The following is a 288358-nucleotide window of genomic DNA, read 5'->3' on the forward strand; positions in this document are numbered from 1 at the left end:
CAGCCATTTTACACCTTAGGACCCGGCCATTTTTTGCACATCTGACCACTGTCACTTTAAACATTAATAACTCTGGAATGCTTTTAGTTATCATTCTGATTCCGAGATTGTTTTTTCGTGACATATTCTACTTTAACCCCTTAAGGACGCAGGACGTAAATGTACGTCCTGGTGCGGTGGTACTTAACGCACCAGGACGTACATTTACGTCCTAAGCATAACCGCGGGCATCGGAGCGATGCCCGTGTCATGCGCGGCTGATCCCGGCTGCTGATCGCAGCCAGGGACCCGCCGGCAATGGCCGACGCCCGCGATCTCGCGGGCGTCCGCCATTAACCCCTCAGGTGCCGGGATCAATACAGATCCCGGCATCTGCGGCAGTGCGCGATTTGAATGAATGATCGGATCGCCCGCAGCGCTGCTGCGGGGATCCGATCATTCATAACGCCGCACGGAGGTCCCCTCTCCTCCCTCCGTGCGGCTCCCGGCGTCTCCTGCTCTGGTCTGTGATCGAGCAGACCAGAGCAGAAGATGACCGAAAACACTGATCTGTTTGTTCTATGTCCTATACATAGAACAGATCAGTATTAGCAATCATGGTTTTGCTATGAATAGTCCCCTATGGGGACTATTCAAGTGTAAAAAAAAAATGTAAAAAAATGTAAAAGTAAAAGTAAAAAAAAGTGAAAAATCCCCTCCCCCAATAAAAAAGTAAAACGTCCGTTTTTTCCTATTTTACCCCCAAAAAGCGTAAACATTTTTTTTTATAGACATATTTGGTATCTCCGCGTGCATAAATGTCCGAATATTAAAATAAAATGTTAATGATCCCGTACGGTTAACGGCGTGAACGAAAAAAAAAAAAAAAAAGGCCAAAATTCCTACTTTTTTAATACATTTTATTAAAAAAAAATTATAAAAAATGTATTAAAAGTTTTTTATATGCACATGTGGTATCAAAAAAAAGTACAGATCATGGCGCAAAAAATGAGCCCCCATACCGCCGCTTATACGGAAAAATAAAAAAGTTATAGGTCATCAAAATAAAGGGATTATAAACGTACTAATTTGGTTAAAAAGTTTGTGATTTTTTTTAAGCGCAACAATAATATAAAAGTAGGTAATAATGGGTATCATTTTAATCGTATTGACCCTCAGAATAAAGAACACACGTCATTTTTACCATAAATTGTACGGCGTGAAAACGAAACCTTCCAAAATTTGTAAAATTGCGTTTTTTTGTTTTAATTTCCCCACAAAAATAGTGTTTTTTGGTTGCGCCATACATTTTATGATATAATGAGTTATGTCATTACAAAGGACAACTGGTCGCGCAAAAAACAAGCCCTCATACTAGTCTGTGGATGAAAATATAAAAGAGTTATGATTTTTAGAAGGCGAGGAGGAAAAAATGAAAACGTAGAGTCCTTAAGGCCAAAATGGGCTGAGTCCTTAAGGGGTTAACATAGTGGTAAAATTTTTGTCACGATTCGGCAGGCTGGAGGTGGATCCTCTGTGTCAGAGAGGGATTGGCGTGGACCGTGTCGGTGGACCGGTTCTAAGTTGCTACAGGTTTTCACCAGAGCCCGCTGCAAAGCGGGATGGTCTTGCAGCGGCGGTAGCAACCAGGTCGTATCCACTGGCAACGGCTCAACCTCTCTGACTGCTGAGATAAGCGCGGTACAAGGGAGTAGACAAAAGCAAGGTCAGACGTAGCAGAAGGTCGGGGCAGGTGGCAAGGTTCGTAGTCAATGGTAATAGCAGGAGGTCAGGAACACAGTAATAGTAAACACAGAGTAGCTTTCTCTAGGCATTAAGGCAACAAGATCCGGCAAGGAAGTGCAGGGGAATTGAGGTAATATAGCCAGGGAGCAGGTGGAAACTAAGTAGGCTGATTGGGCCAGGCACCAATCATTGGTGCACTGGCCCTTTAAATCTCAGAGAGCTGGCGCGCGCGCGCCCTGGAGAGCGGAGCCGCGCGCGCCAGAGCATGACAGCCGAGGACCGGGACAGGTGAGTGACTTGGGATGCGATTCGCGAGCGGGCGCGTCCCGCTATGCGAATCGCATCCCCGCCGGCAATGACAGTGCAGCGCTCTTGGTCACCTGGGCGCTGCAGGGAGAGAAACGCCGCGAGCGCTTCGGGGAGGAGCAGGGACCCGGAGCGCTCGGCGTAACAATTTTGTGGTAACTTGCATCCTTTCTTGGTGAAAAATCCCAAAATTTTATGAAAAATTTGAAAATTTTGCATTTTTCTAACTTTGAAGCTCTCTGCTTGTAAGGAAAATGGATATTCCCAAAAATTTTTTTTTTTTCACATATACAATATGTCTACTTTATGTTTGTATCATAAAATTGACGTGAATCGCATCCCTGCCGGCAATGACAGTGCAGCGCTCCCGGTCAGCGGGTCTGACCGGGGCGCTGCAGGGAGAGAAACGCCGCGAGCGCTTCGGGGAGGAGCAGGGACCCGGAGTGCTCGGCGTAACAGTACCCCCCCCCCCTTAGGTCTCCCCCTCTTTTTTTCGGGATGTCGCTCCACATGGGACGAGGACATTGGGAGCAATTGTAGAGTCTCCTTCTGGGGGACAGTGAAGTCCTGGATATGCCCTTGAACGGCAGACAGTTCAGAAGGAGTGGGAATGGGGAGGGGGGGCAGAGGGTGAGGCTTGGCACGGGGCAGAGTGTTACCAGGACGGGGGCTATGATGAGGCACTTCACAGTCCTGATAAGCCTTGGGGAGACCAGGCACAGGAGGAGACACTGAGGCCCGGCAGACGGGGCTGGGAGCAGACGTGAGGCATTTCTTGTGGCAAGCAGGACCCCAATCCCCAATTCTTGATCTCCCCGGTGGTCCAGTCCAGGGTGGGAGAATGAAGCTGCAGCCATGGCAGACCGAGGAGGACTTCAGAGGTACAGTTGGGCAGGCCCAAAAATTAAATTTTCTTGTGATGCAGACCAATGTTCATAAGCAGTGGCTCTGTGCGGTAACGCACAGTACAGTGCAACTTCACTCCGTTGACCGAAGAAATGTAAAGCAGCTTGACGAGACGGGTCACCGGGATGCAGTACCTATTCAGCAAAGAGGCCAGAATAAAATTTCCAGAAGAACCAGAGTCCACGACGGCCACGGCTGAGAAGGAGGAGTTGGCAGAAGGAGAAATCCGCACGGGCACAGTGAGACATGGAGAAGCACAGTTCGTACCAAGAGACGCCAGACCCACATGAGCAGGGTGCGAGCGTGCGTTTTCCAGACGTGGAGGACGGATAGGGCAATCCACCAAGAAATGTTCGGTACTAGCGCAGTACAGACATAGATTTTTATCCCTACGGCGAGACCTCTCTTCAAGGGTCAGGCGAGACCGATCCACTTGCATAGCCTCCTCGGCGGGAGGCACAGGGGTAGATTGCAAAGGATACCGTGAGAGAGGTGCCCAGGGATTAAGGTCTTTTTCCTGGCGGAGTTCCTGGTGTCTTTCAGAAAAACGCATGTCAATGCGGGTGGCCAAATGGATAAGTTCATGCAGGTTGGCAGGAATTTCTCGTGCAGCCAGCACATCTTTGATGTTACTGGATAGGCCTTTTTTAAAGGTCGCGCAGAGAGCCTCGTTGTTCCAGGATAATTCAGAGGCGAGGGTACAAAATTGAATGGCGTATTCGCCTACAGAAGAACTACCCTGGACCAGGTTTAACAAGGCAGTTTCGGCAGAAGAGGCTCGGGCTGGTTCCTCGAAGACACTGCGAACCTCAGAGAATAAGGACTGTACAGTGGCGGTGACAGGATCATCGCAGTCCCAGAGCGGTGTGGCCCAAGACAAAGCCTTCCCAGACAGGAGACTAACCACGAAAGCCACCTTCGACCGTTCTGTAGGAAATTGGTCAGACAACATCTCCAAATGTAGGGAACATTGTGACAGGAAACCACGGCAGAGACTAGAGTCCCCATCAAATTTGTCCGGCAGGGACAAGCGGAGGTTAGGAGCGACTGCTCGCTGCGGAGGAGATGCAGGAGCCGGCGGAGGAGATGGTTGTTGCTGTTGCAGCTGCTGTAGCTGTGACTGAAGTTGCTGTAGCTGTGACTGAAGTTGCTGTGTCATGGTGGTCAAGTACGACAGCTGGTGATCTTGTTGGGCGATCTGTCGGGACTGCTGGGCGACCACCGTGGTGAGGTCAGCGACAACTGGCAGCAGGACCTCAGCGGGATCCATGGCCGGATCTACTGTCACGATTCGGCAGGCTGGAGGTGGATCCTCTGTGTCAGAGAGGGATTGGTGTGGACCGTGTCGGTGGACCGGTTCTAAGTTGCTACAGGTTTTCACCAGAGCCCGCCACAAAGCGGGATGGTCTTGCAGCGGCGGTAGCAACCAGGTCGTATCCACTGGCAACGGCTCAACCTCTCTGACTGCTGAGATAAGCGCGGTACAAGGGAGTAGACAAAAGCAAGGTCAGACGTAGCAGAAGGTCGGGGCAGGTGGCAAGGTTCGTAGTCAATGGTAATAGCAGGAGGTCAGGAACACAGTAATAGTAAACACAGAGTAGCTTTCTCTAGGCATTAAGGCAACAAGATCCGGCAAGGAAGTGCAGGGGAATTGAGGTAATATAGCCAGGGAGCAGGTGGAAACTAAGTAGGCTGATTGGGCCAGGCACCAATCATTGGTGCACTGGCCCTTTAAATCTCAGAGAGCTGGCGCGCGCGCGCCCTGGAGAGCGGAGCCGCGCGCGCCAGAGCATGACAGCCGAGGACCGGGACAGGTGAGTGACTTGGGATGCGATTCGCGAGCGGGCGCGTCCCGCTATGCGAATCGCATCCCCGCCGGCAATGACAGTGCAGCGCTCTTGGTCACCTGGGCGCTGCAGGGAGAGAAACGCCGCGAGCGCTTCGGGGAGGAGCAGGGACCCGGAGCGCTCGGCGTAACAATTTTGTGGTAACTTGCATCCTTTCTTGGTGAAAAATCCCAAAATTTTATGAAAAATTTGAAAATTTTGCATTTTTCTAACTTTGAAGCTCTCTGCTTGTAAGGAAAATGGATATTCCCAAAAATTTTTTTTTTTTCACATATACAATATGTCTACTTTATGTTTGTATCATAAAATTGACGTGTTTTTACTTTTGGAAGACACCAGAGGGCTTCAAAGTTCAGCAGCAATTTTCCAATTTTTCGCAAAATTTCCAAAATCACAAGCCCAATTTCTCTCGAGTAAGCGCATACCTCATATGTCTATGTAAAGTGTTCGGCGGGCGCAGTAGAGGGCTCAGAAGCAAAGGAGCGACAAGGGGATTTTGGAGAGTACGTTTTTCTGAAATGGTTTTTGGGGGGCATGTTGCATTTAGGAAGCCCCTATGGTGCCAGAACAGCAAAACCCCCACACATGGCATACCATTTTGGAAACTAGACCCCTTGAGGAACATAACAAGGAATAAAGTGAGCCTTAATACCCCACAGGGGTTTCACGACTTTTGCATACGTAAAAAAAAAAAAAATTCCACTAAAATGTGTGTTTCCCCCCCAAATTTCACATTTTGCAAGGGTTAATAGAAGATAATACCCCCCAAAATTTGTAACCCCATCTCTTCTGAGTATGGAGGTACCCCATAAGTTGACCTGAAGCGCACTACGGGCGAACTACAATGCTCAGAAGAGAAGGAGTCATATTTGGCTTTTTGAGAGCAAATTTTGCTCGGGGGGCATGTCGCATTTAGGAAGCCCCTATGGTGCCAGGACAGCAAAGTAACCCCCACATGGCATCCCATTTTGGAAACTTCCTTGAGGAACGTAACAAGGGGTACAGTGAGCATTTACCCCCCACTGGTGTCTGTCAGATCTTTGGAACAGTGGGCTGTACAACATTTTTAATTTGCACAGCCCACTGTTCCAAAGATCTGTCAGACACCAGTGGGGTGTAAATTCTCACTGCACCCCTCATTACATTCCGTGAGGGGTGTAGTTTCTGAAATGGGCTCAAATGTGTTATTTTTTATTTTATTTTTTTTGCGTTTGTCAAAACCGCTGTAACAATCAGCCACCCCTGTGCAAATCACCTCAAATGTACATGGCGCACTCTCCCTTCTGGGCCTTGTTGTGCGCCCCCAGAGCACATTGCGTCCACATATGGGGTATCTCCGTATTTTGAGGGTCGTTTTTCCCTTTTACCTCTTGTCAAAATGAAAAGTATGGGGCAACACCAGCATGTTAGTGTAAAAAATTTATTTTTTTACACTAACATGCTGGTGTAGACCCCAACTTCACCTTTTCATAAGGGGTGAAAGGAGAAAAAGCCCCCCAAAATTTGTTAGGCAATTTCTCCCGAGTGCGGCGATACCCCATATGTGACCCTAAACTGTTGCCTTGAAATACGACAGGGCTCCAAAGTGAGAGTGCCATGCGCATTTGAGGCCTGAATTAGGGATTTGCATAGGGGTGGACATAGGGGTATTCTATGTCAGTGATTCCCAAACAGGGAGCCTCCAGCTGTTGCAAAACTCCCAGCATGCCTGGACAGTCAACGGCTGTCCGGCAATACTGGGAGTTGTTGTTTTGCAAGAGCTGGAGGCTCCATTTTGAAAACAGTGGTGTACCAGACGTTTTCCTTTTTATTGGGGAGGGGGGCTGTGTAGCGGTATGTGTTTATGTAGTGTTTTTTACTTTTTATTTTATTTTGTGTTAGTGTAGTGTTTTTAGGGTACAGTCACACGGGCGAGGGATTACAGCGAGTTTCCCGCTGTGAGTTTGAGCTGCCGCGCAAAATTTGCTGCATCGCAAACTTGCAGACTGATACTCACTGTAAGCCCCCTGCCCACGGTCTATCAGTGCATGCTGGTAGTTATAGTTTTGCAACAGCTGGAGGCACACGGGTTGGGAAACACTGAGTTAGGAAACAGACAATGTTTCCCAACCAGTGTGCCTCCAGTTGTTGCAAAACCACAACTCTCAAACATTCTCAGGCATGCTGGAAGTAGTAGTTCGGCAACATCTTGAGAGACAGATGTTGCCGAACTACAACTCCCAGCATGCTTGGAGTTGTAGTTTTGCAACATCTGGAGGACTACAGTTTGCAGACCACTAATACAGTGGTTCCCAATCTGTGCCCTTCCAGATGTTGCAAAACTACAACTCCCAGTATGCCAAAACTGTCCAGGCATGCTGGGAGTTGTAGTTCTGCAACATCTGAAGGGCCAGATGTTACAGAACTACAACTCCCAGCATGCCTGGACAGTAAGGGCATGCTGAGGATGTGTAGTTTTGCAACATCTGGAAGGGCACAGTGGTCCCAAAACTGAGGACCGCCAGATGTTGCAAAACTGCAACTCTCAGCATGCCCAGACGCCAAGCGCTGTCTGGGCATGCTGGGAGTTTTAGTATACAGGGTCCCAATACAGCAATGCATGATGCTTTACGGCAACGTGCATTGCTGTAAAGGGCCCGACCGCGGCTGAAGAGGAACTCACCTGTCGCCGCTGCCGCCGTCTTCATCGCAGGGATCCGGGTCTTCATGGACGAGGTAAGTACCGGGGCCGGTCCCCAGCACTCCCCCGTCCCCCGCCATGTCCTCCGGTCTTCCTCCCGTCCTCTCCGGACTTCCAGGGGCCGGGCAGGGCGGGAGGAAGTAACCGCCCCCCCCCCCCCCCCCCCCCGCGATTGGTCGGTTAGCTAACCGACGGATCGCAGGGGATAGGAGGAGCTCTTAGCCTCCAGCATGATCCTGGCTGTCTGTGACAACCGGGATCATGCAAAATTACCTAGCGGTCGGGTCCCAGAGACCCGATCAGCCCGGTATCGCCGCAGATCGCAAGGGCGATTTCCCTTGCGATTTGCGGCGATCGCCGACATGGGGGGCCTACATGGCCCCCCTCGGCGTTTGCCCTGGATGCCTGCTGAAGCATTTCAGCAGGCATCCGGTTCTGATCTCTGCCCAGCGAGCGGCAGGGACCGTAAAACGCCATGATGTTGTGGAACGTCATTGGTCCTTAAAGCCCAGGGTGCCATGACGTTCCACGTCATTGGTCCTTAAGAGGTTAAGGATGCAGCCCTTTTTCACCTTAAGGACTGAGCCCTTTTTCGCAATTCTTACCACCATCGCTTTACGCATTAATAACTCTAAAACGCTTTTACCGAATATTCTGATTCTGAGATAGTTTTTTCGTGAAATATTCTACTTTATTTTGGTGTTAAATTTTCGGCGTTACTTGCATCCTTTTTTGGTGAAAAATCCCAAAATTTCATGAAATTTTAGAAAAATTTTGCATTTTTCTAACTTTGAAGCTCTCTATTTGTAAGGAAAATGGATAATCCAAACTTTATTTTTATTCAAAAATACAATATGTCTACTTTATGTTGGCATCATAAAATGGACATATTTTTACTTTTTGAAAAAATTTGAGGGCTTCAAAGTAGAGCAGCAATTTTCAAACATTTCATGAAAATTGCAAAATCTGAAGGGACAGTTGTTACAGAACTACAACTCCCAGCATGTCTGGGCAGTCTAGGCATGCTGAGAGTTGTAGTTTGGCAATATCTGGAGGGCTACCGTTTGGGCACCACTGTTACAGTGGTCTCCAAACTGTGACCCTCCAGCTGTTGCAAAACTACAACTCCCAGCATGCCCAGACAGCCTTTGGGAGTTGCAGTTCTGCCTTCCTAGTGGTTGTCACAGTAAAGATGGCTTTACTTTCACTTTCATTTAGCCCCCCCCCACCACCACCGTCGTTTCCCTACCTGAGCCAGGATCTCTGCAGTCTCCTGTGACGACCTGCGGTCCCCAGGCATCTTTTCCTCCAGGTACCGGCCTCCATCTTCTCCACCAGTTCTGCCCGAAATCCAGGGGTGAGCAAAACGGGGGGTTGCCATGGCAACCCACTGTCCTGCTCTGCCATCGATCAGAATCAGTTCTGACCAATGGCAGGGTATAGGAGGAGATTGCAGCACTGCGACCTCGCTCCTATCCCTCAGGATGATCGGGGCTGTCACTGACCGCTCCGATCATCCATATTTTCTGGGTGATCGTGTCACCAGAGACCCTATTAGCCTGGAAAAGCAGAAAATCGCATGTCTGAATTGACATGCGATTTCCTGCGATCGCCGACATGGGGGGGTCTCAGGGCCCCCCTATCAGCGATGTGCCGGGATGCCTGCTGAATGATTTCAGCAGGCATCCCGGTCCGGTTCCCGCCGCTCACCGGAGCAGTCCTTAAGGATCAGGGATGCAGGGCGTATGCCAAGAGGTTAGAACTAAAAGCACAAGGCAGTGTTGATCCAGGGGAAAGAGAATAAAATCTACACAGTAGTATGCAAATTGTCTCAGATAAGATGGAAGAAAAAATGGCAGAAGAAATCCCTGAAGCATGAAGGCTCAGGTTTTCTTTTTGCCAGGTACGCTTTATTCTCTACATATACACCAAGAAAAAAAGAGCCAATTCTGCTATATATTGCACAGGAGGGGTGCATTGTTTATATAAAACTGTGACTCTATCATGTACACCACAATGGGTTTAAACACAAAGGTCCCACCACAGTCCCTTTATTCAACCTCCTCCATGGCCTATACTATACAAATTATTGCACAATTTCTATCTAAGTATACACTCACCCATAATTGTAATAAAGTACCAATACTGGACTCCCCAGATGCTTTACAATATTATTCATTGGGGTATTTGTATATTTCTGGTATATGGTGGTACTAATCTGGTTTGTATAGGTATGATCTTTGGTTAGTGATACATGGATTGTTTAACCTGTTAAGGACCCAGGGCGTACGGGTACGTCCTGACACCCTGGTACTTAAGGACCCAGGACGTACCTGTACGCCCGTGGGAATTTGGTCCCCGCCACACGCCGGGTGGGGACCGGACCGGGGTTACTGCTGATATCGATCAGCAGGCACACCGTGCAAATGCCCAGGGGGGTCATCAGACCCCCATGTCGGCAATCTCCGCAAATCGCCAGTGAATTCACACCGGCGATTTGCGGCTATTCCGGGTCATACGGGTCTATGGTGACCCGGAAAATAAGGGGGATCGGGGTTGTCCAAGACACCCACAATCCCCTGAAGGGATAGAAGTGAGGTGGCAGGGGTGCCACCCCTCCTGTCCCTGCTATTGGTCGTATAGAAGCGACGACCAATAGCAGATCGGGGGCAGGGGGGTTAACTTTCGGTTTCCCCATTCTGCCCACCAACAATAGGCGGGGCAGAATGGGGATACCGACAGGGACCGGCACCGAAGGTCCACTTACCCATCATCGGAGGCTGCAGGCGGCGATCGGCTGTGGTGATCGGCGGGCGGCGATGTCATGCGTCTGGCTCCCTGGATCCTACGGAAGTTGGTGAGTTGCCTAGCAACATCTGGAGGGCTACAGTTTGAGACCACTATAGAGTGGTCTCTAAACTGTAGCCCTCTAGATGTTGCAAAACTACAACTCCCAGCATGCCCAGACAGCTGTTTGGTCATGATAGGATTTGTAATTTTGCAACAGCTGGAGGGCTACAGTTTGGAGATCACTATGCAGTGGTCTCTAAACTGTAGCCCTCCAGAGGTTGCAAAACTGCTAATCTTAGCATGCCCAAACAGCAAACAGCTTTCTCAGCATGCTGGGAGTTGTAGTTGCGTACCTCCAGCTGTTGCATAACTACATCTCCCAGCATGCCCTTCAGCAATCAGTACATGCTGGGAGTTGTAGTTTTTCAACAGCTGGAGGCACACTGGTTGGAAAATACTGAGTTAGGTAACAGAACCTAACTGAAGGTTTTCCAACCAGTGTGCCTCCAGCTGTTGCAAAAGTACAACTCCCAGCATGCACGGTCTGTCAGTACATGCTGGGAGTTGTAGTTTTGAAACAGCTGGAGGTTTTTCCCCCTCCCCTTGTGAATGTACAGGGTACATTCCCAATGGCGAGTTTACAGTAAGTTTCCTGCTTGAAGTTTGAGCTACGGCAAATTTTTCGCCGCAGCGCAAACTCCTAGCGGGAATCTCACTGTTAACCTCCGCCAGTGCAAATGTACCCTAAAACACTACACTACCACAAAATAAAGGGTAAAACACTACATATACACCCCCTTACACCTGTCCCCCCAAATAAAAAATGAAAAACATATTTAATGGCAGTGCTTCCAAAACGGAGCCTCCAGCTATTGCAAAACAACACCTCCCGGCATTTCCAGACAGCTACTGACTGTCCAGGCATACTGGGAGTTTAGCAACAGCTGGAGGCACCCTGTTTGGGAATCACTGGCGTAGAATACCCCTATGTCCACCCCTGTGCAATCCCTAATTTAGTCCTCAAATGCGCATGGCGCTCTCTCATTTCGGAGCCCTGTCGTATTTCAAGGAAACAGTTTAGGGCGACATATGGGGCATTTCCGTACTCAGGAGAAATTGCACAAAAAATGTTGGCCTTTTTCTCCTTTAACCCCTTATGAAAAAGCAAAGTTGGGGGCTACACTAGCCTGTTAGTGTAAAAAAATTTAAATTTTTACACTAACATGCTTGTGTTGCCCCATACTTTTTCAGAAGCGTTAAAAGGAAAAAAAAGATCCCCAAAATTTGTTACGCAATTTCTCCTGAGTACAGAAATACCCCATATGTGGGTGTAAAATGCACTGCTGGCACACAACAAGGCTCAGGCGTGCGAGCGCACTATGTTCATTTGAGGCCTAAATTGATGATTTGCACAGGGGTGGCTGATTTTACAGCGGTTCTGACATAAATGCAAAAAATGAAATACCCACATGTGACCCCATTTTGGAAACTACACCCCTTGCGGAATGTAACAAGAGGTATAGTGAGCCTTAACACCCCACAGGTGTTTAATGAAAATTCTTCAAAGTTGGATGGGAAAAAAAAACATTTTCACTAAAATGCTGGTGTTAACCTAAATTTTTCATTTTCACAAGGGAAAATGGGAAAAAAGCCCCCCAAAATTTGTAACCCCATTTCTTCTGAGTAACAACATACCCCGTATGTGGATGTAAAGTGCTCTGCGGAAGAAGGAGCACCATTGGGATTTTAAAGAGAAGATTTGTCAGGAATTGAAGGCCACGTGTGTTTACAAAGCCCCCATAGTGCCAGAACAATGGACCCCCCACATGTGACCCCATTTTGGAATCTACACCCCTACATGTAATAAGGGGTACAGTGAGCATTTACGCCCCACAGGTGTCTGACAGATGTTTGGAACAGTGGTCTGTGAAAATGAAAAATGTAATTTTTCATTTGCACAGCCCACTGGTCCAAAGATCTGTCAAACGCCAGTGGGGTGTAAATACTCACTGCACCCCTTCTTAAATTCTGTGAGGGGTGTAGTTTCCAAAATGGGGTCACATGTGGGGGGTTCACTGTTCTGGCATCACGGGGGGGCTTTGTAAACACACATGGCCCCTGACTTTCATTCCAAACTAATATTCTTTCCAAAAGCTCAATGGCGCTCCTTCTCTTCTGAACATTGTAGTGCGCCAGCAGAGCACTTGACGTCCACACATGAGGTATTTAATCATATTGAGTTACAACTTTTGTGGTCATTTTCTCCTATTACCCCTTGTAAAAATGTAAAATTTGGGAAAAAAACTGCATTTTAGTGAAAAATGTTTTCTTTTTCATTCACACATCCAACTTTAACAAAAAGTCGTCAAACACCTGTACCCCTTTTAAGTTCCTTGAGGAGTGTAGTTTCCAAAATAGTATGCCATGTGTTTATTTTTTCTTTGCTGTTCTGGCAGCATAGGGGCTTCCTAAATTCAACATGCCCCCCAAAAACCTTTTCAGCAAAATTTGCTTTCCAAAAGCCAAATGTGACACCTTCTCTTCTGAGCATTGTAGTGCGCCAGCAGAGCACTTGACGTCCACACATGGGGTATTTCCATACTCAGAAGAGATCGGGTTACAAATTGTGGGGGGCATTTTCTCCTATTACCTCTTCTAAAAAATGTTAATTTGGGGGAAAACTTGCATTTTAGTGAAAAAAAAAATGTACACATCCAAATTTTACGAAAAGTTGTCAAACACCCTTGAGGGGTGTAGTTTCCAAAATAGTATGCCATGTGTTTTTTTTTTTGCTGTTCTAGCACCATAGGGGCTTCTTAAATGTGACATGCCCCCCAAAAAACCATTTCAGAAAAACTCACTCTCAAAAATTCTACTGTTGCTCCTTCCATTCTGAGCCCTCTAGTGCACCTGCCGAACACTTGACATACACATATGAGGTATTTCCTTTCTCAAGAGAAATTGGGTTACACGTCTTAGGAAGATTTCTCTCCTTTTACCCCTTGTAAAAATTCAATAATTGGGTCTACAAGAACATGCCTGTGTAAAAAATGAAGATTTAGAATTTTCTCCTTCAATTTGCTGCTATTCCTGTGAAAAACCTAAAGGGTTAACAAACCTTTTGAATGTCACTCTGAATACTTTGAGGGGTGCAGTTTTTATAATGGGGTCATTTATGGGATATTTCTAATATGAAGGGCCTTCAAATTCACTTAAAAACTGAACTGGTCCCTGAAAAATTTCGATTTTGAAATTTTTTTGAAAAATTGGAAAATTGCTGCTATACTTTGAAGCCCTCTGATGTCTTCCAAAAGTAAAAACATGCCAACTTTATAATGCAAACATAAAGTAGACATATTGTATATGTGAATCAATATATAATGTATTTGGAATATTCATTTTCCTTATAAGCAGAGAGCTTCAAAGTAAAAAAAAATTCAACATTTTAAATTTTTTCATCAAATTTTGGAATTTTTCACCAAGAAATTATGCAAGTGTTAACATTTTACCACTAACATAAAGTAGAATATGTCACGAAAAAACTATCTCGGAATCAGAATGAAAGGTAAAAGCATCCCAGAGTTATTAATGCTTAAAGTGATAGTGGTCAGATGTGCAAAAAATGGCCGGGTCCTACACTGAAAATTGGCGTGGTCCTTAAAGGGGTACTCCGGTGCTTAAACATCTTATCCCCTATCCAAAGGGGCAGCTGGGGACGCCCGTGATCATGCACGCGGCACCCCGTTTGTAATCAGCCCCCGGAGCGTGTTCGCTCCGGGTCTGATTACGGTCGACCGCAGGGTCGGCGGCATGTGACGTCACGCCCCCGCCCCACCCCTCAATGCAAGCCTACAGGAGGGGGCGTGATAACTACTCCGGAGACTGATTATAAACGGGCTGCCGCGTGCATGATCACGGGCGTCCCCATCTGCGGTACTCCTGCGATCAGGCATCTTATCCCCTATCCTTTGGATAGGGGATAAGGTGTGTAAGCACCGGAGAACCCCTTTAAGGGGTTAATAAAGAATTATGTTTTTATTATAATGGATATTATGGCTCTTTTTTCTTGGTGTATATATACCTGGAGCTTTTCCGATGATTTTATATAGAATTAGTCCTGATGATAGAGCCCAGCAATATGCGATTGTACCATAGAGGGTATAGATGGTTTGACCGTTTGAGACATTTGGTATTGATTTGTTTTCTGTGTGATAGACCCCTTTTTACATGAACATGACTAAATATGGATTCATTGTGACTTTTTATTTAATCCAGGTCAGGATAACTGGTCTTGTCTTTTCCAATAGAACATAAGCGCAAACTCTTCTGAATCTCTTCCATCACACACCATATGGTACAGCAATGATTATAGATAGGTGATGATGATTTCCTCATATGTTGTCATTGCTTATGCATTCAATATCATTAGACAATGAGGAATACAGCAGCTATTTTCCTCAGCTTCACTTGACTCCATGGTATTTGCTCTGCAGGCTTGTATACTAATGTGTTATTCCAGTGTCCACTTGATGGCACTGCGATTATCTGGGATTGCTCAGTGCTAGGATCCAGGCAGGGGAGGGGAATCTGTCGATTCAAGTCACATAATAAAGACAGTTGACTTGAAGTAAAGGTGTATGTGTGTTGGATTACTGGGAAGAACAACTCTGGCAGCGTTTCAGCGCAGGGCACTGTGTGTGGCTGCTGTCCTTACACACCATCTTAAGCAGTGCTGCTGTTTCTGCTGCTAACATGACCTCCACAGTTCTCTGCAGAGGTATGGATTATAAAGGCTGAGCAGCGTATTCTGAGTCTTTGTCAAGAGGGGCATTGACAGCCCGAGAGTGCTCATACTTATCATCTATCTAATTGGTGAGTGATTTTCAACGCTTAAAATGATACAATGGGTTACGAGGGTTGAAAGGGTTAAGCTAACACACAAACACATACACATACATACACATTAATCCAACATGAATAGCTCTTGTAGTCTGTGAAAGCATTTTATTCGTCCTTTATTTCATTGAACGTAGCCTTACAGTTCAGACTTATTTGACTTATATAGCGGAATTTGAGATGGGATATGACTGGGGGGGGGGGGGGGGGCATAGAGGAGAATTTTTGTCATTCAAATATTATTAAAGATGTATTGGCCTATAGAATTCTTCATCTTGCAATATAACCATATGCGGTGTCATTTATAGTGTCTGGTCTACAGTACGTTCTTATATAATGTGTCGTATCCACGGTTATTCAGTGAGCAGCTTTGATCACTATGTGCTTCTCTCTGTGATACTCCTGGTAACTGCTGCTACATTCTGTCTTACAACTGCATGCTCTGAGAGTAAGCGATTCTTGGTTTGGAATGAACCCGGTCTTTTCACTACAATATGCTGGAGTAAAGGAAATCCATCTGCATCAGTCTTGATGTCATGTGAAAAATCTATTATGCTTTATTAAAATAAATAAACTAGAATTTCATAACAAATAATAATAATAGTGTAAACTGCAATGTAAAATACTGTAAATTGTCATTCCGTTAACTGTAGGAATCCATTTTGTACAAATGAATCATAGGGTAAACATACAGATCTAAGGAGCCGAAATGGAATAATAGTTGTCTGGGGTCCAATTAGATTTAATTATCCGAATGTGTTACCTGGATACAGTGGTGGATCGACATACCTACTAAGCTGCTGTGTCTGGAAAAAAAGGTCTCTATAGAGATGTGTCCTTTTGTAGAACATGGATCATGCATGTTCTTCCTATTGGTTCATGTAGCTGTCCTAATCATATTCACATAGGTGCCATGACATCTTAGAACTGGTAATAAGGCATTTCTAAGCATGTCGTATTTTTTTATTTTTTTATTCACGCGTGCCCCAACTAAGAGACAAAACAAACAAAAAATGGTAAAATGTTCTATGGTTTATTAAACTTCCTCTACAGGTAGGACAATTGTTTGGAGATAAACTGATAGAAGGAAAATCAAAGAGCTCTTCAAGGTTCCTTATTTTTGGTGGTTCTATAGTTTGGAATATAGTGGGGCAAGGGTGTATCTGTCATGCAGTTGCTATTGGGCTTTGGCAGGGACATGCACAGACATTGAGGGGGTGGTGTACTTCTCATAGTTATGTATTTAAATGCCACACAATGATTCTAGACTGCCTAGTAGCCCCAATAAATGCCCACATAATGATTCTAGACTGCCTAGTAGCCCCAATAAATGCCCACATAATGATTCTAGACTGCCTAGTAGCCCCAATAAATGCCCACATAATGATTCTAGACTGCCTAGTAGCCCCAATAAATGCCCACATAATGATACTAGACTGCCTAGTAGCCCCAATAAATGCCCACATGATTCTAGACTGCCTAGTAGCCCCAATAAATGCCCACATAAGTATTCTAGACTGCCTAGTAGCCCCATTAAATGCCCACATAATGTTGCCATACTGCCCAGTAGCCCCCAGTATGTGAGTAGCAGTGTATGAATCGCTGCTCACCAGGGGCGCATGCTCGAATTTAGCATAGGACTACCTGAGTACCCGGCGTTGCCCGGTTTTTCCTTCCTAATCCTTGTTGGGGAGGAAAATAAACAAAGGAGGAAGCTTTTGACTTCATATTTACTCCTCATATATTGTTGTCATATCCCAACCCCATATCCCATCATCATATCCCAACCTCCTATCCTGACCTCCTATCCCGTCCTCCTATCTCGACCTCCTATCCCGACCTCCTGTCCCGTCCTCCTATACCGTCCTCCTATCCCAACCTTCTATCCCGACATCCTATCTCGACCCTCTATCTCGACCTCCTATCTTGACCTCCTATCCCAACCCCATATCCAGACCTCCTATCCCGACCTCCTAGCCCATCCTCCTATCTCGACCTCCTATCCCATCCTCCTATCCCGTCCTCCTATCCCGACCTCCTATCTCGACCTCCTATCCCGATCTCCTATCTCAACCTCCTTTCCCATCCTCATATCTTGACCTCCTATCTCAACCTCCTATCTCAACCTCCTATCCCGTCCTCCTATCCCGTCCTCCTTTCCATCCTCCTTTCCGGTCCTCATATCTCGACCTTCTATCTTGACCTCCTATGCCATACTCCTATCCCGACCTCCTTTCCCGTCCTCATATCTTGACCTCCTATTTCGACCTCCTATCCCGTCCTCCTATCACTTCCTCCTATCCTGTCCTCCTTTCCGTCCTCCTTTCCGGTCCTCATATCTCGACCTCCTATCCCATCCTCCTATCTCGACCTCCTATCCCGACCTCCTATCTCATCCTCCTATCCCGACCGCCTTTCCCGTCCTCATATCTCGGCCTCCGATCTTGACCTCCTATCCCGTCCTCATATATCGACCTCCTATCCCGTCCTCCTATCTCTTCCTCCTATCCCGACCTCTTATCCCGATCTCCTACCCGAACTCCTATCCCAACCTTATATCTCGTCATCATATCTCGTCCTCCTATCAGTCCTCCTATCCCGTCCTCCTATCCCGACCTCCTATCACGACCTCCAATCCCGTCCTCACATCCCGACCTGTAATATGTGTACCAGGTATTGAAATATCTCCAGCCGTACGGAAGTAATGTGGGAAAATACATTTCCCATTGATTTGCATGGGACTTCAAAGGACAATTGCAGCACAATATACACTTATCCCCTATCTACAAGATAGGGGATAAGTGTTTGATCGCGGGGGGTCCGACCGCTGGGACCCCCCTCGATCTCCCTAACGGGGCGCCGCCATTAGCGCTCATAGTGAGCGCTGAAGGCGCGTAGCGTCGACCTAGAGGTCGACGGTGACACCCCGTCTCCTCCTCGTCACAATACAGTTCTATGGGGGAGACGGGGAGGCAGGAACACTGCCTCCCCGCCTCTCCCATAGAGATGTATGGAGGAGGCGTATAGGGAATAAGTGTTAATTACGCTGCAGATGTCCTTTAAACAAAAACCCTGACCTTCACAAATGGGGGTAGTTAAGGGTTAAATTAACTATCCTATATATATAACATATAAGTAACATGTGACCAAGTATTATTTAAATATCTCCAGCCGTTTGGAAGTTATGCAGTAACATATATTTCCCATAGACTTGTATGGGACGTTAAACATAAACCCCGCCCCTGGCAAATGGGGGTGAGTAAGGGTTAAATCACCTATTCTATGTTTGTTGTTGACATATAAGTAACATGTATGCCAAGTTTCATGTTAATATCTTTAGCCGTTTGGACGTTTTTGTGGAACCTCTAGGTTTTTGTGGAACCTCTATGTTTTTGTGGAACTTGGTTCCAGGTTTTGCCTAGAATACTTCTTTAAGTGGGTATTCACATGTACAGTATCCTGCGCTTATTTGATGCACAGGTTTTGAAGCTGCAGATTTTATTCGGCAGATTTCAATGTAAACTAAAGGATTGAACACAGCTTCAAATCTGTAGCTTCAAATCCTGTGCATCAAATATGTGCAGGATACTGTACGTGTAAATACACCCTAACACATTGAAGACTACTGTCACTTCATTCTTCCAAATGCAATGTATAAAATTGGAGTGCTACTACTAAGACGTGGAGTCCCATAGTTCATAACTGGAAAAAGTATTTTTTACATTAAATGCAGTCCCAATAAAGAGTACCTGTCGCTTAAAAAATCTTTTGACATGTCCTAGACCTTGATCGGTCAGGTGTTCAGACCCTGACCAATTACTAGAATGAGCAGGGAGAGAAGTGGTGATGACTGAGACAATTCTATAGACTTATTTTATAATTTTGTTTTGCTTAGCTTGCTCTTCTCCTGGCTATTTCTAGCAATCAGCCAATGTTAGAACACTTAGACCCTGGCCAAAACTTTTGACATGTCTCTACAACATGTCAAAAGTTTTTTTAAAGTGACAGTGCCCCTTTAAAAATAACTTATTAATAGCCAGGAGACATTGTATGCTCAGTTGATGCCCTCCAATAAAACACATACAAAATTAAGGTATGTTCACATGGCAGATTTTCTGCGGAAACAGAAAATCTGCAGCAGACCCCATTCAACAGAGTCTTACTGTGTAAGGCTGGTGGTTCCTATGTCCCTGCACTCTCTCTGTACACCTCTTCCCCTCCTGAGCTGTGCAGATCACATACATGAACAGAAAGTACAAAGGGAGTCAGGAGCAGTTAACACATAACTTCCTGCAGACTTCTATGGGGCCATATAGTACAGGAGAGGACACTGCAGAAGGGATAGGAGCTTCAAAACTCATCTTGTTCTCCCTAATTCAGACAGGCGTCACAGCTCTGGGACCTACTGTATCAGTAAGCGCCTCCCCCTCATTCAAAGTGTTCTATGATTTTTTTAGTACCGACACCAGTCTGAGAAGGCAGGGGCTCACACCAGTCCAGATATCAGCCGCTATGTAAGTCAGGCAGGGGGAGAGACATTCAGTACTTACTCTTGCTCTCTGCTGACATTGTGTGGTGATGCGTACATAGCATGTATCACTACTTATTTTAATTCCTGCCAGGGAAAAAGGCATTTTTAGGAGAGTAAGGGCAGGGTCTTAGTCAGCCTGTGCCCCTTTCTAGTCAGCCTGTACATATCCATGGCCCTTGGTTGGTCCCATTTCTTTTTCTATTGGTAATAAACTTTGCAGAACTCCTCTCTCCAATAACCTGCATTGTCAGCAAATTAAGGGGGTAATTGACCAATGGCACATGAAAATTTTGGAAATAATCAGCAGACCTTTGTGTCCCTAAAAGTTGGACCCTCTGCAAGCAGACATTTATACCGTGTTTTTCCAAAAATAACACCGGGTCTTATATTCATTTTAGTCCCAAAAAACACACAAGGCTTATTTTCAGGGTAGGGCTTATTTATTTATGGGGGGCTGCAGGAGTGTGGAGGATGGGGGGATGCCGCACCCCACCATCTTTCACACTCCTGCAGCCCCCCCATCCTCCCCTTCCCCCGTCGTCCACCACACTCCTACAGTGCCCCCCACCCCTCTGCCATAATAAACTACGGTACCTTACACATTTTATCCCCAGCGGAAACCAGCACTTCGGAGACCCATCTTCGTCCGTACCGTAGCGTCCGCAACTTGTACTGTACTTGTACTGTACGGGATCTCCTTCAGTTGCCTGTTGCTTAGCAACCGGAGGCAGAGACACATCCGTGACGTCAGCCGTGCATATGCGCGGACGTTTTCAAGCGACAGAGTCCCTACCCCAGCTCAATTATGGTAATTTGCCGCGACCAGCTAAAGGAGGTGAGGGGAGGTGAGGGGGGGTCTGGTCTGTGGGCATTACTGGCGGCTGCGGTCCGGATCTGGACCGCGGTCCGCCAGTTGATTACCCCTGGCATAGGTCTTATTTTCGGGGCAGGGCTTATATTGCAGCCCACCCTCATAAACCTGCTAGGGCTTACTTTCGGGGTAGGGTTTTCGGGGAAATGTCCTTTGGATAGGGGATAAAATCTGTTTGCCCGGAATACCCCTTTAACAGGAACTCTACTTTTAATTATAGTCTTATACTGTAGGATGTTATGAAGAGTTTTTGCTTGTTGGGTATCCTAACATCTAGGAGGTGTTGAGGTGTCTGCTACGGCACAAAATCCTCTTGAATTCAGCAGCTCATACAATGAAGCACAGCTGGCAATTCCTAACTGTGAAGAAATGTCCTGTCAACATTAAAGTCAGGAGCGCTACATTCATTGTAAGAAGCAGGAGGCATCCCAGCTCTCTAACGCCAGCCTTTATTATGCTTTCACTTGTCATTGTGGTAATTAAAGTGGTGCATATGTGCAGTGGAACTGAGGGTGTCACAATGATGTCCCCAGAGAGGAAAACTAAGGTCGTTCTGATTAGAAGACGCTACTAACAGGCAAACCTCTTGTAATTATGACTGAAAAGGTTGTTATGGATGAAAAACAATTGAAATTGCTTCTTAAAAGGAGTCTGTCGGCTTTCCTGATAAATCTGTTTTAGTAAAAACTTTCATTACTCATACAAATATGGAACTCCTTTTCTGAGGACTGTATTCTTTCTCATTCCAGTGCTATTCCTACTGGAAATGCACAAATAAATACATAGCTTGCTCTGCCATTTACCTGTCAGTATGGACAAAGTAAAGTCACTCCTCCTAGTTGTTAAAGCTGTATTTTGGTTTCAGAAAATTGTATTTAAATGAGAAAAAATAAGACTATTACCCCATATTTAAGACTTAGATGACACTAATATAGTGTTATTACATATTGTACTGGCTTCAGGATGCTTTTGCACGATTAACCCCTGGCAGGAAGTTGTTTAGTCCTTTTATTTTCAATATGGTGTTGTCTCCAGCTCCCTGGCCTCTCCCTCTCTCCCAATGCAACTCATCCTTGTCTGCTGTCTCAGGAGGCTTGGTTGGATCTTGTTGATCTCATCTACAGTGCCGCTCTGACCAGCCCTTATAATCTACATCAACATCTCCCTGTCATCCCTTATGCTGTACATTGGGCAGAGGATCAGACAGGGAATAAATGCAGCAGATACATAATTGTCTGCCTTAAAATGAGATGTTCTGCAACAGCTCTGGGTAAAAAATTGGTAAAAGTGCTGTAGGGGAGGGGGGGGTGAATGTTGGTGAAGGAGGCAAGGTCGGAGAACTGTAATGAAGCAATGCATTCTGGGATTTGTAGTACCAAGCAACTACTCAACAGGGGAGTACAACTAGGAAGTACAGGACTAAAACCCCCAAAAGAAAAAGTTTTTTGGTGGTTTCAGAACTGCGGCAGACAGACTAGCTGTTACGCCAAGCGCTCCGGGTCCCCGCTCCTCCCCGGAGCGCTCGCTACACTCTCCTCACTGCAGCGCTCCGGTCAGATCCACTGACCCGGGGCGCTGCGATACCGCCTCCAGCCGGGATGCGATTCGCGATGCGGGTAGCGCCCGCTCGCGATGCGCACCCCGGCTCCCGTACCTGACTCGCTCTCCGTCAGTCCTGTCCCGGCACGCGCGGCCCCGCTCCCTAGGGCGCGCGCGCGCCGGGTCTTTGCGATTTAAAGGGCCACTGCGCCGCTGATTGGCGCAGTGGTTCCAATTAGTGTTATCACCTGTGCACTTCCCTATATCACCTCACTTCCCCTGCACTTCCTTGCCGGATCTTGTTGCCATCGTGCCAGTGAAAGCGTTTCCTTGTATGTTCCTAGCCTGTGTTCCAGACCTCCTGCCGTTGCCCCTGACTACGATCCTTGCTGCCTGCCCCGACCTTCTGCTACGTCCGACCTTGCTTCTGTCTACTCCCTTGTACCGCGCCTATCTTCAGCAGCCAGAGAGGTTGAGCCGTTGCTAGTGGATACGACCTGGTCACTACCGCCGCAGCAAGACCATCCCGCTTTGCGGCGGGCTCTGGTGAAAACCAGTAGTGACTTAGAACCGATCCACTAGCACGGTCCACGCCAATCCCTCTCTGGCACAGAGGATCCACTACCTGCCAGCCGGCATCGTGACACTAGCAATGCAACATGTTTCTGTAGCATTTTTATTTCTTTTACCCAATGCCGGAGTACCTCTTTTAATTATTCAGAAATTTTCAAGAGGAATAACAGAGAAACAAAGTAAAAAGGATACTCGATTATTGGTATTTACAGCATTCTATTCAAGCGGTGGATGAAGCTATTTAATGATACTCTTAAATAAAGTACCGTATTTATCGGGGTATACCACGCACCGGCCTATAACACGCACCCTCATTTTTCCAAGGAAATTTGGGTCAAAAAGTTTTTTTTTACTCAAATATCCTTGTTAAAATGAGAGTGCGTGTGTGAGTGGGTATACCTCAATAAAACAGTTTCTTGCCCCGCAGAAGCCACTTTAGTTCAATGATTTAAAGCGGGCACTTTAAATCATTGAACTGAGGCGGCTTCTGCGGGGCCATAGTCCTGCCGCCGCCGCCTGATTCCATCCCCTATCTCGCCGTTTTATAGTTACATGTCACTGTCACTGTCCCGCCGCTGCCCAATTCCGTCACCGTCCTCTGGTTGCATGTCCCGCCGATGCCCGATTCCCTCACCATCCTCTGGTTGCATGTCCCGCCGATGCCTGATTCCCTCACCGTCCTTGGGTTGCATGTCCCGCCGATGCCCGATTCCATCCTGGTGACCGCGCTCTTTATGGTCCTGCAGCGTCCTTATCTGTTACTGTTCGGCACCAGCATGGAATCGGGCCGATAAATACGGGTAATTTTTATTGTAGAGAAAATGATTGAAGTCTAATTTGCTGCCTGTACCCTATTGCGTATTTGCCTATATGTGCTACATATGTTTGACCATATAGTTATTGTATATGTGTGTGTGATCACAATGGAGTGAGACAAATGTGTACTGTATATGGAGGTTATTATTTCAAAGAAAATATTTGGCAAGGATAGACAACGATAGCACACTCATTGTAAATATAAAGAATCCAACTTTTTGCCATATTTTTTGCCATACTCGAAAGGATATTTATTGAATTCTATCCATTCCACGAGAAGAAGTTTAGTATCATTCATCTTATATAATCTGCATGGTTCCTAGTTACAGAAAATTTACCAAGTTGCTATGACCTATTTCAATTCAATGTTGCCTAAATGTAGAAAACACCAACAATATTTTGTATTCCAAAAATCAGTTACCCAAGGTCTTGCTGGGAATACACTACAGATACAGTTTATTAAGTTTACAATATTTGAGAGGTATATGTGTCAGGCTTTAGGGGGCATTCCAGTACATTATAGAAGATGCATTCTGTCGATCTTATGTATTCGGCTAATGGACTCATTTTATAAATGTGGCCCATTGTTTCTTTTTCTAGTCTTCACTTTCCAGTTCTAAATAATATGTGTAAAAAAAATGAAAAAATTCATTAACCGATTTTCAACTCTAGTTAGCATTGTTAGGATATGTTCACATGTCCGAATTTCCGTGCGGAATTCTGTATTGGGATTTCGCAGCAGCAGAGTCCTATTGATTTCAACAGGATTCTGTTGCGCTAAATTCAAATTCCGGTGTCCACAGAAAGAATTGACATGTCCATTCATTCTGTGGACTCCACAAGGAATGCCATTGCCCTCTATGAGATGGTGTATTCCAAAGCGATCCTAGCGTTTCATGCCGGCGCCCGCAGTCTGCAGAATGCCTGCACTGAGATTTTCCGTGCGGACATTCAGACATGTGAACATAGCCTTAGCCAGAACAGTGCTTGCAAAGCTAAGTCATTGAAAGGAATGGTAAACTCCATCTGGACTGAGTATGGACTGATAATAAGCTAACCATACTGATCACAAGCTTTAGTTTAAAAGCCTTAAAAGAGACATTACATTTTACCAGTAGAGCTTAAAAGATGTAAGAACATTGTTCAAATGGGATTTTCATTTAAAAACAATGTGCATGTAGCATAAGAATTGCAATGTTTCCTGTCTGGAGACCGATCACTTGTAATAATGCCGCTTTGAGAGTAGCATTGCCTACTGCCCACGGCACTACATGCTCTGTAAAAGCTACTATGTTATTAAATGAACATGACAGCAGAAGTATTAGTCAGATACAGTCACACTCTCAGTCTTGGCCTTTAAATGGCACAGTAAAAGAAATGATTTATTTAAAGGCATACAATAAAAATGTGTCTCTGGTATGTAGAGCATTTACTTGAGGGCAAAATGGTCAAAATATAACTAAAACAGATTTGTTGTCCAACTCTTTGTCCTTGTCTCTGAATGCACCTTTCAGCAGTTTTGGGCTATCTAAACTGCTGACAATCCTATACAGAGGACATAGAGTCCATACATACTTAAAGGGGTACTTTGTTCCAAGACATCTTATCGCCTATCCACAGGATAGGGGATAAGTGTCTGATCTCAGCTGACGAACCTCCCACAATCTCCGTACAATGTGAGAACTCACTGTAGAGCCTTCTGTCATTTGAAGAGTGTAGTGACTGTTACATAGAGCAGGGCTAGCTATGGAAAGATCACCTTTCACCTTTGCCTAATGAGATGCATTAAAAACATATATAGATATTTTACATACATTTTGTAACGTTTCATCCTGCTCACCATAAGAATTTGTAGTAAATAAGATCTAAAAATACGACTTCTGCTATATGCTAATCCTTATTAAACCGCCGGACATAAGAAGCTCAAAACCAACTTACATAATACAGTTTCAGTGACAAATCCTTATTAACCATTTGCCTGCCAAAAGATGGCTATTCCATTTATTAACTTATTATGTAGATAAGTTCACATTGTAGCTTAGAAAAAGCCTTTAATGAAAGCTTTTTTTTTTTTTTTTAAGTCTTCCAAAAATTAGGTCATAAATTTTGATTTTAGAGGCACTGTGCATTGCGTTTTATGCATGTTTCACTAACTTCATTTGTAGATATTATCATTTTTTAAATTTTCAACAAATTTTTTGGGGTGTTTATTTTTCCTGCATAGTTGGTGAAAAAGGCCTTTACCCAAGACTGGCTGTAGAGGTCTGAAATCTGTGTGGAAGGGGATACCTGTGATTACTCGGCAATTGTCCTTTGTACTTGTAGCTGTCTTTCCAGGTTTAAGCCTCGTTCAGATTGCTGTTGGACTCCGCTAAACTACCGAGTCCCCGACGGACCCTATTCAAGTGAATGGGGTCTGTCAGGACCCAGCAATGTTTGATGTGTTCTAACCCATTTCAGAGTCCATTCTGCTCAAGAAAAAAAAAAAGAGCTGAACAGACCCTGAACAGAAATTAACGTCAATGTGAACATAGCCTTAGCTGTAAAGGCACAGTTCTTTTTATCTTCATACAAACAGAAGTCTCAGGACAGTGCTGGTGCCTGAAGAGCAGAATCCACCACCAGATACCGGTGACGTATCCTTTTCACTAGACTATTAGGCAAATTAATCCCTAAAACACCTCAGACCAGTTCTACTAAATATTTTTATACTTTTGACCTGAATTTGTTGTAGCCCAAACTATATATATATATATATATATATATATATATATATATATATTTTTTTTTTTTATTACTATAATTTAAATGTGTCTTTTGAATCCTAAAGAACATTAAAATAAGTTGTCTTACTAAAACAGGCACTGGTACAACCATAAAAAAACGGGTCCAGGCTATTTTGGATGTGACCCTTTTTTTTTGTAAACAGCTGTAAAATGAAAGAAGCTACTGAACACTCCTTGCCCATCCTGATCTCCAAGAACTCAGATAACATGTTGCTGCTCCCTATCATGTTGATACCCAATAGAAGTGCTGCAGAAATCATTAAGTTCAGAGGTCTCCAACCGAATCCTCAAGGCCCACCAACAGTCCAGGTTTTGAATTTTTCCGTTTTATTCCAATAGAGTAACTGAAAAAAAAAAGGAATGTTGGTGGGCCTTGAGGACTGGGTTGGGGACCACTGATTTAGATGACCAGTGGCTGCACAGGTCAGGGAGCCCAGCCATGCACAGCAATATGTTTAGCTCCATGGCATTGTAGAACAGTATTATTTGGGCATTATAAGATACACATATGAGGGAGGCAGAATGTACTAAGCAGGTCACCATTCAGCTGACAATACTGTATTAAAGAGTTATTATTAAAGAAAACATTGAAGCAAAAGTAAAAATATAGGATTGTCTGAAAGAGCAAATGCATGACAAAAAAACCATTACCTTCCAAATGTATTCTCCTATTCCATTAAAACACTAAAATTCTAAAGTGGTGGAAGGAAAAAGATGTTGAATTTATTATCAAAACATCAATAAAATTATACATCAATTACCGTATTTATCGGCGTATAACACGCACTTTTTAGGCAAAAATTTTTAGCCTAAAGTCTACCTGCGTGTTATACGCCGATAAGCCGCTGCAGTTCAATGATTTAAAGCGGGCGCTTTAAATCAATAAACTGCAGCGGCTTTGCAGGTGCAGAGACTGCCAGCGCTGCCGGCTTCTCTGCCCCTGCCTGTCCTGGGGTCTAGAGCCCTGAGGCCGGCCCTTCTCCCCCTGGCTATCGGCGCCGCTGCCCGTTCTCTCCCCCTGACTATCGGTGCCGGCGCCCCATTGCCGGTGCCGATAGCCAGGGGGAGAGAAGCGGCGCCGACAGACAGGGGGAGAGAAGGGGCAGCGGCACCCATTGCCGGCGCCGCTGCCCCGTTGCCTCCCCCATCCCGGTTGCATAATTACCTGTTGCTGGGGTCGGGTCCTCGCTGTTTCAGGCCTCCGGTGTGTGTCCCCTGCGTCGTTGCTATGCGCTGCACGGCGCGGCGCAATGACATCACTCGTCATTGCGCCGTGCAGTGCATAGCAACGATGCATGGGACGCACACCGGAGGCCTGAAGCAGCGCGGACCCGGCCACACACGCACCCTCATTTTACCAAGAATATTTGGGTAAAAAACTTTTTTTACCCAAATATCCTTGGTAAAATGAGGGTGCGTGTTATAGGCCGGTGCGTGGTATACCACGATAAATACGGTACATTATAAAATAAATAATCCTAAGCAACTCAAACATATATTAGCACTAAAGGACATTATATGGGAAGGGAAAGTCCCTGTAAGCAGTAGTGTTGAGCGCAAATATAGCGCTATATATTCGTAATAACGAATATTCGTTTTTTTTCCTTCACAACAATGTTGTGTACTGTGTAAAAAAAAAAAAAAGCGATCATCCCTCCCTGCTTCCAGCTTGTGCTCTAAAGAAGGCTCCAATATTATTTACTGTGTGAGTTGGTGTGGAGCGTGAAAGAGAGAAATACGCAATAGGGTACAGGCAGCAAATTAGACTTCAATCATTTTCTCTACAATAAAAATTACCCGTATTTATCGGCCCGATTCCATGCTGGTGCCGAACAGTAACAGATAAGGACGCTGCAGGACCATAAAGAGCATGGTCACCAGGATGGAATCGGGCATCGGCGGGACATGCAACCCAAGGACGGTGAGGGAATCGGGCATCGGCGGGACATGCAACCAGAGGATGGTGAGGGAATCGGGCATCGGCGGAACATGCAACCAGAGGACGGTGACGGAATTGGGCAGCAGCGGGACAGTGACAGTGACATGTAACTATAAAACGGGGAGATAGGGGATGGAATCAGGCGGCGGCAGGACTATGGCCCCGCAGAAGCCGCCTCAGTTCAATGATTTAAAGTGCCCGCTTTAAATCATTGAACTAAAGTGGCTTCTGTGGGGCAAGAAACTGTTTTATTGAGGTATACCTACTCACACACGCACTCTCATTTTAACAAGGATATTTGAGTAAAAAAAAACTTTTTGACCCAAATTTCCTTGGAAAAATGAGGGTGCGTGTTATAGGCCGGTGCGTGGTATACCCCGATAAATACGGTACATTATAAAATAAATAATCCTAAGCAACTCAAACATATATTAGCACTAAAGGACATTATATGGGAAGGGAAAGTCCCTGTAAGCAGTAGTGTTGAGCGCAAATATAGCGCTATATATTCGTAATGACGAATATTAGTTTTTTTTCCTTCACAACAATGTTGTGTACTGTGTAAAAAAAAAAAAAGCGATCATCCCTCCCTGCTTCCAGCTTGTGCTCTAAAGAAGGCTCCAATATTATTTACTGTGTGAGTTGGTGTGGAGCGTGAATATTTTGTATATGCAAATATGCAAATATTAGCAAATATCGGCACTTCGGCTGGAATTCCAATGAGGATTTTTTTGAAAAAACGCTGTCAAAAACGCCAATTTTCCCGCACAGCGTTTTTTCAGCAAATAAACGCAGCGTCCAGATGTTAGCTGCAAGTCAATAGTAAACTGAAAAATGACAGATCCACCTGGCGTTTTTCAGTTTGGCATTTTTTTAAATCCTTTTGGCATTTTTAAGCAATTTTTGGGCTCAGAGGCTGGTTTTCCAAAGCACCCGACAAAACCTAGTTTGGCGTTTTTTTTGCATAGAAATCGTGGCATTTTCCTCCCATAGAAGTCTGTGGGAGAGCAAAAACGCAGAGAAAAATGCCATGTTGGTTTTAACTTTGGCGTTTTTGCCGGCGGTTTTTATTCTTTTTTGGACGGAACAAAAAGGGACGGAGATATCTTTTTTTAATAAAACTTCGTAGCATATCATTAAAAAAAAAGTATTAAAAAGATACAGTAGTGATGGAAAAAATTGTATTTAATGAAATGTATCTTTTTTTAGAACATTTTTATTAATTTTTAAACAGGGATTAATTTATGTGGGCGGGCAGGGACCTAAAAATTTAACCGACAATAATAAAAATGTAGTGAGTGTGTGTGTTTTTAACTATTTTTTTTTACATTTTTTAAGGTAGTACTACTACTCACAGCATGGAAAACACTATTCCATGATGGGAGTAGTAGTACCTGTATTAATTGACAGATCGCCCTTTGCCATCCTCCTGTATAATGTATAGATGTGGCCGGCCGCTCTTCTATGGTCCCCGGCACTGCCTTAAATATACAACTATTCATATTTCCCCCATAGAGCTGTGATTGGTCAGATGGTTCCAGCCAATCGCAACTCTGTGGGAAATATGAATAGGTGTATATATACGTCAGTGCAGTGCATAGAAGAGCGGACGATCGCATTGGGTGTCAGAAGTTACACTCGCTGCGATCTGTCTATTAATGCAGGTACTACAGCTTCCAGCATGGAGAAGAGTGTGCTGCATGTTGGGAGTAGTAGTACCTGCAGTAAGGTACAGATCACAACAGATGTCACTTCTCCTGACACCCGCTACCATCCTCCTGAAGTGAATGTCGGATCAGCTGTTCTCAAGGCTACAGAGTCGGGAGAACAGCTGATGCTGAGCAGTAGATATACATCATATATCTACTGCCCAGCAAGAACTTACAGTGAGCCTGCAGTGTGTATACAGTAACCCCTTGCTGAGCTGTGCGCTAAGCCAGCCCAGCAAGGAAAGAGTTAACTTACACTGCTGGGCAGTGTAGGTTAACCCTTTGGGCAGTATACAATATATATACCTATATCTATAGATAGCTGTATCTAGTGTATACAGAAGATGAAGAAGTCCCCTTACCTCCCTCCAGTCCCCGTCAGGTCAGTGTAGCTCCGCCTCTAGAGATGACATCATCAGGGGGCAGAGCTACAGATGGGATCCAGGCTGGTAAGGCTCTGTTCACATTGTCCGTTTTGTATAATGTGAACAGACCCTTCTGGCAGTGTCTACCCAGACAGGGAGACTTCAGCTGTTGCTAAACTACAACTCCCAGCATGCCCAGACAGCCAAAGGCTGTCTGGGCATGCTGGGAGTTGTAGTTTTGCACCAATTGGAGGCTCCCTGTTTGGGAAGACATTGCATTATGGGCGCTTTTTTATAAAATGGTTAACGAGGGCTGTGGGGGAAGTGTTTTTTAAAATAAAATAATTTTTCCAATGTGTTGGTTTTTTTTTTTATTGAATTTTCAGGCTTAGTTATGGAGGCTGTCTAATAGACGGAATTTTTGATGCTCCGGGCCTAGGCGGTAACAGGCTGGCATTATTTAGGCTGGGAAGGGCCAGTAACAATGGTCCTCGCCTATCCTGGTAATGTCAGGCTGTTGCTGCTTGGTTGGTATTGTGCTGAGAACGAAAATACGGGGAACACTATGCGTTTTATTTTATAAATAAATAAATACATTTTAAAAAACGCATAGGGTTCCCCGTATTTTCATTCTTAGCCAGATACCAATCAAGCAGCAACAGCCTGTCGTTACCAGGGTGGGCGAGGACCATTGTTGCTTGCCCTCCCTAGCCTAAATAACGCCAGCCTGTTACCGCCTAGGCCCAGGAGCGCCATTTTTGACACTCCGGGCCTTTTGGTACCGGCTCTTCCCGGCACCCCTGTGGCGGTGGGTACCGGGGTAATAATTGGGGGTTAGCGCTAGCTGTTTTGGGGGCTGACACTAAGCCCTGGCTTAGTCATGGATTCCGTCAATAAGACCGGCTTCCACTACTAAGCCTGAAAATTCAATAAAAAAAACACTACACATAGTAAAAATTATTTTATTTTAAAAAATACTTCCCCACAGCCCTCGTTAACCATTTTATTAAAAGAAAAAAATCTATTTTATCCGCCGTAATCCATCGAATCCACCGTAATCCTCTGCATACACGGATCTGAAATGAGAAGAAAAAAAAACACAAAAAATTGGTTAGTACATTTTTGGCGCTGTCCGCTGGGGAGAGCGCCCATAATGCAATGTCTACCCAAACATGGAGCCTCCAATTGGTGCAAAACTACAACTCCCAGCCTTTGGCTTTCTGGGCATGCTGGGAGTTGTAGTTTAGCAACAGCTGGAGTCTCCCTGTCTGGGTAGACACTGCCAGAAGGGACTGTTCACATTATACAAAACGGACAATGTGAACAGAGCTTCAGACCCTTACTTGCCTGACTCCCGTCTGTAGCTGTTTATTCTGTATAATGCCCAAAGGGCTATAGGAGCAGGGAGTCCTGTCAGTATAGTGACAGGATTCCCGATTCCTGTGTAGTACACACGGGTACACTATGCCCCCCTGTATACTATACGGCCGGGCACAGGGGACAAAACTGGCTATTTCCACACACCAGGAAAAACGCCAGAAAAAACGCCAGGCGTTTTTGCTGGGGGGAAAAAACCTCAGTGGAATTCTAGTCTTCCAGAGGACACTGATCCCTCCCTTCTTTTAGCTTGTGGGCCAAAGAGAAGGATGCAAATACAGATGTCAGAGGTTAGCAACATCCCTAGCAACCAATAGGAAAGCTGCCCACCCCTTCACTATATAAGATTCTTCCCAGCAGCGTTTTTTTTTGCAGTTTCATGTGGTTGTGGAGATTGAACACTGTTTGTGCTGTGCTTTTTTTTTTTAAAAGCAAATAAAATTATATACTAAATTAATAGTTAAAGTGGTACTCCGGCGCTAAGACATCTTAGATGCCTGACCGCGGGGGTCCCGCCGCTGGGGACCCCCGTGATCTTCCACGCCGCACCCCGTTAGAATCAGCCCCCGGAGCGTGCTCGCTCCAGGTCTGATTACTAGCGATCACAGGGACGGAGAATAGTGACGTCACGGCTCCTCCCCCGTGTGCCGTCATGGCTCCCCCCCTCAATGCAAGCCTATGGAGGAGGCGTGACAGCTGTGACGCCTCCTCCCTAGGACCAATCACTGTCAGTCATAAGCCGCAACTCCGTCCGTCATGTGAAACGGTGTCCCGCCTCCTCCCTCACATGAATCACAGTCCTCCTTCAGCCACAACTCCATCCTCCCTCATCCGAAACTCTGTCGTCCAAAACATCATCATGCCTCAGACGATTCTCCCTCAGGCGCAACTTCCTGCCGCATAGCAGAGCCGACGCTTCACAGCATTGTATAACAGAGTTGAAACTGGGAAACTTGCACATGTGTACTACATTGAATAGAGTGTACAGCAGAACCCATATAGCAGAGAGCCGACAATGACTCAGCCCTGCTACACGGCAGGAAAGTTTTTCATCTGAGGGATGGCAGAGTTTCGGATGAGAGACTTTAGGATGACAAAGGAGGGAGGAGGGAGTTGCGGCTGACGCCTGACGGAGATTGACCCGAGGGAGGAGGCAGGACACCATTTCACCTGACGGAGGATGGAGTTACGTCTGATGACTGACGATGTCCTAAAATGGACACATTTAGACTACATTAAGGAGTAACATTTTTGTAGCAAACATTGTATCAATATATGGCAGAAGTTGAGGTGTAGTACCATTTTTCTCTATATCCAGCCACAAGGGCCCTGTGGTCTGGTTATTAATAATGTAAATCTGTACTTTGTTTTGTATTAGTCAATTTAGCTATCCTATATGTTTTAAGAGATAAAGTATCCCTTATCCTAATGTGTGTATTTCATTAACCCCTTAAGGACGGAGCCCATTTTCACCTCTAGGACGAAGCCCTTTTTTGCAAATCTGATCACTGTCACTTTAAACATTAATAACTCTGGGATGCTTTTAGTTATCATTCTGATTCTGAGATAGTTTTTTCGTGACATATTCTACTTTAACATAGTGGTAAATTTTTGTGGAAACTTGCATCCTTTCTTGGTGAAAAATCCCAAAATTTGATGAAAAAATGTAAAATTTTGCATTTTTCTAACTTTGAAGCTCTCTGCTTGTAAGGAAAATGGATATTCCAAATAATTTTTTTTTTTGGATTCACATTTCCAATATGTCTACTTTATGTTTGCATCATAAAATTGACGAGTTTTTACTTTTGGAAGACACCAGAGGGCTTCAAAGCTCAGCAGCAATTTTCCAATTTTTCACAAAATTTTCAAACTCGCAATTTTTCAGGGACCAGTTCAGGTTTGAAGTGGATTTGAAGGGTCTTCATATTAGAAATACCCCATAAATGACCCCATTATAAAAACTGCACCCCCCAAAGTATTCAAAATGACATTCAGTTAATGTTTTAACCCTTTAGGTGTTTCACAGGAAAAGCAGCAAAGTGAAGGAGAAAATTCAAAATCTTCATTTTTTACACTCGCATGTTCTTGTAGACCCAATTTTTGAATTTTTACAAGGGGTAAAAGGAGAAAATGTATACTTATATTTGTAGCCCAATTTCTCTCGAGTAAGGACACACCTCATATGTCTATGTAAAGTGTTCGGCGGGCACAGTAGAGGGCTCAGAAGCGAAGGAGCGACAAAGGGATTTTAGAGAGTACGTTTTTCTGAAATGGTTTTTGGGGGGCATGTCGCATTTAGGAAGCCCCTATGGTGCCAGAACAGCAAAAAAAAAACACATGGCATACCATTTTGGAAACTAGACCCCTTGAGGAACATAACAAGGAATAAAGTGAGCCTTAATACCCCACAGGTGTTTCACGTCTTTTGCATATGTAAAAAAAAAAATAAATTTCACTAAAATGTGTGTTTTCCCCCAAATTTCACATTTTTTAAAGGGTTAATAGCAGAAAAGACCCCCCAAAATTTGTAAACCCATCTCTTCTGAGTATGGAGGTACCCCATAAGTGGACCTGAAGTGCACTACGGACGAACTACAATGCTCAGAAGAGAAGGAGTCATATTTGGCTTTTTGAGAGCAAATTTTGCTCGGGGGGCATGTTGCATTTAGGAAGCCCCTATGGTGCCAGAACAGCAAAAAAAAAAAAACACATGGCCTACCATTTTGGAAACTAGACCCTTGAGGAACGTAACAAGGGATAAAGTGAGCCTTAATACCCCACAGGTGTTTCACGACTTTTGCATACGTAAAAAAAAAAAAAAATTTCACTAAAATGTGGGTTTCCCCCCAAATTTCACATTTTTGTAAGGGTTAATAGCAGAAAAGACCCCCCAAAATTTGTAACCCCATCTCTTCTGAGTATGGAGGTACCCCATAAGTGGACCTGAAGTGCACTGCGGGCGAACTACAATTCTCAGAAGAGAAGGCGTCATATTTGGCTTTTTGAGAGCAAATTTTGCTCGGGGGGGCATGTCGCATTTAGGAAGCCCCTATGGTGCCAGAACAGTAAAATAACCCCCACATGGCATACCATTTTGGAAACTAATGTAACAGAATGTAATGAGGGGTACAGTGAGCATTTACCCCTCACTGGTGTCTGACAGATCTTTGGAACAGTAGCCCACTGTTCCAAAGATCCGTCAGATCCGAAAATTTTTCATTTTCACGGACCACTGTTCCAAAGATCCGTCAGACACCTGTGGGGTGTAAATTCTTGCTGCACCCCTTATTACATTCCGTGAGGGGTGTAGTTTCCAAAATTGGGTCACATGTGGGTGTGTTTTTTTCTTGCGTTTGTCAGAACCGCTGTAACAATCAGCCACCCCTGTGCAAATCACCTCAAATGTACATGGCGCACTCTCCCTTCTGGGCCTTGTTGTGCGCCCCCAGAGCACTTTGCGCCCACATATGGGGTATCTCTGTACTCGGGAGAAATTGCATTACAAATTTTGGGGGGCGTTTTTCCCTTTTACCTCTTGTGAAAATGAAAAGTATAGGGCAACACCAGCATGTTAGTGTAAAAATTATTTTTTTACACTAACATGCTGGTGTAGACCCCAACTGTTCCTTTTCATAAGGGGTAAAAGGAGACAAAGCCCCCCAAAATTTGTTAGGCAATTTCTCCCGAGTACGGCGATACCCCATATGTGACCCTATTATGTTGCCTTGAAATACGACAGGGCTCCAAAGTGAGAGCGCCATGCGCATTTGAGGCCTGAATTAGGTACTTGCATAGGGGTGGACATAGGAGTATTCTATGCCAGTGATTCCCAAACAGGGTGCCTCCAGCTGTTGCTAAACTCCCAGCATGCTTGGACAGTCAATTGCTGTCCAGAAATGCTGGGAGTTTTTGTTTTGCAACAGCTGGAGGCTCCATCTTAGAAACACTGCCATACAATACGTTTTTTATTTTTATTGGGGAAGCGGGGTGGTGGGGGGGCAGTGTACGTGTGTATATGTAGTGTTTTACTCTTTATTTTATGTTAGTGTAGTGTTTTTAGGTTACATTCACACTGGCGGTGGATTACACTGAGTCTTCCGCTAGGAGTTTGAGCTGCGGCGAACAATTTCCCGCAGCTCAAATTTGTAGCGGGGAACTCACTGTAATCTGCCGCCAGTGTGAATGTAGCCTGTACATTCACACGGGAGGGGGGTCAAAACTACAACTCCCAGCATGCACTGACAGACCATGCACGCTGGGAGTTGTAGTTTTGCAACAGCTGGAGGCACACTGGCTGGAAAACCTTGAGTTAGGTTCTATGACCTAACTCAGTATTTTCCAACCAGTGTGCCTCCAGCTGTTGCAAAACTACAACTCCCATCATGTACTCATTGCGGAAGGGCATGCTGGGAGATGTAGTTATGCAATGGCTGGAGGCACGCAAGTACAACTCCCAGCATGCCAAGACAGCCTTATGCTGTTCCTGAATGCTGGGAGTTGTAGTTTTGCAAGATTTAGAGGGGTTCAAGTTGTAAATCACTGTCCAGTGGTCTTAAAACTGTGGCCCTCCAGATGTTGCAAAACTACAACTCGCAGCATGCCCAGACAGCAAACTGCTGTCTGGGCATGCTGAGAGTTGTAGTTTTGCAACATCTGGAGGGCTACAGTTTGAGACCACTTAGTGATCTACAACCTGAACCCCTCTAAATATTGGAAAACTACAAGTCCCAGCATGCCCACACAGCAAACAGCTGTCTGGGCATGCTGGGAGTTGTAGTTTTGCAACATCTGGAGGGCCACGGTTTAGAGACCACTGTAAACTGTGGCACTCTGGATGTTGCTAGGCAACAACTCACCTAGCAGGACCCGGAAGTATTGCTGCCGCCGCCGCACGTGGGGGAGGATCGCGAACGGGGATCCGGTGATCCAGGTAGGGACCTTCGGCGCCGACCTTCCCTGGACGGTTCCCCCGTTTAGCCCGGACACCGACAGGTGGGCAAAGCGGGGGAACCGAACTTTAACCCCCCCTCCCCCGCAGTCATCCCGGTCCGATCACCGCTACCGGTGATGCGGCGCTCCCGGAACCCCGCGACGTACATGTACGTCACCGCCCGCCAAGTGACACTTCGCGGCGCCGTACATGTACGTCGCTCGTCGTGAAGGGGTTAATGGCTGTGTGTTACATTATTTTGAAGGGAGCACAACATTAAACACTGTTATACAGGCACTCACTACTTTAGTGTACTCACTACTTTATATCGTAGCAGAGTGTCATTTCTTCAGTGATTTCACAGGATAAAATATAATAATACATTTACAAAAATTAGAGAGGTACTCACTTATTTGAGACACTGTGATACCATATTTACTGCTTCCAAGAATCTCCTCCACCCCTCACAAGTGTCATACTGAATTTACAATGATAAATTAAAATAGTCTGGGGCCCAGGAAAACTCTTCTTTACAGTCGCACACTAACTGGATGGCCTCTCCTGCTAGCCTCCCCCTAAGGTGCCCCTGTCAATAAAAAAAAAAAAAAAAAAAAAATTCACGTGACATAGAGACATGTTAAGTTTGGATCAGTAGAACAAGGGAGAAGATGTATGTGTTTTACTCCCCAGGTCACAACGATCTCTGCCCAGCTTCACTAGACAGACCTATAGACTTATAATGGGACAGCCTAGTGAAGGTTCACAGAGATCACTACTAACTGGGGGGGGGGGGGGGGGGGGCGAAGTGCACAACCGCGTGTTTCTCCCCACTCATTCTAACGATCGGATTCTGTGACAAGTCAAGAGTTTTTATTTAAATGGTTGGGACACTTTAGTCTGTGCCTTTTGCCAGGCAAAAATTGGTCATCCTGCTATACTTTCCTTCCTACCCCTTTAGACTAATCATCCTCCGTATTTCCGCCCTGCTGAAGACATGATGTGCCAGCTGAGCCTTGTTGCGTTGCTCACATTCCTTATTTTTCTTATATTAAGCAATCCCCCATCAGAGTTAACCTGTTTCAAATTTCCTAGCATGCCTAGATTCCTGTGTGCAATGTTAATATGATTTGTAGATGGAACATGCTGTATATTACTTTTCATTCTTAGTAGTCCTGAAGCTAACAGATGATGTTTATTTCATGAATTCTATATTTATTTACTGTTAATTTTAGTATTTTGGGTAACTAAAAAATATATAATTTGTTATTGATAGGTACAGGTTTGGCCTTCACTCAAGCTTTATAGCCACACGATGAACATGTGTCGGTCTCCTGGGCTTTGCACTTTGTGAGGAAGTCTTTATAATGAAGTCATCAGAGACATGCTGGGAAAATGAAACATATGAAAGAAATGTGTAATTTATCTACACATTAACTGTGTCAGATTCACATTGGCATTTTGGGTGTGAAATAAGTCACAAAACCGGATTATGTAACAGTTGCTTAACTTAACTGTTAAAGGAGTAGTACAGTGAAATAAAACTCATAGATAGTTATAGATTGAGGGGGGGAGGGGGCTGGGTCCGACTGCTGGGACCCCCCACGATCTCCAGAACAAGGCCCCGGCAGTCTGCCAGAAGCGGCTGTTCTGACCCCCGAGGAAGCCACAGTTGACACGCCCCCTCCATGTATCTCCACCACTCTGTGCAGGGGTCGGCACGCCCCCTTCCAGCAGACTGCCGGGGCCTCATTCAGGGGATCGTGGGGGGGTTCTATTGGTCTCATGCCCCACGATCTATAACTTATCCCCTATCCAAAGGATAAGGGCTTTAAATTTAGAAATGGTGGATAGGTAATAATAATATGTATTACTAAACTATAATATAATTTATATAATATACAGTGACCCCCCCGACCTACGATGGCCCCGACATATGATGAAATCGACATACGATGGCCTCTCAGAGGCCATCACATGTCGATGTCAGCATCGACATACGATGCTTTTTTATGTCGGGGCCATCGCATTAAGTGCTATCCGGCAGCGCCAAATTCTTAAGCTGCTGCGGGATAGCAGCTTAATGTTCCCCGTGTGGTGCGGTAAGTATTACTTACCCCTCCACGATGCTCCGGGGTGCCCTCCGGGTCCAGCGCTGGTCTTCCGGTGTCTTCTCGGCCCTCTCCGATGACGTCAATACGCTGCTGCGCACGTCATCCAATAGGAATGGCGTACGCAGCGGCGTAATGACATCGCTACGCAGGCCCAGTAAGGCCTTGCGGAAGAAAGCAGAGGACCAGAGAAGACAGAAGAGGACCAGAGAAGACAGCGGAGAGCCCAGCGGAGGCCCGGGATCACCATCGGGAGCGGCGGGGACACCATCTCGAGCGGGTGAGTACAGCTTCCTATACTTTACATTGCACGAATCCCTCAACATACGATGGATTGGACAAACGATGGCTCGTTTGGAACGAATTACCATCGTATGTTGAGGGACCACTGTAGTTTATATTAACTTAAGATACTAGTCAATTCTGATCAATTCTACATAAATATGGTTTTAACTATGATCCTCTGAGGGTTTTGATGCATATTACCGTATATTATTGGTAATCTGTATAGTTATAGCTTCCAATGCAAATGCTATCACATATAGAATGTAACTTCATCATGAAGTATAACCATGGTGCACATATTACTTTACAGTATGGTTTATAACAATGTAGAAATGATATATCTCTGAAAGCTAGACTTACAGCAAATTAGTTATAACAAATATTGTATTTTGTGCTATGCATTGTATAATGAATTCTGTATTCTTAAAATATGAACTATACCATGTGTTATGCTCTTTCTAAGAATCATTTGCTGTCTATTCATACTTTAAGTGGACTGAAATACCAGTTACACAGTAGGTCTCTAGTGTAGGTTTTTAGAAATCTCCAAGCATATGCCATTTGAGTATAATAGAGAAAGGAATATATGCAATTCCTGGGGATATAATACAATGTGTATAACTCGCAACATTTAAAACCTACATATATTTGAGTCATAATTCTGCTGTTCAATCCAATTCAACAGACTGCATTTACAGAGATGATAGGTTACCGTTGAAGTTTTCCATTTTTATTTTAACACATCAATCAGAATCCCAAGAATGAATCTATCCTCAGCCCGGCCCTCGAAAAAATGAATCCACATGTCACAATACAACTCCAGCTCATTCAAATAACAAGTAACTGCCGGAATATGCAGAAATATTACTTATTATGGGGATTGGTGAATTTCCCACTTTCTTTACCTGTCTTTTCACATATAGGAATTTAGGGAGAGTTTTCTCAAAATCTATGTAGAAGAAGAGTGGTGTAGATTGCTGCTTTCATTTTTCAGAGGCCTTTTTTAGAAATGTAAGAAGCAATCTGATTGGTTGCTATGGACAAATAAACCATGCCGTAGAAAGCAGCTTGAAATATAAACTTTTCATCAGAAAAACCAGTCATTGTAGCATTTTATAATTTGGCATAGTCAGTAATCTTCATAGTCAGTAATTAGAGATGAGCGAATGTTAAAAAAATCCGATTAAGCCGATTTTCCGAAATTTCTGAAAAAAATTGGTTTGGGCCGAATTTATTCGTGGCAAATCTTTATTAAAAATGGCTATTTCTGGTCTACAGAGAGCCTCAATAGGGGTGTAGAACACTTTGCCTTGCTGTAACATGCATAGGGTGTGTGCTGGGTTAGTGAAATAATACTGTTAATCAGTATGACATGCAGATCAGAGGTGTCGCTATTAGAATCACTGTCGCAGGGGGGTGTGTGGTTTGGCGCTGACTAAGATTGCCACATGAGGGGAACGCTGCTGCTCCACCAGCCGCGTTTCAGCTTATAACAGCCCCTGGTGACCCTGCCTGCTGATGGGGAAGAAGTCCTGCAAGTCTGGGAACTCCTCTGCACCTACCCGGCTAAGTTTCTTGTCTGCCGGAGGCATCCAGCGCTACCTCCGGCAGCCCCTCACCTCTGTGCCCTCCTCCCTGACTGCCATTTCAGGACCCGTGCTGGACCTGCGGTCCCGACCGTACAGCTATCCCCCACAACACTCGGAGGACTCACCTGCCAGCTGCTGCTCACTAACGGGAGTCTGGGATCCCCCCTCCTCTCACGGCCGGCTCCTGCTGCTCCGTCCACCTCGGGAGCCCTGGTCCAGCTGCCTGAGAGCTGCGCTGCCACGCTGCGACCGGAGTTCCTCACGGCTGCTGTCACTCCTGCTGCGGTCTCTCCTCTGCCCCCGTGCTGCAGGAGCGTGTGGTGAGTGACACAAGAGGCTCACCCTTGGCTCCTGCTGCGCTCCCTAGGGCTTCTCTGGTGTCCCATCCTGGCTCACTCTCCTCTTCCTCTCCCTGTGTGTCACCTGAGGCTCCATCCTGGGTCTCACTAGTGAAGACCAGGCAATCTCCAGCTGCTCCACATTGCTCCCCCTCCCCCTCCTTTATATCTACAGCTCCAGGCTCTGAGCTGCATCTAGTGGGGCAGCCCTCTCAGGTTAGGCCCACAGCTGTCACCTTGGTGCCTACCCCTCCTGCTCATTTGGACCCTCTTGCTGCTGACTACGCCCTACCCTCCTCTCCCAAGCCTCAGCGGTGCTGGCAGTCCGATATGTTCTCCACCGGAGCCTGCCATCTGTCCCCCCGGGGACTCATCACCCGCCTCCTGAGCCGGTGGCGGTCACTGGATTTACACCTGCCTCCGCCCCTTGGGATGCTGCTTCTGACTCTGACTCACTGCCTGCCTTCCCTGACCTGAGCCAGCTTCTATCCCAAATTCCTACCAAGTAAGACTTTTGCTCTCTGATCGCAGAGGTCTGCCGGGCGGAAATCTGTGCGATGCGCCAAGATCTCCAGCATGTTTCTGACCGGGTGGATGGCCTGGAGGATGCCCATGACCACACTAGGGCCTACATTGCTCAGCTGCACTCTACTATTGCCTCTCAGAAGGACTTCTTAGTGGATCTTCATGCTCATGTTGAGGACTTGGACAATAGAGGGAGGCATAATAACATCAGGGTGAGGGCTTTTACGGAGGCTACCCGTGAGGAGGACCTGTTTGTTACCTTGGAGGCTATCTTTAACCTTAACCTTCTCCTAGGTGAGCCCGCTACGCACAAGATCAAGCTAGACAGAGCCCATAGGGCACTCCGGCCCAAATCCGCCACTGGTGTCCCAAGGGATGTTATCTGCTCTGTGCATGACTTTCAAGTGAAGGAGGTGAAATTTTGACTTTGATGGAGCCTCTATTAAACTTTACCAAGACCTCTCCTGGCTAACTCTCAGAAAGAGGCGCCTGTTGCAACCTCTCCTGGAAGTCCTTTGTTCCCACTATGTGCCGTATAGATGGACCTTCCCGTTTGGGCTGCACGCCCGCAGAGATGGCCGCTCCGCTGTCCTCCGCTCATATTCGGATCTCCAGATCTCCTGCTCTACTCTGGAACTGCCTACTCCTCAGGTGATGGACTGGGATCTGATGTCTGCTCCCACCCCCCTCTGCCCCCCCATGTGGCAGCCCGTCAGGTCCTGCAGGGCTGGCTCCCAGAGGAGGCCCCCCCCCTGGAGGTTTGGGGTCCGCCCTCGACCTCCCCCTGAGATGCACACTGGGCCCCTATGTCTTTTTTGAGTAAATCTCGGTTCTGGACTTTTCTTTTTCTTTTTTGGGTTTTTAGCCTCCCTTCTGTGCAGTTCCACACTGTTGCTAATTGTTCCCTGTTCATGCAGTATTTCTGCATTTTTTGGCCACCAAGGGTTTTTGTTATCTTGTGTTCATTTGCTATGGCCTTGGAGTAGGGTGCTCGCTCTCCTGGTGGTTGTCCTTTGGTGGTGTTCTTCCATGTACCCTCTCGAGGCCGTAGCAATGGACTGTCCATGCCTTGGTCCATGGTCCACTCTAGTGGTCTTGGCCTCAGCATTTACGTACTGGTCAATGGTTCATTATGTTGTTAATTGTTGTCTCTTATTTGTTTCCTGGGTCTTGTCGGTTTGTTGTCTGTTTGTGTACCCTCTTGTTTCTTCTTGTCTCCCTTCCTCTTTAGTTTTTTTCCCACTTTAGGTTGCTCTTCCTTGCTACTTCTCCTTGTGTCCCAGATCTACCGGAAGCTCCTCCATCGCTGCGTGCTGCTCCTGTTGGTCGCTTTTGTGAGTATGCCTCTATATATGCCACCTATCTTTTCTCTTAGCCCGACATGGTTAGGTGCCTCTCCTTGAACGTTAAGGGGCTGAACTCACTCTCTAAGAGCCGTTTGTTGCAAAGGGAATTAGTTGGGCTGCATGCTGACATAGTCTTTCTCCAGGAGATGCACTTTGACCATTCCGACTCCTTTCAGTTTCTTCACCACCTCTACTCCCAGACATACTCTGCTGTCACCGACAGGAAAACTGCTGGCATGGCTATCCTAGTCTCTAGGTCCTGCCCACTTCAGGTTTCTTTCTCCTTTCTTGATCCCCGGGGGCGTTATGTGGTTTTAGAGGGTGTTTTTTTTTTTTTTTTGGGGGGGGGGGGGGGGTGTCCCACTTCTACTGTGTAATGCCTAATACTTCCCAGATTCCCTTCCTATGTAGAGTCCTTGATAGGCTTCATAAACTTCCTTCCTCAGCATGGTTATTGGGTGGGGACTTTGACCTGATTTTTTCCCCGTCCCTGGACCTCCACTTGCTCGTGGGGGCTCCTCCTACGCCGGCTCAGTTGCGCTTGGCCTCTATTTTCCGACGGCTTATGGGTGCTTCGTCACTGTATGGCCTGTGCCGAATCAATCAACCTACGGAGCGCTCTTTTAGTTTTTACTCTCATCCCCATAAGTTGCATACGTGCATTGACTATTTTATCGGCAACCTCCCCATGGTGCGCATGGTTACCGCTGCCTCTCTCGACCCCATTTCCTTTTTTGATCACTGTCCCATACTTCTTTCCTTCTCCTCCTCCCCATCCTCTCTCCGCACTTGTCACTGGCGACTGAATGACTCTTAATCTCCCTCTGTCTCTCTCTACTCTTTCTCGCTCCAACTACTCTTTTAAATGGTCTCCATCTGCTATCAAGCACCTGGGGGTCTATATTATTTCTCACTATTCCTCACTTTACTCTACCAACTATCTCCCCCTCTTTAGGGAACTCCGGGCTCTTTTGGAGAAGTGGCGCTCGCAGTATATTTCCTTTTTTGGGCATATTGCGGCGGTGAAAATGACCATACTTCAGAAACGACTGTATTATTTTGAAACATTGCCGGTTCGGGTGCCGCTGTCCGCGCTTCGCTCGTTTCAAACAGATATTTTTAAATTCATATGGGACGGGAAGAGGCATAGACAGGATAGTCAGGATGTTTGGGGGTCTTGCGGTCCCTGATGTGATTAAGTACTACTGGGCTGCCCATTTGCGCCATCTTGCGGCGTGGTCGTTCTATCACGCCTATGGAACTATGGATGGATGGAACTAGAAAAGCTTTGGTTTGCCCCTCATCACCCCAATACACTGCACTGTTCCCCCTGCTCTGATTTGAGAGGTTGTGCTGTGGTGGGCCTCAGGCGAGGGGCCTTCTCTCCGATATTTACTCTTTGCTTCTTCAACCTCCTGAGGGTACCCCGGTGTCACACCGATATATGGGTCATTGTTAAGATGCTCTAAATACCACCGTTACGTTCCCTCAATGGAGGGTTATTTGGGAAAGGACCTCTAAGGTATCAATTTGTACGGCCTATAGGGAAACCCAATACAAACTCCTTATGGGTTGGTCTCATACTCCTAAGCTGATAAATAGGTTGAACCCTGATACCTCCCCCCCCCCCCCCAATGCTGGTGTTGTGGGGTTGGATTGGGTACAGTGTTTCATATCTTTTGATCCTGCCCCCTGGCGTAAAGTGCAGGGATTACTGTCTGATGTTTTGAGAGTGTCGGTCCCTCTCGACCCTCTTATTTATCTTCAGCTTTCTCACCCTACGCTCTCTAGGAAACTAAGCTCTTCATGCATATAGTTTTAGCTGCCAAAACCCTCATTGCTAAATGCTGGAAGAGGACCCTTCCCCCTTCTGAATCTGACCTCTTATCAGGAGATTAGTTCCCTGGAATCTTTAGCGGCTTCCCTGAATAACTCTATCCCTTCGTTTCTATCAGTTTTTGAACCCTGGGATCATTTTTCCGATAGGCAACCATCTTGATACTCTCTTTTCTCTTATTCTCTTTTCCTTCTTTTTCTCTTGTTTTCCTATCTGCCTCCCTGTGTGTATTGTTCGAAGTGGTAGAGAAAAAGGACCAACTGTTTCCAGGCGCTGCTAGCTCAAAACACCAGAGGCACAAGTAGTAGGTGAAAGATCCTTGCAGGGATCATGTTTATTAAAAATAACAAATATGGGATACCAAACCAACTTAAAGAAAGCAGAAATCGCTGCATTAAAGAGTTTATCAGAGAATCATGAAATAGTAATACGGCCCGCCGACAAGGGGGGTGGGGTAGTAATTCTAAACCGCACTGACTATCTCCTGGAGGCCGAAAGACTTTTATCTGACAGTAAATATTATGGCCAACTATCTCACAATCCCACAGAGGAATATGCTAAGGAATTAAAATCAATAGTCATAGAAGGCTTCACTCAGGGAATACTCTCTAAATCAGAAAGAGACTATATACTTATTACTGAACCTGCACTTCTATTATTCTACTACCTGCCAAAGATTCATAAAATAAAGAAAAACCTCCGGGCCCTCCAATTGTGCCAGGAATTAATTCTGTCTCTTCCAATTTGGCACATTACCTTGATATATTACTGCAAAAATATGTATTCAGATTTTCCTCTTATCTCAAGGACACCACCGATTTTATTCAGTCCATATTGGAAGTAGGGTGGAGCAACGAGTGCCTGCTTGTCACCATGGACATCACATCCCTTTACACGGTTATTGACCATAATCTTGGAATAGAAGCAGTAGCACATTTTCTACAAAACGACCCTGAGATGCCTGAAGCACAATGTCACTTTATCCTTAAAGGCCTGCGTTTCATTTTAACGCACAACTATTTTGAATTTCAAAAGAATATTTATACCCAGCACACCGGTACTGCTATGGGATCGAAAGTAGCACCTAGTTTTGCAAATCTCTTTGTGGGACTATTTGAGGAGAAACAAGTATATAAACATGAACTGTTTCCTAAATGTGTATTTTATAAACGGTACATTGATGACATTTTTATTGTGTGGGGAGGTTCCAAGGTGCAACTTGAAGAGTTTTTAAATGATCTTAATACCAACACATGGGGCTTACATTTTACTCAAAACATTTTTAACAACAATGCAGAATTTCTAGATGTTGTTGTATTTCATGATGGAGCCAATAGATTAAGCACTCGCACTTTTTTCAAAGATGTAGACAGCAATAGCTATTTGGACTTTTCCAGCTCCCATTATAAAAATGGATTTCAAACATCCCATATGGCCAGTTCAAGCGCATTAGACGGAACTGCTCTTCTTTGGAAGATTTTAAACAACAGAGCATTACTCTTAAGACTCGCTTTAAAGCGAATAAATACCCTAAGGCCATCATAGAGTCGGCATATAAGAAGGCCAGCTTGCAGTCACAAGCCGATTGTCTGTCTAAAACTACACGCAACAACTCCAACACAATGTCCACTAATTTTATTACCACTTTTACACGTGAACACACGCAGGTCAAGGAAATTTTATCCAAACATTGGTCTATTCTTTTGAAAGATCCTTATCTCTGTGTCATTTTACCTAACAGACCCACGGTCACTTTTAGACGCGGGCGCACTTTACGTAATATAGTCGCCCCTAGCAGACTAAAAACCGCTCCCTCCAGTAGGAATAATTTTCTGACCAGTATCGGTAGCTACCAATGTGGCATTACAAGATGCAAGTGTTGTGCCAGCATTAAAAATCGCTGTAAAAAATTCACATCTACCAAAACAGGCGAGCAGTTTGATATCAAAACATTTCTAAACTGTTTGTCTCAGTATGTTATATACCTACTTGAATGCCCTTGTAAACTTCAATATGTGGGCCGTACCATCCGCTGTCTACGGGAAAGAATCAACAAACACCGTAGCAACACTCTTCACGTTTTTTTGCTACACAGCGTCTCCAGACATTTGCTTCAGGAGCATAAGCAGGATTTCCGTTGCTTTATAGTTACACCTATTGAAGGCATCTCAAAAGAGGACCCTCAAAGATTCAGTACACTTAGGAAAAGAGAAAATTATTGGATTTATAAACTCAAAACTCTTGTACCTGGAGGTTTAAACGAGCTTATTGAATGCTCCCTCTAACCGTCAACAATATTATTTGTCCATATGGTCAACCATTTTTCTGGTTATGGCCGTTTTATGAACGTTTTATGAATTATTTATTGATAATACTTATTTATCTTATTGATCTTTTGCTGTATCCACTATGTAGAGTGCTTTTATACTTATTTTTTTATACTTATTCCTAGTACTGTATATTTATATTAATTTTTAATAATTCATTACATTATATTTATCATAACTATGTACATATTTGTCATATATTACTTTTTTTTCATTATTATAGACATATCTTGATACTGTTAGCCCTATATTTTTGTGTAGGTAACCCCTATTGAATATGATTCACTTGGCATTGTCCATCTATGTATTTATTTATTTGTTCAGCTACTCACATGCCCGTGATCTGTTCTGCTGGGAATGTGTCCTATCACATTTTCCCCTCCTACCCCCCCCCCCCTTTTATCACCTTGTTGCACTTCACAACCTTTATCTTGTATTTGCATTTAGCAACTGCTGTAGGCCCATGTGTTTTTGGCCCACCATGAGAACCCATTTGGTTATATTGCGCCGCTGTTATCTTTGTAAATCGATAGGGTTACTTACCCGGCTGATATAATGGGTTCCCGTTCACAGCCGCCCTCCCTTAGCGATGCGTCCCTAACAACTAGCAGGGACGCGTGGTTTTCAATACACAACACGACACTGCTGGCTGATTGGCCTAGCCACGCTGAGCGCTGATAGGCCAGGCGGCCGGACCTCGCCGATTGGCCCTTTCCTCCTGCTCTCTCCTGTGGCTAGCGACGTGTTCCTAGCAACCTGCACGGGACGTGCGCTGCCGTTACCTGCGCCCGTACGTGCTACTGCTAAATGCAGTTTATATAAAGTATTCATTTCCTTCACTCACCAGTCTTTTGATTACATTAGTGATTACCCTATCCTTATTAAATTTTCATGTTTTTATGTCCATCCATTATATGTACTGTTCGTATGGGCAATACCTGTAGTGACCTTTGACCATCTTAGCCACGCCCACTATGCGTTTTTGGCGCCTGTTCACATTGTATTTAAACTGGCCATGTATCTAGTGCATGTTATGTTGATCTGAGGAAGAGGGGGTTACCCTCGAAACGCGTCATCCCATATTTGTTATTTTTAATAAACATGATCCCTGCAAGGATTTTTCACCTACTACTTGTGCCTCTGGTGTTTTGAGCTAGCAGCGCCTGGAAACAGTTGGTCCTTTTTCTCTACCACTTCGCACTTTCCTACAGGACAGGACTTCCTGACCCCTGCGGACCCTTCGGCTGAGCAGCCCGCTCCACCTATATACCACTGACTGAGGTGATATGTTCTATTTCCTCTTTTCCAAGGTGAGCAGCCACCTATAAGGGGCTATATTGCTTTACACCTACTCCAAGGGTAATACACGAGGCGCCGTTCGCGATCTTCCTTTTTTTCTATATTACCACAGTGTGTATTGTTGACACTTTTTGTTGGTCTTTGTGTGTTCCCTGGTCTGTGATCCCCTACCCTCCCTTTCTATGCTCACTACTGTATGGATATATGCTTATTTGTTTTCACTATGGTCTCCTCATGCTTCAGCCTAATCCAATCTGTGTCATTCAGCCACTATATGGTGTCCTCATGCTGCCAACACCTCCATTCTGTGTCATTCAGCCACTATATGGTGTCCTCATGCTGCCAACACCTCCACGCTGTGTCATTCTTCCACTATATGGTCTCCTCATGCTGCCAACACCTCCACGCTGTGTCATTCAGCCACTATATGGTCTCCTCATGCTGCCAACACCTCCACGCTGTGTCATTCAACCACTATATGGTCTCCTCATGCTGCCAACACCTCCTCATACTTATGCCACCTCCAGGCTCTGTCATTGTGCCGCTCTGCGGAAGTGATTCTCAAAGCAATGCCTGTAATCTGCATGTCATTTTGAATAACAGTATTATTTCACTACCCCAGCACACTCCATATGCATGTTAGAACACAGCAAAGTGTTCTACACCCCTATTGAGGCACCCTGTAGGCCAGAAATAGCCATTTTTAATATAGATATGCTGCAAATAGATTCGTATCGAAACACTTTTTTTCGGACAAGTCAGCGAATTTGCCGAATCGAATTTTTCAAAAGTTCGCTCATCTCTAATTTTCATGGAAGAATTCCTTGATTATAAAAATACTTGGGTTTCCACTGGACCTCCTTATATATCGCTTGCATTTGTCCCATCGGGCTTTGTCTAAGAAACCCTTTTTCTGGCCCGTTCTGGCCACAAAGACCCTTATTGCTAAGTGTTGGAAGAGATGTCTCCTCCCCTCTGAGACTGACTTACTATACGTGAGATCCGTTCTTTGGAATCTCTCATAGCTTCTTTAGACAACCCTATTCCTTCCTGTCTATCTGGGAACCATGGGACCGCTTTTCTGATCATCAGCCTCCTTGATCCCCTCTGCTTCATCTTTCTTTTTCCCTCTTTTCTTCTTTTTTCTCTTTCCTTTCCTTACCGATTTGGTGGTTGCCTTTTGTGTTGGTCTTCGTGGTCCCTTATTGATTTTCCCTCCCCACCCCCTTTCCCCTGTTTGTAGCCCTCTGGGCTTAAGTGCCCGTATTTGCTATTGGGATGTTTTACACCCACTTATGTCTTTATTATAGCTGGAATTTTAGCCTTTATGTGATTGTACCCCAGTAATGGGGCTTTGCCCTGTTTTAGTTACCCTTGCATGCCTTCTATGGTTTCCTGTGGGTTCTCTTACATTGTTTTGCTGATTGTGCCTATGTGATGTTGTTTTTATGTCCTCATTTCCTTGTTGATTTGTAACAAAAAAAATTCTTTAATAAAAATTTACAGTAAAAAAAAATACTTTTTTTTTTTAAAGCATTTTATTATATGACTCTGTGTTGTACAGTGCTCCAGCTGTATCATAAGAAATGTAGTCATTAATAATACAAGTCTAAAATCTTATGGAGATGTGAGCCACGTGCTCCTGTTACACACTGGAGAGGTGCACGCAGATGGAGAAGCAAATATGAACTCATTAAACTTTCCCTTTGAACTGCTGAATCGTTTTCTACAAGTACTCCATGATGTCCATGTACAAATTGGCTTATTTAGAACTTCGGAGGTAGATACACTATGTTCCCTACTTCTTGCTTCAGCTACAGAAATATAGCTAAAACAAGATGTGATCTTTAGACTAAGATACACATTCCAAGCTCCATTGTGTAGTAGAAAATCTTTATTGGATCATGAGATTAGTCATTGCCTATTGCTTTTATATCTCCAACATATTCTGTAACACTAAACAGGCATGTCATCATTAATATTAGTCCCAGCGCTCACGTCTCTCCGTCTCTCCCATAGAGATGCATGGAGGGGCCACCGCTTCGTGCCATGGTCAACACAGCTTCATGCAAAGGGCTGAGGCGCTAATCAGAAGATCGTGGGGAGTCCCAATGCTTGGAATACCCCCACGATCAGACACTTATTCCCTATACACCGTATAAACTGGACTACTCCTTTAAGTTTTCTTTAGCATGTAATATTAAAATATACTGTTACCAGGGGAAAGAAAATTTATCACAGCTACCCCAACATCAGCAGACTACAGACTGCTTTATTACTGTCTGTAGTATCCATCCCGCTCACTGACATGCCTGCCATGGGGGGAAAACTGTTGTGGCCGGTATGAAAGAGAAGGAGGGGAACTGAACTGCCTCCTGCTTGGCCTGACAGCGTTGATCTGCCTCACCCAGCTATTGGCTAAGCAGGCTTATTCTGCAACAAGAAACAAGATGTACTGACCAGGGGGGTCCTGATAAACAATGGAACGAGCGAGAAGGAGCAGGTCTCGCAGGTTATTGATTGTAACCAGATACCGCAATATTTTCTTTATTCCAATCAATTTCCATTATAGGATTGTAATTTTTTTTAATTTTATTCTTGTACATTTGAGTATTTAGAAATAAGTTTTACAGCAAGTCCCATGGGCATAGACACAGTGGTCAGGAAAAAACCCCTTTCACATGAATGGGATAGGTTTCTGAGCATGCTCTGAGCATAATCCAGAAAACTGCAAGATTTCTGGATTATTTTGTAATATAAATAGTAAAATTAGGAAGACCATCACCAAAATTCTTTATAAAAAAAAACAATGTTTAACATATAAACCTGATTTAAACATTTTCTAATTATTAAGAAACCTTGGCGTTGGCGTGCGGGCTCAGGTATGTCCTTCTTATAAGGATATACTGGCTAATGTCTCAATTTTACATCAGTTGTGAGGGTTAGCTAATGTCATTGTTTACATCTACCACAGTAGTGAACCTATATTGTGGTACTTGTAACCATCTGCAGGCATGCTCTATTGTATGCACATTATGCTGGGGATTGCTCATAGCAATGGACCACAAGTGCAGGACCTCCACCCCAGCGTAGGTGCAAAACTGCACTCCGGTTTGAGCACCTCCTGCCATTTCAGATCACGTCAATGTAGTTGTTTAATGTTTAAATTATGAGTGTTACGCATCCACACACTTATCTGGTGTAGGATGTCATTGTGGTACTTGTGACGGTCTGCAGGCATCCTCCATTGTTTACAACACAGAAGAAAAAGAACAGGAGTCCACACTATACTGCTTGAATAAAAGATATCATTTTATTCCAATTTTATTGATTACACTAGTAAAAATATACTGTATATATGGACAGCAATCTCAAATACTGGACCAATTGAGGACCACAGAAATTGAACCGGGCAACCAACAGAGAGCTTATAAATTATAATGGAGTATATCTGGGAGCACCTATGTTATATAATGCTAAGATTTTGTGCAGGGAGCAATTTAGTAATAGTATGTATCCTGTAACACCCCGCAGAAAATAAAGCTGACAATTGGGTACTTAGTATCCCCTTATACTGACTCCACCTACAAAAGAAGATTTAAAAGTGCAAAAAAAAAAATGCTACTGAAATGAATAAAGTGCATGATATACAAGTATATAAGGTGCCTACTGCTTACCCATGACCGTGCTGCTCTGTACCCCAATGCCGTTTTGCATCCTTTTTCAAGGGGCTGTTGCTGTATTCATATTATGCTGGGGATCCCCCATAGCAACGGACCACAAGTGCAGGGCCTCCACAACTGCACTTGGGGTTGAGCACCTCCTGCCATTTTAGACCACTTTAATGTAGTCATTTTCTAATAACACCTTCTGTTTGAGCTCATATAAAGCAGTATTACTTTACATGCTTTTAGCGCCACCAAGTGGTGGCTTTGTGCAGCCAGATTTATTGCATATATAGCTGTATTACAAAATTCACTTGTAATAAAGAAAAAGGTTGGTTCTGCTTAACCCCTCTCTTTAGATCAGAGACAGTAAGTATTGGCAGTTCCTCAGGCCACACTGCAGTCAATTTGCAGTTAAAGGGAACCAATCATCAGATTTTACCCTATATAATGCTTGGCAAAGCGTTATATAGGGTAAAATTGTTGTCCTCACCATTCCCGGGGGACGCTCCTGCCCCCAGGGATGGTGAAGATATGAAGTTATAAACTAGTCACCGCCGCCGCCGTAAGTAGTCATCTGGGCGGGGAGCTCTTCTCACCAACTCCCGTTCTTCGGCCAGAAGCGACGCCCCCTCCGCTTGATTGATGGGCAGCGTCATTGTTCCGCTCACTGAACAGACGGAGCAGAGCGATGACGCTGCCCGTCAATCAAGCGGAGGGGGCGTCGCTCCCGGACGAAGAACGGGAGTAGGTGAGAAGAGCTCCCCGCCCAGGTGACTACTTACGGCGGCGGTGGTGACTAGTTTATAACTTCATATCTTCACCATGCCTGAGGGCAGGAGCATCCCCCGGGAATGGTGAAAATAAAGATTTTACCCTATATAACGCCGCTTTGCCAAGCGTTATATAGGGTAAAATCTGATGATTGGTTCCCTTTAAATAGTATGTGTGTTAGTTAATAATCTACTTGATAAAATGGCAGCACTCTGCTCGCTTAAAAAGTCAAAGTTAACAACTTTATTAGTTCTGTAACTTAAAACAGGATGATGTTAATAAACTCAGAGTAGATTTGGTAAAGCTTCTAATGGATTCAAATGGTTTGCTATGGGTACTACAGTATTTCTTGAGAGAGTGAGAGGATAGGAGATAGGACAACGGCAATGTTTATTGATAGGGATGACACACAAAACACAGTCCACAGAGTATGATGGGCAATCTCCACTTATGGTACACAAGGGGCATGATAGGGAACACATTAAAGTTCATGGAATTCAGATCTGGGTCATCTTCTGTATGATGTCTATAAGTTGTTGTAGGTTCCCTCGGAGGGGCTGAGCTAACATCAGCTCCTCACCTCTCAGGGATCCACGTGTAAGTCTCCAAGCAACAATGTCTCCATGATCCTATAACAGTGCTGGCCTTAGCTTCAGCTCCTCATGGGATACTCAACCTGTACCAACCACAACCACTGCCCTTTTTTTAGCTCACATTTTCATATACCCCAGTGTGGGAGACACTTGGGCGGTTTAAGGTTCCCTCCTCCAAGTCTGGTAGTGGACAATGATTTGGAGCACTACAAGGGGTGGCACATCTGTCCCAGGTGTGCAGTGTCTCCATTGTCCAGTCTCCTGTATTAGATTAGAAAGCGTATTTGTGGTAAACTTGGGGGAATAAAGCCTTGTGGGGTGTAGGGTAGTTGGGGTGTTGCTGTTCAGTATTATAAAGGGCGCTGTTAACCCTTGTCACTCGTGACGCCAGGGTGGGGGTTTAAACTCTGTAGTGATGCTGGGCCTATCGCCACCCTTCCCAAGAGCGATAGGTGAGTGTAGAATAAATAGATTGTCCACAGCAGTGCTGAACTTAAAACTTGTAGGCATCTTTACTGAAGATTTTCTGTATATGCAATGACGGTAACAGTCCAGATAACAGAGTCTTTACAAACAGCACAGCAGTGATTGACAGATGCTTAGGACCGGAAAGTTCCCTTTAGATTTTGAGGATTGTATTTGCATAGATCCGCTGGATTTAAGGGTTGGATTAGGTCCAGAGATCTTGCGGAGATAGCAGGGAATTGTAAGAACTATCCATCTCTAGCATAGGCTTAGGCCGCAAGTCTTTGGCCTAGCAATTGTCTTGCAAGCTGCGGAGGTCCTACTTCGTCCAGAATCAGCAACCCAAGAGAGAGACAAAATGGCGCAGCTCCCTTATATGGGCAGGGGCTGCCCATTTTGGATTGGTCCATATCAGCTGTCACTCCCCGTTACAATGGGTTGTGGGTGATAACCTGACCAGATCCACCAAAGGTCCTGCGACGCAAACAAGGTAAGAATATTAAATATACATCTTTACATTTATATTTACATTAATTATAGCTAACTGTGGGGTGACGAGGGTTTAACTAAGGAAGAGGACCCCCACTGTTCCTAGGGACTCTGAGTTTGGGGACCTCACCACAAGGTAACGTTTGTAATACGGTACCGGGACACCACATTTTCAAACTCAATAATCTTCCTGTTCCTCTGGGACCAGGCATATATGTATTGCACCCCTCCCCCCCCCCCAAAAGCAGAACAGTATTAGCAAAAGAAGGTGTGCAGCTCAACAACACAAACTCACAGGAGAACCGAGGTTAACTAAGGGGCACTAGATACCCAAGTGCCTAGAAAAATTCAGATGAGTGTAGGTAAAAAAGGGGAGTTCAGTCCTCAGGTTCCAGAACAGTATTCCACTAAAGACTGTCTATAGCTTACTGTCTATAGAAAAATAAGCTCAATCCTCTTGCATACTCCACAATTTTATCTTAAAGTTATGCTTTCTCACAGTATTCATTTAAAATGAAAGTGGCTCCGTTACAAACGGACGTTAAGGGCAATTTTTTTTCTCACTTTGACAGCCCTTAACGTACGTTATTGTAATGGAGCCTAACGGGAGTCATAACGGGCAAAGAGGATCCTATTCAATTGAATGGGATTCCTCTAATGTCTGTTATAACTCCCATTATTGCGGCATAAGATAGCGGGAGAAAAAGACGTCGCAAGCACAAAAATTTCTCTTGCTGTCTTCCTAACGGAAACAAACGGTAGTGTGAAAGGAGCCTTGAAGGGGTACTCCAAAAACATTTTTTAAATCAATTGGTGCCAGAAAGTTAGACAGATTTGTACATTACTTCTATTAAAAAATCTTTACCCTTCCAGTATTTTTTAGCAGCTGTATGCTACAGAGGAAATTCTTTTCTTTTTGAATTTATTTTTTGTCTTGTCCACAGTGCCCTCTGCTGACACCTGATGCTCAGAACAGGAACTGTCCGGAGCAGGAGAAAATCCCCATAGCAAACCTATGCTGCTCTGGACAGTACCTGATATGGGCATCAGGTGTCAGCAGAGAGCACTGTGGACAAGACAAAAAAGAAACTAAAAAAGAAAGTAATTTCCTCTGTAGCATAAAGCTGCTTAAAAGTACTGGAAGGGTAAAGATTTTTTAATGGAAGTAATTTACAAATCTGTTTAACTTTCTGGCACCAGTTGAGAAAAAAAAAAATGTTTTCCACCGGAGTACGCCTTTAAGAGTTTTTTTTTATTATGGCTGAAAGAACTAGACCTCAAGCAAGTGAAGTGAACTCCATTAAACCATATAGTGATCTAATATAGTTCACTTGAACCACAGGGGGTCTGGGTCCTCTGGTCATTATATGATAAAAAAAAAAATGGGTCCATCTGAATAAGATAAACCACATTTAAATACATGTTAAGACATAATCAAATATTGAATAAGGATAAATATAGACCAATAGAATATTCCTCATGTTTTTATAAATGGTTCAATCTGTTGTCCTGAAATGTGATTTTTTATGATCTAAATCTTTCCATTTATTTTGGATCTGGGCCAAATCTGCTAATAAACAAGCCTTGAGTTCATGGGCTTATTGCTGTGAATGTTGTCACGCTGCCTTTTTTGCAGTCATGGTCCAGTGTTTAAATCAATGAAATGAAGCTTAGAGGTGACTTAGGTGGCACATTTTACCTAGAAGTATTGACGTTTGTATCGATAGAGAAGATGTTACAACACATTCCCTTCACAGGGGCTGATGACCAGCACGGTAATTCATCAAATGATCTGTGGGTTTTTAAAAGTACCAGCTGGGAAACAGAATGATCTCCTACACATTAGTACACAATGACACTGTTAGATGGCCTAGAAAATAACAATGACCAAATAAATGCTTGTATACTTGTGTATTCAGGACTGACAAACAAACTACATCATGTTATTCAGCACATTTTGAATAGAGACGAAAGTGTCAGTTTTTCCCCCTGGGTTTGGCCCTTTTCACACTACAAAATTACTCCGTTTTAAAGATGTTAAACTTCCGTTACAAAATCCCATTAAAGTCTATGGGATTTTTTTATTATCCGTTATGACCCGTTATAGGACGTTAGTTGTGACGGAACATGTAAAGGGACTTGCACTAATTTGTTTTCCGTCACAAGAAACGGATAAATGAACGTCCGTTATATTTGAACATTGAGGTCTATGGCTGATGGACGTTAACAAATATATCCGTAAATATCCGTTATTATACCGGCCGTTAGTTTTACTGAGCATGCTCAGTTAAGCCTTCTCGACCCTGAAGTCACATGGTGTTGTGCTCACACCCCCTGTCACACCCCCTCTCTACTCCTAGATACTAAAGGACGCAGCATCAATACTGCGTCCATCGCAATCCGTAAAAACCTGTATCAATCCTTCGCCATTTTTTTGAAATTCCAAACCTCTGACTGAAGGTGAGTACATGTCCGGCTGTATGCAGTATTTTTTGAGACTTTTTCAGTGTATTTGGGAAAATGTGATTTTAGCTGTGTGCATTTTTGGTCGCAGTTTGTATGGGGTCATGACTCATGAATGCTTTAGGTAGGGAAGTTTGCATTATCATTTTGGACCGTGTGGTGCCACTCTGCACCAATTTTCTGTCCGCCATGTGCTTGCATTTTTTGCAGGTCATGGGCATTTTTGCACGCAGTTTGTATGGGGGCATGACTGTATATATATGTATATATATTTTTTTTTTATATAGAAATAATGCCAAAGAAAATAACAAAAAAAAAAAAAAAAAAAACACGGAGCTCAAGCATGCAAAAAAAAAAAAAAAAAAAAAAGGTGAGTTTTCACATTTTGGAATTCATTATCTTATTTTGACATTATATAATTGCTATCATTTTTTTTTTTTTGGGGGGGGGGGGGGGGTATTTAGCATTTTTTTGAAACCGCCAATGGAATCCTCATCAGAGGAGGACTCAGATCTTGGAAGCATCAGTTCTTCAAGCCCCAGTGTGAGTATTTTAATTTTTTTTTGATAAATTATTATATGTATTTTTCCATTTTTATGATTTGTTAAATGTAATTTTGTGTTTTTTCTAGCATCATCGTATTCCTAAGGGGAAAAGTTCACAAAAGCCACAATCGAAAAGGTGATTTTTCCCTTTTTTTTTTTTTTTTACTGTTTGTGGAATTTAAATGAAAATTTATATAAATTTTTTTTTCCCTCTCCCCCCCCCCCCCCCAGAAGCAGGTAGTAGTGGAGCATTCATCATCACCATCATCATCATCCTCAGAAAATAGTTCAAGTAGCTCAAGTGTGAGTATTTTTCTATTTGAGTAATGATCATAAATTATTTTACTTTATTTTTTTTTTTTTTTTGGGGGGGGGGGGGGGGGTTTACAGTCTGAAGATATACTTTCTGGACAGGAATCCAAGGAGGAGAGTGTCCCTCAAGTGTAGGCCACCCAGGACGCCCAGGATAGGCCTTCCAAAGAGCCTGAACCTGTATGTATTGTACAAATTACCGTATTTATCGGGGTATACCACGCACCGGCCTATAACACGCACCCTCATTTTAACAAGGATATTTGGGTAAAAATAGTTTTTTACCAGTTTTTTACCCAAATATCCATGGTAAAATGAGGGTGCGTGTGTGCGCGTGTATACCCCGATACACCCCCAGGAAAGGCAGGGGGAGAGAGGCCGTCGCTGCCCGCTTCTCTCCCCCTGCCTTTCCTGGGGTCTAAAGCCCTGCTGCCGCCGCTTCTCTCCCGCTGGCTATCGGTGCCGCTGCCCGTTCTCTCCCCCTGACTATCGGTGCCGGCGCCCCATTGCCGGCGCCAATAGCCAGGGGGAGAGAAGCGGCGCTGCCCCGTTGCCTCCCCCCATCCCCGGTTGCATAATTACCTGTTGCCGGGGTCGGGTCCACGCTGCTTCAGACCTCCGGTGTGCGTCCCCTGCGTTGTTGTTATGCACTGCACGGCGCGGCGCACTGACGTCATGCGCGGCGGCGTGCAGCGCATAGCAACGACACAGGGGACGCACACCGGAGGCCTGAAGTAGCGTGGACCCAACCCCGGCAACAGGTAATTATGCAACCGGGGATGGGGGGAGGCAACAGGGCAATGGTGCCGGCAATGGGTGCCGCTGCCCCTTCTCTCCCCCTGGCTGTCGGCGCCGCTTCTCTCCCCCTGGCTATCGGCGCCGGCAATGGGGCGCCGGCACCGATAGGGGGAGAGAACGGGCAGCGGCGCCAATAGCCGGGGGGAGAGAAGGGCCGGCAGCAGGGCTCTAGACCCCAGGGCAGGCAGGGGCAGAGAAGCCGGCAGCACTGGCTGTCTCTGCACCTGCAAAGCCGCTGCAGTTCATTGATTTAAAGCGCCTGCTTTAAATCATTGAACTGCAGCGGCTTATCGCCGTATAACACGCGCACAGACTTTAGGCTAAAAATTTTAGCCTAAAAAGTGCGTGTTATACGCCGATAAATACGGTATATTGCATTTTGTTCTACATCTTTTATACCGTAAATTACATTTAAAAAATAAAAATTTCAATAGCGTCCCGCGCCTCAGGCAGAGCCATCAGGATTCGTGGCAGAGGACGTGGTTGTGTGAGTATTTAATAAATAAATTTGATTGTTTGTGTACTTCGGATCAGTTGCCCATAGCAACTAATCACATTGTTTATTTTTTCTTTTTTTGATGGTTTTTCTTTTTGAACCAATGTGATTTCTTGCATGGTCAACTAATTACATTATAGTTTTTGAAAAACTAATAGCAGAATCTTTATATTTTCAGGGTGACGCTCGGCCCAGTCGGGCTAATGTTGAAGAAGGGCAGGGTGGGCCTCATATGATCATTGATGATAGCCTACTCATTGCAATGGTCGAGGCTCGTCCTGCTCTTTGGGATAAGTCCAACCAAAACCACGCCAAGCTCGAGTACTGCCGGGCTCTTTGAACGGAGATATACAGAGCAATCTGTAATACCTGGGAGGACCTGTCAACACAGGAAAGATGGATTGTCAGTAAAGATTTTTTTACATTTTTTTAAAGATTTTTTCATTTTTATTGTTTTTATCATAAATGTTTTCTTTCTAGGTGATCAAATAAAAAAAATCACTGGCACTCCATCAGGGACCGGCACATGAGGGACACCCTATGTCCACCACCCACTCCTCGGATTCCTCCAAAAGTGCCACAATTTGCGGAAGTATGTCATATTTTTTTTTCCTCCATTTTAAAATTTAAATCTTTTGTGTAAATAAAATAATTTTTTTTAAATCTCTCTCTTTCAGAACACATTCCAGTGTGAAGACGGTGCACCAGACATTGGCATTCCCACTCTCCAGTCATACGGCCATCAACAGTCCATGTCCCACACCCTGCCCCACTCCCTGGGAAATCCCCAGCATTTGAGCCACATATCAACACCCTCCACTAGCATGGTCCAAATGCAGGTCCCAGGGAGAACCCTCTTCATATTCAACCCTGTCCTTCACACCTCTTCCCAATTTTCCTCTGCCACATAATATTGCCACCCCTTCAACACCATTTCAGCAATATTCCTTTTCCCAGACCCATTCATTATCCCTGGAAACCCCTATTCCCAGATTCTACTCACAAGGTAGAATTGACTCCTTGTGGCCCCTGGAGGACTCCATTTCCCAAGACCCTTCCCAAGTCCCTCCCCAGCCATCTTTCACGGATTTGTGACCTCCCTCCCCCTATGCCTGTGAGGAGTGTTTTATTTTTTTTTATAGTTTGGCACTGAAGCCAGGTTTTAATTAAAAAAAAAAAAAAAAAAAGAAAATGTACATAGTTAAATAATTTTTATTAAAAAAAAAATAACAGAATTAAAGTTTTATTCTTTTAAAAAGATTCATTGACTTTGTCTATTTTTTACAGAAATCTAGGGTTTGCTTTCAGGATAGTAAGGGTCTTTTACCACCCAGTGTTTTACGTACAATGGTGTGGTAGAAGGTACAACTCTACTATGTTGAAATCAAAATTTACACAAAATGGGGAAATATTAATTTGCTAGCATTATAGGGGAGGTAGCAGTTTGTACGCCCCAGTGTGAAATTGACACTGGGGCATACAATCTACACCCTCACAAGATCATGCAAGCAATGTGTACAAACACAACATGATATATACATAAGCACAAGATCTTTATTGACAAAAAAAAATGTTCCAAGAAAGTTCACAACATACGATCCTGCCAAGACACCCTGCCAGCTTCTGTCAGGAAATACTGTGAAAAATTGTCTCTTAGATGCATGATGGCCTGCGTAGATCTTATGGATGTCTGCTGTAGTCCAGTCAGAGCTGATTCCACTTCCTCAGGATCACTGGATGATGAAGTTGTGGAGAACAACAGCTGCCTTAGCAACCTGATCAACCACATCCGGGTGCTATTGTATTGGCCGTGTGAATTCCAAAGGCACACTCCACATAGCGTCTTGCACGTGACAGTCTGTAGTTGAAGATCCGCTTGCGGTGGTCGAGTCCTCGGCTAGAGTAAGGCTTCAGCAAGTTGCCACACATCTGGAAGGCCTCATCCCCAATTAAAACAAAAGCATTGGAGGTCCATCAGTCCCAGGAAAGGCCCTTGGTTCAGGAAGTCCCATCTCACCAGAGTAGATCCTCCTCCCCATGACAGAGTTCCTGAACCCACGGGAGTCGTTGGTTCTTCCATATGACCCCATGTCCACTGCAATGAATCTGTACTGCACATCCGCAACAGCCATAAGTATGGTGAAGAAGAACTTCTTGTAGTTGAAATATTCTGATCCCGTGTGCGTTGGCTTCTGGATCCTGATGTGCTTCCCATCGATTGCTCCTACACAGTTTGGAAACTGTGTTACTTCCTGGAACTTCTCGGCAATGTGAAGCCAAAGTTCTGGAGATGGTTGTGGGAGAAATTCTTCTAGAAGGCAATCCCACAGGGCATTGCAGGTGGTCCAGACAATCCCAGAGATGGTGGAAATTCCCAGGCGAAACTGGAAGTGGAGTGTCAAACTCTCACCGGATGCCAGGAACCTAAACAATTTAACCAATAAAAAAAAAAAGGGGGGGGGTTTAGTATTTTGTAGAACACATTGAATGAAAAAATGCCCCCAAAAATTATTAAAATACATACCTGAGGGTTACGATGAGGTGTTCTTCTGGTGAGATGCTCCTTCTGAGGTGGGTGTCTTGGCAACGGATCTGTTCACTGATGCGTGCAAGAAGGTCATCGAACGTTTCTACAGACATCTGTACGTAGCTTGCAAACTTCTCGGGGTGCTGGCGCAGCTCCACATACAAAGTGCTGTGCACTCCATGGGTCATCCGTGCTGCAGAGATGGGATGGATCCAATATCTTCGGCGGCGGTGGCGACGTCTTTCATCATCTCATATTCTTAATCTTATTCTTTGGGCACGCCACAGCAGAACAGCGTAACTGTAGGAAAGGTAGGTAGGAAACATGGTGAAATTCAATATGGTAAAGTCTGACGATACTCACCCTCTCAATGCTGAAATTCAGACTGCTGCCAGATCATTGTAGCACCCTTTTTATACCCTACCCTTGGAGTAGGAGGCGGAGCTTCAGGTGTTTCAAGATGTGAACAGGTAGGAGAGGTAAAGAAAGGGTGAAAGGGTTTTAATAACGGACATTAAAAATGCATGCTATGACGGATAATAACGGATATTAACGGATAAACAATCATCTGTTACAATAACGGAACATTGAAAAAATATTCATCCGTATGTATCCGTTAATTCATTCGTTAATAAACGTCCATTTTTTTATTTTAAAATACTAAAAACGGATGTTTAAAAACGGAAGAACACTCATAGTGTGAAAGAAGCCTTAATTGTATGGAATATATAGTGGTAGTGCTAAGGCTGAGCTTCCAATATATGGATGTGAGGGGTATATGTTAGTATACAAGCTAAATGTTCCATATTCCAAAATGTCACCAGTAGACTTTTAGTTTAATGAACTCTTTGGGTCAGGAGCAGCACACTACAGTATACTTTTCTGCTGGTATGCTGACATTGACCAAACATGGACAGCTTCTTAACCCCGTTTTTGCACTTTCGTTTTTTCCTCCTTATCTTTTCAAAATCATAAACCTTGCAATTTTGCACCTAAAAATCCATATGATGGCCTATTTTTTTGCGCCATCAATTCTACTTTGTAATGACATCAGTCATTTTACCCAAAAATCTACGGTGAAACGGAAAAAAAAATGATTGTGCGACAAAATGGAAGTAAACATGCCATTTTGTACATTTTGGGGGCTTTCGTTTCTACGCAGTAAATTTTTTGGTAAAAATGACACGTTATCTTTATTCTGTAGGTCCATACGATTAAAATGATACCCTACTTATATAGGTTTGATTGAGCAACAACTGGGGAGGCGAGTAGAAAACAAAAGGGGGGTCTAGATGATGACGAAGGGATTGACAGGCGGTGATGATGAAGGAGGGGATGATGACGAGGGTGATGATGACGAGCGTGATAATGACAGGGTGATGACGGGGTGATGATGATGAGGGTGATAAATCTACATGCAGGTAAATTTATTCTTTTAAAAATGTCTGACCCCTATAATTTTTTTATTTTTCCACAAATGGGGCGGTATGAGGGCACATTTTTTGTGATCTGAAGTTTTTATTGGTACCATTTTTTTGATCGGACTTTTTGATCACTTTTTTTTTTTTTTATGGTATAAGAAATGACCCAAAAATATGCTATTTTGGAATTTTTTGGTGTGTACACCATTGACCGTGCAGTTTAATTAACAATATATTTTTATAATTCAGACATTTACGCACGCTGCAATACCACATATGTTTATTTTTATCTTTATTTACACAGTTTTTTTTTTTATGGGAAAAGGGGGGTGATTCAAACTTTTATTAGGGAAGGGGTTAAATCATCTTTATTAACTTTCTTTTTTTAAACTGGATTTCAGGCTTGGAGCAATCAATTGCCGATCGGATGCGCAGGAGGCAGGAAAGGCACCCTTCTGCTGCGTCCTATCTGATCTGGACATCGTCATTTTATGGTTCCGATCAGCCCAACTGAGCTGCCGGAAATCTTTCACTTTCACCTTAGACGCGGCGATCAACTTTGATTGCCGCGTCTAAAGATTTAATGCTGGACATCTGCCTGAACTGCGAAGTCCGACATTAGCCACGGGTCCTGGCTGCCGGGTCCATGCGGGTATGATGCAGGCTCAGCTCCTGAGCTCGCTTCAAAAGCCTCCCGTGCCGCAACACCTTTTAGAAACATATAGGGGATACTTTTTTTTTTTACAATGATTCTTGTCCTTTAATAATGTGGATATAATGCACACTAAAGCAGGAGGAAATATCTGACTGGATCATCGAAAAGGTCACCTCTATAACTGGGAACAGTGAGGCCTATCCTTTCAACTTATAAAATTATATTTGCTTATAAAATTTATAGGGAAATAATAGTTTTAAAATTAGTGGGATGATGACCATGATTCAACCATGAGTGCTTGAAAGCACAGCTCTCAATGCCAAGCTGCAGCTGTAAAAGCAAATAATACAATAAAAAGCTGGGCTTCTTTGCAGTAAAAGTGGTTAAAAAAAAATGACCCTTGTTCAAGTATAATGTAGTAATTCATACATCAGTCCCATAATTCAAAGGGGTTGTCCAACTTATTTCAGAAATCTCCTAAAGTTTGTTTTTGTGTTAAAACAACTGATTTGATCCTTGCCATTTTTGTATATAAGTATGCAGCCATGACGTGTATACTCTCTCTAAGTCACCACTACAGCCAGTGGTCTCTTGCTATATATTTCCAAGGTCCTCCAAGGTATTGGGGGGTTCATTTAAAAGGGGCAATGCTACAGTTCTTTTGCACCACTCTTACTAAAAGTATGGCGATGGCAGGCAGCCATATACAATTAGCAGGCTGAGACGCTTGCATGAGTGCTGTGATCGGTGGAAGTGACTGGTGTCAGACACCTGCTAAGCACATATTGATGGCCTATCTATATGGAGGGTTTTTGCTCAAATATTATGATGGAATAGGGACATCAGATGCTGTATTATGCACATATTTTCTATATGCTGTCCTATATGCAAGCACTATACAACGACACACACAGTCTTGGAAACCAATTTTTATGACTCAGTAAGGCTGAAGGGGAAATGTAGTATTATACCCATACAACTACAGTACAGTACATTGTGGCATTAGGCTTGTCAGTGTAGGAACTGCTTGATGGTTTTCCACTCTGGTAATAAAAGGGGTCCAATGCCTTCGCTGTCCGAATAGGGTGCATGGGCTAAAGTAGTCCAGGTGTGATAACTTTTTAAATGTTGTTTCTTGTCATTGTTTATTCTAGCAGTATCTAAAAATGATTGATATGTGCAGAACACTTTATTTCTAAACTCTCATCTCTTGATGCTGTCGATATGTATAAATGACATAATGTAGCATGTGGCATGCCTTGTCTTGGTTCATTTAGTTCCGTGATTCATTGCCTTAATGCCTTCAGTTCAGTGATTCAGCGCTGAACATACTGTGCAGTGAACTAGCAATAGAGGACAGGTCTATTCTGAACAGTGTCTTACTTTACTTGTAATACTTTATTGAATATTACTACTTAGCTTCTCTGTTGACATTAACATCTGATTGACTTACATTTGTTCCCTTCAAGCCTTGTAGCACTTCTGAATACTGGTGATGAATATTTAAACTACTATTATCTCCTCTTGATCTCCTCACGCTAACAGAAAGGGATCATTTCATGTTTTCCTTTAAATTTTTTCATGGTTGATCGTTCCACAGAAGTTTATCATCAACCATTAGGCCTTATGCCAAACTGAGAATTTATGCAGAGAGAAATGCAATGTCATATACTTTAACCCCTTAAGGACTCAGACAATTAAATTTTTACGTTTTCATTTTTTCCTCCTCGCCTTCTAAAAATCATTACTCTTTTATATTTTCATCACCAGACTAGTATGAGGGCTTGTTTTTTGCGCGACCAGTTGTCCTTTGTAAAGACATAACTCATTATATCATAAAATGTATGGCGCAACCAAAAAACACAATTTTTGTGGGGAAATTAAAAAGAAAAACGCAATTTTGTTAATTTTGGAAGGTTTCGTTTTCACGCCGTACAATTTACGGTAAAAATGACGTGTGCTCTTTATTCTGATGGTCAATACAATTAAAATTACATACTTTTATATTATTGTTGTGCTTAAAAAAATCACAACATTTTTAACCAAATTAGTACGTTTATAATCCCTTTATTTTGATGACCTATAACTTTTTCATTTTTCCGTATAAGTGGCGGTATGGGGGCTCATTTTTTGCACCATGATCTGTACTTTTTTTTTATATCACATTTGCATATAAAAAACTTTTAATACATTTTTTATAATTTTTTTTTATAAAATGTATTAAAAAAGTAGCAATTTTGGACTTTTTTTTTTTTTACGTTCACGCCGTTCACCGTACGGGATCATTAACATTTTATTTTAATAGTTTGAACATTTACGCACGCGGTGATACCAAATATGTCTATCAAATTAATTTTTTACGCTTTTTGGGGGTAAAATAGGAAAAAACTAACGTTTTACTTTTTATTGGGGGAGGGGATTTTTAACTTTTTTAAACTTTTAATTTTAAATTTTTTTTACACTTGAACACCGGACAGAGGCAGGTGAGGGGACCTCCGTGCGGCGTTCTGAATGATCGGATCCCCGCAGCAGCGCTGCGGGCGATCAGATCATTCATTGAAATCGCGTACTGCCGCAGATGCCGGGATCTGTATTGAGTAGAGTAGTAGCTGCAGAGTAGTGCTTAATCCTGTTTCTTTTTCAATGCACTGCTTTTTTTCTTGTTGAGTATAAGTCCTTTTATGGGCTTCTTATATGGTATCAGTATATGATAATGTACAGTAGGGATGTCCCGATACCCTTTTTTTTAAGACGAGTACGAGTACTGATAATTTTTCAAAAGTACTTGCCGATACCCATTACCAATACTTTTTTCAATGTCATGTGACATTTTATATATTTTTTTCCTTAATCCACAGTGTATTTTACAGTGCGGATCTGCCACTGAAGGACCGCAACGTGGTGCCTTTAGATGTGCCTGCTCCGAGAGGCAGTACACCGCTACGAGCAGGCACTCTACAATGTGCGAGTCTCAGCGCGCATGCGCAGTCTCCTAGTGCATCACAGCTGCTCTTGGCCCAGCTCATGGAGCAGGGGGAGCGGCCGTGATGTGTGCGACTATACTGCGCATGAACATCTAAAGGCAGCATGTAGCTGTCCTTCAGCGGCGGATCCGCAGTGTAAAATACACGGTGGATCCGCCCGTGTGAATGTACCTTTTTTGAAAAAATTTGTGTTTTTTTTTTTTATAAACAGAAAGGGCTTTTTTATATTAAAAAATATATATTTTTTATTTTGTTTAAACTTTTTTGAAAAGAGGGGTGATTAAAATTTTTTACTGGGAAGGGGTTAATTCACATTTATTATTCTTTACAATTTTTTTCCCCATAGGGGACTATTGCATGCAATCTGTAGATTGGATACCCTGATCAATGCTATGCCATAGCATAGCAGTGATCAGTGTTATTGGCGCTCCTTTACTACTGCCTGCCATGGCTGGCAGCAGTAAAGGAGTGATGATTGGACCCACGGAGCAGGGTAAGGGACCTCCGTCCATCCTCACAGCTGATCGGATCTGGCAGTACATCTCAGGACTTTTAGATGCTGCGATCAACTTTGATTGCGGGTTAATGCCGCTCCCGGCTATGGCGCGCGCTCAGCTGCTGAGCGTACTGCATAGTTCGGGAGCGGAGAGTGCAGAGGGCTTACTGGGGACCCCCGGCGACAGGTATCGGATTAGGTATCGGGGACAAATGTCCAGTATCGGGACATCCCTAACGTACAGTATTTGCTGCCATGACAGTGTCATTTATTACACAGCAAAATATGTCCGAAAATATCTTTTATCTGGGAAAGGCTGGCATTTTCTTTGTTTGCAGAAACCATAATGTTCAGATGACAGCCATGCTATATACATAGAGACTCTAATGTATAGCTTGTATAGAAAAGCTACAATGAAAAAGGATATATACTGTCAAAACACAGCTTGTTAATGTTCAACATCCTGGAACTTTATGTGAATGTTAGTAGATATATGGAATTTACAAGTCAAACTTGATAAAGCAGCCAGTCTTCTTGACAAGAGATTTAGTCTGTGTTATATAGTAACCTGGTTCATATGATAAAAAAGAAAACCAAAAAAACAGAGTCCTTTGAGTTCAACCTACATCCCTACTGTGTTAGCAGAATATAGTACTCTGTTTTATACAGGCATGTAACATAGATATAAACAAGATGAGAATGGGAATAACTGGGGGGGGGGGGGGGGAGTGGAAGAGGATAGAGAAAGGAAGAAAAAAGAGGTGGTGTAAAAGAGAGAGAGCAAGAAGAAGAGCAAGTAAGAGGGAAAGAGAGGTGAGAAAAAAGGAGAGAGAGAGAGAGAGAGGAATGAGAAAGGAAGAGAGAGAGAGTAGGAGAGAGAGAGCAAGAAAGAGGGAGAGAGAGAAGGAAAGAAAAAAGGAGAGTAAGTAAGAGGGAAAGAGAGGAGAGAAAAAAGGAGAGAGAGAATGAGAGTGAGATGAGTGAGAAAAGAAGAGAGAGAAAGGAAGAGAGCAAGAAAGAGGGAGAGAGATGAGAGAAAAAAGGAGAGAGATAGAGAGAAGGAGAGGGAGAGGAGTGAGAAAAGAAGAGAGAGTAGGAGAGAGGGAGCAAGAAATAGGGAGAGAGAGAAGGAGAGAAAAAAAGGAGAGAGAAAGAGAGGTGCTCTGATCTTGAGGATTATGTTTGAAGGGGTACTCCGCTGGAAAAACTTTTTATTTTTTTATCAACTGATGCCAGAAGTTACACCGATTTGTAATTTACTCCTATTTAAAAATCTTAATCCTTCCAGTACTGATCAACTGCTGTATGCTTTAGAGGAAGTTCTTTTCTTTTTAAATGTCCTTTGTGTCTGACCACAGTGCTCTCTGCTGACACCTCTGTCTATGTCAGGAATTGTCCAGAGCAGGAGATGTTTGCTATGGGGATTTGCTCCTACTCTGGACAGTTCCTAAAATGGACAGAGGTGTCAGCAGAGAGCACTGTGGTCAGACATAAAGGAAATTAAAAAAGAAAAGAACTTCCTCTGCAGTATACAGCAGCTGATTAGTAGTGGAAGAATTAATATTTTTAAATAACAGTAAATTACAAATCTGTTTAACTTTCTGGCACCAGTTGATAAAAAAAAGTAAAAAGTTTTCCAGCAGAGTACCCTTTAACATTTACCACCAAGCTATTTGACTGTGTAGCCATGCTCTTAACTTTTTGTTTGCAATGTCATATAATGTTAAATAGGATATGTATGTGACATTTTGTATGCGTGATATAATCAGGTATGCCAGATACAATACCACATGTTAATATGTATAATACTAATGATGAGCAAACTTTAGAAAAATTCAATTCGGCCGATTCGCCGAATTTTCGGAATTTTTTTTATTTGTGGCAAATCTATATTAAAAACGACTATTTCTGGCCTACAGAGAGGCTCAAAAGGGGTGTAGAACACTTTGCTGTGTTCTAACACTCATGGAATGTGCTGGGGTAGTGAAATAATACTGTTATTCAGAATAACATGCAGATTACAGGCATCGCTTTCAGAATCACTGCCGCAGAGCAGCACAATGACAGAGCATGGTGGTGGCATCAGTGTCAAGAGACCATATAGTGACTAAATGACACAGCGTGGAGGTGTTGGCACCATAAGGAGACCATATAGTGGCTGAATGACACAGCGTGGAGGTGTTGGCAGCATGAGGAGACCTTATAGTGGCTGAATGACACAGCGTGGAGGTGTTGGTAGCATGATGAGACCATATAGTGTCTTAATGGCACAGCCTGGAGTTGCCAGAAGCATGAGGAGACCATTGAAATTTAATATTTTTACATTTAAATTTAATATTTTGAAATTGAAATTTAAACTCCCAAGTTTTAGTGTCCAAAGGACCAAATCCAAATCCAAAGGACCAAATCTAAAAAGGAGTGACATGTCACATGGCTGCACAATGACCGGGCATGGGGCATGAAGCATGAAGAGAGACCATATAGTGTCTGAATAGCACAGTCTGGAGTTGGCTAAAGCAAGAGGAGACTATATAGTGGCTGAATGGCACAGCCTGGAGTTGGCTGAAGCATGAGGATACCATATAGTGTCTGAATGGCACAGCCTGGAGGTGGCTGAGGCATGAGGAGACCATATAGTGGTTGAATGAGACAGCTTGGAGATGGCAGCATCAGCATCAGGAGTCCTGAAAGTTACCCGGTGACAGAGTGGTGTAGTGGGTGGCAACACCAGTACCCGGTGACGAAGGTGGGTGAAAAGAGGTCGATGTGGAGGAATGTTTGTAACTGGGGAGCAGCATCTTAAATCTGTCTGGCACTATCCATATTTGTGAGGTATTGGTGTGGCACCATGGTCAATCTACTCTGATGCATCAGGATATGGTGGTGGGGAAATCCTGGCTGATCCATGCCTGATTCATCTTCACAAAGGTTAGTCTCTTTACATTTTTCATGGACAGACGAGTTCTCCTTGGGGTGACTATGGCCCCCGCCACAGTAAACAGCAGCTCTGATGGCACACTACTGGCCAGGCAGGACAGCTTTTCCAGGGCAAACTCTGCTAGTTGCGGCCACAAATCAAGTTTGGCTGCCCAGAAGTCCAGCAGATCTTCAAGGTGTGTTGGCATGGGCATGTCAAGGTATTCCACCACCTGCTGGTCCAAGTCCTGCTCCAAGTCTAGCTGCTGATGAGTTGCTTCACTTTGCGGTTGAAGAAAGGTACTCATCAGCGACTGTAGACTCAAGCTGCTGTTGATGGAGCTGGCACTGCTCCTGCCACCCCACCCCTCCCCAGCAGCCATGCCAGTGGAAGGTGAGCACAGGGGGCCCCCCCGATTCAGACCTGCGAGAAGATGGATGATGGCGCCGATAGGCATCAGCCAACTGACTACATAGGATGCCTCTGTAGTAGGTCAGTTTGTCCTCCCTCTCAGTGGGTGTAAAAAAGGCCCCAAAGGGGTCAGAAGTCATTCCGCCGCCGAATGGTGACAATTCGGCAGTCACTATGCAAGCAAGTAGTAATAAGCATGCATCGTTCTATTTGTGCAAGTGATCGGAGGGACTCCCTGCCTCCATCTCCACTGCATACTGCCACGGTGTGTCTGGGTCCTCTGTTTTGCCTTCTTCATAACCCTCTAGCTCCTCTGGCTGCTCCTGCTCCTCCTCTCCTGTCAGATTACTAGAAAAACCACTCCCATTTGGCGAAACCTAAACTGTGGTCCACTGTGCCCCTCCCCCTCCTCTTCCAGTTCAGCCCCCACAGGGCTCATATGGCCATGAGATGTTGGCGCCATGTCTACAGTGCCCTGACCAGCCATAGTTTCCAACACGTGTTGTAAGAAATGAAGCAGTGGAATGACGTCGTTCATCCCGTAATCCTGGCAATTTACCAATAATGTGGCTTCCTCAAAGGGCCTGAGCAAATGGCAGGTGTCACATATGAGCTGCCACTGGTTGACATTGAAGTTACACAGGGGAGTACCCCTATTAGCTTGGATCATCAAGAATAGGTGATGGCTTTTCTCTGTTCGTACAGTCGGTCCAACATATGGAGTGTGGAATTCCAACGTGTGGCAACATCACAAATCAGACTATGTTGGGGGATACCGTTCTGAGGCTGCAGCTCAAGGAGGGTGTGGTTTGCAGTGTACGAGTGGCTGAAGTGCATGCAAAGTTTCCTTCCCATTGTTAGGATGTCTTGCAAATGGGGGGAACACTTCAGGAACCGCTTGACAACCAGATTGAACATGTGTTCCATGCAGGGTGCATGGCTCAGCCTTCCCCGTCGCAGCGCATGCAAGTTGTTCTTCCTGTTGTCAGTCACCATGGTTCCCATTTCCAGTTTTTGTGGAGTAAGCCATGCTCCGATTTCTTTACGATTGACTTTTAGCAGTTCCTCCACTGTGTGACTCCGTTTGCAAAGGCAAACCATGTGAAGAACAGCGTGACACCACCGTGCCCTGCACACATGGTATGCTGAAGCGCCACTGAGACTTATCTGGGCAGTGGAGGCTGAGGACATGGTGGAGGATGAGGAGGCGGAGTCGCACACTGTCACAGGATGATGGCCTGATAGCGTGGAGGAGGAAGCGGCATGACCTGTCCAAGTTGGTGTTGTGGCTGGGCATGAACCACATTCACCCAGTGAGCCATAAACGACATGTATTGTCCCTGACCATAGTTACAGCTCCACACGTCGTCGCTGCCGTGCACTTTGGTACACACAGGCAGGCTCAAGGACTGGCCCACGTTCTCTTCCACAAAATTGTGCAGGGCTGGTACTACCTTCTTCGCAAAGAAATGACGGCTTGGTGCTCTCCACTTTGGCTCGGCACAAGCCATCAGTTCTCTGAAAGGTGCAGAGTCCACCTCTTGAAAAGGGAGGGACTGCAGCACCAGCAACTTGGACAGGAGCACATTCAACTTCTGCGCCGTTGGATGAGTGGGCCCATACTGTCTTCTCTTGGACATGGCTTCGCCAATGGATTGTTGGCTGAATGGCTGACTAAAAGTAGGAGGCGCAGGAGCATCTGGAGCAACAGAAGGAGGGTATGACACACAGCTCCCTTCGGCTTAGGTGCTGGAGCCTTGGCTTACTGAAAGAGGGAGCAGCTTGCCACTGGGTGATGCAGCAGGCTGGACCACTACATCAGAGCCATGGTTCTCACCGGCCACTTTATGGTGTTTGAAGCATATGTTGTCGCAGGGCCGTGGTGCCAACACTGGGAGCCTGGCCACTTTTCACCTTCTGCCGACAGATCTTGCATGTGGCTATGTGAACCTCCTCCGGATGTTTGATGAAAAACTGCCACACCACTGAGTAGCTGATTTTCCCACCAACAGTCCACACTAATTGACTGCTACTGGACTTTCACAGTATTTAGACCCTTGACAGATTAACAGGTACAAAATAGTAGTACACTACTTAGATGTATGTATGTGATATGCACTTTTGAGGGCAGAAAAATGCGCTACTGTACGCTTGAAAAATTATTTCAGTAAAACACCAGCCGGTGATTACTTTTTGCTGTCCTTTCACAGTATGTAGGCCCTTGACAGATTAACAGGTAAAAAATTGTACACCACTTAGATGTAGGTATGTGGTATGCACATATGAGGGCAGAAAAATGTGCTACAGTACGCAAAAAAAATTGCCCACAACACCAGCAGTACACAACAATGCTGCAGCACACAGTCACTGTGTACTAAACCCAAAATTGCAAAAAGATTCTCTCTCAAATACTATTAGGAATGGACTGCTGGGTATGGATTATACCGTCTACAGACTAGTATAACCAGCAGACCAGTTGTTGTGGAACAAAGACACAGATTTGCCCTAAAAAAAAATATGTCTCCCTCCTCTGAAAACGTTTCTGCAGCTGAGGCAACACACAGCTCTCTGCCCCTCTCTGTAATACAATGCTGTTCAAAGTGACTGAGGGGTTAATCGCTGCAGTAATAATTTATTTCTGTGCAAATACGCTGTGCTCTGTGTCCCACAGAAGGCTGAGGTGACTACGAGGTGAAAAGCTGCTGTAACAAGCTTTCCTGTGTAACACACACACAGCGATGTCCGTCCTATCTCTCTGCAGTGTAATGAATGAAATGACAAGCCGCAAAATGGCTGCCAAACATATAGGGCTGTGACATCACAGGGGTTACTGGCTGCTGATAGGCTGCATCCTGCATGTGATTCAGGGTCATCCCGCTTCCTGCCCTCCCGCCTTGCCTTCCGGCCTTCCCAGCTTTCCTTGCCCGATGTACTGACATGTGGATCCACCATTTTAGATGCCCTGGAGCCTGGACCGCAGTAAATGGAGATAGAATCACGGCTATATTCACATTTGTTGCGAATCGAATTTTTCATGAAATTCGTAACGAATTCGGGTTCGTCAGCTTTGAGTCGCTCAATTCTATATAATGCTATAGAAATCATATATAATGGAACTTTTTAAATCCATCTTAAATCTTGTGTGGATGAAAATGCATTGTTGATGTGTTCACTGAACTCCAGTGGCCTCCAGATCTCAATACAATAGATCACCTTTGGGCTGTGGTAGAACGGGAGATTTACAATAAGCATATGCAGCTTACAAATCCGCAGCAACTCTGCGATGCCATCATGTGCATATGGACCAAAATCTCCGAGGAATGTTTACAGCACCTTGTAGAAAGTATGCCACGAAGAATGAAGGGAAAATATAGTTTAACCAGACACTAGCAAGGTGTACCCAATAAAGTGGCCAGTCAGTGTATGTACCATAAAATAGTCCTTATAAAAAATACAAATTGACACCAAATGTAAGGTCTAATACAGTAACATTGAAGAGAAAAAAAGAAAAAGTTATTACTGCTGGGAAACTAGGCAGAAACATTTTTTTATCTCTTCTTAAAGCTAAATTAGTTTTGTCACTATAAGGGTTTACCTCTTAACGCACCAGAATTATGTACCAACTAGACTTAATTGAGACATAAATGATAAATCCACGCTAAATATTTGACATTTTAAGGAAAGTTATTAACATTTTATTGTCACTGTTATAGGTGTATTCTCCATACATAGAAAGTACTATAAAGGGCAGAATTCAGTGTAAAGGTGCTCGTGCAATGGGTGCGGGGCCGCCCAACTTTTTCCCAACAGATTATGTGATAGGAAAGCATGAAGAATTAGATTTCCACTGCCTGGCTCTTTTTTTTTATTTTTTTTTATAGAGTCTATATCTAGAGTTTTTATAGAGTATATCGTTTTTTATAGAGTTTATAGATTCTAACAAAGGGTTACCTACTTATTTTGGTCCACTGGCTGCCGAGATATTTGCCTGTAAAGTTCCAGCATTTCCTCCATGACTAGCGCTTTGAAGGCGTTGCCCCCCGCCGGCTGGCCACGTCTGCCTCCCGGAGTGAACGTCCTAAGCCCGCATCTAGTGACGTGGAGTCAAAGGTCATGTGAACGCAGCGCTCTGTCTGCAGAACGCCTGCGCCAGAAGATTTCAAACGTAAAGAGATCGCAGAGCGCTGCGCTCAAGTGACCTGTGACTCCATGTCACTAGGACATGGAGTTGAAGATTATGAATATGCAAATAACGGGGGCGGGCTTAGGACATTCACTATGGGAGGCAGAGGCGGCCAGCCAGCTGGGGCAACGCCTTCAAAGCGCTAGTCATGGATGAAATACCGGAACTTTACCGGCAAATATCTTGGCAGCCAGTGGACCAAAATAAGTAAGTGACCCTTCATTAGAATCTTCACCCACACTATAACCCAGTGTATTAGTGAACAGGCTGACAGTTTTTATTTAAGGCCAACCCTGACTAGCACATGCAGAAGGAATAATTAATGCTCTGTTGTACGATTGCTCTTTTTTTGTCTTTGTGCTTTAAGTATAGTGTCGAGATAGAATGAATATTGTTTGCCATCTCCCTGCTTTTATAATGTGCTTTTGCAAGCCTCTTAGTTCCAGGAAGATTTTTTTTTTTTTTAAACCAAATTCTAGTCGCAGCTAAGAGCAAACCACTACAATTTCCAAAACAGTCTTTTCTAATGTGGGAGTTTGTCTGGATTACATTGAGTCACACTAGCCTAAAAAAATGTGTCTGCCAGACAGGATGTCTTCTTTCTTTTATGTGAATGCTGTTTGTTATCTGTATTGAAAGCTTCTCGATGTACAATACGTCTACACAGGCATTATTTCTATACAAGATGTATTTTATAAGGATGCTGTCAACATCATTTTGGAAACAAAGCTTTAATGTTGCTTCTTTTTTGTCCAGTTCAAAGCTTTACTTTTCTGAAGACTTGGGTCAGGTTCACACAGGGGAAAAATTGGCAACATATTTTATTTTACAAGCTGATTTTTGTCCGCATTTTTTTCCGCTGATCTTTTGCTGATTATGGAGGAAATCACATGAATTCTGCCTAAATCTGGCCACACACCTCATTATTTTATATATTTTACTTGTCGAATTAACATAACTATTTGTATTGAGGGACCATAATGATGGAAAAGTCATGACTCATACACTATTGTGAGTGAGACAATGTCATGAAATGATTGAACCTGCAATAAATAGCGGAAAAAAACTGAAAGCAGAATAATGTTGTTTTAATATTACCAGAAGGACTGCATTACCTTGATTTATTCTTATCCTTTTGTCATCACAGAGCAGCCTAGATTACAGTTGAAAGTAATAGTAATAGTGATGAATATACCACAATACAGAAAGGGTAATGTAATACCCCCTAGTCCTGTTATTACTTCTCTGCTCTCCATAGTGTCTTATACTTATCTTCTTTTCTCTTCCATGATTCATAAAACAAACAATGGGAAAAACCTTCTTTCCCCCACCTATTTCATTTCTTCATCAGTCACATATATCCTTTCATTATCCCTGTCTTTTGAGATAACCCATTCAAGCCCTTAACACTTCCAGCTCAAAAACATTTTCTAAAGCCAATCTTTTCTCAACCTTCAGTCAACTTAAATGTCCTAGATCATTTGTGCTGTTGTATTTAGCTTATTAACTTTCCATAGGTTCCATTAGCAGAATTGTGACATCTAGGCTATATTGCCAATCTAATTGTGCAGACGGGGTCACATAAAAATCTCTTGACATCACATGTGCAACTCACAAGCATTTCCATTATATTTTAGTTTTAAAGAATGCCAAACTGTCTAGATAAAAAAAGGATGAACTCTCATTGCTTCCTAGGGGTCTTGTAGCAGCCTAAAATGGGCTGTGCTCTTGTCACCTAACTGGTAGGGCCCAGTCATTGTGTTCAAGGGGGGATTACCCAGTGAAAACTATCCCTTGAACACCTTGCAACTGTATTGAATACTATGGAAGAACAAGGCAATATCGGCTCCCTGCCCCACCATAGAATGCATTTAGTGGTGAATAGGCTGCTTACTATTACCCATGCACCTGCTTGCACTGTACACTTTCTTTGCGGTTCATAGGCCAGAAGCAGCCTATGGCCTGAACTGCCTATTATTATTGTTTTGTTTAAAAAAAATGTACTGTATGGAGAAACCTCAACTGTTTCGGGGCACCATCACTGTGTAGAAGTAGCTAGGTAGCTCTGATAATGTGAAGACTGCACTATGGGGACCCATCTTCCATATGTCGACACTATTAATTTGAGGTTTGCACTAGGGGGTCACTTTTCAGTATTGGGGCACTATTATTACTGCTAAGAAATGTGCTAAGTCTGTACTATTGCCATGTAGGGACAACAAGAGTGCACTATTGATGTGAGAAGAGCACTAAGGGGCAATATTACTGTGTAATGGCAGCTAAGGAGCACTATCCCAAAGAGGAGGGTATTAAGAGAGAGCAGGCCTAGTTTGGGGGTAAGAAGCAGGATAGTACTGTTAAAGGGGCAGCAGAATGTGAGGTTGGTGGAAAGGTTAGCGAGGAGGTAAGGAGGGTGCCAGAAAGTAAGAAGCCAAAAATCTCTGGGTGACAAACTCTGCATAGGCAATAGGCTGGAGGAAGTCTTTATGGTTTTTGGGGGCAGTTGGAGAAAAATAAGAAAAGAGAGCGACTCCAGTCAAAGACTTTACTTTCTTGTAGGATTTATATATAAATAAACTATCTGTAAAGTAAACTGTGAACTCAGAAAACACTACACTTCAGAAATTCCATATTTGTATTTTTTTTTTAGTACATCCTACTGCTTGACTAACTTTTCTGTTTATGGCTTTGAGGCAAGTTAAAGGGGTTATCCAGGAATAGAAAAACACAGCTAAATTCTTTCAAAAACAGCTCCACATCTGTCTCCAGGTTAGGTGTAGCTTTACAACTTGGCTCCATTCACTTCAATGGAATAGAGCTGCAGAACCACATCCAACCTGGAGACAGACGGGGAGCAGTTTTTGATAGAAAGTAGCTCTGTTTTTCTTTTCCTGGATAATCCCTTTAAAGCATGTACCTGAAAATGGACAAGATCAGAAGAATAATCTATTATCAATGATATTTCCTATTATAAAGGGCTATAGTGTTTAACCCCTTAAGGACCAAACCCATTTTCACCTTAAGGACCAGAGCATTTTTTGCAAATCTGACCACTGTCACTTTAAGCATTAATAACTCTGGAATGCTTTTACTTTTCATTCTGATTCCGAGATAGTTTTTTTCATGACATATTCTAAATATAGTGGTAAATTTTCGGCGTTACTTGCATCCTTTCGTGGTGAAAAATCCCAAAATGTGATGAAAATGTTGCTTTTTTTTTTACTTTGAAACGCTGCTTATAAGGAAAATAAATTATATATTGATTCACATATACAATATGTCTACATTATGTTTTCATCATAAAGTTGACATGTTTTTACTTTTGGAAGACATCAGAGGGCTTCAAAGTTCAGCAGCTATTTTCCAATTTTTGAAAAATTTTTCAAAATCTGCATTTTTCAGGGACCAGTTCAGATTTGAAGTGGATTTGAGGGGTTTTCATATTAGAAATACCCCCCAGAGTATTTAAAATGACATTCAGAAAGTGTGTTAACCCTTTAGGTGTTTCACAGGAATAGCAGCATGGTGAAGGAGAGAATTCAAATTCTTTATTTTTTACACTCGCATGTTCTTGTAGACCCAGTTTTTGAAAAAGGAGAAAAAGCCCCCCAGATTTGTAACCCAATTTCTCTTGAGTAAGGAAATACCTCATATGTGTATGTCAAGTGCTCTACGTGTGCACTACAAGGCTCAGAAGGGATGGAGCGACAATGAGATTTTGGAGAGTGAGTTTTTCTGAAATGGTTTGAAAACTACTACTATTACTACTACATACTATTTTGAAAACTACACCCCTCAAGGAACGTAACAAGGGGTCCAGTGAGCCTTAACACCCCACAGGTGTTTGATGACTTTTCGTCGGATGTGTAAATTAATTTATTATTTTTCACTAAAATGCTGGTTTTCCTCCAAATTTAACATTTTTACAAGGGGTAATAGGAGAAAATGCCGCCCAAAATTTGTAACCCCATCTCTTCTGAGTATGGAAATACCCCATTTGTGGACGTCAAATGCACTGTGGGCACATTACAATGCTCTGAAGAGGAGTCACATTTGGCTTTTGGAAAGCAAATTTTGCTGAAATGGTTTTTGGGGGGCATGTCGCATTTAAGAAGCCCCTATGGTTCCAGCACAGCAAAAAAAAACAACACACATGACATACTATTTTGGAAACTAAACCCGTCAAGGAATGTAACAAAGGGTACAGTGAGCCTTAACACCCCACAGGTGTTTGACAAATTTCCGCTAAATTTGGATGTGAAAATGAAAAATTAAATTTTTTTCACCAAACTTTTTATTTTCACTAGGGGTAAAAGGAGAAAAAGTCTCCCAAAATTTGTAACCCCATTTCTTCTGAGAATGGAAATACCCCACATGTGGATATAAAGTGCTCTGCAGACTAACTGCAATGCTCAGAAGAGAAGGAGCGCCATGAAGATTTTGGAGAGAGAATTTGGTTGGAAAAGAAGTCGGGGCCATGTGCATTTACAAAGCCCCCCGTGATGCCAGAAAAGTAGACACCCCTCACATGTGACCCCATTTTGGAAACTACACCCCTCACAGAATTTAATAAGGAGTGCAGAAAGCATTTACACCCCACTGACGTTTGACAAATCTTTGGAACAGTGGGCTGTGCTAATGAAAAACTAAAATTTTCATTTTCACGGACCACTGTTCAAAAAATCTGTCAGACACCTGTGGGGTCTAAATGCTCACTGCACCCCTTATTAAATTCTGTGAGGGGTGTAGTTTCCAAAATGGGGTCACATGTGGGGGGGGGTCCACTGTTCTGGCACTATGGGGGCTTTGTAAACACACATGGCCTTCAATTTCGGACACATTCTCTCTCCAAATGCCCAATGGCGCTACTCTTCTGAGCATTGTAGTTCGCCCGCAGAGCACTTTACATCAACATATGGGGTATGTTCTTACTCAGAAGAAATGGGGCTACAAATTTTGGGGGGCTTTTTTCCTATTCTCCCTTGTGAAATTGAAAAATGTAGGGTAACACCAGCATTTTAGTGAAATTTTTTTTTTTCATTTTCAAAACCAACTTTAAGGAAAACACCTGTGGGGTGTTAAGCCTCACTATACCCCTTATTACATTCCGTGAAGGGTGTAGTTTCCATGTGGGTATTTATTGTTTTGCGTTTATGTCAGAACCACTGTAAAATTAGCCACCCCTGTTCAAATCACTAATTTAGACCTCAACTGTACATGGTGCTCTCTCACTTCTGAGCCATGTTGTGCTCCCACAAAGCATTTTATGCCCACATATGGGGTAGTTCCGTACTTTTTTTTTCCTTTTACCGCTTGTGAAAATTAAAAGTATGAAACAACACCAGCATGTTATTGTAAAAAATGTAATTTTTTTTTTACTAACATACTGGTGTAGACCCCAACTTTACATTTTTATAAGGGGTAAAAGGAGAAAATGTTGTCTTGAAATATGACAGGGCTCCAAAGTGAGAGACCGCCATGCGCATTTGAGGCCTAAATTGTTGATTTGCATCTGCCACAAAAATACCCTACAGTAGTGTTTCCCGAACAGGAAACAGGTCTCCAGCTGTTGCAAAACTCCCAGCATGCAGTGGTTGTCTGACAATACTGGGAGTTGTTGTTTTTCAACAGCTAGAGGCTCCATTTGGAAACAGTGGCGTCCGATACGTAAATTTTTTATTGGGGGGGGGGACTGTGTAGGGGTATATGTATATTTAGTATTTTACTTTTTATTTTGTGTTAGTGTAGTGTTTTTAGGGTACATTTGCACGGGAGGGGGGTTTACACTGAGTTTCTCACTGGGAGTTTGAGCTGCAGCAGAAAATTAGCAGCAGATAACTCGCTGTAAACCCCCACCAGTGTGAATGTACCCTGTACATTCACATGGGGGACAAACCTCCAGCTGTTGAAAAACTACAACTCCCAGCATGCACTGATTACCAAAGGGCATGCTGAGAGTTGTAGTTGGAACTCCAGCTGTTGCAAAACTACAACTCCCAGCATGCCCTTTGGGTGTGCATGCATCACGTGATCGTGAGGTGGCACTCCTGCTGTCTAGGACAGCCTCATTCACCCTTCATTTCCGGGTCACCAGGTCACCAGAGACCCGATTGACCCAGAATCGCCACAAATCGCCGGTCTGAATTTACCGCCGATGTGCGACGATCGCCAACATGGGGGGGGGTCCGAGGGGCTTGTCGCACGGCGGGGACCAAAATTCCCACGGGCGTACAGGTACACCCTATGTCCTTAACTACCAGGACGTCAGGGCGTACTTGTACGCCCTATGTCCTTAAGGGGTTAAGATTTGTCTTGTGGTTTAAAATAAATAGAACTTCTCAATAGTCATTTAGCCTCACTATATCAGCAAGTGAAAGATGTGCTAATGTCAAATTTTTTTTCATTTTTTTTTTTTTTTGCTTAGTCTTATTAAGTATAAACTACTATTATTCACCTGAATCATTTGATGGACTTTTATACAACTCATATGACTAGGACAGACTTTTGTTCACTGGAAAATTTTAATTCTTGAAACTCCATTGTATGCGAATGTTGTAAAGGTTTTCTAAGAGATGCTATATTGCAATATCTCAATGAAAAATAAACGAATGACTCCATATCAGCATGGGTTTATGAGGGATTGGTCATGTCAAGCTAACCTGATCAGCTTTTATGAGGAGGTGAGTTCCAGACTGGACCTGGGGGAATTGCTGGATGTAGTATATCTGGATTTTTCCAAAACATTTGATATGGTGCCACATAAAAGTTTGGTGCATAAAATTAGAATGATTGGACTAGAGGGAGAATGTGTGTAAGTGGGTGAGTAACTGGCTCGGTCATAGGAAACCGAGTGTGTTTATTAAAATGGTACGTAGTCTGATTGGGTGATTGTTACTAGTGGGGTACCAAAGGGGTCAGTTCTTGGCCCTATTCTTTATAATATATTTAGTAATTACCTAGTTGAGGGGTTTTTAGTAAAGTATCAATCTTTTCAGATGATACTAAACTGTATAAAGCGATTAATACAATACAGGACAGTGCACTGTTACAAACTGATTTAGATAGGTTGGAGGTTACGGCTGAGAAGTGGCAGATGAGGTTCAACATTGATAAATGTAAGGTTATGCACTTGATGAGACTGACCTCTAGGATACTAAACTGTAGGAAGTAAGCTATTTAAAGGGGTTATCCAGGAAAAAAAACTTTTTTTGATATATTAACTGGCTCCAGAAGGCTAAACAGATTTGTAAATTACTTCTATTAAAAAAATCTTAATCCTTTCAGTGCTTATGAGCTGCTGAAGTTGAGTTGTTGTTTTCTGTCTAAGTGCTCTCTGAAGACACCTGTCTCAGGAACTGTCCAGAGTAGACGCAAATCTCCATAGCAAACCTCTTCTACTCTTTGCAGTTCCCGAGACTGTAAGTAGAGATGTCAGCAGAGAGCACTGTTGCCAGACAGAAAAGAACAACTCAACTTCAGCAGCTGATAATTATTGGAAGGATTAAGATTTTTTAATAGAAGTAATTTACAAATCTGTTTAACTTTCTGGAGCCAGTTTTTTCCTGAAATACCTCTTTAACACACAGATCCCAGGATTAAAAATTTAGCACTTTGCCCTGACAGATAAGGTAGAAGAGAAAGCCACAGGTTCAATTTCGTTATTTAGTAATTAACCTTATGGGGAAGTAGTGAATGGTCAGTTTTTATGCAATTTTATATATACTATCTGAATGCTTGTTAATGTCAATAGACCATTCATTGTAGTTACAGTATTAGAAAGATCATATCTGTTTTAAATAAAAATTCTTTAATAAACAAACAGTTGGAGGAAAAAAAAGATCCCAACTGCATTTTGTTCAATATATGCAAAAATAAAATAATCCCTTAGTGCCCTGGTGTTTAGAAAATATAGAAATGTTAAAATGACACATTTTTATAAACCAACCACGAAATCTCTCATCCAGATTAGATAACTGACCCAATGACCTCACTTATTTTTCAGTTACTATGGATAGATCAATAATGATACACACAAAGTAAATACCTGAACCCCCCCTAGGCTGCACTCCCACCGAGACATCAATAATCCAACCCAGAATCATGAACTATACAATAGTTATATATCATATTAGAGGGTAAATGTGCAATCAAAACAAATATGCATGTACATAAAAATAATATACCATGTCCGATCTAGCATTGAAACCCGTTGGCACACGGGTATCTAAACACAAAATTCAATGTACCTCTCTAGCAAGCAACTTGTTGTTCCAATTCCATGCCCCTTGTGGGTCTAAAAACCTCCTCAAGTGATAATACCTGCAAAAAGTGAACAATGCACTCATGCTGGCTCTGAAAGTATTTAAAGGCTCCTGCGAGTTTGGAATCTGCGCACACTTCCTTTGTATGTTAGCCAAGTATTCCTATTTGCTGACATGTATTACTTGCAAAAAGGGAGAGGGAGGTTTTACAAACTTTGTGGCGGGAGATATTAAAAGAATTTAGTGCCACTTTCATTTTTGCTTTAGCTGCGCCACATATTCAGATATTTAGCAACTGATTTAGCGCCTTGTTAGCCAGGGGCATGTCTACGCAGGGGGAAAAAAAGAGAGAAAAAAAAAAGGGGCATACGCGCCCCTAGTGTAATATGTCAAGGATAAAAAACAACATTGCAGTGATAAGTGATTTTACACTCACCATATAAGGTTGTGCTAAGAGCACAACACCTCAGTAGACATCTGGTTTTATATGATGCTCTGATCTGCAGCCATAGCTTGTCCAGAATCAGGGACACTGGTCCGGTGGAAAATGCTTGGAGGAGTTGTGCTAAACCTTTGAAAAGAGGGTGATAAAAGCCTAGACATGCCCCTTGCTTGGAGGAGTAAAAATCAAGTTTTCGGGCACTGATCAGATGCAGTAGATAAGTAAGGACCCAAGGTTATTGTTCAAAAAGCTGATTTATTAGCACAACGTAATGCGCTTCGGGTCCAAAATGGACCCTTCATCAGACAGGTGCATACAAAGGGATAGAAGAGCCCACAATAAATACCCTCATGGTGTCCTTGGAAAGGGCACATCAATTAGGGAATTCACAGAGCAGTAGCATAAAAATTTGTTTACATAACACATTTAAAATCACAAAACTTTAAGAACATAAGCTTGCTTTTAATAAAATGTGTAGTTTAGGTGTTGCGAGAATCGGATAAGTTTAGTATTGAGTGTTTATTTGTTATTGAAATCACCTCAACTGTAAGGCTTTACTGCTTTAAGAGTAGCTTGTGCGAGTAGCGTCGCTAGCACAGTAAGTAACAGTGTGGGTAGCAGGTGAGGCTGTTAGTAAGGCGATATACAGCCAGGGCCAAATTAAGGCTGCCTGGAAGTTCCCCCACATTAGGTGCAGTATAGTCCCCCCACATTAGGTGCAGTATAGTTCCCCCACATTAGGTGCAGTATAGTTCCCCCACATTAGGTTGGCTGTATAGTTCCCCCGCATTACGTTGGCAGCACAGTTCGCCTGCATTAGGTTGTGAAGGAGGAGGAAATCGGAAGCTGAGATCGCGCTGTTGCAGAAAAGGTTCAAGGATACTGGTAGAAGTCTTAATTTCTTTTATTCTATTCACACAACGCGTTTCTGGATATTAATAATCCTTTCTTCAGGCGTGATACAAAACACAGAATGCAGGAGATATATATAAGGGAAGTGACGTATCGCACCTGGATAACAACACACCCACAATTCTCACACAAGTAAACATAATGAATATTATTAATGCTACATATAATCACTAAATAATAAATCCACTATATTCCACAATAGATAATAAACCTGTCCAATAACAGAAAGGATTATTTTACAAAAAAATGCAATAATGTACAAATGCATAAAAAGCACATTGATACATAAAAAACACACAATAAAACCTACATTAAAAGGCCGTTTTTTCTATACACTCATTTAACTATGTGACCCGAGGGGTTAAATGAGTGTATAGAAAAAACGGCCTTTTAATGTAGGTTTTATTGTGTGTTTTTTATGTATCAATGTGTTTTTTATGCATTTGTACATTATTGCATTTTTTTTGTAAAATAATCCTTTCTGTTATTGGACAGGTTTATTATCTATTGTGGAATATAGTGGATTTATTATTTAGTGATTATATGTAGCATTAATAATATTCATTATGTTTACTTGTGTGAGAATTGTGGGCGTGTTGTTATCCAGGTGCGATACGTCACTTCCCTTATATATATCTCCTGCATTCTGTGTTTTGTATCACGCCTGAAGAAAGGATTATTAATATCCAGAAACGCGTTGTGTGAATAGAATAAAAGAAATTAAGACTTCTACCAGTATCCTTGAACCTTTTCTGCAACAGCGCGATCTCAGCTTCCGATTTCCTCCTCCTTCACTGTCCCTCACACGCCGGTGGATCCAGCGTGGGAAGCCGCAGCAGTTGTTACATTAAGCCCACATCAGCGTTGTGCCTGGAATATGCACAACCTGACCAGGTGAGTGCGTTCCTCACTCACCCACATTATCCTATTTGGTCTGGAAGATCGCACACAGAAGCGCTCTGTTGTTTTTTGCCCGCATTAGGTTGGCAGTACAGTTCCCCCACATTAGGTTGGCAGTACAGTTCCCCCACATTAGGTTGGCAGTACAGTTCCCCCACATTAGGTTGGCAGTACAGTTCCCCCACATTAGGTTGGCAGTACAGTTCCCCCACATTAGGTTGGCAGTACAGTTCTCCCACATTAGGTTGGCAGTACAGTTCCCCCACATTAGGTGCAGTACAGTTCCTCCACATTAGGTGCAGTACAGTTCCTCCACATTAGGTGCAGTACAGTTCCTCCACATTATGTGCAGTACAGATCCCCCACATTAGGTGCAGTATAGTTCTCCACATTAGGTGCAGTATAGTTGCCCCACATTAGGTGCAGTATAGCTCCCCACATTAGGTGCAGTATAGTTCCCCCACATTAGGTGCAGTACAGTTCCCCCACATTAGGTTGGCAGTACAGTTCCCCCACATTAGGTTGGCAGTACAGTTCCCCCACATTAGGTGCAGTACAGTTCCCCCACATTAGGTGCAGTACAGTTCCCCCACATTAGGTGCAGTACAGTTCCTCCACATTAGGTGCAGTACAGTTCCTCCACATTAGGTGCAGTACAGTTCCCCCACATTGGGTGCAGTACAGTTCCCCCATATTAGGTGCAATAGAGTTCCCCCATATTAGGTGCAATAGAGTTCCCCCACATTAGGTGCAGTACAGATCCCCCACATTAGGTGCAGTACAGATCCCCCACATTAGGTGCAGTATAGTTCCCCCACATTGGGTGCAGTATAGTTGCCCCACATTAGGTGCAGTACAGTTCCTCCACATTAGGTGCAGTACAGTTCCTCCACATTAGGTGCAGTACAGTTCCCCCACATTAGGTGCAGTACAGTTCCCCCATATTAGGTGCAATAGAGTTCCCCCATATTAGGTGCAATAGAGTTCCCCCACATTAGGTGCAGTACAGATCCCCCACATTAGGTGCAGTACAGATCCCCCACATTAGGTGCAGTATAGTTCCCCCACATTGGGTGCAGTATAGTTGCCCCACATTAGGTGCAGTATAGTTGCCCCACATTAGGTGCAGTATAGCTCCCCACATTAGGTGCAGTATAGTTCCCCCACATTAGGTGCAGTACAGTTCCCCCACATTAGGTTGGCAGTACAGTTCCCCCACATTAGGTTGGCAGTACAGTTCCCCCACATTAAGTTGGCAGTACAGTTCCCCCACATTAAGTTGGCAGTACAGTTCTCCCACATTAGGTTGGCAGTACAGTTCCTTCACATTAGGTGCAGTACAGTTCCTCCACATTAGGTGCAGTACAGTTCCCCCACATTAGGTGCAGTACAGTTTCCCCACATTAGGTGCAGTACAGTTCCCCCACATTAGGTGCAGTACAGTTCCCCCATATTAGGTGCAGTACAGATCCCCCACATTAGGTGCAGTATAGTTCTCCACATTGGGTGCAGTATAGTTCCCCCACATTGGGTGCAGTATAGTTGCCCCACATTAGGTGCAGTATAGCTCCCCACATTAGGTGCAGTACAGTTCCCCCACATTAGGTGCAGTACAGTTCCCCCACATTAGGTGCAGTATAGTTCCCCCACATAAGGTGCAGTATAGTTCCCCCACATTGGGTGCAGTATAGTTGCCCCACATTGGGTGCAGTATAGCTCCCCACATTAGGTGCAGTATAGCTCCTCACATTAGGTGCAGTATAGTTCCCCCACATTAGGTGCAGTATAGTTCCCCCACATTAGGTGCAGTATAGTTCCCCCACATTAGGTGCAGTATAGTTGCCCCACATTATGTGCAGTATAGTTCCCCCACATAAGGTGCAGTATAGCTCCCCACATTAGGTGCAGTATAGCTCCCCACATTAGATGCAGTATAGTTGCCCCACATTAGGTGCAGTATAGCTCCCCACATTAGGCACAGTATAGTTCCCCACATTAGGTGCAGTATAGTTCCTCCACATTAGGTGCAGTATAATTCCCCCACATTAGGTGCAGTATAGCTCCCCACATAAGGCGCAGTATAGCTCCCCCACATTAGGTGCAGTATAGTTCCCCCACATTAGGTGCAGTATAGTTGCCCCACATTAGGTGCAGTATAGTTGCCCCATATTAGGTGCAGTATAATTCCCCCACATTAGGTGCAGTATAGTCCCCCACAATAGGTGCAGTATAGTTGCCCCACATTAGGTGCAGTAGTTTCCCCACATTAGGTGCAGTATAGTTTCCCACATTAGGTGCAGTATAGTTCCCCACATTAGATGCAGTATAATTCCCCAACATTAGGTGCAGTATAGCTCCCCACATTAGGTACAGTATAGTTCCCCACATTAGGTGCAGTATAGTTCCCCACATTAGGTGCAGTATAGGTTGTGAAGGAGGAGGAAATCGGAAGCTGAGATCGCGCTGTTGCAGAAAAGGTTCAAGGATACTGGTAGAAGTCTTAATTTCTTTTATTCTATTCACACAATGCGTTTCTGGATATTAATAATCCTTTCTTCAGGCATGATACAAAACACAGAATGCAGGAGATATATATAAGGGAAGTGACGTATCGCACCTGGATAACAACACGCCCACAATTCTCACACAAGTAAACATAATGAATATTATTAATGCTACATATAATCACTAAATAATAAATCCACTATATTCCACAATAGATAATAAACCTGTCCAATAACAGAAAGGATTATTTTACAAAAAAATGCAATAATGTACAAATGCATAAAAAACACATTGATACATAAAAAACACACAATAAAACCTACATTAAAAGGCCGTTTTTTCTATACACTCATTTAACTATGTGGCCCGAGGGGTTAAATGAGTGTATAGAAAAAACGGCCTTTTAATGTAGGTTTTATTGTGTGTTTTTTATGTATCAATGTGTTTTTTATGCATTTGTACATTATTGCATTTTTTTGTAAAATAATCCTTTCTGTTATTGGACAGGTTTATTATCTATTGTGGAATATAGTGGATTTATTATTTAGTGATTATATGTAGCATTAATAATATTCATTATGTTTACTTGTGTGAGAATTGTGGGCGTGTTGTTATCCAGGTGCGATACGTCACTTCCCTTATATATATCTCCTGCATTCTGTGTTTTGTATCACGCCTGAAGAAAGGATTATTAATATCCAGAAACGCGTTGTGTGAATAGAATAAAAGAAATTAAGACTTCTACCAGTATCCTTGAACCTTTTCTGCAACAGCGCGATCTCAGCTTCGGATTTCCTCCTCCTTCACTGTCTCTCACAGGCCGGTGGATCCAGCATGGGAAGCCGCAGCAGTTGTTACATTAAGCCCACATCAGCGTTGTGCCTGGAATATGCACAACCTGACCAGGTGAGTGCGTTCCTCACTCACCCACATTATCCTATTTGGTCTGGAAGATCGCACACAGAAGCGCTCTGTTGTTTTTTGACCGCATTAGGTTGGCAGTACAGTTCCCCCACATTAGGTTGGCAGTACAGTTCCCCCACATTAGGTTGGCAGTACAGTTCCCCCACATTAGGTTAGCAGTACAGTTCCCCCACATTAGGTTGGCAGTACAGTTCTCCCACATTAGGTTGGCAGTACAGTTCCCCCACATTAGGTGCAGTACAGTTCCTCCACATTAGGTGCAGTACAGTTCCTCCACATTAGGTGCAGTACAGTTCCCCCGCATTAGGTTGGCTGTATAGTTCCCCCGCATTAGGTTGGCAGTACAGTTCCCCACATTAGGTTGGCAGTACAGTTCCCCCACATTAGGTTAGCAGTACAGTTCCCCCACATTAGGTTGGCAGTACAGTTCCCCCACATTAGGTTGGCAGTACAGTTCCCCCACATTAGGTGCAGTACAGTTCCCCCACATTAGGTGCAGTACAGTTCCTCCACATTAGGTGCAGTATAGTTCCCCCACATTAGGTGCAGTACAGTTCCCCCACATTAGGTGCAGTACAGTTCCTCCACATTAGGTGCAGTACAGTTCCCCCACATAAGGTGCAGTACAGATCCCCCACATTAGGTGCAATACAGTTCCCCCACATTAGGTGCAGTACAGATCCCCCACATTAGGTGCAGTACAGATCCCCCACATTAGGTGCAGTATAGTTCTCCACATTAGGTGCAGTATAGTTGCCCCACATTAGGTGCAGTATAGCTCCCCACATTAGGTGCAGTATAGTTCCCCCACATTAGGTGCAGTACAGTTCCCCCACATTAGGTTGGCAGTACAGTTCCCCCACATTAGGTTGGCAGTACAGTTCCCCCACATTAGGTGCAGTACAGTTCCCCCACATTAGGTGCAGTACAGTTCCACCACATTAGGTGCAGTACAGTTCCTCCACATTAGGTGCAGTACAGTTCCTCCACATTAGGTGCAGTACAGTTCCCCCACATTAGGTGCAGTACAGTTCCCCCACATTAGGTGCAGTACAGTTCCCCCATATTAGGTTCAATAGAGTTCCCCCACATTAGGTGCAGTACAGATCCCCCACATTAGGTGCAGTACAGATCCCCCACATTAGGTGCAGTATAGTTCTCCACATTAGGTGCAGTATAGTTCCCCCACATTAGGTGCAGTACAGTTCCCCCACATTAGGTTGGCAGTACAGTTCCCCCACATTAGGTTGGCAGTACAGTTCCCCCACATTAAGTTGGCAGTACAGTTACCCCACATTAAGTTGGCAGTACAGTTCCCCCACATTAAGTTGGCAGTACAGTTCTCCCACATTAGGTTGGCAGTACAGTTCCTCCACATTAGGTGCAGTACAGTTCCTCCACATTAGGTGCAGTACAGTTCCCCCACATTAGGTGCAGTACAGTTCCCCCACATTAGGTGCAGTACAGTTCCCCCACATTAGGTGCAGTACAGTTCCCCCGTATTAGGTGCAGTACAGATCCCCCACATTAGGTGCAGTATAGTTCTCCACATTAGGTGCAGTATAGTTGCCCCACATTAGGTGCAGTATAGCTCCCCACATTAGGTGCAGTACAGTTCCCCCACATTAGGTGCAGTACAGTTCCCCCACATTAGGTGCAGTATAGTTCCCCCACATAAGGTGCAGTATAGTTCCCCCACATTGGGTGCAGTATAGTTGCCCCACATTAGGTGCAGTATAGCTCCCCACATTAGGTGCAGTATAGCTCCCCACATTAGGTGCAGTATAGTTCCCCCACATTAGGTGCAGTATAGTTCCCCCACATTAGGTGCAGTATAGTTCCCCCACATTAGGTGCAGTATAGTTGCCCCACATTATGTGCAGTATAGTTGCCCCACATTAGGTGCAGTATAGTTCCCCCACATTAGGTGCAGTATAGCTCCCCACATTAGGTGCAGTATAGCTCCCCACATTAGGTGCAGTATAGTTGCCCCACATTAGGTGCAGTATAGCTCCCCACATTAGGCACAGTATAGTTCCCCACATTAGGTGCAGTATAGTTCCTCCACATTAGGTGCAGTATAATTCCCCCACATTAGGTGCAGTATAGCTCCCCACATAAGGCGCAGTATAGCTCCCCCACATTAGGTGCAGTATAGTTCCCCCACATTAGGTGCAGTATAGTTGCCCCACATTAGGTGCAGTATAGTTGCCCCATATTAGGTGCAGTATAATTCCCCCACATTAGGTGCAGTATAGTCCCCCACAATAGGTGCAGTATAGTTGCCCCACATTAGGTGCAGTAGTTTCCCCACATTAGGTGCAGTATAGTTTCCCACATTAGGTGCAGTATAGTTCCCCACATTAGATGCAGTATAATTCCCCAACATTAGGTGCAGTATAGCTCCCCACATTAGGTACAGTATAGTTCCCCACATTAGGTGCAGTATAATTCCCCCACATTAGGTGCAGTATAGCTCCCCACATTAGGTGCAGTATAATTCCCCCACAGTAGGTGCAGTATAGCTTCCCACATTAGGTGCAGTATAGCTCCCCACATTAGGTGCAGTATAGTTGCCCCACATTAGGTGCAGTATAGTTCCTCCACATTAGGTACAGTATAATTCCCCCACATTAGGTGTAGTATAGTCCCCCACATTAGGTGCAGTATAGCTCCCCACATTAGGTGCAGTACAGTTCCCCCACAGACTATGTATGACAGTGTATGGCTGGAGGCTGTATGCCTGTTTACTGTCCCACTTCAGTATTTCGACCACCACTCCACCGGTCCGGGGTCACAATCTACTGCTATGGCCTATGGGTCCCGGGACCGAAGGAGCAGAGGTCGGAACACTGAAGATGATGTGTCGCTGGTCACTTATCATGTACGCGCGTCCTCCTCACTGCTCCGATCCGCTCTTCTATGGGCGCACGCACGGGACGTCAGTGACATCCCTGTGTGCGCTACTTCCCGGCGGCCCCTGCATTTTTAAAGTTAACGCGGGGTCTGCGGCAGAGAGGTAACCGCCGGGACACTCTTGTGTCTTGAAAAGATTTTTCGGGACACAGGGATGTCCCAAATGTGACAAGGCCCACCGGGGAGGCTCGGGGCCCGAAGCGATGGCCCCCCCTGCGGGCCCAGAGCAGGCGCTCCATGAGCGCCAATGATGATTTGGCCCTGTATACAGCCGACCTGTCACGGAGTGGAATGTGGGCGGGGTTTATGTGCAGTAAATTCAAATGCTTTTAACCCCTTACGGACGCAGGACGTACCTTTTCCGAGTCCTTAAGGACTCAGGACGTTTGAGTACGTCCTGTCAAATCCCGGCCCCCCGCCGCTAGCTGGAGGGAAGCCGGTGCCCGATGCCTGCTGAAATCGTTCAGCAGGCATTGTGGCATATTGCCCAGGGGGGTCATGATGACCCCCCATGTCGGCGATCGCAGCGCATCGCTCGTCAATTCAGACGAGCGATGCGCTGCGATTCCGTTCTCCCTCGCTCACCGGGAGGGGATCGGAGCCGGATATCTGCTGATTTCATTTCATTCATTCCTATACCGGCGATCGCTGCAGGGCGCCGGTAACTGCTTACCAGCGTTCTGCAGCGGTTCCAGGTCATCAGGATCACGTGTGACCCTGTGAACCAGATATAGATGATGAATGGTGGTGTAAAATACACCACCAATCATCATCAGTGCTGTACTGGGGGCTGGCATTGTTGCCACCGCCCCCACTACAGTGTGATTGGGTGGCCAAAGTGGCCACACCAATCACAGTGTAATGGGAGGGGATGGTGGGGGCTAGGAGCATGTTGCTCCGTTCTGCCCGCCATTTCACAGAAATCTGCTCAGCAGGACGGAGCCCCGTGCTGCCCACCATCCCCTCAGTAAAAAAAAAGTGCCCCTTGCCCCCTTTCTGTGGCCCCTTGGCACAGAAATCCCCAGGGATAGCTTTAGATTAGGTAGGGACAGGTTAGGGTTAAAAAAAAAGTGTGTTTTTTTTCCCAGTGTACCTCAGTGGGTGTCCGTGGGTCCGTAGCACCTTTAGCGTTTTTTTTTTGGCGCAGATCTATTTTTTTTTTCATTAAGCGTGTGTGCGGACCCTCTTAGTTATAAAAGAGCAGTCCGTCACCGTTTGTTAAAGCCCACCCGCCGCTGATCAGTCCAGTAGTACTGATCATCGTTTTTTTTTGTGCTGCCGGCGCTTTTTTCCGGGTTTTCTAGCGCTTTTTTGCACCAATAGGCGGTCCGTGCCACGAGTAGGAGGCGTGTACTGTGTGGACAGACCGTACCTGTGTGTGCGGCGTGCCTCACCGCTGTCAGTGATTTATCACTGATCAGCGTTTTTTTTTGTGGTAAAGGCACTTTTTTCGGTTAACGTGTTCTTTTTTTGCACCCATAAGCGGTCCGTGCCACCAGTAGCAGGCATGTACTGTGTGGACGGACCGTACCTGTGTGTGCAGCCTGTCCCACCGCTGTCAGTGATTTATCACTGATCAGCGTTTTTTGGGGGGTTCAGGTGGGTGCATTTTTCGGGGTTAATCGTTTTTTTATTTTATTTTTCGTTTTTTTTTGTGTGGGGGTCTGTGTACAAGCCACCAGCCACTGTTCTGGGCTGAGTGGCCGGACCCCCCACTGACTTCTGCCCCCCCTGCCGCCACAAGCGCTAATCAGTGCGCACACCACTGATTAGATAAACGCTTTTTTTTGGCGCAGGACTTTTTTGCGCTAGAAGTCCCCCCCTTTTTTTTTTTAAAGTCCCCTTTTTTATATATATATATATATATATATATATATATATATATATATTTTTTTTTTTTTTTTTTTTCTGTTAGGGCGGGTTAGTTTAGTTAGGTTAGGGCGGGTTAGGGAGGTAGTATCGCACCACACCACACGCAGCACATACACAAATAACGTTTTTCCCTCACACACACATACACACACACACACTCGTATCCACATTAGAGTAGGGAAATGGCCCGCAGAGAGTTTTCGGCGGAGGAGGCATATGCCATACTTGCCTCCAACTCTGAAAGCATCTCAGAGGATGATGAACACCCCACCTTCCTTATTTCATCGTCCTCCTCATCATCTAGTTCAGATGATGAGCCACCAAGGCGGCGGAGATGCCGCCGTGCAGCGCCGCAAACCTCCTCTGCCCTTGACCCTGTGCCCCATGCTAGTATGAGTCCCCCTGGCGCTCATACTAGTGAAGCCCCCCAGCCAAGTTCACTGGTACATCGTACCGGATAACTTGTCTGGACTCAGCCAGCGGATCACGAGCCCGTGATTCCTGAGTTTGTTGGCGACTCAGGAATCAAAATTGACATTGTCGGGTTCACTGAAATTGAATTTTTTGGTAATTTTTTCAGTGACAACTTTGTTAATTTGATGGTTACACAGACGAATCTGTATGCCCAACAGTTCGTCACCGCTAACCCGGGCTCATTTTTAGCTAGACCCAGCGGCTGTACTCCAGTCGATGCAGCCCAAATGAGGACCTTTTGGGGCCTTGTGCTGCATATGGGTCTAGTTAAAAAACCCAGTGTCAGGCAATATTGGAGTGGGGACATCCTTTACCAGACACCCCTCTACAGTATGGCCATGACACGTCTCTGGTTCAAGGCCATTCGGAGATGTTTGCATTATGCTGATAATGCGGCATGTCCCCCCCGAGCTGATCCCGCGTATGACGGCCTGTATAAAATCAGGCCGGTCATCAATCACTTCGGGGCATGATTTTGGGAGGCCTATGTCCCGGGGCGGGAGGTCTCTATTGATGAGTCTCTCATCAGCTTCAAGGGGAGACTCAGCTTCTGGCAATACATCCCTACCAAGCGAGCGCGGTATGGCGTGAAGATGTATAAACTTTGCGAGAGTACCTCTGGGTACACTTGCAAGTTTATAGTGTATGAGGGACGAGATTCCCGTTTTGAACCCCCAGAATGTCCCCCCACTCTGGGTGTTAGCAGGAAAATCGTTTGGGGCCTTTTGCACCCATTGCTAGATAAAGGTTACCACCTTTACGTGGATAACTTTTATACTAGTATCTCTCTCTTCACATCCCTCGCCGCCAGATCCACGGTCGCCTGTGGGACAGTCTGGAAGAATCAAAGAGGCCTTCTGCCCCTACATGCTCCTATCCCCCAGGGTGAGTCCCGTGCCTTTTCCCTTGAGAACCTGTTGTTGGTTCGGCATAAGGACAAGAGGGATGTCCTTATGCTCACCACAATTCATGGGAATGGCAGCACCCCTGTCCCTATGCAAGGTACCGCGGGACCGGTCCTCAAGCCCGATTGTATTCTGGACTACAATCGGTATATGGGGGGAGTTGATCTTTCTGATCAAGTCCTCAAGCCATATAATGCCATGCGGAAAACACGTGTATGGTATAAAAAGGTTGCGGTCTACATGGTACAGGTTGCCATGTACAACTCTTTTATACTGTACAAGTACGCTGGCAAAACAGGACATACCTGCAGTTCCAAGAGGTAGTTCTAAGGGCCCTCATCTTTGGTGACCGCCAAGGAGCGGGTCAGAGCACCTCTGGAACTTTAGGTCCCCGGATCGTCCCGGGCCAACACCTTCCTGGTGTGATCCACACCACCATTCAGTGTGACACTTGCCCAGATAATCAGGACCTCTGCATAGGCTGCTTCAGGGAGTATCACACTTCCATGGAGTACAAAATTTTCCATCCTTTGCCCTAATTTTCATTCCCCAGAATTCGGCTCCAATGTACTAGTCCAGGGTACATTGACTTCCAAATTTTATACCAAAATACCCTAGGCAGGCATCATTTTTACTTTTGGCTGTATTCTGGGTCATCATTCTGGGAAAATAATTGGCATATCAGTGAAATTGCAATTTTCTTCCCCCCATAGTACACGTCATCCAGTCCTGGAAAATAAATGAAGGGAACACCCGTATGTTCCAAATCTCCACTTCACCTTCCCTAGGGGGTGTACTGTTTGTAGTATTCTCACATGTGGGTGTTCCTTTCTTGTATTTTCCTCTGAATGTATGTAACTGTTAGGTCCGTAACAAACATCCGCCTCAAATGCGAAGAGTTCTCGCTGAGCTCTGTCGTATTTCCAGGCGACAATTCGGAGTCACATGTTAGTTGTTCCCAGAAAGATGAAGCAGAGCATAGGTTGAAAATTGCAATTTTCAAAAGCTACCCTTCATCCATTCCTGGAAAATAAAGTTAGGAAACACCTGTGCGTAAAAAATGTCCTCTTTACCCCTATACCCATTCCTCAGGGTGGGTACTTTCTGTAATGGTTTCACATGTGGGTGTTTCATTTTTGTATTTTCCTCGGAATGTATGTAACCGTCAGCTACTGATATGCCATAGGCCACAAATACAAACTGACCTCTATGGCTTCTGAGCCTTGTTGTGCACCCGCCCAGCACGTTACCCCATATGTGGATGTATTTTTATAGTCAGGGGGAAAAGCCCTCAAAAATTTGTAACCCAATATCTCATATTAACCCTTGTGAAAATGTAAAAAATTCGGTAACCCCAGCATTTTTTGTGTAAAAACATCACATTTTTCAATTTATGGCCCATTTTTAAAAAAACCTGTGAGGTGTTATTTCCCACTGTACCCCTTGTTACGTTCATTGAGGGGTGTAGTTTCTAAAATGGTGTCACATGTGTTTTTTTTTGTCTGTTATTGCACAATGGGGGCTTTATAAATGCACATGACCCCCGACTTCAATTTCAACAAAATTTCACTCCTTCTATTCTGAGCATTGTAGTGCGTCCACAGAGCAATTGACATACACATATGGGGTATTTGTTTTTCCCAGACGAAGTTGTTCTACACATTTTGGGGGCCTTTTGCCCTATTACCCAATGTGAAAATGAAACATTTGAGGTAACACTATCAATATAGTGCAAAAAAAAAATCAAATTTTTCACATTTATGGCCCACTGTTCAAAAAACCTGTGAGGTGTACGTACTCACTGTAACACTGTTACGTTCCCCGAGGGGTCTAGTTTCCAAAGTGTAATACCATGTGTTTGTTTTTTTTGCTGTCCTGGCACCATAGGGGCTTCCTAAATGCGGCATGCCCCCAGAGCAAAATTTGCTTCCAAAAAGCCAAATGTGACTATTCCTCTTCTGAGACCTGTAGTGCGCCAGCAGAGCACTTTTCACCCCCATATGGGGTGTTTTCTGAATCAGGAGAAATTGGGCTTCAAATTTTGGGGAGTATTTTCTGCTTTAACCCTTTGTAAAAATGTGAAATTTTGGGGAAAGCAAGCAATTTAGGTAAAAATTATTATTATTTTTTTTTACATATGCCAAAGTCGTGAAACCCCTGTGGGGTATTAAGGTTCACTTTACCCCTTGTTACGTTCCCCAAGTGGTCTAGTTTCCAAAATGGTATGCCATGTGTTTCATAGGGGCTTCCTAAATGCGGCATGCCCCCAGAGCAAAATTTGCTTCCAAAAAGCCAAATGTGACTCCTTCCTTTCTGAGACCTGTAGTGCGCCAGCAGAGCACTTTTCACCCCCATATGGGGTGTTTTCTGAATCGGGAGAAATTGGGCTTCAAATTTTGGGGGGGTATTTTCTGCTTTGGCCCTTTGTAAAAATGTAAAATTTTGCGGAAACCAAGCATTTTAGGTAACATTTTTTTTTACTTTTGCAAACGTCATGAAACACCTGTGGGGTATTAAGGCTCACTTTATCCCATGTTACATTCCCCTAGGAGTCTAGTTTCCTAAATGGTATGCCATATTTATTTTTTGCTGTTTTGACACCCTAGGGGCTTCCTAAAGGTGACATGGCCACCAAAAACCATTTCAGAAAAATGTTCTCTCCAAAATCCCCTTGTCGCTCATTCCCTTCAGAGCCCTCTACTGCGCCCGCCGAACACTTTACATAGACATATGAGGTATGTGCTAAAAATGTTCTCCTTTTACCACTTGCAAAAATTCAAAAATTGGGTCTACAAGGGTCTGAAAAATATCGAGTTTGAAAATTTTGTGAAAAATTGGAAAATTGCTGCTGAACTTTGAAACCCTCTGGTGTCTTCCAAAAGTAAAAACTCATAAATTTTATGATGCAAACATAAAGTAGACATATTGTATATGTGAACCAAAAAAAAAAATATTTTGAATATCCATTTTCCTTACAAGCAGAGAGCTTCAAAGTTAGAAAAATGCAAAATTTTCATTTTTTTCATCAAATTTGGGGATTTTTCACCAAGAAAGGATGCAAGCTACCATAAAATTTTACCACTATGTTAAAGTAGAATATGTTCCGAAAAAACAATGTCGGAATCAGAATGATAAGTAAAAGCATTCCAAGTGACAATGGTCAGAATTGCAAAAAACGTCCTTAAAGGGTAGCTCCCACCATCATGTTTTTTATTTTTTTTTTCTGTCCCTGCCTATTGCCCTTCTATCCCTAACACCCTCCCTGCCTTTATTTTATTTTTTTTACTATTTTTAAAATGGCATTTAGTCTGCCTGGCAGTGTGCTCACTACCAGGCAGACTTCCCCAGCAGGCACCACGTCACTGATGCCTGCTGGGGCCGACACTTCTGCCCTTAGTTCTCCTAACAGGGTGCCTCCAGCTGTTTCACCACTACAACTTCCAGCATGCCCTGACATCTATTGGCTGTCAGGGCATGCTGGGAGTTGTAGTGGTAAAACAACTGGAGGCACCAAGGACAGGAGCTTCATGGGGGAAGGAGTGAGCCAGGAGCCGATGCGGGAGGGACGGGTGCAGGGTGAGTAACACCCAAACACCCCTCCGTGCCCCCCGTACCTTGCAGCAGTGCCCCCCATCCCCCCCGTACCTTGCAGCAGCGCCCCCTGTACCTTGGCAGCAGCGCCCCCCATCCCCCTCGCACCTTGCAGCAGCGCCCCCGCCCCCGTACCTTGCAGCAGCACCCCCCCGTACCTTGCAGGAGCAGCACCCCCCGCGCCCCCCGCACCTTGCAGCAGGGCCGTCGGCGAGTGCGGGAAGCCGATGCGCAGCCCTGGCTGTTACTGCGCCTGCGCAAAATTTTGACTGCTGCCCTGCTGGAATCAGTCTGAATTTTGCAGTGACGTCACTCCGCACTGCATTCAGCCACTAGGAGGGCGCGCCCTAGTGGCCGAATTTCAAATTGCTTTTAAAATGTTTTAAAAGCATTTTTTTTTCTTATAAAAGTATATTAGAGATATGTTGTAGTACTTAAGTACTACAACATATATATAAAAAAAAAAAATTCATGACAGTGCCCATTTAAGGTGAAAAAGGGCTAAGTCCTTAAGGGGTTAAAATAGCCTGTGCTAGTGCCGTAGCTAGCACAGTAGGTGGCAGGAGAAGCTGATAGTGAGGCGATATACAGCCGTTAGGGAGTGGAATGTGGGCAGGGTTTATGCGCAGTGAGTTCAATGTGTATAAACCTTCTATATATAAAAAGGCATGGGCTGTATGCTTTTAGAATAAATTCCAGCACTGACGTTTAGACGGTTCATCTTTTTCTTGTTTATTCAGATATATCTGAATAAACAAGTAAAAGATGAACGGTCTAAACATGAGTGATGGAATGTATTCTAAAAGCATACAGCCCATGCCTTTTTATATATGATTCTACTGTGGAGGTGGTGAATATCCACACTTGGGCGTCTACACAGTCTACACAGTCTACACAGAGACTTTAGTTACTCTAAGTGTATAAACCTTCTGTTCCATCAATGTCATAAAGTGGCATGTATAATATGCACATCGGTACGGGCTAGAGGATCGCTGACATACACAGGGTCTGTGTCTGTGATTTCAGAACGGTGCAGCATAGATTATGTGCCCATCAGTGCAGGCCAGGAGATCGCTGACAGTATCATTGCTGATACATTGTATCGTTACATGAAGGGAGGTATTGCAGTGCCAAAACCATGCTGGTAGGGGGAGAGATTGGCTTTGCTCATATATAAATGCAGACTGGCAAACATGCGGACATTGAGGGAACCAATGATTGTCAGGTTTGGGGGGCAGAACGGGGCTGTGTTTGGATGATCAGACATTTTTCATATGTGTAAGTGTGAGATGGAAAATATATATAAAAACAAACTTGGCTATTATCATGGTGGGTAATGTAAATCATCATAAGATATGAAAATGTACATAATAAAATCAGTGATTTAAAACTTATAGCACAATATGTCAAATCAACATAAGATTTGATAATATATATATTAAAATCAATGATTTATAGCTTAAAATTAACATATATATATATATATATATATATATTACAGTGGTCCCTCAACATACAATGGTACTTCATTTCAAACGACCCATCGTTTGTCGAATCCATCGTATGTTGAGGGATCCGTGCAATGTAAAGTATAGGAAATTATACTCACCTGTCCCCGCCGCTCCGGACCGCGTCCTCACCGCTCCCGATGCTGTCCTGCTGCTCCAGTGTCTTCTTCGGGATCCTCTGGCTTCTTCCGAATCTCCTGCAGGGTCCGGGCCTCGCTTTCTGGTGACGTTATTACGCTGCTGCGCCGGCACTGCGTGCGTAGTGACGTAATAACGACGCCGGAAAGCGAGGCCCGGACTCTGGAGAAGATACAGAAGACGCCGGAGGATCGCGAAGTGGACCCGGAGCAGCGGGGATAGGTAAGCTAACTTGTCTGAGATGCTTAAACTGCTATCCGACAGCAGCTTAAGCATTTTGCACTGTCGGATAGCAGTTAATGCGATGGCCCCGACGTATAAAAGCATCGTATGTTGATGCTGACATCGACATGCGATGGCCTCTGAGAGGCCATCGTATGTCGATTTTATCATAGGTCGGGGGGTTACTGTATATATATATATATATATATATATATATATACACATGTATTAGGGATCGACCGATATCGTTTTTTTTAGGGCCGATACCGATAATCTGTGGAGGTTAGGGCCGATAGCCGATAACTTATACCGATATTCCAGTATAAGTTATCGGCTATTTATCCCCATGCGACACCGCTGCAGATCACTGATTTAAAGCGGGCGCTTTAAATCAATGCACTGCAGTGGCTTTTGCGGTGCCATAGACCACCGCCGTCACCCGCTTCTCTCCCCCTGCCTGTCCGGGGGTCCTGAGCCCTTTCACCGCCACCGCTCCCACCGCCGCGCCGCGGGGTGCCTCCAGCTGTTGCAAAACTACTACTCTCAGCATGCCCGGACAGCCAATGGCTGTCATACAGATCCTTGTCCATCCCAGAACCCTGACTCACTTTCCCAGTTGCTGCAGGGACTGTCCGGGGAGGGTGGTCCGGGCCATCCTTCCTTCCTGTAGTGTCCGGCGGCATTACGGGTGGAGGGTGAACCAGTCCGGGCTGTCCTTCTTCTCCGGGGGTCCTCTTCTCCACTCCGGGCAGGCTCCAGCCTAGTAATGCTGCATAGACGCCGCTGCGCAGCGACGCACCTGATGTAGCGTAGCGGCGTCTATGCAGTGTACTAGGCCGGAGCCTGCCTGGAGTGGAGAAGAGGACCCCCGGAGAAGGACAGCTCGGACCGGTTCACCCTCCACCCGGAATGCCGCCGGACACTACAGGAAGGATGGATGGCCCGGCCCCCCCCCCCCACATTACGGGTAAATTACATTTTTTTTATTGACTCGGAGGGTGGGGGAGGGGCCCGACCGGTATAGCGGTATGGGCAAAAATCCATACCGTGGGAGAAAAAAAAAACGGTATCCAGTTCATACCGGTATACCACCCAGCACTATGGTGGGGGGTGCGACGCGGTGCGGTGGGTCGGGAATGTGTAGCCATTTTTGAAAAAAACTAAAATCTATCTCAGAAGGACTGTCTGGAGCCCTCTGTTTAACGGAGAAAGGCAAAAAATAGAAAAAAGGAACAATTTCAATGCAATTTCATTACCATTTTCAGTTCATCTTCTTATACCATCTGAAAAATACTCAAAAGCAATTGGCACTTCTTAGAAAGTGACAATTTCGTCAAGGGAATAATTCCGAAAAATCCAGCGGTTACCTATAGGAGAGCCCCTTCCTTAAAGAACCTTCTTGCTCCCAGCCAATTGAAACAACAACAAACAAAACATATGGAAGCCACCAACAAAACTGGGAGCTTCCGTTGTGGGAAAAAACTTTGTTTGTGCTGTAAAGAAATTACCCATGGATGTCAAACTTTCCGGTCAGCAACCACAGGTGAAGTTTTTGATATAAAAAGTCATCTTACCTGTGAAACAGACTTTGTCATTTATCTAATACAGTGTTGTTGCGGCCTCCAGTATATAGGGCGAACAACACAGAAGCTAAGAAGTAGGATTAATAAACACAGTTTCAACATCAAGACGGGCTTCTTATTGCATAGTCTTTCTAAGCATTGCTTCCACTCCCATCGGGGGATTAAAAAGCCCTTCACGGTAACTCCCATTGAAATGGTCCCTGAAAGTAAATCCAATCGCTTCGAAATACTTAAGAAATTAAAGGTCTATTGGATTTTTAAATGTGGCTCACTACAGCCTCTCGGCCTCAACGAAATATCGGAGACCATTTTAGTGTGATCGTGATAATAACATACATATGACTTCTCTCTCTTGACTATATGGATTCAACTGTGGCTTTAGACCTCACATCGACATGTTCCAATTCTCCTGACCATCTTTTGAGGTTCATTAGTCCCCTTTTTTTAAGCATAGTTCATCCTTTATTAGTATCACACAGGTTGCGTAGTCTAGACATCCAAGGTGATACCACACAGACAGGCATTATAAACACCTGTAGATGTATGTTCCAGCATGTGTACACACGTGTGGATTCAACTGTATATGTGTAATTATTAAATATATGTGAGTATAGACATGCATGTTTATCCATCCATGCACCTCTTTGATACAGCTCACTCGTAGACTCGTAGAATGGCTACACATCCCCATGTGTAGTATTTCCTCTAGTGGTTGTGTGCAGTATATATATACACAGGGGTGTGGAAATTTAAAAAAAAACTACTTGTCCAAGGGACTAAAGCGGAACACAATCTACTTGTCCCTCAAGAAAATCAACTTGTCCTGGTAGATAAAATAATTTCAACCAAAATAGTACGATCCACCCCACTAGACCACCAGGGATGGATATAAGATTCCTTTAGACACTGCTGTAAACTTAGACAGCGATGATCTAATGGTTTAATGGTGGCCGCAGTGATCGCAGCACGCCAGGCTATTAGCGGTGGGAGGGAGAGCTGTAGCTCCTTTTACACCTGAGCCAAGCCCAGAAAAGTCTAGATGTAACTTTTTTATCACCATAAAAAATTTCTAATATGAAGTGACCAAAAATGTGCAATTCTGGACAATTTTTTACATTTACACCGTTCACCATACGGTTTAATTAACATCATATTTTAATAGTCTGGACATTTCCACATGCAGCGATACCACTTATGTTTATTTTTGTACATTATTTATATTTAAAGAAAATTGGAAACTTTTATTAGGAAAGGGGCTTATTCACATATATATGCACTTTTTACAATATTTTAATCACTATTTTTCAGTCTTCATAGGGACTTATGTGTTACGGGGGGTAGTTCTGCTTCTCCAGTTTATATGGTGCATTTTGTGTAAGAAAATGCTGGAAGTTGCATTTAGTTACTAGATAACTACAACTCCCAGCATGCCCTGATGCAGCCTATGGTTGTGTGGGTGTTGCAGCATGTTGCACTGTATAGTAGTACAGTTAAGGTTATTGTGTAACATGCTGGGAGTTGTAGTTTTGGTTCGTGTCAGCTGCAGAGCCATAGGACGTGTCAGGGAATACTGGGAATTGCAGTTAGTAACTACAACTCCCAGCATGCCCTGATGCAGCCTATGGCTCTGCAGCTGACCTGAACTAAAACTACAACTCCCAGCATGTTACACTTTATAGTTCTACAGTTTAGGTTATGGTGCAACATGCTGGGAGTTGTAGTTTTGGTTCGGGCGTGTTTGCGTGCATCCATGGGGCTCTTGGTCGGCGGGCGAGTATGAAGGGGGGGGGGGGTTCTGGGGGTGCAATTTAATGTGGGTGGCCAGAAACCACTAAAAATAAATAAAATTAGATGGCACAACTGGCGGCAGTGCCCCCCCCCCCCCCCCCCACATCATACATTACATACACACGTCACAGATACATCATACACATATACACTCACACCATGCATATACACCATACATATGCACACATCATACATACACCTGCCACTGCCCCCCCCCCCACATCATATATTACATACACACATCACACATACACTCACACTATACATATGCACACATCATACATACACCGCTGCCCACCCCACATCATACATCACATACATACACACATCACACAGACATCATACACACATCATACATTACATAAACATCACACTTAGACATCATACACACATTATCCATTACATACACATCACACATAGACAGACATCATACATACATTATACATTACATACACATCACACACAGACATTATACAGACATTATACATTACATACACATCACACACAGACATTATACACACATTATACTTTACACACATCACACACAGACATCATACACACATTATACATTACATACACATCACACACAGACATCATACACACATTATACATTACATACACATCACACATAGACAGACATCATACATACATTATACATTACATACACATCACACACAGACAGACATCATACATACATTATACATTACATACACATCACACACAGACATACACACATTAAACATTACATACACATCACACATAGACAGACATCATACACACATTATACATTACATTCACATCAAACACACATTATACATTACATACACATCACACATAGACAGACATCATACACACATTATACATTACATACACATCACACACAGACATTATACACACATTATACATTACATACACATCACACATAGACAGACATCATACACACATTATACATTACATACACATCACACACAGACATCATACACACATTATACATTACATAGACAGACATCATACACACATTATACATTACATTCACATCAAACACAGACATCATACACACATCACACATTACATACACATCACACATAGACAGACATCATACACACATTATACATTACATACATATCACACATAGACAGACATCATACACACATCATACATTACATACACATCATACACACATTATACATTACATACACATCACACATAGACATCATACACACATCATACATTACATACACATCACACACAGACATCATACATACATTACATACACATCACACATAGACAGACATCATACACACATTATACTTTACATACACATCACACACAGACATTATACACACACATCATACATTACATACACATCACACATAGACAGACATCATACACGCATTATACATTACATACACATCATACACAGACATCATACATACATTATACATTACATACACATCACACATAGACAGACATCATACACACATTATACTTTACATACACATCACACACAGACATTATACACACACATCATACATTACATACACACATACACTCACACCCTACATATACTACCACCCTTCCTGTCGCCTCCATTCTCTGCCTCCTCACCTGAGCCGCCATGAGTGGACATCAGAGCTGTAGTCCCGGCCGGTGTGAGGTTTCATGAGTTTGAAAATCTCCCCTCACACCGGACGTCCTCTACTCTCTCCCCCCCTGCTCTGTGTTTTCTCCGTGCAAACATGCAGCCTCCCTGTGGTGGATTAGGTCCTGTGAAGAAAGAGCAGAGGGAGGGATAGAGCTGTGTGCGGGGGAGGGGAGGAGCTGTGTGCCGAGCTGTGGACATCCTTTCTCTCCCCCTGTCTTCTTGTGTTATGTGTAGCTGCGTCCTCCATCCTCCGGGAGGATTAGATAAGGGGGCGTGGCTCAATTATGTAATACGAACGTGCGACCTCGGGCTCTGCGGTCAGCTGGGGGCTGCCGCCCCCTCCATATACCCTGAGCGCCGGTGTGAGGTGCAGACTTGCATCCACTCCTGCGCCTCACACCGGCAGTAAAGAAAAATAAGGGGGAAGTCGGTCTGTCCCTGCTAGCCCGATACAGGGCTAAATCTATAAACAATTCACCTGCCCAGCGCCCAAAACTACTTGTCCCGGGCGTCGGGCGATAGAATTTCCACATCCCTGTAATATATATATGTTAATTATAAGCTATAAATCATTGTTGATTTGACATATTGTGCTATAAGTTTTAAATCAGTGATTTTATTATGTACATTATCATATCTTATGTTGATTTACATTACCCACCATGATATCAGCCAAGTTTGTTTTTATATATCTTTTCCATCTCACACTTACACATATGAAAACGGTCTGATAATCCAAACACAGCCCCGTTCTCTTTGACTTTTAATATTCCCCGTACTGCCCCCCGAATCTGCCAATCAGTGGTTCCCTCAATGTCCGCATGTTTGGCAGTCCGCATTAATATATGAGCAAAGCCAATCTCTCCCCTACCAGCATGGTTTTGGCACTGCAATACCTCCCTTCATGTAACGATACAATGTATCAGCGATGATACTGTCAGCGATCTCCTGGCCTGCACTGATGGGCACATATGTTGCACCGTTCTGAAATCACAGACACAAACCCTGTATATGTCAGCAATCCTCTAGCCCGTACCGATGTGCATAATTTTTATGACATTGATCGAACAGAAGGTTTATACACATTAAGGGAGATTTATCAAAACCTGTCCAGAGGAAAAGTTGCCCAGATGCCCATAGCAACCAATCAGCTCACTTCTTTCATTTTTAACAAGGCCTCTGCAAAATGAAAGAGGAGATCTGATTGGTTGCTGTGGGCAACTGGGGAAATTTTTCTCTGCACAGGTATTGATAAATCTCCCCCATTGAACTCACTGCGCATACATACCTCCCACATTCCACTCCGTGATGGCTGTATATCACCTCACTATCAGCTTCTCCTGCCACCCACTGTTCTAGCCACTGCACTAGCACAGGCTACTTTAAAAGCATTTCAATTTACTGCGCATAAACCCCGCCTACATTCCACTCTGTGACTGCTGTATATTGCCTCACCTGCAACCCACACTGTTACTTACTGTGCTAGCGACGCTACTCGCACAAGCTACTCTTAATGCAGTAAAGCCTTATAGTTGAGGTGATTTCAATAACAAATAAACACTCAATACTAAACTTATCCGATTCTCACACCACCTAAACTACACATTTTATTAAAAGCAAGCTTATGTTCTTAAAGTTTTGTGATTTTAAATGTGTTATGTAAACAAATTTTTATGCTACTGCTCTGTGAATTCCCTAATTGACGTGCCCTTTCCAAGGACACCATGAGGGTATTTATTGTGGGCTCTGCTATCCCTTTGTATGCACCTGTCTGACGAAGGGTCAATTTCAGACCGGAAACGCGTTACGCTGCGCTAATCAGCTTTTTGAACAATAACCTTGGGTCCTTACTTATCTACTGCATCTGATCAGCGCCCGAAAACTTGATTTTTACTCCTCCAAGCAAGGGGCATGTCTAGGCTATTATCACCCTCTTTTCAAAGGTTTAGCACAACTTTCTGGCACACAAAATTGTTAATACCAAGTTAACCTGGCATTAAATTATGTTTTTTTTTTTTGGCTTGGGACAAACATGGTTGCTAGTGGCCAGTAAAAGGCTTTTTCCAGAGATTGTTTTTACTTCACAATTTGGTATGAATACCCCCACATGCACACATGGTATTGTAGGCTGATACTACTAAGAGAGAAACATCAAAATGAATTATCATTACTATACTTAAAAAAATTATGACCACATCATCTTTATAAACCACCCATACCAAATGATACTGCAGTTAAATAGATTGGCGGTACTATAGATGTGTCTCTCCTCCCACCAGGCCATACAGAAGTTTTCCAATGAGGGCAAGAATTTATCCCTCTGACCTTCAGGGGTTAAGACACAATAAACAAAAAAGAAATATTTTTCAGTAGATGGGCTTGTCGCTAGGGGCATAGTTAATGCTAGAAAATGCAGCCTTTACACTGGCTGAGGGTTTCTCCACCCATAAAAATATTGTCTACTTTTGGGAGAGGGATGGATGAGGCAGTATCTCACTAGTAACGCTGCTCTGCCTTGACGGTGTGAAACATTAGCATTTCAGAGAACCTCCCTTTCCAAAAGATGCTGGTTTTAATTGTACCTCTGTGTAACGGCTGGTGGTGTGGATCCATGAGTGGACACGAGTGGATCCCCAGCGCATAGTACGCTGTGGATCCGCTACTGAAGGACCGCTGTATGCTGCTTTTACAGGTGCCTGCTCGAAGCGGCAATCCACCGCTACGAGCAGACACACTGGGATGTGCGAGTTGCCGTGCGCATGCACAGTGTACTCGCACATCGCGGCTGCCCTCGGCCTAGCTCAGGGAGCAGGGGGAGCGGCCGCGATGTGAGTACACTATGCATGCGCAGCAACTGGCACATCGCAGCAGTGTGTCTGCTTGTAGCAGCGTACTGCTGCGCCGAGCAGGCACATCTAAAGGCACCCTGTAGGGGTCCTTCAGCGGAGGATCTGCAGCGTAAAATACGCTGGGGATCCGCTCGTCTTAACGTACCCTAAGATGCTATTTCATTACAGTATAGAAAACCATAGCTTACCACTTTTTTGTGCAGTACAAAAATGTATACATTATCTAACATAAGTGAGTACACTTTTGGTAAATATTTTATTTTATTTTTGTATGTGACAACACTGAAGAATGACACTCTGCTACAATGTAACGTATTGAGTGCACAGCCTGTATAACAGTGTTTAATATTGTGTCCCCTCAAAATAACTCAACTCACAGCCATTAATGTCTAAACCTTGGCAACAAAGGTGAGTACACCCCTAAATGGAGATGTCTCGATTGGGACCAAAATGTCAATATTTTGTGTGGCCCCCATTGTTTTCTAGCACTGTCTTATGCCTTTTGAGCATGGAGCTCACCAGAGCTACACAGGTTGTCCCTGGACTCCTCTTCGTCTCCTCCAACGATGACAGAGCTGGTCAGATGTTAGAGACTTGTGCTCCTTCGCCTTCCATTTGAGGATGGCAGCAGCAATCATGCAGGCCAAGACCATGACACTCCACTACCATGTTTGACTGTAGGCAAGACACACTTGCGTTAGTACTCCTTCCATACTCACATACTCTTAACACCATCTGAACTAAATATGTTTGTCTTTGTCTCATCGGACCACAGGACACTGTCCCAGTAATCCATATCCCTAGTTTGCTTGTCTTCAGCAAACTGTTTGCTGGCTTTCTTGTGCTCCATCTTTAGAAGTGGCTTCCTTCTGGGAGGACAGCCATGCAGACCAATTTGATTCAGCGTGTATGGTCTGAGCACTATGGTCTGGTGGGGCATATGGTCTATGCATTAAACAACAAACCCCAGGAGGTAACAGGGTAACTCACAATAAACAACTAGAACACATGTAGTGATTGGACTAAACACCACTGGGTGTAAGTACCACACAATTTTAAAAACACAGGGTCAGTCTAGCACATATTCATGTGTCTGCTTATTTGGATGCTATTGAGGCCACTATTGAGGCTGCTAGCACATCTTAATGATAAGGCTGACTGTGACCACTGCTGTTAAAACATAACACAAGCCTGAGCCCTGACGTATCGCTGGCAACCCAGCTTCGTCAGAGGACTGGCGGCTAGGCTAGCTAGGCTATCAGAATACGGATCTAGACACATGTAGCTCTGCTCTCGCTTGTACACAGCAGTCACTGCCTGCCTTACAATTAGAAAAATCAGCTCCCAAATCTTTCTACAAATACCTGAGAACTCATTAGCAGTCCCTCTACAACCCTTCAAATCCTTTATTAAACCCAGAAGAATAAATAAAGGAAAAAATAAAAAAATTCTCACACATCCGTAAGGAAAAGGTAGCAACGCATCCTTGAACACAATTAGGATAATATAATGTAAGGTTAGATAATGAAATAAATTTAGATGGAATACATTTTATATAGTGCCTGCATATTCTGGAGCACTGTACAGAGATTGCCTTCACTTTTTTTTATCATGAACGTGGGTTGGTGCTGGAAGTCAGACCCTAACTGATCTGATATTGATGGCCCAGAGAGCATCTTTAACATATCATACAATGCTTTTTTTTAGGGACAACCTTTGAAATGGATAGATAACAGCATTGCTCATGGTGTTGATCATCTTCTGTCATAACTATAAGGGATATACCTCCAAACTTGGTAGAGGAAACATTAAGAAAATGAAAAAGGGTGCTGTGGCTGGAAACTTGTATAGACAGATAGATAACTCCCAGGCTGCAGTATTCATATGCAGTAGTTTAAAAATAATGTGTATCAGAAAAATTGTCTGGACAGGGTCTGAAAGCAACTCGTGGACACTAAATTGCTGCTTCAGTTCCTCATCCTGCAGAGTCTGGAGGGCCAGAAGCTGCATCCAACATGAAACCGCAGAACTTATGTTCTGCCCCTTAAAGGGGTACTCCGGTTGAGAATTTTTTTTTCTTATCAACTGGTAGCAGAAAGTTAAACCGATTTGTAATTTACTTATATTTAAAAATCTTAATCCTTCCAGTATTTATCAGCTGCTGTATGTTCCAGAGGAAGTTGTAGATTTATTTTCTGTCTAACCACAGTGCTCTCTGCGAACACCTGTGTCTGTGTCAGAAACTGTCCAGAGCAGGAGAGGTTTGCTATGGGGATTTGCTGCTACTCTGGACAGTTCAAGACATGGACAGAGGTGTCAGCAGAGAGTACTGTGGTAGACTGAAAAGAACAACTCAACTTCCTGTGGAACATACAGCAGTTGATAAGTACTGGAAGGATTAAGATTTTTTAATTGAAGTAATCTGTTTAACTTTTTGGCACCAGTTGATTTTTAAAAATGTGTTTTCCACAGGAGTACCCCTTTAACAACTAATTTTATCCTCTTTATGTAAAGATCTTGCACTGTTGGGCCTTTCTTCAGTTTTCCCTTGGGCCCTGACTTTGGGGTTTACTCTCTTGGACTCATCGGTATTGTTCCCCATAGTGCTGCAGTGTTTCCTGTTCACTTGTGGGCCTCTGCCCAGTCACTCACCACTTATCGCCCTGCTCCCATTAGCCTTAGAGGCTTGCAGAAAATGTAACCATCAAAGGAACTCACTGCTTCTTTTAGGAGTAGTACCCCCATGGGCGCTGATGTCCAACCATCATTATGCTATATGCACTTTACCTCTGCCTAAGTGTGCTTTTTATCTTCATACGTATGAACTGTGCAGGTGTCATTGCTCAGTGTCTACATCTAAATATTTTGACACAGCAGGTTTCCATACCTCTTTGTGATGAAATACAAAAAAAAGGTTTTTTTCTTCTTTATACACAGTCTACATGCTGCAAAAGGGAGAAAAATCTATTTCTCCTAGAAGTCAATAGAGATTGAAAAATCAGATGTAAATGTCATAATACAACAATACTCTACCTGTATTACTTTGTTTGGGTAAACATTTTAAAAAACAGGGGGACATTTATCAAAACCTATGCAAAGGAAAAGTTTACCAGTTTCCCATAGCAACCAATCAGATTGCTATTTTTTTTTTTAATTAACATAAAACAAGCGCTGTGATTGGTTGCTATGGGCAACTGGTCAAATATTCCTTTCCTCCCCAACAGTATCTTACTTAAAGATACGGTATGTATGGATGGATTATGCTGTGGCAGGAAAACATCTTTACCTCATGTATTGTATTACAGATACTTGAATTATAGTGGCTTCAGTACCTAAAAGAATTACACATAGAAACTAGAAATAGTATCTAATCAGATCCAACAAGATGTTATCTTACATAATGACGCATTAGCAAGTCTTAGCATCAGGTTAAAGGAAATGTATAAGCTCTCCGCAGCCAGATACATTGTTAAATGTAGTGAAGAGAAATATACAGAAACAGCATATCGTAGAGCACCGGAGATGATTCACAACATGGCTGTATACATGAGATAAAGTGAGCAGCTAAGTACATTCATTTGTCTTCTATGAAAGCCTAAGCAACAAGCAATTAGATAAAGCGAGGAAAACATGTAATGAAGAAATACATGAAAAATTATCTATTTCAAGTAAATTAAGTTAAAGGAGTTGTCCAACGTGTAAAATTGATGGCCTATTCTTCATACAGGCCATTAATATTAGATCATAAGGGGTTCAACTCTCAGCAGGCCGATTGATGAAAAAGGCCAGTCTTAAAGGGTTTCTTCTGGGAACTAAACCCATAGCTCATCATTTCCCTCTCATCAACCTATTCAATTGTGTAAATATCATTCATTTGCTATATATAGCAGTTTCCCCTCTTTGGTTGTCACTAACATGCAGTGCGGGAATGACATCATCCAGCCATCCACTCTGTCTCTGTCCAAATCCATCTCTGAAAGCAGCCCCCACCTTGGTAAGAGAAACAGACCATATGGTTTCTGCCCTGCACTGATGAATCATGCTCCCTTTAGTGCTGAAAACTGGGAGGTGTGTGCATCCTTAGCCAATCAGACACATAATAACTCTCTGCTGCTCAGAGCAGGAGGGTGGGGGGTGGCAGAGCAGAGCTGCAATGATTGCTGGGAGATGTAGGCAAGGGGAGGAAAAAATGGCAAAGAATATATATATATATATATATATATATACATACACACGCACACACACACTTCCCTGGAGTACCCCTTAAAATGTTCACCTACTCTCATCCTCAAATTGCTGTCTATTAGTAGTGGTGATGTAAGGAACTGTAGCCTTGATGCAAGTGAATAGGGCAACACTTCAGTTAATATGTATACTAGTGTGGAAATGAAGGATCAGAGATGGTAAACATTATATGATGTGTGAGCACAAAAATGATACCATTTTGAAATCAGGATCAAATCACTGCGTACAAATAATGTCACTTTGTACGCAGTCCCAAATTCATCTTCAGCAACAATTTTAATCAATCTCCCCGTGTCTATACTCATTTGCATCTCAATTTGTTGAACTTTCATTAAAGTAAAGGTCAAAAGATATTTTCAGATAAGCCAGGAAGATAATTGATCCTTTCTTTAAATAAATTATATTTCTTCACTGCTTTTCCAGATGCATTCAGCGTCTTTACAAAACTTCATTATGCTACAATAACATTGCAAAAAGCATCTTAATATACATACTGCAGTCTTATTCGTGTTTGGGTTTAGCAGAAATCTGGTATGGATTCATGGCACAACAATGCATGCATTAACCCTTTCCTGCACCAGCAGAGGGACATGCCATCAAAGTGTTTTGTGGACAAATCTCTATATGGTGACCTATACGAATGCTTTTTCAAAATGCTTTAGTGGGAATTTATTTACAATTTATTTTTACTTTTTACACCAGAAAACTGATGTACACACTTTAGTAAAATCCCTCCTTATGCTTAATTTCTGGCTTTGTTCTGTTTTCTCCACCAATGATATTGTAGTTTTCATGTTTCTGTATAGATTATATTAAAGGGGTTATCCACCATAAGGTGATTTTAGTATGTACCTGGCAGACAGTAATGGACATGCTTAGGAAAGATCTGCGCTTGTCTTGGGGCTAAATGGCTATGTTGTGAGATTACCATAATACTGTGACTAGGTTTTTGTGAACTTGTATTTCCTGTTTGAGTTTTCTTTTTTATACTACAAATCCCATAATTCCTAATGAACTGCATCCATTGAAAAGACCTTTTGTTTTCAATCAGGGTACCTACAGCTGCTTCATTAGTTGCAGATTGAGCTCTCTCCCACCAAGCGATCCCTCCACCCATTGTAGCAGACAGGGTCCCTGTCATCAGCTGACTAGTGAGTCAGGTCTCGGCCGCATTGCAACCTGGGAAAAATCTGAGACAACAGTCATTTTGTTTGCTGGAAAAAATAAATATTGGGAAAATCACATAAGAATTGTGAGAAAACCGTCACACACAGGTACAGACACTATATTATGAACTACACTAACTTTACAGCCCCTGTAGCATAGTCAAGTAAAAAAAAAAATTGTGAACCAGTTGGAGACAGACAGGTAGTTTGTCTCTAAGCATGGTGTCACATGCAAAGATTTTTAGAACCCTGTGACTGGAGTTTTTTCATTCAGTGTTTTTTAACCAATTCCAAAATTGGATCTAGCAAAGGGAAGACGTTAAAAAAGTTACCCGTCAGATCCTACAAAAAAAGGGAAAAAAATGAATATCCTGACCATGTACATCTAATTTGTATGCCTCTATCGCCTATATTTATTTAAAAAATTCTTCTTTTTGTTAGCTCACAGTGTTAGAAATCCTCTCAGGGGAAGGGGCCGTGTCCCTCCTTGTGGTGGTGGCAGGTGATTGGTGTGTCTGCTCATGCAGCCTTGTCCATAAGTCATCTCTTGTCCATGACCCATGGTTAGGACTGGTTAGTGTCCCAGTAGGTATTTATTAACCCCTTAAGGACTGAGCGATTTCATGTTTTTGCATTTTCATTTTTCTTCTTTGCCTTTAAAAAATCATAACCCTGTAAATTTTACACCTAAAAATCTGTATTATGGCTAATTTTTTGCGCCACCAATTCTAATTTACAGTGACATTAGTCCTTTTACCGAAAAATCCACGGCAAAACAGAAAAAAAATTCATTGTGCAACTTGAAGAAAAAATGCCATTTTGTAAATTTTGGGGGCTTCCGTTGCTACGCAGTACATTTTTCGGTAAAAATGACACCTTATCTTTATTCTGTAGGTCCATATGGTTAAAATGATACCCTACTTATATAGGTTTGACTGTGCATACATTCAGAAAAAAATCATAAATACATGCAGGAAAATTTATATGTTTAAAATTGTCATTTTCTGAGCCCTATAACTTTTTTATTTTTCTGTGTTCAGGGGGCTATGAGGGCTAATTTTTTGCGCCGTGATCTGAAGTGACTTTTTGATCACTTTTTATTCACTTTTTTGTGGTATAAAAAGTGATCAAAAATGCGCTATTTTGTACTTTGGAATTTTTTTGCGCGTACGCCATTGAATGTGCGGTTTAAAAAGCGGTGTATTTTTATAATTCGGACATTTTCCCACGCGGTGATACCACATATGTGTATTTTTATTTACACTGTTTTATTTTGTTACTAGGAAATGCCAGGTGATTTAAACTATTAATTCGGAAGGGAATACCTGAAAAAGAGTTAATTTTTTTTTACACTTTTTTTTTTGCAAGCTGATAGAGACCTATCAGCTTGCAATGGCTGATTTCATTCACAGACTGCTGCCTTGGCAACAATCAGTGAAATCGGTGACTGATTGCTCCAGCCTGTAACTCAGGCTGGGAGTAATCAATCGGACGCCGGATGCCGCCGGAGAAGGTAAGAGACCTTCTTCTCTCCGGGTAGCTGATCGGGGCCTCGCGATTTTATCTCGATGACCCCGATCAGCCCGACTGAGCAGCCGGGAAGCATTGAGTTTCACTTTCGATGCGGCGCACAGCTTTGAGCGCCGCATCGGAAGGGTTAATAGCGCGTGGCCGAACGATCGCGACCGCGCGCTATTAGCTGCGGGTCCCGGCTGTGAATAGGCTCCGGGACCATCCCGTTATAGACAGGGACCGCACTTAGGACGTTTAGGAACGTCCATTTGCGGTAAGAGGTTAAATATTTAAAATTGTTTAAACAACCTTATTACGAAAGGTCTTTAATTTTCATCTGTAACAACATATAAAACCTTTTTGGATCTGACAGTGCCCATTTAAAGGAAGTACTAACCTGCTGATACACGCTGATAGGGACCATTACTGTGAGCATTATAGTACCTTTAATATGATGCTCCAATGCTAAATTTATCTGTAATATCCATTTTATTGATATGCAAATTAGGCAATTCGGTGCACTGGGGTTACAACCATGATAAACACAGCAGTGATGTAACTCAAGGCCATTGCAGAGGGGCTACACAGCGCTTATGAGGAGATGTTGTTAGATGATTGGGCCAGCAGTGGCATCCGTCCTCATTTGCATATCCATAAAACTGTTTATAATGCATATGGTAATGGTACCTATTAGCGTTGGGATGCCCTAACCTGCTGTCTGTTTCCCTTTAATGTGTACCTAATCTATTCCCAAAAGTTATGGAATTTGACTTGATTCCTCATTTAGGGTGTATTCACACATACAGTATCCTGCACATATTTGATATTTTCTTTTTTGTGTTTTTGCTTTACATATTTGATGTGCAGGATTTAAAGCAGAGGAGATGCTCCACTGTAATTGGTTATATTTGTATTTACAAAGTCTTCCAGATTTCTTTTCATTTTTGTATTATGTCTTATGTTTTCGTAATGGTGACATGGGGCCTCATGTACTGTGTTTTCCCATTATTTTCCTTTTTTATTGTCCATTTTTGTTTATTTTTCCCCTGATATGCATAAACAGTGTTTCCACATGTCTGGAAACTTTAGTCTCTACAAATTACCCAAACCATCTCTGTATGGTTAAATCAATAGTGACAACTGCAATAAGCCTGGTGTCAGCACTTTTATTTCAGAGAAATATGTGCTTTGTCTGCTGTACTATTTATATCTACTGATTGGACATTGAAAGGGATGATATAGAGCTTCCTCATACAAATACAGCTGGTCTGGACAAGTGGCTTTAAAAACAATAGCTTTAATCTATCACTTCAGTTATATGTCTATAAAGAACAATGGAGGTGTAACAGATCCCTCCTGCTGTGCAATTGTCAAACACAATTGCTGTAATATTTCCTTTCTTAGCAACTCCATTGAAGGAGAAGGTCAGCTTTCCTATTATGAATTACCACTCTTGGACAGAATTGTGCTTACCCTCTATGCCTAGTACAGTAGAGTATCCAATATATAATTGATACCATAGCTGTAATAGTATCTATTATTATTATTAGCTATATATCCTGTAATAAATACTTGTTTATCTTATTCTTTTTCTATATACCCATCTAAATGTACCGTGTATACTCGAGTATAAGCCAAGTTTTTCAGCACGATTGTGTTTCACCAGCTGTTGTTGTCTAGTGCACTGGGTTACTGCATCTCAATTCCCTTTTATTTTCCATCAGACACAACCACTTGAAAAATGTGGCTCCACATGGGTGCTCATCCGTGATTACACATAGTATTATAAATATGTTGTACACATATACAATTGAATCTGTGATGTACCAGGTAAGGTTGAGAGAACTAATGGTTAAAGGGGTATTCCAGGAAAAAACTTTTTTATATATATCAACTGGCTCCAGAAAGTTAAACAGATTTGTAAATGACTTCTATAAAAAAATCTTAATCCTTTCAGTACTTATGAGCTTCTGAAGTTAAGGTTGTTCTTTTCTGTCTAAGTGCTAAGATTTTTTAATAGAAGTAATTTTAAAATCTGTTAAACTTTCTGGAGCCAGTTGATATATAAAAAAGAAGCTTGCTCAATCCAGTCTTCCTACTCAGAGAAATAGACAGATCTGTTTCAGACTAGCCTTTCTGAGGAGAGGAAGTCTACAGCAGCATCTGTGTGAAAACCAGGGAACAAAATGAACCCAGAACCAGGGCATATTGACTAATAAGTGAGGTCCTATGAGGTATAAACACATAGGAACCGAGGGCATTGTGGAGGCTAGTGAACTAGTAGGCGGCCCAGGGGCCGATATGGTAGATATCATGGGAGGCATGTGTAACAAGTGGAACAGGTAACCTTTTCCACGTCAAGGCCAGCAAGCAAAAGCTTCAAGGGAAGGCCCAGACCAGGAAATGGTTATTGGATATGTGAGAAGAACAATGAAAAAGATCAAACATTCATATCGATCTCAGGTCTTGAGGGGGTAGAGGTGCAGGCAGCAGTCCAGGTACACTGCTCTGCAGTGGAGTGCGTCGCTCAGAAGTCTCGGGTTTCTGAGCTGGGGTGTTGACGAACATGCCAATCCAATCCGGAAGCGGGATCAAGGGAAGTTTGAATGTGGACAGGAAGGCAGGAAGGTAGACCCGAACCTGGCCGTCAAGGAGAAGGGGAAGTCTCAGCGATAAAGTATCTGAGCGTTTTTCAGGAGTTGAAGCAGGGGTCGCAGGGCCGCTCTCATTTTGAGTGGAGTGAGAGGTCAGGGAAAAGCTGGATGGCTGCTCCATTGAAAGAGAGATGTTGGAGATGTCTTGCCTTTGCCATTATTTCTTCCTTCAGCAAGAAGTGGTGAACCCTGCAGATGACATCCCTCGCTTTGGTACGGTCAGGATGCTTGGCTGTGCGCCCTATCAAGTTCGACAGGATGGTGAGGCGGCTTTTTCAGGATCTCATTGAAGATCCTCTGAAGTGTGTTAGAGAGCTCTTGGGGGGGGGGGGGGACAGATTCAGGGAGGCCCTTGATCCTGATGTTGTTCCTCCAATGCGATTGTCGAGGTCATCTAGATGGTCGGTATCAGCAGCCTGCTGGAGTGATAGGTTCTTTGTAGCAACTTACATGTCTTGGAGTTGAGTAGAAACAGAAGTACGAAAGTCCTCTAGTTGTGCCACATGGGCACGCAGATGCGAAAGTTCAGATTTGACAGGTTTGAGGTCCTGCCTCCAAGCCACTTTCAAGTCAGAGGCTAAGGTCATGAGGTCGGCAGGAGAGCTAGCAGAGCCTGGAGCTCTGGATGGTCTTTAAGAGTGTTGGCCGCCATTTCAGGCGTCAGTAATCCGGTAATACAGAGGAAGGAGGACGAGCATAGGATGCCCCCGGTGATGCCCCGTAGGTACATGGATGATGAGAGGAGCTCCTGGTATCCGTGAGGGTATCATCTGAGGAGGAATGTCCAGAGCCCCAGTCCATGTGCAGCGGCTGCTTTAAAGAGGTATTCCAGGCAAAACCTTTTTTTTACATATATCAACTGGCTCCGGAAAGTTAAACAGATTTGTAAATTACTTCTATTAAAAAATCTTAATCCTTCCAATAGCTATTAGCTTCTGAAGTTTTCTGTCTAACTGCTCAATGATGATCAAACCACCAAAAAGGAAGGAGATATGCTCATAAATGTATAGGGTCCTGTGGTAAACATTCTAACTATAGAACCAAGAAAAAGGGAAAAATCACTTGAAAACGGACCATATGTAAAATAAAATAAATTTTATTTAGGATAATTCAAAAACATATAAAATACACACACAGCGTGGACAAACAACAAAGGTGGGAACCAGGGAGCAGGGGGAGACAATGACGGGGGTAAAGAAATAGTCCAGGTGTGCTAAGCAATGGTGCAAAGAGACAAGTATATCAAAGTGAAATTGAAAAAATCATATACACATAAGGCACATATAAGGGCAACATTGCCTCATTAATAAATAAATGTGCACGTGTCAGTTACAGTACAAATCACATGAATAAAGTGCCAAAAGCGTACAAAATAGAAGGATAAGACCAATATAATTAAAAAGCACACAAAGCCGGATGGCAATGAAGACCACATGTAATGGTGGCATGAATCAATGAAACTCCCTCCCCTCCCCAGTTACCCACCAGACCTCCAACGCGTTTCACCCAGCGGGGCTTTGTCAAGGAGTGGTGGGCAACTGGTGTGGGGTACCTTATGTATGCACAGCCGGCCAATCAGAATAATTACGCAGATTGAGATAGTTACCTGAACGCCAATATGCACTCCGGCGCCTTTGCTGTCCTAGTAGAAGACACACTGTATTTCCTGACAGTTTTAATCATATATAAGTTTCACGTTGTCACAGACATTTTTTTAGGAATAAGAATAAAAGTTAAATTTTAATTGGATTACAGGTAGGGTATTGTTCCCCGGAAGGGAGGGTCCCCTCCCAGAAGGGGATTGGAGAATTTATAATTAAACCCATAACCCAATGGGACTTTTTTTGTTGCCTTTAAGGTAGGTGGCAGTGCTTCTGCACTAACAGGAGATATGTCTGCAGGGGGAGCTGTGGGTGCAGACCCGGCAGTGGTAGCAGACAGTGGGTTAATGGGCTCCAGGCTGGTGAGTTAAGGTAGCGGGGAGCGAGGTACAGCCACCACAGATGCCTGTGAGGCCGCTGCAGCATATGACTGGGAGGGCAGCTGCTGTTGCTGCGAGACTGGTATATGTGACAGAGTCTGTGAGATATGGAGGGCAGAGAGATGGCCGCAGTGCTCATGCGCCCGCTAAGTAGTAGCCGCAGGGAATACTCACCGCCGGGTCCTGCGCAGACATCTCTCCAGGTAGGTGGTAGCATTTGGGTGATGCGACAGAGAGGTGCGGGTGATCCGAGGTGGCCGAGGATGGCAGGAGAGGAGACTCCTCGCGGGGATCCAGTGCAGGGACTGAGGTCCGTGTTTCTGGTGTGGCAGGCCGCACCGACGCTTCTTGTGAGGGCACAGAGGGGATATATTGCTGGAAGAAGGCCGTAATGAGTATTGTGTGGGAGCTTGCACCTTCAATGTCACATTTGCCGGCCTTTCCGTTTGATCTGCCTCCCATATTAGGGTGAAAAAAACTCCAAAGCGCTCGCCCTGTTCAGAGCTCCTAAGGCACGTGTCTCTTCCCCAACGCGTCAAGCCACGCCCCCTTGATAATTTTTTATTCAATTTTGATGGTATAAAAAGTGCCCAAAAATTTGGAATTCTTTTGCGTGCGTATGCCATTGACTGTGCAGTTTAATTAACTATATATTTTCATAGTTCAGACCTTTACACACATGACGATACCACATGTTTATTTCTATTTACACAGGTTTTTTTTTAAATGGGAAAATAGGGGGTGATTCTACTTTTTTTTAACTTTTTTATGCAGTTTAATAGCCCCCTCTAGGGGCTATAACATTGCAGGCACTGTTCAATGCATTGACATAGGAATGCATTGATTAGTGTTTTCTGCCCTTGATTGCTCAAGCCTGGATTTCAGGCTTGGAGCAATCAAACTCTGATCGGACAGCCTGGAAGAAGGTAAGGCACCTCCCGCTGTCCTCTCAGCTTTTTGGGACACCACGATTTCACCACGGCGGTCCCTAACAGCTCAACTGAGCTAGCCGGTATGGATTTCTCCCATTTTAGATGCCACAATCAACTTGATCACGGTGTCTAAGGGGTTAATACCGGACATCATCCCGATCGGCGATGTCCGGTATTAGCCGTGGGTCCTGGTTGCTGATAGCAACCGGGACCCAGCAGTTACAAAGCGCGCTCAGCTTCTGAGCGCGGTTCACAGATTGGGAGCTGGCACGGACATAAATATGGTCCGTGTGGTCGTTAAAGGAGTAGTCCAGTGGTGACTCAGTGGTGAGCAACTTATCCCCTATCCTAAGGATAGGGGATAAGTTGCAGATCGCGGGGGGGTCCGACCGCTGGGGCCCCCTGCGATCTCCTGTACGGAGCCCCGACAGCCCGCGGGAAGGGGGCGTGTCGACCTCCGCACGAGGCGGCGGCCGACACGCCCCCCTCAATACAACTCTATGCCAGAGCCGAAGCGCTGCCTTCGGCAATCTCCGACTCTGCCATTGAGATGTATTGAGGGGGCGTGTCGGCCGCCGCCTCGTGCGGGGGTCGACACCCACTATCTGGGCGGAGAGCCGGGGCCCCGTACAGAGAGATCGCAGGGGGCCCCAGCGGTCGGACCCCCCGCGATCTCAAACTTATCCCCTATCCTTAGTTTTTCACCACTGGACTACCCCTTTAAGGGGTTAAAGAGTACCTGTCATAATCTTGATAAATTTTGTTATCCTCCTAGTTCACTGCCCCCATCCTGATAAGCCACTCCTGTCCTTGTCCTTATTATTATTATTTTTTATTTTCTACCTTGATATTGCTCTGTATTTTCTGCTCAGTTTCAGATTCACAGACTGGTAAGGAGCGTTCCCCAGCAGGTGTGACATCATCTTAAAGTGTACCTGTCACTAACAAAAATGTTTTATATAATGTAGATAATACCATTATATGTATATTTGAAATATATATACACACTGGATAAAAAACGTGTATATATTTTTCCCTGCAGCTATTGCATGTTTGTCTATGTGAGGAGACCAAATACAGGAAATGTGGGTGGACAAGCAGGGCTCTGTGCAGTGAGGCTCTATGACATGCTCCTGGCTTACACATCAGGATGATTGACAAGCCAGGAGCCTGCACAGAGCCCTGCTTGTCCTGCCAACACTTCCTGTATTTGGTCTCACAGAAACACACAGGCAATAGCTGAACGGACAGCAATTTTTTCACAAAAAAATATACAGATTTTTTTAACTTTTAAAATTTTTACTATTACAAATATACATATAATCATATTATTTACAATATATAAAAAGTTTTTGTTAACAACACTGGTACACTGGTTCACTCTGCTACACACAGTCCAGAGCAGTTCACTGTGAGATTGGCTGTGATTGACAGAGACTGCACCCACCCCCCCACCCCAATCTCTCTGAACTCTACTGTACACTCTATATACTGTGCTAAGCTGAGGTCCCACCTGCATTTCTTGACTTTTGTTCTCTGCCAGACTAGTGTGGATGACAATCTGCAAGCAGGACTAAAGGCAGGAAAAGATAAAAAATTTTATCAAGAAGTATATTAGAAACGTATTTCAAATAAGCTCATCTATAACATATTAATTGTTATTACTAATGACAGGTACCATTTAAACCAGAGGAGAGAGGGTCCTGCTTGCATAAGCTTACAATCAATGATAGCAGTACAGTACTCTAGCACAGGTAAAGAGCACAACAATATTTGGACAATACATGTGCACTGTAAATAGACAGTTAATCAGGTGCTGCAGCTCAGTAAAAAGACCTCAATGTAATGGTTCACAGTGGCCAATTGTAGGAATGTTATGGCATTGTAAGTTACATGTGGTATGAAGTTTCAATGCTCCAGATGGAAAATGAAAACATTGTAACCTATAGACCACTATATTTACAAAATCTTGTCTTTATTTATTTATTTTTGTGCAGAAAATACAAAATGTGCCAATTTCCTTCAGCATAATGAGGTATGTTTATACAATGGCATTGTAAACAATTATAATTTCACAGGGTAAAGGTCAAGGGAGCACAGTATATGCTTCTTTATTGTTCAAGGCTAGTTTAAGTCAGTGGCTTGTACAGGGTATTGCGTTTCAAGAGTCTGTTGAAAGAAAGCTGTTAACATGACAACTTATTGTACTTGCCACTTTAAGTAGTCTACATTGTTATATGGTGTCCTTGTAGAGCTATTGCCTCACATATGATCAAAAAGACAAAGAGGTATGAACAGGAGTCGAATAAAAGCCATTCCAACCACCCACTATCTTCTGCTTTTATATTACATGTGCATTATGGAAAGTAAGTAATTTGATTACAGCATTGCCGTAGAAGTGCTTCTACCTACTGTGCTGGATTGAGTCATCTGTATCTCTGATTCATAGCAACGGAGAAAGGTGGATGCATTAGATACAGATCACATGTATCTTGGATGCATGACATTCAGTATACGGCTATACTGCTTATAATCTGTGGAAGAAATGAATTTGCCCTGATGGTTTGAAAAGATTCAGTTCCACATCTGACTATATTTTAAAGCCTTGGTGTAGTGACAAAAATGGTGTCACTGTCTGTCTCTGCAATCTAGTCTCCTAACAAATCTTAAAGGGGTTTTACCGTGAAGATATGTATGTCTAAACTGAAATATATTTAAAGATATTTCCAAATAAAAGTAATAAAAAAAAAAAAAAAAAAAAAAAAAACAACAACAGTAAAACCTAAATATAGGCTGGATGCTCTCTTGTAAAATTGCTTGTTGCGATGGCATACATCTTGTAGGCATGGTCAGGGATGCTTACTTGTTCAGTTCTCCTCACACACAGTGAATATACAGCCAAATAGACTGCAACATATACAGCTGCTACACTGTATACAGTTACCTACATACAGAGAATGAAAAGAAGGCAAAGACAAAGAAATAAGGTCATTTAATTTCATTTAACCTAACAAAATATTAAGTTTGCTGTGGAAAGCGGATGATGGTAAAACTCTTTTAATATCATGGTCACATTAAGAGAAAAGGTGAAATATGTAGAAGAATGAACAGTCTATAGATGGAGATACTTTTTTTTATCATTGGTAAACGGTAATACTGGCTAACATGCATTTTATTTACCACTAGCTGAGTACCCGGCATTGCCCGGTTTTTCCTTCCTAATCCTTGTTGTGGAGGAAAATCAACAGAGGAAGCTTAGCCATATCCCGTCCTCATACCCTGACCTCCTATCCCGACCTCCTATCCCGACCTCTTATTCCGTCCTCCTATCCCGTCCTCCTATCCCATCCTCCTATCTCGACCTCCTATCATGACCTGCTATCTCGACCTCCTATCTCGACCTCCCATCCCGTCCTCATATCCCGGCCTGTAATATGTGTACCAGGTATTGAAATATCTCCAGCCGTACGGAAGTTATGTGGGAACATACATTTCCCATTGATTTGCATGGGACTTTAAACAAAAAACCCGACCCTCACAAATGGGATAGTTAAGGGTTAAATTAACTATCCTACATTTAAAGTGAACATATAAGTAACATGTGACCAAGTATTATCGAAATATCTCCAGCCGTTTGGAAGTTATGCAGTAAAATATATTTGCCAAAGACTTGTATGGGACTTTAAATAAAAACCCCGACCCTGGCAAATGGGGATGAGTAAGGGTTAAATTACCTATCCTATGTTTGTTGTTGACATATAAGTAACATGTGTGCCAAGTTTCATGTTAATATCTTTAGCCGTTTGGACGTGACTGTGGAACATACACATACACACACACACACATTGAGTTTTATATATATAGATTAATTATTTGTCTATTAGATAATTTTGTGTGTTTTGCATGGCTTACCAGGAAAGGATATAGTCTGGTGTAAAGGGAATGTGGTCTAAAATGGTGCTCTGCACCAAAAATCATACCCAGGTTTTGGTGTAAAAATAGCATAAAATAGGCCAACAAAAAGTTGGTTAAGGGTAGGGTCATACATTGTTTGCAAAATCTGCTGCACAGCAGGAAATGCGATGAGCCACTATAAAAATTTGGTATATTCTTAAAGTGTACCTGTCATAGTGCAAAAAAATAAAATAAAATAAGTGATATGTTACTCAGTACCTTATCCAGACCATGTGCATGTCATTTGCATGTGTCTAAGACCTATATATCCCTAACAAATAGCATTTATATGTTGCTCACTTGCTTTTTGTTCTTGCCTTATGGAGGGGGCGTGTCTGTCTCTTTCCCTCACTGTGATGACTCATCTGCTCTGAGTTTGGAGTAGCCTGGCAGTCTGCAAATCACTGCACAGTAGTTTTTATTCATACATTTTCTATCTGTTCCTAGTAAAGCTGAATGCTAATCAACATAACTGTCACTATGTGTGTCATTCAGCTTTCACAGACTCCTGAATGTCTGATCAGCTATTTTGTCATTCAGGAGTCAGAGAAAGCTTTGGCTGTTGAAGCATGCTGGGAGTTGTAGTTTTGCATTGCAACAGCTAGAGCTGCAGAGTTTGTAAACCACTGTGTTAGAGCAGTGTTACCTTTAGCTGTTGCAAAACATAGCTCTGAAACATAGTTTTACAAAGATTGTACCCCCAGTTGTTGTAAAACTACAACTCCCATCATGGGAGTTGTAGTTTAGGAACATCTGAAGGCTGTAGTGGTGCAGCAGTGATCTCCTATACTGGATACCAACACACTTCATAGCCAGTATCCAGTGTGTTGCAAAATACAGAGTAGTCTGTCTGCATAAAGAGAGATGACCCCTAGTGGTGGCTATTTTCATTTTAGATTTTTTAGTAAAATTGAATTTTTTTTTTACATAAATGTATATTTAAAAAAGTTATCTTATCAGTAGTACTACAAAATATAAAAAGTTTTTCATAATGACAGTGCCTCTTTAAACTCCCTAGTGTATATTTATGTTATCTAAAGTATTTGTTTTAGTAAATCTGGGTCAATATGAATAAAAGTATGTTGACATCTAACCACCTCACCTATATGGCCTTGTTGGATGAAAATCGTCAACATTTGAGACTTGTTTTGTTACTCCTAGTCTCATTCACTGCACAATAAGGCTCCTTTCACACTATATGTTGCTCCGTTTTAAAGACCTGTTATAATGTCCTGTTAAAAAAACCCTTAAAAACGGCTGTTAAAATATCCCATTCAAGTCTATGGGATTTTTTGATTATTCCTTATCACCCGCTATAAATAATGGACGTTATTTGTGACGGGAGAAAAATTAGTGCATGTAAAGTTTTTTCTCTTGTCACAAATAACGTCCGGAACAGAACGGAACAAATCAAAAAATCCCATAGACTTGAATGGGATTTCTTAACGCCCGTTTTTAAGGGTTTTCTTAATGGGATGTTGTAATGGGTCTTTAAAATGGAGAAACATATAGTGTGAAAGGAGCCTAACAGCACTTCAACTTGACCAGGGAAAATCTAACGGATCAGCAATTTCATTAAGTGAATTGTGGCTAAAGTGACATCCTACCACAGTGCCGTGTTTAAAGTCATCAAGCTCATTGTACTACAATTACTACTACCAGTGTTTGTCTCCCGGTAGTAAAGTAGATATAATAAAAAGGCCCTATAGCATCTGAATGATCAGCTGCTATAGCAAATAAGCTCTCTCTTGTTCCACAATTGTTACAAGATAAGTAAAAGTGACTTGATATGTCAGATGCATACATTTAAAATAATGCTTTTAAACTCACTTATCATTGTTCTCTAGACTTATCATTGTTCTCTAGACTTTTAAAAGACAAATTTACCTGTAATGTCTGGAAAAGAATTCCTTCTGATTGGTAGTAGGTTACAAGAACCATTTCTATTCTGCCATGACAAGCACAAATCATACAAGGAATTTCACAATACAGACCAGATTTTACAGGCATTTATTCCATTTTTCTGAGGAGATACAAGACTGATTCACAAAAGGGAGCTTTAAGTCCAATTTTGTCATTATCACATTTTAGACTAATGCCTACTGCTTTCTTATACCGAACACATCTTACCATTTCATTTCTTAGAACAGGATGCTTTAGCGGCTATCCAAAGCTATAAAAAGTCACTATTTCAATGCTGTTAATTTCAACATTAAAGCACAGTATTGAACTTAATTTTTTTAAAGCCACTTGAGTCTCCTTTTTTCAGAACACTAATGGAAGAATAATTAGTATTTTTAGTTCTGAAATAGTTTGGATACAGGATGTTGTACGTACATTTTAGACAGATTTTTTTCTTTATTTAGATTTATAGTAAGTTCTCTCCTTAAAGATCTCCAGTCTTGAAAAATGTATCCCCTATCCTAATGGTCCGACTGTTGGGACCCCCCGCAATCTCCCGTACGGGGCCCTGGCAGCCCGCAGCTGACACGCCCCCTCAATGCAACTCTATGGCAAAGCTGGACCATTGCCTTCGGCAATCACCGGCCTTGCCATAGAGTTGTAATGAGGGTGTGTGTCTGCTGCCGCTTCGTGCCATGGTCAAAATGCGCTCTCTGGCCAGCAAGCCGGGGCCCCGTACAGGAGATTGCGGGGGGCCCCAACAGTTGGACCCCCCGTGATCTGAAACTTACCCCTTTCAGGACTGGACTACTCCTTTAACCCCTTAAGGACACATGATGTTCTCATACGTCTCCATTTCCGAGTCCTTAAGGACACATGACGTATGAGAACGTCATGTGTTTTACCGACCCCCCGCAACCATCTGGAGCGGAGCCGGTGCCCGATGCCTGCTGAAATCGTTCAGCAGGCATCGGAGCATATCGCCCAGGGGGGTCATGATGACCCCCCATGTCGGCGATGGCCGCAGATCGCTGGACAATTCAGTCCAGCGATCTGCGGCGGATTCCGGGTCAATCGGGTCTCCAGTGACCCGGTGACCCGGAATTATTGGCTGATCGGGGCCGGAACAGCCAGAGCCAGCAGGGGTGAGGTGGCACTGGTGCCACCTCACGATCGCCCTGATTCGTCGGCCGGATTACCGGCCGACCAATCAGGGCGCCTGCTGCGGGTGTCACTCCCGCAACCCGCTCCGCCCCTCTTCTGGAGAACGTGAGCGGGTGCGTGACGTGCACCCTGGGTGCTGGGGACCCCGATCCCCGGCGCCCCTGTTGGGAGTGGGGCCCCAGGAGCAGCGGCGGCGCCGACGACGAGGGACTGAGCTGTGCGGCGAGGATCGTTGGAGGTGAGTGACAGCTTAGCAACAGCTCCCAGCATGCAAAAAGGGCATGCTGGGAGCTGTAGTTATGCAACAGCAGGAGGCAGACCACCACAACTCCCAGCATTCCCTTATGGGCATGCTGGGACTTGTAGTTTTGCAACAGCTGGAGGAACATTCTTTCTATGGAAAAGTGTACCTTCAGCTGTTGTATAACTACAACTCCCAGCTTGCACAATCAGCTAAAGTGCATGCTGGGAGTTGTAGTGGTGCATCTGGTGGTTGCATAACTTCAACTCCCAGCATGCCCGTTGGCTGTCGGTGACTGCTGAGAGTTGTAGTTTTGCAACAGCTGAAGGCACACTGAGTTAAGTAGCAAACCAGTGTGTCTCCAGATGTTGCGTAACTACAATCCCCAGCATCCCCAGCCAAAGTAGTATGCCTCCAGCTGTTGCATAACTACAAGACCCAGCATGCCCTTCCGCTGTCCGTACATGCTGGGGGTTGTAGCTTTTGCAACAGCTGAAGGCACACTGGTTGCAAAACACTGAGCTTGTTACCAAACTCGGTGTTTCACAACCAGTGTGCCTCCAGCTGTTGCAAAACTACAACTCCCAGCATGCACTGATAGACCGTACATGCTGGGAGTTGTAGTTTTGCAACAGGTGGATGTTCCCCCCCCCCCCCCCCAATGTGAATGTACAGGGTACACTCACATGGGCGGAGGATTACAGTAAGTATCCGGCTGCAAGTTTGAGGTGCGGCAAAATTTCTGCCGCAGCTCAAACTGCCAGCGAGAAACTACTGTGAACCCCCGCCCGTGTGACTGTACCCTAAACACTACACTAACACACAATAAAATAAAAAGTAAAAAACACTACATATACACATACCCCTATACAACCCCCCTCCCCTCCCCAATAAAAATGAAAAAAGTTTGGTACGCCACTGTTTCCAAAACGGAGCCTCCAGCGGTTGCAAAACTACAACTCCCAGCATGCACTGATAGACCGTACATGCTGGGAGTTGTAGTTTTGCAACAGCTGGATGTCCGTCCCCCCCCCAATGTGAACGTACAGGGTACACTCACATGGGCGGAGGATTACAGTAAGTATCCGGCTGCAAGTTTGAGCTGCGTCAAATTTTCTGCCGCAGCTCAAACTGCCAGCGAGAAACTACTGTGAACCCCCGCCCGTGTGACTGTACCCTAAACACTACACTAACATAAAATAAAAAGTAAAAAACACTACATATACACATACCCCTATACAACCCCCCTCCCCTCCCCAATAAAAATGATAAACGTCTGGTACGCCACTGTTTCCAAAACGGAGCCTCCAGCTGTTGCAAAACAACTACTCCCAGTAGTGCCAGATAGCCGTTGACTGTCTAGGCATGCTGGGAGTTTTACAACAGCTGGAGGCACCCTGTTTGGGAATCACTGGCGTAGAATACCCCTATGTCCACCCCTATGCAAGTCCCTAATTTAGGCCTCAAATGCGCATGGCGCTCTCACTTTGGAGCCCTGTCGTATTTCAAGGCAACAGTTTAGGGCCACATATGGGGTATCGCCGTACTCGGGAGAAATTGCCTAACACATTTTGGGGGGTATTTTCTGCTATTACCCTTTTTAAAAATGTAAAATTTTTTGGGAAAACAAGCATTTTAGGTAAAAAAATATATATATTTTTTTACATATGCAAAAGTCGTGAATCACCTGTGGGGTATTAAGGTTCACTTTACCCCTTGTTACGTTCCCCGAGGGGTCTAGTTTCCAAAATGGTATCCCATGTGTTTTTTTTTTTTGCTGTCCTGGCACCATAGGGGCTTCCTAAATGCGGCATGCCCCCAGAGCAAAATTCGCTTTCAAAAAGCCAAATGTGACTCCTTCTATTTTGAGACCTGTAGTGCACCAGCAGAGCACTTTTCACCCCCATATGGGGTGTTTTCTGAATCGGGAGAAATTGGGCTTCAAATTTTGGGGGGTATTTTCTGCTATTACCCTTTTTCAAATTGTAAAAATTTTGGGAAACCAAGCATTTTAGGTAAAAAAATATATATTTTTTTTACATATGCAAAAGTCGTGAAACACCTGTAGGGTATTAAGGTTCACATTACCCCTTGTTACGTTCCCCGAGGGGTCTAGTTTCCAAAATGGTATGCCATGTTTTTTTTTTTTTGCTGTTCTGGCACCATAGGGGCTTCCTAAATGCGGCATGCCCCCAGAGCAAAATTTGCTTTCAAAAAGCCAAATGTGACTCCTTCTCTTCTGAGACCTGTAGTGCGCCAGCAGAGCACTTTTCACCCCCATATGGGGTGTTTTCTGAATCTGCAGAAATTGGGCTTCAAATTTTGGGGGGTATTTTCCGCTATTACCCTTTTTAAAAATGTAAACATTTTGGGAAAACAAGCATTTTAGGTAAAAAATTTTTTTTTTTTTTACATATGCAAAAGTCGTGAAACACCTGTAGTCTAGTTTCCAAAATGGTATGCCATGTGTTTTTTTTTTGCTGTCCTGGCACCATAGGGGCTTCCTAAATGCGGCATGCCCCCCAAAAACCATTTGTCGCTCCTTACATTCTGAGCCCTCTACTGCGCCCGCTGAAAAATTAACATAGACATATGAGGTATGTGCTTACTCGAGAGAAATTGGGTTACAAATACAAGTAAAAATTTTCTCCTTTTTACCCCTTGCAAAAATTCAAAAATTGGGTCTACAAGAACATGCGAGTGTAAAAAATGAAGATTTTGAATTTTCTCCTTCACTTTGCTGCTATTCCTGTGAAACACCTAAAGGGTTAAAATGCTGACTGAATGTCATTTTGAATACTTTGGGGGTGTCATTTTTATAATGGGGTCTTTTATGGGGTATTTCTAATATGAAGACCCTTCAAATCCACTTGAAAACTGAACTGGTCCCTGGAAAATAGTGAGTTTGAAAATTTTGTGAAAAATTTCAAAATTGCTGCTGAACTTTGAAGCCCTATGGTGTCTTCCAAAAGTAAAAACTCATAAATTTTATGATGCAAACATAAAGTAGACAAATTGTGTATGTGAACCCAAAAAAAATATATTTTGAATATCCATTTTACTTACAAGCAGAGAGCTTCAAAGTTAGAAAAATGCAAAATTTTCATTTTCTTCATCAAATTTGGGGATTTTTCACCAAGAAAGGATGCAAGTTATCATAAAATTTTACCACTAAGTTAAAGTAGAATATGTCACGAAAAAACAATCTCGGAATCAGAATGATAACTAAAAGCATTCCAGAGTTATTAATGTTTAAAGTGACAGTGGCCAGGATTGCAAAAAACGCTCCGGTCCTTAAGGTGTAAAATGGCCTGGTCCTTAAGGGGTTAAGTAAAATGTGCTGAATGCGTGGAGCTTGTGATCACAGGCCCAGATTAGTTTCCACATAAGTGAGCTTTAGGTAATAATATGATTATGTGGCTGAGGCTAAAAGTGGAGCAGACTTTATGAAGGTGTTTAAGGTTACAAATGCAACAGATGCAAGGACAACACATTATGTTCGTTCAGCATTTAGGAAGCTACTAGTACACAAAAGCCATGTGAGACACATGCTGTGAGATTAAAAACTCCCCGAGGTGTTCAAATAATATAAACAAATGTCTGTAAAAGTCAGGTATCAGTCAACACAACAGACATCTACCCAATGGAAGTCATTCTTGGAAAGGGAGACTAGAGATGCTTCTTTTTTGTGAATATGTTATTTTATTCTTTTTTGCTTGGAACAATGTGGGTATTCTTATATCAGTAATGACTAGCCAGGATGCCTCCAGCGGTTGTAAAACTCCAACTTCCAGCATGCCCCGACAGCCTAGGCTGTCAGGGCATGTTGTGAGTTGTAGTTTTGCAACCGCTGGAGGCGTCCTGGTTGGTAAACACTGGCTTAGATACATGGCAGCATATGTGAGCATACCAATCTGCCAGTATGGCAACATTAACAGTGAATGTAATACAATAATTGTAAACATAGCCTTTGGGGTCAATGCACATTGTTACTCTGTATCTGTCTTGTATTGCCATCTACCATCGAAAATATTTGTATCTGTGTCCTTTTGGCCTTTAACCAATATAGGGTATTGATTTTATGCTTATGAAAAGTCTGTCTTCCCCATAGAAGCTTAGACACACTATGGCCACTATCAGAAAGACAATAACATATGGAGAATGAGAGGGTTTGTATATGACAAAAATAATAGCAGATCAGGCTCACTCCAATAAAAATCACCTTGTCTGAGCAACCCACATTTACTCCATACCCCAAGGAGGAAAATAGATAAATAATCTAACATTTACTGTATGTGGATCTCAAAGATCACTGGAAAAAAGAATGTATAAAGCTTATAAATTAATTTAAATGTATATATACATATGAATCAGTCAGCATTTCGTACGGGGCTATCACCCACAAGGCTCTTGTGGGTGCAACCCTCGCTATATAATAATAACACTATAAAAATATAAACTGTATAAGCATCAAAATATAAACTTATCAGCCAATATTAAAAAATGCTATTGATGATAATAATGCCCCACAATATCTTAGATTGCGCTGCCCTGCTATTTTAATGTTTTCAGTATGGTATGGCAATGCAACAGTTCTGTAAATGGTTCCGCAAACGGTTCAGGTAGCAGTCATGGATTTTATAGCAACCATATGCTCCGTATAATATGGAAATTGGTAATAGAACAGTTCTGTAAATGTTTTTTAAGAGAACAGTTCTGAAAACATTGACAAAACTGTTTGCAGAACCTTTTTACAGAACTGTTGCATTACCATTATGTACAGAAAATATTAATATAACCAGGCAGTGCGATCTATGATATTGTGGGGCATTGTTATCATCAATAGTGTTTTTATATGTTGTTGTTTATGCAGTTTATATATTTATAGGGCTATTATTATATAGCGAGGGTTGCACCCACAAGGGCCCTGTGGGTGATAGACTCGTACGATATGCTGAATGGTTCATATGTATATACGTTTTAAATAAATTTATAGGATTTATACATTCTTCTGTCCAGTGATCCTTGAGATCCACATACAGTATATTTTGAGTCTGTATATGTCAGTTTTGTTACAGGCTGTCCAATTCATATGAATGTGTCCTGCAACAACCCCCCCACAAACAAACAGATACAGTAAATAGGGGACTTGCGGTTCCGGTGCGGAGATGTGAGGACGCTCTTTCAGCAGCTCCCGTCACAGCTCATAAAAACTCATCTCTACCGAGACATTGGCCGGAGGGGAGGAATCTATAAATGGATCGCTATTTTGCTAAATCCCAGGGCCACTCAGACCAGCCGCCGGCCTCACAGGCGAAGGGAACGGCCAAAATGGCATCGGCAGATAGGACGGAGGATGGCGCGAACACCACTTTTGCCTCATGCAGCCCCACAGCGGAAGCTCTCCGGTGGCAGAGATCGATGTCTCCAAACCTTCCATCCCAGAACTGTTCCTGATAACCCTGGACTCCTGTGATGACACTTCAAATACAGGTACTGGAGGTGCTGCGGCTCCCTCATGGCAGTCGATTTTAAGAAACTGGCAGTCATAGTAGCTGAACGCTTATTCCCGGCTTTACAGGAGATGATGATAAGAACTATCTCTGTCTCACTCCAGCAACCACTACTTCTCAAATTGGTGGAGTTCTGGAGTATAGGGTGCAATCTGTAGAAGATGTAACTACATCAGTATCCGCCATTAAATCAATTCTCAAGGACAATGCCTATATGCATGACCGCCTAGAAGACCTCGAGAATAGGTCTAGGCGGAACAATTTGTGGATGGTCGGCCTGCCTGAGACTATATCGCCCCCAGCAACTACAACAACTGTGTGAATCCACCTTTCCGGAATCGCTGGGACTTAAACACCCGATGCGCGTGGTTTGAGCACACAGAGTAGGCCCTCCTCTATTACCCTCCGTGGACCAACATAACAAGCCTGATGCACGCCCCCGGCAAGTAATCATGCGCTACCTTGATTACAACGATAAAGAAGTCATACTTCAGGCTTTCAGAACCCATTAAACTCCTTTACTTATCAGAGGCTACAAAGGGGTTCTCTTTGCGGACTATACAGCGGCTGATACTAAACAACATAAAGCCTTCAGCTTCATCTGCTCATACCCTTTCAAGAAAGGTTTAAAGTTCCGCCTTCAATACCCAGCTATTCTCCGCGTACAACTGACTGATGGCAAGGTGAAAACGTTCTGTACATCCCTGGAGGCTATGTCCTTTTTTCAAGTGAATTCTGACCCTCAGATACCGGTTCCTGGAGGTTCCATTCAGATGGACCCTATTGCAGCGGCAGTCTTCGTCAGTCTGGAAAAGAAATAGCACAGGAGACAAACGAGCTATACCAGCTAACACTATAGTATCCTTTCAGTGGTCCCCAGCAAGTCCTTCAGCTGCCCCCTTTGGACACCACACCGCCATCATCTCCAGCCTTGCCTGAACAAGGTTCTGACTTAGTCACCTGAACTCTGTCACGTTGTGACATGATTGTGATCAATTGCATATGAGAGAACACGTGATCCTATAGCATTTCTGTATAGGGCCATGCACCCCTCTTAAGTTATCAAGTACCACTGTTTGGCTGCTTTATCATTTTATTTGATCTGCTTATGTGTTTAACCTTCCGCTAATAAGTTATCATAAGTAATGTCCTAACTGTTTATTCTGGCCCATTTAATGGGCTGGCAGGAAGGTTTTCACATTTCTCCCCTCAATGCTTACCTATCTTTTCCACCTTTTCCCTACCCTCCCTGATCTTCCCTGTTTATTCCCCTGATCCTCGCTTTCTCTCATCCTCCCCCCTCTCTTCTTCCCACCTTGTTCTCTCCCTGGAACCCCCCCCCCCCCCCCTTATGTTGTGGAATAATCTGCATGTTATGCTGTGATGTGGTTATATTAGTTTTTTTTCGGACTACAGCCGTTTTTACGTTCTATTCAAAGCCGGTACTCTCCCTGAAAAAAGGAAGTCATGAATGGCGCACAATGTTGCCTAGTAGGAATGTTCTTTTTCCTGGGCCATTGGCTCTCACTTTCTATGTATTTTTTGTTTGTGCCTGACTTTATGTGTATTTTGTCTTGTTACATGTCAGCAGATACCACCCAGTACATCCTCTTAAATCACATTACTGATGGATCTCAGGAGATCATACCTGGATCTCACAGGTTTAGTATCTGTGTATAGTCACATGGAACATGAAGGGGTTGCGTTCCCCTCAAAAATATATGAAAGTTTTGAAACATTTGCGTAAACTAAAGGTTGACAAGTTGCAATGTTGACATGTAGCTATGTTGCAAGAGACACATCTGACTGAACCTGACTTTTTGAGAATGAAAAAATTGTGGGTTGGGACAGTTTTAGGATCTCCCTCGGATGATAGAAAAGCAGGGGTTATAACACTAAATAGTAAACATCTTTTCCATAAGATTGTTCAGTCTGACCATGATAATGAAGGTCGTCTTCATATATTGTTGTTAGATTCACCCAGTGGCACCCTAAGGTTATACAACGTATCTAGCCCCAATGCATCTAATGTGGAGTGTTTCTCCGCTCTGGAAGCTCAGATCTTGACAGACCCGATCTCTTCTATAAAAGTGGGAGGGGATGTCAACACAGTGCTAAACGCACATGAGGATCGTCTATCAGATGATCGCACATTGACTAGCCCAGGTGAACCTGCGCAAAAAGGCAAATTATTGTCACCACTTCTTGACTGGATGGCACTGGTGGATCCCTGGCATCTACAGAACCCTGCTGAACATCAATTTACTTATTACTCCCACACACAGTCCTCCTGGTCAAGAATTATTACTCCCACGCACAGTCCTCCTGGTCAAGAATTATTACTCCCACGCACAGTCCTCCTGGTCAAGAATTATTACTCCCATGAACAGTCCTCCTGGTTACATTTTTGTACATACTTCAGTTCTCCCACTAGTGCTCGATACCCAGATAAAGGACATGGTCATTTCTGACCACACCCCCCTTTCTTTACCTACCTCTCCCCCTATTAGGCCACTGTCACCTACTCAAAATGTGCAGCTTTTCTAAACTACTCTATCCGTTACAGACTATCCCATTCCTTATGAAACATTCCAATGTTCTCACTTCTACCTTCACTAGACTTCTATGGTCCGAAAAGAGACCGAGAATTGCACTACGCACTTTCATGGTTTCTACATGGGAAGGGGGGGGGGGGATTTCCCATATATTAGAGGTTACAACCTAGCCTGCTTATTGCATCACATTGTGGATTGGTTTCAAGGCTCTACTAGATTCTCCAATCCTCAATTGGAAATGCATGCTCCTCCATGGCTTCTTAAGGACGACCTACTTCACTGCCCTCTCTTGTCTCTTCCGCCAATCATCAAACGATCTCTCCTGTTTAGACATACATTGGCTTCTTGGAAAATTCTTCGTAAATGGATTGGTCTTTCTTATCTAATTTCCAAACATCTCCATTGCATACTCCCAATTTTCCTGCAGGACATGATAATGCTCTATTTCTACTGTGGAGGTCGTAGGGAATCAATAATATGGGAGATTTCACGAATGGTACTGAAGGCCACTGGTTCACTTTACCAGAATTAACAGCTACTTATAATGTTTCATCCTCTCATTTTTTACAGTATGCACAACTTAAAAGGCATTTTTTCTCCAAACTCTGTGATATACATCATGAAACCATTAATAATGATTTTGATGCCCTAGTGATCTCGACAGAGGATAGATTCATCTCACACCTTTACACCAAACTCCGTAAGTGGTTTATTCGTTCGTCTCCAGATAACTTTGGTGCTTACTGGACCAAAACGCTATGGAATTCGGAAGTGGCCAAATATATTATTGGGCCTCTTTGACTTCTGGGCTCATGTCCTCTGGGCTCATGGAGGGAAATGCAATTGAAACTAATTGACTCAGCCATTTATGTGTTCATTCTCTTACCCTCGTCAGGGAAACTTGACCGAATCCCACATTGTCCAAAATGCAAACTAGATAGGGCAGATTTATTTCATTGTCTTTGGCAATGCCCCAAAGTGGAGGGCTATTGGAGGGAGGTGTCAGACCTACTTAAAGGGGTACTCCGCCCCTAGACATCTTATCCCCTACCCAAAGGATAGGGGATAGGATGTCAGATCGCCGCAGTGCCGCTGCTGGGGAGCCCCGGGATCCCCGCTGCAGCACTGCGCTATCATTACAGCACAGAGCGAGTTCGCTCTGCACGTAATGACGCGCAATACAGGGGCCATCGTTTCGTCACGGCTCCACCCCTCGTGACGTCACGGCCCGCCCCTTTCAATACAAGTCTATGGGAGGGGGCGCGGCGGTCACGCCCCCTGCCATAGACTTGCATTAAGGGGACGGGCCATGATGTCATGAGGGGCGAAGCCATGACGTTATGCGGCTCCGTCCCCTGTATCGCCCGTCCTTACGCACAGAGCGAACTCGCTCTGTGCTGTAATGATAGCGCAGTGCCGCAGCGGGGATCCCAGGGCTCCCCAGCAGCGGCACCGCGGCGATCTAACATCTTATCCCCTATCCTTTGGATAGGGGATAAGATGTCTAGGGGCGGAGTACCCCTTTAAACATGTTAGCCCATTTACGGGGGAACTGAGCTATTATGAGGCACTATTTCATATCTCAGTATCTGAATCTGACGGTTCATACTCATATACTCTCCTCCATCCCATTGCTCACTCCATACTCACACTAACGAAAGTGCACATCTTACGAGACTGGTTATCACCTAACGTACCGACTATACCACACCTTACGGAGGCATTAAAACAGCTGTTTACCTTGGATATGAAAATAGTCTTACAGCATAAGGAGTGCATGGCGAAGAAATGTATTGCCAAGTGGAAACTATTCTTAACAAGTTTTTACGATACCACAGAATTGGCTTTTGTCATGCACCCCTTTCAATGCGCGGCACTCTCAGGCACTTTGGGAACATTGGAGATCAGACATGAGTAGTTTCCTTATTGATATACGATTTGTCAAGTCACTTCTTATGATATGTCTTTTGTGACTGGTCCTTAATTTTGGGAAATCTGGGTGGTAGCTGCTTTTATGTTTGTCCTTTTGTTTGTTCTTCTTTTGTGGTGTATGTCTGTCAACTGTATGTTTTGCTGTCTTTGATAATGTTATTTGCCATTGGTTTTTAAAAGAAAACCGTCAACTTTCTCCCCCCGCACTAACCAGCGGTACTGGCTGGTAGTGCGGGGGATGCTGATCAGTTTGATGCTTACCGTACTGGATCCACCGCACCGTCTGGCCCTAATCTTCTATTTTTGGGATATGCTAATAAGGTGCTAACTGGCACCAGCCAGGCTATCTGGCGCTCTGACGTCAGTGCCGTTGGCAGCAGCTCATCAATATTACCCCCCTCTCTCTTCATTACAGAGCAGGGAGAAGAGGGAGAGGCAGAGGGAGGGGAGGAATATTGATGAGCTGTGCAGTGCTGTGGCCAGTGGCACCAACGCCAGAGTGCCAGTTAGCCCGGCCGGTGCCAGTTAGTACCTTATTAGCATATCCCGAAAATAGAAGATGAGGGCCGAATGGCGTGGCGGATCCGGGCACGGTAAGCATCAAACTGCTCAGCGTCCCCCGCACTACAAGCCAGTACTGCTGGTTAGTGCGGGGGGAGAAAGCTGACAATTTTCCTTTAAGTGGGAGCATATTTTTTAGTTTACAACTTGAGCCCTAAGTAGTAGGATAGTAGGTCTGCATTCTCCCAATGAGCTACCAGAGCTTTTTGCATACATACGCATATTTATACCCAGTTGCTATATATATATATATATATATATATATATATATATATATATACACACACTACCTTGTTCAATGTATATTGCTCTTTGGAGGATTCTCTACTTTCAGTGTCCCTACTACTGGACATTTATATATTCCATGAAGCTCATTGGAGTTAGCCTACACCTCAGTTGTCTGACCTTAGATAGGGCTACCTATTGTTATATTGTTAATTTGTCCTGATACCATTTCTTGTATTTGGAATGATTTGAAGAATTGCAGGCTTTGTTTCAATATCATGGCCTGCCAGGTCATTGTTTGGCAGTAACCCTAGACGTGAGAATAATAGCTACAAAGTTAAGACTACAAACGCAGCATGTTTCCTGTTTAGTCGCAGATTTTACATGTGGGGAAATGACTAAACAGTAAATGTGTAATTTCCCTTGCTTAGTCTTTTTATACAACACATACATGTGTTGTATGGGTCAAGGAAAAAATATATTCAATGCTGGAAAGGCACCAAGGAGATTGAGACTCCTGACATTTAAAAAACGAAAAATCAGTAACTCCAAATGAAATAAAATAACGTACAGGTACATGTGAGTATGTGCCTATATATAGAAATGTACACATTGAAGTTATCATCATCTGCTAGGACAGAGCAAAATAAAGGGGGCATATCCCTTTATCAAACAATTGTATGAACAAACCAGCAGAAAGCAATACCACAGAAAAGAAATAATAGACAGATAAACAAATAATTATTAATGCTTTCTAAAGTTCATACCAACTGTTCTGTTACCATCATATCAATATTTAGTAAAGGGACATGTTCTCACTCTATAATGTTATTTAAAAAATCGATAATAGTTATTGAGTCTTTGTGCTTGTCTTATTTCGGGTAACTTTCTCAATGTAGCTGAAGGCCTCCATTTATGTGTTAACATATGTGTTTCTCAGATTATCATGTTTAGATTCTCTATGTACATTTTATTTTATTGAGCGTATTGTTTTATTCTGCGACTGTGGCATGTTAAGGGCTGATGTAATTAGCTGATGATTTGTCAGCGACACACATGGCCCCTATTTAAAGGGGTATTCTGCCCAAATCTTATCCCTTATTCAAAGGATAGGGGATAAGATGTCTTATCGCGGGGGGCCTGCCACTGACCCCCCCCCCGCGCGCGATCTTGTGCAGCACCCGCAAACTCGGAAACTTCTGTGTTTCCGTGACTGGAGACGTGACGTCATCCCACGCCTCCTTGTGATGTCATGCCATGGAGGGGGCATGGTGTGACGTCACGTCTCCAGTCCCTGAAACACAAAAGTTTCCTTGACTGGAGAAGCAGCCCTGCATTGAATGTGGGTGCTGCACGGAGATCGTGGGGGGTCCCAGCGGCGGGCCCCCCGCAATTAGACATCTTATCCCCTATTTGGCCAGAATACCCCTTTAAGCCTGCCAGTGGAGGGCTGGATTTTTTGTGGAACCAGTGATTTCTTATAGATATTTACAGAATTCACTTCTCTCCCCTTGTGTATGTGCATCTCTTTTGACTTTTGCTCTCTGACACCTCACTAGTTACAGAGTCTGTAGTGTCCATTAATGGGTGAAGCAGTTTTACCTGAGCTTAACAAGGAGCCTACACAAAGTCTGTACTGGAGGGAGAGGAAATAGTTAGCCCACTGACAACTATTTACGTATCCACATAAATCTAGGCCCAGAACAAAATATTCATCAGAGACTAAGTGAACTGGGTCCATTGAGGAAATCCATCTTTCCTGGATTCTTTTCTCTTACTTTCCATGTTTAAGATACACATTCCCTCTATTATTTCTCCTGCCAAGCACTCCTCCTGGCTCATGCATTAGCAGTGTGGTGGGTATCGTTTAAGTTGCCTTTTGTGAGTGTTTTCTTATCCAATATTTAAAGTGATCATTTAAACAGACAGGAAAGGGTGTGTCCGAGTGTGCTGTGCTAGGTCTCTTTATCCAATCACTACAGACTGCTCTGTAACCCTCTACTCTCTATTTTTAGAAAGGAGTCTGATAGGACAGGAGTGAGCACAGAGGACTGCTAGTCCCGCCCTCACTTCCTGGGCTGCAGCTGGACAGGATTATGTTCTTGGTGGTATAGGGACCCCTAGTGGTCCTTCTTTTTATAAGCCTTGATTTCTATAAAAAGGAGATACATTTTTTGCGAAGTATATTAAAAAGGTTTGTGTTGTCAAGATGTACAACATATAAAAGTTAGGGATCAACCGATATCGTTTTTTTAGGGCCGATACCGATAATCTGTGGAGGTTAGGGCCAATAGCTTATACCGATATTTCGGTATAAGTTATCGGCTCTTTATCCCCCCACACCGCTGCAGATCATTGAATTACCTGTTCCAGGGGCCCACTCTACATCTGGCTCCGGTGGCATCCTCCTGAGCGGTCACTGTGCGCACTGACGGTGACATCGCGTCACGTCACTCGTCATTGCGCACAGTGACCGGAGCCAGATGCAGCAGGAGCCAGAAGTAGCATGGACCCCGGGAACAGGTAATTATAAAACCGGGGATGGAGGAGGCAATGGGGTTGGGGCGGTGCAGTGGGGAGTGCGACACGGTGGGGCGGGGCGGTGGGTCGTGGGGGGGGGGGCGGTCGGTGCAGGGCATTATCGGCATATCGTCAAGGTAATTGCCGATACCGATAATGCCCAAAATCGTGATTATCGGCCGATAATATCGGCCAAACTGATAATCGGTCGATCCCTAATAAAAATGTTTTGATACTGACAGTGCCCATTTCATTTGTAAAGGTCATCATAACTGTATAGCATTATTCAGCTCTGTCACGCTACCTTCTACAAGGTCAAAACTAATTCTAATAAGTGTCCGATCATATGGGGAGGATGGGCCCCTCCTCGATCTCCAGAATGGTGTTCGAATAGAAGTGCTGGAGGCAGACAATGGTGAATAGGGGATAAGTTGACAAATGCCGAACAACCCCTTTAAAAAGGATGGGCTCAGGCTGTTGATGTCACATGATTCTGGAGCATATTTATTTTTTTTTGTGTCAAAAAGAGAAAATTTATTAAAACACAGAGATAAGGTAAATAAACCTTGCATTACGCACACAGGCGCTTGGTTGAAAAGACATAATCAACAACAAATCATCAACTAAGGCACGTCAAAGGTGCAGTATGAACAGAAGCAGGCTGGGTGCCAGGCAACATAACTAGAACTCGTATTAGAACTAGTCCGGTGAATGACACATGAGGAGGGGCGGATAAGGGTGATAGGAAGAGACACTAGGGTTTGGATGGAGCTGCAGATCATCTAAAAGGAGTAAGGGTAACATTAATAATGGGCGAGACCGGTCCTATGGGGGTGGGGGTCCTGTTTATAGACAAAATCACAGAATCATAGAGTAAAATAGTAGGACATGTCAGGGGCATGAGGAGAGGAAAGCCAAGGGTCCCATATCTTCTCAAACCCCTGCATGTTATCAAATCTTAAGGCGTTTAATCGTTCCATGACCATAATATTGTTAATACGGGAGATCACCATAGGTAGCGAGAGGTCAGGGGATTTCCATTTAGAGGCAATATGTATGCGGGCAGCCAATAGTATTAACTGAGTTAAGCGAAATAAAGCATTAGGCATCCCATTAGGCTTGTGCTTGTTCACAATTAAACACACGGTTCAGGGTGGCAGAAATTAAGTCAGACACTTGGTTCCAAAAGGTGGAGACTTTGGGGCACGTCCACCAAATATGGAGCATATCTCCTATGTCCGAGCAACCCCTAAAGCACCGGGGGGATACCAAGGGATAGATAGTGTGGAGTCTGGCGGGAACATAGTATGTGCGGTGTAGAATCTTCAGAGCAGTTTCTGTCAGAGACACCTGCCAACTACCTTTGCTCAAAGTCGTACAACATTCATGCCACGAAGAAAGGGTAAGATCAATATTAAAATCCGTCTCCCATCGCGACATGAATGCAAGTTTTGTATCGGGCGTAGGTTGATTGAATGAAGAGTACAGGAGGGACAGAGTGCCTAATCGGAGTGGAGAGTAGATGGCCATGGTTTCGTATGACGTTGGGGAAATGAGCATGTTAGAGGGTATTAGGGAGCAATAAAAGGACAGTATTTGGGAAAGATGGAAAAATTCCTCAGGGGGAGGGCGGTATCTGGTTATGAATTCAGATGGGGACATCAGCCTCTTGCCCATCAAGAAATGATGTAGAAGGATAAGATTCTGAGAAGTCCACCATGAGAAGTCCGATGGGCGGAGGCCAGGTGAAAAGGTGGGATTCCGGAGAAAGGAAAGGAGACTGGAGACTGTAGGGATAGCTTGAAGCGGGTAGACCGCCACAGGAGAAGGGAGTAGAGAGAGATAGTAGCAGCATAAGGTATGTATGGAGAGATCGGAGAGGAGATCCACATAAGGGAAGATAGAGAGTGAGGTGACAGGAGAGAGTTTTCAACCTCTATCCACCTGGGGAAAGCTGACTGCGCATTACACAATAGTAGCTGTGCTAATCTAGCTGCCTTGTAGTACCTCGCAAAATTGGGCACAGAGAGGCCTCCCAATCTCTTGTGGTAATACATTACCGATTTGGGGATGCGGGAGGGTTTCCGTTGCCAAATGAATCGGAAAGCATCCGACTGAAGTCTATGTAAATCTGACATGGAAACCGGTATCGGGAGAGTGCGGAATAAGTACAAAATCTTGGGAAGTACCAACATTTTAATCGTATGTATTCTGCCTAGCCATGATATATGTGGGAGATCCCATCTAGCAAAATCCTCTCTAATCGATTTATAGAGGGGTCTGAAATTCAGTCTGTACAAATCAGATAGAGAGGAAGAAAGAGAAATTCCTAGATATCAAGAGAGAACGTCCAGCACTCGATGTCCGTTGCAATAGTGTTTATTGGCATAAAAGCAGATAAATGGACAGGACAGAGCGTAAGCCTACGCGTTTCAGGTAACAAGACCCTTAGTCATGGCCATGCCGATCCATGTACAAGGGTGGAAGGTAAGGCTCAGAGATTCGATCCATGTCGAAAATATGCTTCTTCACAGGGAGACGGTGAGTCAAGCAGGTTTCTGGGAGTGGGTGCGGTGTCGCTTGTGAGGGACCTCAGCCCTCTGCCACATTCTTTCAGGGCAGGTGATTTAGAAGTGGGGGGGACGTGGTCATCAAATGGTATATTCTCTTTATGCAGGATTTCCAGAGCTTCTGAAGGGGACCGGATGATATACTGCTGAGATCGGACCTGAAACTGCAGGTTAAAGGGGAACCCCCATTTATATCGAATTTGCGCCTTTTGTAGAGCAAGAGTGACGGGTCTCATGTTGCGTCTCCTCTCCAATGTAGAAGGGGCTAAATCTGCATACAGGTGTACCGAAGGCGGAAAGCCTGGGAGAGGGGACAGGTTACGGGCTGCTTGCAGTATTTTGTCCCGCATCTCAGGATAGTGTAGGCGTAGTACTACATCTCTGGGAATGTCGGGGCCCTTAGGCCGGCCCAGACCTCTGTGGATACGGTCCATCCTCAGCAAGGACCCCTCTACCTGAGGCAAGAGGCGTTTGAACAAGTCCAGAGCAGTAGCAGTGAGGTCCGTGAAGGACTCCGGCAGGCCACGTATTCGAATATTAGCTCTACGTGACCTGTTCTCCAAGTCTTCAATTTTTAACTCCAGCAAGTCAAGGCGTTCAGTGTGGTCTGCAATCACAGTGCGATCACTGTCAATGGCGTCTGCTAAATCATCCGCCCTCAGCTCCATATCAGAAACCCTTTGACCCAGCTCACCCACCTGTCTGGTAAAGTCAGCCACCGCTTTCCCCAATTCTGTCTTGAAAAGTACCTGTATGGGGTTCAGCGGTTCATCGGGTATGGGTATGAGTGGTATAGAATCCGCGATGTCGTCATCCTCTGCCGGAGTTGGGCTCGAAGCGCGAGATGGTGTCGGCGCCATGTTAGATTTAGGCCCCGCTCTGAAGATCTCCGGGATGGTTTGAGATAGCGATCTCTGGGAGCCTCCTGACTTGCCCATGTCCATCTCTGGAGGATAAGGAAGCACTGTGGAGTAGATTCGGGTCACTGGAGCTGTTGAGTCAGCGCTGAGGATGCTTTATCCCGGCCGGTGGCGCGGAGCTCACAGAGGAGACGTCCTTCCTAGCGAGTCGCGCGCATGCGCCCTCGAGCATATTTATTTTTAACCTTACCAGTGGTTTAAGGCTATGTACAATTTGATAAACATGTATGTGTGTATATAATATGAATGTATTTTAAGCTACTTTTATTGGGTGTCACGCATAATCTTTACCCCAGTTTCCCCTAGTTAAAAGTTTGAATTAGGGTTCATAATGACCCTTTTCTAGACTTGAAACCATTCAATTCATTGCAGTGAAAAAAAAAAAAGAAAAGAAGTGAAGCAATATACATAACTTATTAAGAAATAACATCATGATTTATTCCCCTCATAGTAGAAAGGATGCAGCTGTCATTTCCACCTCATACTGGCTGCTATGTTAAATGCCGGCAGTCATAAATCTCAGTGGATTACTTAGTGTCCAGCAATGTACTGCTGGAGTTTAAGTGGAGCATGTCCTTGTTTTACGTGAAAAAACTGGGATGATTTTATTGAGTTCTATTTTAAAATATGACCTCACAATAATATCTGGAGGTTTGTTAACAGAGGGTGCACCTTCTGTTGTTTTCTCACTTAGTTAATTATGTAGTTATGTAAGAAGTATAAAAGTTGAAAAATGTCTGTGCATTGAGGTCAACCAAGGGCAGTGAGAAGATGTAGAGGAAGGGGGATAAATAATCGTAGAACTTTGTTTTTCCCCTATTGCTGCAGCGGTAGATAAGAAAAGGCATGAACCAAACCGCCCCGCAAAAAATGGAAACATTTCCCTCCAGTACCCAAGTTGTGACTGGATCAACATTTAATATCACAGATTTACCTAACCGTCAATGTTATTTTGTCGTAAAAAATCTTCTAAGCTTTTTTGAAGCTATCACCTGATTCTGCTGTCACCATCTATTGCAGTAGTCTATTCCAAAGATTCACAGCTCCTATAATAAATAATCTACCGTAAACTTTTTTGTTTAGATAGGGGAGTGCCCCTTGACTTTTTTAGGGGTTTTAAGTGAAATAGCTTTTCATCAAATATTTTGTACACTTGTTTAAAGGGGTACTCCGGTGGAAAACATTATTTTTTTTTAAATCAACTGGTGCCAGAAAGTTAAACAGATTTGTGAATTACTTCTATTAAAAATCTTAATCCTTCCAGTACTTATTAGTTGCGAAATACTACAGAGGAAATTATTTTCTTTTTGGAACACAGTGCTCTCTGCTGATATTATGACCACAGTGCTCTCTGCTGACATCTCTGTCCATTTTAAGAACTGTTCAGAGTAGGAGAAAATCCCCAGAGCAAACATATGCTGCTCTGGACAGTTCCTAAAATGGACAGAGATGTCAGCAGAGAGCACTGTGCTCATGATGTCAGCAGAGAGCACTGTATTCCAAAAATAAAATATTTCCTCTGTCGTATTCAGCAGCTAATAAGTACTGGAAAGATTAAGATTAATAGAAGTAATTTACAAATCTGTTTAACTTTCTGGCACCAGTTGATTCAAAAAATAAAAAGTTTTCCACTGGAGTACCCCTTTAAGTTATTCATGTCTCTCTGATATCTCATTCCTTTACTCTTTTCTTATAAGATCTTCTATCCATGCCTCTCCTATCAGTATAGTTACACATCTTTGGAAATTTCCAACTTTACAGAATCATTTCTATCAACCGGCACCCTGAGCTGAACTTCAATTAGATTTACTGTGTATTATGTTGAGAGTTCATCATGGCTGTCCTCCTGTAAATGTTAATAAGATCATTCTATTGTAGACATTTATAATTCCAGCCAAATTGCTCTTTTCTCTACAATAAAAGCCAACTTTTTCACGTAGTTTTTAAAAGAGTCAAGTCAATTTCTTTGTATTATCTGATTTTAATAAGAATATAAATTATAAAGAATTGGCCGACTGTACCATAACTACTGATGTTACACACAAAAAATAAAAATAAAAAAAAACAACGAAGGTTTATAAAAGCAAAGATAGTACGAACTATAAAATTGTATCATTAATTAACTAGGACAACAATTAAATGGTGTATTATATAAATAGGCACAAATAGAGGAAAGATGCGGGTAACTCCACTGGATGCTAACTAAGCAAACTGAAAAATTTCAATAGCACATAGAGGAGTCACAGCAACACAAGGGGTGCAAGGAGCTAAGAAAATGAGGCATGAAAAAAAAATCAAAAAATATTGAGAAAAATAAGCTGCCGAGCACTCACCTCTTAAAATCTTCAACTTTTATTCAGGCATTTAAATAAGAACAGGTTCCCGGCACATGGAAAATGAAAAAAAACACTGCGGCATAGCTGGGCGTGCTTGAGGCAACAACACCATTTCGCAGTATTCCCCGCTTCCTCTGGCCTCATCCACATCATCCAAAGGAGACCCTATATGGGAAACTTCTGATGACATCAATACTCAGGAGAATGTGAAGAAAAAACACTATATAGAAATGTTAAAAAATACAAAATGTAACGTACAAAACTGTAATAGGCAAAAGGCCAACTCTTATAAAAAGACATTCAGCTTGTTTCGGTCATTTAGACCCAGAATTCCTGAGGCTTCTGTGCGTAAAATCTAGAGTACTTCCTTTTGTCTCATCAACTGCAGGTACAAAGAGAAAGAGCTGAGACAAAAGGAAGCGCTCCAGATTTTACACACAGAAGCTTTAGGAATTCTGGGTCTAAATGACCAAAACGAACTGTTCACCATACCATTTATATGTACTGTTACAGTGTTTCACTTTCAGTATTGGAATTTACCTGTAGGGTTGTGGGCAGGGTCTCTAGCTGTGATGTGTAGTAGTGTGTGGTGTAATAGTAGTAGTAGTCTAGCTCTTGCTTGAAGGGTGAAAATGGTAGATGTCTTTTGTATCAGCTTTGAAAGTTTTTCTACAATACATGTTTTTGTGTGACAAAAACTGCATGGTTAAAATGTGTCATTGCTGCAGTTGTTTTACCCTTGTTATGCACGATTTAGGATAGGAGTTAAAATGAAATGGCTTTTAACCCCATTAGGACGAAGGGCATACAGGTACACCCTTGCGTCCTGGTACTTAAAGGGGTACTCCGCCCCTAGACATCTTATCCGCTATCCAAAGGATAAGGATAAGATGTCAGATGGCCGCTGCTAGGGAGCCCCGGGATCCCCGCTGCGGCACTGCGCTATCATTACAGCACAGAGCGAGTTCGCTCTGTGCGTAATGACGGGCGGTACAGGGGACGGAGCCGCGTGACGTCATGGCTCCGCCCCTCGTGACATCACGGCCCGTCCCCTTAATGCAAGTCTATGGCAGGGGGCGTGACGACCGCCACGCTCCCTCCCATAGACTTGTATTGAAAGGGGCGGGCCGTGACGTCACGAGGGGCCGAGCCGTGACGTAACGATGCTCCAGCCCCTGTATTGCTCGTCATTACGTGCAGAGCGAACTCGCTCTGTGCTGTAATGATAGCGCAGTGCCGCAGCGGGGATCCCGGGGCTCCCCAGCAGCGGGACCCCGGCGATCTGACATCTTATCCCCTATCCTTTGGATAGGGGATAAGATGTCTATGGGCGGAATACTCCTTTAAGGACCAAGGGTGTACCTGTATGCCCTGGTCCTGTTACTCAGCAGCCAGGACCCACGGTTAATGTTGGACATTGCCAATTGGGCTGATGCCCAGCCTTAACCCTATATACACCATGATCAAAGTTGATCGCGGTGTCTAAAATGCAGGGTTAATGGTGCCGGTTAGCTCAGGGCAGCTTATTGGGACACCCGCCCCGATCAGCTGAGTGGATGGCGGGAGGGCCCTTACTTGCCTCCTTGCCATCCGATCGATGCCTTGGAGCTCTCACCAGACTCTGCAGGCTAGAGCAGAAGAGCACCAATAACATTGATCAATGCTGAGCCAAAGCTCTGGATTGAACAGTGCATGCAATCAAAAGATTGCATGGTATAGCCCCCCATGGGAATAAAAAAAAAAAAAAAAGTTTATAAAAGTTAAATAAACCCTTCCTAATACAAGTTTGAATGCCCCCCCTTTCCCATTTTTTAAAATTAAATAATGTAATAAAAAGTAAACATAATGGGATACCACCGCGTGTGCAAGTGTCTGAATGTGCATGGTCAATGGTGTACACATAAAAAAAACAGACCAAATTCCAAAAATGCATATTTTTTGGTCACTTCATATTCATATTTACACATATTTGGGGAGATTTATCAAAACCTGTGCAGAGGAAGAGTGGTGTAGTTGCCCATAGCAACCAATCAGATTGCTTCTTTCATTTTCCATTTGGAAAATGAAAGAAGCAATGTGATTGGTTGCTATGGGCAACTGCACCACTCTTCCTCTGCACAGGTTTTGATAAATCTCCCCCATTATTCTTATTTCAGTTACTTTGTCAGTGGTCATCTCAGATATACTGCATACTGGTGAGGCATACAGGCTATTTCCTGCAGGCTCACCTCAGTACCATGTTTACTCTTGTTCTTTCTCTGTGTTTTGTGGTTTTAAATTGCACATCTATTTGTTTTTCCACTATTTTTATTGGATATTGAAATAAAGATTTATATTTTTATACTACTAAGTTCTCTGCATTGCTTATTGGGTGGTATAATTTTGTAGGTGCATATACTTGACTTGTACTTCTCAACAACATTGAGGGGCATTTACTAATCTTTTACTATGTAGTCTGTTTTTTACCCTGTTTTTTTCTACTTCATTTTTGATTATGTGCGACAAATTTACTAAATTGTTGCACGGCATTAATAAATTTGGCACACATAGGCGAAAGTGGGAAATTTACTTCATGTAGTAGAAAAAATAGTCTGTTCCTTTTTCCAGCTGTCTGAATAGGTTTGGCTGCTAGGTTTCCTTCTGGATCTTTTGTTTTTGAGTTTTTTTTTAGCTTTTTCACCACATCTAAATAATTCAATAACTACAGTGGTCCCTCAAGTTACAATATTAATTGGTCCCAGGAAAACCATTGTAAGTTGAAACCATTGTATGTTGAGACCATAACTCTATGGAAACCTGGTAATTGGTTCTAAAGGCACCAAAATGTCATCCAAAATAGGAAAAAGTGACAAAGAAAAATAAGTAGATAACTAATACAGATAAAGCAAATCCTTACATATAAAAGTAATAAAGAGCTGCTGGGAGCTGTAAATCACTGTCTATGTCAGTGTTTCCCAAGCAGGGAGCCTCCAGCTGTTGCAAAACTATAACTCCCAGCATGCCTGGACAGCCAAAGGCTGTCCGGGCATGCTGGGAGTTGTAGTTTTGCAAAAGATGGGGCCACCCTGCTTGGGAAACACTGGTCTATGTAGAGGACAGGAGCTTCTTCAGGGGTCCTGTACAGTACAGGCAATGTCCCAAACAAGTAATGGAGTCGCCCTCACCTGGTGTCCAAAAGAGCAGCTAACCCTGATACAGGTAAAGTGTACAGAACATGTAATACCAGACACCAGTCAGTGCATACACTTCAGTAATACAGGGGTTTTACCAGTGAATGCCCATTTTGATTGGTTGGTTCTTCCAGCCATTGACACGTTTTACAGATCTGGACTGTCTGTAGCATTGTATGTTGAGTCTGGTGTCAACTTACAATGGTCCAGAAAAGACCATTGTATGTTGAAACTATTGTATGTTGAGGCCATTGTAAGTTGAGGGATCACTGTAAATTGTAGTCATGGCTCAGAAGTGGTAAACGGTGTTTAGTGTGTGTGTTTATTACATTTTTTTAACAGTTTTTTTCTCCCTAAATGTACTTACACTTTTTTTTTTTTGTTACTTCTTCTACAGATCTGTGTATCCTGTGGACTCCTTCGGATTCGGTGGACTACTTCGATGACCAGCGTTTTTCTTTGCTTGATGTTAATAAAATGGTTAACGAGGGCTTGTGGGGGGAGTGTTTTTTGTAATAAATTTTTTTTTAAACCTGTTGTGTTTTTTTTTTTATTTTACTAGACAGGCTTAGTAGTGGAAGCTGTCTTATAGACTGAGTCCATTACTAAGCCGGGCTTAGCGTTAGCCACCAAAACAGCTAGCGCTAACCCCCAATTATTACCCCGGTACCCAACACCACAGGGGTGCCGGGAAGAGCCAGTACCAACAGGCCCGGAGCATCAAAAATGGCGCTCCTGGGGCTAGGCGGTAACAGGCTGGCGTTATTTAGGTTGGGGAGGGCCAGTAACAATGGTCCTCGCCCACCCTGGTAACGTCAGGCTGTTACTGTTTGGTTGGTATTTGGTTGAGAAAAATAGGGGGACCCTATGCGTTTTATATATTTAATTATTTATTTAAAAAAAAAAAACGCATAGGGTCCCCCCTATTTTCATTCTCAGCCAAATACCAACCAAACAGTAACAGCCTGACATTCCCAGGGTGGGCGAGGACCATTGTTACTGGCCCTCCCCAGCCTAAATAACGCCAGCCTGTTACCGCTTAGGCCCAGGAGCGCCATTTTTGACGCTCCAGGCCTGTTGGTACCGGCTCTTCCCGGCACCCCTGTGGCGTTGGGTACCGGGGTAATAATAGGGGGTTAGCGCTAGCTGTTTTTGTGGCTAGCGCTAAGCCCAGGTTAGTAATGGACAAGCTAGTAAAGTAAGAAAAAAACACAACAGGTTTTAAAAAATTTTTAATTACAAAAAACACTCCCCCACAAGCCCTCGTTAACCATTTTTATTAAAATCAAACAAAGAAAAACGCTGGTCATCGAAGTAGTCCACCGAATCCGAAGGAATCCACAGGATACACGGATCTGAAATGAGAAGAAAAAAAAATGGGTTAGTACATTTATTATCACCTGCTCACACATCTCCCGCCCCGCACGACTACAACTGCCAGCATGCCCTTACAGTAAGGACATGCTGGGAGTTGTAGTTGTGTGGTGCAGGAGATGTGTGGGCAAGTGACAAGCTTGTCCCCTGCCCCCAGCTGCAGGACTACAACTCCCAGCATGCCCTTACAGTAAGGTGGGGCGGAGGCCGGGCACAGTGTTTCCCAACCTGGGACTTGTAGTTTTGCAACATCTGGAGGCACCCTGGTTGGGAAACACTGTTTTAGGCCAGTGTTTCCCAACCAGGGTGCCTCCAGATGTTGCAAAACTACAAGTCCCAGCATGCCTGGACAGTCAAAGGCTGTCTAGGCATGCTGGGAGTTGTAGTTTTGCAACATCTGGAGGCAACCTGGCTGGGAAACACTGGCCTAAAACAGTGTTTCCCAACCAAGGTGCCTCCAGATGTTGCAAAACTACAAGTCCCAGCATGCCTGGACAGTCAAAGGCTGTCTAGGCATGCTGGGAGTTGTAGTTTTGCAACATCTGGAGGCAACCTGGCTGGGAAACACTGGCCTAAAACAGTGTTTCCCAACCAGGGTGCCTCCAGATGTTGCAAAACTACAAGCCCCAGCATGCCTGGACAGTCAAAGGCTGTCCAGGCATGCTGGGAGTTGTAGTCTTGCAACATCTGGAGGCACCCTGGTTGGGAAACACTGTTTTAGGCCAGTGTTTCCCAACTGTTTTAGGCCAGTGTTTCCCAACCAGGGTGCCTCCAGCTGTTGCTAAACTACAACTCCCAGCATGCCCGGACAGCCAAAGGCTGTCCAGGCATGCTGGGAGTTGTAGTCTTGCAACAACTGGAGGCACCCTGGTTGGGAAGCTTGCGCAACTTACCGGCTTCCGTAGGATCCAGCGCTGCACGACACTGCCGCGCGACAGTGCCGCGCGACGATCTCCGACAGCGATCGTCGCTGGAGCCTCGGAAGGGTAAGTGAACTTCTTCGCCGGTCCCCTTCGGCTGTTTAGTTTTGCAACAGCTGGAGGACTACAGTTTACAGACCACAAACCAGTGGTCTGCAAACTGTGGCCCTCCAGCTGTTGCAAAACTACAAATCCCAGCATGCCTGGACAGCCAATGGCTGTCCAGGCATGCTGGGAGTTGTAGTCCTGCAACATCTGGAGGCACCCTGGTTGGGAAACACAGTTTTAGGCCAGTGTTTCCCAACAAGGGTGCCTCCAGCTGTTGCAAAACTACAACTCCCAGCATGCCTGGACAGCCAAAGGGTGTCCAGGCATGCTGGGAGTTGTAGTCTTGCAACATTTGGAGGCACCCTGGTTGGGAAGCTTGCGCAACTTACCGGCTTCCGTAGGATCCAGCGCTGCACGACACTGCCGCGCGACAGTGCCGCGCGACGATCTCCGACAGCGATCGTCGCTGGAGCCTCGGAAGGGTAAGTGAACTTCTTCGCCGGTCCCCTTCGGCTGTTTAGTTTTGCAACAGCTGGAGGACTACAGTTTACAGACCACAAACCAGTGGTCTGCAAACTGTGGCCCTCCAGCTGTTGCAAAACTACAAATCCCAGCATGCCTGGACAGCCAATGGCTGTCCAGGCATGCTGGGAGTTGTAGTCCTGCAACATCTGGAGGCACCCTGGTTGGGAAACACAGTTTTAGGCCAGTGTTTCCCAACAAGGGTGCCTCCAGCTGTTGCAAAACTACAACTCCCAGCATGCCTGGACAGCCAAAGGGTGTCCAGGCATGCTGGGAGTTGTAGTCTTGCAACATTTGGAGGCACCCTGGTTGGGAAGCTTGCGCAACTTACCGGCTTCCGTAGGATCCAGCGCTGCACGATACTGCCGCGCGACGATCTCCGTCACCGATCGTCGCTGGAGCCTCGGAAGGGTAAGTGAACTTCTTCGCCGGTCCCCTTCAGCTGTTTAGTTTTGCAACAGCTGGAGGACTACAGTTTACAGACCACACACCAGTGGTCTGCAAACTGTGGCCCTCCAGCTGTTGCAAAACTACAACACCCAGCTTGCCCTGACAGCCAAAGCCTATGGCTCTCAGGGCAGGAGCCCGGGCTGACATTACAGTGCAGCCGCCCGGGCTCCTCATACGGCCTCCCCGCTACACCCCCCCCCCTTGTCTCCTGCCCGGGCTCCTCATACGGCCTCCCCGCTACACCCCCCCCCCCCCCTTGTCTCCCGCCCGCGCCGCTCAGCTCCCGCTGCTACAAAACTACAACTCCCAGCGTGTCCTCACTGTAAGGCCATGCTGGGACTTGTAGTCTTGCAACAGCAGACAGATGGGAGTTGTGTGGCGCTGGCAGGTGAGAGGGGGGGGGGGGGGAATGTAAATCACTGTAGTGTCCCGGTAGCGCAGTGAGGGTAGCGGGGAGAAAGTATGTCGGAGCCCGGGCGGCAGTAGCTTTTCCTGCTCCATGTTGGAGCTGGAGTAAATTTAGTCAATTTTTATGGCCGTTGCGACAGTTTATTGCGCAATTACGACTGTCTCAGTTAATAAATTCCTGACCACTGCAAGTAAAAACTGAAAACTTGCGTAAATTAAGCGGGAATTTTTTTTTTTACTTTCTAGCTCTTGCTAGGGAAAGTCGCACAATTTATAGGGTAGGCGCAATTGCGACAATTTTGCGCCAAAAATAGTCAGAAAAAAATTACTAAACCCCTTAGTAAATGCACCTCATTGTCCCTTACTTGTTTGGAGAGTTCCTTGGCCTTCATGGTAGTATTTGGTTACTGATGCCTCTTGCTTAGGTGTTGCAGCCTCTGGGGCCTTTCAAAAAAGGTGTGTATGTAATGACAGATAATTTGACACTTAGATTGCACACAGGTGGACATCATTTCACTAATTATGTGACTTCTGAAGGTAATTAGTTGGACCAGAGCTTTTTATGGGCTTCCTAACAAATGCCACATGCCAATTTTCTGTGTTCTATTTCGTAACAATAGTTTTATTCATATTTTTTTTTCTCATTTCACTTCTGTAATGTTCCAAAATACGACAAAAGTCAAAGGGGGGGGGGGTTAAATACTTTTGCAAGGCACTGCATGTCTCCAGGTTACTATCAGGCTGTTTCCCACAAATGTATTCTTTTTTTTTTTTTTCAGGACTCAAACCATGCTTTTGTATCACATCACTGCTTTTAACAACAAAATATCCGAGGCTAATATAATAACTTTGGATACCAGCGCTCACATTAAAATGAAATTATTTATGACTTATTACTTAATAAAAGATAAAACACTTAGTCTTAATGTTCCTTATCTGCTCATCCCTTGCCAAAATGCAGAAAGGAACAAAGCATCTCCTCCCATTAAATCACATTAAGCCTTGAAAATTGTCATGTACATTAACCAATAATTAAATAACAAAATGGCAAACTAGCAGGAAATTAAACTTCGATTCCGAATATCTGTTAATATGTTAATAAAAGCTGGAAATAATTTTTGAGATGGCCTTCTCATAATATAGTACAATGCCATTCCATCCAATGTCCTAAATACTTCATGAAACCACACAAAAGTTCACTATAAAAAAAAAATCTGAAAAGACATGTAGTCTTTTGGGGGCCGATGAGGTATTTGGTGGGGGAAAGGGATTTACGTGGAACAGATTTTTTTTTTTATCTTTCCCATGGTAAGGGCGCATTCACACTACAGAGTTTCTGAGCAGAGAAATTTTGCTAGGGAATTCCGGCGCAGCAGGAATCACATTGATTTTAGCATGCGTTCCCATTTGTGGCAGCAGTGGGAAATACGCTGCGTATTCCTTGCTCACTATACACACAGGGCTTTCTGGCGCCAGCCCTATGCATGTAGTGTGTTTTGGAGGCGGGGTCGTGTGCCGACATGACACGCGGCTCCGCCTCCAAAACTCACTGCACACATAGGGCTGCTGCCGGAAAGCCCTGTGTGTATAGTGAGCAAGGAATACGCAGCGTATTTCCCACTGCTGCCACAAATTTTGCGCAGCATTAAAAATACACTGCGTTTACGCCAGGTGGGAACACACCCTTAATGGGATTCAGCTGCATCATGCACACTACTGAATTTCAGCAGCAGAATATACAAATACCGGACGTTGAACAGGTTCATTCTTCCAACGGAATCTTCTTAGATATAACATTGCCGTCAATGCTGATGGTGTAGGTCTGTATGGTCCTGGAGTTCCACCAGGTAGACACTGCATAGTGTAAATGCACCAATAGGGGGAGGAGCATAAAGATCCAGTATAAACATATAGGGGGAGATTTATCAAAACCTATGCAGAGGAAAACTTGCCCAGTTGCCCATAGCAACCAATCAGATTGCTTCTTTCATTTTTCACAGGCCTTCATAAAAATGAAAGAAGCGATCTGATTGGTTGCTATGGGCAACTGGGCAAGTTTTCCTCTGCACAGGTTTTGATAAATCTCCTCCATAGAGTTGTTATGTTTATAATAAATAAAAGTAACAGGATTATTCTTCAGCAACTAACTGACAAAACAGTTAGTTCATGCAAGTAAGTATATGTGGGGAGAGCGGCACCGCTGCCCATAGCAACCAATCTTATTGCTTCTTTAATTTTTTTTTAATAAAAAAAAAGCCTTTAAAAAAATGGAAAAAGACCTCGGATTGGTTACTATGGTCAACTGCACCACTCTTCTTCTATGCAGGTTTTGATAAATCTCCCTAATGGAGTAGTAATAAAAGTGGATGCAAATGTATGTCTTAAATATAGAGCAGCTACTCATAAGAAAAATAGAAGGGTTAACACACAGTGTGAAGTATTGAGCGCAAAGCTTATTTGAAGCTTACAATGAAGCGTTCTAGCGAATGTTTCTTAAACTCAGCTGGAGTGATTTGTACCTGATTAAAATTCAGGGCAGATATCTTCTCACTGTGGATTGGTAACAAGTGCCCCCCCCCCCCATTGTAAGCCGTGCAATTATCTTCTGTTCCGTGTAATAATGATTTACACTAGGGGATTGCATACATAATGCACTCAGGTCAGGTTAGTATTTTAATATTTCAGCTTATTAGAAATAACATTTTATTGAGAATAAACACATCCTGAAATCAATGGATTGTAATTTTGACTTATTTATAAATCAAAGAAAGAAAAAAAAAAGTTACATTTATTAACATAATGCATTCGTTTTAACACCTTATTAACTCAGCTATTTTTCATTTTTGGCATTTTCATTTTTTCCTCCTCGCCTTTTAAAATCCATAACTCTTAAAATAAATTTTCCTGCATGGCGTTTTTTCAGCGAAAAAACGCCGCGTCCAGATGTTGGCTGCAAGTTAGTAGTAAACTTCAAAATGCCAGATCCACTTTGGCGTTTATTTAATCCTTTTGGCGTTCTTCAGCAATTTTGGGCTCGGAGGCTGGTTTTTCAAAACGCCCGGCAAAACCTAGTTTGGCGTTTTTTCAGGCGTTTTTTATTCTTTTTTGGACTTTAGCAATCCAAAAAAGTTATGGAGATACTTTTTTTTTAATTAAAATTTCGTAGGGTACCATTAAAAAAAAATAATAAAAAAGATACAGTACGAAATTTTTATTAATTTTTAAACAGGGATTAATTTATGTGAGCGGGTAAAGCACTAAAAATGTAGCTGACAATAATAAAAATGTAGTGTGTGTGCATTTCCCTTTTTTTTTTTTAGGTAGTACTACTACTCCCAGCATGGAACACACTGTTCCATGATGGGAGTAGTAGTACCTGAACTAATAGACAGATCGCCTGTTGCGATCCTTCTGTATAATGTATGGATGCGGCGGCCGCTCTTCTATGGTCCCCTGCACACCTATTAATATTTCCTGCAGAGAGCTGTGATTGGCCAGATGGTTCCAGATGTGATCTGTTCGTAACTACAAGTAGTACTACTCCCAACATGGAGCACACTCTGCTCCATGCTGGGAACTGTAGTACATGCATTAATAGACAGATCGCAGCAAGTGTAACTTCTGACACCCGCTGCGATCTGTCTATTAATGCAGGTACTACAGCTCCCAGCATGGAGCAGTGTGTACTTCAATGTTGGGAGCTGTAGTACCTGCAGTTAAGCAAAGATCATGGCGGAGGGTCACTTGGCTGGAACCATCTGGCCAATAACAGCTCTCTGTGGGAAATATGAATAGGTGTATATATATACGGCAGTGCAGGGGACCATAGAAGAGTAGCCGGCCGCATCTATAAATTATACAGAAGGATCGCAACTGAACCGGGGCGAGCTGTCAATTAGTACATGTACTACTACTCCCATCATGAAACAGTGTGTTCCATGCTGGAAGTAGTAATACTACCTAAAAAATGTAAAAAAAATAAAATAAATAAAAAGTGAAAAAAACACACACACTAAATTTTTATTACTGTCGGCTACATTTTTAGTGCCCTACCCTCCTATATAAATTGATCCCTGTTTAAAAATTTCAAAAATTTTTAGTTTTTCCCGAAAAACGCCAAAGTCTCAACAAGAGGTCGTTTTTGAAAAACTGCCAAGGAGCACAAAATAGCAGAAAAACGCCAAAAGGATTTAAAAAAATGCCAAACTGAAAAACGCCAAGTGGATATGGCATTTTGCAGTTCCCTATTGACTTGCAGCTCACCAAAAAAAAACGCCATGTGGCAGAAGGGGCATTTTTATTGGCGTTTTTGCCAAAAAACAAGTGGAAACCTAGCCTCAAGGGATATCTACGTAGTGCACTTTTCGGTAACATGGGGGAAATTTATCAAAACCTGTGCAGAGGAAAATTCGACCAGTTGCCTATACCAAACAATCAAATCGCTTTTTCATTGTTAACAAGGCCTCTGCAAAATGTAAGAAGCAATCTGATTGGTTGCTATGTGCAACTGGTCAGCTTTACCCCTACACAGATTTTTATAAATCCCCCATAATCTTTATTCTGTAGGTCCATATGATAACAATGATACCAAACTTATATAACTTTTTGTAAGAAAATTAGTAGCCTTAAAAATGTCATCTTCTGATCCTATAACTTTTTTATTTTTCTGTATACGTGGCTGTATGAGGGCTCATTTTTTTGCACCGCAATCTTTAGTTTTTAATGGTACATTTTTTTTAAATGGACTTTTTGATAACTTTTTTTCTGCTATATGAAGTGACCAAAAAATATGCAATTCCTGATTTTGGTATTTTTGTCCGTTTTTGCCATTTACTTTGTGTAAAACGGAAGTGACCCTGAATTAAACCTAATGAAACATCTCTGGAGAGACCTGAAAATGTCTGTCCCCCATTGGTCCCCATTCAACATGACAGAACTACAGAGAGGAATGGCAGAAAGTTCCAAAATCCAGGTATGAAAACCTTGTGGCATCATACCCAAGAAAACTTAATGCTGTAATTGCTGCCAAAGGAGCTCAACTAAGTGCTAAGTAAAGGGTCTGAATACTTATGTAAATGCACTATTATATTTTTTCATTTTCAATAAATTAGTAAAGACTATGGGCAACAGGACCATTGTGACCTCATGACATCCCATATAGTACCCATATGTGTATGTCATACCTGACCTCTATCTGAAAAAAGCATACCTCGGCTCCGCACTATAAGTGCTTTAAAAGTTGCACTAAAAGTAGATTCTACACAAAATGAAGAAAAAATTACAATACAGCAGAGCAAGTTGAAAAAGACAACTAAAGCAGTGGTTCTCAACCTTTTTGGCGACTGTACCCCCAAAGGCTGAAAGTATGTCCGCGGGTACCCCCTCGCAAGGAACTTGCGCGCGAGGGGTACCCTCGGACAAAAGGCGTGTTCTTACCTTTATACTAATGCATCCCCCCTCCATCTTTATCCCCTTGTGTCATTATTCCTCCTCTATCTTTATCCCCTTGTGTCATTATTCCTCCTCCATCTTTATCCCCTTGTGTCATTATTCCTCCTCCATCTTTATCCCCTTGTGTTATTATTCCTCCTCCATCTTTATCCCCTTGTGTCATTATTCCTCCTCCATCTTTATCCCCTTGTGCCATTATTCCTCCTCCATCTTTATCCCCTTGTGTCATTATTCCTCCTCCATCTTTATCCCCTTGTGTCATTATTCCTCCTTCATCTTTATCCCCTTGTGTCATTATTCCCCCTCCATCTTTATCCCCTTGTGTCATTATTCCTCCTCCATCTTTATCCACTTGTGTCATTATTCCTCCTCCATCTTTATCCCCTTGTGTTATTATTCCCCCTCCATCTTTATCCCCTTGTGTCATTATTCCTCCTCCATCTTTATCCCCTTGTGTTATTATTCCTCCTTCATCTTTATCCCCTTGTGTCATTATTCCCCCTCCATCTTTATCCCCTTGTGTCATTATTCCTCCTCCATCTTTATCCCCTTGTGTCATTATTCCTCCTCCATCTTTATCCCCTTGTGTCATTATTCCTCCTCCATCTTTATCCCCTTGTGTCATTATTCCTCCTCCATCTTTATCCCCTTGTGTTATTATTCCCCCTCCATCTTTATCCCCTTGTGTCATTATTCCTCCTCCATCTTTATCCCCTTGTGTTATTATTCCTCCTCCATCTTTATCCCCTTGTGTCATTATTCCCCCTCCATCTTTATCCCCTTGTGTCATTATTCCTCCTCCATCTTTATCCCCTTGTGTCATTATTCCTCCTCCATCTTTATCCCCTTGTGTCATTATTCCTCCTCCATCTTTATCCCCTTGTGTCATTATTCCTCCTTCATCTTTATCCCCTTGTGTCATTATTCCCCCTCCATCTTTATCCCCTTGTGTCATTATTCCTCCTCCATCCTTATCCCCTTGTGTCATTATTCCTCCTCCATCTTTATCCCCTTGTGTTATTATTCCTCCTCCACCTTTATCCCCTTGTGTCATTATTCCCCCTCCATCTTTATCCCCTTGTGTCATTATTCCTCCTCCATCTTTATCCCCTTGTGTCATTATTCCCCCTCCATCTTTATCCCCTTGTGTCATTATTCCCCCTCCAATCTTTATCCCCTTGTGTCATTATTCCTCCTCCATCTTTATCCCCTTGTGTTATTATTCCTCCTCCATCTTTATCCCCTTGTGCCATTATCATCCAATATGGCAAAAGGGGATCAGATGGAGTGGGGAATAATGGGACAAGGGGATAAAGATGGAGGGGGAATAATAACACCAGGGGATAAAGATGGAGGGGGGGATAATCAACCCCCCCCTCCATATTAATCCCCTTGTGTTATTATTCCCTCCTCCATCTTTATCCCCTTGTTATTATTCCTCCTCCCTCTGATCCCCTTGTGTTATTATTCCTCCTCTCTCTGATCCCCTTGTGTTATTATTCCTCCTCCATCTTTATCCCCCTGTGTTATTATTCCTCCTCCATCTTTATCCCCTTGTGCCATTATTCCTCCTCCATCTTTATCCCCTTGCGCCATTATTCCCCCTTGTCCTGGAACTAGCTTGCTAGTACTTATTAATCCGATATTTTTTTTGTGAAAAATATAGATCTAATACATTACCCAGAAAGTGAGGACATGGAGATGTTTGACGTAATTGCAAGTAGTAAAAAAAGAAAAGGACAAACAGATTTAAAGGTTAAGCATGTATTTTTCTAGAATGAATCATTGTATTGACTGATGATGAGATGGAGTCAGACAGATGTCTCTAGTACTTTCCGGTAGCACATTCACCTGGTCTTCTCCTTGCCCTTAATTTCTATATAGCATGTGTCAGATCAACATTCACACATAACCGTTTGGTCGAAAATTATAACTCAGAGCGTGAGTCATCTCTTCCAAAGGGTAAAAGTGACAATGACAGTACAAAGTGAGCGAAAAGAATCAATGGACTGTAAAATGTAAAACTTACTTGGAGGGTGTTCCAATGTGTCTCTTAGGCTAAGTTTTCACTTGGTTTTTTGTCCTGCGTTTTTAGGGATTTTCGGCATTTTTTTCATTTGTGCGGAAATTGCACCTTGGCGTTTTTTTGGTACCTAAAATTTGTTGGGTTCCAAAAAAAAAAAAAAAAGGACGCAGCAGTGATGGAAACATTTTTATTAAACGCAATGTGTATATTTTATAACCCAATTTTTATTATTTTTTAATAAAGTGTGTGTGTTTCACTTTTTTTTCTCAATTTTAAATTTTTTTTATGTAGTACTACTACTCCCTGCATGGAACAGACTGTTCCGTGATGGGAGTAGTAGTACCGGTACTATAGACATATCGCCCCGGGTGTCAGTCCTGACACCAAATGCGATCATCCATAATATAGCAGAGAAGCGAGCGGGTCTATACATTGCTCGCCTCTCCGCACTATACTCCGGCCAGTGATGTCAATAGAAATTCATATCACTCATTCATATTTTCCGCCCAGAGCTGTGATTGGCCGGATGGTTGCAGCCAATCACAGCTCTGAGGAAAAGATGAATGAGTGGCCGAGTATAGTGCAGGGCAGGGCTGGGATGCGAGCGATGTATACAGCCACTCCATCTCTGCTATAGACAGGACGGTCACAGCAGATGTCAGTAGCGATACCCGCTGCGATCTGTTCTTATCTGCAAGTACTACAACGCCCAACATGGAGCACACTCTGCTCCATGCTGGGAGCTGTAGTATCTGCATTAATAAACAGATCACAGCGAGTGTAACTTCTGACACCCGTTGCAATCTGTCTATTAATGCAGATACTACAGCTCCCAGCATGAGGCAGAGTGTACTCCATGTTGGGAGTAGTATTACCTGCAGTTAGGAGGAGTGACATCCGCCGTGATCTTCTGACACCCGCTGCGATCCTCCAGTATAATGTATGGATGCGGCCGGCGCTCTTCTATGGTCCCCTGCACGGCCGTATATATACACATGTTCCTATTTCTCACAGAGAGCTGTGATTGGCTGGACCCATCTGGTCAATCACAGCTCTGCGGGAAATATGAATAAATGTAAATATACGTCAGGGCAGGGACCATAGAAGTGTGTTCCATGCTGGGAGTAGTAGTACTAACTAAAATAAATGTAAAAAATAAAGCAAAAAAGTGAAACACACACACTGTCGGCTACATTTTTATTTCCCCGCACACATAAATTGATCCCAGTTTAAAAGGTAATAAAATTTTTTTTTTTAAATAATATAAATTTCGTTAGATACAATTTTTTCCTTCACTACTGAATATTTTTTTTACATTTTGATAATGGTACCCTACGAAATTTTATCGCCATCACTTTTTTGGATCGCTAAAGTCCAAGAAAGATTTCTGTTTAGACTTCTACTGGAGCAAAATCCAACGATTTTGCGAAAAAACGCTGGTTTGAGCGACATACAGCGTTTTTTTCAAAACGCCAAGGAGCTGAAAACAACGAAAAAAAGTAAAAAAAAAACACCAAAAGGATAAAAAAAAACAAAAAACGCCAAAGTGAAAAAACGCCAAGTGGAATTCGACATTTGCGATTTCTCATTGATTTACAGCTAACATCTGGCCGCAGCGTTTTTTGGCCAAAAAAACGCAATGCGGCAGAATTGGCATTTTTCTTGGCGTTTTGCCAAAAAATATAACAAGTGGAGACTTAGCCTTATTCACATTCTACATTGAGCACTGGACTGTGTGGACATGTAGCACATTTGTGATGTAATCTTGCTGTGTTACATCATCCTGGTATGATGACTATATTATGCATTTGTCACTTAGCTATGGCTTTCTGGGGACAATGTTGCACCTAATAATGTCCTGCTACTGAAACGGGTTGCTGCTAGATCATGTAGTATGCTTGGTGAATTCAAGTGGTTTTGGACTGTAATAAATGGTTAGGCCACTTCTGGCAGATAAATAGATGGCTCTCTACTTTGACTGATGGACAGGGTACCCATAAATATCACATGGCCTAAGCAGAAATCCCGTTAATGTAGAGAAGGTAAAGATAGCCGTTGACAGAGACAGAAGAGGTCCCCTGTGCAAGAGCAACATATAGGCCCCTTGCTCTCCAACAGTTCACTATAATGCACCCCTTTATGATTATCCAACAAAAATGACTAATAAGAGTCAGCTATGAAATGTGTTAGCTCATGACCAACCATATAATCTAACAGACATTATAGAGCTATTTGTTGATTTTAAGGTGCCAATAGCTCCCTTTGACCAATGGGCACATATGCAAAACTGCACTCGGTGCACCAATGGTATTTCTGCCCCTGAAAGGCAGTGTATGTAGATTGTTTTACATGTACTATTACTCCAGTCTTCTATATAATGATGTTACAGATATTATGTAATATGCAAATATGTTTGTAATGCTGGCGGGTTGGCATCCACTGGCATGCAGCGTGCCCAGGCATTCACTGTTGCCAGACCACATTCTGTGCTCTACTTCTCCACTGTCCACTCTGGGCTTCTTCCTCTGGCCTCTAGTAGCTGCAGTGCAGTTCTTGGACTGCCCTCTAGGAGCTATGCACTTGCACTGGCTGCAACTTAAAGGGCCAGTTTGCACTTCTCTAATGTGTCCTCTACCTATCCCTGCCCGGACACCTTTGCCTGATCAATATTATGTTTTTCCATAGCAAAGGTATGTTTCCTGATCTGCTATTCTGTATCTAATCTGTACCTGTTTATCTGATGGTGCCTCTGCCTGACTCTTGCATACCACACTGACCCTCATGTGTATGACCTGTGCTGTCCACATTGAACCTGTGCATGTATTAATTCATCCTACAGCTACTAGAACATCAGCTCTGCTACATCTTCACCTTAAGGCTGCTTAACCTTCACTGGGCTGAATGTCCTGCTGCTGACCAGCACCACTAATTTCAGTTGCTTTCTGCTACTCATTATATAAGCTACATTGGACTGTGCTGTGTCTCCTGCCTTGATCCCTGTGGCATTATGGTTTTTTGACCAGCCTAGGGAGTCATTATCTATACTGGAAACACTTTTGGGGCAGCAACCTTGTATACTTTAGGATTCTGCAGCAGGATAAAGGTTGATAACCCTTTAAGGTACTTAGATTCCGCCTCGGAGTTTGGCCTTAAGTCAAACCAGCAAGGTAACACAACGAGTGCACACCTGTTGGGGCATTACAATATTATCACAAATGTACAACACAAATAGAGAAACATAGCCGCACACCCACCATTTGTATTTTGATCTACTTGCTTCTCAGCATAATTTCAAAAACTAACAGGTTGTTAGTATACATTTTGATCAAAAAGTACAAGCCCACTCGCCACGTCAAGGCCACCTAGTCAGAGTGGGTCCCTAACCTGACAATGGCGTGGCGCCGGGCGGCAACCACTGCCTCCGAGACACCATGCCCATAAAACTGTCGCTGCCCAACCAAGCCACTGGCTCTGGGCCACTCCACTCCACAGACTAAGCATCACAGAAACAATGGCTGCCACAGCGAACCACGCCAGTGTGAAACCTACCATTTGCTCACTGCCAGAGGGCTGGGAGAATGCTAGGAGGAAACCCTTATGCAGTCTCCTGCTAATTAAAAATGCCTGGGCCAAATGGGTGGAGCGGAGTGCTGGCCATGGAAGAAGGGAGAGACTACAAATGTACAACACAAATTGAGAAACACAGCCGCACATCCAGCATTTGCATTTTTATATTATATCATATACTGCAGTAAAAATCTTGCAACTGTGATATTTATTTTTTATTTTGGCTTAACAAAAGAAGTATTTATGAAACATCTACACAACTCATCTCATTTGCTAAATGACTTTTAAGCTGTTCACCATGTGGGATAAAAAACATTATAGTTAATAAAAACACGCTCCTATGAACTTTTTGTGATTATAAATTGCTCCATATGCAAAGAAGAAGCAATTCAGCTGACCGCGAATCTTAGCCCCACTGCTGCATGCACTGGAGCGGACCAACTTCCAGGATTTGTAGACATATAACAGAGAATCATTGCTGGCCACTTCAAAACACTCCAGCAATTTGTTGCCATCCATTTCTGGGTGCTTTTTGACATATGTTTGGGGTCATTGACTGGAAGACCCAAGATCTCGGACGCAAACCCAGCTTTCTGACACTGAGCTGTACAGTTTGACCCAAAATTAGTTGGTAATGCTCAGATTTCATGATGCCTTGTACACATTCAAGGCCCCAGTGCCAGAGGCAGCAAAACTACCCCAAAAGCATATTTCCCTGTAGGTACTGTGTTCTTTTCTTTGTAGGCCTCATTCTGTTTTCGGTAAACAGTAGAATGATGTGCTTTACCAAAAAGCTCTATCTTGATCTCATCTGTCCACAAGATGTTTTTCCAGAAGGATTTTGGCTTACTCAAGTTCATTTTGGCAATATGTAGTCTTGCTTTTTTTATGTCTCTGTGTCAGCAGTGGGGTCCTCCTGGGTCTCCTGCCATAGCGCTTCATTTCATTTAAATGTGGACGGATAGTTTGCGCTGACACTGATTCTCCCTGAGCCTGCAGGACAGCTTGAATATCTTTGGAACTTGTTTGGGGATGCTTATCCACCATCCGGACTATCTTACATTGACACCTTTCATCAATTTTTCTCTTTCGTCCACGCTCAGGGAGATTATCAAGAAGTTTGCAACCCATGGCACTGCAGCTAATGTTGGGCACTGTGGACAAAGGCAAATCTAGATCTCTAAAGATGGACTTGTAACCTTGAGATTGTTGATATTTTTCCACAATTTTGGTTCTCAAGTCCTCAGACAGTTCTCTTCTCCTCTTTCTGTTGTCCATGCTTAATTTGGCAAACACAGACACAAAATGCAAAGACTAAGTGAACGTCTCTCCTTTTTATCTGCTTTCAGGTGTGATGTTTATATTGCCCACACCTGTTACTTTCCCCAGGGGATTTAAAGGAGTATCACATGCTTGAAACTATCTTATTTTTCCACAATTTTAAAAGGGTGCCAATAATTTTGCCCAGCCCATTTTTGGAGTTTGGTGTGTTATTATGTCCAATTTGCTTTCTTTCCTCCCTTTTTGGATTAGTTCAATTAGTTCAAGTTACAAAGGAAATAAACGTGTGTATAGCAAAACATGTTACTGCAATCCTTTTCTGTGAGAAATACTTTATTTTCTTGAACAATTTCAGGGGTGCCAACATTTACGGCTATGATTGTAGCAGCTGTGCTGTGAACAGTAGCTTTGTCCCATTCAAGTGAATGGAAAAACCTGCAATACCCAGTACAGTCACTAATAACAGCATGGTGGGGAATGAGGCCACAACCCTCACATAAATACCACAGTGTCTTCATATAGCTGAATGGCGGAGATATCAAGAGTCAGATTTCCTACAGGTCGGATATTGATAGCCTAAGCTAAGGACAAGTCTTCAATATAAAAGTCCCAGAAATCTCCTTGACCCTGCGAATGGCCTGCCAGCAGTCACAGAGCAACTGCAGAGTAAGCTTTCTGCTGAGGCCTGATGTGTGTGTCAGCTTGTGACTGCTGGTGGGAAACCTGCCGCTATGAGTGGACACACAGAGCTACAGGGACCAGGGTGCCGGCAGCACATCTGCAGCATAAAATATGCAGAGAATATACTGTGTGTGACCCTACCCATAATGGGGTACTCCGTCCCTAGACATCTTATCTCCTATTCAAAGAATAGGGGATAAGATGTCTGAATGCGGGGGTCCCTCCACTGGGACCCTCCGCGATTTCTGCTGTGGCACCACAGTCATCCGGTACACAGAGCGAACTTCGCTCCGTGCCTGATGACTAGCGATGCGGCGCTGATGTCATGGCCAGGCCCTCCCTTGTGACATCAGGCCTTTCCTCTCAATGCAAGTCTATGGTAGAGTTGTGAGAGTTTGGTTGTGATGTCTAGAGGGGCTTGGCCATGACGTAACGAGCCTCCGATGCTGCAGACGGCATTCTAAACGAACGCCGGGTGCTGCAGGGAGATCAGACATCTTATACCCTATTGAATCCTTTGGATAGGGGATAAGATGTCTAGGGGCAGAGTACCAGTCATCATGAAATTATTCTGATTGACGGGAGTGTTCAGACTTCCCCAGATCAGGATAATGAGCTGGAAAAAGTCTGTGCTGCTGCCGCCGCATGCTCCTCTCACTGCCTTTTCCACCCAGCTGAGTCACGTGATCGAGACATTCTCCTAGACTTACATAGCGAGTTTGTCTGGATCATGTATCACGGAGTCGGGAGAGAACATGCCAATTGTGAACTTCTCCCTCTCTTTCTCAGAGGTATGAACACTCAGACCCTTGCCGATCAAAACTTTTGCTAGGTTTTCCTAATGACAGTGGCCATAGTGTAAAGCCTGTTGAAAGTCTGTCTTTGCAATCAAATGTAAATAATAAATTATATGAAATCAGTAATTTCATTAAAGAGTACCTGCCGCAAAGTTAAGAGGGATTATCCTCCTTGTCTGTTCCCCTGTTCATCCTCAGGCTCCTGCATTTTTTCTTTTTTAATTTTGCCTATTATTTCTTGAGTTATGCTTTTATAAAGTCTGCTAATAATTGACAGGCAGGGAACGAGAGGTATGCAGAGCCGCGCTCATGTCCCGACCCACCAGCACTTCCAGAGTTCAGACTTGCGCCAGTCCGGCACAAGTCCGAGTGCTATGCAGGGCCTGTTGAATGCTACAGAACAGAGACCCCTAGTGGCCACAAGGTATAAAACTGATGGAAAGATAGATTTTTTTTTAATGAAGATATATGGCAAATAGGCATAACATTTCATAAGGAATAACATAGCAAAAGTTTTACTAGATGACAGGTACTCTTCAGTAGACATTTACAAAGAAAGCATTTTTTTAAAATAAATTTGTCTTTTTTTATTTATTATACATATTAGATATAGTGCTTTACACCTAGGAATGGGAATCTAACATTTGCATGTTCTAATTTTCAGATGTGGCTATGAAGACAGAGGTCAGAAATGACTGATGTGGAGCCTGTGGTTACAGATTTTGCAGCATCAGGAAGATCAGGTCGCCGCAATGCCTTACCAGATATTTTAGGTTCTCCAGCAGGAGCTGAGACTTCAGATCTGCCACAGAAACTAGCGGAGCTCTGTGTATCTCAAGGTAATTATATTAGTACTTCTAAACATTTATTGTATACTTAGTTAAAAAGGTTGTCTCATGAGATGAACCCCAGTCCATATGTCTTTTTTAAACGTAACATTGTGTTTCAGCGGTCCCTCTTTAAAGAAACAGTAGAGACTGTGTTGGTATCAACAGAGAAATTTTACTTTTTCTATTTTTTAACCCCTTAAGGACACATGACGTTCTCATACGTCTCCATTTCCGAGTCCTTAAGGACACATGACGTATGAGAACGTCATGTGCTTTACCCGCAGCCATCTGGAGTGGAGCCGGTGCCCGATGCCTGCCGAAATCATTCAGCAGGCATCGGGGCATATCGCCCAGGGGGGTCATGATGACTGCCCATGTCGGCGATGGCCGCAGATCGCTGGACAATTCAGTCCAGTGATCTGTGGCGGATTCTGGGTCAATCGGGTCTCCAGTGACCCGGAATTACTGGCTGATCGGGGCCGTCAGAGACGGCCCCGAACAGCCATAGCCAGCAGTGGTGAGGTGGCACTGGTGCCACCTCACGATCGCCCTGATTCGTCGTCCGACCAATCAGGGCGCCTGCTGCGGGTGTCACTCCCGCAACCCGCTCCGCTCCTCTTCCGGAGGACGTGAGCGGGTGTGGGAAGAAGACCCCGGGTGCTGGGGACCCCGATCCCCGGCGTCTCTGTTGGGATCGGGGCCCCAGGAGCGGCGGCGGCGGCGAGGGACTGACCTGACCTGTGCCCGGAGCAGCAGCAGCAGCAGGAGGCGAGTGACAGCCTCCTGCTGTTGCTTAGCAATAGCTCCCAGCATGCAAAAAGGGCATGCTGGGAGCTGTAGTTATGCAACAGCAGGAGGCAGACCACCACAACTCCCAGCATTCCCTTATGGGCATGCTGGGACTTATAGTTTTGCAACAGCTGGAGGCACATTTTTTCTATGGAAAAGTGTACCTTCAGCTGTTGTATAACTACAACTCCCAGCTTGCACAATCAGCTAAAGTGCATGCTGGGAGTTGTAGTGGTGCATCTGCTGGTTGCATAACTAAAACTCCCAGCATGCCCGTTGGCTGTCGGTGACTGCTGAGAGTTGTAGTTTTGCAGCAGCTGAAGGCAAACTGAGTTAAGTAGCAAACCAGTGTGTCTCCAGCTGTTGCATAACTACAATCCCCAGCATCCCCAGCCAAAGTAGTATGCCTCCAGCTGTTGCATAACTACAACTCCCAGCATGCACTGATAGACCGTACATGCTGGGAGTTGTAGTTTTGCAACAGCTGGATGTTTCTCCCCCCCAATGTGAACGTACAGGGTACACTCACATGGGCGGAGGTTCACAATAAGTATCCGGCTGCAAGTTTGAGCTGCGGCAAATTTTCTGCCGCAGCTCAAACTGCCAGCGAGAAACTACTGTGAACCCCCGCCCGTGTGACTGTACCCTAAAAACACTACACTACACTAACACAAAATAAAATAAAAAGTAAAAAATACTACATATACACATACCCCTACACAGCCCCCCTCCCCTCCCCAATAAAAATGATAAACGTCTGATACGCCACTGTTTCCAAAACGGAGCCTCCAGCTGTTGCAAAACAACTACTCCCAGTATTGCCAGATAGCCACTGACTGTCTAGGCATGCTGGGAGTTTTACAACAGCTGGAGGCACCCTGTTTGGGAATCACTGACGTAGAATACCCCTATGTCCACCCCTATGCAAGTCCCTAATTTAGGCCTCAAATGCGCATGGCGCTCTCACTTTGGAGCCCTGTCGTCTTTCAAGCCAACAGTTTAGGGTCACATATGGGGTATCGCCGTACTCGGGAGAAATTGTGTTACAAATTTTGGGGGGTATTTTCTGCTATTACCCTTTTTTAAAGATGTAACATTTTTGGGAAAACAAGCATTTTAGGTAAAAAAAAAATATTTTTTTTTTTACATATACAAAAGTCGTGAATCACCTGTGGGGTATTAAGGTTCACTTTACCCCTTGTTACGTTCCCCGAGGGGTCTAGTTTCCAAAATGGTATGCCATGTGTTTTTTTTTTTTTGCTGTTCTGGCACCATAGGGGCTTCCTAAATGCGGCATGCCCCCAAAGCAAAATTTGCTTTCAAAAAGCCAAATGTGACTCCTTCTCTTCTGAGACCTGTAGTGCGCCAGCAGAGCACTTTTCACCCCCATATGGGGTGTTTTCTGAATCGGGAGAAATTGGGCTTCAAATTTTGGGGGGTATTTTCTGCTATTACCCTTTTAAAAATGTAAAAATTTGGGAAACCAAGCATTTTAGGTTAAAAATTATTTTTTTTCATATATGCAAAAGTCATGAAACACCTGTAGGGTATTAAGGTTCACATTACCCCTTGTCACGTTCCCCGAGGGGTCTAGTTTCCAAAATGGTATGCCATGTGTTTTTTTTTTTGCTGTTCTGGCACCATAGGGGCTTCCTAAATGCGGCATGCCCCCAGAGCAAAATTTGCTTTCAAAAAGCCAAATGTGACTCCTTCTCTTCTGAGACCTGTAGTGCGCCAGCAGAGCACTTTTCACCCCCATATGGGGTGTTTTCTGAATCGGGAGAAATTGGGCTTCAAAGTTTGGGGGGTATTTTCTGCTATTACCCTTTTTAAAAATGTAAAGATTTTGGGAAACCAAGCATTTTAGGTAAAAAAAATATATATTTTTTTACATATGCAAAAGTCGTGAAACACCTGTAGGGTATTAAGGTTCACATTACCCCTTGTTACGTTCCCCGAGGGGTCTAGTTTCCAAAATGGTATGCCATGTGTTTTTTTTGCTGTCCTGGCACCATAGGGGCTTCCTAAAGGTGACATGCCCCCCAAAAACCATTTGTCGCTCCTTCCCTTCTGAGCCCTCTACTGCCCCCGCTGAACAATTAACATAGACATATGAGGTATGTCCTTACTCCAGAGAAATTGGGCTACAAATACAAGTAAAAATTCTCTCCTTTTTACCCCTTGCAAAAATAAAAAAATTGGGTCCACAAGAACATGTGAGTGTAAAAAATGAAGATTTTGAATTTTCTCCTTCACTTTGCTGCTATTCCTGTGAAACACCTAAAGGGTTAATACACTTACTGAATGTCATTTTGACTACTTTGGGGGTGTAGTTTTCATAATGGGGTCTTTTATGGGGTATTTCTAATATGAAGACCCTTCAAATCCACTTCAAAACTGAACTGGTCCCTGAAAAATAGTGAGTTTGAAAATTTTGTGAAAAATTTCAAAATTGCTGCTGAAATTTGAAGCCCTCTGGTGTCTTCCAAAAGTAAAAACTAATAAATTTTATGATGCAAACATAAAGTAGACATATTGTATATGTGAACCCAAAAAATATATATTTTGAATATCCATTTTCCTTACAAGCAGAGAGCTTCAAAGTTAGAAAAATGCTAAATTTTCATTTTTTCCATCAAATTTGGGGATTTTTCACCAAGAAAGGATGCAATTTACCATAAAATTTTACCACTAAGTTAAAGTAGAATATTTCCCGAAAAAACAATCTCGGAATCAGAATGATAACTAAAAGCATTCCAGAGTTATTAATGTTTAAAGTGACAGTGGTCAGATGTGCAAAAAACACTCTGGTCCTTAAGGTGTAAAATGGCCTGGTCCTTAAGGGGTTAATCTATGGTTGAACAACACATTTAATGGTTACAGATTCCATAAGGTACAGAAGCTTGCTGGGTGCAGTACACTCTAGAATAGCTATTGCTACATAACTATTGCTACAAAATGTAAACAGTACATAAAACACAACTATTATCACTTTCTCATACAGCTCTCTTTTAACTTTACAGGGTCCTCAGGCTTGTCTTTACACCGTCCCAAAATTGGTGTTGACCTCATACCACTTTTTTAGAACTTTCCACAATAAATGTATGAATCCAGTTAAATGTGTACACAGGAAGATGATCACTACTGTTCCGATCCTATCTTTAGAAGCTCATCTAGCCTTTCCTATCACCCTCTTATTCAGTCCACTTTGTCAGAAGACTGAACCAACTGTGCCACATGTTAGGCCTTATAGCAGTCACAAGCCCCTTCTAGGCTAATGTCACATACAATCCCTCCTTGATCCAGGTGTAGACTCCTCAGGTAGGAGTAAAGCCCCCCCCCCATCCAACTTTAGAGCCATACTGGGACATCTCTCACAACCCTAGCAAACACTTTAGAGCTGACCTGCTCCGGGTTGCCACACTGATTCAGAAGCAGCTTGCAAGAGTTTGCAAGCTGCTCACTTTTTTTGGCTAGACTACCTCAGCCTACAACTCTAAAGCAGCAATGATTTAATAGGACACTCACTGCTTTCTGTGAATCTTTAGGCCTCATTTGGATATGTTGGGAGGACAACTTACATCCATGGGCAAGTACACTAGGCAAGCCAATGTTTAGCGTTTATGCAGGACCTGTGTCCCTAGTTTCAGTTTATACTGCATTACCTCTGCAATGGACAACCTGCTGTAGATGCACAGTAAATAGGTGCTGTCCTCCCTGGCCACACTGACCTCCAAATTACTTGTCTCCACTGATGGTCAAGCCCTAGGTTCACACCTTGCTATATTCTCTTAAATTCTCTTACTCTGCTGCTCAGCGTTTGGAACAAACTGTTCCGAACACTGGAGCCAGCGCCAGGAGCTTGTGATGTCATAGCCCCGCCCCCTCATGATGTCACATCCCACCTCCTCAATGCAAGTCTATGGAAGGGGGTGTGACAGCCTTCAACTCTTTCTGGGCCAAGAGTGATGTTCAGACCGTTCAGTGTTAGCTACCAACTGAGAAACTGAACATCCTTTATGTCGGTTATCATTATAGGGTATGGGAGTGCTGGCAAGTACCGCAACCTATAAGGCCAGCAACCAAAGCTGTACGGTCATCATACAATACAATATTACAGTATATCAAAAATATAGTATATCTACTGTGTATATATAACAAGCAACAAAATAAGATAGCTCAGAAATAAGTCAAATACAGGCTATAACAAATTCCCCATCACAAATTACTCCAAAAAAATTTAAAAAACTGGGGTATGACTTACAAATAAAATGCAGTTTATTGGGTATATTCTATTAAAACACATACAACCCCTGTTAACAGTACAATATTACTCTCATGTGACCGCAAAGGAAGAAAATATTCACAGAGAATAAATAACATCCACCACCACGAAATATTGCACATGAAATATTGTACATAAATACAGTATATCACTTCAGTGGTCATTTATTACCACCTAATAGTCACTTTTAGTGGCTTATTATATTACACATCTTCCGGTCTTAAAAGACATCATAGGGGACCTTAGAAGGGAGACATAAGGAGAGATAGCAGGGAAGATGTGTGCTGTCCCTGCACTCCCTATTAGTCCCTATAGTGAGATGCAGATTTGGCCCCTAATCACACCGTTCCCTCACTGTGTGGCATGTAACTGGGGCACTCGTCCTGATAAGGACGACCCCCATGGCTCAGGTCCCTATCCCTACACGTCCCTATCCCTACACAAGTTCCGATCAGCCTAATGTGCACAGTTATTGAGGATATAAGGTGCAAATGTGCATGTGCTATCATGCATAAACAAAGGAATGCCTTATATTTTGTTAGTCATAAATTGACATGTTTAATACAAAATAACCTGGCCTCCAATGCAGCGTTTTGCTTGGCTCATCAGGGAGACATGTTTTCAGGCTGTAGTATCCCGGCAGGGTGGAGTGGCAGTGGCAACCATTCTCACCCTTCGCGGTCTTTTTATACATGTTTACCACTCCCCTTTGTGATACGTGTCTCCTACGTCATGAGAGAACTACCTCTGACTGGGAGAGGGAGTCCCTTAATTCCCCACCCAGGATGACGCCACTGGGGTTACGGCTGCAGCGTCCTGCGCCTCCCCTGTGCGGCGTCATCCCAGAGCGAAGATCGTGTCCTCCCACCGACTGGCCAGTCTCAGGTATCGCACTTAGTCTATAATAGAGGAATTCAAATTCAGAAGGGCGGCATCCAAGAAACAGAATCCTGCCTTCTATAGTGTAGTTAAATGCCAAACAAAGGCATGTTCTCATGGTACCTCATAGGTATTAACCCTTGAATGTCAAGATGGTAATACGCTGTAAGTGATTTCTCTATGAAATGCAAGGTTTCATTATGGTACACATAATAGCAGTGGTCATATATGAAATTGTCTTATATTATATATTCTATAGTGGCAGTGGCCACAATTGACATTAGCTTGTAATAACAGATAGATACACGTACCAAAAAATAGTAATAATAGTATATCCACATAGTGGCAGTGGCCACAATAGACATTAGCATACAGTATGGTAAATAAATACAATAAATCATATATCCAGAAACAGAAATAGGGACCAGGAAGTGACTATTAGATGGCAATCATATCTGTGCAATAAATCAGGTGACCACTGACGTGATATATGTATGGGCAATATTTCATGTGTAATATTTTGTGGTGGTGGATGTTATTACATGTTATTTATTCTCTGTGAATATTTTTTTCCTTTGCGGTCACATGAGAGTAATATCGTACTGTTAATAGGGGTTATATGTGTTTTAATAGAATATACCCAATAAACTGCATAACAAGCAACAACAATAAAGTATTGAACAGATTGTTACATGTAAATATCTCAGGCAACTTAGCAGTCTCTGTAAACAAGCAAATTAAACAAGTTTTACTCAGACCTTCCTCTTTAAGCCATAGAGTGTAGGAAAAATGTCTGGGACAGCTGAGGAAATGCATGGCCAAACAAAACGTGTTTTCCAGGGGTAGTAAGAGGAGGCTGCGTTCTTTACTAAAGACCAGTAAATATGGTTACAGACTCTATCCCCTTAAAGGCTATGGGAACCTCTGCACAGTTTTTTTTATTCTAAATGTAAAATTAGGCAACTTTTAGTCAACTAGTTTCCAGAATGAGAAAAACAGGATAGTTGGGCACTGCCATCACATCGGCACAAGGAATCATTATAGCAATTCTTGTACAATAGGAGCGTGGAGAATTATGCTGGAGTCATACATTGGTGCTCTACTACAGACAGTCTTCAAGCAAAGTGCAAGTAACGTCACGGAGGGATGAACATGAAGGGGGTGTACAGCAAGAAGCTACAGCAGACGTTTTGCACTCATTAGTGCTTCATCAGGGCTTTGGGCTTCCCGATGAAGGTGCACCACCGTGACTGTGACTCACGGTTCCACCTCCAAACCTCACTGCACACACAGGGCTGTTGTAGGTAGCCCTGTGTGTCTTCTCATAGGAAAATATGCAGAGTATTTCTGTGCAGTGGATTTCGTGCATCGTGAACGTCCCTACCGCAGCGTCATAAGGCCTTATAACTATGAGAACTTGTTACATATTTATAGTTTCTCTTTTTTTTTATTTAGATGAAGGAGCTGAAGGAGGAGGAACATCTTCAGGAGAAACTCCTGCTGAAACTCCAGAAGAAAAATCTGATACCTAAGAGTCATCTTGGGACTGTGATAAACATAATTGACCTTCTCTGATGGACAATGGGCCCAATGGGCGGACTATGCAACAGTTTGTATGGGGACAATACATCTCTAAGTACTTAGCTCTTATGAATAGAACTATATTTTCTACTCTAGATGGAGAACAGGTTGAAGATGCATTTAGAAAAGAGCTATATGACGATGAATGTTCCTTGGGCTGTAATTTATAAAACCTATTGTTTGAAAACAACCTACAGCCTTCAACACAATAGCCACTGCAGTAGTATCAGGTATTGTTAAGTTGTTTGTACTCTTCAATATAAGTACAGAACAGTAATGGCTTTGTTGTTTAGTATACTTAGGAAACTGTTTCATGAGTAACGCCACCACGTCTTATAGATTTCGTTCAATGTAAATCACCGCAAGAATTAGGTGACCTTAAAATATTGCTCCAGAATTATTGTCTGTCTCTGGAAGGGAGAAATACATAAAGGCAACCATGTTCCTAGTGCCTTATTGTCATTAGTTTTATATGTGACAACCCCGTAACCTGACAGCTGAGCTCGTGTAACACTTGCCACATGAAAAATTGGTGGAACAGTAGCCAGCGACCTAGCTGCATCTCTGTGTGTCACTTTCTCAGCTAATGTAGCAATGTATGTGGTTTTGGTTGTTTGATATGAAAATAAACATGATATTGTCATTGCTGCTGTCATGTGTAACTTGTAATGCTAATGCACATTCCTCAGGGATGAATGATTATACAAGATATTTCTTATTAAACTGTTTATCTGCCTAACAAGATCGTGGCTATAAATAAAACACTGATTTCTAAGCAAGATGAACACATTTACATGAGGCATTTCTAACCCAGCTGGGAGTAACATTCTGTGCAGTTGCTGCATCTGCTAATAATTCAAAATACAATATGCCTAGAGAAAGATAAGTAGAACATGGCACTGTATTATGTAATGACTGAATTGTAATCCCAGTACATGTATATAACAGATGTACCATCAGTCCAGGCTTCTGTTGCCATGAATAACCTTAAAACAGAATGTATCTTTTGCATGACTCTAGAGATATAACTGACAGGAGAAGATAATATTATAAAATGTTAAACATATAAAATGCCTGGATAAAAATTATTTCAAAATAAGGCTGTCAATTATTATTTAGTTTAAGGTATAATGGACATCTAGTACTTGTTACTATGATATACTCATTTTATTAATTCAAGTCTTGTCCTCATATCTTGTCATATTTTCCAGTGGTTGCATCCCTTAGTGCTGTTAACAGTTTGGCTTTGTGGCATATCTGCACACACACAAAGAAGAATCCCCAAAATGGATCCTACACCATATAAATAATCAATACAAAGGATAAGGCATATGTAGATCAAGACTGGTCAAAAAAGCAACATCTTTATTGCAACATATATACAAAAAAGGACGAGTGCATGTACAAAGAACATGTAAAATATGTGAAAATGACAATATATGCAGACTAGAGAATCCACCCTGTTACATGACAGAGCAGAAGCAAGACTCCATAGAAGATCACACAAAAGGATGAGACTTCAAAATAACCATGCACAAATTGGTGACAATACTTCCCAATGGATTAATAAGGCCACAGCCTACCCTAATACCACAGTACTAAAAGTCAAGTTAGTACAGGGAAGTGCAGAGGCAGTACTACTGCATCCTACATATGAAAAAATATAACCACGAACCATGCCAATTGGAAAATAGCCAGGAGCTCCCAAAATCTGGGAGACACCCCTTTATGTATTTGACAACCAGCCTGTCACATCTGGACAGGGAGTTAGTGAGGCCCTAAACTCACCCGGAACCCCTGTTCCATTTTATTGCTTATGTGCCCTAACTGACGGATCCACCACCACTACACACTTCAAGTCAAAATAACAAACTACAAAAATACTCAGTCACAGGTCAAGAAATTTGTCAGGAATACAATAAAATACCAATTCCCTTCAGGGTTAACAACCCCTCCGGGACTAAGACCCCCGACTAGGGTCACCCTTTTAAAACTTCACTTTTATTTGTTATTTATTAAGATCAAAATGAGGTGCAAAAAATAATACAAAAGAAGGTGTTTAAAAACACAATATATAGGAATTGGATTGGTCCATTACTGGTTCCACTAATTCTATTTCCACTAAGGCTTCCATGTTAGGGACTCTTTTATTCCAATATTCTGGATCCTAAGACTCCAATCTTTATAGTCCACATAACATACAACCTCCTCTATCTGATTTACCAATTCCTATTATTGCTATTTAAAATGTGTTCCCTAGCATCCCCCCGACGTTTCGCTGGAGAGACCCAGCTTTATCAAGGTATAGGACACTAATGCTGGGAGTGGGTAATCACTGTGGTATATATGTCCTCTGTTTGTAGGTGTGGTCACTTTCCAGTTTACTTTGGCCAATCAGGGACTGCCACATCACTATTTTGTCTCTTAGTTATGATTCTATATCCTGTTACCTTCTGTCTTATTCCCGGATCACTTCCGGGTTATCTAAATCATGTGGTACCTATTTCCATCAAGACCTATCAAAATTCACATTCCATCCTTGTTTCTTACTTGTTTATGATTCGTAATCCAATCCAGGTAGATCTCATAGGCTTTCACCTTCTTACGTCACTAAACCAACAATGTTAGTGCGATCAGGCATGCGCATTTCTTCCCGTCCTACCCCTTCTATCATACCACGGCTTTTCTCTATGGTATTTCCGGCGCTTGCGCACTGGGTTCAGTATTCCCATAGTAACAAGTAAACATACCTTGGCGCTTGTGCGATATCTCCCGGCTTCTCCGTGGTTGCGATCTTTCTCCACGGAGCTAGTGGCGCACGCGCACTATTGTATTCCCGGCGCTGGCGCATTGGGTGTATGTTGCCATAGAAACATGTAAACAAAATAATTAGCTCTATGACATAGCCATCAGAAGGATATAGAAGTTTCCAGTGATTTGAATTGGCTCTCAACTTTACCACCACCAGGCTCTTATCCTTGTGGTCATTGTGTGAACTGTAAGTTCATGCCACGGACCAAATCTTTTGTTAACCCAGTTGATGGAAAGAAATATGAAATCAGGGAGTTCATCAACTGTAACAGTAAAAACGTAGTCTATGCAGCAAAATGTGGTTGCCCGAAACTGTATATAGGGAAAACAGTTCAACAACTGAGGAGACGTGTGGGTAAACATTTGAGTACAATACGCACCAATGCTGAGACCCCAATATGTAGACACATGAGAAGTGTAAGAAGAATAGTTTGGAAGCAATCCAATTTTGGGGAATTACCACAGTCAATTGGGGCCAAGAAAAGGAGAGATAGATAATCTCCTCCAAAAGGAAGAAGCTAGATGGATTTTCCGTCTGATGAGCAGATCATCTAATGGCCTTAATGAAGGTTTCTCCTACTCTGCATTTTTAGAATGAAATAGGTTGAAATATAGTCAATTTAGTAATATAGTGAGTGGAATAGTAGTTAAAATAGTACTAAATGAAGAAGTGGGTAATTTGCCAATGACATTTTAATTACATCCCTGTTATTTTGCATAGGGTCCTTCCTGTATTTACCTGAATGGGTTTTATTTTGATAGAAGTAAAGTGACCTGTTCCAAAAGAATAAAATAAGAAATAAGATAAAATTATTCATACACCCTTATACATCTAATCCATGTGATACTTACCTAGTGGACCAGCTTGGTTAAATCCGGAAGAATCTATCTATAAGAAAATAAACAAAGAAATGAATAAGATAATAGGCCATTATATAGTAAATTGTCTTGTATCCCTATTTTATACTCCCCTTAATAACCATACCGTGGGGGTAATAATTACAATATGGTTAGGATGTAGATATACAGTGGTCCCTCAACATACGATGGTAATTTGTTCCAAACGACCCATAGTTTGTCCAATCCATCGTATGTTGAGGGATCCGTGCAATGTAAAGTATAGGAAGCTATACTCACCTGTCCCCGTCGCTCCGGACCAGGTCCTCACCGCTCCCGATGCTGTCCCAGGGGCTCCCGATGCTGTCCGGTGCTCCGGTGTCTTCTTCGCGATCCTCCGGTGTCTTGCACATCTTCTGCAGGGTCCGGGCCTCGCTTTCTGGTGACGTTATTACGCTGCTGCGCCGGCGCGGCGTGCGTAGTGACGTAATAACGACGCCGGAAAGCGAGGCCCGGACCCTGGAGAAGATGCACAAGACACCGGAGGATCGCGAAGTGGACCCGGAGCAGCGGAAATAGGTAAGTGAACCTGCTGGGGCACATTACACTGCTATCCGACAGCAGCTTAAGCATTTTGCGCTGTTGGATAGCAGTTAATGCGATGGCCCCGACATATAAAAGCATCGTATGTCGATGCTGACATCGACATGCGATGGCCTCTGAGAGGCCATCGTATGTCGATTTTATCATATGTCGGGGCCATCGTAGGTCGGGGGGTTACTGTATCTATAATTCCGGTACAGAACATAAACTAATAGGAAGAGATAATAGATAAAACAATATATTAAGATGACACCATATGGAGAGATCAAGAGCTGTCATAGAGCTAATTATTTTGTTTACATGTTTCTATGGCAACATACACCCAATGCGCCAGCGCCGGGAATACCATAGTGCGCGTGCGCCACTAGCTCCGTGGAGAAAGATCGCAAACACGGAGAAGCCGGGAGATATCGCGCAAGCGCCAAGGTATGTTTGCTTGTTACTATGGGAATACTGAACCCACTGCGCAAGTGCCGGAAATACCATAGAGAAAAGCCGTGGTATGATAGTAGGGGTAGGACGGGAAGGAATGTGCATGCCTGATCGCACTAACATCGTTGGCTTAGTGACGTAAGAAGGTGAAAGCCTATAATATCTACCTGGATTGGATTACGAATCATAAACAAGTAAGAAACAAGGATGGAACGTGAATTTTGATAGGTCCTGATGGAAATAGGTACCACATGATTTAGATAACCCGGAAGTGATCCGGGAATAAGACAGAAGGTAACAGGATATAGAATCATAACTAAGAGACGAAATAGTGATGTGGCAGTCCCTAATTGGCCAAAGTAAACTGGAAAGTGACCACACCTACAAACAGAGGACATATATACCACAGTGATTACCCACTCCCAGCATTAGTGTCCTATACCTTGATAAAGCTGGGTCTCTTCAGCGAAACGTCGGGGGGATGCTAGGGAACACATTTTAAATAGCAATAATAGGAATTGGTAAATCAGATAGAGGAGGTTGTGTGTTATGTGGACTATAAAGATTGGAGTCTTAGGATCCAGAATATTGGAATAAAAGAGTCCCTAACATGGAAGCCTTAGTGGAAATAGAATTAGTGGAACCAGTAATGGACCAATCCAATTCCTATATATTGTGTTTTTAAACACCTTCTTTTGTATTATTTTTGGCACCTCATTTTGATCTTAATAAATAACAAATAAAAGTGAAGTTTTAAAAGGGTGACCCTAGTCGGGGGTCTTAGTCCCGGAGGGGTTGTTAACCCTGAAGGGAATTGGAATTTATGAATTAAATACCCCGGGTACCCCATGGGGGATTTTTGTGTATATGAATACAATAAAACACACATTGCAAATACAAAAGGGAGACAAACAAACCAACAGATAAATCAGAGTCAACAAGCCAAAATCATAACCGAGAGAACCAGAGAGATGCAAAGTCAGAAAGCGGGGTTAAAGGGGTACTCCCGTGGAAAACTTTAATCAACTGGTGCCAGAAAGTTAAACAGATTTGTAAATTACTTCTATTAAAAAATCTTAATCCTTCCAGTACTTTTTAGGGCCTATATACTACAGAGGAAATTCTTTTCTTTTTGGATTTCTCTTATGTCACGACCACAGTTCTCTCTGCTGATCTCTGTCCATTTTAGGAACTGTCCAGAGCAGCATAGGTTTGCTATGATGATTTTCTCCTGCTCTGGACAGTTCCTAAAATGGACAGCAGAGATCAGCAGAGAGCACTGTGGTCATGAGCATTTCCTCAGTAGTATAAAGCCCCTAAAAAGTACTGAAAGGATTAAGATTTTTTTTATAGAAGTAATTTACAAATCTGTTTAACTTTCTGGCACCAGTTGATTTAAAAAAAAAAAAAAGTTTTCCATGGGGTTAAATCCAGGAAACACAGATAAAGTCAGAATAGTAGATAGCAAAATACAATACAGAATGCTAGATTCAGAAACAAAGTTCATTCACAGACAAAGGCACAGGCACTAGACAGTGAACAGCTGTGGTCACACAAGGTATCTGAATGGCTAAAGAGACAGACCTATGGACAGGTCAGGGCTTTATGACAGCAACTAAGCAAAGCCAGAAACTTGGAAAAGTTTAACCCCTCGGACCAGACTGGGACAAGTCGCTACACAGCCAATAGGGAATAGAAACCAATGGCCACATATAATAAATGATTAATAGGAGACATATCAGGTGGGAATGAGTATAGTCAGTATGAGTATGAGTCAGATGAGTATAGAAAAATATATGTACTGTATAAGTGACAAAGAAAGGCAAATAAAGAAAAGTAGGTGAATAATAATACATAGGATACCAAGAAAAATTCATGAATGCCAGGGCATATAATACATATGAATGCAAATTAACCTCTTCAGGACACAGGGCGTATGGATACGCCCCGCATTACGAGTCCTTAAGGACACAGGGCGTATCCATACGCCCGTGGGAAATCCGGTCCCCACCGCTAGCCGGTTGGGGACCGGAGCCGGATGCCTGCTGAAATCATTCAGCAGGCACCCCGGCACATCGCCCAGGGGAGTCCTGAAACCCCCCCATGTTGGCGATCGGAGAAAATCGCATGTCAATTCAGACATGCGATTTTCTCCAATTCCGGGCTGATCGGGTCTCTGGTGACCCGATCACCCGGGAAATAGGGCTGATCGGAGTTTTCAGCAACAGCCCCGATCAGCCTAAGGGATAGGAGTGAGGTCGCAGAGCTGCGATCTCCTCCTATCCCCTGCCATTAGTCAGAACGGAGTTCTGACCAATGGCAGCGCAGGACAGGGGGTTGCCATGGCAACCCCCTGTTCTGCCCGCCCCTGGATGTCGAGGGGATCTGGGTAGAAGATGGAGGCTGCACCTGCAGGAGAAGATGCCTGGGGACCCGGGATCTTCGCTGGAGCCTGCTGGATACTAGGGAATCGACGGGGGGGGGGGGGATTGAAAGTGAAAGTAAAACGATCTTTACTGTGGCAACCGCTAGGAAGGCCGAACTGCAACTCCCAGCATGCCCAGACAGCATGTTGTAGTTTTGCAACATCTGGAGGGTCACAGTTTGGAGACCACTGTTACAGTGGTGCCCAAACGTTAGCCCTCCAGATATTGCCAAACTAAAACTCTAACGCCGAAAATTTACCACCAAAATAAAGTAGAATATGTCACGAAAAAACAATCTCAGAATCAGAATATTCGGTAAAAGCGTTTTCACGTTATTAATTCGTAAAGTGACGGTGGTCAGAATTGCGAAAAAGGGCTCAGTCCTTAAGGTGACAAAGGGCTGCATCCTTAACCCCTTAAGGACGCAGGACGTAAATGTACGTCCTGGTGAGGTGGTACTTAACGCACCAGGACGTACATTTACGTCCTAAGCATAACCGCGGGCATCGGAGCGATGCCCGTGTCATGCGCGGCTGATCCCGGCTGCTGATAGCAGCCAGGGACCCGCCGGCAATGGCCGACGCCCGCGATCTCGCGGGCGTCCGCCATTAACCCCTCAGGTGCCGGGATCAATACAGATCCCGGCATCTGCGGCAGTTCGCGATTAAAATGAACGATCGGATCGCCCGCAGGCCCAAGGTCTGAAAGGTATGGAAACATACATGTGTTTTATAATTGCATCTATGTATAAACTAAGACCTGGGGGGTGAGGGGTCATTCAGGCGGTGTATCCTTAGTTTTTGTGTATTGCAGTCAATTGGGGCCTGTCTGCTGTTTTCCTCTTTTTGAAGTCAGGAGCTTCTTTGAAGTGGCAGGATGTAAGGGGTCTCTGGTCCCATATATGAGATAAGAGATGCCCCCCCCCCCCCCCCTGGTGGGACCAGAGGGGAGGGGGGAATATATCATATATAAGGAGATATATCATGTGTAACAATGCTAGAGTCAGTTGTTAAGATCTGTGCCCCAAGCTGACAAGACCATCCTAAGAACAGCTGGAGACTCACTCTCATGGACTGCTATAATATTACGCTGTAAGAACTTCATTTTTGCTTTCTGAACTTCCTAAACTCTTTTATATATTTTTGTAACTGTATGTCATTTGTTTCTGTATTTTTATATATATATATATATAGCACTGTGATACCTTTTATCAGATTAAATGTTTGGTTAATCAGCTCTGGTCTTTGATCTCTAAATATATGAGCTCACCTTTCTGAAGGAAGCTTGGGTGAAACACGTTTATCTGAGGGTTAATTTGGTGACTTGCTGGGACTAGTAGTGGATACCCAGAGGTCTGGCAGCTTTAACCCTTGCACCATCACTCTCTCTCTAATGTCTTGGCTGGACCGATAGGGTGTGATCGTGACAACTGGTGGCAGTGTCAGGATATATTTAGAGATTTTTAGGGCTTGCTGGATTTTACCTGTAAGGAAATCTTAGCACTAAAAAGAAATTGCATACATCTTCTTGTGTGTAAATTCCAAAGACAGAGCTCAGTGCTGGTTTAAAAGGCATACAAAAAGAGTGCAAGACAGTTCTGTCCTTCCCATCTCCTGTTTTACCTCCTCTGTCTCATCTCGGAAATATGGAGGCATATCGCAAGCAGTCCAAGCCTGCACTGGAGCTAATGTGCCGAGAAAAGGACATCCCTACTGCAGGAAAGAACAAGGATCAACTTATTGCTGATCTTGTGGAGTATGATGCCTGTGCAAAAGAGCTGAGTGACATGAGGCAAGGACTGATATCTCCTGGGGAATATAACATTACTCCCCATCAGGACAGTACTCCACATGAGGCCTTGGACTCTTATATGTGGACTGCCTTACAACACCTTGGGAATGTGGATGCTAATATGAAACTCTAACTGCTTCTCCAGTACCAAACTGCAGAGAGAGAGGGACAGATACGAGCTGCAGAGAGAGAGGCCCAGGCACGAGCCGCAGAAAGAGAGGCCCAGTGAAGAGATGTGCAGGATCAAGGAGACCACAAACCCCGCTTGGAACATTTCCCCATGTTGGAAAAAGATGGTGATCTGGATGTGTTCCTGAGGGGATTTGAAAAGGTTTGCCGGCAGTTCCATCTACCTAAGGAACAGTGGGGATGATATCTAACCCCACGGTTGCGAGGAAAAGCTCTGGATGTGTTTTCTTCGCTTCCCTCTGAGAGTGACCAGGACTATGAGGCAATAAAATCTGCCCTGCTAAAAAGTTTTAATCTGACTCCAGAGGCTTATCGGAAAAAGTTTCGGACTTTGCAAAAAGTGCCACAGAAAGCTGCACTCAGCATGCAGGTCAGCTAAGGACTGCATTCAGGCTATGGACTGGGGGCCTACAAGTCACTACCTATGAGGCCCTGGAGGACTTGATGGTCCTGGATCAGTTTCTCCAAACACGGAGCTTTGAAGCCAGAGAGTGGATATTGGACCGCAAGCCCAAGACAGCAATGGAAGCAGCAGAACTTGGAGATGACTCCGCCAACAACCGGGCACCGACAGCAAAGAGTGGATCTGCACAAGCCGGAGCAAGTACCTGGAGGGGAGCCACACACCCACAGAGCACCACCAGAATCACCAAGCCAGCCAGAAAGTTCTTGCCATCAGCAACAGGAGCCACATTGGGTCAGGGGGACACCCGCCGATGTTACAGATGCAACAATATTGGGCACCTGAGTGCCACTTGCCCCAACAAAAGGAATTCTCCACCAGTAGCTGGAGGACACACAGCCGTTCTTCTGGTGTCCGGAGCAGTGGAGAAAAGAGCAGATAACCTGCAGAGTGTAACTGTGGGTGACCGGGTGACAGTGGGGTTGCAAGATTCTGGAGCCTCCTTTAACTTGGTGTGGCCTGAAGTGGTGGATACAGAGGACATCATCCCTGGAAGAACCATGGCTTTAAAAGGAATTGGAGGTGTGCGGCCTGCTGTGCCCATGGCCCGTGTGTACCTGGATTGGGGTACAGGCAAGGGAGATGGGGGTCTCTGAGGACATCCCTGTTAATGTTCTGCTGGGTAATGATTTGGGTCGGATGCTCTGTCATTATGCTCCAGAGGACATTACCTGCACACCGGATGGGCTAGGAGAGAGCCCTATTCATTCTGAGATACTGTGCAAGACTTTGGGAGACACTGTGAACTGTGGTAACTGGGAGGGAGTGCAGGGGATTGATAAATGCTTACCTGTGACTGAACCAGTAATGTTTTCCAAAAGTGGAAAGGGGTGTATTGTGAAATGTGGTGACAATGCATTGCCAATGCCAAAACCTAGTGAGATGGGCTAGGGGGAGGGGTTGGTGTGCCCCTGGTGACATGTAAGGATGAGGGACCAGCATTGAGTGATATGTCCCAATCCTGTGAGCCTAAGGAGGAGGAGGGAAGGAGTGATAGCCCTGTGTATGATGCCTGTATTGTTATGTCTGGAACTGAGGGGGAGGAAGGTAAACCCCAGGGAGGCATACCAATGGTGGCAGTGTTAACGCGTCAGCAGCATGCCAGGGCTGCAGCTTTAAAAGGAAGGGAGGATGGTGATGCAAGGGGCAAGCTGTGTGACTTGCAAGCCCCAGCAGAGGTGTGAGGTATGAGAAAGGGGGAGAGTAGGTGGCATGAACTTTGTCTGGGGCAGAGGCTCAGAAGGTGATAGGCAGTCTTGAAGGGGAGATGGGGGACATGAATAGCGATGGAAGGTGAAAGGTGGAAAGGTCTCTGTTAGAGGAGGGGAGATAAGGTGGTAAGGGTTGGCTGCGGGCATATCATTTCTATCTTGAGCGGCCAGGGATTAATGGCGGCTACAGTCATTAGGCTATGTTGCAGCAGCTAAGGGACAACAGCTGCTGCGGGCATATCATTCCTCTCCTGAGCGGCCAGGGCTTTATGGCGGCTGTCATCAATAGGCTATTTTGCAGCAGCTAAGGGAAAACAGCTGCTGCGGGCTTATTTTTGTGAACCATCATGCCTTTCCAATGGCAATAAATAAGCTTTGTACTGCTGCGGTAAGCTTTCGGGGTCAGAAAGACACAATGTGGCAGAGACTCTGCTGGGTTCAAGGATACAGAGAATTGCAAGAACTTCTCGATGGGGTGTAGCCTCTGTGGGGGTAGGAAAGAATGGTGCAGAAGGTAGAAGACACCATGTGGGGGAAAGGTGACAGGGCCTCTGTGGAAGGACAGGGGGGCACAAAGTGACAGGAAAGCAGTCCTCTTGCCTTGGACTGCTGCTTAACCTGTCCTTTGTGACATCTTGGCAGGAACTGCTGTACTCACTGCACTGGCAGACATCCGGAAACCCACCACCGCTGCCAACCAGAGAGAGCTCCCCCTTTCCACAGAGATGCACATTGCATCACTATGAGGACAAAGAGAGACAAATTTTAGGGTTAGCTAGCTAATAAAGCTACTGACACATGGTGCCACAATGATAACCCCCCCATTATCACTGCAACAAGCCATGCTTTGGTAGCCACTACATGAATATTAAATAGGAACTTACTGTTTCATAGAAGCTCCTTCCAGTTGGGGCAGATATCCGGAAATGTTGAGGCTGATGCAGAGGTTAGTAGTATTACTCTCCTGGGTATGTGTCCAGAGTGAGGAGGCGGCACCAAATGTTCCTGCTAATAAGAAAAAGATATTAAAAATAAACTCTTTGCCGGGCTGTGGTGGCGGAAGTCCCAATGTCTGCCAGTGCAGTGAAGACAGCAGTTCCGGCCAAGGTATCACCAAGGACAGGCTAAGTAGCGGTCTCAGGTAAGAAAACTGCTTGCCTGTCACTTTGTGCCTCTCTGTCCTTCCACAGAGGTCCTGTCACCTTTCCCCCACAGAGTGCCTACCACCTTCTGTACCCTTTTCCCCCACCCCTACAGAGGCTACTCCCCATCGAGAAGTCCTTGCAACTCTCTGTATCCTTGAACCCAGCAGACCCTCTTCCACCATGTCTCCCCGACCCCTAGGGCCCCTGTCACATTCTGTTCCCCTAAGGCACTGTACCCCTACCACCTTCTCCCCCCTCCTCTAACAGAGCTCCTAAAACCTTACCCTTCCATCGTAATCCGTAGCCCCAGCTCCCCTTCAAGACTTCTTGCCTCCTTCTGGGCCCCTGTCCTAAGTAGAGCCATAACCATCTACTTTCCCCTCTTTCCCATACTCCACACAGTACCCCTACCACTTTCTGTATCCCATGCCCTAACAGCGGTCCTTCCTCCTTTCTGCCTTCCAAATTCACAACCCCCTCTGGCATCTGTTTCAAGCCACCTACCCCAACAAGCCCCCCCTCCACCCACAGAGTCCCTGACACCTTCTGACTTCCAACAACAGATCCCTTGTCACCTAATGTGTTCCATGTCTCAGGCCTGGGGGGGAAGGACCGTGGCATGGAACACGAAAAGGAGGCAAGGGCTCTGTTGGGGAAAGTCAAAAGGTGCCAGTGGCTCTGTGAGTGGGCTTTGTGAGGGTAGGGTGATAGAGGCAGAAGCCAGGAAGGGTTGGGGGGGAGGATCTAGAAGGCAGAAAGGTTGATGGACTGTTAGGAGAGGGGGTACAGAAGGTGGCAGGGGTATTGTGTGGGGTATGAGAAAGGGGGAGAGTAGGTGGCATGTACTTTGTCTGGGGCAGAGGCTCAGAAGGTGATAGGCAGTCTTGAAGGGGAGATGGGGGACATGAATAGCGATGGAAGGTGAAAGGTGGAAAGGTCTCTGTTAGAGGAGGGGAGATAAGGTGGTAAGGGTTACAGTACTTTAGGGCAGAGTACTGGTGGGTAAAATGTGACAGGAACAACAGTCTTCCACTCATCCACAGCCCAGAATGGTTTTGATTCACAATGAGCGGCCAAGGGCAATGGCGGCTGTAATTATCAGGCTATGTTGCAGCAGCTAAGGGATATCAGCTGCTGCGGGCATTTTTCTTCAGAGCGGCCAGGGATTAATGGCGGCTGCAGTCATTAGGCTACGTTGCAGCAGCTAAGGGATAACAGCTGCTGCGGGCATTTTTCTTCTGAGCGGCCAGGGGTTAATGGCGGCTACAGTCCTTAGGCTATGTTGCAGAAGCTAAGGGATAACAGCTGCTGCAGGCATATCATTTCTTTACAAAGCGGCCAGGGGCATACGGCAGCTGTAGTCAGTAGGCTATGTTGCAGCAGCTAAGGGACAACAGCTGCTGCGGGCATATCATTTCTATCTTGAGCGGCCAGGGATTAATGGCGGCTACAGTCATTAGGCTATGTTGCAGCAGCTAAGGGACAACAGCTGCTGCGGGCATATCATTCCTCTCCTGAGCGGCCAGGGCTTTATGGCGGCTGTCATCAATAGGCTATTTTGCAGCAGCTAAGGGAAAACAGCTGCTGCGGGCTTATTTTTGTGAACCATCATGCCTTTCCAATGGCAATAAATAAGCTTTGTACTGCTGCGGTAAGCTTTCGGGGTCAGAAAGACACAATGTGGCAGAGACTCTGCTGGGTTCAAGGATACAGAGAATTGCAAGAACTTCTCGATGGGGTGTAGCCTCTGTGGGGGTAGGAAAGAATGGTGCAGAAGGTAGAAGACACCATGTGGGGGAAAGGTGACAGGGCCTCTGTGGAAGGACAGGGGGGCACAAAGTGACAGGAAAGCAGTCCTCTTGCCTTGGACTGCTGCTTAACCTGTCCTTTGTGACATCTTGGCAGGAACTGCTGTACTCACTGCACTGGCAGACATCCGGAAACCCACCACCGCTGCCAACCAGAGAGAGCTCCCCCTTTCCACAGAGATGCACATTGCATCACTATGAGGACAAAGAGAGACAAATTTTAGGGTTAGCTAGCTAATAAAGCTACTGACACATGGTGCCACAATGATAACCCCCCCATTATCACTGCAACAAGCCATGCTTTGGTAGCCACTACATGAATATTAAATAGGAACTTACTGTTTCATAGAAGCTCCTTCCAGTTGGGGCAGATATCCGGAAATGTTGAGGCTGATGCAGAGGTTAGTAGTATTACTCTCCTGGGTATGTGTCCAGAGTGAGGAGGCGGCACCAAATGTTCCTGCTAATAAGAAAAAGATATTAAAAATAAACTCTTTGCCGGGCTGTGGTGGCGGAAGTCCCAATGTCTGCCAGTGCAGTGAAGACAGCAGTTCCGGCCAAGGTATCACCAAGGACAGGCTAAGTAGCGGTCTCAGGTAAGAAAACTGCTTGCCTGTCACTTTGTGCCTCTCTGTCCTTCCACAGAGGTCCTGTCACCTTTCCCCCACAGAGTGCCTACCACCTTCTGTACCCTTTTCCCCCACCCCTACAGAGGCTACTCCCCATCGAGAAGTCCTTGCAACTCTCTGTATCCTTGAACCCAGCAGACCCTCTTCCACCATGTCTCCCCGACCCCTAGGGCCCCTGTCACATTCTGTTCCCCTAAGGCACTGTACCCCTACCACCTTCTCCCCCCTCCTCTAACAGAGCTCCTAAAACCTTACCCTTCCATCGTAATCCGTAGCCCCAGCTCCCCTTCAAGACTTCTTGCCTCCTTCTGGGCCCCTGTCCTAAGTAGAGCCATAACCATCTACTTTCCCCTCTTTCCCATACTCCACACAGTACCCCTACCACTTTCTGTATCCCATGCCCTAACAGCGGTCCTTCCTCCTTTCTGCCTTCCAAATTCACAACCCCCTCTGGCATCTGTTTCAAGCCACCTACCCCAACAAGCCCCCCCTCCACCCACAGAGCCCCTGACACCTTCTGACTTCCCACAACAGAACCCTTGTCACCTAATGTGTTCCATGTCTCAGGCCTGGGGGGGAAGGACCGTGGCATGGAACACGAAAAGGAGGCAAGGGCTCTGTTGGGGAAAGTCAAAAGGTGCCAGTGGCTCTGTGAGTGGGCTTTGTGAGGGTAGGGTGATAGAGGCAGAAGCCAGGAAGGGTTGGGGGGGAGGATCTAGAAGGCAGAAAGGTTGATGGACTGTTAGGAGAGGGGGTACAGAAGGTGGCAGGGGTATTGTGTGGGGTATGAGAAAGGGGGAGAGTAGGTGGCATGTACTTTGTCTGGGGCAGAGGCTCAGAAGGTGATAGGCAGTCTTGAAGGGGAGATGGGGGACATGAATAGCGATGGAAGGTGAAAGGTGGAAAGGTCTCTGTTAGAGGAGGGGAGATAAGGTGGTAAGGGTTACAGTACTTTAGGGCAGAGTACTGGTGGGTAAAATGTGACAGGAACAACAGTCTTCCACTCATCCACAGCCCAGAATGGTTTTGATTCACAATGAGCGGCCAAGGGCAATGGCGGCTGTAATTATCAGGCTATGTTGCAGCAGCTAAGGGATATCAGCTGCTGCGGGCATTTTTCTTCAGAGCGGCCAGGGATTAATGGCGGCTGCAGTCATTAGGCTACGTTGCAGCAGCTAAGGGATAACAGCTGCTGCGGGCATTTTTCTTCTGAGCGGCCAGGGGTTAATGGCGGCTACAGTCCTTAGGCTATGTTGCAGAAGCTAAGGGATAACAGCTGCTGCAGGCATATCATTTCTTTACAAAGCGGCCAGGGGCATACGGCAGCTGTAGTCAGTAGGCTATGTTGCAGCAGCTAAGGGACAACAGCTGCTGCGGGCATATCATTTCTATCTTGAGCGGCCAGGGATTAATGGCGGCTACAGTCATTAGGCTATGTTGCAGCAGCTAAGGGACAACAGCTGCTGCGGGCATATCATTCCTCTCCTGAGCGGCCAGGGCTTTATGGCGGCTGTCATCAATAGGCTATTTTGCAGCAGCTAAGGGAAAACAGCTGCTGCGGGCTTATTTTTGTGAACCATCATGCCTTTCCAATGGCAATAAATAAGCTTTGTACTGCTGCGGTAAGCTTTCGGGGTCAGAAAGACACAATGTGGCAGAGACTCTGCTGGGTTCAAGGATACAGAGAATTGCAAGAACTTCTCGATGGGGTGTAGCCTCTGTGGGGGTAGGAAAGAATGGTGCAGAAGGTAGAAGACACCATGTGGGGGAAAGGTGACAGGGCCTCTGTGGAAGGACAGGGGGGCACAAAGTGACAGGAAAGCAGTCCTCTTGCCTTGGACTGCTGCTTAACCTGTCCTTTGTGACATCTTGGCAGGAACTGCTGTACTCACTGCACTGGCAGACATCCGGAAACCCACCACCGCTGCCAACCAGAGAGAGCTCCCCCTTTCCACAGAGATGCACATTGCATCACTATGAGGACAAAGAGAGACAAATTTTAGGGTTAGCTAGCTAATAAAGCTACTGACACATGGTGCCACAATGATAACCCCCCCATTATCACTGCAACAAGCCATGCTTTGGTAGCCACTACATGAATATTAAATAGGAACTTACTGTTTCATAGAAGCTCCTTCCAGTTGGGGCAGATATCCGGAAATGTTGAGGCTGATGCAGAGGTTAGTAGTATTACTCTCCTGGGTATGTGTCCAGAGTGAGGAGGCGGCACCAAATGTTCCTGCTAATAAGAAAAAGATATTAAAAATAAACTCTTTGCCGGGCTGTGGTGGCGGAAGTCCCAATGTCTGCCAGTGCAGTGAAGACAGCAGTTCCGGCCAAGGTATCACCAAGGACAGGCTAAGTAGCGGTCTCAGGTAAGAAAACTGCTTGCCTGTCACTTTGTGCCTCTCTGTCCTTCCACAGAGGTCCTGTCACCTTTCCCCCACAGAGTGCCTACCACCTTCTGTACCCTTTTCCCCCACCCCTACAGAGGCTACTCCCCATCGAGAAGTCCTTGCAACTCTCTGTATCCTTGAACCCAGCAGACCCTCTTCCACCATGTCTCCCCGACCCCTAGGGCCCCTGTCACATTCTGTTCCCCTAAGGCACTGTACCCCTACCACCTTCTCCCCCCTCCTCTAACAGAGCTCCTAAAACCTTACCCTTCCATCGTAATCCGTAGCCCCAGCTCCCCTTCAAGACTTCTTGCCTCCTTCTGGGCCCCTGTCCTAAGTAGAGCCATAACCATCTACTTTCCCCTCTTTCCCATACTCCACACAGTACCCCTACCACTTTCTGTATCCCATGCCCTAACAGCGGTCCTTCCTCCTTTCTGCCTTCCAAATTCACAACCCCCTCTGGCATCTGTTTCAAGCCACCTACCCCAACAAGCCCCCCCTCCACCCACAGAGCCCCTGACACCTTCTGACTTCCCACAACAGAACCCTTGTCACCTAATGTGTTCCATGTCTCAGGCCTGGGGGGGAAGGACCGTGGCATGGAACACGAAAAGGAGGCAAGGGCCCTGTTGGGGAAAGTCAAAAGGTGCCAGTGGCTCTGTGAGTGGGCTTTGTGAGGGTAAGGTGATAGAGGCAGAAGCCAGGAAGGGTTGGGGGGGAGGATCTAGAAGGCAGAAAGGTTGATGGACTGTTAGGAGAGGGGGTACAGAAGGTGGCAAGGGTATTGTGTGGGGTATGAGAAAGGGGGAGAGTAGGTGGCATGAACTTTGTCTGGGGCAGAGGCTCAGAAGGTGATAGGCAGTCTTGAAGGGGAGATGGGGGACATGAATAGCGATGGAAGGTGAAAGGTGGAAAGGTCTCTGTTAGAGGAGGGGAGATAAGGTGGTAAGGGTTACAGTACTTTAGGGCAGAGTACTGGTGGGTAAAATGTGGCAGGAACAACAGTCTTCCACTCATCCACAGCCCAGAATGGTTTTGATTCACAATGAGCGGCCAAGGGCAATGGCGGCTGTAATTATCAGGCTATGTTGCAGCAGCTAAGGGATATCAGCTGCTGCGGGCATTTTTCTTCAGAGCGGCCAGGGATTAATGGCGGCTGCAGTCATTAGGCTACGTTGCAGCAGCTAAGGGATAACAGCTGCTGCGGGCATTTTTCTTCTGAGCGGCCAGGGGTTAATGGCGGCTACAGTCCTTAGGCTATGTTGCAGAAGCTAAGGGATAACAGCTGCTGCAGGCATATCATTTCTTTACAAAGCGGCCAGGGGCATACGGCAGCTGTAGTCAGTAGGCTATGTTGCAGCAGCTAAGGGACAACAGCTGCTGCGGGCATATCATTTCTATCTTGAGCGGCCAGGGATTAATGGCGGCTACAGTCATTAGGCTATGTTGCAGCAGCTAAGGGACAACAGCTGCTGCGGGCATATCATTCCTCTCCTGAGCGGCCAGGGCTTTATGGCGGCTGTCATCAATAGGCTATTTTGCAGCAGCTAAGGGAAAACAGCTGCTGCGGGCTTATTTTTGTGAACCATCATGCCTTTCCAATGGCAATAAATAAGCTTTGTACTGCTGCGGTAAGCTTTCGGGGTCAGAAAGACACAATGTGGCAGAGACTCTGCTGGGTTCAAGGATACAGAGAATTGCAAGAACTTCTCGATGGGGTGTAGCCTCTGTGGGGGTAGGAAAGAATGGTGCAGAAGGTAGAAGACACCATGTGGGGGAAAGGTGACAGGGCCTCTGTGGAAGGACAGGGGGGCACAAAGTGACAGGAAAGCAGTCCTCTTGCCTTGGACTGCTGCTTAACCTGTCCTTTGTGACATCTTGGCAGGAACTGCTGTACTCACTGCACTGGCAGACATCCGGAAACCCACCACCGCTGCCAACCAGAGAGAGCTCCCCCTTTCCACAGAGATGCACATTGCATCACTATGAGGACAAAGAGAGACACATTTTAGGGTTAGCTAGCTAATAAAGCTACTGACACATGGTGCCACAATGATAACCCCCCCATTATCACTGCAACAAGCCATGCTTTGGTAGCCACTACATGAATATTAAATAGGAACTTACTGTTTCATAGAAGCTCCTTCCAGTTGGGGCAGATATCCGGAAATGTTGAGGCTGATGCAGAGGTTAGTAGTATTACTCTCCTGGGTATGTGTCCAGAGTGAGGAGGCGGCACCAAATGTTCCTGCTAATAAGAAAAAGATATTAAAAATAAACTCTTTGCCGGGCTGTGGTGGCGGAAGTCCCAATGTCTGCCAGTGCAGTGAAGACAGCAGTTCCGGCCAAGGTATCACCAAGGACAGGCTAAGTAGCGGTCTCAGGTAAGAAAACTGCTTGCCTGTCACTTTGTGCCTCTCTGTCCTTCCACAGAGGTCCTGTCACCTTTCCCCCACAGAGTGCCTACCACCTTCTGTACCCTTTTCCCCCACCCCTACAGAGGCTACTCCCCATCGAGAAGTCCTTGCAACTCTCTGTATCCTTGAACCCAGCAGACCCTCTTCCACCATGTCTCCCCGACCCCTAGGGCCCCTGTCACATTCTGTTCCCCTAAGGCACTGTACCCCTACCACCTTCTCCCCCCTCCTCTAACAGAGCTCCTAAAACCTTACCCTTCCATCGTAATCCGTAGCCCCAGCTCCCCTTCAAGACTTCTTGCCTCCTTCTGGGCCCCTGTCCTAAGTAGAGCCATAACCATCTACTTTCCCCTCTTTCCCATACTCCACACAGTACCCCTACCACTTTCTGTATCCCATGCCCTAACAGCGGTCCTTCCTCCTTTCTGCCTTCCAAATTCACAACCCCCTCTGGCATCTGTTTCAAGCCACCTACCCCAACAAGCCCCCCCTCCACCCACAGAGCCCCTGACACCTTCTGACTTCCCACAACAGAACCCTTGTCACCTAATGTGTTCCATGTCTCAGGCCTGGGGGGGAAGGACCGTGGCATGGAACACGAAAAGGAGGCAAGGGCTCTGTTGGGGAAAGTCAAAAGGTGCCAGTGGCTCTGTGAGTGGGCTTTGTGAGGGTAGGGTGATAGAGGCAGAAGCCAGGAAGGGTTGGGGGGGAGGATCTAGAAGGCAGAAAGGTTGATGGACTGTTAGGAGAGGGGGTACAGAAGGTGGCAGGGGTATTGTGTGGGGTATGAGAAAGGGGGAGAGTAGGTGGCATGTACTTTGTCTGGGGCAGAGGCTCAGAAGGTGATAGGCAGTCTTGAAGGGGAGATGGGGGACATGAATAGCGATGGAAGGTGAAAGGTGGAAAGGTCTCTGTTAGAGGAGGGGAGATAAGGTGGTAAGGGTTACAGTACTTTAGGGCAGAGTACTGGTGGGTAAAATGTGACAGGAACAACAGTCTTCCACTCATCCACAGCCCAGAATGGTTTTGATTCACAATGAGCGGCCAAGGGCAATGGCGGCTGTAATTATCAGGCTATGTTGCAGCAGCTAAGGGATATCAGCTGCTGCGGGCATTTTTCTTCAGAGCGGCCAGGGATTAATGGCGGCTGCAGTCATTAGGCTACGTTGCAGCAGCTAAGGGATAACAGCTGCTGCGGGCATTTTTCTTCTGAGCGGCCAGGGGTTAATGGCGGCTACAGTCCTTAGGCTATGTTGCAGAAGCTAAGGGATAACAGCTGCTGCAGGCATATCATTTCTTTACAAAGCGGCCAGGGGCATACGGCAGCTGTAGTCAGTAGGCTATGTTGCAGCAGCTAAGGGACAACAGCTGCTGCGGGCATATCATTTCTATCTTGAGCGGCCAGGGATTAATGGCGGCTACAGTCATTAGGCTATGTTGCAGCAGCTAAGGGACAACAGCTGCTGCGGGCATATCATTCCTCTCCTGAGCGGCCAGGGCTTTATGGCGGCTGTCATCAATAGGCTATTTTGCAGCAGCTAAGGGAAAACAGCTGCTGCGGGCTTATTTTTGTGAACCATCATGCCTTTCCAATGGCAATAAATAAGCTTTGTACTGCTGCGGTAAGCTTTCGGGGTCAGAAAGACACAATGTGGCAGAGACTCTGCTGGGTTCAAGGATACAGAGAATTGCAAGAACTTCTCGATGGGGTGTAGCCTCTGTGGGGGTAGGAAAGAATGGTGCAGAAGGTAGAAGACACCATGTGGGGGAAAGGTGACAGGGCCTCTGTGGAAGGACAGGGGGGCACAAAGTGACAGGAAAGCAGTCCTCTTGCCTTGGACTGCTGCTTAACCTGTCCTTTGTGACATCTTGGCAGGAACTGCTGTACTCACTGCACTGGCAGACATCCGGAAACCCACCACCGCTGCCAACCAGAGAGAGCTCCCCCTTTCCACAGAGATGCACATTGCATCACTATGAGGACAAAGAGAGACAAATTTTAGGGTTAGCTAGCTAATAAAGCTACTGACACATGGTGCCACAATGATAACCCCCCCATTATCACTGCAACAAGCCATGCTTTGGTAGCCACTACATGAATATTAAATAGGAACTTACTGTTTCATAGAAGCTCCTTCCAGTTGGGGCAGATATCCGGAAATGTTGAGGCTGATGCAGAGGTTAGTAGTATTACTCTCCTGGGTATGTGTCCAGAGTGAGGAGGCGGCACCAAATGTTCCTGCTAATAAGAAAAAGATATTAAAAATAAACTCTTTGCCGGGCTGTGGTGGCGGAAGTCCCAATGTCTGCCAGTGCAGTGAAGACAGCAGTTCCGGCCAAGGTATCACCAAGGACAGGCTAAGTAGCGGTCTCAGGTAAGAAAACTGCTTGCCTGTCACTTTGTGCCTCTCTGTCCTTCCACAGAGGTCCTGTCACCTTTCCCCCACAGAGTGCCTACCACCTTCTGTACCCTTTTCCCCCACCCCTACAGAGGCTACTCCCCATCGAGAAGTCCTTGCAACTCTCTGTATCCTTGAACCCAGCAGACCCTCTTCCACCATGTCTCCCCGACCCCTAGGGCCCCTGTCACATTCTGTTCCCCTAAGGCACTGTACCCCTACCACCTTCTCCCCCCTCCTCTAACAGAGCTCCTAAAACCTTACCCTTCCATCGTAATCCGTAGCCCCAGCTCCCCTTCAAGACTTCTTGCCTCCTTCTGGGCCCCTGTCCTAAGTAGAGCCATAACCATCTACTTTCCCCTCTTTCCCATACTCCACACAGTACCCCTACCACTTTCTGTATCCCATGCCCTAACAGCGGTCCTTCCTCCTTTCTGCCTTCCAAATTCACAACCCCCTCTGGCATCTGTTTCAAGCCACCTACCCCAACAAGCCCCCCCTCCACCCACAGAGCCCCTGACACCTTCTGACTTCCCACAACAGAACCCTTGTCACCTAATGTGTTCCATGTCTCAGGCCTGGGGGGGAAGGACCGTGGCATGGAACACGAAAAGGAGGCAAGGGCCCTGTTGGGGAAAGTCAAAAGGTGCCAGTGGCTCTGTGAGTGGGCTTTGTGAGGGTAAGGTGATAGAGGCAGAAGCCAGGAAGGGTTGGGGGGGAGGATCTAGAAGGCAGAAAGGTTGATGGACTGTTAGGAGAGGGGGTACAGAAGGTGGCAAGGGTATTGTGTGGGGTATGAGAAAGGGGGAGAGTAGGTGGCATGAACTTTGTCTGGGGCAGAGGCTCAGAAGGTGATAGGCAGTCTTGAAGGGGAGATGGGGGACATGAATAGCGATGGAAGGTGAAAGGTGGAAAGGTCTCTGTTAGAGGAGGGGAGATAAGGTGGTAAGGGTTACAGTACTTTAGGGCAGAGTACTGGTGGGTAAAATGTGGCAGGAACAACAGTCTTCCACTCATCCACAGCCCAGAATGGTTTTGATTCACAATGAGCGGCCAAGGGCAATGGCGGCTGTAATTATCAGGCTATGTTGCAGCAGCTAAGGGATATCAGCTGCTGCGGGCATTTTTCTTCAGAGCGGCCAGGGATTAATGGCGGCTGCAGTCATTAGGCTACGTTGCAGCAGCTAAGGGATAACAGCTGCTGCGGGCATTTTTCTTCTGAGCGGCCAGGGGTTAATGGCGGCTACAGTCCTTAGGCTATGTTGCAGAAGCTAAGGGATAACAGCTGCTGCAGGCATATCATTTCTTTACAAAGCGGCCAGGGGCATACGGCAGCTGTAGTCAGTAGGCTATGTTGCAGCAGCTAAGGGACAACAGCTGCTGCGGGCATATCATTTCTATCTTGAGCGGCCAGGGATTAATGGCGGCTACAGTCATTAGGCTATGTTGCAGCAGCTAAGGGACAACAGCTGCTGCGGGCATATCATTCCTCTCCTGAGCGGCCAGGGCTTTATGGCGGCTGTCATCAATAGGCTATTTTGCAGCAGCTAAGGGAAAACAGCTGCTGCGGGCTTATTTTTGTGAACCATCATGCCTTTCCAATGGCAATAAATAAGCTTTGTACTGCTGCGGTAAGCTTTCGGGGTCAGAAAGACACAATGTGGCAGAGACTCTGCTGGGTTCAAGGATACAGAGAATTGCAAGAACTTCTCGATGGGGTGTAGCCTCTGTGGGGGTAGGAAAGAATGGTGCAGAAGGTAGAAGACACCATGTGGGGGAAAGGTGACAGGGCCTCTGTGGAAGGACAGGGGGGCACAAAGTGACAGGAAAGCAGTCCTCTTGCCTTGGACTGCTGCTTAACCTGTCCTTTGTGACATCTTGGCAGGAACTGCTGTACTCACTGCACTGGCAGACATCCGGAAACCCACCACCGCTGCCAACCAGAGAGAGCTCCCCCTTTCCACAGAGATGCACATTGCATCACTATGAGGACAAAGAGAGACAAATTTTAGGGTTAGCTAGCTAATAAAGCTACTGACACATGGTGCCACAATGATAACCCCCCCATTATCACTGCAACAAGCCATGCTTTGGTAGCCACTACATGAATATTAAATAGGAACTTACTGTTTCATAGAAGCTCCTTCCAGTTGGGGCAGATATCCGGAAATGTTGAGGCTGATGCAGAGGTTAGTAGTATTACTCTCCTGGGTATGTGTCCAGAGTGAGGAGGCGGCACCAAATGTTCCTGCTAATAAGAAAAAGATATTAAAAATAAACTCTTTGCCGGGCTGTGGTGGCGGAAGTCCCAATGTCTGCCAGTGCAGTGAAGACAGCAGTTCCGGCCAAGGTATCACCAAGGACAGGCTAAGTAGCGGTCTCAGGTAAGAAAACTGCTTGCCTGTCACTTTGTGCCTCTCTGTCCTTCCACAGAGGTCCTGTCACCTTTCCCCCACAGAGTGCCTACCACCTTCTGTACCCTTTTCCCCCACCCCTACAGAGGCTACTCCCCATCGAGAAGTCCTTGCAACTCTCTGTATCCTTGAACCCAGCAGACCCTCTTCCACCATGTCTCCCCGACCCCTAGGGCCCCTGTCACATTCTGTTCCCCTAAGGCACTGTACCCCTACCACCTTCTCCCCCCTCCTCTAACAGAGCTCCTAAAACCTTACCCTTCCATCGTAATCCGTAGCCCCAGCTCCCCTTCAAGACTTCTTGCCTCCTTCTGGGCCCCTGTCCTAAGTAGAGCCATAACCATCTACTTTCCCCTCTTTCCCATACTCCACACAGTACCCCTACCACTTTCTGTATCCCATGCCCTAACAGCGGTCCTTCCTCCTTTCTGCCTTCCAAATTCACAACCCCCTCTGGCATCTGTTTCAAGCCACCTACCCCAACAAGCCCCCCCTCCACCCACAGAGCCCCTGACACCTTCTGACTTCCCACAACAGAACCCTTGTCACCTAATGTGTTCCATGTCTCAGGCCTGGGGGGGAAGGACCGTGGCATGGAACACGAAAAGGAGGCAAGGGCTCTGTTAGGGAAAGTCAAAAGGTGCCAGTGGCTCTGTGAGTGGGCTTTGTGAGGGTAGGGTGATAGAGGCAGAAGCCAGGAAGGGTTGGGGGGGAGGATCTAGAAGGCAGAAAGGTTGATGGACTGTTAGGAGAGGGGGTACAGAAGGTGGCAGGGGTATTGTGTGGGGTATGAGAAAGGGGGAGAGTAGGTGGCATGTACTTTGTCTGGGGCAGAGGCTCAGAAGGTGATAGGCAGTCTTGAAGGGGAGATGGGGGACATGAATAGCGATGGAAGGTGAAAGGTGGAAAGGTCTCTGTTAGAGGAGGGGAGATAAGGTGGTAAGGGTTACAGTACTTTAGGGCAGAGTACTGGTGGGTAAAATGTGACAGGAACAACAGTCTTCCACTCATCCACAGCCCAGAATGGTTTTGATTCACAATGAGCGGCCAAGGGCAATGGCGGCTGTAATTATCAGGCTATGTTGCAGCAGCTAAGGGATATCAGCTGCTGCGGGCATTTTTCTTCAGAGCGGCCAGGGATTAATGGCGGCTGCAGTCATTAGGCTACGTTGCAGCAGCTAAGGGATAACAGCTGCTGCGGGCATTTTTCTTCTGAGCGGCCAGGGGTTAATGGCGGCTACAGTCCTTAGGCTATGTTGCAGAAGCTAAGGGATAACAGCTGCTGCAGGCATATCATTTCTTTACAAAGCGGCCAGGGGCATACGGCAGCTGTAGTCAGTAGGCTATGTTGCAGCAGCTAAGGGACAACAGCTGCTGCGGGCATATCATTTCTATCTTGAGCGGCCAGGGATTAATGGCGGCTACAGTCATTAGGCTATGTTGCAGCAGCTAAGGGACAACAGCTGCTGCGGGCATATCATTCCTCTCCTGAGCGGCCAGGGCTTTATGGCGGCTGTCATCAATAGGCTATTTTGCAGCAGCTAAGGGAAAACAGCTGCTGCGGGCTTATTTTTGTGAACCATCATGCCTTTCCAATGGCAATAAATAAGCTTTGTACTGCTGCGGTAAGCTTTCGGGGTCAGAAAGACACAATGTGGCAGAGACTCTGCTGGGTTCAAGGATACAGAGAATTGCAAGAACTTCTCGATGGGGTGTAGCCTCTGTGGGGGTAGGAAAGAATGGTGCAGAAGGTAGAAGACACCATGTGGGGGAAAGGTGACAGGGCCTCTGTGGAAGGACAGGGGGGCACAAAGTGACAGGAAAGCAGTCCTCTTGCCTTGGACTGCTGCTTAACCTGTCCTTTGTGACATCTTGGCAGGAACTGCTGTACTCACTGCACTGGCAGACATCCGGAAACCCACCACCGCTGCCAACCAGAGAGAGCTCCCCCTTTCCACAGAGATGCACATTGCATCACTATGAGGACAAAGAGAGACAAATTTTAGGGTTAGCTAGCTAATAAAGCTACTGACACATGGTGCCACAATGATAACCCCCCCATTATCACTGCAACAAGCCATGCTTTGGTAGCCACTACATGAATATTAAATAGGAACTTACTGTTTCATAGAAGCTCCTTCCAGTTGGGGCAGATATCCGGAAATGTTGAGGCTGATGCAGAGGTTAGTAGTATTACTCTCCTGGGTATGTGTCCAGAGTGAGGAGGCGGCACCAAATGTTCCTGCTAATAAGAAAAAGATATTAAAAATAAACTCTTTGCCGGGCTGTGGTGGCGGAAGTCCCAATGTCTGCCAGTGCAGTGAAGACAGCAGTTCCGGCCAAGGTATCACCAAGGACAGGCTAAGTAGCGGTCTCAGGTAAGAAAACTGCTTGCCTGTCACTTTGTGCCTCTCTGTCCTTCCACAGAGGTCCTGTCACCTTTCCCCCACAGAGTGCCTACCACCTTCTGTACCCTTTTCCCCCACCCCAACAGAGGCTACTCCCCATCGAGAAGTCCTTGCAACTCTCTGTATCCTTGAACCCAGCAGACCCTCTTCCACCATGTCTCCCCGACCCCTAGGGCCCCTGTCACATTCTGTTCCCCTAAGGCACTGTACCCCTACCACCTTCTCCCCCCTCCTCTAACAGAGCTCCTAAAACCTTACCCTTCCATCGTAATCCGTAGCCCCAGCTCCCCTTCAAGACTTCTTGCCTCCTTCTGGGCCCCTGTCCTAAGTAGAGCCATAACCATCTACTTTCCCCTCTTTCCCATACTCCACACAGTACCCCTACCACTTTCTGTATCCCATGCCCTAACAGCGGTCCTTCCTCCTTTCTGCCTTCCAAATTCACAACCCCCTCTGGCATCTGTTTCAAGCCACCTACCCCAACAAGCCCCCCCTCCACCCACAGAGCCCCTGACACCTTCTGACTTCCCACAACAGAACCCTTGTCACCTAATGTGTTCCATGTCTCAGGCCTGGGGGGGAAGGACCGTGGCATGGAACACGAAAAGGAGGCAAGGGCTCTGTTGGGGAAAGTCAAAAGGTGCCAGTGGCTCTGTGAGTGGGCTTTGTGAGGGTAGGGTGATAGAGGCAGAAGCCAGGAAGGGTTGGGGGGGAGGATCTAGAAGGCAGAAAGGTTGATGGACTGTTAGGAGAGGGGGTACAGAAGGTGGCAGGGGTATTGTGTGGGGTATGAGAAAGGGGGAGAGTAGGTGGCATGTACTTTGTCTGGGGCAGAGGCTCAGAAGGTGATAGGCAGTCTTGAAGGGGAGATGGGGGACATGAATAGCGATGGAAGGTGAAAGGTGGAAAGGTCTCTGTTAGAGGAGGGGAGATAAGGTGGTAAGGGTTACAGTACTTTAGGGCAGAGTACTGGTGGGTAAAATGTGACAGGAACAACAGTCTTCCACTCATCCACAGCCCAGAATGGTTTTGATTCACAATGAGCGGCCAAGGGCAATGGCGGCTGTAATTATCAGGCTATGTTGCAGCAGCTAAGGGATATCAGCTGCTGCGGGCATTTTTCTTCAGAGCGGCCAGGGATTAATGGCGGCTGCAGTCATTAGGCTACGTTGCAGCAGCTAAGGGATAACAGCTGCTGCGGGCATTTTTCTTCTGAGCGGCCAGGGGTTAATGGCGGCTACAGTCCTTAGGCTATGTTGCAGAAGCTAAGGGATAACAGCTGCTGCAGGCATATCATTTCTTTACAAAGCGGCCAGGGGCATACGGCAGCTGTAGTCAGTAGGCTATGTTGCAGCAGCTAAGGGACAACAGCTGCTGCGGGCATATCATTTCTATCTTGAGCGGCCAGGGATTAATGGCGGCTACAGTCATTAGGCTATGTTGCAGCAGCTAAGGGACAACAGCTGCTGCGGGCATATCATTCCTCTCCTGAGCGGCCAGGGCTTTATGGCGGCTGTCATCAATAGGCTATTTTGCAGCAGCTAAGGGAAAACAGCTGCTGCGGGCTTATTTTTGTGAACCATCATGCCTTTCCAATGGCAATAAATAAGCTTTGTACTGCTGCGGTAAGCTTTCGGGGTCAGAAAGACACAATGTGGCAGAGACTCTGCTGGGTTCAAGGATACAGAGAATTGCAAGAACTTCTCGATGGGGTGTAGCCTCTGTGGGGGTAGGAAAGAATGGTGCAGAAGGTAGAAGACACCATGTGGGGGAAAGGTGACAGGGCCTCTGTGGAAGGACAGGGGGGCACAAAGTGACAGGAAAGCAGTCCTCTTGCCTTGGACTGCTGCTTAACCTGTCCTTTGTGACATCTTGGCAGGAACTGCTGTACTCACTGCACTGGCAGACATCCGGAAACCCACCACCGCTGCCAACCAGAGAGAGCTCCCCCTTTCCACAGAGATGCACATTGCATCACTATGAGGACAAAGAGAGACAAATTTTAGGGTTAGCTAGCTAATAAAGCTACTGACACATGGTGCCACAATGATAACCCCCCCATTATCACTGCAACAAGCCATGCTTTGGTAGCCACTACATGAATATTAAATAGGAACTTACTGTTTCATAGAAGCTCCTTCCAGTTGGGGCAGATATCCGGAAATGTTGAGGCTGATGCAGAGGTTAGTAGTATTACTCTCCTGGGTATGTGTCCAGAGTGAGGAGGCGGCACCAAATGTTCCTGCTAATAAGAAAAAGATATTAAAAATAAACTCTTTGCCGGGCTGTGGTGGCGGAAGTCCCAATGTCTGCCAGTGCAGTGAAGACAGCAGTTCCGGCCAAGGTATCACCAAGGACAGGCTAAGTAGCGGTCTCAGGTAAGAAAACTGCTTGCCTGTCACTTTGTGCCTCTCTGTCCTTCCACAGAGGTCCTGTCACCTTTCCCCCACAGAGTGCCTACCACCTTCTGTACCCTTTTCCCCCACCCCTACAGAGGCTACTCCCCATCGAGAAGTCCTTGCAACTCTCTGTATCCTTGAACCCAGCAGACCCTCTTCCACCATGTCTCCCCGACCCCTAGGGCCCCTGTCACATTCTGTTCCCCTAAGGCACTGTACCCCTACCACCTTCTCCCCCCTCCTCTAACAGAGCTCCTAAAACCTTACCCTTCCATCGTAATCCGTAGCCCCAGCTCCCCTTCAAGACTTCTTGCCTCCTTCTGGGCCCCTGTCCTAAGTAGAGCCATAACCATCTACTTTCCCCTCTTTCCCATACTCCACACAGTACCCCTACCACTTTCTGTATCCCATGCCCTAACAGCGGTCCTTCCTCCTTTCTGCCTTCCAAATTCACAACCCCCTCTGGCATCTGTTTCAAGCCACCTACCCCAACAAGCCCCCCCTCCACCCACAGAGTCCCTGACACCTTCTGACTTCCAACAACAGATCCCTTGTCACCTAATGTGTTCCATGTCTCAGGCCTGGGGGGGAAGGACCGTGGCATGGAACACGAAAAGGAGGCAAGGGCTCTGTTGGGGAAAGTCAAAAGGTGCCAGTGGCTCTGTGAGTGGGCTTTGTGAGGGTAGGGTGATAGAGGCAGAAGCCAGGAAGGGTTGGGGGGGAGGATCTAGAAGGCAGAAAGGTTGATGGACTGTTAGGAGAGGGGGTACAGAAGGTGGCAGGGGTATTGTGTGGGGTATGAGAAAGGGGGAGAGTAGGTGGCATGTACTTTGTCTGGGGCAGAGGCTCAGAAGGTGATAGGCAGTCTTGAAGGGGAGATGGGGGACATGAATAGCGATGGAAGGTGAAAGGTGGAAAGGTCTCTGTTAGAGGAGGGGAGATAAGGTGGTAAGGGTTACAGTACTTTAGGGCAGAGTACTGGTGGGTAAAATGTGACAGGAACAACAGTCTTCCACTCATCCACAGCCCAGAATGGTTTTGATTCACAATGAGCGGCCAAGGGCAATGGCGGCTGTAATTATCAGGCTATGTTGCAGCAGCTAAGGGATATCAGCTGCTGCGGGCATTTTTCTTCAGAGCGGCCAGGGATTAATGGCGGCTGCAGTCATTAGGCTACGTTGCAGCAGCTAAGGGATAACAGCTGCTGCGGGCATTTTTCTTCTGAGCGGCCAGGGGTTAATGGCGGCTACAGTCCTTAGGCTATGTTGCAGAAGCTAAGGGATAACAGCTGCTGCAGGCATATCATTTCTTTACAAAGCGGCCAGGGGCATACGGCAGCTGTAGTCAGTAGGCTATGTTGCAGCAGCTAAGGGACAACAGCTGCTGCGGGCATATCATTTCTATCTTGAGCGGCCAGGGATTAATGGCGGCTACAGTCATTAGGCTATGTTGCAGCAGCTAAGGGACAACAGCTGCTGCGGGCATATCATTCCTCTCCTGAGCGGCCAGGGCTTTATGGCGGCTGTCATCAATAGGCTATTTTGCAGCAGCTAAGGGAAAACAGCTGCTGCGGGCTTATTTTTGTGAACCATCATGCCTTTCCAATGGCAATAAATAAGCTTTGTACTGCTGCGGTAAGCTTTCGGGGTCAGAAAGACACAATGTGGCAGAGACTCTGCTGGGTTCAAGGATACAGAGAATTGCAAGAACTTCTCGATGGGGTGTAGCCTCTGTGGGGGTAGGAAAGAATGGTGCAGAAGGTAGAAGACACCATGTGGGGGAAAGGTGACAGGGCCTCTGTGGAAGGACAGGGGGGCACAAAGTGACAGGAAAGCAGTCCTCTTGCCTTGGACTGCTGCTTAACCTGTCCTTTGTGACATCTTGGCAGGAACTGCTGTACTCACTGCACTGGCAGACATCCGGAAACCCACCACCGCTGCCAACCAGAGAGAGCTCCCCCTTTCCACAGAGATGCACATTGCATCACTATGAGGACAAAGAGAGACAAATTTTAGGGTTAGCTAGCTAATAAAGCTACTGACACATGGTGCCACAATGATAACCCCCCCATTATCACTGCAACAAGCCATGCTTTGGTAGCCACTACATGAATATTAAATAGGAACTTACTGTTTCATAGAAGCTCCTTCCAGTTGGGGCAGATATCCGGAAATGTTGAGGCTGATGCAGAGGTTAGTAGTATTACTCTCCTGGGTATGTGTCCAGAGTGAGGAGGCGGCACCAAATGTTCCTGCTAATAAGAAAAAGATATTAAAAATAAACTCTTTGCCGGGCTGTGGTGGCGGAAGTCCCAATGTCTGCCAGTGCAGTGAAGACAGCAGTTCCGGCCAAGGTATCACCAAGGACAGGCTAAGTAGCGGTCTCAGGTAAGAAAACTGCTTGCCTGTCACTTTGTGCCTCTCTGTCCTTCCACAGAGGTCCTGTCACCTTTCCCCCACAGAGTGCCTACCACCTTCTGTACCCTTTTCCCCCACCCCTACAGAGGCTACTCCCCATCGAGAAGTCCTTGCAACTCTCTGTATCCTTGAACCCAGCAGACCCTCTTCCACCATGTCTCCCCGACCCCTAGGGCCCCTGTCACATTCTGTTCCCCTAAGGCACTGTACCCCTACCACCTTCTCCCCCCTCCTCTAACAGAGCTCCTAAAACCTTACCCTTCCATCGTAATCCGTAGCCCCAGCTCCCCTTCAAGACTTCTTGCCTCCTTCTGGGCCCCTGTCCTAAGTAGAGCCATAACCATCTACTTTCCCCTCTTTCCCATACTCCACACAGTACCCCTACCACTTTCTGTATCCCATGCCCTAACAGCGGTCCTTCCTCCTTTCTGCCTTCCAAATTCACAACCCCCTCTGGCATCTGTTTCAAGCCACCTACCCCAACAAGCCCCCCCTCCACCCACAGAGCCCCTGACACCTTCTGACTTCCCACAACAGAACCCTTGTCACCTAATGTGTTCCATGTCTCAGGCCTGGGGGGGAAGGACCGTGGCATGGAACACGAAAAGGAGGCAAGGGCCCTGTTGGGGAAAGTCAAAAGGTGCCAGTGGCTCTGTGAGTGGGCTTTGTGAGGGTAAGGTGATAGAGGCAGAAGCCAGGAAGGGTTGGGGGGGAGGATCTAGAAGGCAGAAAGGTTGATGGACTGTTAGGAGAGGGGGTACAGAAGGTGGCAAGGGTATTGTGTGGGGTATGAGAAAGGGGGAGAGTAGGTGGCATGAACTTTGTCTGGGGCAGAGGCTCAGAAGGTGATAGGCAGTCTTGAAGGGGAGATGGGGGACATGAATAGCGATGGAAGGTGAAAGGTGGAAAGGTCTCTGTTAGAGGAGGGGAGATAAGGTGGTAAGGGTTACAGTACTTTAGGGCAGAGTACTGGTGGGTAAAATGTGGCAGGAACAACAGTCTTCCACTCATCCACAGCCCAGAATGGTTTTGATTCACAATGAGCGGCCAAGGGCAATGGCGGCTGTAATTATCAGGCTATGTTGCAGCAGCTAAGGGATATCAGCTGCTGCGGGCATTTTTCTTCAGAGCGGCCAGGGATTAATGGCGGCTGCAGTCATTAGGCTACGTTGCAGCAGCTAAGGGATAACAGCTGCTGCGGGCATTTTTCTTCTGAGCGGCCAGGGGTTAATGGCGGCTACAGTCCTTAGGCTATGTTGCAGAAGCTAAGGGATAACAGCTGCTGCAGGCATATCATTTCTTTACAAAGCGGCCAGGGGCATACGGCAGCTGTAGTCAGTAGGCTATGTTGCAGCAGCTAAGGGACAACAGCTGCTGCGGGCATATCATTTCTATCTTGAGCGGCCAGGGATTAATGGCGGCTACAGTCATTAGGCTATGTTGCAGCAGCTAAGGGACAACAGCTGCTGCGGGCATATCATTCCTCTCCTGAGCGGCCAGGGCTTTATGGCGGCTGTCATCAATAGGCTATTTTGCAGCAGCTAAGGGAAAACAGCTGCTGCGGGCTTATTTTTGTGAACCATCATGCCTTTCCAATGGCAATAAATAAGCTTTGTACTGCTGCGGTAAGCTTTCGGGGTCAGAAAGACACAATGTGGCAGAGACTCTGCTGGGTTCAAGGATACAGAGAATTGCAAGAACTTCTCGATGGGGTGTAGCCTCTGTGGGGGTAGGAAAGAATGGTGCAGAAGGTAGAAGACACCATGTGGGGGAAAGGTGACAGGGCCTCTGTGGAAGGACAGGGGGGCACAAAGTGACAGGAAAGCAGTCCTCTTGCCTTGGACTGCTGCTTAACCTGTCCTTTGTGACATCTTGGCAGGAACTGCTGTACTCACTGCACTGGCAGACATCCGGAAACCCACCACCGCTGCCAACCAGAGAGAGCTCCCCCTTTCCACAGAGATGCACATTGCATCACTATGAGGACAAAGAGAGACACATTTTAGGGTTAGCTAGCTAATAAAGCTACTGACACATGGTGCCACAATGATAACCCCCCCATTATCACTGCAACAAGCCATGCTTTGGTAGCCACTACATGAATATTAAATAGGAACTTACTGTTTCATAGAAGCTCCTTCCAGTTGGGGCAGATATCCGGAAATGTTGAGGCTGATGCAGAGGTTAGTAGTATTACTCTCCTGGGTATGTGTCCAGAGTGAGGAGGCGGCACCAAATGTTCCTGCTAATAAGAAAAAGATATTAAAAATAAACTCTTTGCCGGGCTGTGGTGGCGGAAGTCCCAATGTCTGCCAGTGCAGTGAAGACAGCAGTTCCGGCCAAGGTATCACCAAGGACAGGCTAAGTAGCGGTCTCAGGTAAGAAAACTGCTTGCCTGTCACTTTGTGCCTCTCTGTCCTTCCACAGAGGTCCTGTCACCTTTCCCCCACAGAGTGCCTACCACCTTCTGTACCCTTTTCCCCCACCCCTACAGAGGCTACTCCCCATCGAGAAGTCCTTGCAACTCTCTGTATCCTTGAACCCAGCAGACCCTCTTCCACCATGTCTCCCCGACCCCTAGGGCCCCTGTCACATTCTGTTCCCCTAAGGCACTGTACCCCTACCACCTTCTCCCCCCTCCTCTAACAGAGCTCCTAAAACCTTACCCTTCCATCGTAATCCGTAGCCCCAGCTCCCCTTCAAGACTTCTTGCCTCCTTCTGGGCCCCTGTCCTAAGTAGAGCCATAACCATCTACTTTCCCCTCTTTCCCATACTCCACACAGTACCCCTACCACTTTCTGTATCCCATGCCCTAACAGCGGTCCTTCCTCCTTTCTGCCTTCCAAATTCACAACCCCCTCTGGCATCTGTTTCAAGCCACCTACCCCAACAAGCCCCCCCTCCACCCACAGAGCCCCTGACACCTTCTGACTTCCCACAACAGAACCCTTGTCACCTAATGTGTTCCATGTCTCAGGCCTGGGGGGGAAGGACCGTGGCATGGAACACGAAAAGGAGGCAAGGGCTCTGTTGGGGAAAGTCAAAAGGTGCCAGTGGCTCTGTGAGTGGGCTTTGTGAGGGTAGGGTGATAGAGGCAGAAGCCAGGAAGGGTTGGGGGGGAGGATCTAGAAGGCAGAAAGGTTGATGGACTGTTAGGAGAGGGGGTACAGAAGGTGGCAGGGGTATTGTGTGGGGTATGAGAAAGGGGGAGAGTAGGTGGCATGTACTTTGTCTGGGGCAGAGGCTCAGAAGGTGATAGGCAGTCTTGAAGGGGAGATGGGGGACATGAATAGCGATGGAAGGTGAAAGGTGGAAAGGTCTCTGTTAGAGGAGGGGAGATAAGGTGGTAAGGGTTACAGTACTTTAGGGCAGAGTACTGGTGGGTAAAATGTGACAGGAACAACAGTCTTCCACTCATCCACAGCCCAGAATGGTTTTGATTCACAATGAGCGGCCAAGGGCAATGGCGGCTGTAATTATCAGGCTATGTTGCAGCAGCTAAGGGATATCAGCTGCTGCGGGCATTTTTCTTCAGAGCGGCCAGGGATTAATGGCGGCTGCAGTCATTAGGCTACGTTGCAGCAGCTAAGGGATAACAGCTGCTGCGGGCATTTTTCTTCTGAGCGGCCAGGGGTTAATGGCGGCTACAGTCCTTAGGCTATGTTGCAGAAGCTAAGGGATAACAGCTGCTGCAGGCATATCATTTCTTTACAAAGCGGCCAGGGGCATACGGCAGCTGTAGTCAGTAGGCTATGTTGCAGCAGCTAAGGGACAACAGCTGCTGCGGGCATATCATTTCTATCTTGAGCGGCCAGGGATTAATGGCGGCTACAGTCATTAGGCTATGTTGCAGCAGCTAAGGGACAACAGCTGCTGCGGGCATATCATTCCTCTCCTGAGCGGCCAGGGCTTTATGGCGGCTGTCATCAATAGGCTATTTTGCAGCAGCTAAGGGAAAACAGCTGCTGCGGGCTTATTTTTGTGAACCATCATGCCTTTCCAATGGCAATAAATAAGCTTTGTACTGCTGCGGTAAGCTTTCGGGGTCAGAAAGACACAATGTGGCAGAGACTCTGCTGGGTTCAAGGATACAGAGAATTGCAAGAACTTCTCGATGGGGTGTAGCCTCTGTGGGGGTAGGAAAGAATGGTGCAGAAGGTAGAAGACACCATGTGGGGGAAAGGTGACAGGGCCTCTGTGGAAGGACAGGGGGGCACAAAGTGACAGGAAAGCAGTCCTCTTGCCTTGGACTGCTGCTTAACCTGTCCTTTGTGACATCTTGGCAGGAACTGCTGTACTCACTGCACTGGCAGACATCCGGAAACCCACCACCGCTGCCAACCAGAGAGAGCTCCCCCTTTCCACAGAGATGCACATTGCATCACTATGAGGACAAAGAGAGACAAATTTTAGGGTTAGCTAGCTAATAAAGCTACTGACACATGGTGCCACAATGATAACCCCCCCATTATCACTGCAACAAGCCATGCTTTGGTAGCCACTACATGAATATTAAATAGGAACTTACTGTTTCATAGAAGCTCCTTCCAGTTGGGGCAGATATCCGGAAATGTTGAGGCTGATGCAGAGGTTAGTAGTATTACTCTCCTGGGTATGTGTCCAGAGTGAGGAGGCGGCACCAAATGTTCCTGCTAATAAGAAAAAGATATTAAAAATAAACTCTTTGCCGGGCTGTGGTGGCGGAAGTCCCAATGTCTGCCAGTGCAGTGAAGACAGCAGTTCCGGCCAAGGTATCACCAAGGACAGGCTAAGTAGCGGTCTCAGGTAAGAAAACTGCTTGCCTGTCACTTTGTGCCTCTCTGTCCTTCCACAGAGGTCCTGTCACCTTTCCCCCACAGAGTGCCTACCACCTTCTGTACCCTTTTCCCCCACCCCTACAGAGGCTACTCCCCATCGAGAAGTCCTTGCAACTCTCTGTATCCTTGAACCCAGCAGACCCTCTTCCACCATGTCTCCCCGACCCCTAGGGCCCCTGTCACATTCTGTTCCCCTAAGGCACTGTACCCCTACCACCTTCTCCCCCCTCCTCTAACAGAGCTCCTAAAACCTTACCCTTCCATCGTAATCCGTAGCCCCAGCTCCCCTTCAAGACTTCTTGCCTCCTTCTGGGCCCCTGTCCTAAGTAGAGCCATAACCATCTACTTTCCCCTCTTTCCCATACTCCACACAGTACCCCTACCACTTTCTGTATCCCATGCCCTAACAGCGGTCCTTCCTCCTTTCTGCCTTCCAAATTCACAACCCCCTCTGGCATCTGTTTCAAGCCACCTACCCCAACAAGCCCCCCCTCCACCCACAGAGCCCCTGACACCTTCTGACTTCCCACAACAGAACCCTTGTCACCTAATGTGTTCCATGTCTCAGGCCTGGGGGGGAAGGACCGTGGCATGGAACACGAAAAGGAGGCAAGGGCCCTGTTGGGGAAAGTCAAAAGGTGCCAGTGGCTCTGTGAGTGGGCTTTGTGAGGGTAAGGTGATAGAGGCAGAAGCCAGGAAGGGTTGGGGGGGAGGATCTAGAAGGCAGAAAGGTTGATGGACTGTTAGGAGAGGGGGTACAGAAGGTGGCAAGGGTATTGTGTGGGGTATGAGAAAGGGGGAGAGTAGGTGGCATGAACTTTGTCTGGGGCAGAGGCTCAGAAGGTGATAGGCAGTCTTGAAGGGGAGATGGGGGACATGAATAGCGATGGAAGGTGAAAGGTGGAAAGGTCTCTGTTAGAGGAGGGGAGATAAGGTGGTAAGGGTTACAGTACTTTAGGGCAGAGTACTGGTGGGTAAAATGTGGCAGGAACAACAGTCTTCCACTCATCCACAGCCCAGAATGGTTTTGATTCACAATGAGCGGCCAAGGGCAATGGCGGCTGTAATTATCAGGCTATGTTGCAGCAGCTAAGGGATATCAGCTGCTGCGGGCATTTTTCTTCAGAGCGGCCAGGGATTAATGGCGGCTGCAGTCATTAGGCTACGTTGCAGCAGCTAAGGGATAACAGCTGCTGCGGGCATTTTTCTTCTGAGCGGCCAGGGGTTAATGGCGGCTACAGTCCTTAGGCTATGTTGCAGAAGCTAAGGGATAACAGCTGCTGCAGGCATATCATTTCTTTACAAAGCGGCCAGGGGCATACGGCAGCTGTAGTCAGTAGGCTATGTTGCAGCAGCTAAGGGACAACAGCTGCTGCGGGCATATCATTTCTATCTTGAGCGGCCAGGGATTAATGGCGGCTACAGTCATTAGGCTATGTTGCAGCAGCTAAGGGACAACAGCTGCTGCGGGCATATCATTCCTCTCCTGAGCGGCCAGGGCTTTATGGCGGCTGTCATCAATAGGCTATTTTGCAGCAGCTAAGGGAAAACAGCTGCTGCGGGCTTATTTTTGTGAACCATCATGCCTTTCCAATGGCAATAAATAAGCTTTGTACTGCTGCGGTAAGCTTTCGGGGTCAGAAAGACACAATGTGGCAGAGACTCTGCTGGGTTCAAGGATACAGAGAATTGCAAGAACTTCTCGATGGGGTGTAGCCTCTGTGGGGGTAGGAAAGAATGGTGCAGAAGGTAGAAGACACCATGTGGGGGAAAGGTGACAGGGCCTCTGTGGAAGGACAGGGGGGCACAAAGTGACAGGAAAGCAGTCCTCTTGCCTTGGACTGCTGCTTAACCTGTCCTTTGTGACATCTTGGCAGGAACTGCTGTACTCACTGCACTGGCAGACATCCGGAAACCCACCACCGCTGCCAACCAGAGAGAGCTCCCCCTTTCCACAGAGATGCACATTGCATCACTATGAGGACAAAGAGAGACAAATTTTAGGGTTAGCTAGCTAATAAAGCTACTGACACATGGTGCCACAATGATAACCCCCCCATTATCACTGCAACAAGCCATGCTTTGGTAGCCACTACATGAATATTAAATAGGAACTTACTGTTTCATAGAAGCTCCTTCCAGTTGGGGCAGATATCCGGAAATGTTGAGGCTGATGCAGAGGTTAGTAGTATTACTCTCCTGGGTATGTGTCCAGAGTGAGGAGGCGGCACCAAATGTTCCTGCTAATAAGAAAAAGATATTAAAAATAAACTCTTTGCCGGGCTGTGGTGGCGGAAGTCCCAATGTCTGCCAGTGCAGTGAAGACAGCAGTTCCGGCCAAGGTATCACCAAGGACAGGCTAAGTAGCGGTCTCAGGTAAGAAAACTGCTTGCCTGTCACTTTGTGCCTCTCTGTCCTTCCACAGAGGTCCTGTCACCTTTCCCCCACAGAGTGCCTACCACCTTCTGTACCCTTTTCCCCCACCCCTACAGAGGCTACTCCCCATCGAGAAGTCCTTGCAACTCTCTGTATCCTTGAACCCAGCAGACCCTCTTCCACCATGTCTCCCCGACCCCTAGGGCCCCTGTCACATTCTGTTCCCCTAAGGCACTGTACCCCTACCACCTTCTCCCCCCTCCTCTAACAGAGCTCCTAAAACCTTACCCTTCCATCGTAATCCGTAGCCCCAGCTCCCCTTCAAGACTTCTTGCCTCCTTCTGGGCCCCTGTCCTAAGTAGAGCCATAACCATCTACTTTCCCCTCTTTCCCATACTCCACACAGTACCCCTACCACTTTCTGTATCCCATGCCCTAACAGCGGTCCTTCCTCCTTTCTGCCTTCCAAATTCACAACCCCCTCTGGCATCTGTTTCAAGCCACCTACCCCAACAAGCCCCCCCTCCACCCACAGAGCCCCTGACACCTTCTGACTTCCCACAACAGAACCCTTGTCACCTAATGTGTTCCATGTCTCAGGCCTGGGGGGGAAGGACCGTGGCATGGAACACGAAAAGGAGGCAAGGGCTCTGTTAGGGAAAGTCAAAAGGTGCCAGTGGCTCTGTGAGTGGGCTTTGTGAGGGTAGGGTGATAGAGGCAGAAGCCAGGAAGGGTTGGGGGGGAGGATCTAGAAGGCAGAAAGGTTGATGGACTGTTAGGAGAGGGGGTACAGAAGGTGGCAGGGGTATTGTGTGGGGTATGAGAAAGGGGGAGAGTAGGTGGCATGTACTTTGTCTGGGGCAGAGGCTCAGAAGGTGATAGGCAGTCTTGAAGGGGAGATGGGGGACATGAATAGCGATGGAAGGTGAAAGGTGGAAAGGTCTCTGTTAGAGGAGGGGAGATAAGGTGGTAAGGGTTACAGTACTTTAGGGCAGAGTACTGGTGGGTAAAATGTGACAGGAACAACAGTCTTCCACTCATCCACAGCCCAGAATGGTTTTGATTCACAATGAGCGGCCAAGGGCAATGGCGGCTGTAATTATCAGGCTATGTTGCAGCAGCTAAGGGATATCAGCTGCTGCGGGCATTTTTCTTCAGAGCGGCCAGGGATTAATGGCGGCTGCAGTCATTAGGCTACGTTGCAGCAGCTAAGGGATAACAGCTGCTGCGGGCATTTTTCTTCTGAGCGGCCAGGGGTTAATGGCGGCTACAGTCCTTAGGCTATGTTGCAGAAGCTAAGGGATAACAGCTGCTGCAGGCATATCATTTCTTTACAAAGCGGCCAGGGGCATACGGCAGCTGTAGTCAGTAGGCTATGTTGCAGCAGCTAAGGGACAACAGCTGCTGCGGGCATATCATTTCTATCTTGAGCGGCCAGGGATTAATGGCGGCTACAGTCATTAGGCTATGTTGCAGCAGCTAAGGGACAACAGCTGCTGCGGGCATATCATTCCTCTCCTGAGCGGCCAGGGCTTTATGGCGGCTGTCATCAATAGGCTATTTTGCAGCAGCTAAGGGAAAACAGCTGCTGCGGGCTTATTTTTGTGAACCATCATGCCTTTCCAATGGCAATAAATAAGCTTTGTACTGCTGCGGTAAGCTTTCGGGGTCAGAAAGACACAATGTGGCAGAGACTCTGCTGGGTTCAAGGATACAGAGAATTGCAAGAACTTCTCGATGGGGTGTAGCCTCTGTGGGGGTAGGAAAGAATGGTGCAGAAGGTAGAAGACACCATGTGGGGGAAAGGTGACAGGGCCTCTGTGGAAGGACAGGGGGGCACAAAGTGACAGGAAAGCAGTCCTCTTGCCTTGGACTGCTGCTTAACCTGTCCTTTGTGACATCTTGGCAGGAACTGCTGTACTCACTGCACTGGCAGACATCCGGAAACCCACCACCGCTGCCAACCAGAGAGAGCTCCCCCTTTCCACAGAGATGCACATTGCATCACTATGAGGACAAAGAGAGACAAATTTTAGGGTTAGCTAGCTAATAAAGCTACTGACACATGGTGCCACAATGATAACCCCCCCATTATCACTGCAACAAGCCATGCTTTGGTAGCCACTACATGAATATTAAATAGGAACTTACTGTTTCATAGAAGCTCCTTCCAGTTGGGGCAGATATCCGGAAATGTTGAGGCTGATGCAGAGGTTAGTAGTATTACTCTCCTGGGTATGTGTCCAGAGTGAGGAGGCGGCACCAAATGTTCCTGCTAATAAGAAAAAGATATTAAAAATAAACTCTTTGCCGGGCTGTGGTGGCGGAAGTCCCAATGTCTGCCAGTGCAGTGAAGACAGCAGTTCCGGCCAAGGTATCACCAAGGACAGGCTAAGTAGCGGTCTCAGGTAAGAAAACTGCTTGCCTGTCACTTTGTGCCTCTCTGTCCTTCCACAGAGGTCCTGTCACCTTTCCCCCACAGAGTGCCTACCACCTTCTGTACCCTTTTCCCCCACCCCAACAGAGGCTACTCCCCATCGAGAAGTCCTTGCAACTCTCTGTATCCTTGAACCCAGCAGACCCTCTTCCACCATGTCTCCCCGACCCCTAGGGCCCCTGTCACATTCTGTTCCCCTAAGGCACTGTACCCCTACCACCTTCTCCCCCCTCCTCTAACAGAGCTCCTAAAACCTTACCCTTCCATCGTAATCCGTAGCCCCAGCTCCCCTTCAAGACTTCTTGCCTCCTTCTGGGCCCCTGTCCTAAGTAGAGCCATAACCATCTACTTTCCCCTCTTTCCCATACTCCACACAGTACCCCTACCACTTTCTGTATCCCATGCCCTAACAGCGGTCCTTCCTCCTTTCTGCCTTCCAAATTCACAACCCCCTCTGGCATCTGTTTCAAGCCACCTACCCCAACAAGCCCCCCCTCCACCCACAGAGCCCCTGACACCTTCTGACTTCCCACAACAGAACCCTTGTCACCTAATGTGTTCCATGTCTCAGGCCTGGGGGGGAAGGACCGTGGCATGGAACACGAAAAGGAGGCAAGGGCTCTGTTGGGGAAAGTCAAAAGGTGCCAGTGGCTCTGTGAGTGGGCTTTGTGAGGGTAGGGTGATAGAGGCAGAAGCCAGGAAGGGTTGGGGGGGAGGATCTAGAAGGCAGAAAGGTTGATGGACTGTTAGGAGAGGGGGTACAGAAGGTGGCAGGGGTATTGTGTGGGGTATGAGAAAGGGGGAGAGTAGGTGGCATGTACTTTGTCTGGGGCAGAGGCTCAGAAGGTGATAGGCAGTCTTGAAGGGGAGATGGGGGACATGAATAGCGATGGAAGGTGAAAGGTGGAAAGGTCTCTGTTAGAGGAGGGGAGATAAGGTGGTAAGGGTTACAGTACTTTAGGGCAGAGTACTGGTGGGTAAAATGTGACAGGAACAACAGTCTTCCACTCATCCACAGCCCAGAATGGTTTTGATTCACAATGAGCGGCCAAGGGCAATGGCGGCTGTAATTATCAGGCTATGTTGCAGCAGCTAAGGGATATCAGCTGCTGCGGGCATTTTTCTTCAGAGCGGCCAGGGATTAATGGCGGCTGCAGTCATTAGGCTACGTTGCAGCAGCTAAGGGATAACAGCTGCTGCGGGCATTTTTCTTCTGAGCGGCCAGGGGTTAATGGCGGCTACAGTCCTTAGGCTATGTTGCAGAAGCTAAGGGATAACAGCTGCTGCAGGCATATCATTTCTTTACAAAGCGGCCAGGGGCATACGGCAGCTGTAGTCAGTAGGCTATGTTGCAGCAGCTAAGGGACAACAGCTGCTGCGGGCATATCATTTCTATCTTGAGCGGCCAGGGATTAATGGCGGCTACAGTCATTAGGCTATGTTGCAGCAGCTAAGGGACAACAGCTGCTGCGGGCATATCATTCCTCTCCTGAGCGGCCAGGGCTTTATGGCGGCTGTCATCAATAGGCTATTTTGCAGCAGCTAAGGGAAAACAGCTGCTGCGGGCTTATTTTTGTGAACCATCATGCCTTTCCAATGGCAATAAATAAGCTTTGTACTGCTGCGGTAAGCTTTCGGGGTCAGAAAGACACAATGTGGCAGAGACTCTGCTGGGTTCAAGGATACAGAGAATTGCAAGAACTTCTCGATGGGGTGTAGCCTCTGTGGGGGTAGGAAAGAATGGTGCAGAAGGTAGAAGACACCATGTGGGGGAAAGGTGACAGGGCCTCTGTGGAAGGACAGGGGGGCACAAAGTGACAGGAAAGCAGTCCTCTTGCCTTGGACTGCTGCTTAACCTGTCCTTTGTGACATCTTGGCAGGAACTGCTGTACTCACTGCACTGGCAGACATCCGGAAACCCACCACCGCTGCCAACCAGAGAGAGCTCCCCCTTTCCACAGAGATGCACATTGCATCACTATGAGGACAAAGAGAGACAAATTTTAGGGTTAGCTAGCTAATAAAGCTACTGACACATGGTGCCACAATGATAACCCCCCCATTATCACTGCAACAAGCCATGCTTTGGTAGCCACTACATGAATATTAAATAGGAACTTACTGTTTCATAGAAGCTCCTTCCAGTTGGGGCAGATATCCGGAAATGCTGAGGCTGATGCAGAGGTTAGTAGTATTACTCTCCTGGGTATGTGTCCAGAGTGAGGAGGCGGCACCAAATGTTCCTGCTAATAAGAAAAAGATATTAAAAATAAACTCTTTGCCGGGCTGTGGTGGCGGAAGTCCCAATGTCTGCCAGTGCAGTGAAGACAGCAGTTCCGGCCAAGGTATCACCAAGGACAGGCTAAGTAGCGGTCTCAGGTAAGAAAACTGCTTGCCTGTCACTTTGTGCCTCTCTGTCCTTCCACAGAGGTCCTGTCACCTTTCCCCCACAGAGTGCCTACCACCTTCTGTACCCTTTTCCCCCACCCCTACAGAGGCTACTCCCCATCGAGAAGTCCTTGCAACTCTCTGTATCCTTGAACCCAGCAGACCCTCTTCCACCATGTCTCCCCGACCCCTAGGGCCCCTGTCACATTCTGTTCCCCTAAGGCACTGTACCCCTACCACCTTCTCCCCCCTCCTCTAACAGAGCTCCTAAAACCTTACCCTTCCATCGTAATCCGTAGCCCCAGCTCCCCTTCAAGACTTCTTGCCTCCTTCTGGGCCCCTGTCCTAAGTAGAGCCATAACCATCTACTTTCCCCTCTTTCCCATACTCCACACAGTACCCCTACCACTTTCTGTATCCCATGCCCTAACAGCGGTCCTTCCTCCTTTCTGCCTTCCAAATTCACAACCCCCTCTGGCATCTGTTTCAAGCCACCTACCCCAACAAGCCCCCCCTCCACCCACAGAGCCCCTGACACCTTCTGACTTCCCACAACAGAACCCTTGTCACCTAATGTGTTCCATGTCTCAGGCCTGGGGGGGAAGGACCGTGGCATGGAACACGAAAAGGAGGCAAGGGCCCTGTTGGGGAAAGTCAAAAGGTGCCAGTGGCTCTGTGAGTGGGCTTTGTGAGGGTAAGGTGATAGAGGCAGAAGCCAGGAAGGGTTGGGGGGGAGGATCTAGAAGGCAGAAAGGTTGATGGACTGTTAGGAGAGGGGGTACAGAAGGTGGCAAGGGTATTGTGTGGGGTATGAGAAAGGGGGAGAGTAGGTGGCATGAACTTTGTCTGGGGCAGAGGCTCAGAAGGTGATAGGCAGTCTTGAAGGGGAGATGGGGGACATGAATAGCGATGGAAGGTGAAAGGTGGAAAGGTCTCTGTTAGAGGAGGGGAGATAAGGTGGTAAGGGTTACAGTACTTTAGGGCAGAGTACTGGTGGGTAAAATGTGGCAGGAACAACAGTCTTCCACTCATCCACAGCCCAGAATGGTTTTGATTCACAATGAGCGGCCAAGGGCAATGGCGGCTGTAATTATCAGGCTATGTTGCAGCAGCTAAGGGATATCAGCTGCTGCGGGCATTTTTCTTCAGAGCGGCCAGGGATTAATGGCGGCTGCAGTCATTAGGCTACGTTGCAGCAGCTAAGGGATAACAGCTGCTGCGGGCATTTTTCTTCTGAGCGGCCAGGGGTTAATGGCGGCTACAGTCCTTAGGCTATGTTGCAGAAGCTAAGGGATAACAGCTGCTGCAGGCATATCATTTCTTTACAAAGCGGCCAGGGGCATACGGCAGCTGTAGTCAGTAGGCTATGTTGCAGCAGCTAAGGGACAACAGCTGCTGCGGGCATATCATTTCTATCTTGAGCGGCCAGGGATTAATGGCGGCTACAGTCATTAGGCTATGTTGCAGCAGCTAAGGGACAACAGCTGCTGCGGGCATATCATTCCTCTCCTGAGCGGCCAGGGCTTTATGGCGGCTGTCATCAATAGGCTATTTTGCAGCAGCTAAGGGAAAACAGCTGCTGCGGGCTTATTTTTGTGAACCATCATGCCTTTCCAATGGCAATAAATAAGCTTTGTACTGCTGCGGTAAGCTTTCGGGGTCAGAAAGACACAATGTGGCAGAGACTCTGCTGGGTTCAAGGATACAGAGAATTGCAAGAACTTCTCGATGGGGTGTAGCCTCTGTGGGGGTAGGAAAGAATGGTGCAGAAGGTAGAAGACACCATGTGGGGGAAAGGTGACAGGGCCTCTGTGGAAGGACAGGGGGGCACAAAGTGACAGGAAAGCAGTCCTCTTGCCTTGGACTGCTGCTTAACCTGTCCTTTGTGACATCTTGGCAGGAACTGCTGTACTCACTGCACTGGCAGACATCCGGAAACCCACCACCGCTGCCAACCAGAGAGAGCTCCCCCTTTCCACAGAGATGCACATTGCATCACTATGAGGACAAAGAGAGACAAATTTTAGGGTTAGCTAGCTAATAAAGCTACTGACACATGGTGCCACAATGATAACCCCCCCATTATCACTGCAACAAGCCATGCTTTGGTAGCCACTACATGAATATTAAATAGGAACTTACTGTTTCATAGAAGCTCCTTCCAGTTGGGGCAGATATCCGGAAATGTTGAGGCTGATGCAGAGGTTAGTAGTATTACTCTCCTGGGTATGTGTCCAGAGTGAGGAGGCGGCACCAAATGTTCCTGCTAATAAGAAAAAGATATTAAAAATAAACTCTTTGCCGGGCTGTGGTGGCGGAAGTCCCAATGTCTGCCAGTGCAGTGAAGACAGCAGTTCCGGCCAAGGTATCACCAAGGACAGGCTAAGTAGCGGTCTCAGGTAAGAAAACTGCTTGCCTGTCACTTTGTGCCTCTCTGTCCTTCCACAGAGGTCCTGTCACCTTTCCCCCACAGAGTGCCTACCACCTTCTGTACCCTTTTCCCCCACCCCTACAGAGGCTACTCCCCATCGAGAAGTCCTTGCAACTCTCTGTATCCTTGAACCCAGCAGACCCTCTTCCACCATGTCTCCCCGACCCCTAGGGCCCCTGTCACATTCTGTTCCCCTAAGGCACTGTACCCCTACCACCTTCTCCCCCCTCCTCTAACAGAGCTCCTAAAACCTTACCCTTCCATCGTAATCCGTAGCCCCAGCTCCCCTTCAAGACTTCTTGCCTCCTTCTGGGCCCCTGTCCTAAGTAGAGCCATAACCATCTACTTTCCCCTCTTTCCCATACTCCACACAGTACCCCTACCACTTTCTGTATCCCATGCCCTAACAGCGGTCCTTCCTCCTTTCTGCCTTCCAAATTCACAACCCCCTCTGGCATCTGTTTCAAGCCACCTACCCCAACAAGCCCCCCCTCCACCCACAGAGCCCCTGACACCTTCTGACTTCCCACAACAGAACCCTTGTCACCTAATGTGTTCCATGTCTCAGGCCTGGGGGGGAAGGACCGTGGCATGGAACACGAAAAGGAGGCAAGGGCTCTGTTAGGGAAAGTCAAAAGGTGCCAGTGGCTCTGTGAGTGGGCTTTGTGAGGGTAGGGTGATAGAGGCAGAAGCCAGGAAGGGTTGGGGGGGAGGATCTAGAAGGCAGAAAGGTTGATGGACTGTTAGGAGAGGGGGTACAGAAGGTGGCAGGGGTATTGTGTGGGGTATGAGAAAGGGGGAGAGTAGGTGGCATGTACTTTGTCTGGGGCAGAGGCTCAGAAGGTGATAGGCAGTCTTGAAGGGGAGATGGGGGACATGAATAGCGATGGAAGGTGAAAGGTGGAAAGGTCTCTGTTAGAGGAGGGGAGATAAGGTGGTAAGGGTTACAGTACTTTAGGGCAGAGTACTGGTGGGTAAAATGTGACAGGAACAACAGTCTTCCACTCATCCACAGCCCAGAATGGTTTTGATTCACAATGAGCGGCCAAGGGCAATGGCGGCTGTAATTATCAGGCTATGTTGCAGCAGCTAAGGGATATCAGCTGCTGCGGGCATTTTTCTTCAGAGCGGCCAGGGATTAATGGCGGCTGCAGTCATTAGGCTACGTTGCAGCAGCTAAGGGATAACAGCTGCTGCGGGCATTTTTCTTCTGAGCGGCCAGGGGTTAATGGCGGCTACAGTCCTTAGGCTATGTTGCAGAAGCTAAGGGATAACAGCTGCTGCAGGCATATCATTTCTTTACAAAGCGGCCAGGGGCATACGGCAGCTGTAGTCAGTAGGCTATGTTGCAGCAGCTAAGGGACAACAGCTGCTGCGGGCATATCATTTCTATCTTGAGCGGCCAGGGATTAATGGCGGCTACAGTCATTAGGCTATGTTGCAGCAGCTAAGGGACAACAGCTGCTGCGGGCATATCATTCCTCTCCTGAGCGGCCAGGGCTTTATGGCGGCTGTCATCAATAGGCTATTTTGCAGCAGCTAAGGGAAAACAGCTGCTGCGGGCTTATTTTTGTGAACCATCATGCCTTTCCAATGGCAATAAATAAGCTTTGTACTGCTGCGGTAAGCTTTCGGGGTCAGAAAGACACAATGTGGCAGAGACTCTGCTGGGTTCAAGGATACAGAGAATTGCAAGAACTTCTCGATGGGGTGTAGCCTCTGTGGGGGTAGGAAAGAATGGTGCAGAAGGTAGAAGACACCATGTGGGGGAAAGGTGACAGGGCCTCTGTGGAAGGACAGGGGGGCACAAAGTGACAGGAAAGCAGTCCTCTTGCCTTGGACTGCTGCTTAACCTGTCCTTTGTGACATCTTGGCAGGAACTGCTGTACTCACTGCACTGGCAGACATCCGGAAACCCACCACCGCTGCCAACCAGAGAGAGCTCCCCCTTTCCACAGAGATGCACATTGCATCACTATGAGGACAAAGAGAGACAAATTTTAGGGTTAGCTAGCTAATAAAGCTACTGACACATGGTGCCACAATGATAACCCCCCCATTATCACTGCAACAAGCCATGCTTTGGTAGCCACTACATGAATATTAAATAGGAACTTACTGTTTCATAGAAGCTCCTTCCAGTTGGGGCAGATATCCGGAAATGTTGAGGCTGATGCAGAGGTTAGTAGTATTACTCTCCTGGGTATGTGTCCAGAGTGAGGAGGCGGCACCAAATGTTCCTGCTAATAAGAAAAAGATATTAAAAATAAACTCTTTGCCGGGCTGTGGTGGCGGAAGTCCCAATGTCTGCCAGTGCAGTGAAGACAGCAGTTCCGGCCAAGGTATCACCAAGGACAGGCTAAGTAGCGGTCTCAGGTAAGAAAACTGCTTGCCTGTCACTTTGTGCCTCTCTGTCCTTCCACAGAGGTCCTGTCACCTTTCCCCCACAGAGTGCCTACCACCTTCTGTACCCTTTTCCCCCACCCCAACAGAGGCTACTCCCCATCGAGAAGTCCTTGCAACTCTCTGTATCCTTGAACCCAGCAGACCCTCTTCCACCATGTCTCCCCGACCCCTAGGGCCCCTGTCACATTCTGTTCCCCTAAGGCACTGTACCCCTACCACCTTCTCCCCCCTCCTCTAACAGAGCTCCTAAAACCTTACCCTTCCATCGTAATCCGTAGCCCCAGCTCCCCTTCAAGACTTCTTGCCTCCTTCTGGGCCCCTGTCCTAAGTAGAGCCATAACCATCTACTTTCCCCTCTTTCCCATACTCCACACAGTACCCCTACCACTTTCTGTATCCCATGCCCTAACAGCGGTCCTTCCTCCTTTCTGCCTTCCAAATTCACAACCCCCTCTGGCATCTGTTTCAAGCCACCTACCCCAACAAGCCCCCCCTCCACCCACAGAGCCCCTGACACCTTCTGACTTCCCACAACAGAACCCTTGTCACCTAATGTGTTCCATGTCTCAGGCCTGGGGGGGAAGGACCGTGGCATGGAACACGAAAAGGAGGCAAGGGCTCTGTTGGGGAAAGTCAAAAGGTGCCAGTGGCTCTGTGAGTGGGCTTTGTGAGGGTAGGGTGATAGAGGCAGAAGCCAGGAAGGGTTGGGGGGGAGGATCTAGAAGGCAGAAAGGTTGATGGACTGTTAGGAGAGGGGGTACAGAAGGTGGCAGGGGTATTGTGTGGGGTATGAGAAAGGGGGAGAGTAGGTGGCATGTACTTTGTCTGGGGCAGAGGCTCAGAAGGTGATAGGCAGTCTTGAAGGGGAGATGGGGGACATGAATAGCGATGGAAGGTGAAAGGTGGAAAGGTCTCTGTTAGAGGAGGGGAGATAAGGTGGTAAGGGTTACAGTACTTTAGGGCAGAGTACTGGTGGGTAAAATGTGACAGGAACAACAGTCTTCCACTCATCCACAGCCCAGAATGGTTTTGATTCACAATGAGCGGCCAAGGGCAATGGCGGCTGTAATTATCAGGCTATGTTGCAGCAGCTAAGGGATATCAGCTGCTGCGGGCATTTTTCTTCAGAGCGGCCAGGGATTAATGGCGGCTGCAGTCATTAGGCTACGTTGCAGCAGCTAAGGGATAACAGCTGCTGCGGGCATTTTTCTTCTGAGCGGCCAGGGGTTAATGGCGGCTACAGTCCTTAGGCTATGTTGCAGAAGCTAAGGGATAACAGCTGCTGCAGGCATATCATTTCTTTACAAAGCGGCCAGGGGCATACGGCAGCTGTAGTCAGTAGGCTATGTTGCAGCAGCTAAGGGACAACAGCTGCTGCGGGCATATCATTTCTATCTTGAGCGGCCAGGGATTAATGGCGGCTACAGTCATTAGGCTATGTTGCAGCAGCTAAGGGACAACAGCTGCTGCGGGCATATCATTCCTCTCCTGAGCGGCCAGGGCTTTATGGCGGCTGTCATCAATAGGCTATTTTGCAGCAGCTAAGGGAAAACAGCTGCTGCGGGCTTATTTTTGTGAACCATCATGCCTTTCCAATGGCAATAAATAAGCTTTGTACTGCTGCGGTAAGCTTTCGGGGTCAGAAAGACACAATGTGGCAGAGACTCTGCTGGGTTCAAGGATACAGAGAATTGCAAGAACTTCTCGATGGGGTGTAGCCTCTGTGGGGGTAGGAAAGAATGGTGCAGAAGGTAGAAGACACCATGTGGGGGAAAGGTGACAGGGCCTCTGTGGAAGGACAGGGGGGCACAAAGTGACAGGAAAGCAGTCCTCTTGCCTTGGACTGCTGCTTAACCTGTCCTTTGTGACATCTTGGCAGGAACTGCTGTACTCACTGCACTGGCAGACATCCGGAAACCCACCACCGCTGCCAACCAGAGAGAGCTCCCCCTTTCCACAGAGATGCACATTGCATCACTATGAGGACAAAGAGAGACAAATTTTAGGGTTAGCTAGCTAATAAAGCTACTGACACATGGTGCCACAATGATAACCCCCCCATTATCACTGCAACAAGCCATGCTTTGGTAGCCACTACATGAATATTAAATAGGAACTTACTGTTTCATAGAAGCTCCTTCCAGTTGGGGCAGATATCCGGAAATGTTGAGGCTGATGCAGAGGTTAGTAGTATTACTCTCCTGGGTATGTGTCCAGAGTGAGGAGGCGGCACCAAATGTTCCTGCTAATAAGAAAAAGATATTAAAAATAAACTCTTTGCCGGGCTGTGGTGGCGGAAGTCCCAATGTCTGCCAGTGCAGTGAAGACAGCAGTTCCGGCCAAGGTATCACCAAGGACAGGCTAAGTAGCGGTCTCAGGTAAGAAAACTGCTTGCCTGTCACTTTGTGCCTCTCTGTCCTTCCACAGAGGTCCTGTCACCTTTCCCCCACAGAGTGCCTACCACCTTCTGTACCCTTTTCCCCCACCCCTACAGAGGCTACTCCCCATCGAGAAGTCCTTGCAACTCTCTGTATCCTTGAACCCAGCAGACCCTCTTCCACCATGTCTCCCCGACCCCTAGGGCCCCTGTCACATTCTGTTCCCCTAAGGCACTGTACCCCTACCACCTTCTCCCCCCTCCTCTAACAGAGCTCCTAAAACCTTACCCTTCCATCGTAATCCGTAGCCCCAGCTCCCCTTCAAGACTTCTTGCCTCCTTCTGGGCCCCTGTCCTAAGTAGAGCCATAACCATCTACTTTCCCCTCTTTCCCATACTCCACACAGTACCCCTACCACTTTCTGTATCCCATGCCCTAACAGCGGTCCTTCCTCCTTTCTGCCTTCCAAATTCACAACCCCCTCTGGCATCTGTTTCAAGCCACCTACCCCAACAAGCCCCCCCTCCACCCACAGAGTCCCTGACACCTTCTGACTTCCAACAACAGATCCCTTGTCACCTAATGTGTTCCATGTCTCAGGCCTGGGGGGGAAGGACCGTGGCATGGAACACGAAAAGGAGGCAAGGGCTCTGTTGGGGAAAGTCAAAAGGTGCCAGTGGCTCTGTGAGTGGGCTTTGTGAGGGTAGGGTGATAGAGGCAGAAGCCAGGAAGGGTTGGGGGGGAGGATCTAGAAGGCAGAAAGGTTGATGGACTGTTAGGAGAGGGGGTACAGAAGGTGGCAGGGGTATTGTGTGGGGTATGAGAAAGGGGGAGAGTAGGTGGCATGTACTTTGTCTGGGGCAGAGGCTCAGAAGGTGATAGGCAGTCTTGAAGGGGAGATGGGGGACATGAATAGCGATGGAAGGTGAAAGGTGGAAAGGTCTCTGTTAGAGGAGGGGAGATAAGGTGGTAAGGGTTACAGTACTTTAGGGCAGAGTACTGGTGGGTAAAATGTGACAGGAACAACAGTCTTCCACTCATCCACAGCCCAGAATGGTTTTGATTCACAATGAGCGGCCAAGGGCAATGGCGGCTGTAATTATCAGGCTATGTTGCAGCAGCTAAGGGATATCAGCTGCTGCGGGCATTTTTCTTCAGAGCGGCCAGGGATTAATGGCGGCTGCAGTCATTAGGCTACGTTGCAGCAGCTAAGGGATAACAGCTGCTGCGGGCATTTTTCTTCTGAGCGGCCAGGGGTTAATGGCGGCTACAGTCCTTAGGCTATGTTGCAGAAGCTAAGGGATAACAGCTGCTGCAGGCATATCATTTCTTTACAAAGCGGCCAGGGGCATACGGCAGCTGTAGTCAGTAGGCTATGTTGCAGCAGCTAAGGGACAACAGCTGCTGCGGGCATATCATTTCTATCTTGAGCGGCCAGGGATTAATGGCGGCTACAGTCATTAGGCTATGTTGCAGCAGCTAAGGGACAACAGCTGCTGCGGGCATATCATTCCTCTCCTGAGCGGCCAGGGCTTTATGGCGGCTGTCATCAATAGGCTATTTTGCAGCAGCTAAGGGAAAACAGCTGCTGCGGGCTTATTTTTGTGAACCATCATGCCTTTCCAATGGCAATAAATAAGCTTTGTACTGCTGCGGTAAGCTTTCGGGGTCAGAAAGACACAATGTGGCAGAGACTCTGCTGGGTTCAAGGATACAGAGAATTGCAAGAACTTCTCGATGGGGTGTAGCCTCTGTGGGGGTAGGAAAGAATGGTGCAGAAGGTAGAAGACACCATGTGGGGGAAAGGTGACAGGGCCTCTGTGGAAGGACAGGGGGGCACAAAGTGACAGGAAAGCAGTCCTCTTGCCTTGGACTGCTGCTTAACCTGTCCTTTGTGACATCTTGGCAGGAACTGCTGTACTCACTGCACTGGCAGACATCCGGAAACCCACCACCGCTGCCAACCAGAGAGAGCTCCCCCTTTCCACAGAGATGCACATTGCATCACTATGAGGACAAAGAGAGACAAATTTTAGGGTTAGCTAGCTAATAAAGCTACTGACACATGGTGCCACAATGATAACCCCCCCATTATCACTGCAACAAGCCATGCTTTGGTAGCCACTACATGAATATTAAATAGGAACTTACTGTTTCATAGAAGCTCCTTCCAGTTGGGGCAGATATCCGGAAATGTTGAGGCTGATGCAGAGGTTAGTAGTATTACTCTCCTGGGTATGTGTCCAGAGTGAGGAGGCGGCACCAAATGTTCCTGCTAATAAGAAAAAGATATTAAAAATAAACTCTTTGCCGGGCTGTGGTGGCGGAAGTCCCAATGTCTGCCAGTGCAGTGAAGACAGCAGTTCCGGCCAAGGTATCACCAAGGACAGGCTAAGTAGCGGTCTCAGGTAAGAAAACTGCTTGCCTGTCACTTTGTGCCTCTCTGTCCTTCCACAGAGGTCCTGTCACCTTTCCCCCACAGAGTGCCTACCACCTTCTGTACCCTTTTCCCCCACCCCTACAGAGGCTACTCCCCATCGAGAAGTCCTTGCAACTCTCTGTATCCTTGAACCCAGCAGACCCTCTTCCACCATGTCTCCCCGACCCCTAGGGCCCCTGTCACATTCTGTTCCCCTAAGGCACTGTACCCCTACCACCTTCTCCCCCCTCCTCTAACAGAGCTCCTAAAACCTTACCCTTCCATCGTAATCCGTAGCCCCAGCTCCCCTTCAAGACTTCTTGCCTCCTTCTGGGCCCCTGTCCTAAGTAGAGCCATAACCATCTACTTTCCCCTCTTTCCCATACTCCACACAGTACCCCTACCACTTTCTGTATCCCATGCCCTAACAGCGGTCCTTCCTCCTTTCTGCCTTCCAAATTCACAACCCCCTCTGGCATCTGTTTCAAGCCACCTACCCCAACAAGCCCCCCCTCCACCCACAGAGCCCCTGACACCTTCTGACTTCCCACAACAGAACCCTTGTCACCTAATGTGTTCCATGTCTCAGGCCTGGGGGGGAAGGACCGTGGCATGGAACACGAAAAGGAGGCAAGGGCTCTGTTAGGGAAAGTCAAAAGGTGCCAGTGGCTCTGTGAGTGGGCTTTGTGAGGGTAGGGTGATAGAGGCAGAAGCCAGGAAGGGTTGGGGGGGAGGATCTAGAAGGCAGAAAGGTTGATGGACTGTTAGGAGAGGGGGTACAGAAGGTGGCAGGGGTATTGTGTGGGGTATGAGAAAGGGGAGAGTAGGTGGCATGTACTTTGTCTGGGGCAGAGGCTCAGAAGGTGATAGGCAGTCTTGAAGGGGAGATGGGGGACATGAATAGCGATGGAAGGTGAAAGGTGGAAAGGTCTCTGTTAGAGGAGGGGAGATAAGGTGGTAAGGGTTACAGTACTTTAGGGCAGAGTACTGGTGGGTAAAATGTGACAGGAACAACAGTCTTCCACTCATCCACAGCCCAGAATGGTTTTGATTCACAATGAGCGGCCAAGGGCAATGGCGGCTGTAATTATCAGGCTATGTTGCAGCAGCTAAGGGATATCAGCTGCTGCGGGCATTTTTCTTCAGAGCGGCCAGGGATTAATGGCGGCTGCAGTCATTAGGCTACGTTGCAGCAGCTAAGGGATAACAGCTGCTGCGGGCATTTTTTCTTCTGAGCGGCCAGGGGTTAATGGCGGCTACAGTCCTTAGGCTATGTTGCAGAAGCTAAGGGATAACAGCTGCTGCAGGCATATCATTTCTTTACAAAGCGGCCAGGGGCATACGGCAGCTGTAGTCAGTAGGCTATGTTGCAGCAGCTAAGGGACAACAGCTGCTGCGGGCATATCATTTCTATCTTGAGCGGCCAGGGATTAATGGCGGCTACAGTCATTAGGCTATGTTGCAGCAGCTAAGGGACAACAGCTGCTGCGGGCATATCATTCCTCTCCTGAGCGGCCAGGGCTTTATGGCGGCTGTCATCAATAGGCTATTTTGCAGCAGCTAAGGGAAAACAGCTGCTGCGGGCTTATTTTTGTGAACCATCATGCCTTTCAATGGCAATAAATAAGCTTTGTACTGCTGCGGTAAGCTTTCGGGGTCAGAAAGACACAATGTGGCAGAGACTCTGCTGGGTTCAAGGATACAGAGAATTGCAAGAACTTCTCGATGGGGTGTAGCCTCTGTGGGGGTAGGAAAGACATGGTGCAGAAGGTAGAAGACACCATGTGGGGAAAGGTGACAGGGCCTCTGTGGAAGGACAGGGGGGCACAAAGTGACAGGAAAGCAGTCCTCTTGCCTTGGACTGCTGCTTAACCTGTCCTTTGTGACATCTTGGCAGGAACTGCTGTACTCACTGCACTGGCAGACATCCGGAAACCCACCACCGCTGCCAACCAGAGAGAGCTCCCCCTTTCCACAGAGATGCACATTGCATCACTATGAGGACAAAGAGAGACAAATTTTAGGGTTAGCTAGCTAATAAAGCTACTGACACATGGTGCCACAATGATAACCCCCCCATTATCACTGCAACAAGCCATGCTTTGGTAGCCACTACATGAATATTAAATAGGAACTTACTGTTTCATAGAAGCTCCTTCCAGTTGGGGCAGATATCCGGAAATGTTGAGGCTGATGCAGAGGTTAGTAGTATTACTCTCCTGGGTATGTGTCCAGAGTGAGGAGGCGGCACCAAATGTTCCTGCTAATAAGAAAAAGATATTAAAAATAAACTCTTTGCCGGGCTGTGGTGGCGGAAGTCCCAATGTCTGCCAGTGCAGTGAAGACAGCAGTTCCGGCCAAGGTATCACCAAGGACAGGCTAAGTAGCGGTCCTCAGGTAAGAAAACTGCTTGCCTGTCACTTTGTGCCTCTCTGTCCTTCCACAGAGGTCCTGTCACCTTTCCCCCACAGAGTGCCTACCACCTTCTGTACCCTTTTCCCCCACCCAACAGAGGCTACTCCCCATCGAGAAGTCCTTGCAACTCTCTGTATCCTTGAACCCAGCAGACCCTCTTCCACCATGTCTCCCCGACCCCTAGGGCCCCTGTCACATTCTGTTCCCCTAAGGCACTGTACCCCTACCACCTTCTCCCCCTCCTCTAACAGAGCTCCTAAACCTTACCCTTCCATCGTAATCCGTAGCCCCAGCTCCCCTTCAAGACTTCTTGCCTCCTTCTGGGCCCCTGTCCTAAGTAGAGCCATAACCATCTACTTTCCCCTCTTTCCCATACTCCACACAGTACCCCTACCACTTTCTGTATCCCATGCCCTAACAGCGGTCCTTCCTCCTTTCTGCCTTCCAAATTCACAACCCCCTCTGGCATCTGTTTCAAGCCACCTACCCCAACAAGCCCCCCCTCCACCCACAGAGCCCCTGACACCTTCTGACTTCCCACAACAGAACCCTTGTCACCTAATGTGTTCCATGTCTCAGGCCTGGGGGGGAAGGACCGTGGCATGGAACACGAAAAGGAGGCAAGGGCTCTGTTGGGGAAAGTCAAAAGGTGCCAGTGGCTCTGTGAGTGGGCTTTGTGAGGGTAGGGTGATAGAGGCAGAAGCAGGAAGGGTTGGGGGGGAGGATCTAGAAGGCAGAAAGGTTGATGGACTGTTAGGAGAGGGGGTACAGAAGGTGGCAGGGGTATTGTGTGGGGTATGAGAAAGGGGGAGAGTAGGTGCATGTACTTTGTCTGGGGCAGAGGCTCAGAAGGTGATAGGCAAGGCAGTCTTGAAGGGGAGATGGGGGACATGAATAGCGATGGAAGGTGAAAGGTGGAAAGGTCTCTGTTAGAGGAGGGGAGATAAGGTGGTAAGGGTTACAGTACTTTAGGGCAGAGTACTGGTGGGTAAAATGTGACAGGAACAACAGTCTTCCACTCATCCACAGCCCAGAATGGTTTTGATTCACAATGAGCGGCCAAGGGCAATGGCGGCTGTAATTATCAGGCTATGTTGCAGCAGCTAAGGGATATCAGCTGCTGCGGGCATTTTTCTTCAGAGCGGCCAGGGATTAATGGCGGCTGCAGTCATTAGGCTACGTTGCAGCAGCTAAGGGATAACAGCTGCTGCGGGCATTTTTCTTCTGAGCGGCCAGGGGTTAATGGCGGCTACAGTCCTTAGGCTATGTTGCAGAAGCTAAGGGATAACAGCTGCTGCAGGCATATCATTTCTTTACAAAGCGGCCAGGGGCATACGGCAGCTGTAGTCAGTAGGCTATGTTGCAGCAGCTAAGGGACAACAGCTGCTGCGGGCATATCATTTCTATCTTGAGCGGCCAGGGATTAATGGCGGCTACAGTCATTAGGCTATGTTGCAGCAGCTAAGGGACAACAGCTGCTGCGGGCATATCATTCCTCTCCTGAGCGGCCAGGGCTTTATGGCGGCTGTCATCAATAGGCTATTTTGCAGCAGCTAAGGGAAAACAGCTGCTGCGGGCTTATTTTTGTGAACCATCATGCCTTTCCAATGGCAATAAATAAGCTTTGTACTGCTGCGGTAAGCTTTCGGGGTCAGAAAGACACAATGTGGCAGAGACTCTGCTGGGTTCAAGGATACAGAGAATTGCAAGAACTTCTCGATGGGGTGTAGCCTCTGTGGGGGTAGGAAAGAATGGTGCAGAAGGTAGAAGACACCATGTGGGGGAAAGGTGACAGGGCCTCTGTGGAAGGACAGGGGGGCACAAAGTGACAGGAAAGCAGTCCTCTTGCCTTGGACTGCTGCTTAACCTGTCCTTTGTGACATCTTGGCAGGAACTGCTGTACTCACTGCACTGGCAGACATCCGGAAACCCACCACCGCTGCCAACCAGAGAGAGCTCCCCCTTTCCACAGAGATGCACATTGCATCACTATGAGGACAAAGAGAGACAAATTTTAGGGTTAGCTAGCTAATAAAGCTACTGACACATGGTGCCACAATGATAACCCCCCCATTATCACTGCAACAAGCCATGCTTTGGTAGCCACTACATGAATATTAAATAGGAACTTACTGTTTCATAGAAGCTCCTTCCAGTTGGGGCAGATATCCGGAAATGTTGAGGCTGATGCAGAGGTTAGTAGTATTACTCTCCTGGGTATGTGTCCAGAGTGAGGAGGCGGCACCAAATGTTCCTGCTAATAAGAAAAAGATATTAAAAATAAACTCTTTGCCGGGCTGTGGTGGCGGAAGTCCCAATGTCTGCCAGTGCAGTGAAGACAGCAGTTCCGGCCAAGGTATCACCAAGGACAGGCTAAGTAGCGGTCTCAGGTAAGAAAACTGCTTGCCTGTCACTTTGTGCCTCTCTGTCCTTCCACAGAGGTCCTGTCACCTTTCCCCCACAGAGTGCCTACCACCTTCTGTACCCTTTTCCCCCACCCCTACAGAGGCTACTCCCCATCGAGAAGTCCTTGCAACTCTCTGTATCCTTGAACCCAGCAGACCCTCTTCCACCATGTCTCCCCGACCCCTAGGGCCCCTGTCACATTCTGTTCCCCTAAGGCACTGTACCCCTACCACCTTCTCCCCCCTCCTCTAACAGAGCTCCTAAAACCTTACCCTTCCATCGTAATCCGTAGCCCCAGCTCCCCTTCAAGACTTCTTGCCTCCTTCTGGGCCCCTGTCCTAAGTAGAGCCATAACCATCTACTTTCCCCTCTTTCCCATACTCCACACAGTACCCCTACCACTTTCTGTATCCCATGCCCTAACAGCGGTCCTTCCTCCTTTCTGCCTTCCAAATTCACAACCCCCTCTGGCATCTGTTTCAAGCCACCTACCCCAACAAGCCCCCCCTCCACCCACAGAGTCCCTGACACCTTCTGACTTCCAACAACAGATCCCTTGTCACCTAATGTGTTCCATGTCTCAGGCCTGGGGGGGAAGGACCGTGGCATGGAACACGAAAAGGAGGCAAGGGCTCTGTTGGGGAAAGTCAAAAGGTGCCAGTGGCTCTGTGAGTGGGCTTTGTGAGGGTAGGGTGATAGAGGCAGAAGCCAGGAAGGGTTGGGGGGGAGGATCTAGAAGGCAGAAAGGTTGATGGACTGTTAGGAGAGGGGGTACAGAAGGTGGCAGGGGTATTGTGTGGGGTATGAGAAAGGGGGAGAGTAGGTGGCATGTACTTTGTCTGGGGCAGAGGCTCAGAAGGTGATAGGCAGTCTTGAAGGGGAGATGGGGGACATGAATAGCGATGGAAGGTGAAAGGTGGAAAGGTCTCTGTTAGAGGAGGGGAGATAAGGTGGTAAGGGTTACAGTACTTTAGGGCAGAGTACTGGTGGGTAAAATGTGACAGGAACAACAGTCTTCCACTCATCCACAGCCCAGAATGGTTTTGATTCACAATGAGCGGCCAAGGGCAATGGCGGCTGTAATTATCAGGCTATGTTGCAGCAGCTAAGGGATATCAGCTGCTGCGGGCATTTTTCTTCAGAGCGGCCAGGGATTAATGGCGGCTGCAGTCATTAGGCTACGTTGCAGCAGCTAAGGGATAACAGCTGCTGCGGGCATTTTTCTTCTGAGCGGCCAGGGGTTAATGGCGGCTACAGTCCTTAGGCTATGTTGCAGAAGCTAAGGGATAACAGCTGCTGCAGGCATATCATTTCTTTACAAAGCGGCCAGGGGCATACGGCAGCTGTAGTCAGTAGGCTATGTTGCAGCAGCTAAGGGACAACAGCTGCTGCGGGCATATCATTTCTATCTTGAGCGGCCAGGGATTAATGGCGGCTACAGTCATTAGGCTATGTTGCAGCAGCTAAGGGACAACAGCTGCTGCGGGCATATCATTCCTCTCCTGAGCGGCCAGGGCTTTATGGCGGCTGTCATCAATAGGCTATTTTGCAGCAGCTAAGGGAAAACAGCTGCTGCGGGCTTATTTTTGTGAACCATCATGCCTTTCCAATGGCAATAAATAAGCTTTGTACTGCTGCGGTAAGCTTTCGGGGTCAGAAAGACACAATGTGGCAGAGACTCTGCTGGGTTCAAGGATACAGAGAATTGCAAGAACTTCTCGATGGGGTGTAGCCTCTGTGGGGGTAGGAAAGAATGGTGCAGAAGGTAGAAGACACCATGTGGGGGAAAGGTGACAGGGCCTCTGTGGAAGGACAGGGGGGCACAAAGTGACAGGAAAGCAGTCCTCTTGCCTTGGACTGCTGCTTAACCTGTCCTTTGTGACATCTTGGCAGGAACTGCTGTACTCACTGCACTGGCAGACATCCGGAAACCCACCACCGCTGCCAACCAGAGAGAGCTCCCCCTTTCCACAGAGATGCACATTGCATCACTATGAGGACAAAGAGAGACAAATTTTAGGGTTAGCTAGCTAATAAAGCTACTGACACATGGTGCCACAATGATAACCCCCCCATTATCACTGCAACAAGCCATGCTTTGGTAGCCACTACATGAATATTAAATAGGAACTTACTGTTTCATAGAAGCTCCTTCCAGTTGGGGCAGATATCCGGAAATGTTGAGGCTGATGCAGAGGTTAGTAGTATTACTCTCCTGGGTATGTGTCCAGAGTGAGGAGGCGGCACCAAATGTTCCTGCTAATAAGAAAAAGATATTAAAAATAAACTCTTTGCCGGGCTGTGGTGGCGGAAGTCCCAATGTCTGCCAGTGCAGTGAAGACAGCAGTTCCGGCCAAGGTATCACCAAGGACAGGCTAAGTAGCGGTCTCAGGTAAGAAAACTGCTTGCCTGTCACTTTGTGCCTCTCTGTCCTTCCACAGAGGTCCTGTCACCTTTCCCCCACAGAGTGCCTACCACCTTCTGTACCCTTTTCCCCCACCCCTACAGAGGCTACTCCCCATCGAGAAGTCCTTGCAACTCTCTGTATCCTTGAACCCAGCAGACCCTCTTCCACCATGTCTCCCCGACCCCTAGGGCCCCTGTCACATTCTGTTCCCCTAAGGCACTGTACCCCTACCACCTTCTCCCCCCTCCTCTAACAGAGCTCCTAAAACCTTACCCTTCCATCGTAATCCGTAGCCCCAGCTCCCCTTCAAGACTTCTTGCCTCCTTCTGGGCCCCTGTCCTAAGTAGAGCCATAACCATCTACTTTCCCCTCTTTCCCATACTCCACACAGTACCCCTACCACTTTCTGTATCCCATGCCCTAACAGCGGTCCTTCCTCCTTTCTGCCTTCCAAATTCACAACCCCCTCTGGCATCTGTTTCAAGCCACCTACCCCAACAAGCCCCCCCTCCACCCACAGAGCCCCTGACACCTTCTGACTTCCCACAACAGAACCCTTGTCACCTAATGTGTTCCATGTCTCAGGCCTGGGGGGGAAGGACCGTGGCATGGAACACGAAAAGGAGGCAAGGGCCCTGTTGGGGAAAGTCAAAAGGTGCCAGTGGCTCTGTGAGTGGGCTTTGTGAGGGTAAGGTGATAGAGGCAGAAGCCAGGAAGGGTTGGGGGGGAGGATCTAGAAGGCAGAAAGGTTGATGGACTGTTAGGAGAGGGGGTACAGAAGGTGGCAAGGGTATTGTGTGGGGTATGAGAAAGGGGGAGAGTAGGTGGCATGAACTTTGTCTGGGGCAGAGGCTCAGAAGGTGATAGGCAGTCTTGAAGGGGAGATGGGGGACATGAATAGCGATGGAAGGTGAAAGGTGGAAAGGTCTCTGTTAGAGGAGGGGAGATAAGGTGGTAAGGGTTACAGTACTTTAGGGCAGAGTACTGGTGGGTAAAATGTGGCAGGAACAACAGTCTTCCACTCATCCACAGCCCAGAATGGTTTTGATTCACAATGAGCGGCCAAGGGCAATGGCGGCTGTAATTATCAGGCTATGTTGCAGCAGCTAAGGGATATCAGCTGCTGCGGGCATTTTTCTTCAGAGCGGCCAGGGATTAATGGCGGCTGCAGTCATTAGGCTACGTTGCAGCAGCTAAGGGATAACAGCTGCTGCGGGCATTTTTCTTCTGAGCGGCCAGGGGTTAATGGCGGCTACAGTCCTTAGGCTATGTTGCAGAAGCTAAGGGATAACAGCTGCTGCAGGCATATCATTTCTTTACAAAGCGGCCAGGGGCATACGGCAGCTGTAGTCAGTAGGCTATGTTGCAGCAGCTAAGGGACAACAGCTGCTGCGGGCATATCATTTCTATCTTGAGCGGCCAGGGATTAATGGCGGCTACAGTCATTAGGCTATGTTGCAGCAGCTAAGGGACAACAGCTGCTGCGGGCATATCATTCCTCTCCTGAGCGGCCAGGGCTTTATGGCGGCTGTCATCAATAGGCTATTTTGCAGCAGCTAAGGGAAAACAGCTGCTGCGGGCTTATTTTTGTGAACCATCATGCCTTTCCAATGGCAATAAATAAGCTTTGTACTGCTGCGGTAAGCTTTCGGGGTCAGAAAGACACAATGTGGCAGAGACTCTGCTGGGTTCAAGGATACAGAGAATTGCAAGAACTTCTCGATGGGGTGTAGCCTCTGTGGGGGTAGGAAAGAATGGTGCAGAAGGTAGAAGACACCATGTGGGGGAAAGGTGACAGGGCCTCTGTGGAAGGACAGGGGGGCACAAAGTGACAGGAAAGCAGTCCTCTTGCCTTGGACTGCTGCTTAACCTGTCCTTTGTGACATCTTGGCAGGAACTGCTGTACTCACTGCACTGGCAGACATCCGGAAACCCACCACCGCTGCCAACCAGAGAGAGCTCCCCCTTTCCACAGAGATGCACATTGCATCACTATGAGGACAAAGAGAGACACATTTTAGGGTTAGCTAGCTAATAAAGCTACTGACACATGGTGCCACAATGATAACCCCCCCATTATCACTGCAACAAGCCATGCTTTGGTAGCCACTACATGAATATTAAATAGGAACTTACTGTTTCATAGAAGCTCCTTCCAGTTGGGGCAGATATCCGGAAATGTTGAGGCTGATGCAGAGGTTAGTAGTATTACTCTCCTGGGTATGTGTCCAGAGTGAGGAGGCGGCACCAAATGTTCCTGCTAATAAGAAAAAGATATTAAAAATAAACTCTTTGCCGGGCTGTGGTGGCGGAAGTCCCAATGTCTGCCAGTGCAGTGAAGACAGCAGTTCCGGCCAAGGTATCACCAAGGACAGGCTAAGTAGCGGTCTCAGGTAAGAAAACTGCTTGCCTGTCACTTTGTGCCTCTCTGTCCTTCCACAGAGGTCCTGTCACCTTTCCCCCACAGAGTGCCTACCACCTTCTGTACCCTTTTCCCCCACCCCTACAGAGGCTACTCCCCATCGAGAAGTCCTTGCAACTCTCTGTATCCTTGAACCCAGCAGACCCTCTTCCACCATGTCTCCCCGACCCCTAGGGCCCCTGTCACATTCTGTTCCCCTAAGGCACTGTACCCCTACCACCTTCTCCCCCCTCCTCTAACAGAGCTCCTAAAACCTTACCCTTCCATCGTAATCCGTAGCCCCAGCTCCCCTTCAAGACTTCTTGCCTCCTTCTGGGCCCCTGTCCTAAGTAGAGCCATAACCATCTACTTTCCCCTCTTTCCCATACTCCACACAGTACCCCTACCACTTTCTGTATCCCATGCCCTAACAGCGGTCCTTCCTCCTTTCTGCCTTCCAAATTCACAACCCCCTCTGGCATCTGTTTCAAGCCACCTACCCCAACAAGCCCCCCCTCCACCCACAGAGCCCCTGACACCTTCTGACTTCCCACAACAGAACCCTTGTCACCTAATGTGTTCCATGTCTCAGGCCTGGGGGGGAAGGACCGTGGCATGGAACACGAAAAGGAGGCAAGGGCTCTGTTGGGGAAAGTCAAAAGGTGCCAGTGGCTCTGTGAGTGGGCTTTGTGAGGGTAGGGTGATAGAGGCAGAAGCCAGGAAGGGTTGGGGGGGAGGATCTAGAAGGCAGAAAGGTTGATGGACTGTTAGGAGAGGGGGTACAGAAGGTGGCAGGGGTATTGTGTGGGGTATGAGAAAGGGGGAGAGTAGGTGGCATGTACTTTGTCTGGGGCAGAGGCTCAGAAGGTGATAGGCAGTCTTGAAGGGGAGATGGGGGACATGAATAGCGATGGAAGGTGAAAGGTGGAAAGGTCTCTGTTAGAGGAGGGGAGATAAGGTGGTAAGGGTTACAGTACTTTAGGGCAGAGTACTGGTGGGTAAAATGTGACAGGAACAACAGTCTTCCACTCATCCACAGCCCAGAATGGTTTTGATTCACAATGAGCGGCCAAGGGCAATGGCGGCTGTAATTATCAGGCTATGTTGCAGCAGCTAAGGGATATCAGCTGCTGCGGGCATTTTTCTTCAGAGCGGCCAGGGATTAATGGCGGCTGCAGTCATTAGGCTACGTTGCAGCAGCTAAGGGATAACAGCTGCTGCGGGCATTTTTCTTCTGAGCGGCCAGGGGTTAATGGCGGCTACAGTCCTTAGGCTATGTTGCAGAAGCTAAGGGATAACAGCTGCTGCAGGCATATCATTTCTTTACAAAGCGGCCAGGGGCATACGGCAGCTGTAGTCAGTAGGCTATGTTGCAGCAGCTAAGGGACAACAGCTGCTGCGGGCATATCATTTCTATCTTGAGCGGCCAGGGATTAATGGCGGCTACAGTCATTAGGCTATGTTGCAGCAGCTAAGGGACAACAGCTGCTGCGGGCATATCATTCCTCTCCTGAGCGGCCAGGGCTTTATGGCGGCTGTCATCAATAGGCTATTTTGCAGCAGCTAAGGGAAAACAGCTGCTGCGGGCTTATTTTTGTGAACCATCATGCCTTTCCAATGGCAATAAATAAGCTTTGTACTGCTGCGGTAAGCTTTCGGGGTCAGAAAGACACAATGTGGCAGAGACTCTGCTGGGTTCAAGGATACAGAGAATTGCAAGAACTTCTCGATGGGGTGTAGCCTCTGTGGGGGTAGGAAAGAATGGTGCAGAAGGTAGAAGACACCATGTGGGGGAAAGGTGACAGGGCCTCTGTGGAAGGACAGGGGGGCACAAAGTGACAGGAAAGCAGTCCTCTTGCCTTGGACTGCTGCTTAACCTGTCCTTTGTGACATCTTGGCAGGAACTGCTGTACTCACTGCACTGGCAGACATCCGGAAACCCACCACCGCTGCCAACCAGAGAGAGCTCCCCCTTTCCACAGAGATGCACATTGCATCACTATGAGGACAAAGAGAGACAAATTTTAGGGTTAGCTAGCTAATAAAGCTACTGACACATGGTGCCACAATGATAACCCCCCCATTATCACTGCAACAAGCCATGCTTTGGTAGCCACTACATGAATATTAAATAGGAACTTACTGTTTCATAGAAGCTCCTTCCAGTTGGGGCAGATATCCGGAAATGTTGAGGCTGATGCAGAGGTTAGTAGTATTACTCTCCTGGGTATGTGTCCAGAGTGAGGAGGCGGCACCAAATGTTCCTGCTAATAAGAAAAAGATATTAAAAATAAACTCTTTGCCGGGCTGTGGTGGCGGAAGTCCCAATGTCTGCCAGTGCAGTGAAGACAGCAGTTCCGGCCAAGGTATCACCAAGGACAGGCTAAGTAGCGGTCTCAGGTAAGAAAACTGCTTGCCTGTCACTTTGTGCCTCTCTGTCCTTCCACAGAGGTCCTGTCACCTTTCCCCCACAGAGTGCCTACCACCTTCTGTACCCTTTTCCCCCACCCCTACAGAGGCTACTCCCCATCGAGAAGTCCTTGCAACTCTCTGTATCCTTGAACCCAGCAGACCCTCTTCCACCATGTCTCCCCGACCCCTAGGGCCCCTGTCACATTCTGTTCCCCTAAGGCACTGTACCCCTACCACCTTCTCCCCCCTCCTCTAACAGAGCTCCTAAAACCTTACCCTTCCATCGTAATCCGTAGCCCCAGCTCCCCTTCAAGACTTCTTGCCTCCTTCTGGGCCCCTGTCCTAAGTAGAGCCATAACCATCTACTTTCCCCTCTTTCCCATACTCCACACAGTACCCCTACCACTTTCTGTATCCCATGCCCTAACAGCGGTCCTTCCTCCTTTCTGCCTTCCAAATTCACAACCCCCTCTGGCATCTGTTTCAAGCCACCTACCCCAACAAGCCCCCCCTCCACCCACAGAGCCCCTGACACCTTCTGACTTCCCACAACAGAACCCTTGTCACCTAATGTGTTCCATGTCTCAGGCCTGGGGGGGAAGGACCGTGGCATGGAACACGAAAAGGAGGCAAGGGCCCTGTTGGGGAAAGTCAAAAGGTGCCAGTGGCTCTGTGAGTGGGCTTTGTGAGGGTAAGGTGATAGAGGCAGAAGCCAGGAAGGGTTGGGGGGGAGGATCTAGAAGGCAGAAAGGTTGATGGACTGTTAGGAGAGGGGGTACAGAAGGTGGCAAGGGTATTGTGTGGGGTATGAGAAAGGGGGAGAGTAGGTGGCATGAACTTTGTCTGGGGCAGAGGCTCAGAAGGTGATAGGCAGTCTTGAAGGGGAGATGGGGGACATGAATAGCGATGGAAGGTGAAAGGTGGAAAGGTCTCTGTTAGAGGAGGGGAGATAAGGTGGTAAGGGTTACAGTACTTTAGGGCAGAGTACTGGTGGGTAAAATGTGGCAGGAACAACAGTCTTCCACTCATCCACAGCCCAGAATGGTTTTGATTCACAATGAGCGGCCAAGGGCAATGGCGGCTGTAATTATCAGGCTATGTTGCAGCAGCTAAGGGATATCAGCTGCTGCGGGCATTTTTCTTCAGAGCGGCCAGGGATTAATGGCGGCTGCAGTCATTAGGCTACGTTGCAGCAGCTAAGGGATAACAGCTGCTGCGGGCATTTTTCTTCTGAGCGGCCAGGGGTTAATGGCGGCTACAGTCCTTAGGCTATGTTGCAGAAGCTAAGGGATAACAGCTGCTGCAGGCATATCATTTCTTTACAAAGCGGCCAGGGGCATACGGCAGCTGTAGTCAGTAGGCTATGTTGCAGCAGCTAAGGGACAACAGCTGCTGCGGGCATATCATTTCTATCTTGAGCGGCCAGGGATTAATGGCGGCTACAGTCATTAGGCTATGTTGCAGCAGCTAAGGGACAACAGCTGCTGCGGGCATATCATTCCTCTCCTGAGCGGCCAGGGCTTTATGGCGGCTGTCATCAATAGGCTATTTTGCAGCAGCTAAGGGAAAACAGCTGCTGCGGGCTTATTTTTGTGAACCATCATGCCTTTCCAATGGCAATAAATAAGCTTTGTACTGCTGCGGTAAGCTTTCGGGGTCAGAAAGACACAATGTGGCAGAGACTCTGCTGGGTTCAAGGATACAGAGAATTGCAAGAACTTCTCGATGGGGTGTAGCCTCTGTGGGGGTAGGAAAGAATGGTGCAGAAGGTAGAAGACACCATGTGGGGGAAAGGTGACAGGGCCTCTGTGGAAGGACAGGGGGGCACAAAGTGACAGGAAAGCAGTCCTCTTGCCTTGGACTGCTGCTTAACCTGTCCTTTGTGACATCTTGGCAGGAACTGCTGTACTCACTGCACTGGCAGACATCCGGAAACCCACCACCGCTGCCAACCAGAGAGAGCTCCCCCTTTCCACAGAGATGCACATTGCATCACTATGAGGACAAAGAGAGACAAATTTTAGGGTTAGCTAGCTAATAAAGCTACTGACACATGGTGCCACAATGATAACCCCCCCATTATCACTGCAACAAGCCATGCTTTGGTAGCCACTACATGAATATTAAATAGGAACTTACTGTTTCATAGAAGCTCCTTCCAGTTGGGGCAGATATCCGGAAATGTTGAGGCTGATGCAGAGGTTAGTAGTATTACTCTCCTGGGTATGTGTCCAGAGTGAGGAGGCGGCACCAAATGTTCCTGCTAATAAGAAAAAGATATTAAAAATAAACTCTTTGCCGGGCTGTGGTGGCGGAAGTCCCAATGTCTGCCAGTGCAGTGAAGACAGCAGTTCCGGCCAAGGTATCACCAAGGACAGGCTAAGTAGCGGTCTCAGGTAAGAAAACTGCTTGCCTGTCACTTTGTGCCTCTCTGTCCTTCCACAGAGGTCCTGTCACCTTTCCCCCACAGAGTGCCTACCACCTTCTGTACCCTTTTCCCCCACCCCTACAGAGGCTACTCCCCATCGAGAAGTCCTTGCAACTCTCTGTATCCTTGAACCCAGCAGACCCTCTTCCACCATGTCTCCCCGACCCCTAGGGCCCCTGTCACATTCTGTTCCCCTAAGGCACTGTACCCCTACCACCTTCTCCCCCCTCCTCTAACAGAGCTCCTAAAACCTTACCCTTCCATCGTAATCCGTAGCCCCAGCTCCCCTTCAAGACTTCTTGCCTCCTTCTGGGCCCCTGTCCTAAGTAGAGCCATAACCATCTACTTTCCCCTCTTTCCCATACTCCACACAGTACCCCTACCACTTTCTGTATCCCATGCCCTAACAGCGGTCCTTCCTCCTTTCTGCCTTCCAAATTCACAACCCCCTCTGGCATCTGTTTCAAGCCACCTACCCCAACAAGCCCCCCCTCCACCCACAGAGCCCCTGACACCTTCTGACTTCCCACAACAGAACCCTTGTCACCTAATGTGTTCCATGTCTCAGGCCTGGGGGGGAAGGACCGTGGCATGGAACACGAAAAGGAGGCAAGGGCTCTGTTAGGGAAAGTCAAAAGGTGCCAGTGGCTCTGTGAGTGGGCTTTGTGAGGGTAGGGTGATAGAGGCAGAAGCCAGGAAGGGTTGGGGGGGAGGATCTAGAAGGCAGAAAGGTTGATGGACTGTTAGGAGAGGGGGTACAGAAGGTGGCAGGGGTATTGTGTGGGGTATGAGAAAGGGGGAGAGTAGGTGGCATGTACTTTGTCTGGGGCAGAGGCTCAGAAGGTGATAGGCAGTCTTGAAGGGGAGATGGGGGACATGAATAGCGATGGAAGGTGAAAGGTGGAAAGGTCTCTGTTAGAGGAGGGGAGATAAGGTGGTAAGGGTTACAGTACTTTAGGGCAGAGTACTGGTGGGTAAAATGTGACAGGAACAACAGTCTTCCACTCATCCACAGCCCAGAATGGTTTTGATTCACAATGAGCGGCCAAGGGCAATGGCGGCTGTAATTATCAGGCTATGTTGCAGCAGCTAAGGGATATCAGCTGCTGCGGGCATTTTTCTTCAGAGCGGCCAGGGATTAATGGCGGCTGCAGTCATTAGGCTACGTTGCAGCAGCTAAGGGATAACAGCTGCTGCGGGCATTTTTCTTCTGAGCGGCCAGGGGTTAATGGCGGCTACAGTCCTTAGGCTATGTTGCAGAAGCTAAGGGATAACAGCTGCTGCAGGCATATCATTTCTTTACAAAGCGGCCAGGGGCATACGGCAGCTGTAGTCAGTAGGCTATGTTGCAGCAGCTAAGGGACAACAGCTGCTGCGGGCATATCATTTCTATCTTGAGCGGCCAGGGATTAATGGCGGCTACAGTCATTAGGCTATGTTGCAGCAGCTAAGGGACAACAGCTGCTGCGGGCATATCATTCCTCTCCTGAGCGGCCAGGGCTTTATGGCGGCTGTCATCAATAGGCTATTTTGCAGCAGCTAAGGGAAAACAGCTGCTGCGGGCTTATTTTTGTGAACCATCATGCCTTTCCAATGGCAATAAATAAGCTTTGTACTGCTGCGGTAAGCTTTCGGGGTCAGAAAGACACAATGTGGCAGAGACTCTGCTGGGTTCAAGGATACAGAGAATTGCAAGAACTTCTCGATGGGGTGTAGCCTCTGTGGGGGTAGGAAAGAATGGTGCAGAAGGTAGAAGACACCATGTGGGGGAAAGGTGACAGGGCCTCTGTGGAAGGACAGGGGGGCACAAAGTGACAGGAAAGCAGTCCTCTTGCCTTGGACTGCTGCTTAACCTGTCCTTTGTGACATCTTGGCAGGAACTGCTGTACTCACTGCACTGGCAGACATCCGGAAACCCACCACCGCTGCCAACCAGAGAGAGCTCCCCCTTTCCACAGAGATGCACATTGCATCACTATGAGGACAAAGAGAGACAAATTTTAGGGTTAGCTAGCTAATAAAGCTACTGACACATGGTGCCACAATGATAACCCCCCCATTATCACTGCAACAAGCCATGCTTTGGTAGCCACTACATGAATATTAAATAGGAACTTACTGTTTCATAGAAGCTCCTTCCAGTTGGGGCAGATATCCGGAAATGTTGAGGCTGATGCAGAGGTTAGTAGTATTACTCTCCTGGGTATGTGTCCAGAGTGAGGAGGCGGCACCAAATGTTCCTGCTAATAAGAAAAAGATATTAAAAATAAACTCTTTGCCGGGCTGTGGTGGCGGAAGTCCCAATGTCTGCCAGTGCAGTGAAGACAGCAGTTCCGGCCAAGGTATCACCAAGGACAGGCTAAGTAGCGGTCTCAGGTAAGAAAACTGCTTGCCTGTCACTTTGTGCCTCTCTGTCCTTCCACAGAGGTCCTGTCACCTTTCCCCCACAGAGTGCCTACCACCTTCTGTACCCTTTTCCCCCACCCCAACAGAGGCTACTCCCCATCGAGAAGTCCTTGCAACTCTCTGTATCCTTGAACCCAGCAGACCCTCTTCCACCATGTCTCCCCGACCCCTAGGGCCCCTGTCACATTCTGTTCCCCTAAGGCACTGTACCCCTACCACCTTCTCCCCCCTCCTCTAACAGAGCTCCTAAAACCTTACCCTTCCATCGTAATCCGTAGCCCCAGCTCCCCTTCAAGACTTCTTGCCTCCTTCTGGGCCCCTGTCCTAAGTAGAGCCATAACCATCTACTTTCCCCTCTTTCCCATACTCCACACAGTACCCCTACCACTTTCTGTATCCCATGCCCTAACAGCGGTCCTTCCTCCTTTCTGCCTTCCAAATTCACAACCCCCTCTGGCATCTGTTTCAAGCCACCTACCCCAACAAGCCCCCCCTCCACCCACAGAGCCCCTGACACCTTCTGACTTCCCACAACAGAACCCTTGTCACCTAATGTGTTCCATGTCTCAGGCCTGGGGGGGAAGGACCGTGGCATGGAACACGAAAAGGAGGCAAGGGCTCTGTTGGGGAAAGTCAAAAGGTGCCAGTGGCTCTGTGAGTGGGCTTTGTGAGGGTAGGGTGATAGAGGCAGAAGCCAGGAAGGGTTGGGGGGGAGGATCTAGAAGGCAGAAAGGTTGATGGACTGTTAGGAGAGGGGGTACAGAAGGTGGCAGGGGTATTGTGTGGGGTATGAGAAAGGGGGAGAGTAGGTGGCATGTACTTTGTCTGGGGCAGAGGCTCAGAAGGTGATAGGCAGTCTTGAAGGGGAGATGGGGGACATGAATAGCGATGGAAGGTGAAAGGTGGAAAGGTCTCTGTTAGAGGAGGGGAGATAAGGTGGTAAGGGTTACAGTACTTTAGGGCAGAGTACTGGTGGGTAAAATGTGACAGGAACAACAGTCTTCCACTCATCCACAGCCCAGAATGGTTTTGATTCACAATGAGCGGCCAAGGGCAATGGCGGCTGTAATTATCAGGCTATGTTGCAGCAGCTAAGGGATATCAGCTGCTGCGGGCATTTTTCTTCAGAGCGGCCAGGGATTAATGGCGGCTGCAGTCATTAGGCTACGTTGCAGCAGCTAAGGGATAACAGCTGCTGCGGGCATTTTTCTTCTGAGCGGCCAGGGGTTAATGGCGGCTACAGTCCTTAGGCTATGTTGCAGAAGCTAAGGGATAACAGCTGCTGCAGGCATATCATTTCTTTACAAAGCGGCCAGGGGCATACGGCAGCTGTAGTCAGTAGGCTATGTTGCAGCAGCTAAGGGACAACAGCTGCTGCGGGCATATCATTTCTATCTTGAGCGGCCAGGGATTAATGGCGGCTACAGTCATTAGGCTATGTTGCAGCAGCTAAGGGACAACAGCTGCTGCGGGCATATCATTCCTCTCCTGAGCGGCCAGGGCTTTATGGCGGCTGTCATCAATAGGCTATTTTGCAGCAGCTAAGGGAAAACAGCTGCTGCGGGCTTATTTTTGTGAACCATCATGCCTTTCCAATGGCAATAAATAAGCTTTGTACTGCTGCGGTAAGCTTTCGGGGTCAGAAAGACACAATGTGGCAGAGACTCTGCTGGGTTCAAGGATACAGAGAATTGCAAGAACTTCTCGATGGGGTGTAGCCTCTGTGGGGGTAGGAAAGAATGGTGCAGAAGGTAGAAGACACCATGTGGGGGAAAGGTGACAGGGCCTCTGTGGAAGGACAGGGGGGCACAAAGTGACAGGAAAGCAGTCCTCTTGCCTTGGACTGCTGCTTAACCTGTCCTTTGTGACATCTTGGCAGGAACTGCTGTACTCACTGCACTGGCAGACATCCGGAAACCCACCACCGCTGCCAACCAGAGAGAGCTCCCCCTTTCCACAGAGATGCACATTGCATCACTATGAGGACAAAGAGAGACAAATTTTAGGGTTAGCTAGCTAATAAAGCTACTGACACATGGTGCCACAATGATAACCCCCCCATTATCACTGCAACAAGCCATGCTTTGGTAGCCACTACATGAATATTAAATAGGAACTTACTGTTTCATAGAAGCTCCTTCCAGTTGGGGCAGATATCCGGAAATGCTGAGGCTGATGCAGAGGTTAGTAGTATTACTCTCCTGGGTATGTGTCCAGAGTGAGGAGGCGGCACCAAATGTTCCTGCTAATAAGAAAAAGATATTAAAAATAAACTCTTTGCCGGGCTGTGGTGGCGGAAGTCCCAATGTCTGCCAGTGCAGTGAAGACAGCAGTTCCGGCCAAGGTATCACCAAGGACAGGCTAAGTAGCGGTCTCAGGTAAGAAAACTGCTTGCCTGTCACTTTGTGCCTCTCTGTCCTTCCACAGAGGTCCTGTCACCTTTCCCCCACAGAGTGCCTACCACCTTCTGTACCCTTTTCCCCCACCCCTACAGAGGCTACTCCCCATCGAGAAGTCCTTGCAACTCTCTGTATCCTTGAACCCAGCAGACCCTCTTCCACCATGTCTCCCCGACCCCTAGGGCCCCTGTCACATTCTGTTCCCCTAAGGCACTGTACCCCTACCACCTTCTCCCCCCTCCTCTAACAGAGCTCCTAAAACCTTACCCTTCCATCGTAATCCGTAGCCCCAGCTCCCCTTCAAGACTTCTTGCCTCCTTCTGGGCCCCTGTCCTAAGTAGAGCCATAACCATCTACTTTCCCCTCTTTCCCATACTCCACACAGTACCCCTACCACTTTCTGTATCCCATGCCCTAACAGCGGTCCTTCCTCCTTTCTGCCTTCCAAATTCACAACCCCCTCTGGCATCTGTTTCAAGCCACCTACCCCAACAAGCCCCCCCTCCACCCACAGAGCCCCTGACACCTTCTGACTTCCCACAACAGAACCCTTGTCACCTAATGTGTTCCATGTCTCAGGCCTGGGGGGGAAGGACCGTGGCATGGAACACGAAAAGGAGGCAAGGGCCCTGTTGGGGAAAGTCAAAAGGTGCCAGTGGCTCTGTGAGTGGGCTTTGTGAGGGTAAGGTGATAGAGGCAGAAGCCAGGAAGGGTTGGGGGGGAGGATCTAGAAGGCAGAAAGGTTGATGGACTGTTAGGAGAGGGGGTACAGAAGGTGGCAAGGGTATTGTGTGGGGTATGAGAAAGGGGGAGAGTAGGTGGCATGAACTTTGTCTGGGGCAGAGGCTCAGAAGGTGATAGGCAGTCTTGAAGGGGAGATGGGGGACATGAATAGCGATGGAAGGTGAAAGGTGGAAAGGTCTCTGTTAGAGGAGGGGAGATAAGGTGGTAAGGGTTACAGTACTTTAGGGCAGAGTACTGGTGGGTAAAATGTGGCAGGAACAACAGTCTTCCACTCATCCACAGCCCAGAATGGTTTTGATTCACAATGAGCGGCCAAGGGCAATGGCGGCTGTAATTATCAGGCTATGTTGCAGCAGCTAAGGGATATCAGCTGCTGCGGGCATTTTTCTTCAGAGCGGCCAGGGATTAATGGCGGCTGCAGTCATTAGGCTACGTTGCAGCAGCTAAGGGATAACAGCTGCTGCGGGCATTTTTCTTCTGAGCGGCCAGGGGTTAATGGCGGCTACAGTCCTTAGGCTATGTTGCAGAAGCTAAGGGATAACAGCTGCTGCAGGCATATCATTTCTTTACAAAGCGGCCAGGGGCATACGGCAGCTGTAGTCAGTAGGCTATGTTGCAGCAGCTAAGGGACAACAGCTGCTGCGGGCATATCATTTCTATCTTGAGCGGCCAGGGATTAATGGCGGCTACAGTCATTAGGCTATGTTGCAGCAGCTAAGGGACAACAGCTGCTGCGGGCATATCATTCCTCTCCTGAGCGGCCAGGGCTTTATGGCGGCTGTCATCAATAGGCTATTTTGCAGCAGCTAAGGGAAAACAGCTGCTGCGGGCTTATTTTTGTGAACCATCATGCCTTTCCAATGGCAATAAATAAGCTTTGTACTGCTGCGGTAAGCTTTCGGGGTCAGAAAGACACAATGTGGCAGAGACTCTGCTGGGTTCAAGGATACAGAGAATTGCAAGAACTTCTCGATGGGGTGTAGCCTCTGTGGGGGTAGGAAAGAATGGTGCAGAAGGTAGAAGACACCATGTGGGGGAAAGGTGACAGGGCCTCTGTGGAAGGACAGGGGGGCACAAAGTGACAGGAAAGCAGTCCTCTTGCCTTGGACTGCTGCTTAACCTGTCCTTTGTGACATCTTGGCAGGAACTGCTGTACTCACTGCACTGGCAGACATCCGGAAACCCACCACCGCTGCCAACCAGAGAGAGCTCCCCCTTTCCACAGAGATGCACATTGCATCACTATGAGGACAAAGAGAGACAAATTTTAGGGTTAGCTAGCTAATAAAGCTACTGACACATGGTGCCACAATGATAACCCCCCCATTATCACTGCAACAAGCCATGCTTTGGTAGCCACTACATGAATATTAAATAGGAACTTACTGTTTCATAGAAGCTCCTTCCAGTTGGGGCAGATATCCGGAAATGTTGAGGCTGATGCAGAGGTTAGTAGTATTACTCTCCTGGGTATGTGTCCAGAGTGAGGAGGCGGCACCAAATGTTCCTGCTAATAAGAAAAAGATATTAAAAATAAACTCTTTGCCGGGCTGTGGTGGCGGAAGTCCCAATGTCTGCCAGTGCAGTGAAGACAGCAGTTCCGGCCAAGGTATCACCAAGGACAGGCTAAGTAGCGGTCTCAGGTAAGAAAACTGCTTGCCTGTCACTTTGTGCCTCTCTGTCCTTCCACAGAGGTCCTGTCACCTTTCCCCCACAGAGTGCCTACCACCTTCTGTACCCTTTTCCCCCACCCCTACAGAGGCTACTCCCCATCGAGAAGTCCTTGCAACTCTCTGTATCCTTGAACCCAGCAGACCCTCTTCCACCATGTCTCCCCGACCCCTAGGGCCCCTGTCACATTCTGTTCCCCTAAGGCACTGTACCCCTACCACCTTCTCCCCCCTCCTCTAACAGAGCTCCTAAAACCTTACCCTTCCATCGTAATCCGTAGCCCCAGCTCCCCTTCAAGACTTCTTGCCTCCTTCTGGGCCCCTGTCCTAAGTAGAGCCATAACCATCTACTTTCCCCTCTTTCCCATACTCCACACAGTACCCCTACCACTTTCTGTATCCCATGCCCTAACAGCGGTCCTTCCTCCTTTCTGCCTTCCAAATTCACAACCCCCTCTGGCATCTGTTTCAAGCCACCTACCCCAACAAGCCCCCCCTCCACCCACAGAGCCCCTGACACCTTCTGACTTCCCACAACAGAACCCTTGTCACCTAATGTGTTCCATGTCTCAGGCCTGGGGGGGAAGGACCGTGGCATGGAACACGAAAAGGAGGCAAGGGCTCTGTTAGGGAAAGTCAAAAGGTGCCAGTGGCTCTGTGAGTGGGCTTTGTGAGGGTAGGGTGATAGAGGCAGAAGCCAGGAAGGGTTGGGGGGGAGGATCTAGAAGGCAGAAAGGTTGATGGACTGTTAGGAGAGGGGGTACAGAAGGTGGCAGGGGTATTGTGTGGGGTATGAGAAAGGGGGAGAGTAGGTGGCATGTACTTTGTCTGGGGCAGAGGCTCAGAAGGTGATAGGCAGTCTTGAAGGGGAGATGGGGGACATGAATAGCGATGGAAGGTGAAAGGTGGAAAGGTCTCTGTTAGAGGAGGGGAGATAAGGTGGTAAGGGTTACAGTACTTTAGGGCAGAGTACTGGTGGGTAAAATGTGACAGGAACAACAGTCTTCCACTCATCCACAGCCCAGAATGGTTTTGATTCACAATGAGCGGCCAAGGGCAATGGCGGCTGTAATTATCAGGCTATGTTGCAGCAGCTAAGGGATATCAGCTGCTGCGGGCATTTTTCTTCAGAGCGGCCAGGGATTAATGGCGGCTGCAGTCATTAGGCTACGTTGCAGCAGCTAAGGGATAACAGCTGCTGCGGGCATTTTTCTTCTGAGCGGCCAGGGGTTAATGGCGGCTACAGTCCTTAGGCTATGTTGCAGAAGCTAAGGGATAACAGCTGCTGCAGGCATATCATTTCTTTACAAAGCGGCCAGGGGCATACGGCAGCTGTAGTCAGTAGGCTATGTTGCAGCAGCTAAGGGACAACAGCTGCTGCGGGCATATCATTTCTATCTTGAGCGGCCAGGGATTAATGGCGGCTACAGTCATTAGGCTATGTTGCAGCAGCTAAGGGACAACAGCTGCTGCGGGCATATCATTCCTCTCCTGAGCGGCCAGGGCTTTATGGCGGCTGTCATCAATAGGCTATTTTGCAGCAGCTAAGGGAAAACAGCTGCTGCGGGCTTATTTTTGTGAACCATCATGCCTTTCCAATGGCAATAAATAAGCTTTGTACTGCTGCGGTAAGCTTTCGGGGTCAGAAAGACACAATGTGGCAGAGACTCTGCTGGGTTCAAGGATACAGAGAATTGCAAGAACTTCTCGATGGGGTGTAGCCTCTGTGGGGGTAGGAAAGAATGGTGCAGAAGGTAGAAGACACCATGTGGGGGAAAGGTGACAGGGCCTCTGTGGAAGGACAGGGGGGCACAAAGTGACAGGAAAGCAGTCCTCTTGCCTTGGACTGCTGCTTAACCTGTCCTTTGTGACATCTTGGCAGGAACTGCTGTACTCACTGCACTGGCAGACATCCGGAAACCCACCACCGCTGCCAACCAGAGAGAGCTCCCCCTTTCCACAGAGATGCACATTGCATCACTATGAGGACAAAGAGAGACAAATTTTAGGGTTAGCTAGCTAATAAAGCTACTGACACATGGTGCCACAATGATAACCCCCCCATTATCACTGCAACAAGCCATGCTTTGGTAGCCACTACATGAATATTAAATAGGAACTTACTGTTTCATAGAAGCTCCTTCCAGTTGGGGCAGATATCCGGAAATGTTGAGGCTGATGCAGAGGTTAGTAGTATTACTCTCCTGGGTATGTGTCCAGAGTGAGGAGGCGGCACCAAATGTTCCTGCTAATAAGAAAAAGATATTAAAAATAAACTCTTTGCCGGGCTGTGGTGGCGGAAGTCCCAATGTCTGCCAGTGCAGTGAAGACAGCAGTTCCGGCCAAGGTATCACCAAGGACAGGCTAAGTAGCGGTCTCAGGTAAGAAAACTGCTTGCCTGTCACTTTGTGCCTCTCTGTCCTTCCACAGAGGTCCTGTCACCTTTCCCCCACAGAGTGCCTACCACCTTCTGTACCCTTTTCCCCCACCCCAACAGAGGCTACTCCCCATCGAGAAGTCCTTGCAACTCTCTGTATCCTTGAACCCAGCAGACCCTCTTCCACCATGTCTCCCCGACCCCTAGGGCCCCTGTCACATTCTGTTCCCCTAAGGCACTGTACCCCTACCACCTTCTCCCCCCTCCTCTAACAGAGCTCCTAAAACCTTACCCTTCCATCGTAATCCGTAGCCCCAGCTCCCCTTCAAGACTTCTTGCCTCCTTCTGGGCCCCTGTCCTAAGTAGAGCCATAACCATCTACTTTCCCCTCTTTCCCATACTCCACACAGTACCCCTACCACTTTCTGTATCCCATGCCCTAACAGCGGTCCTTCCTCCTTTCTGCCTTCCAAATTCACAACCCCCTCTGGCATCTGTTTCAAGCCACCTACCCCAACAAGCCCCCCCTCCACCCACAGAGCCCCTGACACCTTCTGACTTCCCACAACAGAACCCTTGTCACCTAATGTGTTCCATGTCTCAGGCCTGGGGGGGAAGGACCGTGGCATGGAACACGAAAAGGAGGCAAGGGCTCTGTTGGGGAAAGTCAAAAGGTGCCAGTGGCTCTGTGAGTGGGCTTTGTGAGGGTAGGGTGATAGAGGCAGAAGCCAGGAAGGGTTGGGGGGGAGGATCTAGAAGGCAGAAAGGTTGATGGACTGTTAGGAGAGGGGGTACAGAAGGTGGCAGGGGTATTGTGTGGGGTATGAGAAAGGGGGAGAGTAGGTGGCATGTACTTTGTCTGGGGCAGAGGCTCAGAAGGTGATAGGCAGTCTTGAAGGGGAGATGGGGGACATGAATAGCGATGGAAGGTGAAAGGTGGAAAGGTCTCTGTTAGAGGAGGGGAGATAAGGTGGTAAGGGTTACAGTACTTTAGGGCAGAGTACTGGTGGGTAAAATGTGACAGGAACAACAGTCTTCCACTCATCCACAGCCCAGAATGGTTTTGATTCACAATGAGCGGCCAAGGGCAATGGCGGCTGTAATTATCAGGCTATGTTGCAGCAGCTAAGGGATATCAGCTGCTGCGGGCATTTTTCTTCAGAGCGGCCAGGGATTAATGGCGGCTGCAGTCATTAGGCTACGTTGCAGCAGCTAAGGGATAACAGCTGCTGCGGGCATTTTTCTTCTGAGCGGCCAGGGGTTAATGGCGGCTACAGTCCTTAGGCTATGTTGCAGAAGCTAAGGGATAACAGCTGCTGCAGGCATATCATTTCTTTACAAAGCGGCCAGGGGCATACGGCAGCTGTAGTCAGTAGGCTATGTTGCAGCAGCTAAGGGACAACAGCTGCTGCGGGCATATCATTTCTATCTTGAGCGGCCAGGGATTAATGGCGGCTACAGTCATTAGGCTATGTTGCAGCAGCTAAGGGACAACAGCTGCTGCGGGCATATCATTCCTCTCCTGAGCGGCCAGGGCTTTATGGCGGCTGTCATCAATAGGCTATTTTGCAGCAGCTAAGGGAAAACAGCTGCTGCGGGCTTATTTTTGTGAACCATCATGCCTTTCCAATGGCAATAAATAAGCTTTGTACTGCTGCGGTAAGCTTTCGGGGTCAGAAAGACACAATGTGGCAGAGACTCTGCTGGGTTCAAGGATACAGAGAATTGCAAGAACTTCTCGATGGGGTGTAGCCTCTGTGGGGGTAGGAAAGAATGGTGCAGAAGGTAGAAGACACCATGTGGGGGAAAGGTGACAGGGCCTCTGTGGAAGGACAGGGGGGCACAAAGTGACAGGAAAGCAGTCCTCTTGCCTTGGACTGCTGCTTAACCTGTCCTTTGTGACATCTTGGCAGGAACTGCTGTACTCACTGCACTGGCAGACATCCGGAAACCCACCACCGCTGCCAACCAGAGAGAGCTCCCCCTTTCCACAGAGATGCACATTGCATCACTATGAGGACAAAGAGAGACAAATTTTAGGGTTAGCTAGCTAATAAAGCTACTGACACATGGTGCCACAATGATAACCCCCCCATTATCACTGCAACAAGCCATGCTTTGGTAGCCACTACATGAATATTAAATAGGAACTTACTGTTTCATAGAAGCTCCTTCCAGTTGGGGCAGATATCCGGAAATGTTGAGGCTGATGCAGAGGTTAGTAGTATTACTCTCCTGGGTATGTGTCCAGAGTGAGGAGGCGGCACCAAATGTTCCTGCTAATAAGAAAAAGATATTAAAAATAAACTCTTTGCCGGGCTGTGGTGGCGGAAGTCCCAATGTCTGCCAGTGCAGTGAAGACAGCAGTTCCGGCCAAGGTATCACCAAGGACAGGCTAAGTAGCGGTCTCAGGTAAGAAAACTGCTTGCCTGTCACTTTGTGCCTCTCTGTCCTTCCACAGAGGTCCTGTCACCTTTCCCCCACAGAGTGCCTACCACCTTCTGTACCCTTTTCCCCCACCCCTACAGAGGCTACTCCCCATCGAGAAGTCCTTGCAACTCTCTGTATCCTTGAACCCAGCAGACCCTCTTCCACCATGTCTCCCCGACCCCTAGGGCCCCTGTCACATTCTGTTCCCCTAAGGCACTGTACCCCTACCACCTTCTCCCCCCTCCTCTAACAGAGCTCCTAAAACCTTACCCTTCCATCGTAATCCGTAGCCCCAGCTCCCCTTCAAGACTTCTTGCCTCCTTCTGGGCCCCTGTCCTAAGTAGAGCCATAACCATCTACTTTCCCCTCTTTCCCATACTCCACACAGTACCCCTACCACTTTCTGTATCCCATGCCCTAACAGCGGTCCTTCCTCCTTTCTGCCTTCCAAATTCACAACCCCCTCTGGCATCTGTTTCAAGCCACCTACCCCAACAAGCCCCCCCTCCACCCACAGAGTCCCTGACACCTTCTGACTTCCAACAACAGATCCCTTGTCACCTAATGTGTTCCATGTCTCAGGCCTGGGGGGGAAGGACCGTGGCATGGAACACGAAAAGGAGGCAAGGGCTCTGTTGGGGAAAGTCAAAAGGTGCCAGTGGCTCTGTGAGTGGGCTTTGTGAGGGTAGGGTGATAGAGGCAGAAGCCAGGAAGGGTTGGGGGGGAGGATCTAGAAGGCAGAAAGGTTGATGGACTGTTAGGAGAGGGGGTACAGAAGGTGGCAGGGGTATTGTGTGGGGTATGAGAAAGGGGGAGAGTAGGTGGCATGTACTTTGTCTGGGGCAGAGGCTCAGAAGGTGATAGGCAGTCTTGAAGGGGAGATGGGGGACATGAATAGCGATGGAAGGTGAAAGGTGGAAAGGTCTCTGTTAGAGGAGGGGAGATAAGGTGGTAAGGGTTACAGTACTTTAGGGCAGAGTACTGGTGGGTAAAATGTGACAGGAACAACAGTCTTCCACTCATCCACAGCCCAGAATGGTTTTGATTCACAATGAGCGGCCAAGGGCAATGGCGGCTGTAATTATCAGGCTATGTTGCAGCAGCTAAGGGATATCAGCTGCTGCGGGCATTTTTCTTCAGAGCGGCCAGGGATTAATGGCGGCTGCAGTCATTAGGCTACGTTGCAGCAGCTAAGGGATAACAGCTGCTGCGGGCATTTTTCTTCTGAGCGGCCAGGGGTTAATGGCGGCTACAGTCCTTAGGCTATGTTGCAGAAGCTAAGGGATAACAGCTGCTGCAGGCATATCATTTCTTTACAAAGCGGCCAGGGGCATACGGCAGCTGTAGTCAGTAGGCTATGTTGCAGCAGCTAAGGGACAACAGCTGCTGCGGGCATATCATTTCTATCTTGAGCGGCCAGGGATTAATGGCGGCTACAGTCATTAGGCTATGTTGCAGCAGCTAAGGGACAACAGCTGCTGCGGGCATATCATTCCTCTCCTGAGCGGCCAGGGCTTTATGGCGGCTGTCATCAATAGGCTATTTTGCAGCAGCTAAGGGAAAACAGCTGCTGCGGGCTTATTTTTGTGAACCATCATGCCTTTCCAATGGCAATAAATAAGCTTTGTACTGCTGCGGTAAGCTTTCGGGGTCAGAAAGACACAATGTGGCAGAGACTCTGCTGGGTTCAAGGATACAGAGAATTGCAAGAACTTCTCGATGGGGTGTAGCCTCTGTGGGGGTAGGAAAGAATGGTGCAGAAGGTAGAAGACACCATGTGGGGGAAAGGTGACAGGGCCTCTGTGGAAGGACAGGGGGGCACAAAGTGACAGGAAAGCAGTCCTCTTGCCTTGGACTGCTGCTTAACCTGTCCTTTGTGACATCTTGGCAGGAACTGCTGTACTCACTGCACTGGCAGACATCCGGAAACCCACCACCGCTGCCAACCAGAGAGAGCTCCCCCTTTCCACAGAGATGCACATTGCATCACTATGAGGACAAAGAGAGACAAATTTTAGGGTTAGCTAGCTAATAAAGCTACTGACACATGGTGCCACAATGATAACCCCCCCATTATCACTGCAACAAGCCATGCTTTGGTAGCCACTACATGAATATTAAATAGGAACTTACTGTTTCATAGAAGCTCCTTCCAGTTGGGGCAGATATCCGGAAATGTTGAGGCTGATGCAGAGGTTAGTAGTATTACTCTCCTGGGTATGTGTCCAGAGTGAGGAGGCGGCACCAAATGTTCCTGCTAATAAGAAAAAGATATTAAAAATAAACTCTTTGCCGGGCTGTGGTGGCGGAAGTCCCAATGTCTGCCAGTGCAGTGAAGACAGCAGTTCCGGCCAAGGTATCACCAAGGACAGGCTAAGTAGCGGTCTCAGGTAAGAAAACTGCTTGCCTGTCACTTTGTGCCTCTCTGTCCTTCCACAGAGGTCCTGTCACCTTTCCCCCACAGAGTGCCTACCACCTTCTGTACCCTTTTCCCCCACCCCTACAGAGGCTACTCCCCATCGAGAAGTCCTTGCAACTCTCTGTATCCTTGAACCCAGCAGACCCTCTTCCACCATGTCTCCCCGACCCCTAGGGCCCCTGTCACATTCTGTTCCCCTAAGGCACTGTACCCCTACCACCTTCTCCCCCCTCCTCTAACAGAGCTCCTAAAACCTTACCCTTCCATCGTAATCCGTAGCCCCAGCTCCCCTTCAAGACTTCTTGCCTCCTTCTGGGCCCCTGTCCTAAGTAGAGCCATAACCATCTACTTTCCCCTCTTTCCCATACTCCACACAGTACCCCTACCACTTTCTGTATCCCATGCCCTAACAGCGGTCCTTCCTCCTTTCTGCCTTCCAAATTCACAACCCCCTCTGGCATCTGTTTCAAGCCACCTACCCCAACAAGCCCCCCCTCCACCCACAGAGCCCCTGACACCTTCTGACTTCCCACAACAGAACCCTTGTCACCTAATGTGTTCCATGTCTCAGGCCTGGGGGGGAAGGACCGTGGCATGGAACACGAAAAGGAGGCAAGGGCCCTGTTGGGGAAAGTCAAAAGGTGCCAGTGGCTCTGTGAGTGGGCTTTGTGAGGGTAAGGTGATAGAGGCAGAAGCCAGGAAGGGTTGGGGGGGAGGATCTAGAAGGCAGAAAGGTTGATGGACTGTTAGGAGAGGGGGTACAGAAGGTGGCAAGGGTATTGTGTGGGGTATGAGAAAGGGGGAGAGTAGGTGGCATGAACTTTGTCTGGGGCAGAGGCTCAGAAGGTGATAGGCAGTCTTGAAGGGGAGATGGGGGACATGAATAGCGATGGAAGGTGAAAGGTGGAAAGGTCTCTGTTAGAGGAGGGGAGATAAGGTGGTAAGGGTTACAGTACTTTAGGGCAGAGTACTGGTGGGTAAAATGTGGCAGGAACAACAGTCTTCCACTCATCCACAGCCCAGAATGGTTTTGATTCACAATGAGCGGCCAAGGGCAATGGCGGCTGTAATTATCAGGCTATGTTGCAGCAGCTAAGGGATATCAGCTGCTGCGGGCATTTTTCTTCAGAGCGGCCAGGGATTAATGGCGGCTGCAGTCATTAGGCTACGTTGCAGCAGCTAAGGGATAACAGCTGCTGCGGGCATTTTTCTTCTGAGCGGCCAGGGGTTAATGGCGGCTACAGTCCTTAGGCTATGTTGCAGAAGCTAAGGGATAACAGCTGCTGCAGGCATATCATTTCTTTACAAAGCGGCCAGGGGCATACGGCAGCTGTAGTCAGTAGGCTATGTTGCAGCAGCTAAGGGACAACAGCTGCTGCGGGCATATCATTTCTATCTTGAGCGGCCAGGGATTAATGGCGGCTACAGTCATTAGGCTATGTTGCAGCAGCTAAGGGACAACAGCTGCTGCGGGCATATCATTCCTCTCCTGAGCGGCCAGGGCTTTATGGCGGCTGTCATCAATAGGCTATTTTGCAGCAGCTAAGGGAAAACAGCTGCTGCGGGCTTATTTTTGTGAACCATCATGCCTTTCCAATGGCAATAAATAAGCTTTGTACTGCTGCGGTAAGCTTTCGGGGTCAGAAAGACACAATGTGGCAGAGACTCTGCTGGGTTCAAGGATACAGAGAATTGCAAGAACTTCTCGATGGGGTGTAGCCTCTGTGGGGGTAGGAAAGAATGGTGCAGAAGGTAGAAGACACCATGTGGGGGAAAGGTGACAGGGCCTCTGTGGAAGGACAGGGGGGCACAAAGTGACAGGAAAGCAGTCCTCTTGCCTTGGACTGCTGCTTAACCTGTCCTTTGTGACATCTTGGCAGGAACTGCTGTACTCACTGCACTGGCAGACATCCGGAAACCCACCACCGCTGCCAACCAGAGAGAGCTCCCCCTTTCCACAGAGATGCACATTGCATCACTATGAGGACAAAGAGAGACACATTTTAGGGTTAGCTAGCTAATAAAGCTACTGACACATGGTGCCACAATGATAACCCCCCCATTATCACTGCAACAAGCCATGCTTTGGTAGCCACTACATGAATATTAAATAGGAACTTACTGTTTCATAGAAGCTCCTTCCAGTTGGGGCAGATATCCGGAAATGTTGAGGCTGATGCAGAGGTTAGTAGTATTACTCTCCTGGGTATGTGTCCAGAGTGAGGAGGCGGCACCAAATGTTCCTGCTAATAAGAAAAAGATATTAAAAATAAACTCTTTGCCGGGCTGTGGTGGCGGAAGTCCCAATGTCTGCCAGTGCAGTGAAGACAGCAGTTCCGGCCAAGGTATCACCAAGGACAGGCTAAGTAGCGGTCTCAGGTAAGAAAACTGCTTGCCTGTCACTTTGTGCCTCTCTGTCCTTCCACAGAGGTCCTGTCACCTTTCCCCCACAGAGTGCCTACCACCTTCTGTACCCTTTTCCCCCACCCCTACAGAGGCTACTCCCCATCGAGAAGTCCTTGCAACTCTCTGTATCCTTGAACCCAGCAGACCCTCTTCCACCATGTCTCCCCGACCCCTAGGGCCCCTGTCACATTCTGTTCCCCTAAGGCACTGTACCCCTACCACCTTCTCCCCCCTCCTCTAACAGAGCTCCTAAAACCTTACCCTTCCATCGTAATCTGTAGCCCCAGCTCCCCTTCAAGACTTCTTGCCTCCTTCTGGGCCCCTGTCCTAAGTAGAGCCATAACCATCTACTTTCCCCTCTTTCCCATACTCCACACAGTACCCCTACCACTTTCTGTATCCCATGCCCTAACAGCGGTCCTTCCTCCTTTCTGCCTTCCAAATTCACAACCCCCTCTGGCATCTGTTTCAAGCCACCTACCCCAACAAGCCCCCCCTCCACCCACAGAGCCCCTGACACCTTCTGACTTCCCACAACAGAACCCTTGTCACCTAATGTGTTCCATGTCTCAGGCCTGGGGGGGAAGGACCGTGGCATGGAACACGAAAAGGAGGCAAGGGCCCTGTTGGGGAAAGTCAAAAGGTGCCAGTGGCTCTGTGAGTGGGCTTTGTGAGGGTAGGGTGATAGAGGCAGAAGCCAGGAAGGGTTGGGGGGGAGGATCTAGAAGGCAGAAAGGTTGATGGACTGTTAGGAGAGGGGGTACAGAAGGTGGCAGGGGTATTGTGTGGGGTATGAGAAAGGGGGAGAGTAGGTGGCATGAACTTTGTCTGGGGCAGAGGCTCAGAAGGTGATAGGCAGTCTTGAAGGGGAGATGGGGGGCATGAATAGCGATGGAAGGTGAAAGGTGGAAAGGTCTCTGTTAGAGGAGGGGAGATAAGGTGGTAAGGGTTACAGTACTTTAGGGCAGAGTACTGGTGGGTAAAATGTGGCAGGAACAACAGTCTTCCACTCATCCACAGCCCAGAATGGTTTTGATTCACAATGAGCGGCCAAGGGCAATGGCGGCTGTAATTATCAGGCTATGTTGCAGCAGCTAAGGGATATCAGCTGCTGCGGGCATTTTTCTTCAGAGCGGCCAGGGATTAATGGCGGCTGCAGTCATTAGGCTACGTTGCAGCAGCTAAGGGATAACAGCTGCTGCGGGCATTTTTCTTCTGAGCGGCCAGGGGTTAATGGCGGCTACAGTCCTTAGGCTATGTTGCAGAAGCTAAGGGATAACAGCTGCTGCAGGCATATCATTTCTTTACAAAGCGGCCAGGGGCATACGGCAGCTGTAGTCAGTAGGCTATGTTGCAGCAGCTAAGGGACAACAGCTGCTGCGGGCATATCATTTCTATCTTGAGCGGCCAGGGATTAATGGCGGCTACAGTCATTAGGCTATGTTGCAGCAGCTAAGGGACAACAGCTGCTGCAGGCATATCATTCCTCTCCTGAGCGGCCAGGGCTTTATGGCGGCTGTCATCAATAGGCTATTTTGCAGCAGCTAAGGGAAAACAGCTGCTGCGGGCTTATTTTTGTGAACCATCATGCCTTTCCAATGGCAATAAATAAGCTTTGTACTGCTGCGGTAAGCTTTCGGGGTCAGAAAGACACAATGTGGCAGAGACTCTGCTGGGTTCAAGGATACAGAGAATTGCAAGAACTTCTCGATGGGGTGTAGCCTCTGTGGGGGTAGGAAAGAATGGTGCAGAAGGTAGAAGACACCATGTGGGGGAAAGGTGACAGGGCCTCTGTGGAAGGACAGGGGGGCACAAAGTGACAGGAAAGCAGTCCTCTTGCCTTGGACTGCTGCTTAACCTGTCCTTTGTGACATCTTGGCAGGAACTGCTGTACTCACTGCACTGGCAGACATCCGGAAACCCACCACCGCTGCCAACCAGAGAGAGCTCCCCCTTTCCACAGAGATGCACATTGCATCACTATGAGGACAAAGAGAGACAAATTTTAGGGTTAGCTAGCTAATAAAGCTACTGACACATGGTGCCACAATGATAACCCCCCCATTATCACTGCAACAAGCCATGCTTTGGTAGCCACTACATGAATATTAAATAGGAACTTACTGTTTCATAGAAGCTCCTTCCAGTTGGGGCAGATATCCGGAAATGTTGAGGCTGATGCAGAGGTTAGTAGTATTACTCTCCTGGGTATGTGTCCAGAGTGAGGAGGCGGCACCAAATGTTCCTGCTAATAAGAAAAAGATATTAAAAATAAACTCTTTGCCGGGCTGTGGTGGCGGAAGTCCCAATGTCTGCCAGTGCAGTGAAGACAGCAGTTCCGGCCAAGGTATCACCAAGGACAGGCTAAGTAGCGGTCTCAGGTAAGAAAACTGCTTGCCTGTCACTTTGTGCCTCTCTGTCCTTCCACAGAGGTCCTGTCACCTTTCCCCCACAGAGTGCCTACCACCTTCTGTACCCTTTTCCCCCACCCCTACAGAGGCTACTCCCCATCGAGAAGTCCTTGCAACTCTCTGTATCCTTGAACCCAGCAGACCCTCTTCCACCATGTCTCCCCGACCCCTAGGGCCCCTGTCACATTCTGTTCCCCTAAGGCACTGTACCCCTACCACCTTCTCCCCCCTCCTCTAACAGAGCTCCTAAAACCTTACCCTTCCATCGTAATCCGTAGCCCCAGCTCCCCTTCAAGACTTCTTGCCTCCTTCTGGGCCCCTGTCCTAAGTAGAGCCATAACCATCTACTTTCCCCTCTTTCCCATACTCCACACAGTACCCCTACCACTTTCTGTATCCCATGCCCTAACAGCGGTCCTTCCTCCTTTCTGCCTTCCAAATTCACAACCCCCTCTGGCATCTGTTTCAAGCCACCTACCCCAACAAGCCCCCCCTCCACCCACAGAGCCCCTGACACCTTCTGACTTCCCACAACAGAACCCTTGTCACCTAATGTGTTCCATGTCTCAGGCCTGGGGGGGAAGGACCGTGGCATGGAACACGAAAAGGAGGCAAGGGCTCTGTTGGGGAAAGTCAAAAGGTGCCAGTGGCTCTGTGAGTGGGCTTTGTGAGGGTAGGGTGATAGAGGCAGAAGCCAGGAAGGGTTGGGGGGGAGGATCTAGAAGGCAGAAAGGTTGATGGACTGTTAGGAGAGGGGGTACAGAAGGTGGCAGGGGTATTGTGTGGGGTATGAGAAAGGGGGAGAGTAGGTGGCATGTACTTTGTCTGGGGCAGAGGCTCAGAAGGTGATAGGCAGTCTTGAAGGGGAGATGGGGGACATGAATAGCGATGGAAGGTGAAAGGTGGAAAGGTCTCTGTTAGAGGAGGGGAGATAAGGTGGTAAGGGTTACAGTACTTTAGGGCAGAGTACTGGTGGGTAAAATGTGACAGGAACAACAGTCTTCCACTCATCCACAGCCCAGAATGGTTTTGATTCACAATGAGCGGCCAAGGGCAATGGCGGCTGTAATTATCAGGCTATGTTGCAGCAGCTAAGGGATATCAGCTGCTGCGGGCATTTTTCTTCAGAGCGGCCAGGGATTAATGGCGGCTGCAGTCATTAGGCTACGTTGCAGCAGCTAAGGGATAACAGCTGCTGCGGGCATTTTTCTTCTGAGCGGCCAGGGGTTAATGGCGGCTACAGTCCTTAGGCTATGTTGCAGAAGCTAAGGGATAACAGCTGCTGCAGGCATATCATTTCTTTACAAAGCGGCCAGGGGCATACGGCAGCTGTAGTCAGTAGGCTATGTTGCAGCAGCTAAGGGACAACAGCTGCTGCGGGCATATCATTTCTATCTTGAGCGGCCAGGGATTAATGGCGGCTACAGTCATTAGGCTATGTTGCAGCAGCTAAGGGACAACAGCTGCTGCGGGCATATCATTCCTCTCCTGAGCGGCCAGGGCTTTATGGCGGCTGTCATCAATAGGCTATTTTGCAGCAGCTAAGGGAAAACAGCTGCTGCGGGCTTATTTTTGTGAACCATCATGCCTTTCCAATGGCAATAAATAAGCTTTGTACTGCTGCGGTAAGCTTTCGGGGTCAGAAAGACACAATGTGGCAGAGACTCTGCTGGGTTCAAGGATACAGAGAATTGCAAGAACTTCTCGATGGGGTGTAGCCTCTGTGGGGGTAGGAAAGAATGGTGCAGAAGGTAGAAGACACCATGTGGGGGAAAGGTGACAGGGCCTCTGTGGAAGGACAGGGGGGCACAAAGTGACAGGAAAGCAGTCCTCTTGCCTTGGACTGCTGCTTAACCTGTCCTTTGTGACATCTTGGCAGGAACTGCTGTACTCACTGCACTGGCAGACATCCGGAAACCCACCACCGCTGCCAACCAGAGAGAGCTCCCCCTTTCCACAGAGATGCACATTGCATCACTATGAGGACAAAGAGAGACAAATTTTAGGGTTAGCTAGCTAATAAAGCTACTGACACATGGTGCCACAATGATAACCCCCCCATTATCACTGCAACAAGCCATGCTTTGGTAGCCACTACATGAATATTAAATAGGAACTTACTGTTTCATAGAAGCTCCTTCCAGTTGGGGCAGATATCCGGAAATGCTGAGGCTGATGCAGAGGTTAGTAGTATTACTCTCCTGGGTATGTGTCCAGAGTGAGGAGGCGGCACCAAATGTTCCTGCTAATAAGAAAAAGATATTAAAAATAAACTCTTTGCCGGGCTGTGGTGGCGGAAGTCCCAATGTCTGCCAGTGCAGTGAAGACAGCAGTTCCGGCCAAGGTATCACCAAGGACAGGCTAAGTAGCGGTCTCAGGTAAGAAAACTGCTTGCCTGTCACTTTGTGCCTCTCTGTCCTTCCACAGAGGTCCTGTCACCTTTCCCCCACAGAGTGCCTACCACCTTCTGTACCCTTTTCCCCCACCCCTACAGAGGCTACTCCCCATCGAGAAGTCCTTGCAACTCTCTGTATCCTTGAACCCAGCAGACCCTCTTCCACCATGTCTCCCCGACCCCTAGGGCCCCTGTCACATTCTGTTCCCCTAAGGCACTGTACCCCTACCACCTTCTCCCCCCTCCTCTAACAGAGCTCCTAAAACCTTACCCTTCCATCGTAATCCGTAGCCCCAGCTCCCCTTCAAGACTTCTTGCCTCCTTCTGGGCCCCTGTCCTAAGTAGAGCCATAACCATCTACTTTCCCCTCTTTCCCATACTCCACACAGTACCCCTACCACTTTCTGTATCCCATGCCCTAACAGCGGTCCTTCCTCCTTTCTGCCTTCCAAATTCACAACCCCCTCTGGCATCTGTTTCAAGCCACCTACCCCAACAAGCCCCCCCTCCACCCACAGAGCCCCTGACACCTTCTGACTTCCCACAACAGAACCCTTGTCACCTAATGTGTTCCATGTCTCAGGCCTGGGGGGGAAGGACCGTGGCATGGAACACGAAAAGGAGGCAAGGGCTCTGTTGGGGAAAGTCAAAAGGTGCCAGTGGCTCTGTGAGTGGGCTTTGTGAGGGTAGGGTGATAGAGGCAGAAGCCAGGAAGGGTTGGGGGGGAGGATCTAGAAGGCAGAAAGGTTGATGGACTGTTAGGAGAGGGGGTACAGAAGGTGGCAGGGGTATTGTGTGGGGTATGAGAAAGGGGGAGAGTAGGTGGCATGTACTTTGTCTGGGGCAGAGGCTCAGAAGGTGATAGGCAGTCTTGAAGGGGAGATGGGGGACATGAATAGCGATGGAAGGTGAAAGGTGGAAAGGTCTCTGTTAGAGGAGGGGAGATAAGGTGGTAAGGGTTACAGTACTTTAGGGCAGAGTACTGGTGGGTAAAATGTGACAGGAACAACAGTCTTCCACTCATCCACAGCCCAGAATGGTTTTGATTCACAATGAGCGGCCAAGGGCAATGGCGGCTGTAATTATCAGGCTATGTTGCAGCAGCTAAGGGATATCAGCTGCTGCGGGCATTTTTCTTCAGAGCGGCCAGGGATTAATGGCGGCTGCAGTCATTAGGCTACGTTGCAGCAGCTAAGGGATAACAGCTGCTGCGGGCATTTTTCTTCTGAGCGGCCAGGGGTTAATGGCGGCTACAGTCCTTAGGCTATGTTGCAGAAGCTAAGGGATAACAGCTGCTGCAGGCATATCATTTCTTTACAAAGCGGCCAGGGGCATACGGCAGCTGTAGTCAGTAGGCTATGTTGCAGCAGCTAAGGGACAACAGCTGCTGCGGGCATATCATTTCTATCTTGAGCGGCCAGGGATTAATGGCGGCTACAGTCATTAGGCTATGTTGCAGCAGCTAAGGGACAACAGCTGCTGCGGGCATATCATTCCTCTCCTGAGCGGCCAGGGCTTTATGGCGGCTGTCATCAATAGGCTATTTTGCAGCAGCTAAGGGAAAACAGCTGCTGCGGGCTTATTTTTGTGAACCATCATGCCTTTCCAATGGCAATAAATAAGCTTTGTACTGCTGCGGTAAGCTTTCGGGGTCAGAAAGACACAATGTGGCAGAGACTCTGCTGGGTTCAAGGATACAGAGAATTGCAAGAACTTCTCGATGGGGTGTAGCCTCTGTGGGGGTAGGAAAGAATGGTGCAGAAGGTAGAAGACACCATGTGGGGGAAAGGTGACAGGGCCTCTGTGGAAGGACAGGGGGGCACAAAGTGACAGGAAAGCAGTCCTCTTGCCTTGGACTGCTGCTTAACCTGTCCTTTGTGACATCTTGGCAGGAACTGCTGTACTCACTGCACTGGCAGACATCCGGAAACCCACCACCGCTGCCAACCAGAGAGAGCTCCCCCTTTCCACAGAGATGCACATTGCATCACTATGAGGACAAAGAGAGACAAATTTTAGGGTTAGCTAGCTAATAAAGCTACTGACACATGGTGCCACAATGATAACCCCCCCATTATCACTGCAACAAGCCATGCTTTGGTAGCCACTACATGAATATTAAATAGGAACTTACTGTTTCATAGAAGCTCCTTCCAGTTGGGGCAGATATCCGGAAATGCTGAGGCTGATGCAGAGGTTAGTAGTATTACTCTCCTGGGTATGTGTCCAGAGTGAGGAGGCGGCACCAAATGTTCCTGCTAATAAGAAAAAGATATTAAAAATAAACTCTTTGCCGGGCTGTGGTGGCGGAAGTCCCAATGTCTGCCAGTGCAGTGAAGACAGCAGTTCCGGCCAAGGTATCACCAAGGACAGGCTAAGTAGCGGTCTCAGGTAAGAAAACTGCTTGCCTGTCACTTTGTGCCTCTCTGTCCTTCCACAGAGGTCCTGTCACCTTTCCCCCACAGAGTGCCTACCACCTTCTGTACCCTTTTCCCCCACCCCTACAGAGGCTACTCCCCATCGAGAAGTCCTTGCAACTCTCTGTATCCTTGAACCCAGCAGACCCTCTTCCACCATGTCTCCCCGACCCCTAGGGCCCCTGTCACATTCTGTTCCCCTAAGGCACTGTACCCCTACCACCTTCTCCCCCCTCCTCTAACAGAGCTCCTAAAACCTTACCCTTCCATCGTAATCCGTAGCCCCAGCTCCCCTTCAAGACTTCTTGCCTCCTTCTGGGCCCCTGTCCTAAGTAGAGCCATAACCATCTACTTTCCCCTCTTTCCCATACTCCACACAGTACCCCTACCACTTTCTGTATCCCATGCCCTAACAGCGGTCCTTCCTCCTTTCTGCCTTCCAAATTCACAACCCCCTCTGGCATCTGTTTCAAGCCACCTACCCCAACAAGCCCCCCCTCCACCCACAGAGCCCCTGACACCTTCTGACTTCCCACAACAGAACCCTTGTCACCTAATGTGTTCCATGTCTCAGGCCTGGGGGGGAAGGACCGTGGCATGGAACACGAAAAGGAGGCAAGGGCCCTGTTGGGGAAAGTCAAAAGGTGCCAGTGGCTCTGTGAGTGGGCTTTGTGAGGGTAGGGTGATAGAGGCAGAAGCCAGGAAGGGTTGGGGGGGAGGATCTAGAAGGCAGAAAGGTTGATGGACTGTTAGGAGAGGGGGTACAGAAGGTGGCAGGGGTATTGTGTGGGGTATGAGAAAGGGGGAGAGTAGGTGGCATGAACTTTGTCTGGGGCAGAGGCTCAGAAGGTGATAGGCAGTCTTGAAGGGGAGATGGGGGGCATGAATAGCGATGGAAGGTGAAAGGTGGAAAGGTCTCTGTTAGAGGAGGGGAGATAAGGTGGTAAGGGTTACAGTACTTTAGGGCAGAGTACTGGTGGGTAAAATGTGGCAGGAACAACAGTCTTCCACTCATCCACAGCCCAGAATGGTTTTGATTCACAATGAGCGGCCAAGGGCAATGGCGGCTGTAATTATCAGGCTATGTTGCAGCAGCTAAGGGATATCAGCTGCTGCGGGCATTTTTCTTCAGAGCGGCCAGGGATTAATGGCGGCTGCAGTCATTAGGCTACGTTGCAGCAGCTAAGGGATAACAGCTGCTGCGGGCATTTTTCTTCTGAGCGGCCAGGGGTTAATGGCGGCTACAGTCCTTAGGCTATGTTGCAGAAGCTAAGGGATAACAGCTGCTGCAGGCATATCATTTCTTTACAAAGCGGCCAGGGGCATACGGCAGCTGTAGTCAGTAGGCTATGTTGCAGCAGCTAAGGGACAACAGCTGCTGCGGGCATATCATTTCTATCTTGAGCGGCCAGGGATTAATGGCGGCTACAGTCATTAGGCTATGTTGCAGCAGCTAAGGGACAACAGCTGCTGCGGGCATATCATTCCTCTCCTGAGCGGCCAGGGCTTTATGGCGGCTGTCATCAATAGGCTATTTTGCAGCAGCTAAGGGAAAACAGCTGCTGCGGGCTTATTTTTGTGAACCATCATGCCTTTCCAATGGCAATAAATAAGCTTTGTACTGCTGCGGTAAGCTTTCGGGGTCAGAAAGACACAATGTGGCAGAGACTCTGCTGGGTTCAAGGATACAGAGAATTGCAAGAACTTCTCGATGGGGTGTAGCCTCTGTGGGGGTAGGAAAGAATGGTGCAGAAGGTAGAAGACACCATGTGGGGGAAAGGTGACAGGGCCTCTGTGGAAGGACAGGGGGGCACAAAGTGACAGGAAAGCAGTCCTCTTGCCTTGGACTGCTGCTTAACCTGTCCTTTGTGACATCTTGGCAGGAACTGCTGTACTCACTGCACTGGCAGACATCCGGAAACCCACCACCGCTGCCAACCAGAGAGAGCTCCCCCTTTCCACAGAGATGCACATTGCATCACTATGAGGACAAAGAGAGACAAATTTTAGGGTTAGCTAGCTAATAAAGCTACTGACACATGGTGCCACAATGATAACCCCCCCATTATCACTGCAACAAGCCATGCTTTGGTAGCCACTACATGAATATTAAATAGGAACTTACTGTTTCATAGAAGCTCCTTCCAGTTGGGGCAGATATCCGGAAATGTTGAGGCTGATGCAGAGGTTAGTAGTATTACTCTCCTGGGTATGTGTCCAGAGTGAGGAGGCGGCACCAAATGTTCCTGCTAATAAGAAAAAGATATTAAAAATAAACTCTTTGCCGGGCTGTGGTGGCGGAAGTCCCAATGTCTGCCAGTGCAGTGAAGACAGCAGTTCCGGCCAAGGTATCACCAAGGACAGGCTAAGTAGCGGTCTCAGGTAAGAAAACTGCTTGCCTGTCACTTTGTGCCTCTCTGTCCTTCCACAGAGGTCCTGTCACCTTTCCCCCACAGAGTGCCTACCACCTTCTGTACCCTTTTCCCCCACCCCTACAGAGGCTACTCCCCATCGAGAAGTCCTTGCAACTCTCTGTATCCTTGAACCCAGCAGACCCTCTTCCACCATGTCTCCCCGACCCCTAGGGCCCCTGTCACATTCTGTTCCCCTAAGGCACTGTACCCCTACCACCTTCTCCCCCCTCCTCTAACAGAGCTCCTAAAACCTTACCCTTCCATCGTAATCCGTAGCCCCAGCTCCCCTTCAAGACTTCTTGCCTCCTTCTGGGCCCCTGTCCTAAGTAGAGCCATAACCATCTACTTTCCCCTCTTTCCCATACTCCACACAGTACCCCTACCACTTTCTGTATCCCATGCCCTAACAGCGGTCCTTCCTCCTTTCTGCCTTCCAAATTCACAACCCCCTCTGGCATCTGTTTCAAGCCACCTACCCCAACAAGCCCCCCCTCCACCCACAGAGCCCCTGACACCTTCTGACTTCCCACAACAGAACCCTTGTCACCTAATGTGTTCCATGTCTCAGGCCTGGGGGGGAAGGACCGTGGCATGGAACACGAAAAGGAGGCAAGGGCTCTGTTAGGGAAAGTCAAAAGGTGCCAGTGGCTCTGTGAGTGGGCTTTGTGAGGGTAGGGTGATAGAGGCAGAAGCCAGGAAGGGTTGGGGGGGAGGATCTAGAAGGCAGAAAGGTTGATGGACTGTTAGGAGAGGGGGTACAGAAGGTGGCAGGGGTATTGTGTGGGGTATGAGAAAGGGGGAGAGTAGGTGGCATGTACTTTGTCTGGGGCAGAGGCTCAGAAGGTGATAGGCAGTCTTGAAGGGGAGATGGGGGACATGAATAGCGATGGAAGGTGAAAGGTGGAAAGGTCTCTGTTAGAGGAGGGGAGATAAGGTGGTAAGGGTTACAGTACTTTAGGGCAGAGTACTGGTGGGTAAAATGTGACAGGAACAACAGTCTTCCACTCATCCACAGCCCAGAATGGTTTTGATTCACAATGAGCGGCCAAGGGCAATGGCGGCTGTAATTATCAGGCTATGTTGCAGCAGCTAAGGGATATCAGCTGCTGCGGGCATTTTTCTTCAGAGCGGCCAGGGATTAATGGCGGCTGCAGTCATTAGGCTACGTTGCAGCAGCTAAGGGATAACAGCTGCTGCGGGCATTTTTCTTCTGAGCGGCCAGGGGTTAATGGCGGCTACAGTCCTTAGGCTATGTTGCAGAAGCTAAGGGATAACAGCTGCTGCAGGCATATCATTTCTTTACAAAGCGGCCAGGGGCATACGGCAGCTGTAGTCAGTAGGCTATGTTGCAGCAGCTAAGGGACAACAGCTGCTGCGGGCATATCATTTCTATCTTGAGCGGCCAGGGATTAATGGCGGCTACAGTCATTAGGCTATGTTGCAGCAGCTAAGGGACAACAGCTGCTGCGGGCATATCATTCCTCTCCTGAGCGGCCAGGGCTTTATGGCGGCTGTCATCAATAGGCTATTTTGCAGCAGCTAAGGGAAAACAGCTGCTGCGGGCTTATTTTTGTGAACCATCATGCCTTTCCAATGGCAATAAATAAGCTTTGTACTGCTGCGGTAAGCTTTCGGGGTCAGAAAGACACAATGTGGCAGAGACTCTGCTGGGTTCAAGGATACAGAGAATTGCAAGAACTTCTCGATGGGGTGTAGCCTCTGTGGGGGTAGGAAAGAATGGTGCAGAAGGTAGAAGACACCATGTGGGGGAAAGGTGACAGGGCCTCTGTGGAAGGACAGGGGGGCACAAAGTGACAGGAAAGCAGTCCTCTTGCCTTGGACTGCTGCTTAACCTGTCCTTTGTGACATCTTGGCAGGAACTGCTGTACTCACTGCACTGGCAGACATCCGGAAACCCACCACCGCTGCCAACCAGAGAGAGCTCCCCCTTTCCACAGAGATGCACATTGCATCACTATGAGGACAAAGAGAGACAAATTTTAGGGTTAGCTAGCTAATAAAGCTACTGACACATGGTGCCACAATGATAACCCCCCCATTATCACTGCAACAAGCCATGCTTTGGTAGCCACTACATGAATATTAAATAGGAACTTACTGTTTCATAGAAGCTCCTTCCAGTTGGGGCAGATATCCGGAAATGTTGAGGCTGATGCAGAGGTTAGTAGTATTACTCTCCTGGGTATGTGTCCAGAGTGAGGAGGCGGCACCAAATGTTCCTGCTAATAAGAAAAAGATATTAAAAATAAACTCTTTGCCGGGCTGTGGTGGCGGAAGTCCCAATGTCTGCCAGTGCAGTGAAGACAGCAGTTCCGGCCAAGGTATCACCAAGGACAGGCTAAGTAGCGGTCTCAGGTAAGAAAACTGCTTGCCTGTCACTTTGTGCCTCTCTGTCCTTCCACAGAGGTCCTGTCACCTTTCCCCCACAGAGTGCCTACCACCTTCTGTACCCTTTTCCCCCACCCCTACAGAGGCTACTCCCCATCGAGAAGTCCTTGCAACTCTCTGTATCCTTGAACCCAGCAGACCCTCTTCCACCATGTCTCCCCGACCCCTAGGGCCCCTGTCACATTCTGTTCCCCTAAGGCACTGTACCCCTACCACCTTCTCCCCCCTCCTCTAACAGAGCTCCTAAAACCTTACCCTTCCATCGTAATCCGTAGCCCCAGCTCCCCTTCAAGACTTCTTGCCTCCTTCTGGGCCCCTGTCCTAAGTAGAGCCATAACCATCTACTTTCCCCTCTTTCCCATACTCCACACAGTACCCCTACCACTTTCTGTATCCCATGCCCTAACAGCGGTCCTTCCTCCTTTCTGCCTTCCAAATTCACAACCCCCTCTGGCATCTGTTTCAAGCCACCTACCCCAACAAGCCCCCCCTCCACCCACAGAGCCCCTGACACCTTCTGACTTCCCACAACAGAACCCTTGTCACCTAATGTGTTCCATGTCTCAGGCCTGGGGGGGAAGGACCGTGGCATGGAACACGAAAAGGAGGCAAGGGCCCTGTTGGGGAAAGTCAAAAGGTGCCAGTGGCTCTGTGAGTGGGCTTTGTGAGGGTAAGGTGATAGAGGCAGAAGCCAGGAAGGGTTGGGGGGGAGGATCTAGAAGGCAGAAAGGTTGATGGACTGTTAGGAGAGGGGGTACAGAAGGTGGCAAGGGTATTGTGTGGGGTATGAGAAAGGGGGAGAGTAGGTGGCATGAACTTTGTCTGGGGCAGAGGCTCAGAAGGTGATAGGCAGTCTTGAAGGGGAGATGGGGGACATGAATAGCGATGGAAGGTGAAAGGTGGAAAGGTCTCTGTTAGAGGAGGGGAGATAAGGTGGTAAGGGTTACAGTACTTTAGGGCAGAGTACTGGTGGGTAAAATGTGGCAGGAACAACAGTCTTCCACTCATCCACAGCCCAGAATGGTTTTGATTCACAATGAGCGGCCAAGGGCAATGGCGGCTGTAATTATCAGGCTATGTTGCAGCAGCTAAGGGATATCAGCTGCTGCGGGCATTTTTCTTCAGAGCGGCCAGGGATTAATGGCGGCTGCAGTCATTAGGCTACGTTGCAGCAGCTAAGGGATAACAGCTGCTGCGGGCATTTTTCTTCTGAGCGGCCAGGGGTTAATGGCGGCTACAGTCCTTAGGCTATGTTGCAGAAGCTAAGGGATAACAGCTGCTGCAGGCATATCATTTCTTTACAAAGCGGCCAGGGGCATACGGCAGCTGTAGTCAGTAGGCTATGTTGCAGCAGCTAAGGGACAACAGCTGCTGCGGGCATATCATTTCTATCTTGAGCGGCCAGGGATTAATGGCGGCTACAGTCATTAGGCTATGTTGCAGCAGCTAAGGGACAACAGCTGCTGCGGGCATATCATTCCTCTCCTGAGCGGCCAGGGCTTTATGGCGGCTGTCATCAATAGGCTATTTTGCAGCAGCTAAGGGAAAACAGCTGCTGCGGGCTTATTTTTGTGAACCATCATGCCTTTCCAATGGCAATAAATAAGCTTTGTACTGCTGCGGTAAGCTTTCGGGGTCAGAAAGACACAATGTGGCAGAGACTCTGCTGGGTTCAAGGATACAGAGAATTGCAAGAACTTCTCGATGGGGTGTAGCCTCTGTGGGGGTAGGAAAGAATGGTGCAGAAGGTAGAAGACACCATGTGGGGGAAAGGTGACAGGGCCTCTGTGGAAGGACAGGGGGGCACAAAGTGACAGGAAAGCAGTCCTCTTGCCTTGGACTGCTGCTTAACCTGTCCTTTGTGACATCTTGGCAGGAACTGCTGTACTCACTGCACTGGCAGACATCCGGAAACCCACCACCGCTGCCAACCAGAGAGAGCTCCCCCTTTCCACAGAGATGCACATTGCATCACTATGAGGACAAAGAGAGACAAATTTTAGGGTTAGCTAGCTAATAAAGCTACTGACACATGGTGCCACAATGATAACCCCCCCATTATCACTGCAACAAGCCATGCTTTGGTAGCCACTACATGAATATTAAATAGGAACTTACTGTTTCATAGAAGCTCCTTCCAGTTGGGGCAGATATCCGGAAATGTTGAGGCTGATGCAGAGGTTAGTAGTATTACTCTCCTGGGTATGTGTCCAGAGTGAGGAGGCGGCACCAAATGTTCCTGCTAATAAGAAAAAGATATTAAAAATAAACTCTTTGCCGGGCTGTGGTGGCGGAAGTCCCAATGTCTGCCAGTGCAGTGAAGACAGCAGTTCCGGCCAAGGTATCACCAAGGACAGGCTAAGTAGCGGTCTCAGGTAAGAAAACTGCTTGCCTGTCACTTTGTGCCTCTCTGTCCTTCCACAGAGGTCCTGTCACCTTTCCCCCACAGAGTGCCTACCACCTTCTGTACCCTTTTCCCCCACCCCTACAGAGGCTACTCCCCATCGAGAAGTCCTTGCAACTCTCTGTATCCTTGAACCCAGCAGACCCTCTTCCACCATGTCTCCCCGACCCCTAGGGCCCCTGTCACATTCTGTTCCCCTAAGGCACTGTACCCCTACCACCTTCTCCCCCCTCCTCTAACAGAGCTCCTAAAACCTTACCCTTCCATCGTAATCCGTAGCCCCAGCTCCCCTTCAAGACTTCTTGCCTCCTTCTGGGCCCCTGTCCTAAGTAGAGCCATAACCATCTACTTTCCCCTCTTTCCCATACTCCACACAGTACCCCTACCACTTTCTGTATCCCATGCCCTAACAGCGGTCCTTCCTCCTTTCTGCCTTCCAAATTCACAACCCCCTCTGGCATCTGTTTCAAGCCACCTACCCCAACAAGCCCCCCCTCCACCCACAGAGCCCCTGACACCTTCTGACTTCCCACAACAGAACCCTTGTCACCTAATGTGTTCCATGTCTCAGGCCTGGGGGGGAAGGACCGTGGCATGGAACACGAAAAGGAGGCAAGGGCTCTGTTAGGGAAAGTCAAAAGGTGCCAGTGGCTCTGTGAGTGGGCTTTGTGAGGGTAGGGTGATAGAGGCAGAAGCCAGGAAGGGTTGGGGGGGAGGATCTAGAAGGCAGAAAGGTTGATGGACTGTTAGGAGAGGGGGTACAGAAGGTGGCAGGGGTATTGTGTGGGGTATGAGAAAGGGGGAGAGTAGGTGGCATGTACTTTGTCTGGGGCAGAGGCTCAGAAGGTGATAGGCAGTCTTGAAGGGGAGATGGGGGACATGAATAGCGATGGAAGGTGAAAGGTGGAAAGGTCTCTGTTAGAGGAGGGGAGATAAGGTGGTAAGGGTTACAGTACTTTAGGGCAGAGTACTGGTGGGTAAAATGTGACAGGAACAACAGTCTTCCACTCATCCACAGCCCAGAATGGTTTTGATTCACAATGAGCGGCCAAGGGCAATGGCGGCTGTAATTATCAGGCTATGTTGCAGCAGCTAAGGGATATCAGCTGCTGCGGGCATTTTTCTTCAGAGCGGCCAGGGATTAATGGCGGCTGCAGTCATTAGGCTACGTTGCAGCAGCTAAGGGATAACAGCTGCTGCGGGCATTTTTCTTCTGAGCGGCCAGGGGTTAATGGCGGCTACAGTCCTTAGGCTATGTTGCAGAAGCTAAGGGATAACAGCTGCTGCAGGCATATCATTTCTTTACAAAGCGGCCAGGGGCATACGGCAGCTGTAGTCAGTAGGCTATGTTGCAGCAGCTAAGGGACAACAGCTGCTGCGGGCATATCATTTCTATCTTGAGCGGCCAGGGATTAATGGCGGCTACAGTCATTAGGCTATGTTGCAGCAGCTAAGGGACAACAGCTGCTGCGGGCATATCATTCCTCTCCTGAGCGGCCAGGGCTTTATGGCGGCTGTCATCAATAGGCTATTTTGCAGCAGCTAAGGGAAAACAGCTGCTGCGGGCTTATTTTTGTGAACCATCATGCCTTTCCAATGGCAATAAATAAGCTTTGTACTGCTGCGGTAAGCTTTCGGGGTCAGAAAGACACAATGTGGCAGAGACTCTGCTGGGTTCAAGGATACAGAGAATTGCAAGAACTTCTCGATGGGGTGTAGCCTCTGTGGGGGTAGGAAAGAATGGTGCAGAAGGTAGAAGACACCATGTGGGGGAAAGGTGACAGGGCCTCTGTGGAAGGACAGGGGGGCACAAAGTGACAGGAAAGCAGTCCTCTTGCCTTGGACTGCTGCTTAACCTGTCCTTTGTGACATCTTGGCAGGAACTGCTGTACTCACTGCACTGGCAGACATCCGGAAACCCACCACCGCTGCCAACCAGAGAGAGCTCCCCCTTTCCACAGAGATGCACATTGCATCACTATGAGGACAAAGAGAGACAAATTTTAGGGTTAGCTAGCTAATAAAGCTACTGACACATGGTGCCACAATGATAACCCCCCCATTATCACTGCAACAAGCCATGCTTTGGTAGCCACTACATGAATATTAAATAGGAACTTACTGTTTCATAGAAGCTCCTTCCAGTTGGGGCAGATATCCGGAAATGTTGAGGCTGATGCAGAGGTTAGTAGTATTACTCTCCTGGGTATGTGTCCAGAGTGAGGAGGCGGCACCAAATGTTCCTGCTAATAAGAAAAAGATATTAAAAATAAACTCTTTGCCGGGCTGTGGTGGCGGAAGTCCCAATGTCTGCCAGTGCAGTGAAGACAGCAGTTCCGGCCAAGGTATCACCAAGGACAGGCTAAGTAGCGGTCTCAGGTAAGAAAACTGCTTGCCTGTCACTTTGTGCCTCTCTGTCCTTCCACAGAGGTCCTGTCACCTTTCCCCCACAGAGTGCCTACCACCTTCTGTACCCTTTTCCCCCACCCCAACAGAGGCTACTCCCCATCGAGAAGTCCTTGCAACTCTCTGTATCCTTGAACCCAGCAGACCCTCTTCCACCATGTCTCCCCGACCCCTAGGGCCCCTGTCACATTCTGTTCCCCTAAGGCACTGTACCCCTACCACCTTCTCCCCCCTCCTCTAACAGAGCTCCTAAAACCTTACCCTTCCATCGTAATCCGTAGCCCCAGCTCCCCTTCAAGACTTCTTGCCTCCTTCTGGGCCCCTGTCCTAAGTAGAGCCATAACCATCTACTTTCCCCTCTTTCCCATACTCCACACAGTACCCCTACCACTTTCTGTATCCCATGCCCTAACAGCGGTCCTTCCTCCTTTCTGCCTTCCAAATTCACAACCCCCTCTGGCATCTGTTTCAAGCCACCTACCCCAACAAGCCCCCCCTCCACCCACAGAGCCCCTGACACCTTCTGACTTCCCACAACAGAACCCTTGTCACCTAATGTGTTCCATGTCTCAGGCCTGGGGGGGAAGGACCGTGGCATGGAACACGAAAAGGAGGCAAGGGCTCTGTTGGGGAAAGTCAAAAGGTGCCAGTGGCTCTGTGAGTGGGCTTTGTGAGGGTAGGGTGATAGAGGCAGAAGCCAGGAAGGGTTGGGGGGGAGGATCTAGAAGGCAGAAAGGTTGATGGACTGTTAGGAGAGGGGGTACAGAAGGTGGCAGGGGTATTGTGTGGGGTATGAGAAAGGGGGAGAGTAGGTGGCATGTACTTTGTCTGGGGCAGAGGCTCAGAAGGTGATAGGCAGTCTTGAAGGGGAGATGGGGGACATGAATAGCGATGGAAGGTGAAAGGTGGAAAGGTCTCTGTTAGAGGAGGGGAGATAAGGTGGTAAGGGTTACAGTACTTTAGGGCAGAGTACTGGTGGGTAAAATGTGACAGGAACAACAGTCTTCCACTCATCCACAGCCCAGAATGGTTTTGATTCACAATGAGCGGCCAAGGGCAATGGCGGCTGTAATTATCAGGCTATGTTGCAGCAGCTAAGGGATATCAGCTGCTGCGGGCATTTTTCTTCAGAGCGGCCAGGGATTAATGGCGGCTGCAGTCATTAGGCTACGTTGCAGCAGCTAAGGGATAACAGCTGCTGCGGGCATTTTTCTTCTGAGCGGCCAGGGGTTAATGGCGGCTACAGTCCTTAGGCTATGTTGCAGAAGCTAAGGGATAACAGCTGCTGCAGGCATATCATTTCTTTACAAAGCGGCCAGGGGCATACGGCAGCTGTAGTCAGTAGGCTATGTTGCAGCAGCTAAGGGACAACAGCTGCTGCGGGCATATCATTTCTATCTTGAGCGGCCAGGGATTAATGGCGGCTACAGTCATTAGGCTATGTTGCAGCAGCTAAGGGACAACAGCTGCTGCGGGCATATCATTCCTCTCCTGAGCGGCCAGGGCTTTATGGCGGCTGTCATCAATAGGCTATTTTGCAGCAGCTAAGGGAAAACAGCTGCTGCGGGCTTATTTTTGTGAACCATCATGCCTTTCCAATGGCAATAAATAAGCTTTGTACTGCTGCGGTAAGCTTTCGGGGTCAGAAAGACACAATGTGGCAGAGACTCTGCTGGGTTCAAGGATACAGAGAATTGCAAGAACTTCTCGATGGGGTGTAGCCTCTGTGGGGGTAGGAAAGAATGGTGCAGAAGGTAGAAGACACCATGTGGGGGAAAGGTGACAGGGCCTCTGTGGAAGGACAGGGGGGCACAAAGTGACAGGAAAGCAGTCCTCTTGCCTTGGACTGCTGCTTAACCTGTCCTTTGTGACATCTTGGCAGGAACTGCTGTACTCACTGCACTGGCAGACATCCGGAAACCCACCACCGCTGCCAACCAGAGAGAGCTCCCCCTTTCCACAGAGATGCACATTGCATCACTATGAGGACAAAGAGAGACAAATTTTAGGGTTAGCTAGCTAATAAAGCTACTGACACATGGTGCCACAATGATAACCCCCCCATTATCACTGCAACAAGCCATGCTTTGGTAGCCACTACATGAATATTAAATAGGAACTTACTGTTTCATAGAAGCTCCTTCCAGTTGGGGCAGATATCCGGAAATGCTGAGGCTGATGCAGAGGTTAGTAGTATTACTCTCCTGGGTATGTGTCCAGAGTGAGGAGGCGGCACCAAATGTTCCTGCTAATAAGAAAAAGATATTAAAAATAAACTCTTTGCCGGGCTGTGGTGGCGGAAGTCCCAATGTCTGCCAGTGCAGTGAAGACAGCAGTTCCGGCCAAGGTATCACCAAGGACAGGCTAAGTAGCGGTCTCAGGTAAGAAAACTGCTTGCCTGTCACTTTGTGCCTCTCTGTCCTTCCACAGAGGTCCTGTCACCTTTCCCCCACAGAGTGCCTACCACCTTCTGTACCCTTTTCCCCCACCCCTACAGAGGCTACTCCCCATCGAGAAGTCCTTGCAACTCTCTGTATCCTTGAACCCAGCAGACCCTCTTCCACCATGTCTCCCCGACCCCTAGGGCCCCTGTCACATTCTGTTCCCCTAAGGCACTGTACCCCTACCACCTTCTCCCCCCTCCTCTAACAGAGCTCCTAAAACCTTACCCTTCCATCGTAATCCGTAGCCCCAGCTCCCCTTCAAGACTTCTTGCCTCCTTCTGGGCCCCTGTCCTAAGTAGAGCCATAACCATCTACTTTCCCCTCTTTCCCATACTCCACACAGTACCCCTACCACTTTCTGTATCCCATGCCCTAACAGCGGTCCTTCCTCCTTTCTGCCTTCCAAATTCACAACCCCCTCTGGCATCTGTTTCAAGCCACCTACCCCAACAAGCCCCCCCTCCACCCACAGAGCCCCTGACACCTTCTGACTTCCCACAACAGAACCCTTGTCACCTAATGTGTTCCATGTCTCAGGCCTGGGGGGGAAGGACCGTGGCATGGAACACGAAAAGGAGGCAAGGGCTCTGTTGGGGAAAGTCAAAAGGTGCCAGTGGCTCTGTGAGTGGGCTTTGTGAGGGTAGGGTGATAGAGGCAGAAGCCAGGAAGGGTTGGGGGGGAGGATCTAGAAGGCAGAAAGGTTGATGGACTGTTAGGAGAGGGGGTACAGAAGGTGGCAGGGGTATTGTGTGGGGTATGAGAAAGGGGGAGAGTAGGTGGCATGTACTTTGTCTGGGGCAGAGGCTCAGAAGGTGATAGGCAGTCTTGAAGGGGAGATGGGGGACATGAATAGCGATGGAAGGTGAAAGGTGGAAAGGTCTCTGTTAGAGGAGGGGAGATAAGGTGGTAAGGGTTACAGTACTTTAGGGCAGAGTACTGGTGGGTAAAATGTGACAGGAACAACAGTCTTCCACTCATCCACAGCCCAGAATGGTTTTGATTCACAATGAGCGGCCAAGGGCAATGGCGGCTGTAATTATCAGGCTATGTTGCAGCAGCTAAGGGATATCAGCTGCTGCGGGCATTTTTCTTCAGAGCGGCCAGGGATTAATGGCGGCTGCAGTCATTAGGCTACGTTGCAGCAGCTAAGGGATAACAGCTGCTGCGGGCATTTTTCTTCTGAGCGGCCAGGGGTTAATGGCGGCTACAGTCCTTAGGCTATGTTGCAGAAGCTAAGGGATAACAGCTGCTGCAGGCATATCATTTCTTTACAAAGCGGCCAGGGGCATACGGCAGCTGTAGTCAGTAGGCTATGTTGCAGCAGCTAAGGGACAACAGCTGCTGCGGGCATATCATTTCTATCTTGAGCGGCCAGGGATTAATGGCGGCTACAGTCATTAGGCTATGTTGCAGCAGCTAAGGGACAACAGCTGCTGCGGGCATATCATTCCTCTCCTGAGCGGCCAGGGCTTTATGGCGGCTGTCATCAATAGGCTATTTTGCAGCAGCTAAGGGAAAACAGCTGCTGCGGGCTTATTTTTGTGAACCATCATGCCTTTCCAATGGCAATAAATAAGCTTTGTACTGCTGCGGTAAGCTTTCGGGGTCAGAAAGACACAATGTGGCAGAGACTCTGCTGGGTTCAAGGATACAGAGAATTGCAAGAACTTCTCGATGGGGTGTAGCCTCTGTGGGGGTAGGAAAGAATGGTGCAGAAGGTAGAAGACACCATGTGGGGGAAAGGTGACAGGGCCTCTGTGGAAGGACAGGGGGGCACAAAGTGACAGGAAAGCAGTCCTCTTGCCTTGGACTGCTGCTTAACCTGTCCTTTGTGACATCTTGGCAGGAACTGCTGTACTCACTGCACTGGCAGACATCCGGAAACCCACCACCGCTGCCAACCAGAGAGAGCTCCCCCTTTCCACAGAGATGCACATTGCATCACTATGAGGACAAAGAGAGACAAATTTTAGGGTTAGCTAGCTAATAAAGCTACTGACACATGGTGCCACAATGATAACCCCCCCATTATCACTGCAACAAGCCATGCTTTGGTAGCCACTACATGAATATTAAATAGGAACTTACTGTTTCATAGAAGCTCCTTCCAGTTGGGGCAGATATCCGGAAATGTTGAGGCTGATGCAGAGGTTAGTAGTATTACTCTCCTGGGTATGTGTCCAGAGTGAGGAGGCGGCACCAAATGTTCCTGCTAATAAGAAAAAGATATTAAAAATAAACTCTTTGCCGGGCTGTGGTGGCGGAAGTCCCAATGTCTGCCAGTGCAGTGAAGACAGCAGTTCCGGCCAAGGTATCACCAAGGACAGGCTAAGTAGCGGTCTCAGGTAAGAAAACTGCTTGCCTGTCACTTTGTGCCTCTCTGTCCTTCCACAGAGGTCCTGTCACCTTTCCCCCACAGAGTGCCTACCACCTTCTGTACCCTTTTCCCCCACCCCTACAGAGGCTACTCCCCATCGAGAAGTCCTTGCAACTCTCTGTATCCTTGAACCCAGCAGACCCTCTTCCACCATGTCTCCCCGACCCCTAGGGCCCCTGTCACATTCTGTTCCCCTAAGGCACTGTACCCCTACCACCTTCTCCCCCCTCCTCTAACAGAGCTCCTAAAACCTTACCCTTCCATCGTAATCCGTAGCCCCAGCTCCCCTTCAAGACTTCTTGCCTCCTTCTGGGCCCCTGTCCTAAGTAGAGCCATAACCATCTACTTTCCCCTCTTTCCCATACTCCACACAGTACCCCTACCACTTTCTGTATCCCATGCCCTAACAGCGGTCCTTCCTCCTTTCTGCCTTCCAAATTCACAACCCCCTCTGGCATCTGTTTCAAGCCACCTACCCCAACAAGCCCCCCCTCCACCCACAGAGCCCCTGACACCTTCTGACTTCCCACAACAGAACCCTTGTCACCTAATGTGTTCCATGTCTCGGGCCTGGGGGGGAAGGACCGTGGCATGGAACACGAAAAGGAGGCAAGGGCTCTGTTGGGGAAAGTCAAAAGGTGCCAGTGGCTCTGTGAGTGGGCTTTGTGAGGGTAGGGTGATAGAGGCAGAAGCCAGGAAGGGTTGGGGGGGAGGATCTAGAAGGCAGAAAGGTTGATGGACTGTTAGGAGAGGGGGTACAGAAGGTGGCAGGGGTATTGTGTGGGGTATGAGAAAGGGGGAGAGTAGGTGGCATGTACTTTGTCTGGGGCAGAGGCTCAGAAGGTGATAGGCAGTCTTGAAGGGGAGATGGGGGACATGAATAGCGATGGAAGGTGAAAGGTGGAAAGGTCTCTGTTAGAGGAGGGGAGATAAGGTGGTAAGGGTTACAGTACTTTAGGGCAGAGTACTGGTGGGTAAAATGTGACAGGAACAACAGTCTTCCACTCATCCACAGCCCAGAATGGTTTTGATTCACAATGAGCGGCCAAGGGCAATGGCGGCTGTAATTATCAGGCTATGTTGCAGCAGCTAAGGGATATCAGCTGCTGCGGGCATTTTTCTTCAGAGCGGCCAGGGATTAATGGCGGCTGCAGTCATTAGGCTACGTTGCAGCAGCTAAGGGATAACAGCTGCTGCGGGCATTTTTCTTCTGAGCGGCCAGGGGTTAATGGCGGCTACAGTCCTTAGGCTATGTTGCAGAAGCTAAGGGATAACAGCTGCGGCAGGCATATCATTTCTTTACAAAGCGGCCAGGGGCATACGGCAGCTGTAGTCAGTAGGCTATGTTGCAGCAGCTAAGGGACAACAGCTGCTGCGGGCATATCATTTCTATCTTGAGCGGCCAGGGATTAATGGCGGCTACAGTCATTAGGCTATGTTGCAGCAGCTAAGGGACAACAGCTGCTGCGGGCATATCATTCCTCTCCTGAGCGGCCAGGGCTTTATGGCGGCTGTCATCAATAGGCTATTTTGCAGCAGCTAAGGGAAAACAGCTGCTGCGGGCTTATTTTTGTGAACCATCATGCCTTTCCAATGGCAATAAATAAGCTTTGTACTGCTGCGGTAAGCTTTCGGGGTCAGAAAGACACAATGTGGCAGAGACTCTGCTGGGTTCAAGGATACAGAGAATTGCAAGAACTTCTCGATGGGGTGTAGCCTCTGTGGGGGTAGGAAAGAATGGTGCAGAAGGTAGAAGACACCATGTGGGGGAAAGGTGACAGGGCCTCTGTGGAAGGACAGGGGGGCACAAAATGACAGGAAAGCAGTCCTCTTGCCTTGGACTGCTGCTTAACCTGTCCTTTGTGACATCTTGGCAGGAACTGCTGTACTCACTGCACTGGCAGACATCCGGAAACCCACCACCGCTGCCAACCAGAGAGAGCTCCCCCTTTCCACAGAGATGCACATTGCATCACTATGAGGACAAAGAGAGACAAATTTTAGGGTTAGCTAGCTAATAAAGCTACTGACACATGGTGCCACAATGATAACCCCCCCATTATCACTGCAACAAGCCATGCTTTGGTAGCCACTACATGAATATTAAATAGGAACTTACTGTTTCATAGAAGCTCCTTCCAGTTGGGGCAGATATCCGGAAATGCTGAGGCTGATGCAGAGGTTAGTAGTATTACTCTCCTGGGTATGTGTCCAGAGTGAGGAGGCGGCACCAAATGTTCCTGCTAATAAGAAAAAGATATTAAAAATAAACTCTTTGCCGGGCTGTGGTGGCGGAAGTCCCAATGTCTGCCAGTGCAGTGAAGACAGCAGTTCCGGCCAAGGTATCACCAAGGACAGGCTAAGTAGCGGTCTCAGGTAAGAAAACTGCTTGCCTGTCACTTTGTGCCTCTCTGTCCTTCCACAGAGGTCCTGTCACCTTTCCCCCACAGAGTGCCTACCACCTTCTGTACCCTTTTCCCCCACCCCTACAGAGGCTACTCCCCATCGAGAAGTCCTTGCAACTCTCTGTATCCTTGAACCCAGCAGACCCTCTTCCACCATGTCTCCCCGACCCCTAGGGCCCCTGTCACATTCTGTTCCCCTAAGGCACTGTACCCCTACCACCTTCTCCCCCCTCCTCTAACAGAGCTCCTAAAACCTTACCCTTCCATCGTAATCTGTAGCCCCAGCTCCCCTTCAAGACTTCTTGCCTCCTTCTGGGCCCCTGTCCTAAGTAGAGCCATAACCATCTACTTTCCCCTCTTTCCCATACTCCACACAGTACCCCTACCACTTTCTGTATCCCATGCCCTAACAGCGGTCCTTCCTCCTTTCTGCCTTCCAAATTCACAACCCCCTCTGGCATCTGTTTCAAGCCACCTACCCCAACAAGCCCCCCCTCCACCCACAGAGCCCCTGACACCTTCTGACTTCCCACAACAGAACCCTTGTCACCTAATGTGTTCCATGTCTCAGGCCTGGGGGGGAAGGACCGTGGCATGGAACACGAAAAGGAGGCAAGGGCCCTGTTGGGGAAAGTCAAAAGGTGCCAGTGGCTCTGTGAGTGGGCTTTGTGAGGGTAGGGTGATAGAGGCAGAAGCCAGGAAGGGTTGGGGGGGAGGATCTAGAAGGCAGAAAGGTTGATGGACTGTTAGGAGAGGGGGTACAGAAGGTGGCAGGGGTATTGTGTGGGGTATGAGAAAGGGGGAGAGTAGGTGGCATGAACTTTGTCTGGGGCAGAGGCTCAGAAGGTGATAGGCAGTCTTGAAGGGGAGATGGGGGGCATGAATAGCGATGGAAGGTGAAAGGTGGAAAGGTCTCTGTTAGAGGAGGGGAGATAAGGTGGTAAGGGTTACAGTACTTTAGGGCAGAGTACTGGTGGGTAAAATGTGGCAGGAACAACAGTCTTCCACTCATCCACAGCCCAGAATGGTTTTGATTCACAATGAGCGGCCAAGGGCAATGGCGGCTGTAATTATCAGGCTATGTTGCAGCAGCTAAGGGATATCAGCTGCTGCGGGCATTTTTCTTCAGAGCGGCCAGGGATTAATGGCGGCTGCAGTCATTAGGCTACGTTGCAGCAGCTAAGGGATAACAGCTGCTGCGGGCATTTTTCTTCTGAGCGGCCAGGGGTTAATGGCGGCTACAGTCCTTAGGCTATGTTGCAGAAGCTAAGGGATAACAGCTGCTGCAGGCATATCATTTCTTTACAAAGCGGCCAGGGGCATACGGCAGCTGTAGTCAGTAGGCTATGTTGCAGCAGCTAAGGGACAACAGCTGCTGCGGGCATATCATTTCTATCTTGAGCGGCCAGGGATTAATGGCGGCTACAGTCATTAGGCTATGTTGCAGCAGCTAAGGGACAACAGCTGCTGCGGGCATATCATTCCTCTCCTGAGCGGCCAGGGCTTTATGGCGGCTGTCATCAATAGGCTATTTTGCAGCAGCTAAGGGAAAACAGCTGCTGCGGGCTTATTTTTGTGAACCATCATGCCTTTCCAATGGCAATAAATAAGCTTTGTACTGCTGCGGTAAGCTTTCGGGGTCAGAAAGACACAATGTGGCAGAGACTCTGCTGGGTTCAAGGATACAGAGAATTGCAAGAACTTCTCGATGGGGTGTAGCCTCTGTGGGGGTAGGAAAGAATGGTGCAGAAGGTAGAAGACACCATGTGGGGGAAAGGTGACAGGGCCTCTGTGGAAGGACAGGGGGGCACAAAGTGACAGGAAAGCAGTCCTCTTGCCTTGGACTGCTGCTTAACCTGTCCTTTGTGACATCTTGGCAGGAACTGCTGTACTCACTGCACTGGCAGACATCCGGAAACCCACCACCGCTGCCAACCAGAGAGAGCTCCCCCTTTCCACAGAGATGCACATTGCATCACTATGAGGACAAAGAGAGACAAATTTTAGGGTTAGCTAGCTAATAAAGCTACTGACACATGGTGCCACAATGATAACCCCCCCATTATCACTGCAACAAGCCATGCTTTGGTAGCCACTACATGAATATTAAATAGGAACTTACTGTTTCATAGAAGCTCCTTCCAGTTGGGGCAGATATCCGGAAATGTTGAGGCTGATGCAGAGGTTAGTAGTATTACTCTCCTGGGTATGTGTCCAGAGTGAGGAGGCGGCACCAAATGTTCCTGCTAATAAGAAAAAGATATTAAAAATAAACTCTTTGCCGGGCTGTGGTGGCGGAAGTCCCAACGTCTGCCAGTGCAGTGAAGACAGCAGTTCCGGCCAAGGTATCACCAAGGACAGGCTAAGTAGCGGTCTCAGGTAAGAAAACTGCTTGCCTGTCACTTTGTGCCTCTCTGTCCTTCCACAGAGGTCCTGTCACCTTTCCCCCACAGAGTGCCTACCACCTTCTGTACCCTTTTCCCCCACCCCTACAGAGGCTACTCCCCATCGAGAAGTCCTTGCAACTCTCTGTATCCTTGAACCCAGCAGACCCTCTTCCACCATGTCTCCCCGACCCCTAGGGCCCCTGTCACATTCTGTTCCCCTAAGGCACTGTACCCCTACCACCTTCTCCCCCCTCCTCTAACAGAGCTCCTAAAACCTTACCCTTCCATCGTAATCCGTAGCCCCAGCTCCCCTTCAAGACTTCTTGCCTCCTTCTGGGCCCCTGTCCTAAGTAGAGCCATAACCATCTACTTTCCCCTCTTTCCCATACTCCACACAGTACCCCTACCACTTTCTGTATCCCATGCCCTAACAGCGGTCCTTCCTCCTTTCTGCCTTCCAAATTCACAACCCCCTCTGGCATCTGTTTCAAGCCACCTACCCCAACAAGCCCCCCCTCCACCCACAGAGCCCCTGACACCTTCTGACTTCCCACAACAGAACCCTTGTCACCTAATGTGTTCCATGTCTCAGGCCTGGGGGGGAAGGACCGTGGCATGGAACACGAAAAGGAGGCAAGGGCTCTGTTGGGGAAAGTCAAAAGGTGCCAGTGGCTCTGTGAGTGGGCTTTGTGAGGGTAGGGTGATAGAGGCAGAAGCCAGGAAGGGTTGGGGGGGAGGATCTAGAAGGCAGAAAGGTTGATGGACTGTTAGGAGAGGGGGTACAGAAGGTGGCAGGGGTATTGTGTGGGGTATGAGAAAGGGGGAGAGTAGGTGGCATGAACTTTGTCTGGGGCAGAGGCTCAGAAGGTGATAGGCAGTCTTGAAGGGGAAATGCGGGGCATGAATAGCGATGGAAGGTGAAAGGTGGAAAGGTCTCTGTTAGAGGAGGGGAGATAAGGTGGTAAGGGTTACAGTACTTTAGGGCAGAGTACTGGTGGGTAAAATGTGACAGGAACAACAGTCTTCCACTCATCCACAGCCCAGAATGGTTTTGATTCACAATGAGCGGCCAAGGGCAATGGCGGCTGTAATTATCAGGCTATGTTGCAGCAGCTAAGGGATATCAGCTGCTGCGGGCATTTTTCTTCAGAGCGGCCAGGGATTAATGGCGGCTGCAGTCATTAGGCTACGTTGCAGCAGCTAAGGGATAACAGCTGCTGCGGGCATTTTTCTTCTGAGCGGCCAGGGGTTAATGGCGGCTACAGTCCTTAGGCTATGTTGCAGAAGCTAAGGGATAACAGCTGCTGCAGGCATATCATTTCTTTACAAAGCGGCCAGGGGCATACGGCAGCTGTAGTCAGTAGGCTATGTTGCAGCAGCTAAGGGACAACAGCTGCTGCGGGCATATCATTTCTATCTTGAGCGGCCAGGGATTAATGGCGGCTACAGTCATTAGGCTATGTTGCAGCAGCTAAGGGACAACAGCTGCTGCGGGCATATCATTCCTCTCCTGAGCGGCCAGGGCTTTATGGCGGCTGTCATCAATAGGCTATTTTGCAGCAGCTAAGGGAAAACAGCTGCTGCGGGCTTATTTTTGTGAACCATCATGCCTTTCCAATGGCAATAAATAAGCTTTGTACTGCTGCGGTAAGCTTTCGGGGTCAGAAAGACACAATGTGGCAGAGACTCTGCTGGGTTCAAGGATACAGAGAATTGCAAGAACTTCTCGATGGGGTGTAGCCTCTGTGGGGGTAGGAAAGAATGGTGCAGAAGGTAGAAGACACCATGTGGGGGAAAGGTGACAGGGCCTCTGTGGAAGGACAGGGGGGCACAAAGTGACAGGAAAGCAGTCCTCTTGCCTTGGACTGCTGCTTAACCTGTCCTTTGTGACATCTTGGCAGGAACTG

General features: G+C 46.5%; 2 protein-coding genes across 2 annotated transcripts; one reads left to right on the top strand and one right to left on the bottom strand.

Moving 5' to 3' along the window:
* Positions 1-60126: 60126 nt before the first annotated feature.
* Positions 60127-218858, bottom strand: LOC130362270 (uncharacterized). The gene is made up of 5 exons (XM_056566458.1): positions 218763-218858; positions 179475-179511; positions 179362-179396; positions 61365-61667; positions 60127-61264 (listed from the first exon to the last, which is right to left on the bottom strand). Exons 4-5 carry the CDS (start codon positions 61553-61555, stop codon positions 60790-60792), a joined length of 666 nt encoding a protein of 221 aa, XP_056422433.1. The 5' UTR covers positions 61556-61667; positions 179362-179396; positions 179475-179511; positions 218763-218858; the 3' UTR covers positions 60127-60789.
* On the top strand, positions 167741-176885 carry PKIB (cAMP-dependent protein kinase inhibitor beta). Its single transcript, XM_056563600.1, has 3 exons — positions 167741-167871; positions 168126-168286; positions 175686-176885. The coding sequence occupies exons 1-3, from the start codon at positions 167741-167743 to the stop codon at positions 175760-175762; spliced, it is 369 nt and encodes a 122-aa protein (XP_056419575.1). The 3' UTR covers positions 175763-176885.
* Positions 218859-288358: the final 69500 nt, after the last annotated feature.

This window comes from Hyla sarda, chromosome 3 (genome assembly GCF_029499605.1).
Source record: "Hyla sarda isolate aHylSar1 chromosome 3, aHylSar1.hap1, whole genome shotgun sequence".
NCBI classification, from domain to species: Eukaryota; Metazoa; Chordata; class Amphibia; order Anura; family Hylidae; genus Hyla; species Hyla sarda.

What these genes read in the sequence shown, in the direction of transcription:
- LOC130362270 (XM_056566458.1), bottom strand. Translation starts at nt 61,555, where the DNA reads ATGACCCATGGAGTGCACAGCACTTTGTATGTGGAGCTGCGCCAGCAC. An exon ending in CACCTCATCGTAACCCTCAG is followed by an intron (nt 61,265 to 61,364) that starts GTATGTATTTTA and finishes TAAATTGTTTAG; the next exon opens with GTTCCTGGCATCCGGTGAGA.
- PKIB (XM_056563600.1), top strand. Translation starts at nt 167,741, where the DNA reads ATGCAGAGCCGCGCTCATGTCCCGACCCACCAGCACTTCCAGAGTTCA. An exon ending in AGACCCCTAGTGGCCACAAG is followed by an intron (nt 167,872 to 168,125) that starts GTATAAAACTGA and finishes GTGGCTATGAAG; the next exon opens with ACAGAGGTCAGAAATGACTG. An exon ending in GGAGCTCTGTGTATCTCAAG is followed by an intron (nt 168,287 to 175,685) that starts GTAATTATATTA and finishes TTTTTTATTTAG; the next exon opens with ATGAAGGAGCTGAAGGAGGA.